Source organism: Neovison vison, chromosome 4 (assembly GCF_020171115.1).
Source record: "Neovison vison isolate M4711 chromosome 4, ASM_NN_V1, whole genome shotgun sequence".
NCBI lineage: Eukaryota > Metazoa > Chordata > Mammalia > Carnivora > Mustelidae > Neogale > Neogale vison.
Window position 1 is genome coordinate 495,827 of NC_058094.1, and position 259,042 is coordinate 754,868.

Sequence of the window (259,042 nt, forward strand, 5' to 3'; positions counted from 1 at the left end):
TTGGAGGGGGAGCGACGCCTCTTCCTGCGGCCGAGACCCTCTTTGGGACCCCCGCAGGCCCTGAGCCCCGCCACCTCGCGCCGGGTTCCCCGGGTACGGGACGCGCGGCTTCGAGCGCGCTCGGGATTTCGGGGCTCTGCACGCAGAGCCGGGAGCAGAGCCGCGAGGCCGCTCCGCCACCCCTGGCCACCAGGGGTCGCTGTCGTCCTCCCTCCGGCCGCCGCCGAGGCGGCGTAGCGCAGGCGCAGTAGCGGGCGCCCGGAACCACGGCGCTCCGCTTCCGGGGCCGCCCGGGCCTTGTCCGCCGCCGTCCCGTTCCCCCGCGAGCGAGCTCCAACTGCCAGGTGGGCGGCGGGCGGCGGGCGGCGGGCGGCGGGCGGCTGGCGGCGGGCGGCGCGTGGCGGCGGCCCGGCTCATGCTGTGGCCCGGCCCCGCGCAGCCCGGCTCGGCGCCATGTACGCGGTGTACAAGCAGGCGCACCCGCCCACCGGCCTGGAGTTCGCCATGTACTGCAACTTCTTCAGCAACAGCGAGCGCAACCTCGTGGTGGCCGGCACCTCGCAGCTCTACGTGTACCGCCTCAACCGCGACGCCGAGGTGCGTGCGCGCCGGGCTCGGCCGGCACCTGCCCGCGCGGGGGGCGCGGGGGGCGCGGGGGCCCCGAGGCCGGAGACCGCGCCGCCCCGACGCGCACCGGCGAGCGGGCGGGCAGAGCGCGGCACGTGCCGCCCGGGGGTGGGGGCGGGGAGGCGGCGCTTTCCCGCGGGGCCCCGGGGCACGGCCTCCCCGGGCTGGAGCCGCCGGCGGCCGGCGGAAGGACGGTCCTGGCCGGGGTGCGGGGGTGGGAGAGAGCCCGGCTGGCCCCCGAGTGGGGTCAGGCCCCCGACCGGAGGTCCCTGGGTGCGGTGCGCCCGTCCGCAGCGGAAGCACAGCGGTGCTGTGGGCGCCGAGGGGGACCGGTCCGGGAGCGCGTCGTGCAGGAGCTGGGCCGGCGAGACTTCTCCAAGCCCGAGGATGGGGCCTGGAGGCCGTCGGGCAGGGGCAGCGGCCGGGGCAGGGGCAGCGGCCGGGGCGCGGGCCGGAAGCGGTCGAGGGCGGAGAGGGGCGCAGCGTGGCACTGGAGCGAAGGCGCCCGGGTCGGGGAGGGGTGAGCGGGGGCTGCTGCGGCGGCAGACGGGGTCAGAGGGGCACGCAGGAGGGGCCGACCTCCCCACCCGACCTCCCCACCTGCTGCCGCACAGCTGCGTCTGTGTTGGCTTGAAACACGCGGCCCGCGGCCCGAGAGCCCTGGAGGAAGAGCGCGGAGCAGGCCGAGCCGGGCTGTCACGGCGGCCGCTCTGTGGCGGTGTGTCCTGGAGAACGATCTGAGTTTTAGCTGTTGTGGCAACGGCAGTTTTGAGGTCAGTATTTGGGATTGGTCCAAATTTCAGTCAAAACTGGAAAAGACGTTGCAGATAAAAATGGGGCAGCCCGGCGGGCTCAGGCAGAGGAGCGGGGGCTCTTGGTCCGGGTGGTGAGTTCGAGCCCCACACGGGGTGTCCAGACATTGAAAATGAGCGAATGCGTCTCTGTTGTCTGGTGTCTGGGAGCGTCTCTGCTGGACGCAGTGAGCGGCGCTGGTCCCTCCGTCCGGTCCTCCGTCAAGTTCCTTCTCCGATTGGGTGAACTCAGGTCGCAAGTGCGCTTTCATGGTGTTTTCTGCAGGCGGGCTGGGCCCACGGGGTCACTGGTGTCCGGCGCTCCTTTTCTCCGCAGACGCGTTTGTGCAGAGGCCGCGTGAGGCAGGTGCTGGTGAGCAGGACCGGCGGGGAGACCTGCGCTCGCGGTGCCAGGGCCCGCCCTGACCTGCCGTGGGGACCAGCAGGGCAGGGAGGGGGAGTGGGGGCCAGGAGTGCTGTGAGATTTTGCTCCTTGCGAAGTTGAGTTTTGAGCAGGCAAGAGCGGAGGCGCTGCAGAGAGCGAGCGAGCGGCCCGCGTGGGTGTCCGGCCGGTGACGGTGCTCGGCCAGCCCCGGCCAGGAGGGAGGTGCCTGGGTGGCTCAGTCAGTTGAGCATCTGACTCTTGGTTTCAGCTCAGGTCGTGATCTCTGGATCGTGAGATGGAGCCCACGTTGTCGGGCTCCGTGCTGCGGGTGGAGCCTGCTGGGATTCTCCCCCTTTGCCCCCCCAGCCCCCACCCTCTCTCTCTTTTTTTTTCTTTAAGATTTTATTTAGTTATTCGATAGAGATCACATGGGCAGTGTGAAGCGAGAGGGGGAAGCAGGCTTCCCGCTGAGCAGGGAGCCCAATGTCGGGCTCAATCTCAGGACCCTGGGATCATGACCTGAGCCAAAGGCAGAGGCTTAACCCACTGAGCCCCTCAGGGGTCCCTAAACTCAGGAACAACAGAGAGTCTCTCCCAGTTTCTGAGGGTCAGGAAGCCCGGAGTGCCTTAGCTGGGCGGCTCGGCACAGGCTGCCAGGAGGTTGGAGCGTCTGCTTCTCACACTGCTGTTGGAGGCCCTCGTGTGGGCCTCACCCCAGGGCAGCCTCCTGCAGAAGGAAGGCTGAGCGAGAAAGAACAAGTCACCAAGGAGCCACCGTGTCTTCATAACCTGAGGGAGACATGGCACACGGCTCTCTCTGCCCCCTGGTACGGCTTGTGTGGACCAGCCCTGGCACAGGGCGTGAATCCTGGGAGGCCGTCTACACACCGATCTGGGCGCTGCTTCCACAGCTCACTGTGAGGTTGAGGGAAAGCTGGGGATAGGAGCCATGCCGAGCAGAGTCTGGGCTGGAGAGAAGCGGGACTCTTCAGACTCTGAAGCTGGTTGGAATCACCCAGAAGATGGCTCCTTGGGGCTGTGGGTGCCCCAGGCTTGAGACATCGGGAAGAACAGAAGAGGCCAAGGACGCGCTGCGGGAGGCGCAGCCAGGGGGTGGGGGGGGGTGGGGGGTGGGGGGGGAGAGCCCACACCCAGGGGAGGCGGAGGCCTGGGGGCCTCAGGCTGTGTCCCTGGCTGCCAGGCCTCTGTGCCAGCAGACCTGGGGGCCCTGGTGGCTCTTGACCCGGGTGGGGACGGGGCCTGCAGGGTTTGGAGCCCACTGCAGAAAGAGAATTAGTAACATGAACGTCTCCGTAAAGATTGGCACCAAGGGAATCAAAGCAACAGCCGCAGCAGCGGGAAGAAGGTTCGAAAGATGGAGCAGCAGGGGGGGTGCGCCGCCCTGGCTGCCGCCCCCGCCCCGGCCGCTGAAATGCAGGGGGGCTTTGCCTATCTTCAGAGACTACCACAGCCAAGCAGACGGCACGCGGCTGCCGAGCCACAGTCAGATGTTGGCTTCGGCTCACTGTAGGAAGGTGTGCCAGCTCTCGAGTCAGAAAGTATGTGGGGCAGGAGATGGGGCTGATGGGGGGCAGCTGGGGAGCGTCTAGGCGGTCCGGTTTCTGCTATGGAATTGCAGGTGCCTGCATTGGTGCGTGTCTTGGGAGTTTGGACAGGGCACCCCGTGGACTGAAGAGGTCCTTGGCCTGTGCTCCATGAGGTCTGGGGTTCGACTCGGTGATTTGAAGGGCTGGAGGCGAGCTGGCCTGTCCCTCTCTGTCCCAATCCCCTGCCCCCCCCCACCCCAGCTGGCTGGCTCGGTTTTCCTGGGCTCGAGAGAAAGGGGGAAGCTGCCGGTCCTCACCAGGGCCAGGGCCTGGGGTAGGGCACTAGTTCCATCGCCAGCCTGTTGAGAGCCGCTGAAAGCCCAGACTCAGGGGAGGGGTGATGGGCCCCGTCTTGGGCAGTCTTGACTCCGTTGGTGGGGGTCTCTGCAGGTGGCTCCTGTAGCTCACAGCTCAGCCCTGGTGACAGGAATGGGGGGGCATAGAGCACAAAGCACGCGGGCATGTGTGGGGCGTGGGCAGTGTGGCTGGGACCCCCTTCCTCTGGGTGAGGTGGGCAGCGAGGGTGGCCCAGTGTGAGGTCGTGTGTGGCGTTGGCAGAGCAGTGGAGCTGTGTGTGGGAGGGGGTGAGGGCGCGGCCTGGGGCATAGGCAGGGGTGGGGCTCGGCGGCGGGGGTGGGGGGTGGGGGGGACACCCCTGTGACCTTTGGAGTTCATTGACGTTAATGGAAATAAATGCCAAGTAAATAGAGGCTAGATCATGGTTATGGGTGGAAAAGTCTCCGTCTCGTAGAGCTGTCGGCCCCTCGGGTTTGTCTGTCCAGTCCGAGTCTTCCAGTCGCAGTGGGTTTCTCATCAGTCGGGACGGTTCCGTTCTCAAGTGTACAGGGAAGAGCCGGAAATGAAGCGCGTCCACGATCGCTTTAAAGACGAGCAACGTGGGACCCGGGCCTCGTAGGACCCTCCAGAATTGCGCGCGCGCGTTTTAAAGCTGGGTAATTAGGCGTGTATGAGACAGATGTAGAATGAGGTTCACTTCGGACTGTTTGGAGCCAACATTCTTCTCCTGGAACGTCCCACTGTATCTCCAGGACTTTTCCCTTAAAAACCTTAATTTTCTTCCTTTTTTTTTTCCCCTTAAGATTTTTATTTATCTGACAGACAGCACGCACAAGCAGAGGGCGGGCCAGAGGGAGACGCAGGCTCTCCACTGAGCAGGGAGCCTGACCCGGCTCAATCCCAGGACCCCGGGACCATGACCTGAGCCGCCCAGGTGCCCCTGTGACATCTTTCTTATATCGAAACGGTTTCTTATTCTTCTCGGTAACCTTGATAGTTGGGTGTTCTTGTGCGGAGCTAACTCGGCATTCCTGGGAGGACTCAGTCTGGCTGTGCCGTGGTGTCCTTGTCCCGCGTCGCTGGCTCACTTGCAGACACTGTGAGGACTCGGCCTCGAGTCCGTCCTGCGTGCACGGTCGGTGTGGGGGCCGTCAGCCCGGGACCAGTGGGTTTTGGTTTCATTTGATGTTTTTTAAGTTTATCATTTTTGAAACATTTGGTAGAATTTCCTGCTGAAGTTCTCTGGCTCTGGAGTTTGGTTGTTGTGAAAAAGTGTTGGGTGGATAAAATGCCTTTTCTGCAATGAGTTCAGTATGTTGTTTTTCTCAAGCAGCTCTTTAGGGTGTTTTCCCCATAGCACAAGTGTGTTATGAAAAATGCCCTTTTTTTCTCATTATTAAACTTCCGCAGGGCGCCTGGGAGGCTCAGTCGGGTGAGCGTCCGCCCTGATGTCAGCTCAGGATCGCGGGATGGAGCCCGGGTCAGCCCCGTGCGGGGTCTGCTTCACGGTCGCCCTCCCTCTGCGCCCCGTCGCCTGTGCGCACACGAGTGCGGGGACTGTTGGCTGTTGCGGGCGCCGTGACCGGGGCTTTCTGGGAAGCCTGTGGCCGCGCTGGGGACCGGGTGGGAGCGAGTTCGAGCACGTTGGGTCTGTGCCCAGCTGCCTCCTGAAGTGCCTGGAAACGGGGCCTGCGCGGTGGTGAGGGTTTGGGCAGGGCTGGCCCTGTGTGGCCTTTTCTCCTCGCCCCCCCGTGAGGTGGGGCTGCCCCGTCTGTGGCTTCACCGCTCACCCTCCTCTTCCCCTCCCAGGCACCAAGCAAGAATGACAGGAGCACAGGTGAGCACAGGGGTGGCTGCCCTGGCCTCAGGTCTGGGACTGTGGGGGCTGGGGTGTGGGCCTGGACCCGGACCCACCGGCCTGTCCCTCAGAGGGAAAGGCCCACCGGGAACACCGGGAAAAACTGGAGCTGGTGGCTTCCTTCTCCTTCTTCGGCAACGTCATGTCTATGGCCAGCGTGCAGCTGGCAGGTGCCAAGCGGGATGCCCTGCTCCTGAGCTTTAAGGATGCCAAGGTAGGCGACGGGCCTGGAGGTGCGCGTCGGTGTGGGGGGCCTGCCGGGCCGTGGGTTTGGCCACAGCTCTGACCTGCGGCCGCCTTCCAGCTCTCGGTGGTGGAGTATGACCCGGGCACCCATGACCTGAAGACCCTGTCTCTGCACTACTTTGAGGAGCCGGAGCTGCGGGTAGGGCCGGGCCACGCCCCCAGACCCCAGCGCCTCCTCCCGCCTCACCTCCTGTCCCCAGGCCTGCCTGATGATGCCCTCTGCCCCCAGGACGGGTTTGTGCAGAACGTGCACGCGCCGCGGGTGCGGGTGGACCCCGACGGGCGCTGCGCCGCCATGCTTATCTACGGCTCCCGCCTCGTGGTCCTGCCCTTCCGCAGGGAGAGCCTGGCTGAGGAGCACGAGGGGCTGATGGGGGAGGGGTGAGTACCGTGGAGGGGGAGGGGCTGTGTGTGTGGCGTCCCCTGCTCCGTCTGCCCGCTGAAGCCTGTGGCTCCCCAGGCAGAGGTCCAGCTTCCTGCCCAGCTACATCATCGACGTGCGGGCCCTGGACGAGAAGCTGCTCAACATCGTGGACCTGCAGTTCCTGCACGGCTACTACGAGCCTACGCTGCTCATCCTCTTCGAGCCCAACCAGACCTGGCCGGGGTGAGGCATGGAGCCGGGGGCCTGCGGCCGGGGCGGGGACCGGGCCCCCCGGCGCCGGCCGACCCCGCCGTCTGTCTGCAGGCGGGTGGCTGTGCGGCAGGACACGTGCTGCATCGTGGCCATTTCCCTGAACATCACGCAGAAGGTCCACCCGGTCATCTGGTCCCTCACCAGCCTGCCCTTCGACTGCACCCAGGCCCTCGCCGTGCCCAAGCCCATAGGTGAGGGCCGTGGCTGTGGGGGCTCGTGAGAGTGTGCGGGGCCCCGCCCACCAGCCTGTCCCTCTCCAGGCGGGGTGGTGGTCTTCGCGGTCAACTCGCTGCTGTACCTGAACCAGAGCGTCCCCCCGTACGGCGTGGCTCTCAACGGCCTCACCACTGGCACCACTGCCTTTCCCCTTCGTGAGTGTGGGCAGGGGCGGGACCGGCGGGGGGGGGGGCGCTGGAGGGCCGCGGCGTCTGTCTGACCGCGCCCGGCACAGGCACCCAGGAGGGCGTGCGGATCACCCTCGACTGTGCGCAGGCGGCCTTCATCTCCTATGACAAGATGGTCATCTCCCTCAAGGGCGGTGAGATGTGCGTCTCCCCTCCGTGAGCCCCGCCCCCGCCCGCCCCCCACTGCCCCCCCCCCCCCCCCCCGCTCAGCAGCCCCCCTCCCGGCAGCTATGTGCTGACCCTCATCACCGACGGCATGCGCAGCGTCCGCGCCTTCCACTTCGACAAGGCCGCCGCCAGCGTGCTCACCACCAGCGTGAGTCCCGGGAGGGCCGGGGGGAAAGGCCGTGGGGGCGGGCCCGGCCTCCCCCTCACCAGCCGCCCGCCTTCAGATGGTCACCATGGAGCCTGGGTACCTGTTCCTCGGCTCTCGCCTGGGCAACTCGCTGCTCCTCAAGTACACGGAGAAGCTGCAGGAGGCCCCTGCCGGCGCCGTCCGGGAGGCCGACAAGGTGCGTCGGGAGAGCCTGTCGGGACCCGGGCCCCGGGGCGGGCTCCCCTCACAGGGCTGCTCACCGCCCCTTCCTGCCTGGCAGGACGAGCCCCCCTCGAAGAAGAAGCGAGTGGACTCCGCAGTCGGCTGGTCAGGTGGGGACGGAGACCTGGGGCTGGAGGGGGCCGGCGGGGGCCGGGCGACGGGGGTGGGCTCACGCGGGGCGCCGCGTCCGCTGCAGGGGGCAAGTCCGCGCCGCAGGACGAGGTGGATGAGATTGAAGTCTACGGCAGCGAGGCCCAGTCGGGCACACAGCTGGCTACTTACTCTTTCGAGGTGAGCTTGAGGCCCTGGCGGGGGCGGGGGCAGGGGGGGGGGCTCCCACCCAGGCTGGCCTGCCTGAGCGCGGCAGTCTCTGCAGGTCTGCGACAGCATCCTCAACATCGGACCCTGTGCCAACGCGGCCATGGGAGAGCCTGCCTTCCTCTCCGAAGAGGTGCCTTGGGGTGGAGGGGGGCGGGGGGTGCAGGGCACTGGAGCCTGTCCTTCCTGTCAGCCCCGGTGCAGGGCGGTGGGGGCTGGGCGGGGGGCAGGGCCCTGTCCTTATTCCCAGCTCCTGTGCAGTTTCAGAACAGCCCTGAGCCGGATCTGGAGATCGTGGTGTGCTCCGGCTACGGGAAGAATGGGGCCCTGTCCGTCCTACAGGTATGTGGGGGCAGGGGCTGCTGCCTCGTGGCGGGATCTGGGAGAACTGATTCCCGCATTGTCGCTCCAGAAGAGCATCCGGCCCCAGGTGGTGACGACCTTTGAGCTCCCTGGCTGCTACGACATGTGGACAGTCATCGCTCCCGCGCGGAAGGAACAAGTAGGTCGACCCTTGGCTGGCCTGGAGGGCCCGAGTGGGGCAGGTGACCCAGGGCTGCCCTCCACATGGACTCAGCCTGAGCGTGCGGGTGGCCTGGGGGCAGTGGGGCCCAGGACCGGCCTCTGCTGGGCAGCCTTGGCTAGGTGACGTGATTCCTGCTGTCCTTTGTCACAGGAGGACACCCCCAAGGGGGAGGGGGCAGAGCAGGAGCCCGGCGCCCTTGAGGCAGACGATGACGGACGGAGACATGGGTTCCTCATCCTGAGCCGGGAAGACTCCACCATGGTGAGGGGTGGGGGTCCGGCAGCCTGGGGCGGGTCCCGCTGTGAGGTGGGCCTCACCCTCCTGTCGCTTATAGATCCTGCAGACGGGGCAAGAGATCATGGAGCTGGACACCAGTGGCTTTGCCACACAGGGCCCCACGGTCTTCGCTGGCAACATCGGGGACGGTCGCTACATTGTGCAGGTGTCCCCGCTCGGCATCCGTCTGTTGGAAGGAGGTAGGTGCAGCGGGCGGTGGGGAGGGTGCTGGGTGCCGACGCGCGGCGCTGACCGTCCTGTGCCCGCAGTGAGCCAGCTGCACTTCATCCCCGTGGACCTGGGCTCGCCCATCGTGCAGTGTGCCGTGGCTGACCCCTACGTGGTCATCATGAGTGCCGAGGGCCACGTCACCATGTTCCTGCTCAAGAGTGACTCCTATGGGGGCCGTCACCACCGCCTGGCGCTGCACAAGCCACCCCTGCACCACGTAAGTTCCCGGCCGTGCCCGCGGCCTGCAGGCCCCCCCCCACCGCTTCTGCCGTGCTGAGCCCCTGCCCCTGTCCCCGCAGCAGTCCAAGGTGATCACCCTGTGCGTGTACCGCGACGTCAGCGGCATGTTCACTACTGAGAGCCGCCTGGGCGGGGCCCGCGATGACCTGGGGGGCCGCAGTGGCTCCGAGGCCGAGGGGCAGGGTTCGGAAACCAGGTACGTGGGGGCAGCCAGGGCCTGGGCTGGGGTCAGGGTCCCTGTGGCGGGCCCCGTATGACTCGTGGGCCGGTCCGTCTCTAGCCCCACCGTGGACGACGAGGAGGAGATGCTGTACGGGGACTCGGGCTCCCTCTTCAGCCCCAGCAAAGAGGAGGCCCGCAGGAGCAGCCAGCCCCCTGCGGACCGGGACCCCACCCCGTTCCGGGTCGAGCCCACCCACTGGTGCCTGCTGGTGCGGGAGAATGGAACCATGGAGGTGCGTGAGGCCCTGTGCCAGTGTGGGCCCTGCCCCCAGCTTCCCGCGGCTTCCCGCCGTTTCCCGCGGCTGCTGACCCTGCTCCCCACGCAGATCTACCAGCTGCCTGACTGGAGGCTGGTGTTCCTGGTGAAGAACTTCCCCGTGGGGCAGCGGGTCCTGGTGGACAGCTCCTTCGGTCAGCCCACCACGCAGGGCGAGGCCCGAAAGGAGGAGGCCACGCGCCAGGGGGAGCTGCCGCTCGTCAAGGAGGTGCTGCTGGTGGCGCTGGGGAGCCGTCAGAGCAGGCCCTACCTGCTGGTGAGTGCGCCCGCGTGCCCCGCGGCGGCCCGGCGGGTGCCCCCGTTCCCCTGCTGACCCCGCGCTGCCCCCAGGTGCACGTGGACCAGGAGCTGCTCATCTACGAGGCCTTCCCCCACGACTCCCAGCTCGGCCAGGGAAACCTCAAAGTCCGTTTCAAGAAGGTGCGGTGAGCGGGCCGTGGGGTGGACGTGGCACGGGGTGGGGCGCACGACCCGGCCCTCACGGCGCACCGCCCCCTCCAGGTCCCGCACAACATCAACTTCCGTGAGAAGAAGCCAAAGCCGTCCAAGAAGAAAGCGGAAGGCGGCGGCGCCGAGGAGGGGGCTGGGGCCCGTGGCCGTGTGGCCCGGTTCCGGTACTTCGAGGACATCTACGGCTACTCCGGGGTAGGCGCGCGGCTCTGGGAGGCGCCCGGGCAGGGGCAGATTGGGCCGCCCCTCATAGCGCCTGCCCTCAGGTCTTCATCTGCGGCCCGTCGCCTCACTGGCTCCTGGTGACGGGCCGGGGGGCCCTGCGGCTACACCCCATGGGCATCGACGGTCCCATTGACTCCTTTGCCCCCTTCCACAACGTCAACTGCCCCCGAGGCTTCCTGTACTTCAACAGACAGGTAGGGAGACCCCAGGGCTCGTGCTGCCCCATGTTGCCCTGCCTGGGTCAGGAGGAGGTGCCGGGGACCCTGCGGGGCGTCCAGCAGGGGTACAAGGCCAAGGTCGAAGAGGTGAGACATGGAAAGGTTGGGGGACATGGCGGGCGAGAGTGGCCGCTACAGCCCACGAGGCGCCTGTTGGCGGGGCCAGCGCTGGTCCCTGCTGTGCCCTTCAGGAGCTGGGACTCTGGCAAAGGTGCTCACCCTCTCTGAGCCCCGTTTCCTCATCTGTGAGGCCGGTCTGAGGACTCGTGATGAGAACGGGGCAGGTGGTCTGGACGTGCACTTAGGGCACTGGCTGGGGTCGGGGGCAGTAGGGGTCCCCTCGTCTGTCTGTGCTGACTCCGGCATGGCTGGCACGTGGGTAACCTTTGCTGCGCGGCTTGCGGCTTCCTCTGGGCCCCGACCACGTCTGTGGCCAGGGCACCGGCCAGCAAGTCTCCGTCTTGTGCGCACCCCGTTCTGGCAGAGCGGAGGGCTGGCGGTGTGGAGCCCTCGGGAGCCCAGGTTCGCCTGCCCTGCCCTTGGCGAGTGCTGGGCCTCATCAGCTTGTCCCCACACCTGCCAGGGCGAGCTGAGGATCAGCGTCCTGCCCGCCTACTTGTCCTACGACGCCCCGTGGCCGGTCAGGAAGATCCCACTGCGCTGCACAGCCCACTACGTGGCTTACCATGTGGAGTCCAAGGTCCGACCCCGTTCTCTTTGGGCCGGGGCCCCTCTGGGCACCGCCCCCCAGGCACCGTGACACGCTCTGCCCTCTCAGGTCTATGCTGTCGCCACCAGCACCAACATGCCGTGCACCCGCATCCCGCGCATGACCGGCGAGGAGAAGGAGTTCGAGGCCATCGAGAGAGGTGCGTGGTGCCCGGGGAGGGGCGGGCTGGCGGGGCTGCCCTCCCTGACCAGCCCGCTGCGTCCTCGCAGACGACCGGTACGTCCACCCCCAGCAGGAGGCCTTCTCCATCCAGCTCATCTCCCCGGTCAGCTGGGAGGCCATCCCCAATGCCAGGTGGGCCGGGCCGGGCCGGGCCGGGCCGGGCCGGGTGGGACCTGGTCAGGCTGGGTGGGAACCTGGCGGCCAGCGGGCAGCTTCCTCACCCCGCGTCGCGCAGGATCGAGCTGGAGGAGTGGGAGCACGTGACCTGCATGAAGACGGTGTCGCTGCGCAGTGAGGAGACCGTGTCGGGCCTCAAGGGCTACGTGGCTGCTGGGACCTGCCTCATGCAGGGGGAGGAGGTCACGTGCCGTGGGCGGGTAAGGGGCCAGCTGGTGGGGGTGGGAGGCGCCTGGCGGCCCTGGCCCCTTCCCTGCACATCCTCCTCCCCCCACACCCGGCAGATCCTGATCATGGATGTGATCGAGGTGGTGCCTGAGCCTGGCCAGCCCCTGACCAAGAACAAGTTCAAAGTCCTGTATGAGAAGGAGCAGAAGGGCCCGGTGACCGCCCTGTGTCACTGCAACGGCCACCTGGTGTCCGCCATTGGCCAGAAGGTCTGCGCTCTCCTTCTCGCCCTGGGGTCCGCCTGCGGCCTGCCCCTCGTCACCCGTGGCCCCTGTCCCCCCAGATTTTCCTGTGGAGCCTGCGGGCCAGCGAGCTGACGGGCATGGCCTTCATCGACACGCAGCTCTACATCCACCAGATGATCAGCGTCAAGAACTTCATCCTGGCCGCGGACGTCATGAAAAGCATCTCGCTCCTGCGCTACCAGGAGGAGAGCAAGACGCTGAGCCTCGTGTCCAGGGTGCGCGTGTGGCCTCGGCCCCGTGCTTGGTGGGTGCTGGCCGCAGGCCCGCCCTGACGACCATCTCCCCTCCCCGTCCCCAGGACGCCAAGCCGCTGGAGGTGTACAGTGTGGACTTCATGGTGGACAACGCCCAGCTGGGCTTCCTGGGTGAGCACAGGGCCCCGGGGGGGCTCCGGGGCTCGCAGACTTTGGGGGGGGTGGCCAGGCTGACCCTGGGCTCTGCTCCCCAGTGTCCGACCGCGACCGCAACCTCATGGTGTACATGTACCTGCCCGAAGGTGAGTACGCCCCCCTCCCCCACACCCCCACGGGGCTGGCGCTGGGCGGGCAGTGAGCGGAGCTCCCTCTGGCCCAGCCAAAGAGAGCTTCGGGGGCATGCGCCTGCTGCGGCGCGCCGACTTCCACGTGGGCGCCCACGTGAACACCTTCTGGAGGACGCCGTGCCGCGGGGCTGCGGAGGGGCCCAGCAAGAAGTCGGTGGTGTGGGAGAACAAGCACATCACGTGGTTCGGTGAGTGCCGGGCCGGCGAGGATGGCGCGGGGCGGGGCGGGGGGTGCCGGGCCGGCCTTGCTCACACGGGGCCCCCCACGCAGCCACCCTGGACGGCGGCATCGGGCTGCTGCTGCCCATGCAGGAGAAGACCTACCGGCGCCTGCTGATGCTGCAGAACGCGCTGACCACCATGCTGCCCCACCACGCCGGCCTCAACCCCAGGGCCTTCCGGTGGGTGTGCGCCCCCTGCCCACCGCACCCCCGCCCCCCACCCCCCGCCCTTGCTACAGCCTCCTTGTCCTCCGCAGACTGCTGCACGCGGACCGGCGCGCCCTGCAGAACGCTGTGCGCAACGTCCTGGACGGCGAGCTGCTCAACCGCTACCTGTACCTCAGCACCATGGAGCGCGGCGAGCTGGCCAAGAAGATCGGCACCACGCCGGACATCGTGAGCCCCGCCCCGCCGTCCCGCCCTGCCCCGCCGCCCCGCCCCGCGCGCCCCCACTCACCAGCCCCTCTCCCTGCAGATCCTGGACGACCTGCTGGAGACCGAGCGCGTCACCGCCCACTTCTAGATTCCCAGAGGCCGCCACCCGCCCCCCCTTTTTGTACAGAACACAAGGAAAAAGATGTTCGGTTTGAGTAGAGCTTGTGGTCATTGTTGGGTCTCCTGGCGGGGCTGGCTCCTAGGGTACAGCGTCTTCAGTGCCCCAGGTCTCAGTCTGTGGCGCCCGATGCTGGACCAGCCCTAAGGGCCTCTCGGACCTGGGACTGCCTAGGTCTCCAAGTACTGGGAGAGCCCCTGGGTCTCAGGCAAGAGGCCCAGCTGGACCAAGAGCCGAAGAAGGAGGGCGGTCAGCCGCATCGACAGGGTCTCTAGCCTGCGAGGAAGGGCAGGGGGGTCAGGGGTGGGTGGGGAGTGGGTCTCAGCCCCCCGCCCTGGATGCTGCCCCTCCCGTCTCACCTTAGGGCCACTTCAAACTTGAACATCTCCCAGATGACCTTGACGTGGCGCAGGACGCTGGCTCCGTACGCCGCACCTGCCAGGCGGCTCCAGCCCCTGACCGCGCTGCCCAGAGACACAAGTCAGCCCGGCCCGGTCCCGCTCTGACCACGGACTCCTGCCACGCCCCCACCGCTCCCCCAGGGACCTCGGCCAGCCGGCACCCACCTCTTGGCCATGAGGAAATAGCGGTCGACGGGGGAGCCCAGGGCGGTGTTGATGGCGCGCACGGTGTTGACGTTGCGCAGCACGAGCAGCATGGGCCGCGGCAGGGCCTTGAGCACGCCCATGACGGCCTCGAAGCGCTCCCGCGCCATGGTCTGCATGTAGGCCGCCTCCTCGCGGCTCAGCAGGTGCGAGCGCCACAGCTGGCCCAGGCGCACAGGCCGCTGCATGAGCACCTCGGAGAAGAGGAGGTAGTCTGCAGGCGGGGGGTGAGCCAGGACCGGTGCCCCCGGGAGCTCCACACCCGCAGAGCCCGCCTCACCTCGCACCCCGAGGGCCTCCGCGTGTGCCTTCATGGCCGCGTCGTCCCGGAGAATGATGGCCCGCCACAGCTGGCACAGGGCCGCCCGGTCCCTGTGGGAAGTCAGCAGTGAGCCCGGCCCCCAGCCCCCAGCCCCCACCGGAACCACCCCCTCCAGCTCCGTGGCTGGCTTACTTCTCGTCCAGAAACTGGTAGAGCCCGTGGTCCAGCAGCACCAGCTGCGCCTTCCCGTCGGGGCCTTTCCGCACCAGAACTGGGGACGCAGCCTGTCAGCGTGTGGCTCCGACCCCCACCCCCCACCTCCCAGCCCCGGGCCCTTTCCTACCGTTGCCTGGGTGGGGGTCCGCGTGGATGAAGCCGGTGTAAAATATCTGCTCCGCGAAAGCCTGGATGAGCTTCTCTGCGATCTGCGGGGAGGTCAGGACCGGCCACCGCCACCCGGCACTTAGCACACACTGCCCCGACCTGTGACCTCCCCGCTCCCCGCCCACCCCGCCCACGGCACTCACATCCTTCGCCGCCAGCCCCATGCCTTTGATGGCGTCCACGTCGTTGACCTTGCAGCCGTCACAGAACTCGGCCGTCAGCACGCGCTGGGAGAGAGCAGGTGGCTGAGCGTGGCCGGGCTGCACGTTCCCACCCCGGAGGGGCCCAGCCCACCTTGCTGCACACGTCCCAGTGCACGCGGGGGACCACGACGAAGCGGAAATGCCGCAGCTCCCGTGCGCAGCGCTCCGCGTTCCGGCCCTCGTTCTCAAAGTCCAGCTCCTGGGCCAGGGTGCCCTTCAGGTCCTGGGGGCCACACGGGCAGCTGAGGGTCTGGCTTGGGGAACGGCCCACCCCAGCACGTGCCGTGCGGCCCCCCACGCGCCCCGGTCCGCCTCCGGGCGGCGCTGACCTGGAGGACCCAGCTGAAGCCGAAGCTGGGATGCATGAGCTCGACGAGCCGCAGCAGAAGCTCCAGCGTGCGCACGTCCCCCTCGAAACGGTCCCGCAGGTCGATGTACTGCACCTGCGTTGGCGAGGCTGCGGGGAGGACCTGGGGCCGCCGGCAGCGCCCCAGACCCTGCCGCAGCGGGGCAGGCCCCCGCGTACCTTCACGGCCACCTCCGTGCCGTCGTGGAGCCTGGCTCGGTGCACCTGGGCCAGGCTCGCGGCGGCGACGGGCTGGTAGTCGAACTCCCGGAAGAGCCTGTGGGGCAGGGCCTGGAAGTCCTCGAGGAACAGCTCGTCCACCTGGCAGGGGGCGGGGGGTTTGTGGAGGGGCGGCAGGGGAGGCTGGCAGGCTGCCCAGCCCCCAACCCAAGAGCAGGGCTCACCTCCTGGAAGCCACGCGTGAGGGCCCGGTCCTCCAGCACACGCAGAGTCCTGATGTACTCCGGGGGCAGCAGGTGGTTGAAGGAGCACAGCCCCTGGCCCAGCTTCACATAGAGGCCCCCGTTGCTGATGGCCCCGGCGACCAGAGCGTCAGCTGCCCGCTGGTGACACGCAGACATCACGTCCAAGTACCCCGGGCTGTTCTGACCACAGGCATGGAGGGAAGGGATGGGGGCAGGCGGGCGCCACCTCAGTGCCCCAGCACCCACCTACCTCTCGCGTGTCCCTGTCCACACCACCCCCCCAGCGTGAGGCCTTGCCCACCGTGGCTGGGGGGCAGGACAAACCTCTTCCACCCCTCGCAGGACGACGTGTGTACACCACCAGTAGTCCAGGGAGATCTGCAGGCCTATCCTCAGAGACCTGTCGGCAGAGGCTGCCTTTAGCACCCCCAAGGCACGGGGCCTTGCCGCCACCCTGCCCCCGCCCCAGACCGCTGGCCCCAAACGGAGCAGGTGGCAGGGCTGATGGGCTCCCGGGCTGGTCCAGGAGGGAGAGGACAGGCTCCCGTCTAGCTTCCTTACTCAGCCCTGCCAGCGGGGCAGTCTCCGCTCCTGGTCTACACTACAGGCAGCCTGTGTCCACACCACTCCCATGCCTGAGTGCACAGCCGTGAGCACCCAGGACAGACGGGACGAGAACGGGGTCGGGGGGCTCAGGCCCTCATGACCAGGCCGGGCTTCTTCCGCATTCTCACAGCACTAGGACCTGCGCGGCGGTGAGGGCTAGTGAGCCGGCAGCTGTCACCAGCTCCCTCGTGCAGACTCGGTGTTGCTCCGGGTGGGTCTGCACCGCCGGCTGAGCAGAGCCCCAGGGCGCACACACACCACATGTGTCCAAGGACAGCAGCCTCCCAGCCGCTGGACCCCAGGGCAGGGCTCCCAGTGCTCTCCACAGTCCTAGGGGCCTGGGCCCCTCCTCACGCTGGCGAGGGCAAGCACTCCCTCCCCGCGGCCCGGACAACAGACAGGCCGCCTGGGTCTGGAGAGGGAAGGAACCAGGGCTGAGTCCAGCCTCCAGCATCGCAGACTGCAGACCTTAATGAGGGGGGTGTAGGGCTCCTGTTCCTCAAGGAAGCCGCCCCGAGGGGGACCCAGAAACACTGGTCAAGCCAAACCTCTTCTCTTGCTGCCTCCCAGTCACCTCTGCCACAGGAGGGCCGCAGCTGAAGGACGGGAAGGAAAAGGCTGCTGGACTCTGGACCGGTCTGCCTCCCTGCTAGGGTCAAGGCTGCCCCCTCCCCCCGCAGTCGTGGTGACTGAGCACGCTTGCTCAGTGGAGAGGGCAGCCCGTGCCTTGTGCTCCCCATGCCACTCCCCTAAGAGGCTCTGTCCCACTCACCCCCATCTGGACCCGGGGGAACAGACAGGACCGTCTGTGAAGAACAGAGTGCATGGCTGGCAGGGAGCAAGGACTCGAATTCTCTGAGCTCCCTAGAGATATGAAGCGGGGGAGGGGGGCGTTCCTCCTTCTTGGGTAATTCAGTCCAACAGGCAATGCAAGGTCTGCAAAGGGGCAGGGGGAGTTACTACGCTCGGTGACCGGCCAAACACACCACCGAGGGAAGCCAAGGTCCTCCCAGATGGAGAGAGGAGTTCTGGAAAGGGACGAGAATGACCTCTGCACCGGGAAATGCCGTGTGAATACAAGCCGTGGTGTGGGCAGCCAGCCGGACACGAGGAAGCGTGCGCGCGCGCAGCCCCGTCTCAGAACAGCCCCTCGCTCTGGTCTGCGGGACAGCCTGGGAGCAGCGAGCACACTGCCACCCACCCCCGGTCCGTAAGACCCCTCGCCATGCCAGGAACCAGGCTCCCTGGAGAATGGCCGAGTCGAGGCCTGGGAAAGAACAAGACAGGGTGTCTGCGTGCACGGACGGACAGAATGCTCCAGAAGCGGAGACGCCGCAAATGCACCCGGGCCGGGAGTCAGAACGATAGTCCGAAGAGGTAACGCCAGAGTCTAGGCTTGGTGTCGTGTCTCCAGCTGCACGGTTCGAGATGCTTCACAGTAAGATGCCTGAGACAAAACACCCCGCAGGGGCACCTGGGGGCGCAGAGGGTTGAGCCTCTGCCTTCGGCTCAGGTCATGATCTCAGGGTCCTGGGATCGAGCCCCGGTCGGGCTCTCTGCTCGGCGGGGAGCCTGCTTCCCCCTCTCTCTGCATGCTTGTGATCTCTCTTTCAAAAAAACAAACCAACCAAAGAACTTGGCAATTAAGAAAGGATCACAAAGGCTAAACCCGAACAGTCAGCAACAAGAAAACAACTGATGCCCACGGAGAGCAGCGCCCCGTACAATCAGTAAGAGACCCCGAGTGTGGACGGATGCAAGTAAGTGGGGAGAAGAGAGTGTTTCCCACCAGCAGAATGGCAGGTAGCAGCTGTGGAGCAACTGAGCGAGCAGAGCCACAACGTGGGGGCCGGGGTGGAAATGAACTCACTCGGAAGGCCTGGGAGGCACTGGGCCAGTGGGCAGCGGGGAGCAGGGACCACCTTGAACGTCGCTCCAAGAAGAGCGGCCTGCAGGGACCGCCGCCCCGGAGGCAGAACCACGGCAAACAGCCCCAACTGAACCCGCCTGTGTGCGTCGCTCAGACCCAGACAGAGGGGCCTTTTACAGAAGGGGTCACCAACGCGCTTCCTGACAAAGTGGGATGGTACAGATTTTGCAGAGCCCTAGGCCTGCCCCCGGATGCTGCAGTGAGAGCCAGCCGCTGCCGGCGACACGCAGAGTGGACAAGACCACGGCCCAAGGAAGCTTACGCGTCCCGTGGCAGCAGCCAAGTTTGGCCAGTTTGCTGACCCCCGTTGTCCAACATCACTGGCCTATGAGCCTCCCAAGGTGTCAAGGTCCCTGTGTGGTGAAGAATTAACTTCAGCCGGAAGGGCCTGGCCTGTGCCCCAGTTCCTGGCAGGTGGCCTCTGGACCAACCCCATCTCCTGAGTGACAGGACTGTCTGGACTGGTGACGGGTAGGGACAGTGCACACTGATGACGCGCTCAGACCGTGAGAGATCAGCCTGGCTGGGGGCAGGGACGGGGACTGGACACAGTTCAGTCGGAGGCCCACGATTCAGTCTTGCCCGGAAGGAGGCTCCCGTGGAAACTGCACACACAAAGCTCCCAGAACCACCCGGATGCATGGCAGCCTATCAGGGACAGGGCAGGTCTCTGAGGATATGGAAACTCTGAATCTGGGGCTCTCCCTGTGCATCTCTTCCTTGGGCTCTTTCTGATTTGTCTCTTGTTTACTGGGAGAACAGCTCAGTCCAGAGTGTGGCGCTTTCCTGAGTCCTGTGATTCGGCCCAGGGAGCCATCGAAACTGACAGCCCTGGGCCCTCGTGGGGGTCTGGGGGGCCATGCCTGACCCCAGGATTATCCATAAGAACCAAGAAGACACTATTCTAGACCACAGGAAATTAGAGGTGGGCCTGGTACGCGATCCTGGTAACAGGGAGATGAGCTTGGGAAGTTAGAGGCTCATAGCGTACCGGTGTCCTGACGGTGCTCATGGAGAACGTCCTTATTTAGGAAAGACCCCAGCTGACGGGGCAATGGTGCACACTGACAACTCTGTAGGCATTTCAGGAAGAAAAAAGTTCTTCTGTCTAATTCCTACAACTTTTCCAGACATTTAAAACTGTGTCCAAAAAAAAAGAAAGCCACAGGTTGGGGCACCTGGGTGGCTCAGTGGGTTAAAGCCTCTGCCTTCAGCTTAGGTCATGATCCTGGGGTCCTGGGATTGAGCCCCGCATCCGGCTCTCTGCTCAGTGGGGAGCCTGCTTCCTCCTCTCTCTCTGCCTGCTGCTCTGCCTACTCGTAATCTCTGTCTGTCAAATAAATAAAATCTTTAAAATAAATGAATAATCTTAAAAAAAAAAAAAAAGACCACAGGTTTCTGAAAAGCTACGACTGAATAAGGGGCAGGGGTAAGAGAGCAAGGCCTTGACACGGACGTCCCACTGCTCACCTCTGAGCCCTCAACACAGGACGTGTCTGATCTCCGTTCTCCTGCAACGGAACGCGCGCCCAACCCCCGGGTGGGGAGCCAGCCCTGTCCTGCTCCCCACCTGCATTCCGGCCTCCCCCACATTCGATGCCGCGGACTCAGGAGGCCCTGTGGTCATCCTGTGCCTGTCCTGGTAGTGGCTGGGGCTTACAGTTGACAAGAACATGTTGAGAAAACAATAGTTCCAGCTCCCTCCCTCCAATGCCAGCCCAGCCTCTGAAAGCAAGCTGTGAAAATACATTTTCTCGGGGCACCTGGGTGGCTCAGTGGGTTAAAGCCTCTGCCTTCCGCTCAGGTCATGATCTCAGGGTCCTGGGATCGAGCCCCGCATCGGGCTCTCTGCTCAGCCGGAAGCCTACTTCCCCCCAACCCCGCCTGCCTCTCTGCCTACTTGTGATCTCTGTCAAATAAATAAATAAATCTTTAAAAACAAAAAAACGGAGAGTCCGTTTTGTCCTCATGGCAGAAAGTGTTCTAGCATTCAGCCGTTCACCCAGTCATGGTCTCCATGAGCACAAATCTCAGCGAAGTTTCTGGCTAAGTGCCCAGAGGCCTTAGTAAGGCCTAAGCGTCCCCTGAGAGATGGACCAGGGTCGAGGGGCTGCAGGTGCTCAGAGCCGCAGGCCCCAACCCTGCAGCAGCCTCGAGCAAGGTCGCATGCGAGCCGCCTCCCAGGCCAGCAGGGTGCGACCCCAGCCCAGCCCAGCCCAGCCCAGCGGTGGGTTTGGCTTAGACTGAGCTGTCACTCAAAGCCAGGACTTCCCGGCTGTAGGAATTCCCGGGTCTGAGCAACAGCAGAAACGTCTGTCCGAGGGGCTCCGCCGGCAAGATCAGCCCCACCGCAGGAATCTAGCACTGGTAGATGAGGGGGTCTGAGAAGGGCCTTCAGTGGAAGGCACCCTTGATAGTAATGACCAGACACTGTCCGTCTCTAGTCCCGTCCATGGGGAGTGGAGGAGGGTTGGCAGCCCTCCCGCCCGAGTCCCCGAGCCCTCTGGATGCCCACTCTCCTTGGGGGAGTGGAGGTGAGAAAAAGAGGGGAAGGGGAAGAGGAGGAGGAGGCAGCCGCCCGTCTGCCCACCGCCTGGCAGCAGCCGGACATGCTCTCTGCCCTCCAAGGCTGCTCTGCAGGGTCTGGAAGAGGCCGCATCCCGGGTACACGGCTCGTCAGCACCACGTCCCTGCGGCAGCACTGGAGGGTCTGGAAGGCAGCTTGGAAGACTCCAGCAAAACCCTGCAGCCCCTCCCAGCTGCAGCTCAGGCTCCACACATCTCAGGACAGGACTGGCTGGGGGAGAAAGATGTCCCATGCCCCCACCCCTCCTACCTGCCGAAGCGCCCTACACCGTCCACTACGAGCCTCATCCTTCTCTTCTCCTGAGGCTCTGCTGTGAGGTAGCGGGCCCCAAGGAGCAGGGGGACCCCCAGCACCGTGGCAGAGAGCACCTTCCTCCACAGGGGCTGGGGTCTGCGGGACCTGGAGGGAGACAGAGGCGTGCGGGGCAGGTTACTCCTCTCCGGCCTCCGGGCCAGGGCTCTGCTGGCCTCTGCTCCCCACGGCCTGCGGGGCCCTCATGGCTGGGGCCCGGCCCACCCTGGGGAGCTGCAGCTGTACCGTAAGCCCCTGCAGGCGACACGGGGTCCAGAGGCCCGTGTGCTCACCAGCATGCTCCCAATCACCTAGCCCAAGCCCCGCAGACTCCCTGGACGCCAGGCTCCAAGGGCCCGTGAGCAGGAAAGCAGCTCACAGGCAGAGCTGAGGGCCACCGCTGCCCTGAGGCCGCCCAAGTGAACTGCCAAGTGCCAGGACGGCAGAGCCGGGCAAGATGCGTGGGTGACGGGCATGGAGGGGAGAGCCCGACAGGAGCCCGGCATCGAGTCACACGTCTGTGCCGAGGCCACCAGGCAGAGAATGCAGGCTCAGGTAACTGGCTGCAGCCCGCCAGGCCCGAGTCCGGCCTCCTGATGCCTCCTGCCTCACTCCCACGCTGTCCTGCCCACTGGCCTCAGGCCTGGAACCCGCCTGCCGCCAGTTCTCGCTACTTCTACGGCTTGTTTTGGCCCTAGCCGCGGCGGCCAGGCCTTCTGCACGCTCTGAGCCAGCGACTGTCTTCCCAGAGCACACAGCTCTAGCCGCCGTGTGCTCATGCTGCTGCCGGCAGAGTCCCGCCCCAGGAGCGCCCGTCCCCGGCGGGGGCAGGGGCGGCGACTCCAGGCCACCACATGGAGGAGCAGACGCATCTGTGGTGCCAGCAGAAGCACAGAGAAGTCCAGCCTCGGGCCCCACGAGGGAGGTCTTCCATCCCTGCCTGGCAAGGGGCACGGGCCATAGAGGGCACCCAGGGCTGCGGGGAACTCACCACCTTGCAGGCAGCACCCGGAGGTTTCTCCTGGGAAGGGCAGCAGGGGCCAGCCGGGGGTCCAGGCCGCTGTGCAGCAGGGCGGCGTGGAAGCGGCAGAGCCGGGGCTGCAAAGGGAACACACGGCCCAGGGTCACCCCGGCCCCGAGCTGAGGCGCAAGCGGCACCTCGCAGGGCCCCAGGACGTCACACCAATGTCGGCCAGCACTTGCGGGGCCTGTGCTCAGGGCCAGGCCCACACGTTCGCTTCAGGAATGCAAGGACAATCCCACCCCTGGGGAGCAAGGCCGAGACACAAGAGCAGGCTCTACTGTCTGCACCGGGAGCCTCTGCCTCGAGGCTCCACGACAGGTCACTAGAAACACGTCCACACGTCCCTTCTGTTCCTGCCTCGGACCCTCTCCTGTGGCCCTGGGACCTCTGGCTGACTATCCTTCTGCTTCTCAGCCCACTGACCAGTAGCCTCAGGAAGTCATTCTGAATTTCCAAAGATGTGTAATGTTTAATCACACAATCAGAAAGATGTCAGAAAGATGTCGCGGCGGGGGGCAGAAGCCGTAAAAGGACCCTGTGCCGGTGGTTGCTCTGGAAACACCTGCTAGGACCCCAGAGGCAGAGACACGGCAGAGGGCAGGGAAGGCCAAGCGGAAGACGTGCCACAGCCAGCCACAAGGACCACGGGGACCGCTCAGCGTGCTGGTCTGTTTCAGGCGACCACGGAAGCATCACGGCCCTCCTACGCTTTCAGACAACCTTGGTCTCCCAATCTTATTTGAATTATGGGGTCTTATGAGGTCTTGAACCTAAAATTGCCAAGTGCAATTCCCTTTATAGAGAAAAAAAGGTGATGTATAGTAGTGACCCACGGCACAGATGTTAGCATTATTACCGTGAACCCTGAACCAAATAAAGGCTTCCCAATCATTTTCTGGCCAAAGCACACAGCCCTGAAGGCAATTTCAAGGACTGCAAAACAACACAAAAGTCAAAGGGAAAGGTCCATGACCTATTGTCCCAAGAGGAGAACACAGGCTGGCAGAACACCTCTGCTCGGCGAGGCCACACACAGGGAGCGCAGATCCTCAAGGAAACCCCACAGAGGCGAGAAAGGCACCACAGGCAGAGCCACAGGCTTCCGTGCAAGAGAGCAGGCCGGTGTGGCGCCCCCCGCTGCCCTCTGGCCTGTGACCTGCTAGGCCACCGGCACGCGGCTCTGTGCAGGCTCCGCGGCAGAAGCCCAGAGGATGGGCATCTGTGACCACAGACACCCGGTGACAGCGGCTCAGAACATCAGCGACCGCCTGCCGGACGGGGGTCTGTGGCCACAAGCACGTGCGCTGGAGGGAAAGCCTCGTGTGCACCACGCCCTCCCCTCAGATGCCTCTGTCCAGGCTCCGTCCGCCCTGCCTGCTCTTCTCCAGGCCTGCGGCCCCGGCCCCGTACTCCTCCCGAGCCCGCTCTTCCGCCGCACGGTCCCCTCCCACAAACCCTGCCGGAGATGCCCCCATCCAGCCGGGGACTGCGGACGCAGACAGAGCCAACGAGACACAGCGACGGCGCGGGGCACAAAGGAGGGAGGATCCTGCCATCTGGCAGCAAGCGGGACTCCCACGTGAGCACCAGAGAGGGTCTCCTGCACAGAGAATGTGGACTCGGTGGAGCTGAAGCCAGGCGAGCACAGGGCATTTCTGGGGAGGAGAGGCCTGTGTGGCTGGGAAGCGTGGCGGGCGGGCTGTGCCCACAAAGAGGGGGCAGCCAAGTGAGCCGGAGCCAGGCAGAGCACCCCGAGGGGCCCTGGCGTTCTCCTGCAGGGAGTGGGCACTGAGCTGGGAGGTCAGCCCAGGAGGAGGTGAGGCTGGGTGGAGCCGAGCGGATTCGGGGCAAGCGTGGGGACGGCAAGATGGCCCCGGGCTGGTGCTGGAGAGCCTGGGAGCGCTGGGAGGCCACCCCACCCCGGCCTGTGGGAGCTGCTGTGCTTCTGCTCTTCAAAGAGGACGGCCAGCCCCTGAGTAAGAACGGGCGCGCTGCCCTCACTGTCCGGGACCCTGAGCACGTCTGCCGAGTGGGTCCAGGGTTCGAAGACCCTCTCAACGGCCTGGCCTCTTCAGAAAGTCATCAGGACCCGTGAGTTGGGAACACTGGTGCTGGGCACAGTCACTTATCAATTCTCTGCTTCTATAAATATTTGCAAATTTTTACAAAGATTTACTTGAGAGAGAGAGAGAGAGAGCAGGCAGAGGGAGAGGAGACAAGCAGGCTCCCTGCTGAGCGAGGAGCGTGCCGGGGACTCGATCCCAGGACCCTGAGGTCATGACCTGAGCCAAAATCAAGAATTGAATGCTTGGGGCGCCTGGGTGGCTCAGTGGGTAAGCGTCTGTCTTCAGCTCAGGTCATGATCTCAGGGTCCTGGGATCGAGTCCCGCATCGGGCTCTCTGCTCAGCAGGGAGCCTTCTTCCCTCTCTCTCTCTGCCTGCCTCTCTGCCTGCTTGTGATCTCTGTCTGTCAAATAAATAAATTAAATAAATAAAATCTTAAAAAAAAAAAAAAAAAGAATTGAATGCTTACTACCTTCGGTGCAGATCATGATCTCAGGGTCCTGGGATCGAGTCCCACATCGGGCTCCCTGCTCAGCGGGGAGCCTGCTTCTCCCTCTCCCTCTGCCTCTCCCCCTGCTCGTGTTCACTCACTCTCTCAAAAAAAAGCAATCAGACAACCACTGAGCCACCCGCCCAGGTCCCGCCCAGGTGCCCCAATGTTTGCAATTTTTTATAACTATAAGTTAAAACACAATCACAGGGAAAAAGTTGTCACCTGGGAGGCTAGAGAGACAAGAGCCCAGGCACACCTCAGGCGGCAGGAAGGCTCCTATGAACACAGTCCGGGGACAACACTCAGAATGCAGCAAGCGTGGGGAGTTCCTGTTCACACCCCAGGCGAGATGAAGCTGTGTGAGATGACCTTGTTAGGGGACACATGTTGGAATGTTTCGAGGTTGAGTCAAGACGTCCGCAACTTACTTTCAAATGGTCCGATGTAATCTATATATATGTAATATCTATACATATATATATTTTAAGACTCTATTTGACAGAGAGAAACAGCAAGAAAGGGAACATAAGCAGGGAGAGTGGGAGAGGGAGAAGCAGGCTTCCTACTGAACAGGGAGCCCGATGCGGGGCTCGATTCTGGGACCCTGGGATCATGACTTGAGCAGAAGGCAGATCTTCTCAGCCTCCCAGGTGCCCCCAAAATATGTGGTTTCAAATAGAAATAGGAACAACTATAGCAAGACACAGTGCGTGGCCGCAGGCAGCAGCATCTGCACAGTTAGCTACATGCGACCATTCTGTATGCTTGTCCCTGAAATTTTTTTTTAAAGATTTTTTATTTCTTTATGTAACAAAGAGAGAGAGATCACAAGTAGGCAGAGAGGCAGGCAGAGAGAGAAGGGGGGGAAGCACCCTCCCCGCTGAGCAGAGAGCCCGATACGGGGCTCGATCCCAGGGCCCTGAGATCATGACCTGAGCCGAAGGCAGAAGCTTAACCCACTTAGCCACCCAGGCGCCCGTCCCTGTATTTTTTTAAAAATATTTTTATTTATTTATTTGACAGAGAGAGAGAGATCAAAAGTAGGCAGAGAGGCAGGCAGAGAGAGAGGAGGAAGCAGGCTCCTCGCTGAGCAGAGAGCCTGATGTGGGGCTCGATCCCAGGACCCTGAGATCATGACTGAGCTGAAGACAGACACTTACCCACTGAGCCACCCAGGCGCCCCCTTGTCCCTGCATTTAAATGTTCTTACAATCTAAGTCAACAGGCATCTGCTAGGCTATGCCGAGTCCTCGTCGGAAGGCGGTGCTGTTTTACCGTCCCATTGTTTCCTTTATAGACTTACACAGTGTTGCAATCACATCCGAAGCTTTGTATCTTTTCCTAAAAGTAAACGACTGAGCTGCGCTATGACTCCCTAACCTGACAAAGTCTAATAGAGGCCACTGCTTTTACCGCCTTCCCCAGCTTCAAATACTTTAGTACCTGGTCAATTCTATTTTTAACCTTCCTCACTTCTATATTGTTGTCAGATATTTGTAAGTTGCTTTTGTTTTTTGGTTTTTTTGAGTGGGGGAGAGAGAGGGAGGGCATGGAAGGGGCAGAGGGAGAGGGGGAGAATCTTAAGCAGGATCCATGCCTGGTGCAGAGCCTGACATGGGGCTTGATCTCACTACCCTGAGATCACGACCTGAGCCAAAATCAAGTCAGAGGGTCAACCAACCAAGCCACCCAGGCGGCCCTATTTTAAGTTTTAATTTTCTTCCAGCACAGTCCACGTGCACGTTATGTGAGTGTGTGACACAGTGACTCAACCCTTCTACCGCCACCTGGTGCCCATCGCCCTCCCTGACCCCCAGCCCTGTTTCCCATCCGGCCACCCTCCTGCCCTCCGCGACCTCCATTCTCTAGACTGAAGAGTCTGGTTCCTGCTGTGTCTCTTTCGTTTCCCCTTTGCTCATCGGTCTCTCAGGTCCCACCTGGAGACCGACGCGCCACGTGTGGTGTCTGCCCGTCCCTGACCGACTCTGCTCCCGAGCACTGCTCTCCGGCCCCACCCGCGCTGCTGCAGACAGCAAGACCTCATTCCTGTCTGCGGCTGAAGAACACCCCACTGCGCACACCACGTCCTCGTCGTCCAGGAGCACTCGACGGCGCCTGGGCCGCTTCCACAATTTGGCCACTGTTGATAACGCTGCAGTAAACAGAGCGGGGCATGGACCCCTCTGAGGGAGTGGTTTTGTATTTTTTTTTTTTTAAAGATTTTATTTTATTTATTTGAGAGAGAGAGACAGTGAGAGAGAGCGCGAGCGAGGAGAAGGTCAGAGAGCGAAGCAGACTCCCCATGGAGCTGGGAGCCTGATGTGGGACTCGATCCCGGGACTCCAGGATCTCGCCCTGAGCCGGAGGCAGTTGTTTAACCAACTGCGCCACCCAGGCGTCCCGTGGTTTTGTATTTTGGGGGTAAGCAGCTCGTAGTGCAAAGGCTGGGTCATAGGGTGGCTCTATTTTTAACTGCTTTCTAATTATTTTTTGGAAGATGTTATTTATTTATTTGCTAGAGAGAGACAGGGAGAGGGAACGCAAGCACAAGGAGCCGGGGACGGAGAAGCAGGCCGCCCGCGGAGCAGGGAGCCCGACACAGGGCTCGATCCCAGGACCCCGGGACCATGACCTGAGCCAAAGACAGACGCCTAACGATGGAGCCACGCAAGCACCCCGAGGTGTAACCTTCTGAGGAACCGCCCTTCTGCTCTCCCGAAGCGCCACGCCCGCTTGCACTCCTGCCGCGGAGTGCGAGAGCTCCTTTTCTCCACACCTTAGGAAGGTGGCCGCATGAAGATGAGGCAGCTAGGGCAGGGCGGGGCCACTCACCAAGGGCGACCACGTACCCAGGACACCGGGCACTGTCTGGAGACACTCTTGGTTGTCACAACCTGGGTAAAGGGGTCCTCTTGGCATTGAGTGGGTGGAGACCAGGGACCCTACCCAAGAGCAGACAATGCCCAGGGTGACCCTGGCCTAGAGACTCAGGGAGAGCTAAGGCTGAGAAGGGGCAAACTAGGAACGCAGACTTCTGAGCCTGGAATTGGAATGCAGGTTCCCGCAGGCACTAGCTGTCCAGCGAGGGCAGGCTACTTCCCTCTCGATACCTCCCTTCCACTGTCTATCTATAAAGCTTGGATCACTGTACCAGTAAGGGATGGGTCAAGTCAACATTTGCAAAACCCTCCACACGGCGCCCGGCCCACACGCCAGGCCAGGCAGAAAAGCACGCTGAGGCCGTTCCAGGGTCAAGGAGCAGCCGCTCTCCACAGCCCTCCTGCTCACTGCGCCAAGCCGCCTGCTGGTCCCCAGGCCCTGCCTCTCCTGCCAAAGGCCCCGGCCCCAGCAGCCCGCCCCACCTAACGCGCACAAGCACACACGTGCCAGATTAAACGGAACAACTGATGTTAAAAGATCATCAGCTTCCCCTTGCCTTTTCAGAAGGAAAACAAGCATTTAGTCCAGAAGAGAAGACATTTCCGACGCGTGTACACCCCCGAGAGAGTCACCTACGGAACAGGCAGAAGCGCTTCACGTGCCAGCGGCAGACGGGCAGGCGCGACTGAAGGACGGTGAGGTTGGCCGCGCAGCTCCGGTGCGTTCACGGATTCCTGCAGAAGCTCACCGCCCCCGACAAAGAAGGAAAACGGCCAAAGCTGACTGACGATGATTATTCTGAGACGTGAGCCTTCACGAGGTAGGGACAGGAAAGATCCACGCCCTGTTCTAGCCAACAAACCGGAGGGGGAGCAAAAGGCTCCCGATTCTGAGGCCACAAGCACTGAGGCTGCAGCAAGGCTGGCAGGGAACGCGCCGGAGCCCAGGCACAGCTGCCCCAAGGCCACAGGCTATACCCAGCGTCGCAAGACCCCCAGACCCTCCAGGTGCCCATGAGGGCCGAGCAGGAAGGGCTGTCCCCGTGTTCTTTCACAGAGGAGCGTGCTGGCTCTCAATCATTTTACCCTAAGGCCATTTACACAAGGCTCGGAGCTGCCACAAGCCTCACGGGCGCGCAGCAAGGCCAGAAAGGTAACTGGCCACAGCCCCCAGTACCAGCTCCCTCTGCACCGGTAAGGACTCCGCTGCATCTCACTGTTCCCCAGGGCACTTCCCAGTGCCGAGGGCCTCTCACTCACACTCCCGGAACCAAGGTCCCTCTGGTTGAACCTGGACAGTCTACACAGCACCAGGCCCAGCGCTATTCCCCAGGCTGCCGTCCGGCCTGGAAGGGTCTTCACCGGAACCTGAATTCCCCAAGCCCGACTCTCACCCCCACCCACCTCTGCAAGCGGCCAAGTGTCCCCCAGACTGCAGGGCGCACCTCTCCATCATCTCTGTGCTCCCAGGATCTCGTGCAGGGCCTGTTACAGGAAGCAGGAAGCCCGGGAAGGCCGGCTGAATTCAGATAAATGGTGAAGGGATGATGCTCGGTGAGCAACCAGAAGGCCACGGTGTGTAAGACAGGCCGGGAGCCCTTGCAGCAGCCCGGCTCTGCACAGCACTCCCAGGACAAGGCCTCATGCTGACAGCTCCAGAGCCCCCACCAGGGTCCACGAGCTCATTCAAGTGCCTGGCTCCTTCCAGTCTGGGAAGGCCAGTTTTCCTCAAACTAGCCCCATCATCCAAAAGACAGCCCCAAAGCCCAAAGAATTCACGTGTCTATAAAGAAGGGACAGAGTCTATAGTCAGATCTTCCAGAAACCAGTCCAGGGGAATTTCCAGCATGAAACTCAAATCACACCCAGAGCTTAAGTACCAGAGCGCACCAGCAAACAGGGCAAGAGGGAGCTGTGGGTCCCCAGGCTGCTCCCCCACGGACCAGTGCCTTCTCACCAGGACGACCACATGCCCTGCCTGGCTTGGGCAGCCCTAGCTTACACTTGTCTCTGCACCCACCACCTCAAAGCCTTCCAGTCTGGACGAGATGAAATGGGCCTCTGTACCCTGGCCTCTCGTGGGGAACACACGAGTGTGTGCACAGCTTGCCTGTACAAACAGAGCGCAGTGCTGCTCCCCTGGGACTCAGCTAGCAACCTGTAAAGTAGGGAAAAAAAGGCTGAGTAGTGAGAGTCAGACAGACATCACAAAGGTCACCAACAGGCTGAGCGAGGGCGTCCCTCCGCCCTGTCGGTTACACAGAGCACATCCGGGAATGAAAGGTCACTGTGGACAACCCAGCCCACAGCTCTGAGCACATGCTGCGTCTCGCCCTGAGGCTGACCCAGAACTACAGAGGTGACAGGAACCAAGGCTGCTTCCTGGCCGGGTCAGCGCCCTCTGCACTCCAGCAGCAGAGGAATCCAAGCCACAGAAATGTTCCCACAGGTAGGAAATGAGCCCGGGGAATCCTCTGCCTCACTGTTGTGGGACGCAGCTGCTCACTGCAAGTCACAAAAGTTAATAGAAATGCGCCTGTACTTACATGGAAAACCCAAAAGACTCCACCCCAAAACTGCTAGAACGCACACAGGAATTTAGCAGCGTTGCAGGATATATAAAACCAATGCACAGCTACCAGCCGTGCTGTGTACACTAGCAATGAGACAGAAGGAAGAGAAATTAAGGAGTTGATCCCATTTACAATTACACCGAAAACCATAAGATAGCTAGGAATACACCTAACCAAAGAGGTAAAGGATCTGTATTCAGAAAAATCTAGAAGGGCGCCAGCGTGGTGAAGGGGCTAGGCCTCTGCCTTCGGCTCAGGTTGTGATCTCAGAGTCCCACATCGGGCTCTCTGCTCACTGGGGAGCCTGCTACCCCTCTCTCTGCTTGCCTCCCTGCCTGCTTGTAATCTGTCTGTCAAATAAATAAATAAAATCTTTTAAAAAACCCCAAACACTATAGAATAGTCATGAAAGAAATCGAGGAAGACACAAGAAAATGGAAAAACGTTCCATGCTCACGGACTGGAAGAACACACACCACGATAACGTGTATGCTACCCAGAGCAATCTACACACTCCACGCAATCTGTACCAAATACCAGCAACATTTTTCACAGAGCTGGAACAAACAGTCCTAATATTTGTCTGGAACCTAATGTTTGTCTGGAACCATCTGGGGTCTGAAGACCCCATATAGCCAGAGGAATGTTGAAAACAAAGCAAAACAAAACAAAAACAAAAACAAAGCTAGCAGCATCACAATTCCAGGCTTCAAGCTCCATTTCAAAGCTGTCATCATGAAGACAGTATGGTCCTGGCACAAAAACAGACACATCAATCAATGGAACAGAACAGAGAGCCCAGAAATGGACCCAACTCTATGGTCAACTAGGCTTCCACAAAGCAGGAAAGAACATTCAATGGAAGGATGACAGTCCCTTCAACAAATGGTCTTGGGAAAACTGGACAGCCACATGCAGAAGAATGAAACTGGACCATTTCCTTACACCACACATGAAAATAGACTCAAAATGGATGAAGGACCTCAATGTGAGACAAGAATCCAACAAAATCCTTGAGAAGAACACAGACAGCGACCTCATCGACCTCAGCCACAGCAACTTCTTCCTAGAAACATCGCCAAAGGCAAGGGAAGCAAGGGCAAAAATGAACTATTGGGACTTCATCAAGATCAAAAACTTTTGCAAAGCAAAGGAAACAATCAACAGAACCAAAAGGCAATGACAGAACGGGAGAAGATATTGGCAAAAGACATAAAGGCCTAATATTCAAAATTTATAAAAAACTTATTAAAACACCCAAAGAACAAATAATCCCATCAAGAAATGGGCAGAATGGGGGCGCCTGGGTGGCTCAGTGGGTTAAGCCGCTGCCTTCGGCTCAGGTCATGATCTCAGGGTCCTGGGATCGAGTCCCGCATCAGGCTCTCTGCTCAGCAGGGAGCCTGCTTCCTCCTCTCTCTCTCTGCCTGCCTCTCTGCCTGCTTGTCATCTCTCTCTGTCAAATAAACAAATAAATAAATCTTAAAAAAAAAAAAAAAAAGAAAGAAAGAAATGGGCAGAATGGGGTGCCTGGGTGGCTCAGTGGGTTAAGCCTCTGCCTTCCGCTCGGGTCATGATCTCAAGGTTCTGGGATCGAGCCCCACATCGGGCTCTCTGCTCAGCGGGGAGCCTGCTTCTCCCTCCCCGTCTGCCTGCCTTTCTGCCTACTTGTGGTCTTTCTCTCTCTCTGTCAAATAAATAAATAAAATCTTTATTAAAAAAAGAAAGAAAGAAAGAAAGAAAGAAATGGGCAGAGGACATGAACAGACATTTCTGCAAAGAAGACATCCAGATGGCCAACAGACACATGAGAAAGTGCTCCACATCACTGGGCACCAGGGAAATACAAATCCAAACCACAATGAGACATCACCTCACAGCAGTCAGAATGGCTAAAATTAACAAGTCAGGAAATGACAGATGCCGGCAAGGATGTGGAGAAAGGGGAGCCTCCTACACTGTTGGTGGGAATGCGAGCTGGTGCGGCCACTCTGGATAACAGCATGGAGGGTCCTCAGAAAGTTGAAAATTGAGCTACCCTACGACCCAGAAATCGCACTACTGGGTATTTACCCTAAAGATACGAATGCAGTGATCCGAAGGGCCACGTGCACCCGAATGTTTATAGCAGCAAAGTCCACAATAGCCAAACTCTGGAAAGAGCCTAGATGTCCATCAACAGATGAATGGATAAAGAAGATGTGGTATATATACACAATGGAATACTATGCAGCCAGCAAAAGAAATGAAATCTTGATGAACCATGAGAGACTATGGACTCTGAAAAACAATCTGAGGGGTTTGAAGTGGCGGGGGGGTGGGAGGTTGGGGTACCAGGTGGTGGGTATTATAGAGGGCACAGCTTGCATGGAGCACTGGGTGTGGTGAAAAAATAATGAATACTGTTTTTCTGAAAATAAATAAATTGAAAAAAAAAAAACTCAAAAAAAAAAAAAAGAAATGAAATCTTGCCATTTGCAACGTGGATGGAACTAGAGGGTATCATGCTGAGCGAAATACGTCAGTCGGAGAAAGACAAATGTCATATGATCTCCCTGATATGAGGAATTTGAGGGGTTGTGGGGGGGCAGAGAAGGAAAAAATGGAACAAGATGGGATCGGGAGGGAGACACACTAAGGGACTCTTAAGTCTAGGGAACAAACTGAGGGTTGCTGGTGGGGGGCGGGGTTGCTGGGGGATGGAGTGAGCACGGACCGTTGTATAAGACTGATGAAGACTAACAGCATGCTCTATGTCCCCTAAATCGGAATGGAAATGAACTGTTAATACCTAAAATCTACAAGGCTAGGCTTCCTAGAAAATTACAAGCCCCGCAGAAACTCTTAGCTGAAAATGCTGATGAACCCTCGGTCTCTTCAGCCGAAAACCCTGTGAGGAAAAGGACGGATTCCTGGGCCCAGAGCGGGTGAGAGCTGGGTGGGTGGCCCCCAGCTTTGTTTATCTAATTTTTGTTTAATTTGACAGAGATCACAAGCAGGCGGGGGGCGGGGGGCAGCAGGCTCCCCGCTGAGCAGGGAGCCCGACGCGGGGCTCGATGCAGAGCCCCAAGATCACGACCTGACCGAAGGCAGGCACTTAACCCACTGAGCCCCGCTGCGCCCCAAGGACAGCAGGCTTGAACAGCGGCCTCCTGACTGCACATGCAACCCGCGAGGCCCGACCGAGAAACAGAACGGCAAGAGGAGCTGCACTTTCCAGGGCTGGGAGGGCGGCCCAGGGCCGAGCGGGAAAGCCCGGGAAGGCCCGCGAGGGCAGAGACCGCCGCCCCCGCGGCCCGCAGCCCTCGGCTCCGCTCAACGCCGCGCGGCTGGGGTCGGCGCCGCGGGACGCGAGGGGGGTCTGCAGGCCGGCGCGGGGAGGCGGGCGCGGGAGCCCGGCCCGCCGCGGCCGCACAGCACCAAGCCGCCGGGGGTCCAAGGCGGACGTGCGCGCCCGAGAGGGGGGCAGCGGGGCGTCCGCGAGGGCAGGTTCCGGTCGCGGCCCCCGGGGCGCGCTCCCTTCGGGGCGTCCCGCCGGTGGCACCCAGCGGTCCCAGCGCGGTCCCGGGCTTTCCACCGTGAAGAACGCGGGCTCCGACCGCCGCGAAGGACGCCCGCCCCCAGCAGCCCTGGGGTCCCTGACGCGGCCCCTCGGGGGTGGCCCTCGGGTTCCGGACGGGGTGTGACGGGGCTTGTGGGAGCGGGCGCCGGGGCGCGCCGTGCGGGGAACTCACCGGCCGCCACATCTTCCAGGCCGCCGCCGCCGGTGCCGCGGCCGCTCCGGGTCCCGCTGGCCGCACGCTCCCGTCGCTCGTCCCAGCAGCCCCTGCGGGGCGGAGGCGCAGTGCGCACGCGCGCCCCGCCCCGCCGGCCGGGGCCCGGGCCCAGAGGCCACGCCCATCCTGCCGGCGTCCGCGGCGGAGCAGCGCCCCCTGGCGGCGGCCGCAGCCTCGCTGTAGGGCTGGACCGCGCGCCCTGCCTCCAGTCCCGCAGGCGATCCGGGTCCGGTCCTCGCCGCGGCTCCGGGGTGGGCGTCTGCTCCCACCGGACGGAAGCCGAGGCTCGCGGCGACCAGCTCGCTGGTTCCCCGGGAGCTCACAGCACGGGCGGAGGGAGGGGGCCCGCACGGAGGCGCGGCGCGGGGACACTGCTCCGAGAGCGGGAGCCCGGGCCGGGCAGCGCGGGGCGGCCCAGCAGTCCTGCCGCCGGCCACGGTGCGTCTCGCGTTCCCGCGGCAAAATGACGTCGGAGCTCCTTGTTCCTTGGACCGAGCGGGGACACTTGTGGCGCCTGCTGCGTCCCGGGCGTCCCGGAGGGCGGACGGGACCCACCGGAAGGCTCGTCCCCCCGCACCGGCCGGCCCGCGGCAGGGCAGGACGCGCCCCGCCTCTCAAAGGCCCCCCCAGCCCGCGCCCAGGCTTCGCGTCCCAGCTTCTCTCACCCCGCCGGGGGCGCGGGGCGGGCGCGGGGCTCCGCTCGCGGCAGCTGCTTCTCCCCTCTCCCGCACCCCCCCTTCTCTCCCCTCTCCCGCACCCGTGCCCGCCCCGCCTCCCTTCCGCGGGCGCCCCCCCCCCCCGGCTGGCTCCTCCCTTCCGCGGCCGCGCTCCTCGCGGTCCGGGACGCGGGGCTGCCCCGGGCGCTCGTGCGGCCCGGCCGTCCCGCGGAGGCTGCGCGGGGCCCCGAGTCCCCGACTCCGCGCTGGCCGGGGCCGGCGCCCGCACGCGGGCTGCTCCAGAGCCTTCTCCACGGGGCTGGGCCCCCTGCGCGGCTCCTCTCCGCTGCTCCCGAGCCTCCCTCTCCGGGGGATTCCTGCTCCCGCCAGCGCAGCCCAGTGGTCCCTGCTCATTGTCCTTTATCCCGGGGCCCCGGGGAAGCCAGTGTCTCCCGCGGGAAACACGCCACCCAAGGCCTCTTCTGCTACAGCTCAGAGTCCAGAATCACCTTGTTCCCGTTATCCCGCTTGCAACAGACGCGGGGCTCCGGACTCGGGCTGAACGCTGTCTTCGCGGGCTTTTTGCCTGCCTTGCGAAGAAGACAGGGATGCAACTTCCCGGCTTCTCAGCCCTGTCCCCGGCGTTCTGGCTAGGGCCTGGCAGTGGGTCTTGAGCCCCTCCCAAGGCCACGCTTTCTGGAATATTCCCAGTTGCATACATTCAGCCTCCTCGCCTAAACCCGTGATGTTTAAGGAAACTGGTCCAGGAGACGGTGTAGGCCACATAAAAATGCTGCTAAGGCATCTGAGAAGTGACAGCAGCAAGGCTCAGAATAGCAGCATGAGCTCAGACGCAGACATGGCTGGGAGCCCAGGGCCGCCTGCCCTGGGACTGGCTGGGACTGGGGGTGGGTGAGGCTTTCTTGTCCACTTTCGGGAAACGAAGTCCAGCCAGCTCCCACTCCTCAATAGCACCAAGGAATGGACTCTGTTCTATTGCCACATCAAGGACCTAGTACTGACTGGGCTCCTGTCCCAGGCACAGGCGCCTGGACTGAATGGGGGGACTCTACCCTTAGTTGTGCTATGTGAAGTCAGTTCCCCAAAGCTGAGATGACTGCGCCCCAGGAGTGCCAAGAAAACTTTCCTCCAAGTGATCACTACTCCTGGTCCACCCCAAACCCAGACACAGCCCACACTAGTGCTGCCCAGTGAGTCCCCCACTCCAAATCTCCCAGCTCTCCTGTGTTCCCAAACTGTTGTTTCTTAGAAAAAATAAAAAAGGAAGTGTGGGGCACTGGGGTGACTCAGTTTTAAGTGTCTGCCTTCAGCTCAGGTTGTGGGATCAAGCCCTGGGAGGGGTGGGCTCCCCGCTCAGTGGACAGCCTGCTTCTCCCTCTGCTATCTCTTTCTCTCTCAGATAAATAAATAAGATCTTTTTTAAAAAATGGAAGAATATATTAACTAAGAAGCATGATTTCTCATGCAAACATTAAATGAACCTGTATGCGGTGACCAGATAATGTCCCTGCAAAAGATACGTCCCCTTTCTAACTTCTGCAGCTTCTGACACGACTTTATGTGGAAACAGGGTTGTTACACATGTAATGAGTTAAAGTTCTCTGGATGAGATCATCCTGGAGGAAGACAGGCCCTAACCCCAGTGGCTGGTGTTCTTATACGAGAAGAGAGAGACCTGAGGCACAGAAGAAAAGCCTATGTGGAGGCAGAGGTATAGACGGAGTGGCGTGGCCACAAGCCAGGGGATGTCGGGGATGGTGGCACCACCAAAGCGTGGAGGGCCTTGGAATGGGGTCTTCCTCAGAGCCTTCAGGAGCCAGCCCTGCCAAAGCCTTGACTTCAGATCTCCGGCCTCCAGCACCCTCATAGGATGAAGTTCTGTCACGGTAAGCCACGAAATTTGTGGGAATTAGTTCCAGCATTCCTAAAAAAACTAGTACAATGTGTCAAGGGTTTATTTAATTCATTAACGAATGAGACCCCAAGGAAGTGATTACAAGTTCAAAAGGGAAGTTCAAAACCTACATATCTATGTGGAGTAAAGGAATGTTGAAATGAATTTTTTTCTTTGTTTTTAAAATTCAGTTTTATAATCTGTACAATAAGGTGTTTATGACATTTACATTTCTTTACAAATTTTTTTTTATTTATTTACTTGGGAGGGAGAGAGAGAGAGAGAGAGCATGAACAGGGGGAGGAGCAGAGGGAGAGGGAGGAAGAAACGAAATGGAAGGAAAACTTTCAAACTCTTCTTATGAGGCCAGCAATACCTTGATCCCAAATCCAGACAAACACCCCATCAAAAAGTAGAATTGCAGACCAATATCCCTTGAAAACAGAGATGCAAAAATTCTCAACAAATACTAGCCAATGGGATCCAACAGTACATTAGGAGGATTATTCACCACGACCAAGGGGGATTTATTCCTTGGCTGCAAGGTTGGTTCAATATCCACATATCAAAGTAATATACTACATCACTAAAAGGACAAGAACCATATGGTCCTCTCAATAGATGCAGAAAAAGCATTTGACAAAGTACACGATTGATTAAAACTCTTCATATGGGTGCCTATGTGGCTCAGTCAGTTGGGCGTCTGCCTTTGGCTCAGATCATGATCCTGGAGTCCCAGGAGTGAGCCCTGCATTGAGCTCTCTGCTCAGTGGGGAGTCTGCTTCTCCCTCTGCCCCTCCCCACTCTCACTCTCTCAAATAAACAAATAAAAACATTTAAAATTTTAAAAAATAAAACTCTTCAAAGTATAGGGATAGAGGGGACATACCTCAATATTGTAAAAGCCATCTATGAAAACCCCACAGTGAATATCATTCTCAATGGGGAAAAACTGAGAGCTTTTCCCCTAAGGTCAGGAACATGGCAGGATGTCCACTATCATCACTGCTAGTCAACATAATACTCGAAGTCCCAGTCTCAGCAATCAGACAACAGAAAGAAATAAAATGCATCCTAATTGGCAAAGAAGAAGTTAAACTCTCACTCTTTGCAGATGACATGATACTCTATGTGGGAAACCCAAAAGACTCCCCTGCAAAAAAACTGTTAGAACTCTTACAGGAATTCAGTGAAGTGGCAGGATATAAAATCAATGCACAGAAATCAGTTGGATTTCTATACACTAACAATGTGACTGAAGAAAGAGAAATTAAGGAGCTGATCCCATTTACAGTTGCACCCAAAACCATAAGATACATAGGAATAAATCTAACCAAAGAGGCAAAAATCTGTTGGTGAGAATGCAAGCTGGTACAGCCACTCTGTAAAGCAGTATGGAAGTTCCTCAAAAAGTTAAAAATAGGGGTGCCTGGGTGGCTCAGTGGGTTAAGCCTCTGCCTTCGGCTCAGGTGATGATCTCAGGGTTCTGGGATCAAGCCCTACATTGGGCTCTCTGCTCAGTGGGGAGCCCATTTCCCTTCCTCTCTCTCTGCCTGCCTCTCTGCCTACTTGTGGTATCTGTCTGTCAAATAAATAAATAAATCTTAAAAAAAAAGTTGGGGTGCCTGGGTGGCTCAGTGGGTTAAAGCCTCTGCCTTCAGCTCAGGTCATGGTCTCAGGGTCCTGGGATTGAGCCCCGCATCGGGCTCTCTGCTCCATGGGGAGCCTGCTTCCCCCTCTCTCTGCCTGCCTCTCTGCCCACTAGTGATCTCTCTCTCTCTGTCAAATAAATACATAAAATCTTAAAAAAAAAGTTAAAAATAGAGCTACTCTTTGACCCAGCAATTGCACTACTGCACATTTACTCCAGAGGTACAGATGTAGGGACATCTGCACCCCAATGGTTACAGCAGCAATGTTTGCAATACCTAAAATATGGAAAGAGCCTAGATGGCCATCAACAGATGAATGGATAAAGATGTGGTATAAATATATACAATGGAATATTACACAGCCATCAAAAAGAGAAATTTTGCCATTTACAATGATATGGATGGAACTAGAGGATATTATGCTAAGCAAAATAAGTCAATCAGAGAAAGAGAATTATCATATGATCTCACTGATATGAGGAATTTTTAAAAAGATTTATTTACTTATTTATTTACTTGACAGAGAGAGATCACAAGTAGGCAGAGAGGCAGGCAGAGGGAGAGGGGGAATCAGGCTCCCTGCCAAGCAGGGAGCTCAATGGTTAAGCAGCTGCTTTCAGCTCAGGTCATGATCCCAGGGTCCTGGGATCGGGTCCCATATTGGGCTCCTTGCTCAGTTGGGAGCCTGCTTCTCCCTCCGCCTGCTCTGCCTGCTCTTCCCTCTGCTTGTGCTCTCTCTTTCTCTCTGTTAAATAAATAAATAATTTTTTTAAAAAAATAAATAAAATAAAAATTAAAAAATTAAAAAGAAATATCTCTAGTGTTTTTTATTTAGTCCAACTTTTAAATTGCTTATTACTGTCCCCCTCACTTTTCTTTTTTTTCTTTTTTTTAATATTTTTTCTTTTATTTTTATTTATTTGACAGACAGAGATCACAAGTAGGCAGACAGGCAGGCAGAGAGATGGGAGGGGGAGAAACAGGCTCCCCGCTGAGCAGAGAGCCGGACTTGGGGCTCGATCCCAGGACCCCAGGACCACGACCTGAGCCAAAGGCAGAGGCCTTAACCCACTGAGCCACCCAGGCGCCCCTCCCCCCACTTTTCAATAAAAAATTTTTTTTCCAAATAAAGATCACTCTAGGACATAAAATCAGGCTCTTTTCAGTAAGTGTGACCCAGTTATTTATGTGGATAACAAGTGTTAAACCGTAAGTTTGCTTTGCAGGAAGTTTTCTTTTCTTTTCTTTCTTTCTTTCTTTTTTTAAAGATTTTATTTATCTGTTTGACAGAGAGATCTGTCACAAGTAGGCAAACAACAGGCAGAGAGAGAGGAGGAAGCAGGCTCTCCATTGAGCAGAGAGCCTGATGCAGGGCTCAATCCCAGGACCCTGAGATCATGACCTGAGCCAACACAGAGGCCCAATCCACTGAACCACCCAGGCGCCCTCTCCATGTGTTTTTAAAATTTCTTTGATTTCTTACTTGCCCCACTTGTTGGTTAGTAGCATGTTATATAACTTCCATGTATTTGTGCTCTTTCCAGATTTTTCCATGCAGTTGATTTCTAGTTTTCCAGCAATGTGTTTGGGAAAGATACATGGTATAACTTCAGTGTTTTTAACTTTTTTTTTTAAAGATTTTATTTTTTATTTATTTGAGAGAGAGAGACAGTGAGAGAGAGAATGAGCGAGGAGAAGGTCAGAGAGCGAAGCAGACTCCCCATGGAGCTGGGAGCCTGATGTGGGACTCGATCCTGGGACTCCAGGATCACGCCCTGAGCCGGAGGCAGTCGTTTAACCAACTGCGCCACCCAGGCGTCCCAACTTCAGTGTTTTTAGATTTGTTGAAACTTGTTATATGACCCAGTATGTGATCATTCTGGAGAATGTTCCATTTGCACTTGAAAATAATGTGTATCCCACTGTCTTAGGATGGGATGTTCTAAATATATTGTTAGATCCATCTGGTCCATTGTATCATTCAAGCCACTATCTCCTTGTTGATTTTCTGTCTGGATGAGCTGTCTGTTGACATTAAGTGGGGTGTTGAAGTCACCTACTATTATTGCATTACTATGAATTACTTTCTGTATGTTTGCTATTAGATGCTTTATGTATTTGGGTGCTCCCATGGTTGGTGCATAAATATTTACAACTATTATATCTTTTTGTTAGATTGCTATGGTTTGTCCCATTCTTTCATTTGGGACATCTTACTCTGTCTCCTCATTTCATCTAACTCTCTGTGTCTGTTCCTATGTTTTAGGAAATTCAGCTACATCTCCTGCTCTCTCTTGGCACCTTGTGAAAAATCAATTAACCGTAATCATTACATAAGGATAATATCTCTTTCAGAACTCCTGATTCCATTTCATTGCCCTCATGTCTATGCTTACATTGGTACTAGTATTGCCCAGCTTTTTTTTTTTAAAGTAATTTCTATGCCCACCATGGGGCTTGAACTCATGACCCTGAGATCTAAGACCCTATATTCTACCAACTGAGACAGCCAGGCACCCCAGTACTGCTCAGTATTGATTAGTGTAGCTCTGTGCCAGGTTTTGTAATTGGAAAGTGTGAGTGATTCTTCCAACTTTATTTTTGAAGATTATTTTGGCTATTCTACATCTCTTTCATCTTGTTATGAATATTAGGATCAGCTTGTTGATTTCTGTATTAAAAAAAACCTTGGAATTTTGATAGGAATTTCTTGAACCTGTCTATCAGTGTGGAGAGTGATGCCATCTTAACAATATTAAATCTTAGGATCCATGAACATGGAATCTGTTTCCATTAACCTGAGTCTTTATTTTAATTTTCTTTTTATTTTTTAAATATATTATCCATTTATCCAACAGAGAAATGAAGAGAAAGAGCACTAGCAGGGGAGTAGCAAGCAGAGGGAGAGGGAGAAGCAGGAACCTTGCTGAGCAGAAAGCCTGATGTTGGACGCAATCCCAGGACCCTGGTATCACGACCTGAGCCAAAGGCAGATGCTTAACAGAATGAGTCACCCAGGTGCCCAAGTTTTGTTTTGTTTTGTTTTAAGATTTATTTATTTATTTGAGGGTAGGGCAGAAGGAGAGAGAGAGAGAGAGAGAGAAAATCTCTAGCAGACTCCAAGCTGAGCACAAGTCGGACACAGGGCTCAATCTTATGGCCCCAAGATCACAACCTGAGCTGACATCAAGAGTCAGATGCTCAACTGACTGAGCCACCCAGGCACCCCAAAATCTTGCATCTTCTTTAATTTTTTTCAATGTTTTATAGTACTCAGTATATAAGTTTTGTACTTTTTTTGGTTAAATTCATTTCCAAGTATTTAATTATTTTTGATGCTATAGTAAATGATTTTTTTGCATAATTTCTCATCAAATTGTTCATGGCCAGTATATAAAGACAACAGATTTCTGTATATCAATCTTGTATCGACAACCTTGTTAACATGTTTTTTAGTACTTTTTAAAATAAAGATTCTATTTATTTATTTATTTGACAGAGAGAGACACAGCGAGAGGGAACACAAGCAGAGGGAGTGGGAGAGGGAGAAGCAGGCTTCCTGCTGAGCAGGGAGCCTGATTTGGGGCTCAATCCCAGGACCTTGGGATCATGACCTGAGCTGAAGGCAGATACTTTTTTTAAAAAATTTTTAAGATTTCATTTATTTATTTGACAGAGAGAGAGAGAGAGATTACAAGCAGGCAGAGAAGCAGGCCGGGGGGGGGGGGAGCAGGATCCCCATTGAGCAGAGAGCCCGATGCTGGACTTGATGCCAGGACCCTGAGATCATGACCTGAGCCTAAGGCAGAGGCTTAACCCACTGGGCCACCCTGGCGCCCCTAAAGGCAGATACTTAATGACTGAGCCACCCAGGTGTCCCCCTTTTCTTTAGTACTAATATTTTAAGGGCCATGTGATCTGACAATAGGAATAGTTTTACTTCTTCTTTTTCAAAATGGATGTCTTGCCTTTTTCCTGCCTAATTATCCTGGCCAGGACCTCCAGTTCAAGGCTGAATAGAAACAGCAAGCAGCCATCCTCATCTGGTTCATGATTTTAGAAGAAAACACTTACTGTGACAGTAGTTGAGGGTTTCTTCTGCACCCCCTTTATCAGGTTGGGAAGTTTCTTTATTTTTTAATATTTTATTCATTTATTAGAGGGGGGAGAGGGAGAGGGAGAAGGAGAGAGAGAGAGCAGGAGCCATAGGGAGGGGCAGAGGGAGAGGGAGAAGCAGACTCCACTGAGCAGGGAGCTCACCTCGGGACTCCATCCCAGGACCTTGGGATCATGACCCGAGCTGGAGGCAGATGATTAACCAACTGAGCCACCCAGGTGCCCCAGCTGATTTCTGTATCTTAAACCAACTTTTATTCCTGGGATGGATCCCACTTGTCCAGAATACATACTACTTTTTAGATTTTACTGCATTCAGATTGCTAGTATTTTGTAGAGGTTATTTGTGTCTATGTTCATAAGGGATAATAGCCTGTAGCTTTTTTTTATTTCTTGTGATGTATTTGTCTGGCTTTGGTAAGAGGCGAATACAGTGTCATAGAATGAGCTGAAGAATGTTCCCTAGTCTTCTATTTTTTGGAAGAGTTTGTAAAGAACTGGTGTTAATTATTCTTTAAAGAGTTGGTAGAGGGCACCTGGATGGCTCAGTGGGTTAAGCCTCTGCCTTCGGGTCACATCATGATCTATCATGATCTCAGGGTCCTGGGATCAAGCCCCGCACTGGGCTCTCTGCTCGGCAGGGAGCCTGCTTCCTCCTCTCTCTCTCTCTGCCTGCCTCTCTGCCTACTTGTGATCTCTGTCTGTCAAATAAATAAATAAAATCTTTTAAAAAAATAGTTTGTAGAATTCATCAGCGAAGTCATCTGGGACTGAGCTTTTCTCTGTGAGTAGTTTTTAAATTACTAGCTTAATCTCTTCACTTGTCATTTGTCTGTTCAGATTGTCTACCTTCTTGAGATGGTTCTAGCAGTCTGCCTTTCTTGGAATTTATTCATTTCATCTACACTAATTTTTTGGCACACATTTGTTCATAATATTCCCTTTTTTTCTTTTTTTTTTAAAAAGATTTTATTTATTTATTTGTCAGAGAGACAGGAGCGAGAGTGAGCACAGGCAGACAGAGAGGCAGGCAGAGGCAGAAGGAGAAGCAGGCTCCCTGCCAAGCAAGGAGCCGGATGTGGGACTCGATCCCGGGACGCTGGGATCATGACCTGAGCTGAAGGCAGCTGCTCAACCAACTGAGCCACCCAGGCGTCCCTCTTTTTTTTTTTTTTTTTTTTTTTTTTTTTTAAGATTTTATTTATTTATTTGACAGACAGAGATCACAAGTAGGCAGAGAGGCAGGCAGAGGGAGAGGAAGGGAAGCAGGCTCCCTGCTGAGCAGAGAGCCCGATGCGGGGGCTCGATCCCAGACCCTGGGATCATGACCTGAGCTGAAGGCAGAGGCTTTAACCCACCGAGCCACTCAGGCGCCCCCATAATATTCCCTTTTAATCCTTTTGATTTCTGTAAGTTCAGTAGCAATGTCTCATTTTTCATTCTTGATTTTAGCAATTTGAATTTTGTCTTTTCTTCTTGGTCAGTCTAGCTAAAAGTTTGTCAATTTTTAAAATCTTTTCAGAGAACCAACTGTTGATTTTCTCTATTGACTTTCTACTCTCTATTTCATTTATTTCTGCACTAATCTTTATTATTTTCTCCCTTCTGCTTGTTTTGGGTTTAGTTTGCTCTTCTTTTTCTGATTTCTTAAAGTAGAAGTGAAGGTTATTGATTTGACATATTTTGTAAGATTTCATTTACTTATTTTGACAGAGAGAGAGAGTGAGGACAGCAGGGGGAGAGGCAGAGGGAGAGGCAGAAGCAGGCTCCCCACTGAGCTGGGAGTCCAACATGGGGCTCAATCCCAGGACCCCAGGATCATGACCTGAGCTGAAGGCAGACACTTAACTAAGCCACCCAGGCACACCTGATTTGATATTTTTCTTCTAACTACAGGAGTTTACAGCTCAAAATCTCTGTCTCGACATTCCTTTCACTGTATTTTTACATGTATGTGGTGTATTAATTTCTTCTTGGAGAGGTAGAGGGGAGGGGCAGAGAGGAGAATCTTGAGCAGGTTCCACGCCCACGGCAGAGCCCCATTCAGAGCTCCATCTCACAACCCTGAGATCATGACCTGAGCCAGATGCTTAACTGACTGAGCCACCCAGGCCTCCCTGTGGTGTATTTATTTTCATTCATATCAAAGTATTTTCTAATTTCCCTTGTGATTTCTTCTTTGGCCCATTGGTTATGCAGAAGTGTATTTTTCTTTTCCACATATTTGTGGATTTCCCAACTTTCCTTCTATTACTGATTTTTAATTTCTAAGTTTTTGCTATTTCTATCTTGTGGTCAAAGAACATGTTCTGTAAGATTCCAATCCTTCTAAATTTATTGAGACTTGTTTTATGGACTAACATATGATCTGTGCTGGACAATGTCCTATGTGCACCAGAAAGCAGTATGTATTATGCTGTTGTTGAGTGGTTTGTTTTATTTTATTTTATTTTATTTATTTTTTTAAAGATTTTATTTATTTATTTGACAGAGAGCGAGATCACAAGTAGGCAGAGAGGCAGGCAGAGAGAGAGAAAGGAGGAAGCAGGCTCCCTGCTGAGCAGAGAGCCCGATGTGGGGCTCGATCCCAGAACCCTGGGATCATGACCTGAGCCGAAGGCAGAGGCTTTAACCCACTGAGCCACCCAGGCGCCCCTGTTTTATTTTATTTTAAAGATTTTATTTATTTGTTTGAAATACAGCAAGAGAGAGAGAGACCATGAGTGGGGGGAGGAGGAGCAGGGGAGGAGAAGCAGGCTCTCCATTGAGCAGGGAGCCCGACTCGGGGTCAAGACCCCAAGACCCTGGGGTCATGACCTAAGCCAAAGGCAGAAGCTTAACTGAGTCACCCAGGCACTCCTGGTTGATTGTTTTAAAGAAGTCATTTAGGTCTGCTTGGATTATTCTGTTTTTTAAATATTCAATTTCTTGTTGATTTTCTGGTTTAGTTGTTTTACCCATTATTGTAAGCAGGGTATTAAAATCTACAAATGTTATTCCTGAATTATTCATTTCTCCCTTCAATTCTGTAAGGTTTTCAGTATATGTTTTGACTCTGTTAAGTGCATATATGTTAGTAAATTATTTCTGGTTTCACCTTTTAATTAATTTAAATTTTTAAAATTTATTTTAAAATTTAATTAATTTAAAATATCCTTTTGTCTCAAGTAACCATTTTTGCCTTAAAGTCCATTTTGTCTGAAATTAGTATAGCTACTCCAGCTATTTTTTTAACTTTTTAAAAGATTTTATTTATTTATTTGACGGAGATCACAAGTAGGCAGAGAGGCAGGCGGAGAGAGGGGGGAAGCAGGCTCCCGGCTGAGCAGAGCCCGATGTGGGGCTCGATCTCAGGACCTTGAGATCATGACCTGAGCCGAAGGCAGAGGCTTTAACTCACTGAGCCACCCAGGTGCCCCATCATTTAATTTTTTTTTAAGTTTATTTATCTTAGCATTATTTATACACAACTCAGGGCTTTAAATCACAACCCCAAGATCTAAGAGCTGCACATGTAAGAATCATTTTTAAAATCCATTCTGTGGGTAACTCATTTACATTTAATGTACTGACTGATCAGGTAAAATTTACATCTGTCATTTTGCTGTGTTTTCTGTATGATCGGTCTTGAGGCACCTGGCTGGCTCAGTCAGTAGAGCAACCAACTTCTGATGTCAGGGTTTGAGTTCAAGCCCCACGCTGGGGTGGAGTCTACTTTAAAAAGATAATAACAAAATAAAATATATGTCTTATCTTTTTGTTCTTCTTTTCCTCCATTACATCCTTTTGTGCTAAACAGATATTTTCAATTTTCTACTATTTCAATTTTCTTGTAATTTCTCTTACTGGTTTTTTGTTGTTGTTGTTACTTTCTTGGTGATTTCCTGAGAATTAAATTAAACGTCTTTATTATAACCATCCGGTTCTTATTAATATCAGCCTAACTTCAATAATATATAAGAACTTTACTCCTATATCTCCGTTCCATACTCTCTTTCCTATTACTGTCATACAAATTACAGGTTTATATCTTATAAATTCATCAACATAGTTTAATGATTACTGTTTCATGCAGTTATATTTTTAATCAGATAGGACAAGAAAAGGTTAAAAAGACAAAAATGCCCGAAGACTGAATTTTGTGACACCTTCGTAGTCACCTTTTCCAGTGCTCTTTATTTTTTATGTGGATTTGAGCTACTGTCCAGTGTCCTCTCACTTCAGCCTAAACTTAACCCTAACCTCAGTCCCCATCTGCCACATCCTCAGGCCCCAATTCCTCACGGTTCTGGCCCTAAGGTCCCCCTGCTCAAGTCCCCCCAGTATGCTCCAGCACCCGCTCTGATGGGGTCTCCAAGGGCTGGAAGCCAGCCCACCCCCCGCCCTGCTCAGAGCCCTGTGCTCCCAGCACAGCCAGGGAGAGGGGAGGCCGGGGATAGTGGAGCTTGGGAGACCTCTGCCTTGGTGGGTGGAGGGGAGAGGGAAGGGGCCTTTTCATTTGGAAAAATAAAGAAGTGTGATGTCCTTGGGGCGCCTGGGTGGCTCAGTGGGTTAAGCCTCTGCCTCCGGCTCAGGTCATGATCCCAGGGTCCTGGCATGGAGCCTTGCGCCGGGCTCTCTGCTCAGCAGGGAGCCTGCTTCCCCCTCCCTCTTTCAATACCTGCCTCTCTGCCTGCTTGTGATCTCTGTCAAATGAATAAATAAAATCTTAAAAAAGAAGTGCGATGTCCTTCAGGTCAGGAGCCTAGACAGGTGCCATGACACTGCTTTGGAGAGGGACGCAGCCAGCCAGGACAGCCACTTTCAACACAGTGAACCCTTAGAGCAGCCGGCCCCCTGCTCGCCGCGGAGACCTCAGTGGGAGAGGAGGAGTGGCTCCGGGCTCCCAGCCCCAGGCCGGCCTCGCTGCCAGCTCGCCCAGCCCCCGCGCCCGAGGGGCATCCCCGGCGGGTCACCACAAGGCCCCTCTCCCGGTCGGCTCTGGAGCGGAGACCCCCGATCCCTGGCTTTGGCGGCACCTGCTTTCTTTTCCTGTCTCCATTCTTTGGCCCCAGGTGCGAACACCTTCTCTCCTCGGCCCTGCGCTCTCAGGCCTTCCCCACGCTGGGGCCTTCCCAGGGACTGCTCGCGGGTTGGCGCCCGCGGTCCGCGGCCACACCACGCGCTCGCTCCGCTCTCATGGCCGCCGCGGCGCCGAGCAACGTTCAGGAGCGCCTGGGTGGCTCTTGGTCTCAGGGTCGTGCATGCGGGCCCTGTGCTGGGCGTGGGGCCTACTTTGAAAAGAAAACAACAAAGGGAACATTTGGGGAGGCTGGGGGGGCGGGGACTAGGTAGGAAATCCTTTCCAACCTGCTTTTAAATTAGCTCCGTTTTCCCAGCACCTCTGCGAAGGGATGGAAATTCCAAAGTTGTCTGCACTTGTCTTTCACCAAATGAAAATGCGCACACTGTTATGCAGACACAGAGGAACTCCCTCCCCACCCCAGAGCAGCCTGACCCCGGCTAGAAAGTTCTGAACTCTCCCTCGCAGGTCAGGAGCGGGTCAGGGAACCACTGTGCTGGGGAACTGGAGGTGGAGGCCCAGGAGAGGAAAAGGTCACGGGGAGGGTGACAGGGAGTGTTGCCACAGAATGACCGACTGGCCCCAGGCAAGAAAAGATGGACCAGCGCCGGGTGTCCGAAGGTCTGAACTGTCCTGAATGTCTCAGGGAGGCAAGAGTCACCATTCCCTCTGGGGGGGGGGACGACACACAGTGCAATCCACTCACCTCGCTTCAACAAGCAAGACGCCGCGGGCCCTCGAGACTGGACGTCCAGAGATCACGCGTAGATGCAACCGGATGCAGGTGATCCCAGGATGTTTTCCGGGTTCCGCCCCTCTCCACCCCTCACCCTGCTTGCCTCTGGGGTGCCTTCATTCTCAGGTGTGCTCCGGGAGCGGTTTGGGTAGCTTGTCATAGCTTTCGGGATGACTGACACCGTAAGACAGATGTCGTGGTAGACCTTGACCTGCTCCACAGGAGCAGTGGCCCTTAGTTCAGTGGCTGTGGGCGGGATGATGGACACCATGACTGGACCGTCTGGGTCATCCACCAACCAGAGGGCGGGGGCGGGGCCCTGTGATTAGCACCCGTCAGAACCCTAGCAGCCTCCAAGCCCCCTGGAAGGTGCAATGGAGAGAAGGAGGCCAGTGCTTGCAGTGGGGAGGCGCTAAGTGGCCCTGTGGCCTCAGGCACTTAGCATCCCCGAGACGGGGTGGACATGGCCAGGGCGGCTGACTCCAAACGGCTGATGACCTGCACTCGGTCGCCGGCCAGGGTCTCAGAGGCTCCCGCATTCCCATTTTCTGGAGCCACAGAGCCAGGAGGTTCCTTTGAATTCCATGGAGAGGAGGAAGCCCCTTAGAAGACCACTGTCCTGTGTCCCCAAGCCATGCAGTGGGGGCCCCGAGCAGAATCTAACGGCAGGACACAACCATTTCACCAGCCAGGTATTATCATCCCTTCAACCAGATTGGAAGTCACACCTTAGGGACTCCAACAGGCTGAGAACCAGAGGACCTTTAGTCATTCCGCCAAAGCCAGGCAAGCCTTGTCCAGACACGCAGATTCAGCCGCAGGTGAGGTGGCCACACACCTGGGAAAGGAAGCGGCACGGGGCAGGCCACGCCCTAGCTGGCCCCGCTCTGATCCCGAGGAGCCTCGGGTTGGGACAGGGCCTCGCTGGGCCTGTCACTCACGTCTTGCCCTTCCCCAGGGGGGCATTGTCTGTGGACAGCCAGGTGCCAAAGGTCCTGCCTTGGCCACTGCCTCCCCTCTGGGGTCTCCTTCAAACTGCCCCCAGCCCTGGGTTTTCGAGACCCTGTGGGCGGGGCTGGGAGCCTGAGTCGTGGGCCACGACTGTCCAGCTGGCAGTGTGGGTGCCCTGGTGACCAGGCTCAGTGCGGGACAGCCACGAGTAGGAAGGGTGTGTCGGGTGTGTCAAGAACTTCGCCCTTCAGCATCTCCCTCCCCTTATTTCCTACAAAGCACTGACAGGAAGGCCCCCGAGGCTTCTAAGGGCAGTGGCTTCCTTAAATTGTCCACCTCCGGCCCTGGCCGAGGTTCAGGGCCACCTGCCCCCCCCCTTCCAGGAGACGGTGATGTCCCACGGGGCCTTACTCCTCTGTGGCCCTTGGGCCAGGCACAAATGCACATGTGGGCGGGTTAGAGGCTCCTTTGATCACTTCCTGACGAAAGGGCAGGAACTGGGAGGCAGCTCCACCAGCTCCAGCCCACGTGGGCAGGGGAGGGTGCCGGGGGGATGAGGGCAGAGTGTGTGCCCAGGGAAGGGGTGTGCCAAGGCCCACGGCCACTCCACTCCAGCGCGTGTCCTCACCCTCCTCCCTCTGAACCTCTCCACTCGCCGCCACCAAGGACAGCTTCTCTGCAGCTCACACCCACCCACCAGCCCTGACTCCCAGAAGCAAACAGCCATGTGAACCCCCCACTGTCCCTGCTCCTTCTCCAGGCCATCAGCACCTTGGGAGGCTGGGACCTGGCAGGCAGGCCGGCCCCTGGCCTCAGGACTGGGCTGTGTCTGAGCCACCTGGGAGCCTGGACTGTCCCCATACTCAATGCAGGCCCAGAGCAGAGGCTCCGGCATTCAGGGCCTAGGGTTCTTCCTACTCTCCTGCCCAGCAAGTCCTGCCAGGGTGGGAAGAGAGAGACCTTCAAAGGCGCATGTGCTGGCCAAGTCAAGGACAGGCAGCTTCTCAAGTTTGAAACCGGAACAATGGCGGGAAGGGCTTGCGGCAGGCGGGGGAGGAGCCACTTTTCCCGCCCCCACTGCAGACACGGGCCCTTCTCTGGAAGAACAGGGTTTCAGCGCCAGACCAGTCACACCAGATTGCAGCTCAGGTGTTCTGCCTCCCCTGCGGAGCCTGCCTCAGGGGCCTCTGCTTCTGGCCTGCCCAGGAAGCCCAGAGGAGGGGGCAGAAGCCTGGGCCTCTGATCACCGCGCTTCCATGCAGATCCTCCGAGTCCCTGTCTGCCCCTCGGCCGGCTTCGGTACTCCTTCCAGTCCCCTCCAGCCCTCTGCACAGAAGCCCCCCGTTCAGCCCAGACTGCCATCGGTGCTGCTGCTCTGGCCCCCGCAGACACTAGCCAAGCCGAGGCCCAGACTGCTCTCCCAGGGCTGTGTTGAGTGGGGGCTGCTCAGGGACAGGACTTGTCAGAAGCCCCGGGAGAAAAAAAGCGTATGGGCCATTCATACATTTGATCACAGAAGGAACCAGAAACTAGACACCTGTGGCTCAGGGAAGGCAGCAGTGCTCCTGACCAGACGGATCCCTAAACTGGCTGGAAGCTTATACCCCAGTCTCTTCTAAGCCCATTCACTGAGCCCCTTCTATGCCTGGATCCTGCAGGAAGGCCCAGGCATAAGCCCCCTGAAAGGACCCTCCCACAAAGAAACACACACTACCATTGCCAGGTCACCAAAACAGAGACAGCCTGTCCTGTCTGACCCTCACGCCCAGCTGGCCCAGCCCACACAGCCCGGATGCGCTTACAGAGCAGCAGCCCAGACGGGACGAGACCTCACCACTCAGCTGGAGACCCTGGGTGAGCTGCTGTTGGCCGACACCGCGCTACCCCTGGCGACCATGACCCGTCCTCTGGGGGGAGTTCCAAAAAGCTATGGGGGGATGGGGAACAAGAGTCCAGGGCTCAGAGGGCACATCCCCAGGACCTATGAGAGCAGCCAGCCGGGGGGCGGGGGGACCCCTGCTCAACAAACAGTTCAAGTCACCACTCCAGCTCAGCAGAGGTCTCTCTGCACAGAGAAAGGGGCCACAGAAGTTAACTACTCGGACCCATGGAGTAACAGTGATTTATTGTGCAAATCCCACACAGGTTCCAGATCCGGGGCCAAGCCCACAGCCCCAGCTGGGCCCTGGCTCTGGGGCTGTTCTGTGGTCCCCACTCTGACCAGCGTCTGCTGTGGAGTGTACAGGTGTCCAAGAGTGAGCCCACGTGTGAGGAGGGCCCCCCCAGGGAAGCGGGCACTAGGGCGCTGTGGCGTCTCAGTCCTCCACCTGCCCAGGCTTAGGAGCTACACTGGTCCACACAGTCCGTCCCGCTGCGGAACACGCGATAGATGCTGGTCGGAGGGAACATGGCAACAGCCCCGAGCAGGGAGCCCACCTGGATGGCCACGCCGGCTGCCAGCAGTGCCGGCCGGCCGCCGCCGTGCAGCAGGGAGCTGGCAGCCACCTTCACGTAGGACAGCGCACCCAGGCACAGCACCCATGACAGCACCTGGGGAGGGCGGACACAGCAGCAGGGGAGCACGAGGGGCTCCCTGCCCGGGGGGAAACGCCTCCCCACTGCAGCCCTCTTTGCTTCGGTGTCCCCAGTGTACTTACCACAAGGACCACTCCTGTAGAGGTGCCCACCAGGGGTGGGCAAGGGCTCAGGACTGCCAGTGCCATCAGGTAGGCCCCGAGGAGCACACCCAGCCCAGAGAGACCAGCCAGCCCTGCCAGAGCCCTGCAGGGGGAGCAGAAGCTCAGGGCTGGCTGTACCCGGGCCCAGCCCCCATCCCTAAACTCTACCCCTAGGAGCGCGGGGACCCTTGAGTACCTGCAGAGCACGCCCATGGCCAGAAAGCAGGCGAGGGGGTTGGCAGCGCTGCCCAGCACCACGGCCAGGTGGTAGGCCAGGCGGCCGTAGGGCAAGCAGGAAAAGCTCTGCACCGCAGGCAACACACCATTGGTCAGCGCGTTGGTGACGGCCAGCAGGCCCAACAGGCAGGCTCCGTGGACAGAGAGCAGCCGCTGGGTCTCAGCAACTGGGCTGGGAGTGGCGCGTGCTGCTCGGCTCGGTGACTCCTGCAGTGGTGAGGCCTCTTCCTCCTCCTCCACCGCTGGGGCCCTCGCCCGCAGGCCAGACCCCGGACCCCCTGTGGGTGCAGATGGCGGGGTTGGCAGTAACAGCAGGAGACCCTGGAAGGCGGCGGCCGAAGTGACCAGAAGAGCGGTCAGCACCCAGAAAAAGGTGCTGGCGGGAAAACGCTCTGGGAAGTCGTGGGGGAGCCAGAGGGTGCCATTGGTGGGAGACGGCAAACATTCAAGGTGGCCTACGCCCTGCACAAGGGCCAGCACGCAGGGCAGCAGGGCACTGAGGCCCTGACCCAGGAAGAAGGAGCGCAAGAAGGGAGGTGGTAGGTGGCTCAAGAAGGGCAGGAAAGTGACGTTAGAGGCACAGCATGCCAGTGCCAGCACCAAGGCCAGCGTCAGGAAGGCCACGGAGTGGAGCTGCCCTCTGACTGGGGCCACATGGTGCCACAGGGGGGCCAGCAGGGCTGTGCCCGCTATGCTCAGTGCCTGGACCACCTGGATGGGAGCCCGCTCGCTCTTGCCCGGAGCCAGCCGCCTCCACAGGGTCACCACCAACAGACCCAGGTTCCCCACCGCCACAAGCACAGAGAGGTAGGACGGGAGACTCCAGCCTGCCAGGAAGGGAGAAAGCCAAGTCAGGCGCTAAAAGACCAGGAGCAGCTGCAACCGGCCTCAGCTAGCACACCGGAAGCCCCACTCCCCTGCACACGCCCACTTACCCTCCGGAAGGTCCTTCACCACGACCGGCAGCTCCACCCAGATCCCGTTGATGGCAGCCCAGGAGCCCATGCCAAAGAGGGCTACCAGCAGGTGGGTCCACAGCAGACGGCCCAGTGGGGGTGCTGCCATTCAGCGCAAGGCTGGGCCCTTCAGAACAGGCCGGGGTCACGCCCGCTCCTCTTCCCCACCTAGACCCAAAGAAAAGGCTTCAGCTCTCCTGGGAACCGAAGACCTCTTCCATCTCGAAAGGAACAGGCACGCACGCGGGATCACAGGTCAAAGACGGAGAACTGGAGTCGGAAGTGGGTCCGGCCGCCTGGACCAGGGAACCTGGAGGGTGCGCGGGGTGGGGCATGGGGATGGCAGGGGCCAAACAAACCGGACGGCACGCCGGGCCAAGGAGCCACGACCCCAGAGGAAAGCGAGGAAAAACGGACTCCACCTTCGGGTCTGAGCTGGTGAGACCACCACCCTCACCCCAAACCGGACACGCACTCCGGGACCGGCCCTCGCTGCGTCGGGTGGGCGGCGAGGAGCTGCCCGGGGCGCGGCGCGGCCCGCGCCTCCTGACCCCGCACCTGCGCGCTCCCCGCCCGACGGCCCGGCGTCTCGCCACAGTCCGAAGTCGCCGCCGGCGGCCTAGCGGCGCGGCCTCAGCCCAGAGCCGGTGCGGCTGGGAGACGCCGGCGCGCCCGAGCGGGAAGGCCGGCTCACCGGAACGAGAGGAAGCCGCGGGCCGGCCAGTCCCCGGCAGGACCCGCCGCCGGAAGTCCCGCCCCGCAAGGGGGAGCGGATGGGGGGGCGGCGGCGGCCCGGGCTTCCGGCCCCGCCTCCTCCCGCGGCCCCGCCCCCTTCCGGCGGCCTCGACGCTTCCGCGGCAGCGGGCGGCCCGGGCGCGGGGCTGGGGCCGATGGCTCCCGGGGCGGCGCGGCGGGCCCGGCGCAGGGTGCGGGGCGCCCCTCCGGCCGGGGCGCGGGCTCGCTCGGCCGAGGACTGGTGGTGGGACCGGCTGGTGCCCAGCGGCTCCGGGTACCACCTGCTGCAGTCGGACAGCATGCTGCTGCTGCTGCCGGGCCCCGGGCCGGCCCGCCCCCGCGCGCAAAGACGTGCGGCCCGCCGCGCTCAGCGGCTGCTGCCCGCCGCGGCCCGCGCCCCGGCCGCCAAGGCCAGGCCTCGAGCGGCGCCCGCTCCGGAGCCGCCGCGGGGGCCCGACCCGGGCTGGGGCGACCGCATCCCGCTGGAAATCCTGCTGCAGATTTTCGGGCTGCTGGTGGCGGCCGAGGGGCCCATGCCTTTCCTCGGCAGGTACCCGGGCCCGTCGAGCGCCGCAGCGGGGCTCGGGCTGACCTCCTGCCCGCCCCGCGGGTGGCTGAGGCGGGGGTGGGGGGTGAGGGCAGAGCGCGTAGCCGGGGGAGCGCTCACACACGCGTGCGAGAGGGCAGCGTCCCTCGGGCGTCCAGTGAGAGTCCCCAGGGCCTGTCCTTGGGCTGAGGTGGCCGCAGCGTCGTGACCGGCCTCTCCTCTTAGAAAACCCCCTCAGCAACGGCCACGAAAGGCCCGGCCCCTCAGCTGAGATTCCCCCCCAGGGCCGCACGCGTGTGCCGCCGCTGGCACGAGGCCGCCTCCCAGCCTGCACTCTGGCACACCGTGACCCTGTCGCCCCCGCTGGCTGGTCGCCTGGCCAAGAGCGGAGCCAAGGCCGAGAAGAAGCTTCTTGCCTCTCTGGAGTGGCTTATGCCCAGTCGGTGAGCCAGCCCCTCTTTTCTTTGTCCCCTGGCTTCGTTTCTGTGGCTCGGAGAAAGCCGCAGGCCCATTTCTGTCCCCTACACCAAAGTGACGGGATGGGCTGATGCTGACAAAGGGGCAGCGTGGGGACACTATGCAGCTCTGCCTCTGCTGTCGGCCAGGTTCTCCCAGCTCCAGAGGCTGACCCTCATCCACTGGAAGTCACAGGTACACCCTGTCTTGAAGGTGAGAGCTCCAGGCGGCCCTGCACACCAGCCGTGACGCTTGGGGATTGCCCAGTACTTCCAGGCAGTGGGTCAGGCACCCGGATCCCAGCGGCCCCATGGGGATGCCTGCCCGGTTCTCCTTGCCTTTCTCTTTCAGCAGGGAGGTGTCAGAAGTGGGAGCACCCATGCTGGCCTTCCAGGGCAGAAAGGAGGTCCTAGCTGAGACAGTAGAGAGGGCTTGGCGTCGGCCACTGGTTTCTTTCCTTCGTGGACCACAGAGACCCACTCTCGGCTGGTGCTCTGTCTTCCACAGCTGGTTAGCGAGTGCTGTCCGCGGCTCACCTTCCTCAAGCTTTCTGACTGCCATGGCGTGACCCCCGACACTCTGGTCATGCTGGCCAAGGCCTGCTCCCAGCTCCACAGCCTGGACATACAGCACTCCATGGTGAGCCCTGTGTCCCCAGGGGTCCTGAAGAAGCCTGGGCCGGAGTGACAGGTGCCCGTGTGCTGGGTTCCCAGGTGGAGTCCACAGCTGTGGTGAATTTCCTGGAGGAGGCAGGGCCCCGAATGCGCAAGTTGTGGCTGACCTACAGCTCCCAGACGACGGCCATCTTGGGTGCGCTGCTGGTAGGTCGGTGGCAGGCACGAGCGAGCCCAGTGCTGAGCCATGGGACCGCCAGGCCGCTGAGCCTGCGCTCTGCGACCCCTCTGCAGGGCAGCTGCTGCCCCCGGCTCCAGGTCCTGGAGGTGAGCACCGGCATCACTCGAAACAGTACCCCTCTCCAGCTGCCCGTGGAGGCCCTGCAGAAGGGCTGCCCCCAGCTGCAGGTACCGAGGCCCCGCCTCTCCCACCTGCTGGTGCCTGATGGCCTGCCTCCCCCGCCTGCCACCCTCCCTCCCCATCTGCAGCCTGGGCCTCGCTCCAGGTGCTGCGGCTGCTGAACCTGATGTGGCTGCCCAAGCCTGCCGGGCGAGTGACGGCTCCCGGCCCGGGCTTCCCCAGCCTCGAGGAGCTCTGCCTTGCCGGCTCCACCTGCAACTTTGTGAGCGATGAGGCCCTGGGCCGCCTGCTCCACGGCTCCCCGAGTCTGCGCCTGCTGGATCTTCGAGGCTGTGCCCGCATCACACCGGCTGGCCTATGTGATCTGCCGTGCCAGGGTCAGCTTCCTCTGGGTGCTGGCCAGGTGGGACGGGTGTGGCTCCCCCTGCCCGCCCCACAGCTCATGAACACCCTTTGTCTCCAGAACTACAACAGCTTCACCTGGGCCTCTATGGCATGTCCGACCGGCTTACTCTGGCCAAAGAGGGCAGCCACCTGCTGACCCACAAATGGCGCCACAGTCTGCGAGAGCTGGACCTGAGTGGCCAGGGCTTCAGCGAGAAGGACTTGGAGCAGGCCTTGGCTGCCTTCTCAGCCACCCCTGGGGGCTCACCCCCCGCCTTATGCTCTGTCAACCTCAGGGGCACCCGGGTCACACCAAGCACGGTCAGGTCAGCATCCCCTTCTCCTGTCCTTTGGAGTCGGTATGGCTTGCCTCCCCAACAGGCCTGGCTTGCAAGCTTCGAGGGTCCAAAAGGGAGCACACATTGGCCGGCCCCTGCTTTGGATGGCCCTTAGGGACACCATGGGTACTGGGCTTGGGCCTTGGGGCCTCTGGGTGGCAGAGCCAGCCGTGGCGCCTGGGCAGAGAGGGCTCCTTATGCTGGCCTAGCTCTGCCAGGGCCCGGGTCTTCCAGGAACCAGTGGCTCTGGTCCCCATGGCCTGCTCTGCCCCTCCAGCTCTGTGATCAGCAGCTGCCCAGGCCTGCTCTACCTCAACCTGGAGTCCTGCCGCTGCCTCCCTCGGGGCCTGAAGCGGGCCTACCGAGGCCAGGAGGAAGTCCAGTGGTGCCTCGAGCAGCTGCTTACCAGCCTCCCCTCCTCTGGCTAGGCAGTCTCGGACCCTGGGTGCTCAGATGGCCACCGGTGCCCTCCACCCTTTACGTGTTCGGGATGATTGAGCGTTTTGTTACAATAAAACATTTTAGGAACTCTGTGTGGTCCTTCGGGTGCGGATGAGAGGACAGGTGTGGTACCTGAGGGAAGCGTCTAGGGCTGGAACTGGCGGAGAGCCTGTGGGGTAGGGTGAGGTGGCCTCCCAGGGTGCCTGAGGCTGCCTGTGGTCATCCCTCGCTCACTCCTCCCTGGGCCGAGTGTGTGTCCTGCCTTCAGGGAGACACACGGAGGTGAGCGGTCCGTGGTTGTGGTCCAAGGTCTACCTGGGCAAAAGTGGTGATGGGGGGGGGGAGGCCTGCTCAGCCGTGGGGTTCAGTGTGGGGAGCCTGCCTGCGGATTTCTCTCCACCTCAGGCCTGGGATGTCTTGCCACCCTCCCGTCGGGTGAGGACTGCGAACCAGGCCAAGGAGGGTGGCGCTGGGTGGTGTGGGGACTCGTGGTGAAGCGCGTGCTCACTTCTGGGCCGGACCCGGGGACTCCCTGCAGAAGGGGTAGTCAACAACAGCCCCTTCTAGAACACGCTGCTCAGAACTTCTAGAACCCAGGCCGCGCCCAGCCTTGGTCACAGCCGCCGCTGGTGTTGCTCTTCTGCCTTATGAAAGCCTTCCTGAAGGGCAGCCCTGGAGCCTTCGTTGTACCAGGTCAGTCCGACCGCGAGCCCCGGATGCTGGCAACCTACCAACAGCCCAGCTGACTCTGTTCCTAACCCAGGTCCCCAGGGGCCGCGTCCGCGGCCTGCCCACGACCTCCGGGGGCAAGCGCTTCCAGCTCTGGGCCCTGGGACTCTTCTGCACGGAGCGCCACCTGGCCCAGCGCCTTAAGCACGACAGCTTCTACCCGTTTACCCAGCAGCAGCCCAATGGTGCGCGCGGAGCCCTGCCTGAACCCCCGCGGGGTCCAGTCCTGCTTGCGCCGGGCGGGGGCCGCCCCGGGATCTGATTGGAGCGGGGGCGGGGCCAAGCCCGGGGCGCCCGGAGACCGCGGCGCCTGCAGGCCCCGCCAGGCTCACGCGCTGCCCGCCCGCAGTGTTCGTGCTCGAGTACTACCTGGACACGCTGTGGAAGGGCGCTCTGCTCTTCGTCGTCTGCCTCGTCCTCGTCAGCTTCGGCCTCGGGAGCCAGGTGTGCTCCGCGCACCCCGCCCCCGCCGGCCTCCCGGCCCTGGACCCCCTCCGCGCACCCCGCCCCCGCCGGCCTCCCGGCCCTGGACCCCCTCCGCGCACCCCGCCCCCGCCGGCCTCCCGGCCCTGGACCCCCTCCGCGCACCCCGCCCCCGCCGGCCTCCCGGCCCTGGACCCCCTCCGCGCACCCCGCCCCCGCCGGCCTCCCGGGGCTGACCCCTCTCCGCGCACCCCGCCCCGCCGGCCTCCCGGCCCTGGACCCCCTTCGGGCACCCCCCTCCAGACCCCCCCACGCCCTTTGGCAGCTGAGGCCCCCGCGGCTCCCGCAGGTGCTGCAGCAGGAGACGTGGGGCTTCCCCGCGTGCGGCGTGGTGGTTGGCCTGTGGCTCCTGATCTCGTCCCTGCCGCGTCGCCGCCTGGTGCTGAACCACACGCGCGGCACCTACCACTTCTCCATCCAGGGCCGCACCGTGTGCCAGGGGCCCATGCACCTGGTCTACGTGCGCCTGGCGCTCAGCTCCGACGGTGAAGCGGGCGCGGCCGCGGGCGGGGGTGGGTGTGCAAGGGAGCAGCTTGGGGACTGGGGGCGGGGTGCGGGCGAGCCGACCTTCTGCCCTGCGCCCCCAGCCCCTCTGCGCTCGCTCCCCAGAGCCCCCGCGGGCCCCAGCGCCCCTGGCTGAGCTGCTCGCCCCTCTCCAGCCTACGGAAGGTGCTTCTTCCAGTTGGTTCTGTGCGGCCACCAGCTCGAGCCGCTGGTGCTGGTGCAGCTATCCGAGCGTTACCAGGTGGGTCTGCTCCGGCCCGCCCCGGGACCCGGGACACACTCCACGCCCCTGCTCCGTGCTGCAGGAGGCCTGCCACTGCTTAGGGTCTTAGGATGGGGCCTTTCTCAGCCAAGCCCGAACACCCTGCTGTGGGTGCCCCGGCCTTAGCGTGGGCAGCTGGTGGAGGGGGCACCCGAGCTTACTGGTCTCCTCCTGACCGCCGCCTGTGCCCACAGCAGATGGAATACCTGGGCCGTCACATTGCCCGGAAGCTCAACATTAACTACTTTGACTGCTTGGCCACCTCGTACAGGCACGTTGTCCGCCACTGGCCGCTGGGGGCCACGTTCAGCCCCGGCATCCCGCAGCGCAAGCCGGGCACTTACAAGAGACGGAGCTTCCAGTCCTACCTGGATGTGTGACACCATAGGCAACCCCGAGACCACACTCTCCCTTCCCGGCCAGTCTCTCCCCTTCACCCCACTGCTAGTCTCCCTCTCAGTAAAGCCATCTCTTGCTTCCAGACAAGTGTTTCCTCCGTGGGGGTGCAGGGTGGGGGGCACCCGCTCCAGGGTCTCCCGCTGCTGCACACCTCTCAGGACCTCAGGGAGTCTGCCAGGGAGCAAATCTTGGAGTTGGGTTGGAAGACTGGGGGTGGGGGGGAAGCAGGGAGATTCCGGGCTGGTAGCCCCTCCAGGCATCTGGACTCTTCAGAGGCATCTGTCACGCCGTCAGCAGCCCTTCCCTGTCCTTCCGGCCTCGGAAGTGCGGACCAATGAGCCGCATCTAGCAGTCAGAATGGGCTCGGTCTGAGTCACTTCCTAGTCCAGTCGGCAGTGGGATGGGCCACAGCCCCCACAGGTCCAGCCTTGTGCCTGGGGGTACGTCTTGGACTAGACCATCCCTGGAGTCGCTGCTGCAGAGCCCTAGGCCAGGGTTCAAGGCCTGCTGGAACTCCAGCCCCATATTGCCTTGTCCAGTGGGCATTCCCCCCACTTGGGAGCCGCTACTGGAGCAGAGGGCAGTGGGCCACTGGGGACTCAGGAGGAGGGGCAACTGGCACTGTCCATGTGGCTGTCCTGGTCAACATCTTTCCTCAGGGCCATGCTGGTGACCCAGGTCGTTGGGCTTTGTGTCCATGATGTCCCTAGGACCAGAACCAGCTGCATAATTGGCAGAGCCCCAAGTAGAATGAGAACGCAGAGCCTCTTGATAAAAAGTTATTAAGTGTCCAGAAGAGGGTGCCTGTGTGGCTCAGTGGGTTTGGCTCCCCTTGTGATCCTGGGACTGGTACTGAGCCAAGCATCAGCCTCCCTGCTCAGCGAGGAGCCTGCTCCCCCTGCTTCCCCCAGATCCCTGCCCTTGCCCCTCACCCTGGTCCTGCACTCACACATGTGCTTGCTCAATCTCTCTTGGGTGCGCTCTCTTACATACATAAATAAATAAAATCTGTTTTAAAAACAAGAATTTCCAGGGGCGCCTGGGTGGCTCAGTGGGTTAAGCCTCTGCCTTAGCTCAGGTCATGATCCCAAGGTCCTGGGATCGAGCCCCGCGTCAGGCTCTCTGCTCAGCGGGGAGCCTGCTTCCCCCCCCCTCTCTCTGCCTACTTGTGATCTGTCAAATAAATAAATAAAATCTTTAAAAAATAAAAAATAAATAAAAACAAGAATTTCCAGAAGGAGACGCTAAAGCATTAAGCACAGTGTGGGGCGTCCCTGGGCTCCGTCAGTAGAGCCTGTGAATCTCGGTCTCGGGATTGTGAGTTCAAGCCCCACACTGGGGGTAGAGTTTACTTAATAAACAAACAAAGAACAAAACCCAGTATGGGCTCTTCTGAGCTTGGGGTCTCGTGTGACTGCCCAGGTCACGTGCTAGGAATCTGGTCCTGCCTGGAACCAGGGCTCAGAATCCCTCTCTGGTCAACTGCTGCTCCCGAGGCTGGCCAAAGCCTGTGGGCGCACGCGCATCCCTGCTGTCTTGGGCAGGGTCTGGGAGCTGCTGGAGTTGCTTTAGCCAGTCCCACGGCCGAAGAGCAGGGTCTTCTCGCCAGTCAGAAGATAGGGCCCAAGGGGCGCCTAGGTGGCCTAATTGGTTGGGTGTCTGCCTCCGGCTCAGGTCATGATCCTGGGGTCCTGAGATCAAGCCCCACATTGGGCTCCCAGGTCAGTATGGAGCCTTCCCCTCTTCCCTCGTTCGTGCGTGCTCTCTCTCTTAAATAAATAAAATCTAAAAAAAAAAAAAAAAAGAAGGGCCCAAGTTATTCCCAGACTGAGAGTGCCCTGCTTTTACCAGGGGACAGGCTGGAGAGGGGCGGAGGAGCCCGCAGCGATGGGCTTGGGACAGGTTGAGGCACAATGTCGTGGGGGAAGTCGAGGAGGGGAGACTCCGGCGGGGGGGCTAGGCTGGCTGGGGGAGTGGCTTTTGGCTAAGCTAGAATGGGTTAGGAAGGCGTGCCTTTCCCTTGGGCTCCGGGGCCGCTCAGATTGGTCCGTGCTTCAGTGGGGGACACTGAAGAGCTAACTTGGATACTGCCCAAGTGGTCAGGGAGGGAGGATGGTGTCCCCCAAGCTAGGGGGACCAGGGAAGACCTTTCCAAGGATCCAGCATTTGAGCTGATAAGGAGCTAGGGGCCATGGGGAGCTCTGGGGAAGAGCGTCTGAGCACGGGGACGGCAGTGTAAAGGGTGTGATGCAGGAACGAATTTCTTGGCTGGGCAGAAGAGGAAAGGATTGGGAACAATTTGTGACTGCAAGCAGGATCTCTTTACCCATTCTCCACTTGTTCCTTAAAAAGAATCCCTCCCCCCATGTTAAACTAGGCATATGGTCCCGCAGAAGAAAGACTGCATTGCCTGCATTACAGACAGATATGTGTGGTCTTGAGACTAATTCCTGGCCAGTGTGATATAAGAATCAGTACGTAAAATTTCCAAACATGTCCTTAAAGGGAGGGGTTTGCCTATCTTTGCCAGTTCCTTTTTTCCCCCTATGGCCTAGAACGTGCCCACAATGACTGGAGCTCAAGCAGCCATCTTGGGCTGCGAGGTGGAACGCAGGGGTCGAGGACAGCAGCAAGACTGAGCGGAGGAGCTTGAAGACTGCAGCCCCCTCACTCCAGACGGCTCATGCTCACCTCTTTGCAAAAGAGAAAAACTTCTGTGGTGCAAGCTATTGTTATTTGGGGTTTTCTAACACTTGTAGCTAAACCCCTGATTTGAATGAAAAAAAAAAAAAAGATTATTAGCTTCAGGAGGTGGTGGGGTGGGAAGCTTCAAGGAAGGGAAAAGGCAAGTTGTGGAACCCTCTTCCCGGAGAAGGGAAGATGAAGTGGATAAAAAAAAGTGTTTTAAGATTTTCTGGTTGTGGGGCCCCTGGGTGGCTCAGTGGGTTAAGCCTCTGCTCTCCACTCAGGTCATGATCTCGGGGTCCTGGGATCGAGTCCCGCATCGGGTTCTCTGATCAGCAGGGAGCCTGCTTCCTCCTCTCTCTCTGCCTGCCTCTCTGCCTACTTGTGATCTCTCTCTCTCTCTGTCAATTACATAAATAAAATCTTAAAAAAATAAAATAAAATCTTAAAAAAAAAGACTTTCTGGTTGTGTGCAGAGCCTGGTTTTAGATGTGTGTTGTAAATTAAAAAAAATTTTTTTAAAGGATTTTAATTTATTTAACAGAGAGAGAGAGAGCACGCACAAGCAGAGGGAGGGTCAGAGGGAGAGGGGGAAGCAGGCTCCCCACCGAGCAGGGAGCCCAGCTCAGGGCTCGGTCCCAGGACTCGGGGATCATGACCTGAGCCGAAGGCAGACACTTCACCGACTGAGCCCCCCAGAGGCCCTGTGTTCATAAATTTAAAGAATGAGTGAGTGTGCTTTTATGTTTTCTCTGGCTGCTTGGATGCAGGTATGGAGTAGGACGGTGGTTTGGTCGAACAGGGGTTGGGAATTAGGACAATATAGTAAGTGTGGAGTTTGGGGAAATGGTTACAGTTTTGGACTATGGGACTTGAGCGGGAAGGGCAGAGTGTGGGGACAGGAGTTGAGGACAAAGAACAAAAAGCTTCCTTCTCCCCTGGTACGTCAGCAACGCCTCGAAACGTAAGGCTCACGGCCGCAGACGCCCACGGTTCGGCGCAGGCTGGGCTCAGCCGGGCCGTCCCGGGCCACACCTGAAGCTGCTGCTGCTCATGTGGCCGCGTCGGCTGGAGGCTCGCCCGGGGCCCCGATGTCCCAGCGGGTCCCCATCTTCCAGGGCCTCTTTTCAAGTGGTATCTCGTCTTTCAGGAGACTGTTCTGCTACGGTTTCCAAGAGAACGAGCCCCAGTGGGCTCCAATCCCATAAGCCTCTGCGAGCGTCATTCCCGCTCCTGTCCCTTCGCCAAGCAAGTCACACGTGCAAGCCCAGCGCCAGTGTGGAGAGGGTCTAGCAAGGACACGAGCACCAGGAGGTTTGTAGGCTCACGAATGTGGGAAGTCCACCGCAGTCCATCCGCGGGCCGCTCCCAGGACTGCCAGGGTGTCCTCACAGTCCCCGGCTCGGACCTCAGGTCCAGGGTCTTGTATCGAAGTTAGGTCCAGGTCCAGAGGTGTTGCCCGGGCAGCCTTCCTCGGATGTAGACAGCTGTGTGGGCCTCAGTGCAGAGAACCATGAGCTAAAAAAGGAAAAGTTCTCTTTCTCTACACACACAATGTACAGTATGAGACAGGGACACAATGTCTTCCATCAACACTTCTATTAAAATGGGGGAAGCCTTGAGCGTGGGCTGGACTTGGTGACTTGCATCCAAAGACTAGAGGATGGGAAAGGAAACATAGTAACTTTACAGGAGAAAACCGCGGCAGACACCACTGCAAGTGTGAAGATAACATCACCGGCTGGAAGTCCGGTGGACAGTCTGTCCGTCCGCTGTGGTGCACGGAGATCGCATCATGGGGCGCCCGGGGGGTTCACATGTTGAGTGTCTGACTAAAAGCTCAGCTCATGATCTGCAGGTCCTGGGATCAAGTCCCACAACAGGGCTCCCTGCTCCTTGGGGACTCTGCTTCTCCCTCTCCCTCTGCCTCTCCCCCTGCTTGTGCTCGCTCTCTCAAAGGAATAAATAAAATCTTAAAAAAAAAAAAAAAGGCCACGTCCCTTCTGAGGTCTCCCCCCCAAACCCAGAACTCGAGGCTAATCACCAGAGACTATCCGACAAATCCCAGCTGAAGGACATTCCACAAAAGTGACCAGGACTCCTCAAAACTGTCAAGGTCATGAGAAAGAATGAAAGACAGAAATTGCAGAAATTGTCAGACCACGGGAAGTAAGGAGACTAAATGCACTGTGGTCCCTTGAACTGGTTCCTGAAAAAAGAAAATGTCGGTTAAAAAACAGTGAACTCCAGAGGAAGCCTGGAGTGGAGCTAGGAGTGACACACCGGAGCGGCTTCCTGGCTGTGACCGAAGTGCCCTAGAGACCTACACGCTGCCCTTGGGGGAGGTGAGGGAAGACTTTGCGTTTCAGCTGCGACTCTTCCGCTAATCTTAATTCACTCTGAACTAAAACGTTTATTTGAAGAAAGGAAGCGATGGGGCTGCCTGGGTGGCTCAGTCAGTTAAGCGTCTGCCTCTGGCTCAGATCATGATCTCGGGTCCTGGGATCGAGCCCCATGTCAGGCTGACCTTGACCCAGGGGTCAGCCTCCCTGCCCAGCAGGGGAGTCTGCTTGTCCCTCTGCCTCTGACCCCCATTTGTGCGTGTTCTCTCTTTCTAGTGCTCTCTCGCTCTTAAATACATAAATAAAATCTCTAAAACAATAAAACAATAAAAATTTAAAAAAGGAAGGGTTGGAAAGTGTGTAGCACTCACGGTCAGTGGAAACTCGGAAGCGCAGGTGCCAGTCAGACTGCGGGGACGCTTCCAGATGAGGGCCCATTGCTGTCGCCTGGTGCTAGTCCTCGGGGGGGGGGCTCTTGGAGGCTCTGGACTCTGCTCTCTAGGTTCTTGGCTCTGTCCAGGGTCATCCTTCCTTGGGAAAGGCCCAACGTTCTTTTTTTTTTTTTTTTTTAAGATTTTATTTATTTATTTGACAGAGAGAGATCACAAGTAGGCGAGAGGCAGGCAGAGAGAGAGAGGAGGAAGCAGGCTCCCCGCCGAGCAGAGAGCCCGATGTGGGACTCGATCCCAGGACCCTGAGATCACGACCGGAGCCGAAGGCAGCGGCTTTAACCCACTGAGCCACCCAGGCACCCCAGGGCCCAACATTCTTGACCAGAATGCTTTCTGCCGACAGAATTTTTGAAGCCTACAGGTGCTTTTTCATCTTGAACAATCTCTGTCTCTTGTAATCCAAGATAGTAGGATTCCTTTAAAAACTATGGGGGCCCTTAGGGAGCTCAGATGTTTAAACATCTGCCTTTAGCTCAGATCATGACCTCGGGGTCCGGATGGAACCCCCGTCAGGCTCCCGGCTCCTTGGGGAGTCTGCGGCTCCCTCTCCCTCTGCCTCTCTCCCTGCTGGTGCTCGCTCTCTGTCTAATGAATAAATGAAATCTTAAAAAAAAAATCTCTGGGGTGCCTGGGTGGCTCAGTGGGTTAAGCAGCTGCCTTCGGCTTAGGTCATGATCTCAGGGTCCTGGGATCGAGTCCCGCATCGGGCTCTCTACTCTGCAGGGAGCCTGCTTCCTCCTCTCTCTCTCTCTCTGCCTGCCTCTCTGCCTACTTGTAATCTCTCTCTGTCAAATAAATAAATAAAATCTTTAAAAAAAAAATCTCTGCAGTTTTAGGGTGGGGGGAACGGGGTAACTGGGCGACGGACACCAGCGGCGCTGGGTGCTGCGTCAGACTGAGGAATCAATCACTCAGTTCCACCTCCAGGACTAATAGTGCCCTGTATGTTAATTAACTGAGTTTATTTTTTTAAACAAATTATTTTTTAAAAGATTTTGTTTATTTGTCAAACAGAGAGAGACAGAGACAGAGAGAACAGCAGAGGGAGAAGCAGGCGTCCCACTGAGCTAGGAGCCCCATGTGGGACTCGATCCCAGAACCCCAGGATCATAACATGAGCCAAAGACAGACGTTTAACTGACTGAGCCACCCAGGCGTCCCTGACTAATTGAATTTAAATTTAAAAAAACTATGTAGGTTTTCTACGTATCAAATTATAACCCAGTATATATATTTTTTTAAGATTTTATTTTATTTATTTGACAGAGAGAGATCACAAGCAGGCAGAGAGGCAGGCAGAGAGAGAGGAGGAAGCAGGCTCCCTGCTGAGCAGAGAGCCCGATGCGGGACTCGATCCCAGGACCCTGAGATCATGACCTGAGCCGAAGGCAGCGGCTTAACCCACTGAGCCACCCAGGCGCCCTATAACCCAGTATATTGAACAAGATTTACACCCAGAGCTCTCTTCAAGGCAGACGTCATTCTACCTGCGAGACAGAATGCTGTAGACCTCGTCCTTCAGATTCCTAGAAGCCCCAGATGAGAGGATCTATAAGACGCTGCTTACAGGGCGCCTGGGGGGCTCAGTCAGTTCAGCATCTGCCTTCGGCTCAGGTCATGACACCAGGGTCCTGGGATCGAGTCCCTCACCAGGCTCCCTGCTCAGGGGTAATCTGCTTCTCCCTCTGTCCCTCCCCTTGCTTGGCGCACTCTCTCTCTCTCTCTCTCAAATAAATAAGATCTTTGGGGGGGAAAAAGAGACCGCTTTACATCTCTTAGCAGTCTGAATGAGAAGTCTTATGGCACCACTTTTTTTTGGCCCCACTTTTAAGAAAATATTTATTTATTTATTTATTTTTGAGAAGAGGGGAGGGGGAAGGAGCAGATGGAGAGGGACAGGCAGACCTCCGACAGCGCGGAGCCCAAGGCAGGCCTGGATCTCGTGACCCAGAGACCATGACTGGAGCCGAAGTCAAGAGCGGGACGTCCCACCAGCTGAGACACCCAGGTGCCCTCTTGCGGCCCCACTTTCGACTTAGTCTTCACACTGAGAACACATTTCACGGGGCTGCCTGGATCTGATCTTTGCTCAGGGCCTGTTTCTCTCTGTTTTTAATCTTTTAAAAGTTATTTTTATTAACATATGATGTATTATTTGTCCCAGGGGTGCAGGTCTGTGACTTGTCAGGCTTACACACGTCACAGCACCCACCGTAGCACATGACCCCCCAACGCCCCCCACCCAGCCCCTCACCCCCCCCCGCACCCCTCAGAAACCCTTGGTTTCGCAAGATTAAGCGTCTGTCTCCCTCCCGATCCCATCTTGTTTCATTTTTTTCTTCCCTGCCCCCCAGGACCCCCCTCCCTGCCTCTCAACTTCCTCATCTCGGGGATCATTGTCTTTCTCTGACTGACCCTGACACTGTGCTGAGCGAAGTAAGTCATTTTCTTACACTGAGTAGCTTTTGCAAGGTGGGGAGACTGGGAATCCTGGATGGATCCAGCCCAGCAATCCTGGATGGGAAACGTCTTCCCTAAATTCTCGAAAACGAAACTCGTCTCTCTTCAGCTTGTTGGCCGCTTGTGATGTCATTCGTGGCGAAAAGCAGCCAACTGGGCCGGCCTCCTAGGGCTGCCGGTGGGTTAGAGTTTCCTTTCTCGCCGCGCTGGGGGCTGCACGTCTCAAATCAAGGTGTCGGGACGGTCCACTCCCTCTGGAGTCTCTGAGGGAGTCTGCTCCGGCCCCCCCGCAGCGGCTGGGGGTGCAGGGGGCTCTCGCGCCCCTCGGCCGGCCTCCGTCTACCGCATCTCCGTGTCTTCCCGGACCTCTTGCGTCCTGAGCAATGCTTCTCCTCGCAGAAGCACCCCCTGAATGGGCGCCACTCCGGCGAGCCTCCTCTTACCTAAGTACATCGGCTGTGACCTTATTCCAAACAGCGTCACATTCTGAAACACTGGGGATTAGGACTCTGGTAGATTCTTTTGCAGGTGACACAAGTCAACACACGACAGGCGCTTCCACCTCTTTGCTGGAAGTCTCCCTGCCCAGAACCCAGTTCACTGTTTTCTTACCTTCCAGGTGACAGCAGGCAAGCACCTCGTTGACCTTTCTGCAAACACGGGTCCCCATACTCCAGCCTCTGCCACCGATGTCCTCCATGTCTGCTGGTCACCTGGTCCCAAAGTCAATGCCGCCTGTTTTTGGCGTTTGACGCAGGAAAACACCCTCTTGGGCGAGGCGGCTACATTGTCCATGTGCTGCCAGAAGCCAGCACACCCCTCGTCCCCATCGTCACAGACCTCCTCCTGGTGGTCAGGTCGCTCCTCCTCGGGCCTCTCGGTCCTGGACACAAGGAGCCAGAGCGTCCTGGGAGCAGCCGTGGCCGTCAGCGCAGCGGGACCGTCGCTGGCGGAAGCCGTCAGCCTCAGGGACGGAGCCCAGACCCTCAGGAGCTCACTGTGGGGTGAGGGGGAGCCATGCTTATTCTCAGCCCCATGGTTTCTGGACGCATGTGGTCCACCTGCAGGGACAGGTGTGTCACGGCTTAGTCGTACATCCCTCGCAGACACTGATTTTGAAGAGCGCTGTAACCTGTAACCCACTACAGATCCTTGGGGATTCAGCACGTGCCCCTCTCTCTGTGCCCACAGTACGTGCAGGGATAGGTTAGGCTAGGACTTCCCTTCGAGGCCCTCATGGTGGGAAGTGGAGACAGACCCCACGGGTGTACACAAGGTCAGGAAAGGGAATGGTCCCTGGGTCTCCCCAGGGAGAGCAAGTTCCTACCTGAAGGCAGCACTTCCGCTGGTCCAGATTAGGGGGTCTGGAAATTAGAGACCTTCAGGACACCCACCCAGCTGTCCTCAGCCCACGTGTCAGGGTCTCATTCATTCTCAACCAGGACTGCAGCAGTTACCATGGGTCTCCCCTGCTTTGAAATGGCCCTCCCAATCCATGGCAACGCGCTTTACTGAGAAATCTGCTTTGTCTAACGGGAGCACAGCCTCCCCAGCCTTTAGTGTTTTTGTGGAATATCTTCTCCCATCCTCTTCCTTTAACCTATTTTCATATGTAAGATGGGCTTGTTGTAGACAGTATATGACTGGGTCCTGCTTTTTTGTGCCCGACGGCCTCCACCGTGTAGCCGGGATGCTCAGATCGGTCACATCTAATGTGATCAGGCCTTGGGTCTACCATCTTGCTCTGTGTTTTCTGTGGGTCTCAACTGTTTCTGTTTTCCTCTTCCTCTTTTTCTGCCTTCTTTTGGATTTGTTGAGAATTTTGTATGACTTATTTTCTTTGTTGGCTTATTAGCTCTAATCTGTGCTATTTTAATTTCTTTACTCTTTCCAGAGACATCTTTGACGTATCACAGCCCACATCGGGGACAGCACCCTTCCCTCCGCAGCAGGTACTTCCGTCTCCCACCTAGATGCTGCTTGCCAGTTCCGCATTGTTTTTTTTTTTTTTTAAAGATTTTATTTATTTATTTGACAGAGAGAGATCACAAGTAAGCAGAGAAGTAGGCAGAGAGAGAGGAAAGCAGGCTCTCCGCCCAGTGGAGAGCCCGACGTGGGACTCGATCCCAGGACCCTGGGATCATGACCTGAGCCGAAGGCAGCGGCTTAACCCACTGAGCCACCCAGGCGCCCCTCCGCATTGGTTTTTGTCTCTTATAAATCTCACGTACATTGTTAGTGCTATTTAATCAGCGGATTATCTTTTAAATAACAAGAAACAAACTTTTCACGTTTACCTCTTAGTTACAATTTCCACGTATTTCATTTCTTTGTGGAGATCTAGATTTTCACCTGGCGTCATTTTCTTCTGCCTGGAGGACTTTCTTTAGGATTTCTTGTACTGCGGCTCAGCTGGTGATGAACCCTTACAGCTTCTGTATGTCTGAGAAGTCTACCTAAGCTGTGTGTTTGAAAGGTGGTCCCCCCTCCCCCGCCCCGGGCGTCCAGTCTGGTTGGCAGTGTCTTCCTCCCAGCAGTCAGAGGCGCTGCTCTGCCCTCTCCCAGCTTGCGGTGTTTCCCGCAGAGATCTGTGTCTGCCACGCCTTGGCTCCTTGGACACGCGTCTGTTGCTCCTCAACCCTGCGGGCTGCTTCTACGGTTTCCCGTGATCATTTGGCTACGGCGGGCCTGGGTGTGGTTTCCTTCCTGTAGCTTGTGCTTGAGGCTTCCCGACCTTTTTGGATTGGTAAGTTTATGATCTTCATCAAATCTGGAAGATTCTAGGCCATCATTTCTACATTGTTCTCCCCAATCCATCCTCCCTCTCAGGGCCCCTACCACGTCTGGGGCCACGTGAAGCCCTGCCGCAGCGCTCTTCATGCCCAGGTCTTTCTCTGATTAGTCTTCTCTTCTGCGTGTTCTAGAGCAAATGTTGAGAGTGTGCAACCCCAGGGGAAGGCCAGGGAGGCTAGGGTGGGAAGGTTCACACTGCATTGGGAATTACAAAGTTGGGTGCCTGGGAGGCTCAGTGGTTAAGCATCTGCCTTTGGCTCAGGTCGTGATCCCAGAGCTCAGGGATCGTGTCCCACATGCGGCGCCTTGCTCAGTGGGGAGCCTGCTTCTCCCTCTGCCTGCCTGTGCTCTCTCTCTCCCTCTCTGACAAAGGAATAAAAAAAAAAATCTTACCCCCAAAAAAGGACATTACAAAGTTGCCAGACTGCCCCACACCAAATTTCCAGGGAATTCAGGCAGGACGACAGCTCACTGCCCACTGCCCCAGCCTCCCCTGTGGTGTCCCTGACTTCCTCTGGTCACCTTCTCTTTCCCCCCACTTCCTCCCCTCCCCCAGGGCCCACACTCCTGCGTCCCCTCCCGCCTTGTGTTTCCTTTAAAATTTTCCCCAAAGAACTGTCCTGGAGGGGAATGGAAGTGTCCTGTGTGCTTCTTTCTTTTCTTTAAAGATTTTATTTGTCGAGAGAGAGAGAGAGAGAGAGAGAGAGAGAGCGTGAGAGAGCACAAGCAGAGAGCGGCAGGCAGAGGGAGAAGCAGACCCCACTGAGCAGGGAGCCTGAGGAAGGACCAGTTCCTGGATCCCGGGAGCACGACCCGAGCGGCAGGCAGGCGCCTAACCGACTGAGCCACCCAGGCATCCATCCCGTATCTTAATACAGGAGCAACTGTGTTTGTTAAAACTGAATGGAACACACATTTTGCTGTACGGAAATTCTCTCTCAGGCTTGAAATGAGGCTGGAGGGTCTGAGCAGGGTCAGGCGGGTGGATCCCTTGGAACGAAGCAGGACCTGGGTCACTGGGGGCAGCTAGCCTCTGCAGTGGCCGTAAGACTCAGGAGGCTGAGGGGACATCTTTCCTGAACCAAGAAGGGGACAGAGCCTAATCACACGTCCTGGGGGCCCAGCTCCAGCTGCGTGAGCTCAGGGCAGGAGGCAGGGGCCGCCTCATACGATGCCCAGGCCCCTGTGCGCTCTCCTGGCTTTCTTTGCTTACTTACTAAAAGTGGCATTTTGTGATACAACATCTGGGATTTGGGGGAGGGAATGGGAACGGAAAGGAAACCAGTTGCCTGTGAGCCGGTCTTGGGTGACGGTGGTGATGGGCACACGTGGGCCCGTCTTATCTGACCTTCTGCACTTTTGCACACATCTGGTATTTTCTTTTTTATAAGATTTCATTTATTTATTTGACAGACAGAGATCACAAGTAGGCAGAGAGGCAGATGGGCGGGGAGGGGGGTAGGAAGCAGGCTCCCCGCTGAGCAGAGAGCCGGATCCGGATGCGGGGCTCGATCCCGGGACCCTGAGACCATGACCTGAGCCGAAGGCAGAGGCTTAACCCACTGAGCCACCCAGGGGTCCCACATCTGATATTTTCTATGATAAAAATGTAAAATCAAAAACAAAAACCCACCCTGAAATTTGCATCTTGTTTAATTTGCATGTATTTCCCAGTAAGGTCTCATGTTTACTGTGTGGTAAATTGCCCGGGCGGGGGGGGGGGTGTCTCAGCATTTTCATTCTGTAGAGTTCATTTATAGTAGCTATTCTATAATCAGAATATTAACCCATTGTTATACAAATGTTTTCTACTACTTCGATATTTGCTCTTTGTTTTCCTTGTCTTTTTTTTTTTTTTTAAGGATTTAAAAAAAAATGTATTTGAGAGAGAGGCAGAGAGGTCAGTGGGAGAAGCAGACTCCCTGCCAAGCAGAGAGCCCAATGTGGGACTCGATCCTGGGATTCCAGGATCATGCCGGAAGCCGAGGTCAGCTGCTTAACCAACTGAGCCACCCAGGACCCTACCTTGTCTTTTTCGAGTAGACATTTGTACTTGCCTCATTCTCCTCTGTAGGGCCGAAGCTCCTGTCCCAGCAGGGACCTGTTTTGCCTCCTGCCATCCTCCTCACAAGCCTGGAGCTGCTCACCAGCAACCCCTCCCACCAAGAACCTCAGCTCCGTTGTTGGGCCTTTGCTTTCCCTTGGGAAACCCGCTCCCCTCTGCCCTGCTCCCTGCCCACCAGCCTTCTCTGAGGGCTGATTTTTCTCTCCCCACCTCAGCCCCCTGGCCTGGAAGGGGGGCCCCCACCGGCCCTGTTCCTCACGGTGGCCTGCGGCCCCTTCCCCACTCCTCCCTCCAGGAGTCCCAGCCGCCGTGAGCCATCCGCTGTGCCAACCGCCCACACCAGCCCTTGCTGTGGGCACCGCCCCGTCGCTGCGCCACGTCCGAATTCCTGGTGGCCTCAACCTCTCGTGACCGCCCTTCAACCCCTGCCCCTCGGTCCTGACCTCCTCCTCCTGCCAGCGACCTCGTCCTCTGCCCGTTATGCCCCGTCCCTGTCACCATCAGGAGCCGTCTCCTCCACCCCCGCTCGGCCATTTCAACTCGACACCCCCTTGTCCTCGCCCCATTGCCTACCCCTGGCTCAGTCCTGCAGACGCTGACCGCCGCACCCCAGGCGCCCACCCTGCCATGTCCTCGCTCCATTTAGATCCCACGATCACTGTTACCTCTCTCTTGCACATCCCCTGGGCTCTGGTGCACCTTTTAGAAGCTCACCTGGCAAAAGCCCAAACCTGGATGCACCCAACCGCTCTGCTTCTCTCCACTGGCCTCCGGGCTGCTCCTCAGACTCCACACAACCCCATCTCCTCTGGACAGAGGCTACAGCTGACAACCGTCTCCCAGGCCTGGGCTCTACCCCCTCCTGCTCTCATGATCCAACCTATGACCTGGTCTATCTTTCTGGTTGGTACCTGTGTCCTGGGCTGCCCATGGGCTCTAGGAGCAGGTGGGGAGTGGTTGTTCTGAGTGGCAAGTCTCCCCTCACTGTTGGGAAACAGAATGAGCGGTCATGGATAGCCCATTATGCACCCAGGGCTCCAACTGGTTTTCAGGAAAGCGACCCATCCCCCATTTTACTGAAGAGAAGCCTGAGGAGGGGGGTGTTGGGGGGCCAAGGGGCCAGACCAAAAGAGGATCCCAGCTACAGTAGGATCCTGGAAGCCAGGGAGAGGGATCCAGAAGGAGGTGTGGACCCTCTAGGTTAGGCTAGACTGGATTGGAGCCCTGCTAGAGTGGAGGGATCAGAAGGTGACCACAGGGTTCAGGAGTGAGCACGCACAGGGATCTTGGCTCTGCTGGGGGCCAGGTGCTGGGGACATAAGTCAGTGAGTCTCCCCTTTAAAGCCTGGCCTTCCAGCAGCAGGGGACCTGTGCAGGACTGGAGGTAGCATGCCCAGAAGCAGAGGGACATAGAGGGACACAGAACCAACACTTCATTCCCTCACCCCAGGTGGGTAAGAGTCTGGGCTGAGGGAACAGAGTCTCTGAGGACCAGAGGCTCTATGGGGGGAGGGGGGACAGACCAAGCACCCTGGGTGCTAATGCCCTGAGGGCTGGAGTAACCCTCAGCTGGCTGGGTCCAGACAAGGCCAAAGCAGCCTTGTCTTCCCCTGTCCTCCCTTGCAACAAAGCCACCCCCCCCCCCCCCCCCCCCCCCCACCCCCTGCCAGCCTCTGGCCTCCAGCCCTCAGTGGGAGAGATTCAGGGTGGCCTCTGGTGGAGGACGGCTGAAAGTTTCCAAAAGCATGAGAATCACCATCTCCTTCCCCAGTCCCTCCTAGCTGGACCCCAAGACAGCGACGTTGGGATCCTGTTGGAGGCAGGAGGGGCGCTGGAAAGGAGGCGGAGCGAGGAGGCCCAAGTAATTGAGAAGGGCCGCATGTGTGCTCTGCAACCCAGCCACTGCGGACTGATGGCCCAGGCCTGGGCCCACCTGCCCCTCCCCGCCAGGCGCCTCGTGGGGCTGCGGACTCCACCTGAGCGAGCGCGATCAAGGCCCGCCTGCATAGTCCCCTCGGGATCGCCCTGCCGTGGGACACATGTGTCTGGGCCCTGACGACTTGTCCGTCAAGAGGGTTGGGAGCCAGGGGGGAGGGGACTTGACAGAGAGAGGGAAAGGGACGCGGACAGCGAACCAGGGGATGGAGGGACACGGAGGTTGGATGGAGGAAGAAAAACGACGGAAGAGGGGAAGGGGCACGAACAGAGGGCGTGAACAAGAGGATGGGCAGCCGAGCGGGAGAATGAGGGAAGGGGCCAGGAACACACGAGCACAGGGATAAAGTGACTGGGTCTAGGGGAGGGGACAGGGATGAAGTCAGAGAGGAGGCAGGGGCGGGTTGTCCGGGAGGAGTTTGGGGCGGGGGCCTGTGGCGCTGCGGAAGGGACTGCGCCGGGCACGTCCAGCCCGCGCCCGGAGGGTCTGCCCGGTAATTAGGCCTCGGTCCAGATGGGCCCCCAGTCCCGCAATCAAAATGCTAATTGGCCCCGGGCCTCCGGCTGCGCCTCGGCCCGGGCCCTCCTGGGAGGGAGCAGGGACGACAGGCTCGGCCCTGGAGGGGGGGTGGTCCCGTCCCCGCCCCCACTTAGGGCCTCGCCGGCTGCGACTCCGCGATAAGGGGGCGGCGGCGCCCCGCCCCGGCCCCTCGGGAACGCCTGCCACGCAAGATGGATATGCGGCCGCGGCCGCGGCCAGGGCCACAAAGCGGGCCTGTGGTCTCCGCCGCGCCCCCCGCGCGGGGCCAGCTCGCTCGCACCCACACTTGCTCGCCTGCGGGGCCGAGCCGCGGGAGGAAGCGGGGCGCAGCGCTCAGCCCTCCAGGCACGCCCCCGCACGCGCGCTCCCGGGGCGGCCCGCCCGCCGCGCGCTCCCGGCCGGGGCCCGCGGTCCCGCCGCGCCGCCCTGCACAAGGTCACTGCGTGTAGCGGCGGGGGCGCGCGCGCCCCCGCCGTGCACGCGCTCCCGGCTCGGCCGCGCCCGGACACTCCCCGGAGCCACCCTGCGACCTTGGTCCTCAGTGACAGCGGGTCGCGCGGAGGCGCGCTCCGAGCGTGGACTCCCGAGCCACCCGGCGCAGGCGAGGGAGGGGACAATGGCAGCTCCGGGTCCTAATTGAGGACATATGTCCCCGCGCGCGGCCATTGTGCGGCCTGGAGCCCCCGACACCCCCGCACCCGGCCATTGGCGGCTGGGGCTGACGTCATGGGGGCTGCAAACTCCGGGCGGGCGGCCTCGGGAAGGGTTATCCGCCTGGTTGCGGAGCCGCCGGCGGAGCTGCAGCCGCGCGGAAGGGTGTAAAAACACCACGAAGTCGAATTTCTAGAGCAAGGGCACGGCAGCCCCTCTCCCGCTTCACAGCCCGTTCGCTGCGTCGCCGCGGCGCTCGACCTCAGCCCCCGGGGAAAGAGGCGGAGGGGGGAGGCGGTGAGGGAGGCCTCTCCAGCGGGCGCGAGGTCAGCCCGGGTGACCGAGTGGCAGGGAGACACTGCGGCACGGGGCGCGCGCCGCGCTTCCACACTGCGCTTTCGCTGCCTCAGCACTCGCTCCTTCGCCTCCCTCCGCCCCCGCCCGGCCGCTAGGATCCCCAGCCTCCGCACCCGAAAGCCAGGCAGGCCGGACCAGCCTGGGATCCGCCCTGCGTTCCTCCCCACAAGATCCAAAGTCTGGGGCTCGCGAGTCCCAGGGCCGTTTCCCCCTCTCCCCCCACGCACGACAATGCCGCAGACCGCCGGGCCTCCATTCCCGAAGCTGCTCGGGGGAAATCCACACATGCGGGGGCCGCGGCATCCCCAAGACCCCTCCCAGGAGACCCTGGACGGGCCCGGCCCCGCGCAGCCATTTCCGCCGGCCTCTCCTCCCTCCCCTTCTCCCCCTCCCTCAGCTTCTGGGCTTTAAAAGCCAGAGGCTGGGCCCGGCCGCAGGCAGAGGCTGCCGCGGGCGCAGGAGGCCGGGCCCGGGAGCTGTCCGAGCGCTGAGCCCCGCCCCCGGAGCCCCCGTCCCTCCCTCTCTCCTTCCCTCGGCCCGCCCTCCCTGCGCACCCCTCCCCCCGAGGACCCCCGCCCCCCGCTCGCCGCCGCCGCCGCCGCCGCTCGCTCCGGCTGCAGAACAATAAAGCAAGCCTCCCAGAGACCCCCGCCGAGGACCCCCGCCTGGCGGCCGAGCACCCGCGGCCCGCCCCTCGCCGCCCGCCGCGGCTGAGCGCGCCCGGTCGCTGGCCGAGGTGCTGGCCGGGCCGGCGCTGGCCGCGGTGCTGAAGCTGCTGGCACTCTCGCCGCCGCCGCCGCCGCGTTCTCCGGGCCCGGCGCCTCCACCCCTAGGGGCATGGGGGGTCGCTGACTGAAGCTCCGCCGCGGCGGTGGGGGGGAGGGGAAGGGGGCCGCGGAGCCGGGCCAGCCCTGCACCCACTCGCAGCCTCCGGGCCCGGGACGGAGCCGCTCCCCCCTTCCCCACCCCCCACCCCCCCGGCCTCCTCCCCCGCCTGTCCAGGGGCGGCACTGCGGGCTGGGAAGCCGGGACCAGAGGAGGGAAGGAAAGAAGGAAGGAAGGAAGGAAGAAAAGAAGGAAGGAAGGAAAAGAAGAGAAGAGAAGAGGAAAGAGAAGAGAAGGAAAAGAGGAGGAATTCAGAGGAGCAGAGGAGGAAACGCAGGGCAGGAAGGAAGGCAGGAGGAAGAGAGGACGGCACTCCAGCGGCAGCATCCAAAGGCCAGAGTGGGGACCCTTGCTGCCTCCGCCGCTCCTCGGATGGTGACGGGGCCCCGCCGCGGCCGCAGCCCCCCCGCGCCCCGGCTCTGCAGGCCCGCAGCGCCGGAGCCCCGCAGGAATCATGCCCAGATCCTTCCTGGTCAAGAAGGTCAAACTTGACACGTTCTCCTCGGCGGACCTCGAGAGCTCCTACGGGCGCGCCCGCAGCGACCTCGGAGTGCGACTGCACGAGAAAGGTGCGAGCTGGGCTGAGGCTGGGGACAGCAAGGGGCCCAGGGCAATGCTGGGAGGGGTAGAGGACCAGAGTACGGGGATGGAAGGGTCAGGGGCTCCAGGAAATAGACCTGCGGGAACAGAACCAGAAGGAGACAGGGACTGAAGCTGGACTGTGGAGGAAGGTGGGAAAGGGGAACGCAGAAGCAGGCCAGAACAAGGCCAAGGCCAGACAGGGAGGGTGTCAATGCAGGAGAGAAGCTGGGGAGCAAGGGTGGGAAACAGGAAGTACCCGAAGGTACGCATAGACCCACACCCTGGCTATGCGTATGGACACTTGCTGATATGACAGGACCTGCCATGCATGCAGACCCACACCCAGAAACCTGGGCCTTCCCGAGTATCATCCTCTCTTTTTTGGCTAGGGCCACAGAGTGCTGTGAGTTCCAGGGAGTAGGTATGGGTCCACTGGGGGCCGCCACCTGTCAGGACTAGGGCACCAGCAGAGGAGCTGCAGTATTTCCCCTGCAACCAGGGCCAGGGAGGAGGATGTAGGCAGAAGGGCTCCAAGTAGGCAGGTCCTAAGTGCTGGACTCAGGGGGAGGCTCTTTGTGTAAAGGTGCCCAAGTTCAAGGACAACTGTTAACATGCAGGCAGGAGGGCTGGGAGGGCCAGCAGTGTGGGGTGGCAAACAAGTGTGAGCCTGTGTGTGCGCCTGTATGCGCCCATGTGACTGCGTGCGGCCATGTGACTGCGTGCGCTTGCTTGTGTGTGACCCTGTATGAGTGTGTGCCTGCCTGTGTGCCACTACATGGGACCATGTGACTCTGAGGCCGCTGTACACCCATGTGACTGGCGACCCTGGCTGACAGTGTGTCCAGGGTGGCTGCATGTGTGACCCTGCGTGAGTAGGTGGCATGCTGGTGCCGCCCACCCTATGAGGACACTCCAGGGTTGATGGTGGCTGGGAAGCAGAGTGTAACCCTGAAGAAGCCAGAGGCTGCACCGTGTGGTGTGTGCACTTGTGACTCTGAGGTTGTGAGATCCATCTTGTACCTTGAGAACAACTGCAGTTACTGGCATGAATGATGTTGCCTGCCTGCGGCTTGTCCCAGTGAAGGTGTCCCCTGGTGGGTGCCCTGGCACTCTCCAACACAGGGACTCCCTGTCATCCGTCCTGAGGCTCGGGAAGGCCCCTACAAAGGGTTAGGGCCTGGGGGAAGAGGGCTATGTGGAACAAGGTAGGACCCAAGGGTGCAGGATGACCTAACGGAGTCCGGAAAGAAGCAGTGTAGATGGAGGAAGGAAGGGCTGGAGCGGGAAGGGGGTCAAGTCCAGGGAGTAGTAGAAGACCTGGGAGGTGAGAAGGAGGTGCTAGAGGGGGTAGGAGGGGCTGTCCGAGGGAGAAGTCTTCAGGGCTTGTTGGGGGGCCTAGGGGACCAAGGAGGGGGGCATCAAGCCTGGACACGAGTTCTAGGTGCCAAGGGGAAGAGCAGGTGGGAACCCGGCGAGGCAGGAGCGACGGGGTCCCTCGGTGGGCGGTCCCGGCTTTGTGCGCTGCGGGTCCGCAGTGTGTTGCATAATCAGGGAAAACTGCTGAAGTGGGGGAACCCGAGGGGGAGGAGAGTGGAGGGAGAAGGGCGAGGGAAGAGCCGCCCCTCCCCCCTGACCTTGAGGCTCCGCGGAAGGGGGGCAGCCGCGCCCGAGGATGCGCCTCTTTCCTCCCCCTGCGAGGGTGGGGCGGGCGGCGGGGGCGGAGCCGGGGCCCGGCCCAGTCTCATCGGTCCCCTCTTCTCTTCCCCTCCCTGCCTCCTCCATCCTCCTTGCCCCGCGGTCCCCCGGCCCCTTCTCCTTTGTCCTTTTTCTTATTCCCTTCTTCCCGGACCCCGTGTCGCCCTCCGCCTTCCCGTGTGTGTCTCGCCTGCTGCCCGGTTCCCCCTCCCTCTGTCTGCTGGTCCGCCTCGGCCCTCAGGATACCTCAACGACTACGCGGGGCCCGCCTCCGTCTACGATGGCGATGCCGAGGCGGCCTTGCTCAAAGGGCCGTCCCCAGAGCCCATGTACGCTGCGGCCGTGCGTGGAGAACTGGGCCCGGCGGCCGCGGGCTCGGCACCGCCTCCCACCCCGCGCCCGGAGCTGGCTACAGCCGCGGGCGGCTACATCAACGGCGACGCGGCGGTCAGCGAGGGCTACGCGGCTGACGCCTTCTTCATCACCGACGGGCGCTCGCGCCGTAAGGCCGCCAACGCCGCGGCTCCCTCCACGGCCTCCGCGGCAGCTCCCGACTGCGACAGCGGAGGCGGGGCCGGGGCGGGTGCGCGCGGCGCGGGGTCGGGGGCCGGGGGCCGGGGCGGCGCGCGCGCGGGGGTGAGCACGGAGGCGCGCGCGGGGCCTGGGGCTGGCGGCGCAGGGGGCCGGCACGCTTGCGGCGAGTGCGGGAAAACGTACGCCACGTCGTCGAACCTGAGCCGTCACAAGCAGACGCACCGCAGCCTGGACAGTCAGCTGGCGCGGCGGTGCCCGACGTGCGGCAAGGTGTACGTGTCCATGCCGGCCATGGCCATGCACCTGCTCACGCACGACCTGCGCCACAAGTGCGGCGTGTGCGGCAAGGCCTTCTCGAGGCCCTGGCTGCTGCAAGGCCACATGCGCTCCCACACAGGCGAGAAGCCCTTCGGCTGCGCGCACTGCGGCAAGGCCTTCGCCGACCGCTCCAACCTGCGCGCCCACATGCAGACGCACTCGGCCTTCAAGCACTTCCAGTGCAAGCGCTGCAAGAAGAGCTTCGCGCTCAAGTCCTATCTCAACAAGCACTACGAGTCTGCATGCTTCAAAGGCGGCGCTGGCGGGGGCGGCCCCGCGGCCCAGGCGCCCGCCGCTTCGCCGCAGCTCAGTCCCGTGCAGGCCTAGGGCGGCGGCGCCTCCGTCAGCCCAGCCCGGTCGGCTCTCAGCAATACGGGCCCCCAGGGAAGTCTCCGCCAGCTTCCGGGCGGAGGGGCCGGAGGGCGGGCCCCTCCTCACAGCAATAGAGGGAGGGGGTCCGGCCCCGCCCCGCCCGCCAGGGGCCTTGTCGGCCCCTTCAAGCAATAGGGTCCTGAGGGGAGACCCACCCCGAACCCCCTCCCTTCCCCTCCAGGGTGCCCCAGGCTTTTTCCCAGCAATAGGGTCGAGGAGACCCAGAACCGAACCTCATCTCCGAGTTAGGTCTCTGAAGACGGGGGTGGGGTGAGGTGGGCAGCATCCCCCTCCTCCCTCCTCTGCGCCCCTGGATCGCGTCGCAGAGACTCAGGTCTTCCCCACCCCTTTCCCAAGCCTTCCAAGGGCCAGGCCTGCGGCCTAGACGTCCAGGGAGCAGACCGGGAGAGGAGCAGGAGGGGGGTTTCTGCAGAGGCGTCCCTACTCCTCAGTCTTCGCTGAACCCCAGGAGTGATACACGCGTTGGGGATCAGGGAGAGAGGCGGACGGCGGCACCCCTCTCCCTCGGGTTCTTTCTGGGGCCTCAGTCCAAGCCGCTCTCCCGCCCGCGCCTCGCATCCTCGGCCAAATCCGAATTCTTCCAGCCCAGCTTCCCGGGCTCTGTCCTTCATAACGAATAATAATGACGCATATCGAATCGCATGGACTTATCCGACCTCCTCAGACCCCACTCCCGCCCTGCCCCGGGGCCCCCCTCCCTCGTCCCCGGGCATTCGGTGTTGGAGGACGGATCCTGGGGCCCGGCAGGCAGGCCTGGGCACGGCCCATTACACACCTCTCTGTATTCGCTTTGCGGGTAAAGCCCCCTGGGGGGGTTGCGGATGCGTCGGGTTTCTTTCTTTCTGTATTTGTACGTTTTATTTATGAACGGATTGCACTCGGGTCAGGGAAGGGGCGCTGAGGCCCCCATCCTTCCCGCCGACGCCGGGGGCTCGGGATGTCCGGGATCACTTTCCCCGCCCCTGAACCCCGCCCCTACCTGGGCCCTACCCTCGAGCCCCAGGCCCCGCCCCCACTCTGTTGCCAACTTTCGCCCGTCTATGCCAAAGCCTCGGCGGCGACCCCGCCCCAAGGGCCCGCCCCATTGGCCGCCGCCTTTGTGACGTCACTGCATGCAGCCCCAACCCTCCTCCTGTCCCTTCCCGGGGCTGCCCGCTCCCTCTCCCTCTTAGTTAGTCCGATGCCGACTATAGAGCAATAATGCGCACTGCATGCGAAGCTGCCGCCGCCTCTAGAGTTACTGAGAATCAGGTATCCCCCTGCCCTATCCACCCCATAGGCCCCTAGATCAGGGACATTGCGCGGGGCCGGACGCGCAGACTTTCTTCCCCTCCTCCTCCCTACTCCCCCACGGCAGAGCCCTGCGGGTGTAATAGTTCCAGGGGCAGGGGCGGGGTGGTTGCCCCCAAGACCCCTCCTTCAGTCATCCAACACCCACCTACTCTGTTCCAGGCCCGCTGCAGAGTCAGCCAGGGGTGCAGCGACCTGCAGGGGTGCGTGTTCGCCATAGGGGTCCGTCAGGTTTGGGTGGGCCAAGGAGGGCTGCATACGCAGAGAAAGGCCTGATCCCTAGACCCAACCCTGCATCCCGCTTACCTCTTCCTTGCCCCAGCCCGGGGCCGCTGCTGGGTGCAACTGGGCTCTCCCTTTGACTCGCACCTGGCGTTCTCAGCTCAGGTGGCACAGACCCAGGGCCCCAAGGCCCAGCACGACCAGGCCACCCATACCAACTCTCAGTCCTTCCATCTTCTGGCCACCCTGGGCTCTGCTGTATGGGGCCAGAGCCCCAGGCCAGACACAAGGTGCGCGCTGGAGTGTATGACCTGGTCAGCCCCCTCCCCACCGGCACCAAGCTGCTACAGAGCAGCCCCTGCAGGAGTGGACTGAGGGCCCAGCACAGCAGGGCCCGCATCCCAAACCCTCTGCACCACACCTCGGGGTCCACACAGCTCCCAGGCTGGGGCCTGCCCTCCTGTGCTGGGCACACCCGCATGCACACGCACACACCGGCGCTCCACCCTACCCCCACACGCCGGTCTACCTACCTAAGGAGAAGGCCAGAGGGCCATGGGCCGGCCAGGGTCTCCTGCTTCTCCCTACACCCCGCCGCCGTGGAAAGCCATGGGCCCCCTCCCGCCCCCATAACTAAGCAGCACAATAACCGACTTAGCGAATTCAGGTAGAAGGAACGTTTAGGTAGCACCTATTTTGTACTGATTCTACGAGTAGGGCCCGAGATGCGGGGGCCCTCGGGTGGGGGTTGTGGCCGCCGGCCTGCCCCGCCCCCACCCCCGCCTGCGCCCCGCCGCCTTGTACATACTCCCACCCACCCGGAACAGGCCGGGATTTTTACTCGGGCCGCGCCCCTCTTCCGCCCCCGTTTGGGGCTGGGCCGGCCGGACAGACGGACGGACGGACAGACCTCCTTCCTAAGCACAATAGCACCAGCTCCCCGGAGCGCCGCACCTCCACGAGGAGAATAAATGCCACTCTTGATAGAACTTGGAGTGTCAGGTTGATGTATCCAATGCTGGGCCCATGCCACGGGGGCGCTGGGATGTCTGGGGGTTGGCTGCCCAGTCGTGCGGGGTCCCAGAGGCAAGGCCGGTGCAGGTACAGTGCTGGGAATGGCAGCCGGCCCATGTGGCCCCAGGGCCGGGCACTGCCTTTGTCAGGGCGCACCAGTGTCCCCTTTTGCAAGAGGGTTCTCTTCCACCCAAAAGGGCCAGCTTGGCAGGCCAAGCTGTGGGAGAATTCCCCCAAAAAGCAGTTGGCATTTGTCCCGTGGCAGGTTAATCGGCTCTGTGCCTGGAACTGAGGGAGCTAAGTCAGGCCAGCCCAGAAGTGATCTGGAGTCCCCAGAGTAGGTGCGGCAAGGGCTGCAGACCTATGGCCTGCTCTCCTTGCAGGAGCCCCTGGGGCCTGACACCCCGCAACAAACCCTCCTCAGTGCCAGTGGAGGAAAGGGGGCCAGTAGGGGTGCAGGGTCCAGCCCCTTGCTGCTGTGTGCTGCCTACACCCTAACCCCTCACTGTCTGAGGAGGCCTTCATGGACAGCTGACCCGTGTTGCTTCTGGGCGGGCCACACAGGCTTCCACAGCCACCCACAGGCCTTGAGCCTTAGGCTGGATGAATCAAATTGAGATGAGGGGCGGGACTGTGCTGGTCAGGGACAGCCCAAGGACAGGGACCCCTGCCCCAGCAATGCCTCCTGACACCCAGGTAGGCAGGCATGAGCCAGAGGCCCACAGTCTTTGGAGTCATGCAGTTGAACCAAATGATCCCAGGGCCAGCCGTGTGAACCCTGGCAGGAGACAGGCCTGCCCAGACTTCATCCATGGGGATGGACAGCAGGGGAGCCTGACCTGCAGGAAGTTGGCCTGTAGCGTGCTTAGGGTGGGGCTCACATGGAGGGGGATGCCCTCTTCTGGGGAACACTGTCAGCAGTAAAAACTTCAGGAGTGAAAGCCCGAGGTATTGGGAGAGGTCCGTGTGCAGATGCTCCTGCCCAGGGACCCTTGACTTTCACAGTCCCGTGGCTGGGGTGGGGCTTCAGAGCTCAATTTGCATATGAAAAATCAGGCTCTGGGAGAACAGCTTATCCAAGGCCTGCCTTTGACACAAGCCCTTCCCCAATACCCCATCCACCCTACACCAGCCACCACGCGTGGGTGAGGAATGCTCCTTCCTTCCCAGCTTCTGGGTCTAGACGGGGTGTCTCTGCTTCTCCAGGAGTCTGAGAGGCGATGGGGTGGAAGAAGGGAAACCGCCTCCCTGAGGCCTGGAGCAAGTCCAACCCTCAATCTCCACAGATTTCCCTGGACAGGACTTCACATCCCAGAGAACGGGCAGTCCTGACAGCTGACCACCATGTCCCATGTGTCCCAGTGGGCCAGACCCTTCACGGGCCTCAGTGGCCTGCCACAGGCTGAGCTTCTAAGCTCTGCATCTCTTCCAGCCAGGCCTATAAGGCTCCTGGCCTCTGGTCCCCTAATCAGTTGCTGCCCCTGGCAGGGAAATCCCCACTGAGCTTTCTTCCACAACCCTCTTGTACCCTTTGTCACCAAGCAACCCCACCTACCTTGACCTTTCCCCTCTCCCCTGGCACCCTGGGTCTCATTTTCCCCAGGACCCTGAGGTAACTGATGCTGTGGGCGTCGTATGTGGCTCCAGTGCTGCCTCCCCCTTCCAAGGCCCCCACGTCCTCCTCCCTCGCACAGGCCTCCCTGCCTCCCTCCGGGCCCTTCCCCTGCTCCAGGTTCTGAGGCTTGTCCTTATTGCTGCTCTCATGGCCCGTGACCGCCTATTAACCCGCTGTCCTGCTCTCCTCGTGCTCTGCTCCAGTGCCCTGCTGGACTGGTCCTCCCTGGTGATCCCTTGTCCACTCTGGTCGCTTCGCTCCTGCTGACACAGGCCCGCCAGTGGCTTGGAGCCGGACGTGGACGCAGGCGGCCGCTTCCAACATGACTCTTCACCCTTTATGATGACGGCACCCCGCCTCTCCAGGCCTACTGGGAGCCTGAGTCATCAATCTTCTCCGACAGCCTGGGCGGGCTCTGTAGTTCTTGGCTCTGTATTGGGAGGACGGCACAGCCAGAAGGCACGCAGAGACTCGTGGGCGCGCGTGGCAGAGCTCCCAGGGCTCGCTCCTACGCTGCTGGCTCTCCTTTGTTCGCCCCCCCTTGGGATCAGTATTCAGAAAGGCCTCGCTCTGCCTGGCCCAGGCCAGCCAGTGAACCGGCGCGAGTTCTGAAAGACCGGATAGGAGAGGAGGTTGAAACTGACCCACCCAGGTGGGGCTGCATAATCACGGGGGTGGGGCTCTCCTGCCCAATCAGGGCAGCCCCTTTGGCAGGTGACTCCAAGACATCTGCCAGGTAAGCCTGCCAGGTAGAGATGCCAGGCTGGTATCAGTCCCAGATGGCCCAGTGACAACAGGAATGTGGCATCAGGGGGCCCAGGCACTGTGGTGAATGAAGGTGGTGGAACACGGATGCGCCCAGCGGGAAGGCAGTGGCCAGGGCACTGGGAGAGGCCGCTAGCCTTAGGCTGAACCTCCCTCTCGGTTTATTTGCTTCGAGACAGGCACTCCTCTCGGCCTTGCTCAACTTGGGAGAGAATGGCTAGTGGGTTTTGCTGCTGGGTAAACCCGGCCTGAGCCCCCGGTTAACCCCGCACCCGGAAATCCTAGACGTTCCCACTACACGCCCCGTGCAGAGAGGAGAGTCGAGCTAAAGTGGGAGGCGCACTAGCCCACTTGGGGGCTGCACCGTGCGGTCGTGCAAGGAAACGGAAGCCTCTGGGGCACCGCGATCCGGCACCCCAGGCTCCCCACACCCTGGCAAAACTAGCCCGGGTGGAAACGCGGGAGGCCCGGCAAGTCTGCGGCCGGGGGCGGCCGGGCGGGGGGCCAGGGCCTGGCCACTCGGGGATGGGAGTTGGGGGCTACACCTTCCTATCCCCGCCGGCACCTCCACGAGGAGTCAGTCGGCAGGGCGGGCGTCCCGGGGCCGTGGGGCCTGGGGCCTTCCTCGGCTCCGACCTTCGGTCTGGCGCTCGCTTGAACAGCTGAGCCCAGGAAAAGCAGGGGCTTCTGCGGTGGTAACTAGGGGACTGGTGGGACCCCAGCGCGCCCTGACGTGCGCTCGGGGGCCAACACGCTGGGCGGTGGGCGAGGCGGGTCGCACGGTCACGGCCGCGGGGCCGGACGCGACCGCGAGGTCCTTGGTGAGTCATCCACACCCCGCACTCCGCGCCTGGCCGAGCAGCGGCGAAACCCCGCGTGGGCAGGGCGGGAGGAGCAGCGGGAAGCGGTGGGGGAGGCTCGGCGCTGCCAGGAGGCCTGGCGCGTTCCGTGGAGACGCAGAGGCCGGCGGGGAACAAGGTCCGCCTCGGGCCGCCCGGCCGCAGCCGTGCTCTCGGGTGTACCCGGCGACCGCGGCTCCCAGGGTGCCCCGCGCGGAGCGACCACGACTCCCAGGGTGCCCCGCGCGGAGCGACCACGACTCCCAGGGTGCCCCGCGCGGAGCGACCACGACTCCCAGGGTGCCCCGCGCGCCCGCGGACTACAAATGGGCGCGCGCCCCGGCGGTTGACCAGTTAGGGGCTCCCGGAGCGACGTGCCCGCGGTGCAGGGACGGCCCGGAGGGCGCGCGCTGATTGGCGGCCGGGGCCAGCGCGCGGACTACGGCGTCCGGCAGGGGGCGGTGGCGGCGGTTGGCCGAGGGTCTGGAGGCGGAGCCGCGGGCCTTAGGTGCTGCGAGCCCGGCGGGCCACGACTCTGCTCGGGCCGGGTGCGGGTTGAGGCCATGGGCGACCGCGGCGGCGCGGGCGGCTCCCGGCGCCGGAGGACGGGCTCACGGCCCTCCAGCCAGGGCGGCGGCGGGCCCGCGGCGGCGGAAGAGGTGCGGGACGTGGGCCCCGCGGGAGACGCGCCCGCGTCGGCCCCGGCCCCCGACAAGGACGAGAACGGAGGCTCCGACGTGGGTAGCGGCCACTGGGATCTGAGGTAGCGAGGCGCCCCACCCCTACCCTCGGCCCCCTGCCGGGGACCCTCCTCAGTGCCCGGGGCGTGACCGCCGCAGCGCGGGCTCCGAGTGCGCGAGCCTGGCTCCCGGACTTGGCGGGGGCAGGTGTGCCCCTGGGGTCCCGGGGCGGGGGCGCTGAGGCACAGGAGTCCCTTGCCAAGGTCACCCGCGGGCGGGTGCAGAGGGGAGCCGCCAGCAGCCCGGCTTCCAGAGCCCCCACCCCTCCACAGGTCGCCTTCCCCAGGGTAGCCCGGGACCCCGGTTCTCCCTGTCTGCAAGGAGCGGGGGTGGGGGGAGCGGGCGGTTTGTAACCAGGGGGGTCTCTCCTGAGGGCTGTGAGGGGGGCTTTGGCGCTTGGGCGTCTCGCAGAGGACGGTGGCCCCGCTGGGCGGGCAGCTCGCGGGAGACTGGGGCTGCCTGAGGGCAGGGGCACGGCTGTGTCCCTGCAGAGTGTCCCCAGAGTTGTTTTCATGGGGGTCACCCAGAGCTTGGCTGGCCTGGGCCCCGGCTTCGGTTTCCAGAACAAGTGTCTTCTTGCAGGGACGGAGCTGGGTCCTGCATTGGGACTCTCACCCCCCAGTTGGGGTACAGGAGAGGGACTCGAAGTGCCCCCAGGTGGGCACCCTGTTGGGCTGAAGGACTGACAGGAAGTGGTTGGGGAGCAAGCCTGGCTGATGGGGAGGACTGGAGGGCCAGGTAGTGGGCCGTCCTTCACGCCTGCTCCAGGGGATCCCCTCGCCACCTCCAGCCTCCTCTCCCACTTCTGGCCCCGGGTCCTGGGGGCTTAAGCTTTGGAATTGCCTTTGGGGCTAGAGGTAGTCAAGGAGGAAGTGGGCGGTGGGTCCGCCGGCCGGCAAGGGTTTGCTCTCTCAGCAAACACCAACAGGGGCTTTCTTCACCGTGGCGAGAGGGTGGCTGGGGTCCTTGCCCTTGGGTTGCTCACAGTCCGCCTGGAGATAAGATAATCTCTGCACCGAGCAAAGGTCAGGCCCGGGCTGTGAAGGCGCTGTGGCAGGGGACCGAGCTTTTACCGAGGGGGTGCTTGCTCCCCGTGGGCCGGGGGAGTGCTGAGGAGGCTCCAAAGGACAGGGGGGCCTTAGAGTCCCCTCTGCTGGCTGCCCTCCAGGAGTCAGGGGTTATGGCTGCATGATCTCCTGCAGAGGTGGCAGGAGTTGGTGTCCTTTTGTGTAAGACGGGGGTGTTGGCTTTGGGCCACGGTGCCGCTCTGGGATCGGCAGTCACTTCCCTGCTCTGGCGAGGCCAGGTGTCCTGAAGCCTCGCCTGTGCTCCTGGTGGCTGGGCCACGTGAGTGTCAGCCTCATAGTCTGGGCCCCTGGGAAGAGGAGTGGGGGATACCCCAGGGCCGGAAGGGGAGCTGGCGGTTAGGGCCCCTCCTGGTCTCCAGGTCACGCAGGCCAGTGTACTTGTTCCTCAGGCCCCGATGTTGGGCGGCCCCAGGGGGCCGACAGGCTCAGGCCTTGCTCTGGCTGTCCTGGGATTCGGTCCCTAGGCTTCTCCTCCTTGTCCCCTCCCCTCCCCTCAGGTTCTTGTCTGTTGATTTGACAGAATGAGAGAGCAGGAGAGCACAGGCAGGGGAAGCAGCAGAGAGGGAGAAAGAGGCCCCCCATGGAGCAGGGAGCCCAATGTGGGACTCGATCCCAGGACCCCGGGATCATGACCTGAGCTGAAGGCAGACACTTAACCACCTGAGCCCCCCAGGCGCCCCTGCTTGCTGCCTCTCCTTCCCTATTCTTCCTGAAGCCCTGGGCTCCAGGCCTCCTCCCTTCCCTATACTTCCTGCTCACCTCGGCCTGGGAAGGAGGGGTCAGGCTCTGGGTGTGAGCTCATTTCTTCCAGCCTTGGTAGGGTGCAGCTGTGCGGCAGGAAGGAGGAGGCGCCGTACATAGTGCCCGTGCCCGGGCCGTCTGGCCCTTGGCTCCTGGGCACTCCGGGAGGGCCTTCTGGGCAGGGCTCCCCCCCAGTGTTGGTTCCTGGGATGTCCTGTTTCTTCCTCCCCAGCAGGGTGTCGGGCTGTGGGGAGCACGTGCGTCCTCTTGTATCCCAAGGGTCAGCGCAGAGGCCGGCTGGAGGAAGTGCCAAGGAGGGGGCAGCTGGGAGGGCCGCTGGCTCTCTGTCCCCTCTTTGCTCTGCTTGGCCCTGAAGCTGAACCGTGTGGTCCCCAGGTGTGATCCGCACTTGGGGGCTGTGCCCCGGGCAGGCTTTAAACTTCGGCAAACCTTAGCTTCCCCTCGAGGCTGCCTCCCAAAGCTCACGTGGGGGTTGAGTGAGGTGACACAGGTGGCCCTGCTGGTTGAGCGGACCTGGGGAGCGAATGTGGAACTGCTAGAGGGCACAGGTGTGGGCGGCCTGGGTAGTAGGGGAGAGGCCGACACAGAGCCGGACCCCGCCCGTCCGCCCTCTGGCCCACTGCTGACTCGGACGGCAAGCCTGGGCTTTGCGGGTTGTGGTGCGTGGTGGGCTTCCTTTCCTGGGTCTCTGCTGCCTGGGGTTGGGGATGGTCAGGAGCCCTGTGGAGGGACCCGGGGAGTGGCTGCGGGCAGGTTGGGGAAGGCTTTGAGAGCCTGACAGCCGGGATCCCGGGATCGGAGTATGCTTTTATGATGCTGTTTGGTGTCCGATTTGGAAAACAACACCCATTTCCCAGCCCTGTCTTCATCCCCAAGATGCTGAGAGATTGCGGCCACTTCAGAATTGCTGAAAATAAAAGCAGCGCGTTCTTCTTGGTGACAGGGGCCTCGTTGTTGTGACATGTTCGCTGGGTGGGTGTTGACGTGCGGACGGGGGGCAGGTTGTGGCACAAGGTGGCCCTCGGACAGCTCCAGTGCCAGTGCATGGGCTCAAACTTGGCAAAAGGGCTGGGGAGGCCTCATCTAGCAGACGGGCCCAGAGACTGTCCAATCTGGGGAGTGGGGCCTCGGACCTCGGGTTGCCTTGCAGAAAGGCAGGTGCAGAGTCTCAGGGGAGAGAGGGTCTCCTGTGGCCTCCCTGCAAGGCCCAGGACAGATGGGAGAGGGACACAAGGAGACCTGTGAGCCGGGGAGGCTGGAGGGCCAGGTGCGGTGTGGACTGTGCCTCTGGCCAGGTTACAGACGGCTGAGTAGCACCTCAGCCTGCCCAGCCCCTCACCTCCCGGTGTCCACCCTAACCCAGAGCGAGGCCTGTGATGGAGGCTGGGTCAGCCCCGAGAGGACATCTGTGCTACGGCGCCCCTGCTGTGTATGCCTCTGAGTCCACTTCTCCTGCCTGGGGGCCTCAAGCGGTGTAGATGCCTGTCCACGGGAGAGGAGGGGCGTGCCTGGCCTCGCGTCTTACCACACTGGAGGCCTTGCTCAATGCCGTGTGAGGCTTCCTGGGGGCCTGGCAGCTGGGCGGGGTGGGGCAGGCGGAGTGAGCCGGGAACTGGGTCTGGGCCTGGCCCCAGGCCCTGTGGCCCTTCTGCCCGCTCTGCGTCACTCTGAGGACCAGGCAGGGATGTGAGGGTCTGCCTGTGTTTCCCCAACCCCGTTCGTGGGTGGCAACTCTCCTGCTTCTGGGGAGGTCTCTGCCGTCGGCTCCTGGCCCCTGGGTGGGCTCTTCTCGGCCCCCTCGGCCTGGGCAGGAGCCCAGTGCTGACCCTGCGGTTATAACGCGGAACAGGTGATACTTTTTCAGCAATAGTTGGAGGCTGTGCAGATGTCGGAGGGGCCCTGTCCTCGGGGAAGTGCGTGTGAGTCCAGGTGCCCCGCTGGCTCTTGGCCTGGGGCCCTGTTGACACTGGAACCTGCATGGGCCAAACCTTGGGGGGAAGTCGTTGGAGGTGGGGACCCCTTGGTGCGCTGGGCGGTGGGACGGGCAGAGCAAGGCAGTTTCAGCCCCTGCCCGCCCCTCTGCACAGCTGCCTGGTGGGCGGCCTCCACTGTTCCATCTGTGGCTGTAGCGTATGGTGGCAGCCAGGGGCCTCTGGGAGTCGAGGATGGGCCCTGGCCTGGGAGCTCCAGCTCTCTGCAGCCCCCGGGCAAGGCAGGGCCGGCTGTCTCGCTCCTGTTTGCTGCGTGACCTGCCCGCGACCTGGAAGGGCAGGCTTCTGGGTGGTCCCGAGAGCCTGGCCCTGCCTGGGTCTTCTGTGATGGTGAACGGGGTGGGGTGCGGGGGGGCGCAGATTGTCCCCCTGGGCTCGGGGGGCCGGAGTCGCTCCGAGGGAGGGCCTGTGGTCTGCTCTGGCCTGGGCCCCAGACCCCAAGGCTGGCTCTGGGTTCCGTGCTGGCCCCGACCTGGCCCTGTGCTTGGAGGCGGGCGGGGTTCTCGCAGGCCGGCCCTGCTTCTGAGAGGTCGCGTCCCCCGCCCCAGGTGCCACCGCCTGCAGGACTCTCTGTTCAGCTCGGACAGTGGCTTTAGCAACTACCGCGGGATCCTGAATTGGTGTGTGGTGATGCTGGTGAGTCGGGCCCGGGCTGGAGGGGAGACCTGGCAGCGGTCCCTGCGTTGGCCACACGGCGTGGCCACACAATGGACTCTCGTCCCTGTTGAGCCAGCCGCCAACAGGTGTGAGTGGTCTGGGGGGTCAAGCAGCTGCTTCTGCTCTGAACGGGCTTGTGGGTGTGGAGCCCCTGGCCGGCCCGGCCTGCGCAGGCGGCGGGCTAAGCGGATGGCTCTTGGGCTCAGCCTGGCCGCTCCAGGCCGGGACTCTGAAGGCACCGAGCCTCTCCCTCAGCCTTGGTCCTAGGCGGCCTGCAGGGAGGGATTAGACGGGGCCCTTGCCTCCCTCACCTTCCACCCTGGTCCAAGGGGTGGCCCTCAGGGAGGGGCAGGGGGCAAGGGCCTGTCTGGGCCCAGCCCTCACCACTCAGGCTGATGTGGCCAGAGGCCTTTGACCCTTGCCCTGACATCGCCACCTGTCTCGGGTGTGGCTCCTCCGGTTACCCCTGTGGAAAGGGCTCCAGGCACACCCCCATCCTCCCTGCCCATGGGCCCAGGAGGCTCTGCGTGGAGCTGGGGGAAGGGCAATGCAGTATAGTGGGGGGGAAGCCGGCTGAGCAAGGGGGCAGTGGGCCAGACGCCTGCCTGACCGTCAGGAGGTGTGTACTTGGCCTCTGGAGGCCCTTCCCGGCCTGGGGTTCGTAGAGGCAGCCCTGGAGGGTGGGCCCTCGGCAGCTCAGGCGGCCCTCCTGTTGCCTGCAACCCCGTGGGCCCACCTGGCCCTTTGGCGCAGCCCCAGAACCTCTCCTCTGCTGCTGGCGCCTCTCCCAGCCCTCGCTGGAGGGGATGCGCACCCGTGTTCGGCGCTGCTTGGGGCGTCACCTCTGTGGCCTGGGCCTGGGGGTGCGCGCGGTCCCCCGGCAGCTCCGGCTCCTGTGGGCTTGCTGTGGGCCTTCCGGACAGGCCACCACCAGGCGTGGTGACGGCACATCTGTGGCCGGCAGGCCGGGCTGGTGGCAGGGCCCCTGTGTCTCTCGGGTTTTCACCTCCTTGTGAAGCCTTCCCTGACCACCCAGGTAAGGGATCCCACCGGTGTCCGCTGCCCGGCATCATTCTTCCTCAGAATCTACCACGAGCCACGGCCAGGGCCCGAGTTTGGGGCATTCGGCAGGGTCTGTACCTCATGGGATGGAGTAGGAGACCCTCGTGCCCGCAGAGGGAAGCCATTCCTCAGCCCCAGGCCAGAGCCAGACAGAACCCATCTCCGTGGGGGGTCTGTCCCTTGGGAGCTCCTTTGGAGCCACGTGCCCGGGCGAGATAGCGGAAGAGGGGCAGGAGCGTGAGTACCAAGGGGCACTTGGGCTTCAGCTGCCTGGCCCCTGAGGACTGTGGTCAGCTGCCTCTCCCTACTCCCCAGAGAGTGGCTGCCCCTGCCTTGGGCCTTGGGGCCCCCGCCAGCTCAGAGAGACAGAGGAGGGCTGTGAGGCAGCGGGTCAGTCTGTGCTGCTGCAGACCCTGGTGTCTGGTGTTGGGGTCGATTCCCTCTTGTTGGGGTGATGGGGGCATCGCGGAAGGACTTCCTGTCCCTGCGCTAGAGTGGGGTGAGGAGGGTGGTGAGTCTTGGAGCTTGGCGTGCGGGCCGGACAGGCCTGGGCTCACAGGGTGCATGTGTCCCTCGGGACCTGGGGCTCTTGCCCCTATACGCACTGAGAGGAGCTGGGGGGCGGGGCACCCCGTGGCCAGGGCTAATGGGGCTGTGCCCTTCCTCTCTCTTGCAGATCTTGAGCAATGCACGGTTATTTTTAGAAAACCTCATCAAGTGAGTGTCTTCCCCAGGGCCCTGGCCCCACCCCTGAAACCCCTCCCCAACCTGCTCAGGCCTCACCCCCCGATCCCCAGGTACGGCATCCTGGTGGACCCCATCCAGGTGGTGTCTCTGTTCCTGAAGGACCCCTACAGCTGGCCCGCCCTGTGTCTAGTTATTGGTGAGCTGGGAGCCAAGGAAGGCCTCGGGTGGAGACGGGACAGGGCTTGACCGGGGCCTGAACCTGCCCTGTGACACTTACATCCTCAGTGGCCAATGTCTTTGCTGTGGCTGCGTTCCAGGTGGAGAAGCGCCTGGCAGTGGTAAGCAGAGCCCTCCCACCCCCTGCCCTGCCCAGGGGTCTGCTCTGCTCACTGGGGCTGTGTGTAGCTCTCCTGGGAGGGGCTGTGCCCCAGGCCTGGTAGCCCTTCCCCAGGGAGACCCCTTGCCTAGGGCGTGGGACACCAACTGAGCACTCTGGTCCCCCTCACCCACCCCAGGGTGCCCTGACGGAGCAGGCAGGGCTGCTGCTGCACGTGGTCAACCTGGCCACCATTCTCTGCTTCCCGGCGGCCGTGGCCTTGCTGCTTGAGTCCATCACTCCAGGTGTGCCCCTTCCTTCATCTCACCCGTGTCCCAGCCTGTCTCCGAGGCCCGCAGGGAGACCCAGGCCCTCCGCCTGCAGGGGCTGTGGCCGTGGCTCTCCCGCGGGCTGTGTGGGAGGGCTGTGGCTTGAGCCTGCCTCTCCTGCAGTGGGCTCCGTGCTGGCTCTGATGGTGTACACCATCCTGTTCCTCAAGCTCTTCTCCTACCGCGATGTCAACCTGTGGTGCCGAGAACGAAGGGCCAAGGCCAGGGCCAAGGCTGGTGAGGGGCTGCCCAGGGCTGGGGCCGCAGAGCTCGTGCCCCCTGCCTCGGGGCCAGACTTGGGCAGCAGCGGGGCCTCACCCGCCCCCCTCGCTTGAAGCTTCCGCAGGTAAGAAGGCCAACGGGGGAGCTGCCCCGCGCACCGTGAGCTACCCGGACAACCTGACCTATCGTGGTGAGGCCCCCCCCCCCGGGACTTGGCCGGAGGGCAGTGGCGCAGGGACAGCAGGGCGCGGCCTGGCCGGTGCTAGCCCCAGCCTCCTGTTGCAGATCTGTACTACTTCCTCTTTGCCCCGACTCTGTGCTATGAGCTCAACTTCCCCCGCTCGCCCCGAATCCGAAAGCGCTTCCTGCTGCGGCGGCTCCTGGAGATGGTGAGGATGGCCACGGGGAAGGGGATGGGGGTAGGCCGGGGGGCTGCCTGGGGCTGGAGGGGCTCAGCCTGCTCCTCTCTGCTTCCTCCCTCAGCTGTTTCTGACTCAGCTCCAGGTGGGGCTGATCCAGCAGGTACGCCGGGCCGGGCCGGGCCGGGCCGGGCCGGGCCGGGCCGGGCAGGGCAGGGCAGGGCCGGGCAGGACTGGGCAGGGCCGGGCAGGGCCGGGCAGGGCCGGAGTGGGGAGCCGGGACGATGGCCCCAGTTGCTTACGCTGTGCCCCCCTCTGCAGTGGATGGTCCCCACCATCCAGAACTCCATGAAGCCTTTCAAGGTGAGCGCTCAGTTCCCCCGGGCTGGGGTGGAGGGCAGGTGGGGAGCCGCCCGGGGAGCCCGCTGAGCTCTGTCTCTGCAGGACATGGATTATTCCCGCATCATCGAGCGCCTCCTGAAGCTGGCGGTGAGCGGCCTGGGGGAGCGGGGGCAGCGGGAGCCGGCGGGGGCGTCTCTCAACCCGGCCCTGCCTCCCCCTGCAGGTCCCCAATCACCTCATCTGGCTCATCTTCTTCTACTGGTTCTTTCACTCCTGCATGAACGCCGTGGCTGAGCTCATGCAGTTCGGAGACCGGGAGTTCTACCGGGACTGGTGGTGGGTGGCCCCGGGGGTGCGGCTGGGGTGGGCGGCGTCCGGCCCCCAGCCGCTCACCCGCTGCTCTCCACCCCCAGGAACTCGGAGTCCGTCACCTACTTCTGGCAGAACTGGAACATCCCTGTGCACAAATGGTGCCTCAGGTGGGCGCGGGCGAGGGGTGGCGGTGGGGGCGGACGCGGGCAGCTGTGCAGGCCGGCCCAGCCCCGGCCCCCGGCCCCCGGCCCACGGCCCCCTCCCTCTGCAGACACTTCTACAAGCCCATGCTTCGCCGGGGCAGCAGCAAGTGGCTGGCCAGAACCGGGGTGTTCTTTGCCTCGGCTTTCTTCCACGAGGTGAGTGCGCTGCAGGCACGCCCAGCTCCCGGCCCCGTGCCCCAGCACGGACCGCGTGTGCGGCCCCCGCTTCAGCCAGTTCTGGCCCTGTCCCCCAGGCGCGTGCAGCCCGTCACTCCGGTCACCCCTATCCCTGTCCCCGGGGGTGTGTGCAGCCCCTGTGATCCCGGTCAGCCCCGTCCCTGGCCCCCTGGGTGCGTGTGGCCGTGGCGCTGGCTGACACCCGTCGCCCCCCTGCAGTACCTGGTGAGCGTGCCTCTGCACATGTTCCGCCTCTGGGCCTTCACAGGCATGATGGCGCAGGTGAGCGTGCCCCATGCCCCCGCCCCCCGCGGCCCTGGGCCCCTCCTTGGGTCCTACGTGGCGGCCGGCTGACCTGGGCCCGCGTCTCCAGATCCCCCTGGCCTGGCTGGTGAGCCGCTTCTTCCAGGGCAACTACGGCAACGCGGCCGTGTGGCTGACGCTGATCATCGGGCAGCCGGTGGCCGTGCTCATGTACGTCCACGACTACTACGTGCTCCACTACGAGGCCCCCGTGGCCGGGGCCTGAGCTCCTCCACGGCCGGGCCTGTGGCCGCCGCCTCCCGCCTCACTGCCCATGGCCGGAGCCCGCCCTCCCACCTGTGTGCCGGGGAGGGGGCCTGGCCATCCGGAGGGCTTCTCTGCCCCTATGGGGCTCCTTCCCGCCCTACTCAGGGCCGGCAGCCCAGTGTCCCAGGAACCTGTGCCGACCCTGCCCAGGGGTCCGAGGGGATCAATAAAGTGCTGTCCGGAGTGGCGCCCTCAGCCTGCGGGGATCGTGGGGTGCTAGTGGCGCTCTCGGGGGTGGGGGGCTCGGAGTCCCACTGACCTTCCGGTGCCCGTGCCCTCGCGGGGCGGGGGGGCGCTGTGTCCTGGCTGGAGGGGCGGGAGCAAAGCCACAGTGCCCCGGAGGCCGACTCCTCCTCCCCGGCCCTCATCTCTACCGCAGGCGGCAACCCCCACCGCCCAGCAGGACCTGGCTGAGGTCACATGTCCTGTCCTGTCACTGCCCTTGTTAACCTGGCGTGTGTGCTCGTTGTCGGGGTGGGGGGGGGGCAGCTCAGAGCTCTGTGGTCCCTGTGCTGGGGCCCTGGAAGAAGACGGTGCCGAAGGACTTCCCAGCAGGGGACCTTGGCTCGGGGCACAGGCTGGAGGTCCGGAGTGTGCCCGAGGGCCAAGAATCAGAGCCAGTGGCTGGCCTGGCGGCACCGCGTGCTGGTGCCATTCTTAGGCTGTGATGCTCATGGTGGCTGAGTCCCCGGATCCTTGGGGGGAGGCAGGTGGCCTGGCCTGACCCATAACCTTGGTCTTCCTCCTGAGCACGTCCATGCAAAGGCTCGAACGCCAGCTCTCTGCCCCTGCCTGACACCCAGGAGGGACTCTCAGGTGCCCTGGCTTGGAGCCCCGCACTCGGCAGCTCCCGTGCACGCCTGAGCGCGGCCCTCAGGACGCTGTGCTCCCAGCCGGTGGGGGGCAGCCCGACGGGGGGCAGCCCGGAGCCCGTTCCCACCTGACTTGGTGTTAGGCTCTATCAAAGACCCCGAGGCCATGTCTGGCTCCATGGGCCCCAGTCACAGACATGGTCTGACGAGGCAGGTGAGGGGGTGCCCGGGCAGTGGCCTCGAGGGCCATGCTGCCCCCCCCGCCTCGAATCTGCCCAGCCTCACGTCCCCACCACCTCTCGCTGTGACGGCGGCAGGGGTAGAGGGTCTCCCTGGGCCCTGCTGGGGCTGGGGAGCGGGGAGTGGGTGGGCGCCTGGGCACAGGGCACCCGGTGGGCCACTCTGCTCTCCCCCGTCCCCACCCCTCCCCTGCTCCCAAACCGGCCAGTGCCTCGAGAAAGAGTGACAAGCAGGGTTGTGCGGCCGCCCGCGCTCCCCCAGTCCCCTCGTGGGGAGGTCTTGGGAAGGGCGTTCCTGTGGGTCCGTCCCACTGCCCCCTTCCAGGTCCTCGAATAAAGAATTGTGAGCACACACACGGGTCCTGTGGAGTCCGGTGCGCACGGCTAGGCTCTGACCATCGACTTCCCTCTGAGGGGGCCACCACGGCCCAGACCTCCAGCCCCCTTCCCGGTCCCATGTCCCCGGGGCCCACCCTGGGGGGTGGCGGGAGGAAACAGACGCAGGAGGCCACAGCGTAGAGTCTGTCGTTTATAGGTCTCTGCCAGTCTCGTCCGTCCGTCCGTCCGTCCGTCCGTGTGTGTGTATCTCTACTGAGGAGGTGAGGGAGACTCGTAAAAATCCCAAATCCAATCCTGACTGAGCACGAGCCGTCAGTCCCCGTGTGGCCGTAAGCCTCAAGCAGGCCGTGGCACAGGGCTGGGGCCCTTGCTGCTGACCGGGGTCCACGCCTCGCCCCTCGGCCGGCCTTCCTCCTGGGGCCTCTAGGAGACAGTGGGGTCCTTGGCTTTGGGGGGCTCGGAGCCCGCCAGCAGGGAGATGGTGGGGTCATCTGTGTAGTCGTCCCCCTCCGAGAAGTAGGAGCCCTCCCCCAGCTCGAAGAGCACGGGCAGGTCGCTGCTCCCCATCTCCACGGAGCCCGGGTCCACCAGGAACAGGGGTTGCGCCGTGTAGTGCACCAGCTGCTTCCCTGGGGGCGGGGCGGGGTCAGGGCACAGCCGGAGGGCACGGGGGCCGGGGGGGGGGGGGGGGGGGGGGCGGCGGTAGGGCGGGGGTTGGGGGCTCCGCTCACCTGAGTCCGGGCTGCTGTTCTCCGCCTCAAGGGGCCTGGGCGGCTCCTGGGGGGAGAGAAGCTCCTGGATCTGCCGGGACAGGAGGGGGTGGAGTGAGGGCTCCCCGCCGCCGCCCCCCCAGCCCCCACGCCTCTGCTGTCCCCGCCCTGCCTACGCACGCTGGCCAGGCTGCTGTCCAGGTCAGGCAGGCTCATGTCGGGCACGGTCACCGAGGGGCTGAACAGCTGCGGGGAAGGGAGGGCGGTCAGGCTGCGCCAGGGGCCGGGCGCGGGTGGGGGCAGGGCAGGGCGGCGCTCACGTCCAGCAGCGCGCTCGTGTCCACGCTGAAGCCGTGGCTCGTCAGCATGGTCTGCAGGCTGTCCAGGTTGGAGTCCATGGCGTCCAGGTGCTCACTGAGCTCGGTCCTGGCCAGAGCGGGCGGGGCGGGTCAAGCGGAGCTCCAGGCACCCCCAGGCAGATGCCTGCCCGCCGGTGCCCACACACACCAGCCCGGGGGTGGGGTGAGGGGGGCTGCCCTCAGCTGCACGCCCCCCGACCCGGGCCCCTGTCACGCCCTCCCTGGTGTGGGCCGGGGGCAGGCGTATGGGAGGGTAGCTGAGGCCACACGGGCTGGGCCAAGATGGCAGGAGGGCCCAGGAGGGGCTCAGTGCTCAGGATGGCTGGGGGCAGTTTTTCAGGCTTGACGAGGTCTTGCCTTTACACTGCAAGACCCCAGGGACGGGGCGAGGAAACCGTGGGCAGGCTATGGAGGGCTGGTCTCTGCCCTGGTGCATGCTGGGAAGGAGGCGTGGGTCTGAAGGCGGTGGCCAGGAAGGTCCCGGGCCACCTGGTGGACCTGTGCTAGAGGACGGTGGCCTGGCTGGTCCTGGGAGGTGTCCATGGGGCCCAGCCCCGCCCTGAGAGGAAGTGGGTCAGCACAGCAGCTGGGACTCTGGCCGCATGGGTGGCAGCTGCCAGGCTGGGAGCCCCAGTTCTGTCGGTCAGTGACCTGGGGCACTGGCTTGGGCCCCAGAGCCTGGGGTGGGTGGCGGGCTGCCCCCTGCTGCAGAAGGCCCGGGACACCTGTTCACCAGGCAGGGCCAAGTGCTCACGGCCAGGCCAGGGTCTGGTCCGAGGCTGGGGAGGGGCCTGAGCTCTGGCGGAGCCCTCCTCCCTCCCCAGTGGGGACGGCGCTAACCCTGGCTGGACTCGGCCATGCAGAGAGGAGGGGCAGGGGAAGAGGCGGGCGACCCCAGACATCTGTGGAGCGCGAGCCAAACTGCAAGATACAAAGACAAGAGCCCCCCGATTGCAGGTGGGGGCCGGTGGACTCCGTGCCCCCCGCCCTTGCTCGCCTGGCCTCTGGGGCGAGCCCTCTGCTGGCCAGCAGGACAGGGCAGTGGCCTGTTGCAGAAAGGGGGGACGGCAGCAGCCAGAGCGGCTCAGAGAGCAGGTGGAACAGGCCAGCGAGGCCACACACCCTTGGCTCCTGAGGCAGTGGGGACGTGGGACAAGCAAGCTCTGGGCTCAGGGCCAGATCTGCAGGCGCCTCCCCCAGCGACCCCGTACCCTCAGCCTGACGACCTCCCTGTACCAGCCCCTCCTGGCCGGTCCTGGCTGGAGGCCCGGCTGCGCTTCCAGAGGCCGCAGTGGAGGTGGGCGGGGGCGGCACTCACTTGTCCAGGCAGGCTACGCTGAGGCACTTCTCAGGGGCCGAGGCAGGTGGGGGCGAGGGTGAGGGGTGGCGGGCCCCTGCATCCGTGAGGGGTGTGGCTGGGGCGGCGGGGGCAGGCTCGCTTTCCCGCAGGATGGAGTCAATGAGAGCGGTTGGGGACAGGGGTATCTCCACGACAGAGGACGGGTGTCCCGGACTGGCCTCCTCCACCCGGGGGCTCCGGGGAGGGCTGGGGGGCTCCTCCTTGACGCGCACCAGGGGGCTGCCGGAGAGCGGCCTGCGTCCGGGGAGCACACGCGTCAGCAGCCGGCTCTGTGGGCGCCCCCGGTCCCCCCGCCCCCGACGGCTGGGAGGAGGACGCGGCCCCCACCTCTCATCTACGCTTCCGCCTGGGGAGGCCAAGGGGCTGCTGGGGGCCAGTTCGGTGATGTCGGAGATGATGGGTCCGGAGCTGGCGACGGCATCTGGGGAGTAGAGGCTGGAGCTGCTGTAGGCCGGGGAGGGAGCCTGCCATCGGAGGGAGGCGGCCTATGTGGCAGGAGCCGCAGCAGCGCCCACCCCTGCCCGGGCCAGCCCCGCGGCACCGCGCGCTCACCGAGTAGGGGCCCGGGCCGTGGACGTGCTGCAGGGAGTACTGCCGGCCGTACTTGGGCCCGGAATGTGCCGAGCTGCCGTCATTCAGCATCAGGGGGCTGCGGGGCGGGGCGGGGGGGGGGAGAGGTGGGGTCAGGGGCCTCCCCGGGACCACGGCCACCCGCCACTCAGCCGAGAGGAGACAGGGAGGCCCAGGGCACCCCCCACGCCTCACATTTTCCTCTTCACCCCCAGGATCCGGTTCGACTGCACCAGGGAGATGAGGAACTGGATGAGCTGTGTGGGCAGCAGAAAGGCACAGTCAGCCCGGCCGGGGACGGGGCCCAGCGGGCGCCCCCCAGGCCCGCCGCACACCTTGTTGACGACCTTCTGCTGCTGGGCGTGCTTCTGCCGCAGGCTGGCCACTTCGCGCCACAGGGCCTCGTTCTCGCTGGAACACACCGGGCCGGTCAGCCACCCCCCCCCCGCGCCCCATCCCGCGCCCTGGCAGGTGTAGGGGCTGGGAGCCTGGCGGTAACGGGCACCGCGGCCCCTCTGTGCTCGCTACGCCGCTGGGGGAGGACATACAGACGATCCGGGTGGGGGGTCCGGTGGAGGGGGCTCCTAAGGCAAGGGCTGGGGGTCTTAGGCAGAACACAGGATTGGCCCCCTTGCCCCGCCAACCATCTCGGCCCCAAATGAACCTGAGGAGAGGAGGGAAGGCCGGCCCAGCTCTCAGGCTGGAGAGCGGCCTATGGAGGTCATCCTGGGCCTTTGAGGGGCTCGGGGTTGCTCCCCAGGCCTGGAAATGGCTCACCGGTGACTTTAAGGAGTGGAAAGGGCCACCTGGGCACCATTTCCCCAACTGGGCAAACAGGGCTGTGAGCCCTCCTAATAAGCCAGCCCCCCGAGTGTGTCCTTGACACGGAATTGACCCCCTTGGCCGCACCTGGAGAGGCACCCGTTTCCCGGGAGGCCAAGTTCACCCGGCCCCCTTCTGCACACGTCATATAGCCAGTGGCTTCTGCTGGACCCCAACGTGAGCTCAGTCAGCTCAGGAGCCTCTTCTGTGATGCTGGAGTCGTGAGGCCCTGCCCCCTGGGCCGGTCTGAGGCCGCACACAGCTAAGCTGACGACAGGCACCCCAGGCTGTGGTTCCAGAGGTCCCCAGGCCCCCCGGTGCATAGGAAAAGGCTCAAGCCAGCCTTACTGGGAGTCCTGGCTGAGGACAGGAGCACAGCACTGGTTATGTGGTGGCCAAACGTGCCCCAGGGGTGGGGACCAGCGGGACAGCCAACACCGTGAGAGCCGGGAAGAAACCCTCCACCCCAGCCTCCAGGGTGCCCAGGCGGGAGGCAGCGGGAGGAGCGCAGCTCTGCCTGCTGGGCCAGGAAGCCGGCCAGACTCGGTCTCCCGGGGAGTGAGCACGAGTCCAAACCTAATCCTACATCCGCAGGGCAGAAGGCCTGGGTGCCTGTGTCACAAGCTGTGGGAGGCGGGGCTGGTTGACGAGGCCAGCTCCCGGGCCTGCCCCCTCCTGCCTGCTCCCTCCCCCCCGGCCGGCCACCTCCCCGCCCGCGTGCCGCGGCGCAGAACCTACTGCTTCATGGCCAGGAGTCTGGAGTCCATGCTCTCCTGCCTCCCCTTCATGAGCTGCACGTCGGTGAGCAGCTTGGTGACGCTGTCCTGGCGAGTCTTCATGTCTTCGCTCTTCAGCGTGGACACCTGCGTCCCGAGGGGGACAGTCACTGGGGGGACCCCACCCCACTGCCCCCCAGACTGTGCCCAGGCCAAGGGGCTGGCGGTCCGGAGAGGGACGTTTGCTGTGGTGGCTGATGGGCTAACGGGCAAGGGCAGCCCAAGATGCACAAGCAGGGAAGGGAGGGCCCGGCAGGAAAAGGGCTCGCTGGAGCCAGACCAGACCATCGGGCGGCCACCGAGCTGCCGTGGGCAGTGGACAGGCCCGCAGGACAGCGAGGGGACGCGGCATCCCTGTCCCCTGGAGGATGATCTGCGGAGGCCGAGAGGGAGGCCGGCTACTCACACTGGTCACTTTCCTCTTGATGTTCTCTAGGAGCTGCTCCTGGCCGCGCAGGAAGCACGGGTGCTGGAACTCAGTGTCGTCCCTCTCCGGCTTGACCAGGCCACCCTGCTCGATGTGGACCACCTTCCGGAAGCCGTCTGCACATGACGGGGTGGGGGCCGCTCTGCCTCAGGCTGGGGACCAGACCCCCAACGAAAGCCCAGCCCCTGCCCTACTAAGGGTCACCCAGGGCGTCCCAGAGCCGGGCTCTGCCTGGCGCAGCTCTGGCCCCAGCACTGCCTGCAGCCACCGGATGGTCTGGGTCTAAGGGCGACCCCACTCCCCCCGGCGACACGCCCTCCCCAGCACGTGGCTTCACACTCTTCCCTGAGGACTCTGGGTTCAGGCCCGCAGGACGCTGGCCGCTCAGAGCCACGGTGCAGGCGCCCCGTTCCCCGGCTGCAGCGGGGGCGTGGGTACTCACACATATTGAGCTGACGCACGAAGCTGGCCATGTTGTTGTGCTTGAAGTACTTGGGCAGCACCTCCTTGGCGAACTGGCCCTGGTCGAACACGTGGAAGCTGTTCCCGCTCTGCTGGGAGACATGCCGCCGGGTCACGCGGGAGGCTCGCTCCCGACAGCCGGGCCGCCTGTCAGCAGGGCGAGCCTGGTCCCTCTGCCCTGCACGGCCAGGGAGGGACCCCGTCGCGAGCCATCACAAACCCCGGCCCGGGCCTCCAGAGGGTCCCCGAACACCCCGTCTTGCACAGCAGTCTCTAGGGAGCGGGTTTCCGCTCTCATCAGCGAACTTCGCCTCGAGCAGCTCAGACCCCAGAGCGAGGCTGCCAAGAGAAGGGGAGGCCCGAGTGCCCCGGGAGGGAAACCCAGAGTTGTGTTCAGAAGCGCAAGTCCGCTCCTCTGCGGGCGTCCGAGACCCCAGCAGGGTCGCTGCACTTCACGCCCTCCAACCCCTTTCAGACCTAACCCAGGGGCTCCCAGGAGGTTCCGGGCCCCGGAGCAGCGACAGAGTGATGAGGGGAGCCCGGCCGGGGAGGGCTGTGAGCCCGAGAGACCTGAGCACAGCTTCCCTGGCAGAGAGGGTGCCAGAGGCCGCGAGAGTCGAGACCCCCGGGTGCCCCACGGGAGCGGGAGGCCGGCCCGTCCACGTCAAGCAGCTCCGATGTAAGCGCGTGAGGGGCGGGGAAGGCAGAGGGAGGCCCTCGGAAACTCTTCTCCTCCAAAGTGGCAGTAGGAAAACTGCCCCAACTGTCAGAGTGACCTTTCCAGAACTCTCAAAGTCAGTCGAAGGGTTCTGGCAACACGAGGGAGCATTTATTCAAGAAGAGCGGTTCAGGGGCGCCCGGGGGGCTCAGTCGGTTAAGCGGCTGCCTTCGCTCAGGTCATGATCCCGGCGTCCTGGGATCGAGTCCCACATCGGGCTCCTTGCTCGGCGGGGAGCCTGCTTCTCCCTCTGCCTCTGCCTGCCTCTCTGTCTGCCTGTGCTCGCTCTCTCCCTCTCTCTCTCTGACAAATAAATGGAGTCTTAAAAAAAGAAAAGGAAAGAACAGTGGTTCAGTCGCAGGAGGGTCCGAGAGGTTGCTCTACTCCCACCGGCCTCCTGCAGCCGCGAAGTCCTGCAGCCGAGATCCCCAAACCCCAGCACCCTGAGAGGCACGCTGCGGGGTGCTGCTGGGGCTCCTTCGAGCCCCACTCCCAGAGGATTCTTATTTTACTGCTCTGACAGTCACCTGGGCGGTTCCACTTGCAAAGCTGTCTTTGCTTGACTTGACCCAAAACTCTGCCAATATAAAAAGGCTTTTCCCTAGGGATGCTTGTTGATAACACCAAGAGCCTATTTTAAAACTCTGTGACTGTCCAAGTCAGAGGGTAACAGTTAAGGCAAAAAACCAAGCTAACCAGAAAGTGTAAAAGAAAGAGCTGGATGGGGCGCCTGGGTGGCTCAGTGGGTTAAGCTGCTGCCTTCAGCTCAGGTCGTGATCCCAGGGTCCAGGGATCGAGCCCCACATTGGGCTCTCTGCTCAGCAGGGAGCCCGCTTCCTCCTCTCTCTGCCTGCCTCTCTGCCTACTGGTGATCTCTGTCAAATAAATAAAATCTTAAAAAAAAAAAAAGAAAGAGCTGGAGAATGAGATACTTCTGAAAATCTCCAAAATATTCCCGGAAACCCCGAAGTCACATGCATGTGCAGGGCCGTGTGGAGAACCAGGGTAAGACCTAAAAACACCCTAAGCTTGCGCCCCAGGCTGAGCTCAAGGGTCCCCATCGGCAGGCATACCCCAATACATACACAGAACCCCCCAAAGAATGGGGCAGTTATGGGTTCCAGGCATTAAAGGAAATTTCTACCCCCTTCACTACAATGCTAACCAAGGAAAAGACTTCAGTGGTCACAAACAACAAAGACCATACACTGACCAGAATCAGTTCAGAAAACTCACAAGACAAATGACTACCAACAACTACAAGTAACGGTACCAGCCCTGGAGAGGGAAAGCTGATGTTCAGAGCCGAATACACATGGCGTTACATGACCTGAAAGTCCCGTTTCCAAAAACAACAACAAAAAACCTGCAAAGAAACGAGGCCCGGCCTATACACTGGGAAAAAAGCGATCAGCTGAAACCATTTCTGAGGGGGCTTAGAAGCTGGATTTATTACACAAAGACTTTAAATCAGCATTTCAGACACGTTCAAAGGCTAAAGTGAAACTGCGTCTAAAGAAATAAATGAAAGCATGGGACAACTGGGTGGCTCAGTTGGCTAAGCAGCTGCCTTCGGCTCAGGTCATGATCCCAGGGTTCTGGGATCCGAGTCCCACATCAGGCTCCTTGCTCAGCAGGGAGCCTGCTTCTCCCTCTGCCTCTGCCTGCCTCTCTGTCTGCCAGTGCTCACTCTCTCTCTCACTGACAAGTAAATAAATAAAATCTTAAAAAAAAAAAAGAAATAAAGGAAAGCATGAGAATATCTCATCGAACAAAGAACATCAATAAAAATAAAAATCATAGGGACGCCTGGGTGGCTCAGTTGGTTGGACTGCCTTCGGCTCAGGGCGTGATCCTGGAGTCCCGGGATCGAGTCCCGCATCAGGCTCCCAGCTCCATGGGGAGTCTGCTTCGCTCTCTGACCTTCTCCTCACTCGTGCTCTCTCTCACTGTCTCTCTCTCTCAAATAAATAAATAAAATCTTTAAAAAAAAATCATAAATATAAAGCAAATCAGCAATTTCTGACTGAGAAGGCGTAATAACTCAAGCCTAAAGCTCACTAGAGGGGCTTGAGAGCAGATCTGAGCACAGACAAGAAGGAGTCAGCACACGTGAGGACAGGCCCACTGAGATCACCCAGTCAAAGAGAAAGAGAAGACAGTGAAGAAAAATGGACAGTCTCAGAGACTGGGGGGGTATGAGCAAACACCAGCGCATGCACCATGGGGTCCCGGCAGGAGAGGAGAGGACAGAAGGAAGAAGGGCTGAAAACTTCTCAAATCTGAGGAAAACCATCCAGGAAGCTAAAGAAACCCCAAGCAGGGTGAACTCAGAGAGGGCCGTGTCTAGAAGCCTCGTCATCAAACTGCAGGACAGGAAGACCCAGAGAGGCCTCTGGAAGCCACAAGGGAGAACAGACTTCATGCGCAAGGGCGCCTTGAGTAGATTAACAGCTGACTTCTCATCGAAAGCCATGGAGGCCAGAGGCAGTGGGATGAGTTAAAGGGGCTGAAAGAAAAAAACCCGTGAATCAAGAATTTTATATCCAGCAAAACCACTCTTTGAAAAGGAAGGAAAAATTTCTTCTTCTGGGATGTCAAGTGTGAGGAAATCTACTGAACCACTCCCAAGTGAAACAAAGGTTACTTAAATGTTTTTTTTTTTTTTTTTTTTAAGATTTTATTTATTCATTTGACAGAGATCACAAGCAGGCAGAGAGGCAGGCAGAGAGAGAGGAGGAAGCAGGCTGTCTGTGGGGCTTGATCCCAGGACTCTGGGATCATGACCCGAGCCAAAGGCAAATGCTTTAACCCACTGAGCCACCCAGGCGCCCCTAAATCTTTTAAAGTCTCTGGAAACTGTCCTAAAAGCGTACAGCAAATGAAAACATTTATTCCAGAAACCCTACGAAGACTATGTAGGAATAGTGAGCTTGTGACACCTCAGCCGCAAGCCACTCCCTTCCGACTCCAGTTCACCTTGACTGATGCTACACCCTGGGAGGGCACGGCTGGGAAGCTGGCAGTCCCTCTGCCCCGTTTCCAGTCAAGGTTTACTGTATTTCACTGAGAGGGGAAGGCCACCAGCATTTCTCATCCTGTCTAGGTAAAGAGGCTAAATTCCCGGTGATTGCAAACAAGAGTTTGGGGAGGGGTCTTCTCCATTTTGCCCCCATCCACATAATGCAGGCTGTACCCCAGGCATGGGAGGTTGAGCGTATGGAGCCCCTGACAGCCCTACCTCCAGCCAGCATGCGGGGCATAGCATCCGTGCTGGGGGAGGCCGCTGTCCTGCCCCGTGCCTGGAGCACTGGCTCAGAAGGCCCCAGGAGAGAGGCAGTCCAAAGGAAAGAGAGCTCTGAAGGTTTCCCCCAGCAAACTCACTTTATGTGAAATAAAGTGTAGAAAGCTCAAGCCTAAGGCTGCTCTTGAGAACAGCACAGCTCTGAGAGTCACAAGCTCAAGGGGCACCTGGGTGACTTGGCTGAGCATCTGTCTGACTCTTGATTTCATCTCAGATCATGACTGTAGGGTTGTCGGATCAAGCCCCATGTCAGGCTCCCTGCTCAGCGGCGCATCTGCTGGAGATTCTCCCTCTCCCTCCATCCCTCCCCAAACCTCGCACACATGCTCCCTCTTTCTTGAAGATAAATAACTCTTCAAACAACAAACAAACAAAAAACAAAGGAAGAGAAACAAACTCAACCACAAGCCGCTTGTTCCCACAGGCTAGAGCCCTCGCAGGTCTGAGCAAACCTCAGCCAGACCTGAAAGGCTGCCCTGCGAGAATGTAACTGGACCAGACTGTTGAACGGTCTGTGCCCTGTGGTACCGTCAGAACCAACGGAACAATCAGGCGGAGCATGGAGCCTATGGTCTGGGTGTACTACCCCCCGACACAGTGAACCCACACAGAGACCAGAGAGGAAACAGACATTACTAAACTACAAGCCTGCAAACCTCAAAAACAAGCACAGGAGCGGTGGGGGTACGGGTGAGGGCGGGCATCCAGGAGTACGGCACGGCCCCAAATGTGCTTTACCGACAAGATGAGACATGTAAATAGCAACATACGACCCATGCACAAGGGGGAAGAGAGAAGAGGTAAGAGAAACAGCCTGTGAGAGACAAGACATCAGATTTAACCAAGACTGCAAAGAACATGTTATAAGTATGTTTAGAGAATGAAAGAAAGTCATAAAGTCGAGGAAGATGAGGAGACTGTGCCTCACTGAAGGGAGAGGAAGAGTAAAGAGACTGGAAGCACAGAGCAGAGTCAGACAGAAATTCCCAAGTTCAGCAGCACAACAACCAAGATGAGACACTTATCATTAGGGCTCGACAGTGCAGGGAGCTGGCAGGAGAAAGAATCAGCAGACCGGGCGAGGGACTGACAGAGACGGCGACAGCGGCAGAACAGAGAGAACAGAGTCAAGAGAACTGAAAGGAGCCTCAGAAATGCGTGCGGCCCCTTCAGCTGCACCAGCCTGTGTGTAAATGGAGCACCATGAGGAGAAAGGGCTGGAACAAGGATTCAGGGAAACAAGACCTGAAAACTTCCCAATTGCGCTTTTTTTTTTTTTTTTTAAATTTGAGAGAGAGACAGTGAGAGAGAGCGTGAGCGAGGAAAAGGGCAGAGAGAGAAGCAGACTCCCCATGGAGCTGGGAGCCCGATGCGGGACTCGATCTCGGGACTCGGGGACCATGACCTGAGCCGAAGGCAGTTGTCCCACCCACTGAGCCACCCAGGCATCCCTTCCCAATTGCACTTTTAAAAAAGTCCATGAACATGGTATGCCATCCCGTCAACTTGGTTTCTTTCCCAAGTGTTTTTATTATTCTCAAGTCTTGACATGATGATCCCTGCATGTTTTACCAGACTTCTCTGTAAGAACTCTTCCCTCTACCCTGAACAGTTGTAAACGAAGTTTAAAAAAAAAAAAAAACATAAAACAAAAACCAACTTCCTGTCATTCATTAGAAATGCAATTGATGGGGCGCCTGAGTGGCTCAGTGGGTTGAGTGTCTGCCTTCAGCTCAGGTCATGATTCCAGGGTCCTGGGATCAAGCCCCGCATCAGGCTCCCTGCTCAGTGGGGAGGCTGCTTCTCCCTCGACTTCTCCTTATGCATGTGTATCTTTCTCAAATCTTGAAAAAAAAATACAACTTATTTTTGTGTGTTGACCTTGTATCTAGTGATGTTGCAAAACTCATTAATGATTAAAAATCATTAGCTGGAGAAGTATTTTTTGGGAAAAAAATAGATTTTTTAGATTTTGACAGAGAGGCAGCCAGAGAGAGAACACAAGCAGGGGGAGTGGGAGAGGGAGAAGCAGGCTCCCCGCTGAGCAGAGAACCCGATGCGGGCTTGATCCCAGGACCCTGAGATCATGACCTCAGCCAAAGGCAGAGGTTTAACTCATGAGCCACCCAGGCGCCTCTTGTCTAACTTTTTTAAAGTTTATTTAATTTTATCTCTACACCCAACATGGGGCTTATGCCAAGGTTGTTCTTTGTGACCAGGATTCAACAGGTGTGACGGTATCTGAGCACAGGTTACAGACGTCACCTGCGGTTCCTGCTGTCTCGGATCCCTTGCTCTGACAGAAGCAGGCCGACCTGCTGTAGCAACCCTAAGGAGAAGCTCACGGGGTGCGGAATCAAAGCCTCCTGCCAAAAGCTACTTGTCACAAAACACCTGAGTAAACCTGGAGGCGGGTTCGCTCTTCCCCAACTGAGTCCTGAAGTGACTGCAACGTGTATGAGGGGCCGCGAGTTAGAGTCGGCCTGGGACTCTCAGGGACTGGGGGACGCTTCTTGTTTTAAGCAGTTAAGTTTTAAGATAGTTGGTTACACAGCAATCAGCAATACAACCACTAAATATCTGTGCATGTGTTTTAAAGATTGATGTATTTATTTAAGCATGGGGGGGTGTGCACAAGGAGAAGGAGGCTCCCAAGCAGACCCCTCACTAAGTGCAGAGCCCGATGCGGGCCTTGATCTCATGACCCTGAGATCGTGGCCTGAACCGGGATCAAGAAAGAGTCAGACACTTAACCACTCATGTGCCTCTTTGTGTCTTTTTTTTTTGAGGCTACTGCAAATACCTCCATTTTCAACAGTTCATTGCTAGTGTGCAGAACTAGATTCAGTTTTTGTATACTACCCTCAAACTCCGTGGCCTCACTAAACTCATTTATGAGTTCTAGCAACATTTTTTTGGTAGATGTCTTGGGACTTTCTAAGTCAATGATGGTGTTTTCTATAAATGGAGACAGTGTGACATCTCACCTTCCAATTCTTTGGTCTTTTATTTCCTTCTCTGCCATATCGCCCGACCAGCGGATTACACACACTGTTCAAGAGGAGCGGTAGGAACAGACTTCCCAGCCTTCTTGTCCAGTGTTGGGGGAAATGCCCGCTCTGTCACCTTTAAGTACGACGCCACATGTAGGCTTTTGCAGGTGTTTCTGTGGGCTGAGGAACTGCCCTCACGCGTCTGCTGAGCGGTCGTCGTGAAGTGCGGGTTAAGTCTGTGCAGCGTTTCTCGTTACGCTGTCGAGACGGTCGGGCGGTCCTTCTTCCCTCCCCACTGATGCGCTTACACTGTGCTCCGAAAGCTGACCAGACTCCCGTCTACGCAGCTGCCCTCTGGCCTCAAGCCTCAGAGCTGCTGAGAAGTCAGAATCGTTCTATGTCCCTTTGTGCAATTCCCTTTCTTTTTTCTGGCTGCTTTTAAGATTTTCTCTTTATCACCTGTTTTTAGCAACCGGACAGTGATATGACCTGGTATACTTTCTTGTGCTTTCCCTTCCGGGAGTTCTTGGAAGGCTTGGAACTACAGCTTCACAGCTTTCCAAAAATCTGCATGGTTCCGGCTAAGCACTCCCTCCCCCTTCCTACTGGAATCCGCTTCGGTGTCGTCAGGCGTCCGTCCCCACGAGGCTCCGCTCAGCGTCTGCCGTCTGCCGTCTCCGGCAGCGCTGCGAGCACTTTCTCCCAGCAGTCTAGCTCAGTCATCTTTCCTCCTGCGGCAGCTGAGCTGCGGCGGACCCCTGCACCGACTTACACCAACCAGCCTGGAACGGAGAGGACTTCAGATCCGCGGTAGCACCGGGGGCGCTCACCCCGCGCACCATTACGGCACCGGCAGGTCCCGAGTCTGCAGCCAGGCCTCCCCGGCTTCCCCTGCTACCTCAAAGTTCCTATGGGATCTTTTGTAAGTCGACATTCCTAAAGCAAACAAGTACCCTAACTGAACATGGAAAATTCCACAGTACTCCCACAGCCCAGAATCGTCTCTCCGTTAGCTGAAACAGGCACGGACGCAGGCCTCTTTTAAGAGCAGGATGGCTTCACACGAACTTCCAAAAGAGGGGCATGCCTGGGCCGTATCAACTAAAGCCCCTATTTTATTCAGATCTCTTTAGTTTTTGCCTTCTGTCCTTCTGTCCCAGGACACCATCCAAGGGGCTACAGGGCACTGGGTTGTCAAGCCTCCTCACTCCCCTCTTGCAGGGTCAGTCTCTCAGACTGTCCTGCTTTCTGTGGACCCTGACGGTTTTAAGGAGCACCGGGCCAGCGTCCGCAGACGGTCCCTCACTTTCGACGCGTCCTCTGTCTTTTCCTCATGACTCGCTGACATTATAGAAGCGTCCGGAGGAGGGCCACAGAGGTCAAGCGCTCTTCTCGTCCTGGCAGCAAGGCCGCGCACCGAGAGGCCGTGTGTCTCAGGCGCCCCCACCGCAGTCGCCCCCACCCGTCCCCACTGTGCTTCTCGGAAGAAAGCCACGTGCAGGTGGGGAGATGTGCGGCGCTTCCCCGAACCGGGGATTTCCACGAACGGGGAACCCTTCTGCACGGACACTGGGTCCGTGACATTTCCCCTGTCTTCACGGGCTTGCTTCACCTCTCGGAGCACTCGGAATGCTTCTACAATTGCTTTAACGACTTTGTCGGCTAGTTCCCAGCATCCCTGGGAACCTGCTGCGACTCTCCCCTTCTCGGTCACAGGACGCACTCCCCACCTGACCCATCTGTCCGTTCTGGTAGGCCCCCGACACGAGGGTCTTTATGTCGTGTTTGGGTTTTGCGGTTTCCTCCTGAGAGTGTCTGTGTGGCTCAGTCTGATCCTTGCGTGGCTTCTCTTTAAACTCGGTGACACCGCATTTGGGGCTGATTTTCTTAATTCAGCCACAGCTCCAAGCTCTGGCTCATCCTGTCTCTGCTGAGTGATCTGCAAGTTGAGCGGGATTCTTCCGCTCCGGCTGGGAGAACTCAGGATACCTCGAGGCCCTCTGTGAGCTCTCCTCAGTAGCTGTTCCTTCTCTGGAACGCTCTCAGGCTTCACAGGTCTCGCTGCAGGGGCAGGAGGATCCAGTCGTCTGTCGAAGGCCCAGAGGGGCTCGCGTGCAGACTCACGGACCTCTTTCTGGGCACGGCTCCCGCCCCCGGTGCCGCACCTTGTAAACTCTAGCTGCATCGGCCTTTCCAAAGTCTGGGCTCGTAGTCTGAAAACTGCCTCCGGACACAAAGTCTGCGCACCCGTGTGGCATACCTGTCCCTCCTGTTTTCAATCCTGAACACTGTTCAAGGGTGAAGCCACACTGAGTGTGTCCCGTAAGCCCTACTTAAGGGCCATCAGGGGTTTCAAAGGTTTCCTGGTGAATCCATCACAGCGCGCGCCGCTCCACGTCCCTGCCTCATGGTTCAAGCCCCTCCTCTGCTGCCCCTGAGGAAGTCCTGGAGGTGCTCTTAGCTTTCCCTGGGCATAATCAAAGCCTGTGACCAGAAATGCGGAAGAAGCAGGAAGAAGTGAGTGCCCTGCCGCTGGCTGCTGAGCCCTGCCCTAATCCGGACATGCACTTCTCTTTCCTTCTTTCCTTCCTTCTTTTTTCTTTCTTTTTAAAGTAAACTCTACACCCAGCATAGGGCTTGAACCCGCAGCCGCCAGGCCCAGAGGTGCATGCTCGACCCTAAGCCGGCTGTCCGGGATGCACTTCATCGCAGCTACTGAGTCTGGAGCCTCTGGCCTACTTTTTCTTTTTTTTTTTTTTAAGATTTTATTTATTTGACAGACAGAGCAGCAGGCAGAGAGGAGGAAGCAGGCTCCCTGCAGAGCAGAGAGCCCGATGCGGGGCTTGATCCCAGGACCCTGAGACCATGACCTGAGCCGAAGGCAGAGGCTTAACCCACTGAGCCACCCAGGTGCCCCGTCCGGCCTTACTTTTGACGCCACCTGGACCAACCTAAAATGAGTCCAAAACTCTGCAGGCAGGTCGGTGTTTTACGGAGATGGTTTCTGTCGTTGAGTATTTTCTCAAAGGGCCCCACGACCCCAGAGGGTTAGTAACCACCGAATTCCACGAGGGGGACCAGCTGCACTCTGCCCAGAACACTTTGGTCCCCGCCGATGTCAATCCGAAGACTAGTCGGGCGTGAGGCCCTCTAGTCTCCTGACTGCGGCCGGCAGACCGCACTGCGGGGCCCGCCACGCGGCGTTCGGAGCAGGGCGTGTGCGGCCACCGCCGAGAAATCCAGGCCGCAGGGGGAGGTGACAGGGTGTGTGAGCTCCGGCGAGGGAGCGAGGCTTCCTCCTCCTCCTCCCCATCCTGGTTTCGTCCTTATCTGCGTCGGAGGCCGTCTGCGCCGTCATGTCCTGTTTCCCTTTCAGCTCAAGCTGGCTGTCCTGAGCTCCCGCGACACAGGCACCGACACAGCCTCCTGTGACACAGGCCGCGGCACCCTGTGCTCGGACCTCCAGGCCCGGGAGCCGAAGCAGGCCGCTGACCCTGCTGACTCTGTGGCTTTCAGGGTCAGGAGGGGAGGGGTCTGTGGTGGCCGCTGCTCTCCTGCCAGGACTGGGAAGCCCGTGACAGCTGGCCTTCCTCCCTTCAGCACCTGTGAAGACAGCCCCACTCCGCCGGGGAGGGGGCCTTGCAACCGAGCTGCGGCTCCAGGGCCCACGGACTGTTAGCCCCACACCATACACGATGGAAGCTCTTTGCACATTCTGGAGTGGGTCCGTCCCACTGCCCACTTCCAGGTCCTCGAATAAAGAATTATGAGCACATACATGGGTCCTGTGGAGTCCGGTGCGCACAGCTAGGCTCTGGCCTCTCTGAGGAGGCCACCACGGCCCAGACCTCCAGCCCCCTTCCTGGACCCATGTCCCCGGGGTCGACCTCACCCCCTGGCGGGTGGCGGGAGGAAACAGATTCGGGAGGCCACAGCGTAGAGTCTGTCATTTATAGGTCTCTGCCAGTCTCGTCCATCCGTCCGCCCGTCTGTGTGTATCTCTGCTGAAGGGGTGAGGGGGACTCATGTAAAAACCCCAAATCCAATCCTGACTAACCACGCGCACTGCTGGTCAGTCCCTGTGTGGCTGGGGTCTAACAGAAAACAGGTGGGGGTAAGCAGCGTCTTGACCCTGTAGGCCTGAGTGGGGCTCCCCTGCTGCCCCCAGGAAATCTGGAGTCCCTGACAAAGGCAGACAGGGAAACAGCTGCTCGTCATCAGAAAGATGGAGGATTGGGGCGCCTGGGTGGCTCAGTGGGTTAGGCCTCTGCCTTTGGCTCGGGTCATGATTCCAGGGTCCTGGGATCGAGCCCCGCATGGGGCTCTCTGCTCAGCAGGGAGCCTGCTTCCTTCTCTCTCTCTGCCTGCCTCTCTGCCTACTTGTGATCTCTGTCTGTCAAATAAATAAATAAAATCTTAAAAAAAAAAAAAAAAAAAAGATGGTGGATTCAGGTCTGGCTTAACCAATCTCCAGCTTTCTCTGTTCAGTTTCCTGATGTCTTTGAGACTCAATTTTCTTTCTTTTTTCTAAAGATTTTATTCACCCACTCATGATAGAGAGAGAGAGAAGCCGAGGGAGAAGCAGGCTCCCCACTGAGCAGGGAGCCCAATGCGGGACTCGATCCCCATGCCCTGGGATCACAACCTGAGCCGAAAACAGAGGCTTAACGGACTGAGCCATCTGGGGGCCCGAGACTCAGTTTTCCTATCTGCAGAATGGCCAACTGTCACCTCCTTGCACAGCCCTGGATGGAGAAGTGACACACAAGAAGGCACCGCCTCCTGCTGCAGGGGAGGTCTGAAGGAGCCCAGCCGGGCTACTGTTCGGCAGAGGCAACTGTGTGCTTCCGGGAGGCCCTGCAGCCCACTGCCCAGCCTGCCACTGGGGAGCGGTAACCTGCGGTGCTCCTTCAAAATTTTGGCTTAGATGACAGAGCCCTAAGGGCAGGATCCAGAGGGCCTGCTGGGTCCTGCCAGCTGTGTGAGAAGGAGCTCAGCCGGCTGGGGGGAGGGCCGGGGGCTCACCTAGCGCTCAGCGTCCCTGCCTGTCGTGGGAGCTCCGGAAACGGCCCACAGCCAGCTCTGAGTGTACCAGTGTGACCACGGCAATTCAAGGGGTTTCTCAGGTAGCTGATGAGCTGACTGCAGGAAGTGCCGTGCCCCTAACTCCCCACCCTGAGACCCAGCCCCTCCAGGGTGACCTCTGACCACTGCACGTACAAGGGCTACCTGGGACAGGCCCTGGCCTCGGTGACCTCCAGCTCGTCGGCGTCGGCTCCACACAGTCCTATTAACCGCACTCTGGCTCCCGAAGAAAACGGAGCTGCACTGATCAGGCTGGGCGAGGGTGGGGCCAGAAAAGCGCCAAAGCCCCAAATTCAAGAAGCCCCTCCCTCCAGCCCCCTGGCCTCCAAGAGGCCCTAAAAATAAGTGCGTCCTTAAACTCTGCCATCAGGCACCTCCCAGGCTCATCTGGCCCCGATCCCTAGGCCAGAAAGGCCTGATTCACGGACAGTCCCAGTGGGCGTGGGAGGCACAGGCTGTCGGTCAGGGGAGCTGTGGCACACCCTTAGGCTGTGCTCATGGTGGCCAAGTTCCCTCCTGGCAGCAGCAGGAGCTGCAGGGTCCTGCAGGAGCTGTCTGGGGGGCAGCTGCACCTCTAAAGACCCTTGCTTATTCAGCGAGATGCCATGCCCAGTGTATCTTCGACTGTGAGGGTCTGAGGGTCAGTAAGCCAACACAACTCTCTGGGGCAGCAACCTGTGGTCTGTCCCTCAGGCTGGGCAGGGGAAGCTCAACAGCCTGGGGAGTGGGAGGTGGCCCCACTGGCTGGAGGGTTTCTGGGGCCGGACCCCTGCCCCACCTTACTCAGCCTTGAGAATCAGCCACCACACCTCTGACTGCCCCTTGTCCCCTAGATCAGACATAGTGTTTCTTTTTTCTTTTTTTTAAAGATTTTATTTATTTGTCAGAGAGAGAGAGGGAGAGCGAGCGAGCACAGGCAGACAGAATGGCAGGCAGAGGCAGAGGGAGAAGCAGGCTACCTGCCGAGCAAGGAGCCCGATGTGGGACTCGATCCCAGGACGCCGGGATCATGACCTGAGCCGAAGGCAGCCGCTTAACCAACTGAGCCACCCAGGCGTCCCAGACATAGTGTTTCTCCTGGTAGAACTGTGAAAAAACTTCCAACACAAAGGGGAAGACACCAAAAGCAAGCACATCAGAGCTTTCTAAGGCCTCTGAGAGCCAGACTCTAGGCCACAAGTCTGCAGAAGACCCAGTCTGGACTTTTTTGGTAGAGGCCAAGGTACAGAACCATCTCCTGCCTCTGAGCCAGGCAGCTCTCCAGGCCCCTGCCCAGCCTGGGAAGGGCTTCCTTCCACTACTGAGCTACTGTGTGGTTTCTGTGTTCATTGTTAGTCCCAGCCCCTACCACTATGTCCTGCTCGACCTGCATATAGACCGGGAAGGGTCAAATACTCATGCTCCAGCCAGCCAGTTCCCCATCCCTCTCTCTCCTGAATCCAATTCCCTCCCACCTTCCCACCTGCCGCCCCACACCAACAGGGTTCATGGGCAGCCACTGTTAAGTGAAAGCTGTCACAGGTCCGACTGTTCCTGTTCAAAGGCCTTGCCCAGGACACAGGCTGCGGGTCCTGGAGAGTAACCTGGTGCCACCTCACCCACATGCCTAACAGGTCTGTAAGCAGAAAAGCAAGCAGATTAAGGGGCACCCTAGCAGGTGGGATGGATCACCCTAGCAGAATTAGGCTTGGACTATCCCAGGGCATCTCTGATCCCCTCCTTGATTAGGGTTAAGAGTGTTTCCTGGAAATTAGGGGAAAAAAAAAGAGGAAGGAGAAAGGTAAAGGAAGACAGAAATGTGGGGTCACTTCCTTTGGTTAGAAAACTCTGAGGTCTGGGAAGAGGGGATGGCGGTAACTCCGCAGCGTGTGGGAAAGCACGCTCCTCTTCAGGGTCCTGGTCCGTCATCACAGAAACAGGGAGCGCCCACATATCTAAGTCACTGAGACTGACACAAAGGGTCCCCACTCAGAACGCTGGTGATAACCCAGTCTCTTTATCTCCAGTCTTCAGGCAGAGCAGGGCTTGGGCAAACAGACAACCCAGGAGTTAGCTTCAGCCTCAACATTTCTTCATTCCTAATGGCTTAAGAGCATGAAAGGGAAGTGCTTAGCAAAGTCTGAGAAAGCCAGCGCTCCGGCCCTCAAGAGGTCAAACATATCTGAGGCACCCACAGGCTCTGCGTGACCAGGGTGGCCTTCCTTCAGGTCACCCATTTGCCAGCCCCGGGGTACGGCTCTGGCCTTCCCCAGACAGGACACCACAGGATGGGGAACAGCAGATTCCGATATTCAACTCCAAACACTCCCTGATTTACCTCGGCAAAACCGGAGCTGTCCGGTCTTGCAGGGTCAAACCTTGTAAACAAGCCTGCTGCCAGGCAACTGAAGACAGGGACTTTATAAAGACGCCCTGTGAGGCATGAAAAACAAAGCCGCTCCAGGGAAACCCAGCTTTAGCATCCCTGGGCAGGGGTTCGCGACCTACTTGAACTTGATGACGTTTTACTTTCTGTTTTCCTTCCTTTCGCCTTTGCACTGGAGCAACGCCCTCCAATCCACGCGCCACGTCCTAATTTTCTCCTAATAGCTGCCGCCACACCACCCTGCTAACTCATTTGGGAAGATACAGAGGGTCAGCTGGGTACAATGATCGCCAGCGAGACCCGGTACCGCTCCACGGACCGACACGCTTCCGCGACTGTCCAACAGTTAGCGAAAGACCGAAGGAGAGGCCCTTCCTCCCCAGCCCGGGGACACTCGGCGGGGCAGGAGCCGACGGGAGCGAGCCCCGCACGCTTTTCCGGCGAACCCCGGCCCTGAGTCCCGCCTCCACATCCCACTCCTCCTGGGGACTGGCCCCGGCCTCTCACCGGGCTCCAGCAGATAAGCGCGTCGGTGTCCGGGTCGCTCACGAGGGTCCACAGCTTGGTCAGGAAGGCCGGGACGTTGCTGGGCCCCGCCGCGCCGGGGCCCACGGGCAGATCCATACCGGGCTACGCGGGGAGAAGCGGAGATGACGACCGCGAAAGGGGGCCGAGGGCCGGGCTAGTGCCGCCGACGCGCCTGCCGCCGGGGTAGCGCCACCGCCGCCGCCCGCTGCGCACACACAGCCCCGCGGCCTAGCATGGCCGCAGCCATCTTGCGACGGGCGCGCTACCGCCGGCGCCGCCCGCTCGCGTCGGCCCGGCGCGCGCACGCCGGCCCCGCCCTGTTCGTCCCGTCCGTCCCGCCCCCTCCTGCGCCTCTGCCGCCGTGCGCCTGCGCTTGCTAGCCCCGCCCCACTAGTCCGGACGGGACGGGCGGGGCGGGCCGCGCCCCTTGACCCCACAGGCCCCGCCCCCACCCTCACGCGGCCCGCGCTGCCGGAAGTGGCGGCGCGGTCGGGACTGGCTAGGTAGCATGGCGGGCGCGCGGGACGCGGGGCGCGCGGCGGCGACGGGGGCGCGGCCTGGGAAGCGGCGGCGGGGGCCGGAGCCGGAGCCGGAGCCGGAGCCGGAGCCGGAGGAGGTGACAGCGGGCGCGGGTCCGAGCGGCGGGGTCGGGCGGCGGGGCCCGGGGCCGCACGTGGTGGCTGGTCTGCCCCCCGCGAGGCCGCCCCGCGCGCGGCGGGCCCGGGAGTAGGAGCAGGGAGGGGTCGCCTGCCCTGCGCGGCCTTGGCAGGGAGCACCCCTTGCGCGGGGGGCGGCCGCAGGGGGAGGCGGGGGCGACGCGGCGGGCGGGCGAGGCGGCCTCCCGAAGCCGCGGGCCCGGCGTCCCGACCGCCGCTGCGCGGGGACGTGCTGTGGGACGAAGGGCGCTAGGGAGGGAAGAAGCGGGGCTTACGGCCGCCGGCGCGTCCTCCCGCGGGCGCAGGGCCGCGCCGGCTGCGGGTGTCGGGCTCCTGCCTGCGGACGGTCCGGCCGGGCAGCGGCTCTGCCGCGAGAGAGCTGAGGCCGGTCCAAACCCGGGAAGCGCGGGGGTCCGGGGTTCTGTGCTCAGCGGCTTCCGAGAAGTCTGCAGCTTCTTGTTCGTCTTTAAAAGGCAGTGACAGGTTCTCCCCCGGGGCGTCGTGTCCTGTAGGGTTAGGGGAGATGGTATCAGGTAAGCAGGGCAGGGAAGGGCGGGTCACGCTTGCTCTGAAGCCAGGCTTGGATCGTTTCTGTCGCTGTTCAACCCCCCTTTACAGTGTGCTGATCCGCTGTCGGCTTCAGTCCGGTCGGCTGCCGGGCTTCTCTTTCAGAGAGAAAAGCCCGTCCACGATCCTGTTCCTCCGCGGCCTCAGCCTCTGGCCCAGCGCCATCACAGCTCTGGGGTTTGCCAGCGTGGGGTGCGAAGGATGGGGAGCCTGGGTTGGAAATGTGGGAACTGAGCTCTAAAACATGGTGTCCTTGAAAACTCCTTTCCCTGCGAGATGCAGGAAACTAAATGTCCCTTCCAGGGGCAGGTGGCCGTGCTGTCAGTGGAGGTGGACAGTGAGGAAGGTTCCACCTGGGTTAGGTGGATGGTTTTGGTGGAGGTAGACGCTTGTGGCCTGAGGGCTATGGCCTTGGAGGCTGGCCATGCAGAGCCATGGGTCAGCAGGGTGCCTGGCAGGTGGTGGGCGGCCTGGGGGAGTCTGGCTGTCGTCAACACTGTGCTCCCCACAGCCGTCTCTGGCCTGTGCTGCTGCTCCCAGCCTCCGGGATGACGGCGACTCCGGCCTGTCTGAAAGCGAGGAGAGTGTGTTCTCAGGCCTGGAAGACTCCGGCAGCGACAGTAGTGAGGACGACCCAGCAGAGGGAGAGGATGGGGTCAGCAGTGATGAGGGCCACGGCGGGACGGAGAAGACCAGCGGACAGCAGGTGCAGGTGGGTGAGTGAGGAGCCTGCGGGAGGCTGTCCTCTCTAGGTGAAGGTGGCCGGGAAAGAAAGTGACCACCAGGCCTTGGGCTCTCTGGGGGCCTGTCACCACACTGCTTTCTCCCAAGTGTCCTTGGGACCCCAAGGCCCACATCCCTCCCCTGATGCACCTCTGGGCACATTTGGGGCCAAGTGGAACACTTGGTTAGAGCTGGAGTGCTCTGAGCTCCTGGGGGTTGTTCTCTTGTTCTGTTTCTTAAAGGGTTTTATTTGTTTGTTAGAGAGCTAATAGATCACAAGTAGGCAGAGCAGCAGGCTTCCTGCTGAGCAGAGCCGGATGTGGGGCTCCATCCCAGGACTCTGGGATCATGACCTGAGCCAAAAGCAGAGGCTTTAACCCACTGAGCCACCCAGGCGCCCTTCTTAGGGCTTGTTTTTCAATTACAGTTATGTGCTCTGTTCTCAAGAACTCCAAATACCCACATGCCGGACCTTCTCTGCAGGTGATTCTAATGTCACCTCTCCATGGAGCTCAGCCCGCTCTCAGCCGCTGGCTGGGTTTCCTGGGGGCGAAGCCCGAGGTGGGGCCTTCATGTGCACAGGACTGCCTGGAGGCAGAGCTCACCGGACACAGGAGCCGCCCTGACACCTGAGGCTCGTCCCAGGGAGCCTTGCTGGCTGAGGCTTTGGCCTTGTGTGACGGGGCAGAGTGCACTTCCCTCTTGTCTCAAATGAGAAAAATGAGAGAAAAGTTTAATTTAACTAAAATACACTGTTCGCTCTTTGGAAGTTTTAGAAACTATAACTATTTGTATTTTCACCGGGTCTGGTGTTCTGAAGTTTAGGACCTTGAATCATGCAGAAATCTCCCATAATAGAAACCCAAAAGCCATGCTTGTTTGATCTTTTACCTAGAAAGAAGAGATTTTTTTTTTTTTTTTAAGATTTTATTTATTTATTTGACAGAGAGAGATCGCAAGTAGAGAGGCAGACAGAGAGAGAGAGGGGAGGAAGCAGGCTCCCTGCCGAGCAGAAAGCCCGATGTGGGGCTTGATCCCAGGACCCCTGGAATCATGACTGGAGCCGAAGGCAGAGGCTTTAACCCATTGAGCCTCCCAGGTGCCCTTTTTTTTTTTTTTTTTTTTTTTGATTAGTTATTTGAGAGAGAGCGAGAGAACAAGCAGGGGGAGGAGAAGAGCAGGCTCCCCGCAGAGCAGGGAGCCCCATGTGCGACTCGATCCCAGAGCCCTGGAATCATGACCCGAGCCGAAGGCAGACGCTTAACCTACCGAACCCCCAGATTTAACCCTTCTGCGCACTCAGGATCTAGTCCTACGGCCAGTGTGCACAGAGAGAGGACGTGTGAGCTGCGCTGACTGTGGTTTGGGGGATGATGGGTAGCTGTTTCCCCTCCTTTGTTTAACTTTTTAGAATTACAAAATATACCTTCCTTGAGAAAAATTCACTTTTTCATCAGTGCTGCTCAGTGGAGAGCGGAAGTTCTGCCTCACAGCCCCTGCTCCGTGGGCGGCCTCCGCTAGTGGCCCTCTGGGCGTGTCGTTCCTCCTTGTACAGTTAAGGTCCACACGCTTAAGTATTTTTTTTTTCTTTTTAAAGAGAGAGAGAGCGCGCGCGCGCGAGCCCAAGCAGGGGGAGCTAGAGGCAGAGGGAGAAGCAGGCTCCCAGCCGAGCAGAGAGCCCAATGCGGGGCTCGATCCCAGGACCCTGAGATCATGACCGGAGCAGAAGGCAGACGCTTAACCGACTGAGCCACCCAGGCACGTCCCCACACTTAAGTATTTTTTTGTTTATGTTTCAAAGTAGGCTCCGTGGGCGCCGGGGTGGCTCAGCCCCCGAATGCCTGCCTGCTTTTGGCTCAGGTCATGACTCCAGGGTCCTGGGATCGAATCTCTTGTAGGGCTGCCTGCTCAGCGGGGAGCCTGCTTCTCCCTCGGCCTCTGCCGCTCCCTCTGCTTGTGCACCCAAGGGCTCTCTCTCTCTTTGACAAATAAATAAAATCTCAACAGACAAGTAAATAAAGCAGGCTCCTCGCCTAGCATGGCCCCTAACGCAGGGTGTAAACTCAGGACTGCGGGAGCAAGACTTGGGCCAAGGTCCAGAGTCAGACACTTAACAACTGAGGTGCCCCAGGGGCCCCTGACTTTTTTATTTTAAAAAGGGTTTTTTTAATCTTATTTTATAAATAAAGTTATAAAAATAATTTTTGAATTTATTTGTTATAGAGAGTGTGGGCGAGTACACGCAGATGAGTGGGAGGCAGTCTCCCTGACCCAGATCCCAGGACCCTGAGACCATGACCTGAGCTGAATTCAAGAGTTGGATGCTGACCCAACCGAGCCACCGAGGTGCCCTAAAAGTAATTTTTAAAAATTAAATCACTTTTGGGGCACCTGGCTGACTTGGTAGGTAGAGCATGTAACTCTTGATCTCTGGGTCATGAGTCCAAGCTCTGTGTTGCACGTGAAGCCTACTTAAAAAAAGTTTAAATAATTTTTTATTTTATTTTACTTTTCTATTTTTTAAAGATTTTATTTATTTGTCACAGAGAAAACATGCGAACGAGCATAAGCAGGGGGTGGGTAGGGGAGGGAGAAGCAGGCTCCCCGCTCCACTGAGCAGCGAGCCCGACACGGGGCTCCAGCCCAGGACCCTGGGATTTTGACCTGAGCCGAAGGCACATGCTTAACACAGTGAGCCAGCCAGGTGCCCCTTAAATAACTTTTTAAATAAAAATTTTCTGTTTGGGGTGCATGGGTGTCTCGGTCGGATAAGTGACCCTCTCTTGATTTTGGCTCAGGTTGTGATCTCAGGGTCATGGGGGTGAGCCCTGCTTGGGGCTCTGTGCTGGGCTTGGAGCCTGGTTAAGATTCTCTCCCTTTGCCCCTCTCCCCCTTAAAAGATTTCGGCTTAAGTTCTCTGAACTAGGTGATGTGTGCAAGTGTTTCAAGAGACTGCGGCCTGGGCTTCAGTGGGAGGGACACTTGTGGGTGTGGCCGCGTTCGGTCCCCCCCCCCCCTCAGCCCGCAGAGCTGCGTGTTCTCGGCGGGGCCGCCTTCTGGGTGGGCTTGCTGGTCCACTTGGTGGAGACTGAAGCCCTCCCTTCTCCAGAAGGAGGGCGTGGACTTCTGTCTGGGGAGGTTGGCTCTGGCCTCCTGGAGCGTGCGGTTCTCAGAGGGGTTCAGGCTGCCTCTGGGTCTGCTGGTGGGTCAGGACTGCAGCCCCCGCACTGTGTGCAGTGCTGGGGCCTCGTCGCTGCGGCCCCCTCCTGGGCCCCTCCCGCTTCACGCCCTGGCTCTGAGGACCGTCCCTGTCTCCTCTGGGTCATCCTGGTTGGGAACCCCACGAATCAGGAGGGGTTCTGAGTTCTGCAGAGCCCCTGGGCTGCCCTGCGTGGCCGTTCATGTCTCTGGCCTCCTTGTGCTTTCATCGAGGGCTGCGGGTCGCCCCGTTGAGGTATTTTCTGTTCTAGTGCATGGTCGTCCTTTTACTCGGGTTGAGGTTCTCTAGGCCAAGAAAGAGGACTCCGGTGGGAGCTGGGGGTTCCTAGTCCTCAGTGGAACAAGCTCCCCAGCTCTCCTTTTTGCCAGCTGCTCCCCAAAAGCCATCCACGCCCCTCCATTGGGTCGAGCTGGCTCCCCGCTGCGTGGCCTGAGCCCTGTTACTAGCGCGCAGCCTCATAGCCGGAAGACGACCCCTCCACTGAGCAGCTTCTAGAACGAGTGTCTCCCTGCTGCCTGCGGTCCTGGGGGCCCTGCTGGTGGTGACCCCCTCTTGGGCCCGGGTCCCCGCCCGCTGTCCCCGCCCTGGAGCTGAAAGCCCCCGGAATTCTCTGGCTCCTGGCCACAGCCGCCTGTGTGGTCTGGCGGACGGTGGTCTCCGGTGAGCTACTTCTGCAAGGGGGGACCCGCTCGGGCTTCTGCCGCTCTTCCTTCCGCCCACGGCGAGCCTGCTGTGGGGCCCGCCCCTAACTTCTCTTCCACTGGGTGCTCCGGTCCCTGTTTCCCCTGCACTCTGTCCCCCTTAACCTGTGTCAAGGCTTCCGCTGCTTCCAAGGGTGGGCAGGCCACCACCCAGCTCCTCGACTTCTCGCTCTCCTGCACATGCCTGAAGGGCACCCTGCCTCCTGGTGGGGCTGCGCGCTGACATCAGGGGTGCAGGGCCTGAGGCCAAGAGCTGCCGGGAGAGATGCGGACTGGAGTGGGATGCCCCAGGCCCAGGCCCTCCAGTCCACTGAGTGACCTCCACAACAGGGAGCTGGAGGGTTTGCCTTCCTGTTCTGGGAGGGACAGGGCTGATAGGTCGTTGTCAGGGGACCCTGCCCCACCAGCCCAGGGTTCCAGGTGTGTCTGCCGCAGGCCATCCCAGACCGGCAGGAACATCCTGCTGAAGCCGCCCAGGGATGAAAATGGACGGCCAGGTGATCACTGGCCCGTTCTGGGGGACTGTCCTGATCTCCACCTTCCTTTCCCATGGGGGAGAGATGGGGTTACGTGGCCCAGGTGCCCAGGGTTGCCCTGGGGAGACATGGCTGCTTGGGTGCCAGGCTGCCCTGGGTGTCACTGTCTGAGCTCTTTCTCCACTTCTTCTTGGGTCTTTGGAAGGGATCTAGACATGTCCAGCACTTTCTTTCCCCCCAAAGATTTTATTTATTTATTTATTTGAGATCACAAGTAGGCAGAGAGGCAGGCAGAGAGAGGGAGAAGCAGGCTCCCCGCTGAGCAGAGAGCCCGATGCGGGACTCGATCCCAGGACCCCGAGATCATGACCTGAGCCGAAGGCAGAGGCTTTAAGCCACTGAGCCCCCCCAGGCGCCCCCGGCACTTTCTTTGTAAGTGTTGTGTGGGGTCACGTGACGAGCATCACAGATCCAGCAGAGTGATTGCTTGGAGCTCCTGAGGGCCGTCCCTCCTGCTCTGTCCTGCCTCCTGCTCCGGCATAAGCGTGGGGATTGCCTGGGTCTCCTGGGTTCTCCGCTCAGCCAGGCTCCCATCTGTGTCACAGCCGTCTGCTCCCTGACTCCTGTCCTCTGCGCGTCCCTCTGCCTCTGAGAGCTGCCCTTGCCAGTTGGTGTCTGTGGTGCGCACGGCCCCGCGGCCTGACCACCCCTGAGGGGGGGAGTCCCCCCGTGCGCAGGCCGTTCTGGGAGTGTGGTCCCAGGAGCCTCTCCGGGTCAAAGCCAGGGCATTCTGAGTGGAAGGAAAGCGCCGCTTCGTGCTGGGATACTTGCACCGTTTCCCAGGTCCGCCAGGACGGTGTGTGGTTAAAAGTCTTTATTTTCCCTACTCTGACACATGGGAAATGTGCTCTCTTGCTGCTTTATGATTTTTTCTTCCATTAGGAAAGGGGCCTCTTTTCCCCATGTTTCTGGGAGGCCCGTTTGAGCGGCATGAGAACACCCAAAGCACGAAGTTTCCGTCACTGTCACGTCTCGAAGGTCGGGCTCTGCAGGTCAGAGAAGGCCCCGGAGCCCCGTGGGGTGTGCGCCCCTCCCAGACTCGGGTGTCTGCCCAGCGGGGCCTGCAAGCCCCCCCCGGGCCTGCCCTCCTCTCCTGCTCCCTAGGGCTCTAGCTCCAGGCTGGGCGGACCTAGGGAGGGAAGGGCCCCCAAGGCCTCTCCCAGGGGGCCTGCGGCTCCTTGTGGGGAAGGAATAGCTGTCTCCTTCAGTTCTTTTTAATCGTTTTTCTTTGTAATCTCCTGCCCTGGGACTCGCTCCTAACCCCTCGTTCCCTGACCTGCAGTGTCCTTCCCTGGTCCAGACGTTCCCTTGGTAGGCACCCCCCCCACCCCGCGGGAGCAGTCATGCACCTGCCGGCCCACGTAGGGGTCGGACTTGCCGTTCCCCGCGCTGAGGTCTCCCGTGTGGGGAGCCAGGTGCCGTTTTGTCTCCTTGTCGCCCGTAGCTCGGGTGGTGTGGCCCAGTAGCCCTGAGTTTCGCGGTGTGACAGTGACTCGTGTTCTCACCGGTTCCGGGAGTCAGGGCCGGAGGCGGGCTGGTGCCCCGGCCGAGTGCTGGCCGGGAGCTCCGGGGAGGAAGAGCACCGTGTATTTGGGGGGCTGGTAGGTACTCAGGGGTTGGGGCTGTGGGGTCCCCATCTTCCTCTGTGGGGGTCTTGTCTGGGGGCTCAGGGCGCTCATGGGGAGGTCCATGGCCACGGGCCACTCGCGATGGGCACGTTCGCTTGTTCCTCTGGCTGCATGTGGCTTCGGGCCTGTGCACTGCCCGGGCGACCCGCCAGGATGACATCTTCTCCCCTGGCCTGCTCGCTTCCTCGGCTTCCACTCAGAGCACCCGCCCCTGTCTCCCGGTCACCCCAGGACTGGCTGCCCGCTTCCTTGTCCTGGCAGTCCATGACCTTGTGGACCTGAGTCCCTTTCTGCTGGGCCGGTCTCCTGGGGCACGTCCTGCGGCCCCCGCCCCCACACTCCGCCCCAGCCGGAGAGCCCTGTGCACGCACCTCCCCGGAGGAGGCTCCCAGTGCGGGAGCCCAGGAGCTGTGTGGGGTGGGGGGGACCCTTTCTCTCTCTGCTCTCGCCTGGGGGTGGTTGGGGGTTGGGCAGGATGGTGGGGATCGATCTTAGAGGGGCATCTCCTTAGGCTCCGCTGTCCCAGCACGCCCACCCTGGCCCACCTGTGCGCCCGCTCCCCAGGGCGCAGGGCCTCTCGGCGGGCAGGAGGCCCTCACTCGCCTGCACTTTCGGAAGGAGGCGTGTACGGGGCCTTGGGAAGGGCGACGTCTTTGTGCTTCTTCTAGATGAGTTCTTTTGGGTGGATTTATGTGCCTGAAGCCATTGTCTCCCCTTCCCTCCCATTTTCTTCCCTTCTGTGTTTGTTTATTTATTATTTTAATATATATATATATATTTTAAGATTTATTTTTTTGACAGAGACAGCGAGAGAGGGAACACAAGCAGAAGAAGCAGGCTTCCCCAAGCAGGGAGCCTGACGTGGGGTTCGATCCCAGGACCCCGGGATCATGACCTGAACCCCCCAGGTACCCCCTGTGCTTGTTTAGACCCAGTGTTCCCCCTTGTCATATTTACGTTGGTCTTTCTTAGGTGGGTTTTTTCCCATTTTGGTTTTTTTTTTGTTTGCTCAGAGGGCCCCATTGTTGTCGGTTAGCTCCCCACGTTCAGCTACAGATGTGGTCATTGTGCCTGGGTGTCAGGAGTGTTCTCCAGGTGTTTTGTTTGTTTGTTTGTTTTGAAGATTTTGTTCATTTATTTGTCAGAGAGACAGTGAGAGAGGAAACACAAGCAGGGGCAGTGGGAGAGGGAGAAGCAGGGTCCCTGCTAAGCAGGGAGCCCAGTGCGGGGCTCGATCCCAGGACCCTGGGATCGTGACCTGAGCCGAAGGTGGACACTTAACGGCTGAGCCCCCCAGGCGCCCCTCCACGTGTTTTAAGAGCATTCTGTGTGTTCCATACTGCAGACCCGTGGGCAGGAGGGGCCTGCCTGGGTCTCCGCATGGCTCTGGGGACAGGGGTGGAGGGACCGCCAGGAGACCAGGCAGTGCACTGTGGGAGTCTTGGGCCCAGGCTGTGGCCGTGCTGCCCGTGCTCGGGTCTAGGTGTGGGCACTGTGCCTGGGGGGGTCGCAAGGGGGGCCGTCAGCTGGTTACTGGGGCTCACCTCAGCCGGGAAGTGCCTGGGCACCAACCAGAGAGCCAAGGACGTGAGCGCGCAGGCCGTGTGGGGCCGGCCCCCGTGGAGGGCAGCGGGCAGCTGCTCCACGGTCCGCCCGACGTCTTGGGCATTATTTAGCCATTTAGCGGCACTCTCATTTCTGGGGGTCAGAGTTCAGGCAGGGTGAGGTGGTGTCATGTCTAGGGGGCGTGGTCAGTGGGATTGGGCGTAACCCACAGCCTCTTTAGCTGGGTCCTGCCCGAGAATTGGGTGGCGCACTCAGTGTGTCAGCTTTCCTGGGCCCCTCCAGGGCTCTGCTGTGTTCTGCTCTCGGACGGTCATCACGCCTCACACCCCGTGTTTCGGGGCTCAGGGGAGAGTCCTAAGGAAGAACAGCCGAGGTCTCGTCACTCGCGTGTCTGGTCGGGGGCGGCCTGTATGGCTGGCGCCCGTCTGCCGCGTCCTCGCCAAAGGGCTCCGGGCTCCGAGGGCACAGCTGCAAGACCTTTAAGGTCTTGACTCGGAGTTCACATGTTGTTGGTCCGGGCTGCTTTCCTGGGACAGGCGAGCCATAAGCCCACCCAGATTTGGAGAGGAGGCACATAGCCTCTGCCCTCGATGGGAGGAAAGGCAAAGATTTTCCGCCATGGCTTGAAACGGCAACAGTCTGGGCGCCCGGGTGCTTCAGACGCGCCGTGTCCAGCTCGGTTTCAGCCCAGGTCACAGTCTCAGGGTCGTGAGGCGGAGGCTCACGTTGGGCCTCACGCTCAGCTCGGACTCTGCTGAAGACTCTTCCCGGGGCGCCTGGGTGGCTGAGTGGGTTAAGCATCTGCCTTCAGCTCAGGTCATGGTCTCAGGGTCCTGGGTCCTTGCTCAGTCTGCGTCTCCCTCTCCCTCTCCCCCTCCCCCTCCCCGCTGTGTGCATTCTCTCAGTCTGGCACACTCTCTCTCCCCTCCCTCACACTGCGCGCTCTCTCTCTTGCTCTCTGTCAAATAAAGACTTATTTATTTAAGGATTTTATTTATTTATTTGAGAGAGAGCAAGAGAGAGACCGCAAGCTGGGGGCAAGGGCGGTGGAGAGGGAGAAACAGGCCCCCCCACTGAGCAGGGGGCCCAATTCCACGGGGGGCTCCATCCCAGGACCTAAGATCATGACCTGAGCCAAAAGCAGACGCTTAATGACTGAGCCGCCCAGTGTCCCCAAATAAGAAAATTTAAAAGGAAATCATGAAACAGCCAAATTCTTGCCACTGTGTACAACCCCCCCTCCACCCCCAACCTTGTCCTGTTGCCATGCCCAGCCCTGGGGACTCCTCCGAATCAGGCCAGGTCCTCAGCCTTGTCCTCACGGAGCCTTTACTGTGGTGGCATCGAGTCCCATTGAACTCGTCTGTTGTGAACGGGGCGCGGGCAGCGGGGAAAAGTCTCTGGGATTCGTGAAACCGGCTGGGCGGGAGCAGCGCTTCCTCCGGCAGGGCCGGCTCCTGCTCTGGGGACGATCCTGTTCCTCCTCCAAGTCCCCTGCCTTTTCCCTGGTGAACCAGTGGGGGGGTCTGAATTCAGCTCGGGCGTCTCTGGGCTCTGCGGGCCCTGGCGAATGTTCTTTAGAAACTGCGTGTCTGGGCGCCTGGGGGGCTCCGTGGGTTAAGCCGCTGCCTTCGGCTCAGGTCATGATCCCAGGGTGCTGGGATCGAGTCCCGCATCGGGCTCTGCTGAGTGGAGAACCTGCTTTCCTCTCAATCCCTCTCTCTCTGCCTGCCTCTCTGCCTACTTGTGATCTCTCTCTGTCAAATAAATAAATAAAATCTTTAAAAAAAAAAAAGAAAGAAAGAAACTGCGTGTCTGCTCGCTCTCAGTCTAACGTCCCTGAGGAGGCTGAGCAGCCCTGGGGGCTGGCCTGGGGGTCTGCAGCAGGCCACAGGGGCCATGGATGCTCTTTGGTGGCCACAGTGTTTGCCCCACACCGGACCCCGGTGAACATGGGTCACCAGCCACGGTCTGACTCCCAGCATGGCTCCGAGGCTCACGCCAGCCCCGCTCACCTGCCCTGGACGCGCACCCCGCTGGGCCTTCAGGCTGTGTTGGCTGCTGTTCCCTTCTCCCTCTTGGATCTCACGGACCCCACAGGAAGGCCGCGCAGGTGCCAAGCTCTGGCATGGGAGCGCCGTGCGGGCTGCCGCCGTCTCTCAGGGCTCGCTTGTAAGGGCTGGTGGAGGGGCCCTGCTGTCGGGGTGGGGCGGTGGGGTTGGCCGAGCCCGGGCTGGCGCTGGCGACTGGAGGACCCCGGCGGTTGTGATCAGATGCCTTGGAGGCAGTCAGCACCCCCGGGGGCCCCTGCTTTGGTCCTCGTGGTGTTTGGTGTTCGTGGGGTTGGGCAGAGAAGCAAGAGCTGTTCCCCTGGCCCGCCGCACGCTGTCGTTAGGTGTTCCTCTTTATGTTTTTAAAGATTTTATTTATCTGCCAAACAGATCACAGGCAGGCAGAGAGAGAGGGGGGAAGCAGGCTCCCCACTGAGCAGAGAGCCCGACGCGGGACTCGATCCCAGAACCCGGGGATCAGGACCTGAGCCGAAGGCAGAGACTTTAACCCACTGAGCCACCCAGGCACCCCCGAGGTTTTCCTCTTTTTAAATGCCTGGTACCCAAGAGGGGCAAGTGTGTCCAGGCATGTGGGCTGCGCCGAGCCTCCCCAGGTTCCTGGAGCTGGGCTGCCCTCTGCTGCCCCCTGGCGGCCACCGTGTCCCCTGCAGCAGCACTTCTGCGGGGGAGACTGAGGAGGGCTGGGGGGACCCCTCGTTGCTGGGGGAGGGCCTGCCTGTGTCAGGCCCCCTGCATATGCACTCGATTGCCCCGGGGGCCAGCCACACCCAGCATGGGGCGACGTGGGCATCCTGGAGGTCGAGGGACTGTGACATTTCCTGCCGGGACCCCACCACCGTGGCCTGAGCCACATTTGCAGGTGGTGTGGGACTCTCTGGAGTTCGAGCTGGTGGAGAGCAGCGGGCGGGCTGGTGCCGCGGGCAGCCTGCAGCCCACTTGCTCAGGAGACTTGTTGCCTGGCCCTGGGCCTGGGGCAGGTGTGTCCCCTGGCTGCCACTCGGGGCAGGGCTCCCTGTGGGCTAGGACGCAGCAGAGCTTGGGGCCCTGGTGGGGGGCAGGAGCTCAGGCCTTGCCCCGTTTGCCCCCCACCCACACCCTGCACCCATGAGGCCGCGCTGACCCACTTTCAGTGGGCAGGGCTCCCACAGCGCGTGCAGCATGGGGAGCGGGGGTGGGGGAGACATGGAAACCGAATCCCGCCTTGTTCCTGGCCTGGAAAAAAACTTAATCTCCCACCCTCCTTATACTGAGGGGAAAACCAGGCGGGAGGAAGAGCCACCTCGCAGGCCTTTGGCTCCTGCCCTGTCGGGGGAGTGGGGCTCTGGCGGGGGTGCCTTGCTCCGGGGCCCTGCTCCCAAGTACTTGATGGCGCCCGGGAGGGAAAGGCTGTTTTCTCCATCAGTCCGGGTTCCGGTACGTCCGACTCCCCCAACCCTGGGAGGGAAGGGTCTGTTTTCCAGGTTAGGGTGTGTATGTTCCAGCGCTCCCATCCCTGACCCCGTGCGTTGGGGTCACCCTGGGGGTCGCGTCCTCCTGGTGTTCTCTGGGCCCTTGGCTGACTGGGCTGAATGGGGCTCCCAGCTGCCATGGACGCTGAGGCTTGTCCTAGGAGGGCTGGCTGTGGCCCCATGACATTGGCTGGCAGCAGGTGCCACACGCTGTCCAGAGGGACCAGGCCAGGTGTGGGGAACACTGCTGCCCGGCTCTTACTTGCTGCCATGAAGGACCACCCGCACTGTGCTCCCTGACCCTGGGCTCCCCGGGGCCCGGCACGGCTGGGTTCAGGCAGTCGCGCCAGGAACCCTGCAGCCGGTTTCTCCGTTAAAGGGTGTGGGGGCGGCCGGGCCTTCCTTGGGTGGCTTTGTTGCCGACTGTTCCTGTTCCTGCCTGGATAGGTGTCAGCTGTTCCCTGGGGCCCTTCCGGAGCGCGTGGTGATGAGTGTGACCCTTGAGAGAGACCCTCAGGTGGGGCCCCACGGGCTCACATAGACCTGGGGTGTCGCTCATCTTGTCTTAAGGCCCAGGACCAGGTTGGAGCTGCTTAGAGATTGGGGGTGCCGGGAACCTTGGGCGCAGCACCGGGGGAGGGACAGTGTGTTCTTGCCAAGCCACCGCCATCAGGAGGGGGCAGGGGACTGTGGGTGCGGGCTCTGCCCGAGGTCAGAGGGCATCAGCACCCTGACATAACCATTGTTCCCTTCTCTCCTACAGGCCGGGAGCCCTCCCCCAAGGACGGAGGTGGCAAGCGTGCAGGGCCGGGACGAGTATGCAGAGGACAGCTCCGATGAGGAGGTGGGCCGGGCTTGGCCTTCCACGAGGGGCCAGGGGGCAGGGGTCGCCTTCCCCAGCTGCACCGTGCTGCCCAGGGTAGAGGGGAGTCAGGCTGCTGTGAGGGGGCCGCTGTGAGGGGCCGTGCTTGGGGTCCGGAAGGGCGATCTCAGGGTTGGGGGTGAACGTCTGCTAGTGTGCATCACCACTCTGGAAGGAAGCGGGGTGGGCGTGACGCAGCGAACCCCCAGGGGTGTCTGTAGGGCGGCCGGCTGATGCTGGGGTCCCTCGTGCTCTGTGGAGGCTGAGTTCATGCTTGGTGGGCACGGAGAGGCTGGAGCAGTGCTGGGCCCCCGTGGTGACAGACCCGAGTGCGGAGGGCGGCGTTGCTGGCAGCTTCGCGCAGGAGGTGGGTGGCCTCTGGGTGCCCCGTCCCTTCCCTCCCTGGTGTCCTTGAGGTGTGGACTGTTGTGGGCCCCCATCCCTCCAGCTCAGGGTCTGAAGGGGCAGGCGTGGTGCCCTGTCTGGCATGCAGAGGCCCCGGCGTGTGGGCCAGAGGCCGTCTCTGCTCCCTGGTCTGCTGCTCTGGAGGGCTGGAAGCTGAGGTGCTCTGAGCCTCGAGGTGGCTGTCCTCCTCCTGCCCGTGCCCTCCCAGGTACGTCCCAGTCACTGGCAGGGCTGTGGCCCCTGTGCCACTCTGTGCCCCCAGAGGTGTGCCTCCGTGGGCAGCGGCCTTGGCTGAAGGCGGCGTCGGCGTCGATGCGGACCTCGTGGGGACAGCAGTCCTCCGGAGCTCTTCCTGCCGCCGGCCGGGGGCTGTCCCGGGGCCTGGGGAGGCTCGAGCCCCCTCCCCTGCTCGGCCTCCACCCCCACGCTCGCGCTCTCTTGGCAGCGGCTGCAGGAGCCTTGGCTGCCCGCCCGATCTGGTCTCTGTGCGTTCAGAGAACAGAGACAAAACAAAATAAATTGGTTTCCTGGCCGGAGCAGCGGGCGCGCATGGGGAGGGGGGGCCGGTGCCGCGCGGCTCCCTGCCTGTCTCCCCCTCCCAGGGGCTCTGGCTGTCGGCAGCCACATCCTGTCGGCTACTTTTTTATATTTGGTATTTTGAGAAATCGATGATGGTTGTAAATGGAGTGCAGAGTGGGGGAGGGGCCCGGGCCTGCCCACAGGGAGGCGCTCCTCGGGCCTGGCCCGGCCGGCTCCGGGCCATGGCGGGGGCTGCGGGGGCTGCTTCCTCCGGCGATGACTATCCCATATGTCTGAGTGACAGGAGGGGCCCGGGTGCCCGCCTTCTACAGCTTCTGCCAGCGCAGCCGGCCGGTGGCTCGGGGGGGCGGCAGAGCTCAGCTCATCTTCCAGGAGCTCTGCCAGGCCTGACAGATGCTTCCCTCCCCGGAGCCGCACGTGTGCCTGGGGTGCTCGGGGCGCGCGTGGGCGCTGGGGTCTTCCACGCTCGCGTCGTGCGTGTCTCTGCCGTCCAGGCGAGCGCGGTGTACTTTGGGGAAGAGGCCCCGCTGGGTACGTGGTTCGGAGTGGGGGGCTCGGAGGCTGTGTGGCCCCATGGCTGTGTCGTCGTGTTTCTGGAGCCTGTGAGGGTCCACGGTCTGGGGACACCCATGGTGTCAGGGCAGTGCCTTCTCCCAGCAGCATTCTTGGAGGTGGCCGGTGGTGTCTGGACCCCACGTAAGGCTCCGGCCAGCAGCAGTGGTGGCCGGACAGGGTTGGTGGTCCTGGGAGAGAGCCTCGTGGGCGCTGTGGCGTGGCGGCCAGCAGGTGAGGTGCAAGTGCCACCTGGCCTCCCTCTCCCTGGGCCCAGCCCTGCCACTCCCCGAGTCTGGGGCTGAGGCCTGAGCTGGGGGCTGCTGGGGCTTCTGGACCGTTCTCGGGCATTTGCACTCCTCAGTCCCCAGATTCACACCCCGAGCCGCACTGGGGCCCGAGTCCGGTCGAACTGCTGCTGGGTCTGGTGGGGGAGGCAGAGCAGCCGCAGGCTGTGCCCACCCCACTCCTCTCCCACGGCCCCGGCACCTCACAGACGTGATCTCATCCAGCCGCTGGACCCCAGGGAGGTGGGGCGGTGTTGGGGGTGGGGGCTGGCGGCCTTCGCAGCCTTGGGCCCCTCTTTGTTTCAGGCCGCGGGGAGAAACTGAGGCTGGCTGTAGGTGAGAGTGAGGGGTGGCTGTGAACCCTGGCCGCGAGGTGGGGAGGCACATCATCCAAGTCCCCGAATCCCAACCGGACACCCTCCTGGCCCCCCACCACCCCCCCGCGGGACCTCCTGCTGCAGCCCGAGCCCGCCCCGCAGGCGCCCTGGCCTCGCAGTAACTTGGGATCCCGCGGGGACAGGCCCAGGCCTGTCTGTATCCAGAGCCCGCCATCCCCTCTGCTCTCTCGCCAAACGGCCGTTAATGGCCTCTCCCAGCTACTGAACCGGCAGCTGCCTCCAGCGCTGGCGGCCTCCCGCTCCTCCCGGGGCCGCCGCCCCGCCCATCCTGGCCGCCCGCGCTCAGGGCGCCTGCGTCGCTGCTGGCAGGGGAGCCCCGCGGCTCAGGTTTCGGGCTGTTTGTGGAGAGCGCCCGGCGCTCAGCCGCTCGTGTCTGCCCTCCGCCCCCGCCGCGGCCTGCGAGTCTGCCCCTTCCCGCTGGTCCGACCCTCGGCCTTGCAGGTGGCCACAGGGCGCCGCGGGCGTGACGCCTGTGACCGCAGAGTGCCCCTTGGGGCCGCGGGCGCCCGGCACACCTTCCTCCTGCCAGCCCTGTGCCCGCCCTGTGCCGGCCGGTGCTTCTCCGCAGGGAGAGAGCCTCCCGGTGGGGAGGGCCGGGTGGGGGCCGGTGGGGGGTGCAGTGGTGAAGCAGCCGTCCCTATAAGCGACGTAGCACGCCTTCTGGGACAGAGCAGGGGCTCCGTGCTGGGGGCCCCCGTGCAACGGCGGGCAGGTGGAGGTGGGGCTGATTCAGAGCTGCGTCCCCCGCCCCATTTGCTGGGGTACGTGGGTGGCGGAGGTCCCGGCTCTGTGCCCACTTGGAGCCAGTTTCCTTGGCAGTCGGGTGGGCAGGTGGGTGGGAGCTGGGACAGGGGCCTTCTAGGGGGGGTGGTTCACCCCGGGGCCGGTGGGGGGGGGACTTCTGTAGGAAAGGTGGGTGAGGGGTAGTGACAGCGTAGGCTGGGGCCCGGGGGAGGGGAGTCCTCCAGAGTGAGATCCTGGAGTGCTGGGGATGGGGCCGGAGGCAGGTGGAGGGCTCGGGGCACCGCACAGCAGCAGCTCTTGCCTGACCCGTGGGTCTCGGAACCGGTCTCTGCCGCGGCACAGAGTGGGCCTGTGCCTATCCCCAGCGCTCCGGGGCCGTTTCCAAGAGAGCCACTGCCTGTAGGTAGCGAAGAGTCAGCCGGCCCCTGTGGGAATGCCCACTGGACCCTGGGGCTGACCGGGGTGGGTGGGGGCAGGGGGATCTGAGGGCCTGGGAGTGCCCCAGCTCCCATGGAGGCTGCACTTGCTGCCCCCAAGTCATGGAGGAGGCCAGGCCGTGGGCTCTGAGGGGTCCTGTGTCAGGGCACGTGTGATGGCTTGGCGGGGCCTGGCTGGCAGCACCTTGGAGAGGGAGGGACGGAGCGGGCGCGGGTGTCTGGGCTGGCCGTGGCAGATGTGCCCCCGCTACCTGAGTCGGCAAATGGCCGCGGTGGTCTGATGGAGGAAGTGTGGGAAGGTGGCGCTGAGCCCCCCACCTGCCCCCTTCCCCCGCCCATCTATCTGCTCCCCTGCTAGGGTCCTCCCCTGGCCTTGCCCTTTTGGTCTGTGAACCGGGCTTCGTCCTGCTGGCACCTTCCGTGGGTGCTGGGGCAGCAGGTGAGCGGGGGAGCACGCAGCCCGGCCTTCTCCCGCCCGGGGCTCTGGCGGAGGTGAAGCCCCGTGGAGGAGCCCGGAGAGGCCGGGGCTCAGGAAGGCTGAGTGGCGCTCAGAGACAGGCGGGAGCTTCGTGCAGGGTGAGCCGAGCGAACACTGCCGGCATTGTAATCGGAGAGGGGCAGGGAAGAGAGCGCCTGAGCGAGGGCGGCTGACCCCACGCTCCCAGGGGACAGGTGGGGAGGCAGAACGAGGAGAGAGTGAAGGATTCCAGAGGTGGGCCGGCTTCCTCCCTCGCAGACAGACGCGGGAGGGAGGCGGGCAGCCGGCCAGCCGTACCTGCAGTTGCAATCTGCGGCCCTGACAGCTGCAGCCACTTTGGGGAGGGGGGAGGGGCTCATCGGGAGCGGAAAAACCCCAGCCGACGACGCCTCGACCAGTCACTGCTTGTGTCCGGTGCAGTCTGGGGGGTGGGGGACCCCCGCTGGCCCCCTCCCAGAGGCTGGTCCTTGGGGTACAGTGCCCCCCCCCAGGAGAGCACGGGGGCGTCTGTGTCCTCAGCTCGTGCCTCCGAGCTCGGCGCCTGACCTGAAGGGGTCGGGGGGTGCTGGCCCGCCCCCCCCCCCGGGGGTCACATGTGCTTCCTGGCAGCCCACAGGTGCTGAGCAGGGTGGGGGCCGGCTGGCCCGCGGGCTCAGGCCTGGTGATGAATCATGTGGGGCCGCCAGCAGCTCATTCCCCAGGCTGGGGACAGGGAGCTGACAGCCGGGCCGATCAGAGTGTTTCCAGCCCAGCTTGGCCCACAGCGTCGGCGGCGGCTGGCCCAGGGCGCGGGCCCAGCCCCTCCTTTCCAGCTGCCTCTGGGGCGCACACACGGGGAGCCCTGGGTCTTTGTCCCTCCTGGTGGAAGGCGAGGCCAGCGTTCTGGGAAGGAAGCAGGGCCCGTGGGGGGCAAGGAGCACCTGCCAGCCCCAGCCCAGCGGATCCTCAGCCAGTGGACTCCGATGGGGCCGCCTGTCTCCGGCCGCCCGCCACCCCCAGTCTGGTTTGAATTTCTGCAGCAGTGAAGGGTGACGGAGTGCTCCTCCCCCGCCCCTCTGCTCCCTCCTGTTGGCTGGCGGGCCAGGCCCTCGCCGCCGCATCGCTGCTACCGGAGCAGCTCAGGGAGCCCTGGGCCCGCTGCCCAGGCCCAAGTCCGCCAAGCTGCAGCCGCTGTCGGGAGTCACAGGCCCGGCCGCGGGGAACTGGCCCGTGCACGCTGGGCCCCGACAGGCTAGGTCCCCGGGGGCCCATCCCAGCGGGCCTGTCCTCTCCCGCGGGCCTCCCGGAGCCCCAGCACCTCCTGTGGAGGCCTCCTGACACCCCCTCAGCCGTGGGGCTCCGGGGGGTGCCCCTCCCTCTTCACCCTCCTCTGGCCTCACGTGGTACGTGTTCCCTGTTCACACGCGCCGCTCTGTGGCCTCGAGGTGGGCGCCCACTTGCGTGCTCGTCATCTTGGCGGGGCTTCCCAAGGGAGGTTTACATCCCCCCCCCAGGCTCCGGTGTGGATGTGGGATTACAGTAGGTGGGGGGGGGCACGGACTCTCCCCGCAGAACATCACCCCATGCGCAGTGAGGTGGGGGAGGCAGGCCCAGAGGCCTGGGGTGCACCTGCCCTCCCCCCCCACATCCCCTGGGGGCTCTCAGAGCCCCCCCCCCCAGTTTGGACCCCGTCGTCTCGGGCGGGGCCTGCCCTCTCCCCCCTCCTCCGGCCGGCTGTGGGCTCCTGCAGGATTAGGGAAAGGAAACTTGGGGTTGGATTTCTCTCGGAGTGGAACCTGCCATGGCGACTTTTTATCCTGTTATATTTCTATCACGTTGGACACAGCCCCCCCTCTGGCCCTTAATGGCTCTGGCTTTGAGAGTTTCCTCCAAAATTACACCACTGCTTCCTGCTTTGCAGTTCCCGGGAGCCCCTCGGTGCAGAGGAGGGGGGCAGCTCTGGCCCTGCCCTATTGGGGTGCCCACGTGGGCCTCAGCACCTGGCCTCTCCCTGGGGACCCAGGAGGGTGGGTCAGTGGGGGCTCTGGAGCCTGTGCTGAGGGCTGGGAAGGCCCACGGCTGGCACCTGGCGCCTTCGGCCATTCCCTCTGTGGTCTGGCCTGGCCGGAAGTCAGGCTGCTGGCCCGCCCGGCCCAATGAGGGGGAGGGGAGAGGGGAGGGGTTCGGAGAGGGCCGCCCCCTGCCTTTCTTCTCTGCTGTGCCGGCAGAGCATAATTGTCACCTGCAGGATTTTAATGGTCAGCCAGCTGCATACAGCTCGGGAGGGGGCCTGAAACCACCCTGCCCGCAGCAGGTGGGGCCTTGGGAGGAGCTGGGTGGGGCGCAGCGGTGGGGGGGTGCTGCAGGGGGCCGCGCAGGGTGGGGGGGGTCATGAAGCGCCTCTCCTCTCACAGCTTGTGGCGGTGGGGGAACCAGGGCAGCCCAGTAGGGGTGGGATTCAGAGCCCTGTGTGGGGGTTCGGGGTGGGCACTCAGGGCTGAATGCAGGTGGCTCGCACCCTTAGGCCTCCCCAGGCTGGGAACCTGCCGTGCCGGGCAGCGCCCTTCATCACTCCACCTCCCCCGGGCGTCCGCTTTGTGGGTCTCTGGGCAAAGGCTGAGGCCCGGAGACTTGGCATGAGTGTGCTTAGAGCTCTGCCCTCCTCGCCCCTTCAGGGATGCCTGGGTGCCCGGCAGGCCCTCGGAGACAAGGCCAGAGTGGCCGGCCCCCTGGTGGCGTGGCAGTGGGCTCCGTCTGTCCTTCCCTTGCCCTCCTCTCCCTCTTCTGTCTCCTTCAGCGCCCCGGGCGCGCGGGGGAGGTGCCTCGCTCTGCCTCAGGCCTGGGAGGAATGACCCAGCCCCCGAAGGCTGGAGGCCTTCCCTGAGGATGGGTGCTCGGCCCTGGGAGGACTGAGCTTGGAGAGAGCAGAGCGCGGAGCCGGAGGGCGCCGTGAGGGCTGGGCTCAGGCTGGGCTCTGAACCGTTCAAGAGAACAGTGTGCTTCCACGGTTGGACAATACTGTTTTGTTTTTAATTATACAAAGTTTCCAGACTTTATATTATCGTATCAAAGACGCAAGATGCCAGCATGTAGTGACCAGAAGAAAACCCAGGTAGGAAGCCAGCAGGGAAGGTTCCGGTGGGCCTGGGCCCATCGGCCCGTGCAGAGTCCGGCACACTTGTCTGTCCGTTGGCCCCGCCGTCGCCAGAGGCGAGGCTGGCTCGCTGGGCGCCCTCACAGGAGGCCTGTGCCCGAGTCCGGTCCACGGGAGCGCTCTGTGGCTAGCCCAGCGGTGTCCATCTCTAACTCCGAATCGTCGTCTTTCTGTCTCTGTCCTTGCTCTGCAGAGGGGAGGGGTCAGTGTCAGGGCCTGCCCGCAGACCCAGTGCCAGCCCGCGCCTCTGGGCTTCCCCACGGGGTGCTGTCTCAGGTGGCGGGTGCTGAAAGCACCCCCTTCCACGCTCACCCCGGCTTCCCCGTGCAGTTTGGGGAGGAGAGTACGCTGCTGCACAGCCGAAATTGTAAAATTAAATTTCCCAGATGTTCAGGCCCCAGGAGCTCCCGCGTGCTGTCTGGAGAGGAAATGGGGATCGGGGAAAGCCGCGCGCATTTTCTCCCTGCTCACCCTGCTTTTCCGGTGCCACCAAGCACAGCAAGAGCTGTAAATCAGCCGGCCAGCGCTCCCGCAACGTGGTCCTCCCCCCCTCCCGCCCCCACGTCTCCTGCCAGCCTCTTGACTGCAGAGCCCAGGGCTGCGCCGGGGGTCTCAGTGGGCAGCCTCGGGGGCGTGGGCGAGGGCCATGGGAGAGCTAGCAGGTGCCCCATAGGCTTTAGGCCAGTGGCAGGGGCTGTGGTAGGGCAAACAGATGGGGGTGGGGGAGGGGGAGTCAGTCCCCTTCCTTTGGGGATGGGGTTGGGGGGGGCCAGAGTTTCTTGAGCCAGTTCTGGTCTGGCCCCCTGCCTCTTCTAGTTTGGTGTCTTCTCCGCCTCCCAGACTCCCATGTAGCGATGGTTGGCCCTGTATGGTCCCCATGGGCACATGTGACCCTGGGGACTTGAGGGGAGAAGGCCCAAGGAAGGCCGGGCCCTGCCAGCCCCAGCTGGGCCTTCCTGTGCTCCTCCCTCCCCGGACCCCAGGGCCACACTGGGTCACAGGTGATGCTGGGGGTGGGGGGTGGGGAGCTCTTCCCGCCTCTGGCCGGGGTCTCTGCCCAGCAGGTGTGGGTAGCTAGGGTGCTACTGAGGCAGAGGCCGCCACAGCCTCCTGGTCCCTTTCCGTGGCTGCCCGGCGGGCCACACTCACCAACTTTCTCTGGTTGCTGAGGCAGAAGGTACAGATCTGTTTGGGCTGGGCGTTCTCGCCGTCGCGGGGCGGGGGCGGCGGGGGCGGCGGCGGGGGGCTGCCCGGGCGCGCGGCGTGGAAGAAGGCCGGCCCCGAGTGGCACGGCTGCCCGTCGCCGCACGCCTCGCCCACCAGCAGCACGTTGCCCAGGTGCGAGATGTAGCTGGAGGCCAGGCGCAGCGTCTCGATCTTGGAGAGCTTGCGGTCGGCCGGCTCCGTGGGGATGAGCGTGCGCAGCGCCGTGAAGGCCGTGTTCACGCTGTTGGTGCGGTCCCGCTCGCGCGCGTTCGCCGTGTGCCGCTGCCGGGGCTCTCGGCCCGGCCGGCCCCCGGGCCCCGCCGCGCCGCCCCCCGCCCGCCTGCCCCCGGCCCGCCTCCGGGCGCCCTGGAGGCCGCAGCGCGCGGCGTGCACGCGGCAGGGCTTCTCGTCGGAGCCCGAGCTCTCGCTGCCGCGGTCCTCGTCCTCCGACAGCGGGCTCACCTCGGGGTACAGGTAGCGGCCGGGCGGCGCCGAGCGCAGCATGGCGAAGGACATGGGGCCGGCGGGCGCGCCGTCAGCTCCGCCTCGCGCAGCGCATGCCGCCCGCCGCGCGGCCGCCCGGGGCCGGGGAGGCGCGGGTCTCGGGGGCCCGCGGTGGCGGCTGCGGCGCCGCGCGCACGTGTGCGTCCCGGGCTGGAGCGGGGCCGCGGGCCGGGCCTTTATAGTGGCGGCGGCCCCTCCCCCGCGCCGGCCCGCCCTCCTCCCCGCCTCCCAGCCCCCGGAGGCCGCGCGGAGCAGGGGCCCCCGTCCCTCTGCCTTCGCGCGCCACGCTGAAGGAGCCCGGAGCATCTCGCTGTCTCTGGGGGCCGTGGGGGAGCGGGAGTCCCCTTCTGGGGGGAGGCGTACCGGGGCTCTGCCGCCCTCACCCTCTGCCTCAGCAGGGGGCAGGAGGGTCAAGTGGGACCCATGACCTAGGCCGGTCTTCTCCCCTGGCGCTGGTGCCGGGCCACACCCTGTTTGTCTGGGTCTCTCTCTCTCCTGTGTACTCTTGGGCCTTTTGTGGCAGGCAGAGTGGGGAGGGGACGCAAAGCCCTGGGGGGCTGGAGTTCCCCCCACCATCCAAGGCTGCCCCCCACCCCCGGTGTGCGTGGGGTCACTGGGTGGCCCAGCCTCCCGGTGTCAGCCGTGCCCTCCGGCTGTGGCCCAGGCTGTGCCTTCTGCCTGACACCTTGCTCTCTGCCGGCTCTTGCTGTACCCTGCTGTGGGGCGACCTCCCCGTTCCCTTGCTGCTCGCTCCGGGGTCTGTCCGATTCAGGGGTGGCTCCCCCCCACCCCCATGCAGAGAAGGAAGGCCGGGGGCACAGGAGGTGTCCCCAAAGGATGGCCTCGCTGGGACCATGGAAGTTGGTTGACTAGGGCAGGCAGGTGCAGGGGGCCGAGTTCAGGGGGTCCTGTGCTCCTGCAAGGGGCCCCTGGGCTCCCCACTGTGCTCAGTCTCCTCTGGGCCCCTCCCCCTGTGGCCACTGTTCAGGAAGCAGCCGCCTGGGCAGCAGTCTCTGTGCTGGGCGGAGGGAGGGTGGTGGCTGGCAGGGGCCTCGACCAGGAATGTGTGTCCAGGAATGTGGCTGCTGTGGTGGTGGGGGGCAGGACCAGGGAGGGCTGGGGGGGGGCGTCCACAAATGCCTGCAGGGCAGAACGCAGTGGCTTCTGTCTCCCCTTGGAGCGGGTTAGCAGGGTCTTCCTTGAGTCCCTGCCCGTGGCTACCCATTTTTGCCTAAGGCCCCCACCAGGGGAGGGAGCCCATGGGCGATGAGGTCACCCTTGTCTGTGGCTGCCCAGAGTCCTGGCCAAGGAATCTGGGGGGAGGCTCTGGGGTTGGCACCACTTCAGTGGAAAATGTGAAGGTACAGCTCCGGCGCCTCTGAGGGCCGGGGGGGGACAGCACTGGCCACCGCGCCACGTCACACCCCAGGGAGAGGGCATGTGTCAGGGTGCTCGGGTACCGTCCCAGCAGCCTCGAGGCCCGTCCCCTCACTCTCGCTGGTTCCCCCCGCCCTGGCCTGTGACTCTTGGGGCGCTTGCAGGGAGGGATGGACATGGTGGGCACCCGACGCTGACAGCCTGGCTTGCTGCCCCAGGACATCCGGAACACGGTGGGCAACGTGCCCCTGGCGTGGTACGATGACTTCCCCCACGTGGGCTATGACCTGGACGGCAGGCGCATCTACAAGCCGCTGCGGACCCGTGACGAGCTGGACCAGTTTCTGGACAAGATGGATGACCCCGATTACTGGTGCGCAGCCTCGGGCCGGGGCCAGGGGGGGCGGGGCGGGGGGCTCCGGGCTCGGCTCTGATCGCGACCCCCCAGAGTTTGGGGACGGGAGCTGCGACCCGTACGAGGTGGGTAGCCGCGGCTCGCCCTGGGTGTGCGGGGGCCGCCGCGGAGCCCGGGCCCACCCGTCCGCTGTGCCCTCAGCCGGCCGTGGACTTCTTCAGCGGCGACCTGATGCTGCACCCAGTGACCAACCGACCCGCCGACAAGCGCAGCTTCATCCCGTCCCTGGTGGAGAAGGAGAAGGTAGGCGCCGGCTGCCGGCCGGACCTCCGCCCCCGCGTCCCCGCGCGCCCTCGCTCACTGGCCCCGGCCCGCAGGTCTCTCGTATGGTGCACGCCATCAAGATGGGCTGGATTCAGCCGCGCCGGCCCCGGGACCACACGCCCCGCTTCTACGACCTCTGGGCACGGGAGGACCCGGACGCCGTGCTGGGCCGGCATAAAATGCATGTGCCCGCGCCGAAGCTGGCCCTGCCCGGCCACGCAGAGTCCTACAATCCGCCCCCCGAGTACCTGCCCAGCGAAGAGGAGGTGGGCCTCGCCCTGGGGTGGGCGTTTGGGCCCCTGCTCCCGGCCCTGGGCCCCCGGCTCACCCCTGTCTCCACAGCGCCTGGCGTGGGAGCAGCAGGAGCCGGGCGAGAGGAAGCTCAACTTCTTGCCCCGCAAGTTCCCGAGCCTGCGGGCCGTGCCCGCGTACGGACGGTTTATCCAGGAGCGCTTCGAGCGCTGCCTCGACCTCTACCTGTGCCCGCGGCAGCGCAAGATGCGGGTGTGTGGCGGGGGGCGGTGCGCGGGGGGACACGGGGCGCGGGGGGCCACAGCACGGGCGGGATGACCTCGTGCTCTCCTGGCCCAGGTGAACGTGGACCCTGAAGACCTCATCCCGAAACTGCCCCGGCCGCGGGACCTGCAGCCTTTCCCCACGTGCCAGGCCCTGGTGAGTGGGTGGGACAGGTGGGGGGCCCCCCAGGAGGGCTGTCTCCTCACTGCTCCTCGTCTGTAGGTCTATAGGGGCCACAGCAACCTTGTCCGTTGCCTCAGTGTCTCCCCGGATGGCCAGTGGCTGGCTTCAGGTGAGCCTGAGGTGGGGGCATTGCCAGCAGGGGGTTGGGGTGCTGCTGGGGGCGGGAGGGCAGCCGGTGAGGGCCTCGTTCACGTGTCCAGGCTCCGACGACGGCTCGGTGCGGCTCTGGGAGGTGGCCACTGCCCGCTGCATGAGGACTGTGCCCGTGGGGGGCGTGGTGAAGAGCGTCGCCTGGAACCCTCGCCCCACCATCTGCTTAGTGGCCGTGGCGGTGTAAGTGGGCGGCCCGGGGAGCACTGGGGGCCACGGGTGCAGAGCTGCGTCTGAGGGGCCGCATGTCTCTGGCCTGCAGGGAGGACTCAGTGCTGCTGTTGAACCCGGCCCTGGGGGACCGGCTGGTGGCGGGCAGCACGGACCAGCTGCTGAGCGCCTTCGTGCCCCCCGAGGAGCCCGCGGCGCAGCCCGCCCGCTGGCTCGAGGCCTCGGAGGAGGAGCGCCAGGGGGGCCTGCGGCTGCGCATCTGCCACGGGAAGGTGCGGGGGCTGTCGGGGCGTGTGGGGTTAGGGCGGCCAAGAGCCGGGGAGGGCACACCTGAGCCAGCCTTGCCTTCTGCAGCCCGTGACCCAGGTGACCTGGCACGGGCGTGGGGACTACATGGCCGTGGTGCTGGCAGCCGCGGGGCACACGCAGGTGCTGATCCACCAGCTGAGCCGGCGCCGCAGCCAGAGCCCCTTCCGGCGTAGCCACGGGCACGTGCAGCGTGTGGCCTTCCACCCCCTGCGACCCTTCCTGCTGGTGGCTTCCCAGCGTGCTGTCCGCCTGTACCACCTGCTGCGCCAGGAGCTCACCAAGAAGCTCCGGCCCAACTGCAAGTGGGTGTCCAGCCTGGCCGTGCACCCTGCAGGTGAGGGCGGCGGGGCATGGGGGGGCCGTGCACCCTGCAGGTGAGGGCGGCGGGGCATGGGGGGGCCGTGCACCCTGCAGGTGAGGGCGGGCGGTGGGCGGGTGGGCAGGGGAGGTGCACCCGCGCGTCCCCACCAGCCCCTCCGCCCCCAGGAGACAACGTCATCTGTGGCAGCTACGACAGCAAGCTCGTGTGGTTTGACCTGGACCTTTCCTGCGAGCCGTACAGGGTGCTGAGGTGAGTGGGAGTGGGGGTGGGGGTGCCCGCCCCGGCCCTCCCGAGCCCTCACCGGCCCCTGCCCTCCAGGCACCACAAGAAGGCCCTCAGGGCCGTGGCCTTCCACACCCGGTACCCACTGTTCGCGTCTGGCTCCGACGACGGGAGTGTCACCGTGTGCCACGGGATGGTGTACAAGTGAGTGCGAGCCCCACGTGGCCTGCGGGCTGGGGGGAGGGGTGCTCCCCCGCCTGAGTCCCTCTGCTCCCCTCCCCCACAGCGACCTGCTGCAGAATCCGCTGCTGGTGCCGGTGAAGGTGCTGCGGGGGCACGTGCCGACCCGAGACCTGGGGGTCCTGGATGTGGCCTTCCACCCCACCCAGCCGTGGGTCTTCTCCTCAGGGGCCGATGGCACCATCCGCCTGTTCAGCTAGGCCGTCCGCGGGGCACGTGTGTGCTCAGGACCCTCAATACAAGTGTTCCCCCACCCACTGCTGTGTGACCTTGATTCGGGGTTTACGACCTGCGACCCGGCCACTGCTTGGGGCCTTCCCCAGTTCAGAGTCTTCCTAAACGGGGTGCAGGCGCTCCCCGCTGCCCCTGGAGGACTGGCACTCCCATGCCACCTGCTGAGGACCCAATGGCTTTATTGGAAACCGGAGTGGGGGGTACAGCCGCTTGCCCCCCCCACCCCCGCGCCGCGCTGGCCTCCTGTGGCCTCTCCAGAAGGGCAGGCGTTGGACCCCTGTGTGGCAGGGGGGGCGCCGGCAGGTCCCGACTCCGCGCGGCCGGCAGGCGGCTCCTTGGGGGAGCTCCCAGGGGGTTCCGCTGTGGCGCGGGAGCGTCAGGCGAACTTCCCCAGGCGGCCCAGAGTCTCGGCAGCCTTCACGCGCACCAGCGGGGCTGGGTCCTTGAGCAGCAGCTGGAGCGCTGGGGGACGGGAGTGGGGGGACAGCGGGCTGCTGCCAAGGGTTGCCCCTGCAGCCTCTAGAGGACGCCCTGAGCCCAGGACGGCTGCCAGCACCCCCCCACCCAGCCCCCGCCTGGGCCCGCCTCTCTCCGGGGCGCACCCCCCTCCCGCTCCCGCCCCCGCCCCCGCCCGCTGGGGCCACCCGCCCACCGTCCTCCAAGACAGGCCTCTGCCGGGAGCGCCTGAGAGCCAACGGAAAGATAGTTTTTCCTTTTTTAGTGTTTTTTAAGCTCTTTTGGAACAGTTAAGAAGTTTCCGTGAATTACTAGAGACGATGAGGTCACCAGTGACAGGGGAAAAATCCTTGAAATCCAGGAAAATCACTTAGTCCCCCCTGGTGCCCACAGGTCAGTGAGGCCCCGCGCAGCCGGACAGGTTGGGGGTGGGGTGGGGTGGGGTGGGGGCGGGGCTTGCCCGGGGCTGACCTGCGGTGAGCGGCTCCAGGTCCACCTGCGGCCGGTGCTCCGCCTCCGCGTGCAGCACCAGGAACCCTGGGCGGTGGGGCGGGGTTAGGGGCGTGGCCAGGGGCGGGTCAGACGGGTGGGCGTGGCCCGAGGGGGCGCGGCTCACCTGTGAGCATCGGGGCGGCAGCGCGGACGTCCTCCCAACTGCTCTTGAAGTAGAACAGGCTGGTGCTCACCAGGCGGCCCAGCAAGTCTGGGAGGTGGTGCATCTGCAGAGAGGCCACGAGCCGGCCTCCAGCCCGGGCCCCGCCCGCCCCCGGCCCCTGCGCCCCGGGCCCCCGCGCCCCCGGCGCCCGCGCGCCCCGGCCCGGCCCTCACCAGGAGTTTGCAGGCGCAGTTGAGGAACTCCCCGAAGTGCAGGCCCCGCCCCTCCCGGAGGTGCTTCTGCAGGGCCGCGGCCAGCTCCTCGCACTTGAGGTTGGGGCCGCTCATGCACAGGGCGAACCTGCAGGCCTGCGGGTCGTGCGGGTGAGTCCCCGCGACCGAGAGCCCAGCCCGCCCGTCCCCTGCGGGAGACTCACGCTGCTCACGGCGGCTTGGGGGTCCTGCAGGTGCAGCAGCAGGGGCACCAGCCCGCCCACGACCTGCTCCAGGAACACGTCCTCGCAGCCCCCGCCGTGGCAGGCCTTGTTGAGGTGCCCGAAGAGGCGGATGGAGGCGGAACGGAGCTCCATCTTCTCCTGCGAGGGCGGGGGGGGAGGGGTGGACGGGCGGGCGTCAGCCAGTCCCTGGCCTCAGGCCCCTTCCCTATGCCGCCCTCCCTGTCCCTGTGTAATGGGCATGTGCCCTGCCCAGGCACCTGGGGAGGGATGGAGAGGGGCTGCCAAGAAAGAACTTGCCCTCGTGGGACTGGGGCAGTGCCGGGAAGGGCGCCAGCACCGTACTCTAGAGGGTCTGCAGGGGGCACAGGGGTGACCCCCATGCTGTGGGGCCCAGGTAGCAGGGTAGAGCCAGGGCCTAAGGCTCAGAGAGGAGGTGCCACGGGCGGAGGGGGATGCGGAGGAATGTGAGGCCTCGGGCCCCTCGCCCCGCCCAGCCTACACTGTCGAAGAAGGGCCGGATGCGGATGGCGACGTGCGGCAGCACGGGGTGCAGGTCCTGGGGCTCCATCAGGTCCAGCAGTCTTGGCAGGCCCACCATGGCCTCCAGGGCCACCAGGTTGTGAGGGTCATCCCTGTCGTCCAGTCCGCTGAGCACAGCCGTCAGGAGCTGGGGGCCGTGGGCCTGCACCTGGGTGGGGGCGGTGCCCGCATTCAGCTGTGCCCCAGGTCAGGAAGCCCTCGCCCGGCAGGCCCGTCCCCATGGTGCTGCCCGCTGGCCCCCCGCCCCCGTGCCCAACTGCAGCGCCCACACAGCGCTCCTGACCTTGTCCGGAGAGCCGGAGGCAATGTTGGCCAGGCCTCGGAGCACCAGCCGCCGCACGCTGGCGCATGGGTCCTTCTGCCGGGCCACCAGGTTGTCCAGCAGCGACTCCAGGAGCGTTAGGTCATTCACCACGTTGCTGTTCAGCAGCTGGAAGCAGAGGTGCCGTGACCGCCCCGCCCACTGCACTGACCCCTGGGGCCTTGTCCCCACCCTGGGCCTGGTCCAGACTTGCTGGGAGCAGTGCACATGGCCAAGGCCTCTTGTTTCTGACTCCTGACCCAGCTCACTCAGGGCCCATCTTTGGCACGGTCACAGCCACAAAAGGGCTGCGGAGAGAGGGATGCTTTGGGCCCGGGGAGAGGGCCCCGCCCCCACAGAGGGCCCAGCACGGAACCCACAGCCAAGGCAGTCTCTTCATGGGCGCACAGCGGGGCCCTCTCCCACGGGTGGGGCAGAGCATCCCCCGCCCTCAGGCCCCGTGGCCATCTGGAGCAGGTGACCCCTACCTCGGCCAGAAACCCTGTGGAGGTGACCCGCTGGATCTCGTATGTGCTGCCCTGTGTGCCCACGAGCGCCGCCATCACCAGGGGCAGCCGGGGACCCGCAAACTTGGCCATGGCGCTAGGGAAGGAGGCCAGCCACATACCGTGAGTTTTGGGGCCTCGGGCTGCCCTGCCCCAACTCCCACGTGGACGTGAGGGCTGCCCCTGCCTCCCCTCCTGGGCCCTCGCCCCCTGCCCCCAGCTGTAAGCACAGCTGCTTTGGTGGCCTCCCCACTTGCACACACCCAGGGGAGGTCCCCAGCCCAGCTGTGCAGCAGGGTGGAGGGCCCTGGTCCTCATGTGTGGGGGTCCCAGGGCCCCAGACAGCCCAAGCCGAACCTGGCCAGCCGGGCGACCCCCTCCTCATGCCCCGCTGAGGTCCTGAGCAGCTGCCAGCCTCCCTCCAGCTCCATGCGCTGCACCACGTCCTCGCTGCCGCCCCGGAGCAGCATGGCCTGCAGGGCCTCCACGGCAGAGCTGCAGGGACATGCGCGGATGCGTCTGGGGATGCCAGAGGGCCCCCAACATACACAGGCTCAGCCTCCTGGGTCGGGAGGATGTCTCCGGGCTGCCTGGCCTGTACCCTGCCAGCAGCACCCTCTGGGGGGCCCCTCAGGCTCCCCCCGTCTTGAGCTGGGCACCAGGAGGTGGCTCTGGACCCTCTGACCACCACCCCATGACGGGCAGGTGGGGGGTCGCTGCAGGCAGAGGCCCCAAGGCCCCACGGCACTGTTAGTGTCACAACCTACAGAGTTTTTCACTCGCCTTGATGACCTCCATTTAATTAAAATAAGAAACAGAAGAAAGAGCGCAGAAAGTTATCGAGAAAAGTGAAGCCCAAGGCAGGTCAGGTCTGACTTGCGAGCGGTCTTCAGACGAGCGGGTGGGGTGGGGACCCGATGCGGGCAGCCCGAGGAGCAGGGTCCAGGCGCCCAGAACGAGGCCCCCGTGCTCACAGGCGCACAGCCACAGCCTCCCCGGGAGAGCCCAGAGCCCAGGGAAGGGATGGCAGGCGGGTGGGGCTCCGTGCAGGCGAGGAGGGCAACCCCGCCCACAGGCCAGGACGGCCGGCGGCTGGCTGGGGCGCGTCCAGCCCCACCTCGACCCAGCCGCTGGGGGCATGGCAGGCGCAGCTGTGCCCGCCGCCCTCACCCAGCCCTGCGGGCACCTGCCTCTCCCGGCTCCCTTGCAGGAGTGGCCGGAGCCCCCAGGGCGCAGCTGGGATTTAGCAACTGCCTTTTGCCCAGCTGACTGGGAAGCACTCGGGCTGGCAGCAGGCAGGCGACAGGGGAGGGAGCCCGCGGGCCTGGGTCTCGGCAGAGCCCCGCGGCAACGCCTGCAGCCCCGAGCGAGCTCACCGGGGCTGGGGGGGGGGGGACACACAGGGGGCGCGGGGACCACAGCACCTCCCACCCTCCCCAGGGCTGACCTCTCCCCGGCAAGTGGCCACCTCGCCCCTAGGGCAGCGCACGTGACGCTGGTGTCCGGCCGCGGGTTCCCGCCAGGCCTCCACGGCGGCAGGGACTCTGAGCGGACGGCTTGCTCAGGTTCCGACGGGCTGTGACCGGGCCCAAGTGCCGGGACGCAGGTTTGCCCGAGAAGCTGCTCGGATGAGGCGCCGCCAGGGCCTGTCCACCCCGCTGCCCGGGGCTCTTACAGATGTGGTCCTTCCTGGGGTCAGACTTCCGAGGCCTGGCCCTGCCCCCCTCAGCTCAGGGGTGGCAGCTGGGGAGCCTGATGGGGGCTTGTAGCCCTGCAGCCCCCAGGCCATGGAGCGGGGTCGGTGTGCCAGGCCCAAGGCGCCAAGTCCATTCACGTTTTCCGCTTGGTCTGCGCAGAACCAGAAGGCTCTGCTGAACAGTCTCTGGCAAAACGTGTGAGTGGCTCCTGTGTGGGGCAGCGCAGCGGGGCCGAGAGGAGGGGACAAGCCGATGCTGCCCGCTGCACCCCCCCGGGGCCAGCTGACAGCGCAGGCCTGCAGTGGGTGGGGAGGCAGCCTGAGCTCACTGTTCCTCGGGCTTCGTGTGTCGCCCTGTGGCCTGGGGCAGTCACCTGGAGCCCTGAGGTGCCTCCCCGGAGGGCGCAGGAATGAGCCCAGAGACCAGGTCAGGCAGGCAGGTGTCCCAGCACCAGCTCTGGTGACCGCTGCCGGCAGGCCGCTCCAGCCACCGGCCTCCTGCCCCAGGACCCCGGGCCCACTTGGTAGAGACCACAAGGTTCCCACAGTCCAGTGACAGCTGCAGGGGAGGAGCCCTCTCCGCGGGGCGGGGCGTCTGACGCCTCCGAAGGGGGTCCCTGATGGGCTGGGAGGGCGGCCGGAAGCCAGAGCTCAGGACTGAGGCGGCACACGTGGGGCTGTGAGGGGGGCTCACCCCGTGGCTCCACGTTCTAGAGGAGGCAGGACTCAGGACCTACCCGAGCGTCCGACAAGCCCCTGCAGACCATGGGCAAGCGGCAGCTGCCTCCCCCACAGCCCCAGTCCCGACTGTGGGACCCGGGACATCATCCGCGGGGGAAGTGCCAGTGTCCCAGACACAAAGCAGGCCCTGAGTCAAGCCCCCAAGGCCTGGCCTGCGCTTCCGGTCCTGTCCCTGACTGCCAGGATGCCGGGCGCCCTTGCACACGCGTGCACACACACGAGCTCGTGCCACAGTGCTGGGGGCAGTGGGGGGGGGGGCCCGCCTACCTGCAGGGCTCGAGGGTCCTGGGGGCTGGAGCAGAGGCCGCGCTCCTCCTCTCCTTGGCCTGCAGGGTCCGCGGCAGCGCGACGCCCACGGTGCAGCTGACCCGCTGCAGCAGCGCCGCGAACAGCTGGGGGTACAGCCCGAGCACCGCGGGCCCGGACGCCGGCACGCTCATCACCTCGTACAGCGCGCATGTGGCCTGGGGACAGGGGCCGCTTCAGGCTCAGCCCTCCCTCGGGGGCTGGCCGCGGTGAAGGCTGGGCCCTGCACCCCAAAACCGGCCCACCCGCGGCCCACCCTGGCATGCGTGGAGAGCTCGGGCCCGGGGAGGGCTGCAGCCTAGCTGGGCCATCAGGGGCCGGGGGCAGGCACGGGGGCAGCGTGGCCACCTGGGGACAGGCCTTCCGCCATCTGCGCTCGGTCCCACGGCAGGAGGAGGAGGGAGTTCTCACAGCTGCTTTACTGCTGAGAACGTTGCCAAGCGGGCTCACTTTTTTCCGCAGGATGAAACGGACTCCATGCCCTTGGGGACCAACACCTGTGGGGCCTTAACGAGCTCGGCCTCCCAGCCGGGCTGGCGCCCGCACCCCTGTTAGCTGCCAGGTGCCTGAGGGGTGGCACCCGGGCCACCTGTGGGGTCCTCCTGCCGGCAGCAACACGGCCCCTCCCCCGGCCTCCTCGACGAGCAGGGGCAAGGCCGTGCGGGGCCCCACGCGGCAGCCCCAGGACCCCACTCACCGCAAGGGGGAGCAGAGTGGCCTCGCGGCCCGGGGAGCTGCTCAGCAGGAAGGTCCGGGTCTCCTTGAACGGGACGTCCCTGCTCATCTTGTCCAGGAGCAGCCCCAGGACCTGCGTGGTGAGGCCGGGCTCCACAGCCAGCGCCCGCCACAGAGTACAGGTGTGGCTGGAACAGGGCGGAAGGCCAGTCACCCCCAGGTCACTGCCAGCCCCACACCGTGGCCCTCCGACGCGCCCGCGAGCCTTCACTCCCACCAGCCGGGAGACGACCCCCTGACCTCGCATCTCCCCTGCCCCTGGGGGTCTGGGAGGCGAGCAGCAGGCCACAGAGGGCAGGGGGAATGGGGCGACATGAACACAGGCTCGGAGGCCCCCCAGGAGGCTTTCCCGGAGGGGAGGGCACTCTGCAGGCCTCGGCCGGAGCGAGTCGGGCCCAGCAGGCCCTGGGGGTACGACTGCGCCAAAGCCGCCCAGTCCACGGGCCGCACAGAAGACGCGCTTCGGACACCCGGTGGGACCTGGACGGTCCGAAGAGAGATTTGGAAAGAACAGCCGCCGCCCTTCCCCCAAGACACGGGAGGTCTGGCGCCCGCTTGGCCCAACCGCGCCCACGGCGACCTGGGACCCCGGCCGGGAGAGGTCCCCTTGAACTCAGCACAAGAGCGGGAGGACAGAAAGGTGAGGAAGGGGGGTGGGTCTCCAAGAGAAAAAGGACGGAGAGGACGCAGGACGGAGGACAGACACTTGCGTCCTCCAGTGGCCCTGCAGCAGCCTGGCCCGGCCCCCAACCCATGCACCGAAACACCTGTCCAGCCAGACTCCCGGCTCCACAGAACGTTCAAGGGCGGCCGGGCGAGGGCCCCTTCCCATGCCAGAGCCGGAGACCGCAGACTCTCAGCGGGGAGACGCCGAGGACCCGCCGCGCAGAAGGAAAGCGACACGGGCCGAACGCACGTGCCCAGCAGGAGGGGAGGGTGTGGCGCGCCGATGGGGACACAGGGAGGCGCTGGGCATGGTGGACACATCCACCTGTGTCCAGGACAGGGCCCAGCACCCTTCTGACCGCACACACAGGGCCTCTGTGGACACTGCCATGGAAGGGAGCGGCGCACCACGTTCCAGTCACTTCGCTTATGGGCAGATTTCAATTTCATATCATTTTTCACAAGCCACAAAGAATTATTATTTTGATTTCCTTTCCTAACCACTCGTAGGCCCATCGTGAGCTCACACTTTGGACAGAAACCAGTTGCTGGCCGGATCGGGCCCACAGCTGCCCCGTGCAGATGCCTGGGCTGGGACAGTTTTGCGCTCATGCATAAACTGGGGGGGGGGGCGTTTGTGCCTGCAGCAGCCCCCCCAGCAGGTGTGCCCCAGAGCAGAGACCGAGGGCTTCGTCAAGGAAGCTGGCAGGAAACGCCGGGGGTTCTTCTACGGATTCTGTCATCTGAGCTCACCATGGGGCGGAGCGTGTCTAGTGACAGCAGTCAGGTGGCCGGACGCTTCGCGGAGTTTCAGGTGAGGGGCCCACGGGCACTACTGGGCGCTGGACAACTTCCCTGCCCCCGTCCGGGCCGTGGGTGGTGCCGGTGACACACACACACACACACACACACACCCGCCCAAAGAAGCGATGGGGTAAGTGATGAGCAACGGGGCGGGGCCCGCAGGAGAGCAGCGGCGGGCGGGCCGCGGCCACAGCCAGACCCTTCCGTGTCCCTGTCCATGCAGACGCCCAGAAGGAGCCCCGCGTGCAGAGGCCCGAGGGAGGAGCTCGTGGGCCGGGCTCTGCGCACACAGCCCCACTCTCCGGGCCGCCAGAAGAACAGAAATGGGGTATGACTTCTGGACTAATTCAGGGGCAAAACCAATTCACAAAAAACTCCCAGTCGAGCTAAAAGGAGATCAAAAGAGGCGGAGAAGTGGTCGCGGGGGCAGGGCTCCCGTCACGCCGGCCGTGAAACGCAGCCGGCCGTGTCCCAAGGCAGACAAGGCTGACAGGGACAGGATGTCCGACGATGTACCCCAACGTCGGGGGCGTCCCTGAGGAAGAGAGGCACCCCGACCGGGCAGCAGGCCTCCACGCGCCTCAGCAAGACGCAGCCAACACGAGTCAGGGAGAGGAGAGTGCCCGGGACAGAGGACAGCACCTGCCAGCGGGGGGTGGGGGCGTGCGGACCCCCGCCTGGGGCACAGAGGAGCCCAGCACAGGAGCTCAGAGGCCTCGCCGGTAGCAAAGGCAGGACCAGGGCGCAGACCTGGGGCAGAGAGAGACCCTCTCCTTTGATGGTCATTCGCAGAAAGTCAGGAGCTGGAAGTGCGCGTGGGGGACCCTCCCCAGCAGAGCAAGGGGCTGTGCACACTGACGCAGGAGGGGCTGGCGACAGGCAGGACCCTCAAGTCCAGTTTCTGAGCTGGGCCTTGGCCTGGAGCCCCGCGGTCGGACCCCAGGCCCCCCGCAGCCTGGCAGGTGCCACGTACCTGTCAAAGGGCAGGGGGCTGCCCAGGAGGCTGGCCACCACGGCGGCACAGTGCTGGGACGCCAGGAGGTACACGCTGCGCTGGGCGGCCTGCAGGATGTCCTCCTCCTGGGTGTCCTGCAGCTTCGAGCGGAGCACAGTCACGAGCTCAGGTACCTGCAGGCAGTGGGCCACGGAGGTCAGGCCCTGGGCCCGCACCCCCAGCCCGAGCCATTCCGGTGCCCGCAGAGCACTGGGCCCCAGGGAGAGCGGCTGTGAGCCCCACTCAGCGGGGTCACGGGGAGGGGAATCCCCACAGATCACACTGCTGGCCACCAGACCGAAGGGAGAAGGCAAGAGCCTGGCCCCCTCGGGCAGAGTCACTGTGGCCCGAGAACGAGGGCCTAGATTCGATGTGGGAAGTAACAAGCGCCCGAGAGGCCAGCCAGGGGCAGGAGGTACCACGTGCACACAGGGCGGCGGTCTGTGGGGCGCGCGGAGCATGGGAGAAGGCCACTGGGGTGCACATGGCAGTCACCAGCCCCTGCGGGGCCCTCGTACCCCCGGGCAGGGACACGCAGCCTCCAGCCCCTGGAACAGCACACACAGCCGCCCGCGCCAGGCAACAAGGTGACGGCTGCACTGGGACAGAGAGGACCAGGACGCGGACGCTGGCTCTTGGGCTGTGCCGGGGCATGGCTGGCCGCCAGCGTCCCAGAAGCCGGAGGGGCCGTCAGGTGCAAGCAGCAGCAGGGGGACTGCGGCCGCGGGTGGCCTGTGCCCCTGCCCCGCCCTGGTCCGGCAGGCCCTGTTCTGGGCATGGCCTCGTCACTGCGGGTCCCTGGGCTGACGCGGAGGAGGCGCTGGCCCCAGGCACTGGGATCCATGACCCTGCAGGCTGCATAGTGGCAGACATGGGTCTGAGAGGACAGCAGACGAGACGGCGGCAGGCACACGGTCCCCTGGACGAGGCAGCTGGCACACCCGTGCACTGCCCTTCCTGGGTGCCCAGGAGGCAGGAGCAGCAAGAAGGGCCTGGCCACAGCTATGATGGTGGAACGTTCCAGGCCAGGCCCACGCCAGCCAGCAAGGGCACGTGGGGCCCGAGGCTGGGAAGGGCACGTGGGAGGCCGTACGCCCGTGTGGGCAAGCCAGAGGCCCCTGGCTGGGCTGCAGGGGGAGGTGCTGTCACCGTCATTTCTCAAAAGACTCGTGACCATGACAACATTCTTTTACAACTTTGGGTACAGAAAGCAGATTAGCACACTCACGCCAGGGCTGTCCTCCCACTGACCCGGCTGTCACTGTCACTGTCACTGTCACTGTCACAGCCGGGGCCCCGCCACAGGGAGCCACGTCCTCTCCAGGCCGGCCCGGGGAGCCCCAGCAGTGAAGATGTGCTGAGCTGGGAGGGGTGTCTTCCATACCAGCTGGGTCTGGGGTCCTGTTCCCGTGGGTGCAGCGGCGTCCACAGGAACCCCCAGCCCCCGAGTCCGGGGCTCAACGCGCTCCATTCTACCAGGCTCTCGGCCTGGACACACGGCCCCTGCGTGCGCACGGCTGCCGGCCCAGCTGACTTCCGCGTCCCTCGGTGGTCCCAGCAGCGAGCCCGTGGGCTGCGGGGCGCTTCTGCGGGCGCGGGACGAGCAGCTTCCCCCCTCGCTCACTTCGGGTGCTGGCTCTCTGCCCAAACTTGCCGGGTGTTTCCTTCCAACTGGTTTGGTGGGTTTATCCCGCGTCTCTGATACTTTCCTTGCTGCTGCCTGTTTCGCTCAGCACCTAGAACCCCAGTGCGGGGCTGCGGAGGCTCTCGGCCCAGGGTCGGCTCCAGTGAGCCCGCCCCGTCCTGTCCCAGGATGGGGGTCTGCGTTCTGACGGCCCACCGTGTGGGGCTCGGCCTGCTCGGTGGTTCTGGCTCAGCTTCACCAGCCCCGCCTGCGCCCCCCGCGCCTGCGCCCCGGCTCCCGCTCTCCTGCTCCGTGGTTTCCTCCCGGCGCCTTTGCAGACAGGACCGCTCGCCACGGAGCCCACCCGCTGTACGTATGCAACTCGGGGGTCTCTGGGGTGCCCAGAGCGTCAGGCAGCCACACCTGCCCATCCGAGAGCGTCCCCGTCACCCCCAAGAAACTTCACGTGCATCAGCCACCCCTCCCCGCCCCGGCAGCCCCCCGGCCGGCCGTGCGAACGTCGGAGCTGTGCACTCACACCCCGGGCCTTTGGTGTCTCGTGTCTTGAGTTTTGCAGACGTTTCCCGGGCGGTGCCCAGGCAGCGGGTTTCAGCTTCGTTCCGCTCGGCTGCTGAGTCAGCACCCGCTGCGCGGGGAGCACGCGTCGCGGTTCTGTGTAGGCCGTGGCCACCACTTGGCCGTCGCGGACTGTGCCGCTGTGAGCGTCCGCGTCCGACTCGTGCGGCTGTTTCCCTGCTCCGGGCACAGGCTCACAGGGAGCTGCCGGGCCACGGGCCACCTGCCACGGTGCCAGCCCCACGCTGTTTACGTCCGGCTGTCCTGCTCCCTCGGCTTCCCCGGCACGTTCCCGGCCACCCGCAGGAGGCCCTTCTCCGCCTGCCGGCACCACGGAGGTCAGGAGCGTGTGGCGGCTGCTCTGTCCTGCCCTCTGTGCTCAGTGGTCCAATGTGCCCTAGTTCGTGCTGTGTCCAGTCACGCGTCACCCCCGAGGACCCCATCTTCTGATTTGATGTCAGAGAAGCTGACCCCCTAACAGCGTCCTGGCGTCTCTAGGATGTCCCCCCGCCAAGCTCTGCCAGGACAGGAATGGAAACGGCGGCCCGCCATGGCATCCTTGGGCACAAGAGGCCGGTGTGCCACGGCCCCCATGAGACTCTGGTGGCCACAGACACACAGTGCGGGCCCGGGTGTCAGGAACACCCCTCCTTGAGGGAGGCGCGGGAAGGGCCCTGTCTGTGAGCCTGAGCCGGAGAGGACAGCGTGGAAAAGCGCCCGCCCGCCAGCCTGGGGTGAGGGGCCCGTGGAGAGGAGCCCGGGTCTACCGTGAGCGGCGAGACCAAACACTAGAGAACTCCAAGGAGGAAAGAAAGGCTTTGCGGCACTGCATCTGGCAATGATTTCTTGGCTGTGACCCACAAGGACAGGCGACCACAGCAAAACATCAGGGCACCTGGGGGTGGGGCTCAGTCGTGGAGAGTCTGCCTTCGGCTCAGGTCATGATCCCGGGGTCTTGGGGTCGAGCCCCGCATCGGGCTCCCTGCTCTGTGGGAAGCCTGCTTCTATCCCTGCTTGTGTTTGCTCTAACAAGTAAATTAAAATTCCCCTCCTGCGAGGGGAACCTGGCTCAGCCGGTCGAGCCCGCGGTTCTTGGTCTCAGAGCCATGAGCTCAAGCCCCACCCTGGGTTTAGAGTTTTCTTGTAAAGAAAACAAACAGGGCACCTGGGGGTGGGCGGCTCAGTCGTTAAGCATCTGCCTTCAGCTCAGTTTGTGATCCCGGGGTCCTGGGATCAAGACCTGTGTCGCACTCCCTGCTCAGTGGGCAGCCTGCTGCTCCCTCCCCCACTACTTGTGTTCCCTCTCTGTCTTTGTCAAATAAATAAAACCTTTAAAAAAACCAAAACTTTCATGCATCAAGCGACACAGTCAGCAGAGTGAGGAGGAACCCTGGAGAATGGGGAAAAATGTCTGTAAATCACACACCCGATGCCACGCCGGCACTCAGAGCACGTGCAGCCTCTGCGACCCAACGGCAGATCCAACGACAGCACATTAAACTGGGCCAAGGACACAGACAGATACGTCCCCAAAGAAGACATGCGCGCAGCCAACCAGCGCACCAGGAGACGCCCACCGTCACCCATCACGCGGGAACTGACGGCAAAACCAGTCCGAAGTACCCCGCGGGACACGAACTACAACCCAGACCTCTAGCCGGCGGGCCCTGTCATGGCCGCACCCCTTCCCCGACCCTGCCACAGCTCTCCTCCAGGTCCAGGCTCTGCCCACCCGCCGCACCCGCTGCAGCCCTCGCTGGGAGCCGACTCTGCTGTCCCGCGGCCTTGCCCAGCGCTCCTCCATCTCTGTCTTGAGAAAGTGTTTGAGATGCGTGCGCACGCCCCCATGTGTGCCGGCCTCCAACACAGAGCGTGTGCCCTGCACGGATAAAACATTTCCACCACCAGTAAAAGCGCAGACACCCCAGACAAAACGTGGCCAGAACACTGGTGTCTTCACGAGGGAGGATCCCCGAGTAGCCAGCACACACGGGCGGACGGTTCAACCGCATCGGCTGCCAGAGAGACGCAGGCTGCACGCGTCTGCGGAGCCCTTGCGCGCACGGCAGAAGGGTGCGCACCGGAGTCGGACACCATGGGGCTCGCTGGGGCCCTACCTGCTGCTGGTGGGAGGGGGGCTGCCTGGAAAACCAGTGGCAGAGCTCCGCAGGGGCCTCTCCTGCAGGCCAGTCCTTCCCCCAGTACGTCCCCAACAGACATGAACCCTCACGTCAAAGGACCTGAACTCGGACAGCCCGCCGCAAGGCTGCCCAGACTGGGGCACTGGGTTAAAGCCTCTGCCTTCGGCTCAGGTCCTGGGATCGAGCCCCAAATGGGGCTCTCTGCTCAGCGGGGAGCCTGCTTCCCCTTCTCTCTCTCTGCCTACTTGTGATCTCTGTCAATAAATAAATAAATAAATAAATCTTAAAAAAAAAAAAGACTGCCCAGACTGGGAACTGAGGCCAGGGGACGGGAGGGACGGAACGAGGGACCCACCGCTCGCTGGAAGGACGGAGCGAGGCAGCAACATGCACGACCTCCCCGGTCACCACTGGGCGGCGCTGCACGCAGGCGGCTGTGCTCCGTGCCACCCTGTGGGGTGCCGGGGTACGGACCAGGGGCTGGGAGACTGACGGGTGCTCTGCGCGTGCACGTCTGCGGGGACTCCCGGGGCTGGGTGCCTTGGACAAGTCCTCTGTTCACATGCTTTCCAGGCGCAGGACAGGGCAGGCACCCCCGGACCCTTGGAGCCCGCCTCATCTGGGACACAGAGCAGCTGGCAGTGCACACAGTGAACGACAGTCCCCGAGCTCCCGCCAAGAGGCCCAGAGGCAGGTTGAACGCACGGGCCGATGGAGCGGGCAGCACCTGAGTGTCCCGCGCATGGCCTCTCTGGGGCAGCTGGCCGTGGGACTCTCCCGGTCCTGCCCAGAGTGCCCACCCAGCGCCCACTTGCTAAAGGGCTCCCTACACCTTACCCCTGCATCTTCTTTCCCTTTCCTCCCTCCTCCCCCTCAATTCCTCAGCAGTCCCCTGGGCCCAGTGCTCACCTGTCTTCAACCGGAAGAGAAAACCCTGTGCTTATCAGGCGGGCAGGGCAAGGGGACAGGAGCCAGGGCTGCGGGAGCCCCAGCGCAGGCAGCGGGCCACCGGCCCCGCCCCCGACCCACCCACAGCCCCCTCCCACCCCAATGGAAAGGCCCCGGCCCCCGCACCTTCTCCAGGAGCACGTTGCCTCGCTCCTTCAGCAGGCAGTTGATCATGACGGTAGCGGCCCGAGAACAGTTCTTGTCGGGGTCGCCCAGCCCCTCAAACATGGTCAGCAAGAGGCTGATGAGTTGCTCTGGCGGGAGGCGCTTCGCGATGATCTAGCAGGACGGTTGCGTCAGAACAACTGCGAGGGCGGGGCCAGCGCCCTTCCAGACCCAAGATCCTGGGGTCTGGGGCTGACGCAAGGGCTGCTCCACTTCCACCTGCTCACGGCCCTCCTCCAGCCCTCCTTACCCTGCCCCGGGCACCAGGGGCAGTGGTGGCTCACATGGGAGCCTTGTCCACACTGATGCCCCACCAGGCCATGGGCACAGCCCCCAGGGCCTGCCTACCCCAGCCCCTGGAAGGTGGTCCGTGCAGTACAGCAGGCGGGTCAGAGCGCCCTCCTGGAGGCCCCTCCTGACCTCCAGCAGCTGGGATGCAGGCGGGGGGGGGGGCAGCGGGGGGTCTCGGTGGGCACAGTGGCTCTGGAGCTCTCCAGACCAGAGTCAAGGGCAGAGGGTAATGCATCCCACCCAACAGTCCCCTCCTTGTCCTCTCGGCCCAGCAGAGCCCCGGGCTCAATGCTCAAGTGCAGAAGCAGCGCTCAGGCTGCACGAGGTCCCAAAACCACACACAGAGGAGCCATGGGCAGGAAGGTGGCAGGACATCCGCCACGCCTCACCCCAGCCACACACACGCTGCCGTTCCACCCGGACTCGCCCAGGCCTGGGTCTTTGCCTCTCGCTAAGTAACCCCTCCCTTCTTCCTTCTGTAGCAGAGACAGCTTCCCGAACCCCCAGGGCCATTTCTGGGTACCAAATGGAAGAGGAGCCCAGCCCTGGCATGGGGGCTCTTGGGGAGGCTGGGGCAGCTTTCTCTGCTCCTCAGAGCAGCTCCTGACCACGCCCCTGCCGCTGGGCGTCAGAGGGTCGACCCCAGGGAGAGGGCAGCAGTGCCGGCCAGCGGTGGTGCCCGAGAGCTCATCTGAGCGACGCCTGCCTCGGTGCCCGGTCTCCGCGCCGTGCCCACTAGCCCCACGGTGCCCTGCACCAGCGCCCTGAGGAGCCCACAACACGCAAGGTCCTGACTGCTCGGAGAGCCCCTCTGCCCCAGGCACTGCTGCCGCTCCGCCCGCTGCGGCTGTTCCCACTGGTAACCTGGCCGATGCTGTGGCAGGTGTGGAACAGGACGTCAGGGTCGGGGCGCACGAGGCCGTCTTTGAGGGTGAGGAGTCGCTCAACCACATCGTCCCGGTAGTCGCGGGCGAAGCCTACAGAGGCAGGATGGAGAGTGGAGCTGGGCAGGCCCCTCCGCAGCCCCCAGGGCCCAGACTCTGCCCCTCGGCCTCCAGCACCTGCACCCAGCCCGGGCTCACCCTCGTAGCCCAGCTGCAGGTACAGCAGGGTGTGGACACAGCTCACGGCCTCCTGGCGGGTGGCGGGCCACAAGTCCGCACAGCGAGGGGAGAAGAGGCCAATGAGGAGGCCGAGGTTGTGGAAGGGCACCAGGGCCTGGAGAGACAGGTGGAGGGGGTCCTGCAGAGGCACTCGGGGGGACAGCAGAGAGGGGGCTGGGACCCCGCAGAAGCCACGGGTGGGCAGGTGCCCCCTGTAACACCTGGGTCCAGATATGGGCAAGAGTATGGCCAGTACAGCCCCTTGGTGGCTCCTCCCCACCCCCCGGAGAAGGAGGGGTCCCCGAGCGGAGGAGGGCTGGGTACGTAGGTGGTAGGTGCGTGCAGACAGAGGGACAGTCAGGAGGTAAGGAGGGAGTGAGTCCCCACAAGACAGCAGAGGGAGGCAGCTCTGCCGATCCTGGCTGATAGCTGTGGCGTGTCCTCTCCTCGAGAAAGCAAGCCCTGTCAGGTGAGGGGCTGCGAGAGACCCCCCGCTTCACCCTTGCTGGGTCCTGGCCCCATCTTCACCCCTCAGATAACAGAGCCTTGCCCACTCTGCTCTAAGCAAATGGCCTTGCCTGCCCTGGGCCTGGCGACGTCCCTTACACACCTCCCAGCCTCCTGCCTCCACCTGCCCCCCACCCCACCCTGTCCCTGCCCCTGCTTTAAGGAAGCGCAGGACTCTTCAGGGGTCCCTCGTCCCCGCTGCCACCTGAAGTGAGTGTCCAGCAGAGGGAGGTGGGGCGCTGGGCAGAGCGCAGGGGCCGGGGGGTGGGCAGCTGCTGTTCCGCCCAGCGAGGTCCCACATCTGTCGCCTCACACATAAGAGTGAACTCTAAGTGGACCGGGATTATGTGAAAAGCAGGCCCTGAAGGAATCGGGAGTGGGAGAAGCCCGCCAAGGCACACACCGGAGGCAGAAGCCAGCGAGAGACACGCGGCAGATCCGGCCAGTACAGAAGGAACGTTGGGTGTGCAGCAAACACGAGAGACACAACCACAGGAAGCATCCTCGGCCGCTACCAGGACGCGGTCAGAAATAAGCAGGGGGCGGTCAGCGCGGCCCGGAGCGCTAGCACGGCAGGGGCTCGGAGGCACAGGGCGGGGAGGGCAGGACGGTCAGCCCCTCTAAAGAGCGCTAACTAAAACTCACTAGAAATGACCCAAGAATCCTATGAACCACCTCCTCTCTAAGTACCCGCAAGTCCATGCTTCTCGGACATCCCAGCGACAAGCAGTTAGTAAAAGCGACGGCAGAGCAAGCTACTCGGACAAGAGCCAGGAGCCCTCCGACCCAGCACGCGAGCTGCACGGACACGGGCCCTGCTTCTGGGGGACCCGCGGGCAAGACCCATTATTAAAAGATGCTCTAGGGGCGCCTGGGGGGCTCAGTGGGTGAAGCCTCAGCCTTTGGCTCAGGTCATGATCTCGGGGTCCTGGGATCGAGCCCCGCATGCGGTGGCGGGGGGCCCTGCTCCGCGGGGAGCCTGCTTCTCCCTCGCTCTGTCCCTCTGCTCGTGTTCTCACCTGCTCAGTCCTCTCAAATAAATAAGCTAAAAATCTTAAAAAAAAAAAAAAAAAAGATGCTGTCGCCCAACACGTCAGTCCGTCAGTTCCATGCGGTTCCTACCAAAATCCGGAATCACAGCAGGAATATTTTAGGACTGTAGCAAATTTATCCTAAAGTCACCAGGACTGACGGCCTCGTGAGCACAACCACGAAACTCCGAAAGGCTGACCGAGAGCTCCTTCACCTCAGGCGAGACGAAAACCGCTAGACACTGAGCGCGCGTTGGAACAGGCCCCCGCCCGCCCTGTCCAGTCCCTCCACAGCTCCTGCCGCTCCCACGGCATCTGTGTGTTCGCGAACCTCCGCCTCCGCCTCGAGCACTCTCGCCCCTTCAGCCCCGTCCCCGTCTCCCTTCCCCTCGCACGGGGCCCCCCACACACCACCCCAGTGAATGCACGAAAGACTGAGTAGCCAGCCTGCGACTCCCGGCCCCGAAGGGTCTTCAGTTCACGGCTCCAGAAAGGGGACGGTGGGACTTGGGGAACGTGGGAAGTGCCCAGGGCAACCACCAGAGGAGGGCCAGGAAGCTGGTAGGGTGCCCTGGGACCCGAGCGCCACACCCAGCAGTCCCCATGCCAAGGGACCAAGGAACAGGGCCGGGCGCCAGGGAGCGACCGCAGGCCTGCCGGGCACTCACGCCGACACGGAGGTGGTCCAGGAAGTGCCGCAGCAGGCAGGCGCTCAGGCCCAGTGCCCGCGCCCGCTCGTGGCCCCGTGGGGACTTGATCCATGGGCTCAGGTGCTGGGGAAGAAGGAGCCTCACGTCGGTGCCAGCTCGGGGGTTCGCCTGGGAAGCAGGAGCCTGTGCGCCGCAGGCCGCTCAGCATCCCCGCCAGGCCGGCCTCCCCGGCTGCGAGGGCCAGTTGGTCGGGTCGGGGCAGGTCACCCGCTCTACCTCCCGCTCTGTCCCTTTCCACGGACATGGCTACCCTACGTGGGCCCAGAGCGAGCCAGGCCCAGAGAGGGACAGGCTGTTCCCTGAAGCAGGTCAGTTCCGCCCCTGCAACTGCCGGGAGGGCAGCGAGGAGGACGGCTGGCCCAGTGCCTGCCCTCTCTGCCACCTGGAGATCCAGGCGGCCAGAACTCCCACCCGGGGGGCTACAGGCTCTCTCCATCCCAGTGCCATGCAATGGAGGGCAGGGGAGTACAGGCTCCCATCTGGGCTCAGCCCATCTGCACACCTGCCCACGAAGGAGGGGTGCTGCCCCCAGCTCAAGACCGTCCCCCAACACCACACACTTGCAGAGAGCACAGAACTCCCCAGGGCCCCCGTGGCAGGGAGAGCCGGGGGAAGCAGCCAAGGGGCAGGCTGCCGGGTGGGGTGCCGCCCCCCGCGCGCCCCCCCCGCCCCCCCCCGGCAGTGCACGCCCACTGCACACCTCCACCATGATCTGCAGGCCCCGGGGGGTCATATCCCGCCGAAGGAGGCTGGTGAGCAGATCCTCAAGGGCGCGCATGGTATCCAGGTACAGGGACTAGGAAGAGATGGGTGGCCAGCCACACCAGTGACCCTGCCCCGTTCGGCAGCCTGTCCCGGCCCCCCAGACGCAGGGCAGTACCTCCTGGTGGTCGCGCTCCCCCTCGGGATCGGGCAGCACGGACAGGACGCTGTGCAGACAGCGACGCGTCAGATCGGCCCGCACCTGCTCCTCCAGCGCCGGCTCCAAGGAGCTGAACCCGCAGTTAAGGGCCGGAGGCCTCTCCAGCCCCGCGCCCCGCCCCGCGCCCCGCCCTGCGGCCGCACCCCTCATCTAGAGAGCATGGGAACAGACGGCCTCCTCTGAAGCTCCCCCCAGCACCCAGAGAAAAGGATACACCAGGTAAGTGCAGGCAAGCATGGCCTTCTTCCGAATGGGTGACCTCAGGGAGTCCTGGGGCTCTGCCTTGATGAACTCCTGGGGGCCAGGCCCGTGACTCAGCCCTGGGTCAAAGCACCTGCTTTCCCCTGGTCAGCGGTCAGCCTGGTGTGGGCTTCTCGGGCTGTGCTTGAGTGGGGGCTGGGGTCCCTCACTGCATGTGCCCTCCCCAGGCCCACCTTCCCCGCCTGCGGCAGTGCCCTGAACGCCACCCCCGGCCCCAGGCCGGCTCCGGCCAGAGCTCACCATCATCTGTGCCACCAACTCCGGCTTCCGGGAGAAGTGGAAGGAGCCGGCCTGGGCGCTGCTGCAGATGGCCTGGCTGGCCATGCACACGCTCTGGACCAGACAGAGCTTCAGAGCCGGGTCCTGGAAGGACGCTGGGCTGCAGGAGGCCGCTGACGCCCGCCCCACAGCACGGTTCTGCCCCGAGGTGGGGGCCCTCGGGGCTGCACACACAACGGCTGGCGCTCGCGGCAACACAGGCCGCACCACAGGCCCTCCCCTCTGTCCACAGCCACACTCGCTCCTCCGGAGGGCCTCTCCGCCTGCCCTCCTCCAGCTTTCACCAAAGCCACTTGGATCGGGGGGCTGGGACGGAGCCCCTGGGCCTCCAGCTCTCTGGCCAGGGCTGACAGCGTGCTCTGCGCCCCCCGCAGGGGTCTGTCAAGGTGGGAGGGGAAGCGAGCGCGCCCAAGAAGAGCCCCCGGGAGGGAGCGTGGCCCTGCCCATCCTACCAACTCGGCCTCTGGGGATTGTCGGGAAAGGGGGTGCAGGGGTGCTGTCCTGGGGACACGAAGGGCCAGAAGAAGAAATGACCGTCAGAATAAGCTAGCCCCAGCCAGCCCCAGGAGACCCAAGAGGGCCCGTTCTTCGAGGGGGAAGCCCGACTGCTCCTCCGGAGGTGCGACAGGTTAGTGCCGGCGGTCCCAGAGAGCGGGTGTGTTAGTGAGGCCAGAGAGTCTGACCACTGGCTAACAGCCACTGGCTTTAGAACTCACCAAGAGGTGAGCCGCGTGAGCGTCAGGGAGCAGAGCCCCAGCCGCGGGCCTGCCATCCAGCCGCTCAGACCACCCTTCTGTCCACCCACCATCCAGGCCCAGGCCGGGGCGCTAACTCCTGGGTCCACGGAGCAGATGCTCCACGGACAGTGGGGCCGGGCTCCAGAAAGCTCTGTCCGCGGACTGGGAGCAGGGAGCCCCGGGGCCTGTCCCCCCGGCTTCCGTCCCTGAAGCTCACGGCCAGCCCCGCCCCGAGAAGAGAGAAGAGGCAGAGCTCCCACACACTGTACCTTGGTCTCTACCTTTATTCCCAGAACCTGAACGACGAAAGTGAAAGGGATTAACACGCGCGGCCCCCGCGGCGGCCCCCCCGCAGGCGGTGTGCCGGACGCCCACCTTGGTGCTGAAGTAGCGGAACATGTTCGGCAGGAGGTCCGACTCCACCTTGGGCAGCACCAGCTCCCGGGGGGCCTGCGCCGCCACGTACCCGTAGCACAGGATCGCGGTGCCCTTCAGCTTCTCCAGCTCGTTCTCGCTGCGCTCCTAAGGGGCCAGGGGAGTGGCCGGGGCCTCAGCCAGAGCCCTCGGCCCCCGCAGGAAGCCTCGCGCGCTCAGACTCCCCCGTCCCTCTGGAAGAAGGGTGGGGCTGGCCAACAACGACAGAGTCGTCGCCGAGGGGTGGACGGCGCCACCTGACCACCCAGAGATCCTCTGGCGGGGACAGCAGAACAGGACAGGCAGGCCGGGCTCAGGCCGGCTGGGGACCACCGGCAGAAGGGAAAGGACCAAGTCAGGGACCGCGCAGAAGGGAGAGTGGGATGAGAGGCAACAAAAGGGCCAGAGTTGGGTCCCCGTCCTCTCTCAGTGGCTGCACTGGAACCCTCCATCCTTGGGGCCCCGCAGATTCTAAAATTACAACAGGAAACCCGGCCACAAGGGCTGGCGTGGGGGTGGCCGTGCTCTGTGCCTCCTGAGTCACGCTTCCCCAGAAGGCGGCCGCCACGGACGCCCAGCGGGCAGAGGACACACAGGCAGCCCCGTCCGAGTCCGTGGCTAGCAGAGGGCTGCCCACCGCTTGTCGTCAGCTAAGAGCCACCAGCCCCCCCCCCGCCCCGGGAAGGGTGGACAAGATGCCGCCTCCCCGTCCCACCCTCAACCTGCAGGGGACCCCGAGCCCAGGGAGCTCCGGAACGCCCAGGCCCCAGGACCTCAAATCACGGCCAAGACACAGGCCCAGGCCAGTCCCACCTGAGATGCCCTCCTAGCTGTCACCCCGACCCCTGTACCTTGAAAATGTTGAAAATGCCCGTGGATTTTCTGAACACATCCGACCTCATGAAGTCCCCCAGCTGGGCCAGGACGTCATCCAGGTGAGAGATGGCACAGATCCCAAAGCAGCAGGCGAGGCCCTGAGGAGGCACACAGGTGCGCTCACACCTGGGCGAGGACAGGGCCAGGAAGGAACACGGTGCTCACACACACACGGCCCGAGAGGCACGGCCTTGCACGCGTGAGCACACACGCACGCGCCGAGTGGGGCCGGCGGGGCCTCCTGGGAAGCGCGGCAGTCACCTCGCGCTCGGCCTCCTCCTGGTGTCCGGCCGCCTCCAGCAGCTCCCGCAGCTGCTTCCTCACCACGTCCTTGCTCGAGGCGGCCCCCAGCGCGGTTCCCACGCACTTGTACAGGAAGTTCTGTGAGAGAGCCGAGGGGCACAGCTGCGCCGGAGCCCGGGGGCAGGAGGCCAACCGGATGCGGCCGGGGCTGCTGGGAGCCCAGGGCAGTGGCCGCTGCGAAGACCCCGTGAGTTCTGGGCGGCGACTTGAGGAGCGAGAGGAGGGGAAAATGGGCTCCCGCATCTCCCAGCCAGCCCGCGGGGGCTCTGTCAGGCCCGCAGGCCACTGGAGACATGTTCAGGCAGAAAGGCCCCCCCAGAGTTAAGGCACAGGACCTGGGGAGCCCAAGGGCCATGCCCAGAAGCCCTTCCCCCGCGCACCCCTGCTCTGCGAACCTTCTCCTGGGGCAGCCCGGTGTAGCAAGGCAGCTGTCTGCACATCTCCAGGCTCAGCTGGCAGATCCACGTGTTGTCAGACACGACAGCCAGCGTGTCCCGAAGGAACTGTGGGCAGGAGCTCCGGCAGTGAGGGGCCAGGAACGCAGCCCTTTACCGGGCTGGCTGGGGAGGGGACTGAGGCCCAGGGGCGTCACATGCAGTGACCCTGGGTGGTCCCATGCCACAGCTCCACATGGTCAGCAGATGACCTTGGAGCCTCTGCAGAGCACCCTCTGGGCAGCCAAAGGCGCACTGGCCTTGGCAGAGGGCAGGACAGAAGCCTCCCGGCAGAAGCTCGGAGCCCCTGGGACACGGTGGCCTGTCCCATCAGGCTGAGCAGTGGTGAGGGCCGCAGACAGTCCTCACCCTGGAGACGCCCACCAGCCGCCCCACCCCCAGCCCTGTGAGGTCAAGGCGGTGTCACGAGCCTAGAGGGGCAGCCTCCCACTAGCATCCCCTGCCCCAAGCTGTCCCGCCCGCGACAGCCCTGCACGGCAGACCCAGGCCGCACCCTCACCCTCCCCGGCTCTCACCGCAAGCAGCCTTTCTTCCCACTCCTTCTGGGACAGGGTTTCTTCGGTAAATTCTGCAAGGACCGGTCAAGCGGTCAGCCTGGCCCATCCCAGCAAGTAGGAGCGGAATTCAGAGACCCAGTCCCAGGTCCCTGCCCAGCACCTTCCAGAGAGGCCACATCCTTTGTCTGGGACAGCCGAGCAGCTCGCATAGCCCAGAGCCTCCTGGGTGACACCCAGCAGGGACACCTTTCCAGCCCCGTGTCCTTGAAACTCAGGGGAGGCCGCTTCTGCCAACTTAACAAACTCTGGTCCCCAAAAGCCACCCGGGACGCAAACTGGCACACACGGGATCAGAGGTGGAGGGGCCCCCGCGGCCCGGAGCCTCACCGTCCAGGTGCTCCAGCAACGGGGGGACGGTGGTCGCCCAGCGCTGCCCCAGCAGAGGGTGGATGCTACGATGCAGGGCGTTCAAGAGGCGCAGAGAGGCGGCCCCGCGGCCGTCCCCCACGTAGGGCTGGGAGGCCACTGTCTGATGGAAGTGCAGGCGACAGCTCCAGGCGCTCCAGGGGCCACTGCGCCCCACGTGAGCCCCGCAAGGCCACCCCATGGCGGGGAGGTGAGAAGGGCTCCGGGACACAGCTCCCCCAAGCCCCAAGGGGTGCGCCCGACCGGACCCGCTGCGAGACAGCATGAGGCCAGGGACACAGGGACCGACGGTGAGCCCACCCCCTCCCTGAGTCCCCCGGGGAGCTGTGCTGGCTCGGGGAGGGGACAGGGCCTGCACAGCATGCTGCGCGATGCTCACCAGCAGCCTCGTGGTGATGGCGTACGGTGAGGGGAGGGCCACTGGAAAGGAGGAGGGAGACGTGCTCAGCAGGCTGCTGCCCCCAGAGCCCCAGGCCCTGACCGCCCCGTGGGATGCGGGCACTTGGGAGGCAGGCTGGGTGGCGGGAAGGGGCCGGGCTCGAGGGCTAGATGGGGGGTGAAGAGAAGGTGGTGTGGAGCAGGGCGCACCGTTGCTGTTGGACTGGATGAGGAAGGCCTCAGCTCCCACCTCCTGCCTCTTCTGGGCCAGGTGCACGAGGCTCCTGCAGAGCGGGGTCAGCGCCCCGGTGAAGCGCACGGGGGTGAGGAAGGCCAGCAGGTAGGGCCAGAGCACCTGGGGAGCAGAGCCGCGGTCTGGGTGCCGCGCCTCAGGAGTGCCGGCGGCCGGGGCAAGCGTAGCCAGGGGCTCCCCCAGGCTACGCTTGGGGCGGTTTGGGGAGGTGGCCCAGAGAGGAGCCCACCCCGGAGTTCAAGAGTCCCTGGGCCACGAGGTCAGAGGGCAGCGGGCGGTCAGGTGCCCGGGGCGGGTGGCCAGCCGTCCGGGCGAGCCCAGGCGCAGGCCGCGGGGCAGGCATGCACTCACGTCGCTCATCCTGTCCACGGTGGTGCTGATCAGGTAGAGGGTGCTGATGCTGATGGCCCGCACGCCGTCCGCTGTGTGGTCCTCGCTGTCGGGACCCAGCTTCTGCGGCCGGGGTTGGGGGGGGCGGGGAGAGGCAGGAGCACGCATGGGATGGTCCCGCTCTGCTCTCAAAGCCTGCACTGCATTGGGCTCTGGGCGGCAGGGACGTAGCCAGCACGCAAACAGGGCAGACCCAGACCAGCCGCCACAGGGGACACCTGTCCGCTGTGGGCAAGTGACAGACTGGGCACTGGCAGTGCTCAAGGAAATGGGCCCAGCTGGCTCAGTTCCAGCCTCCAGGACAACGGAGACCGACCGGAGACCGACCATGAGCCTTCCCTGCCGGCCACAGACTCTGTAAGAAATCGCTTTATCCTCAGCTGTGGCCATGCTGACGTCCGCAGACACGGGCGCGCCCGAGTGGCAATGACCGTCACCTGGGGAAACCGCCACGGTCTCGCCAGAGAAGGCCAGAGCTCCCGCAGCCTCAGGCGGGGGACGGCTTCTCGGCCAACACTGCATCCTCACCTGCCTCCCTAGGACGCTCCCTTGCAAAACACTGACCCTGCTGGCCACATGTTCTGTCCGAGCCTCCCACTCACGCTCCGAGATACGGAGACGCAAACACTGAACACCAGAGAGAAATGGCCAAAATGCAATGAGTGTCCGAGACCCCCCCACCTCTCCCGGAGAGATCAAAGGTCAAGTAGAGAGAAGAGACACATTTAGGCCTTGACTAGCAAGTTTTAAAAAACACGCTCTGAACACAGACAGAGCTTCGTCCCGCACAAGTACGAACAACTCTGAGAGCCTGATCATCTGTTAGGTCAACATTTTTTAAATGATTTTATTTATTTAAGGCATCTGTGCACCCAGCACGGGGCCTGGACTTACAGCCCTGAGAGTAAGAGCTGCTCCACTGACCGAGCCAGCCGGCACCCCTCGACAAGCTCGCTCTTTTTTTTTTTTTTTTTTTTAAGATTTTTAATTTTATTTATTTGACAGACAGAAATCACAAGTAGGCAGAGAGGCAGGCAGAGAGAGAGGGAAGGAGGTCTCCCGCTGAGCAGAGGGCCCGACGCGGGGCTCCAGCCCAGGACCCCAAGACCACGACCTGAGCCGAAGGCAGAGGCCCAACCCACTGAGCCACCCAGGCGCCCCTCTCTCTATATATTTCTCAATAAGACTTTTTGGTTTATTTGACAGGCACAGCAAGAGCGGGAACACAAGCAGGGGGAAAGGCAGAGAGGGAGAAGCAGGCTTCCCGTGGAGCAGGGAGCCCGACGTGGGACTCCATCCCAGGACTCTGGGATCATGACCTGAGGCAAAGGCAGAGGCTTAACGACTGAGCCCCCAGGTGTCCCTCTCAACTAATTCCTTTTTTTTTTTTTTTAAGATTTTATTTATTTATTTGACAGAGAAAGAGATTACAAGTAGGCAGAGTCTCAGGCAGAGAGAGAGAGGGAAGCAGGCTCCCCGCTGAGCAGAGAGCCCGATGTGGGACTCGATCCCAGGACCCTGAGATCATGACCTGAGCTGAAGGCAGCGGCTTAATCCACTGAGCCACCCGGGCACTCCCTCTCGACAAATTCTTTAAAAGCAGGAATAAACCTGGCCAGATTCACAGAAGACAACACAATAAAATTACAAATCCACGATGGCCATGAAAAAGTAATCACCTAGAAAAATTTTAATACCCTAAAAGAAATCTTTAAATGCCCCCAAACTGGGGAGTAACAGACTAAAACAGAGATCTTGATTCTCTTCAGCGTAAGCCCAAAGGCCGTGGAGCGGCTGTGAACATGCGGAGGCCGAAACGGGCCGGAGCAAGGGGACACCTGGCCGCCCGAGGCCCAGGAACAGTGCCGAGCCGGCCCTTCCCAGGGCCCACAGAGCGGCTCTCGAAGCAAGGGAGCAGCGTCCTCTCGCTCTGGCTGGACTCCAGTGCTCCCGCCCAAACGCGGAGCTCCCCGCGGGGGTCACGCAGCTCTGAGCTGACTTGGGCCCGAGAGACCAGGCCCAGGGCAGGCTCAAGGCCAGGATGCAGGGACAAACCACCCCGTCATGCCTGCGTTTCTGCCATCTACCTTGCTCTCCCTCAAGAAGAAACTTGGATTTGCTTAGTCACTTTTTCAACAGAAAAGCCCCAGAGAGAACCGGTATGTGCTCTGCATCTCTCTGCGGGGCCTTGGGAGCTGAGGGAGGGAGGCCCTACCGCAGAAAGCAGAGAGGCGCTCAGCGCACGGGCTGAAACCCCCCACCCCCGCTGGGACTGCGCAGGCTCTGACGGGCACACGGCCTCCCGAAGGCCGACAGCTTCTGAGCCCCAGAGCGGACAGGTGGGGGACACCCCCTTACCTCCGTCTTGGGGGGCAGTGCACACTGCCGCACAATGTACTCCACCATCGCCTCTCCTCCGGGCTGCTCCAGGTAGCCGTGGTGGGCCATGGCACTGATCACTTGCACCACGGCCCGTTTCACCTGCCCGGGACCGAGGGAGGTCAGGGAGGGGCCGGGGAGGGGGGAGCCCTGGACGGTACCGCGACAGCCCAGTTGGGATACGGCGTCTTGCCCTGTCCTCTGCCTGCACCTGCTCCTGCACCCACATCTGTGCCACACGCCCCTGCTGTGCACCTACACCGCCCTCCTCGGCACCTGTGCCGCACCCAGCCCCTCAGCTGCACACGTGGGCACCTCGGCAGCCTGCGGAGGTGTCACAGCCTCAGCAGAAGGTCCCTTTTCCTCCTGCCCCACACCTCCCTCCCTCCCTGGGCGTGAGACTTGCGCCTCCGGCTCCCGAGGTGCCGTCCCCTGCCCCACACTCGCCCCACCTCCAGCTGCTCTCAGGGCTGGTACCTCTCAGGGGCCCCACCCTCCGCTCCACCGCCCCCTCCAGCACAAGGACCCTGAATCAGCCGCTGTTGCCACAACCCCCTTGGGAGCTGAACCTACCGTCCAGCCCCACTTAAGGGCCCCACCTGGTGGCTCAAAGGCACAGCCACGTTGCTAAGGCCGAAAACCCCTCCCCCAGAGCTGGCGCCTCCCACGCACCCCCCGGGCTTCCCCTGGAGCCACAGGCACAGCCGCCAGCCCAATGCCGCCCACCCCTGAGATCCTTCCTCAAAAGGCCTCTCTCCTTTGGACCTCGGGGCCAATGTCACTGCCCCAGCCTCCTTGGCCACTCACAGCTCTGCGCCATCCCCCATCACGTGCACGCCCCGAGTGACCGTGGGGAGGGGTAGATCTGGGGCGAGCAATGCGGTCGCACAATGGGTGCTCCAGCAGAGTCGCCCGGCCACTAGCGCTGTCCGTGGCACGTGGGGCAGCCCTTCAGGGGCGTCCCACGCAAGAGCACCAGAAGAAGATCTGGGGGCTGTGCGTGGGGCCTGCAACAGACGTGGCCTCAGTGCCTGGGGGTCCACGTCGGTAGTTTCCAAAACTCTCATGGAAGGGCCCAAAGAGTAGGCTGCCCAGGATGAGCACCAAGTCTGCAGCAATTCCCCGGGGCCGGGCAGGGGGACCCCGCGACCCAGGAGTGAGCAGGCCTGCCTGACTACGGGGCCCCAGTAAGGGTCAGTAGGGTCAACCCTGTCCCTGGCTGCTGGGACGGGCCAGTCTAGTGTCCTGTTTCCCCGGGGCCCTGGGCCACACGGTGTCAGCTCGGGCTCCCGAGCGGCTGGAGACGGAGGTCGGCCGCGCAGGAAGACGACCAGGTCAGCGTGATGGGAGCCGGACCAAGACCCTGGACGGCGAGGCGGGGGCTTCCCGGCCGGCAGCACTCGTGCGAGCCGGCACTTCCGGCGGGGAGAGCACACGCTGCCCGCGACTCCACGGGGAGAGGGCGGTGCGGACCCTCCCAGGCCCTGCCCGCGCGCCCCTGCCCCTGGCTGAGGGCGTCGGCGTCCTTTCCTTGCGATGAGCCTAACCGGGAGCCTGACCGCTCTCGTGAGTTCTGGGAGCCCTTGGAGCGAATCGGCGGACCCCACGGGGTCTCGGGGACCCCCGCCTCCCTTCCCATGTGGTTAACTGTGTAAGGAGTAGGGTGTGGGAGTCCTGGCTGACGGCTTAGCAGCACCCACACCTGCGTCCTCCCTCTGGTGTCCAGGTCGGGCTGAGTCAATGAGGACTTCCCGCCCCAGCCCAGCCACACCTCCTGCTGCTGCTCCCAGCGGAGCTCCGGCTGACCCCACCATCTACCTTGGGGTTGGTGTCCAGAAGAGGAAGCCTCATGGAGGACAGAATAAAGGGCTTCTTAACTTCCATCTGAGAAGCTGCAAGAAACGAACGGCCGGCTCAGTCTCCCCGCCAGGACTGAGGCTGGCTGGCCCGTCCTCCCTCACGAGGCCCAGTGCCCCATCGCCAGGGTCTGGCCGCAGCCTGGTCCTCAGCAGGGGGAGGGGACAGCACTTCAGCAAAGCCCGCCCACTTCCCTTGGGGGACAAGTGACTTTTTACCCAAATAACACTATTTTGCCCAAGAAGAAGCTGGACAGTAGAAATTTAGGGCAACAGGTATGGGAGTGTCCTAAGTCAGGCAGAAGCAGGTTTGGGGGCGTCCACCAGCACCCCAGTCCCGGCAGGCCTGTCAGCAGGTGCACGTGGGCACTTTCCACACATTCCCAGTTGTGCTGATGCTGCTGCTCTGAGGACCCTCTCCCACCGGACGGCCAGCAAGGTCAGCCTTTGTCTCCTGACAGGAAAGTGGGGACTGAAGGCGGCCGTCAGGAAGTGGCCCGGAGACCAACAGGAGCAAGGACAGAGACACAAGTGTCCATAGCACAGGGACCCTTCAAGGCACATGATGGGAGGGCACTTTAGTTTTTTAAAGATTTCATTTTTTTTTTTAAGATTTTATTTATTTATTTATTTATTTGACAGACGGAGATCACAAGCAGGCAGAGCAGCAGGCAGAGAGAGAGGGGAAGCAGGCTCCCTGCTGAGCAGAGAGCCTGGACCCTGGGATCATGACCTGAGCCGAAGGCAGAGTCCTCAACCCACTGAGCTCCCCAGGCGCCCCAAAGATTTCATTTTTAAGGCATCTCTATGCCCATTGTGGGGCTCGAACCCACAACCCCGAGATCAAGAGCGGCGTGCTCCTCTGACTGAGCCCGCCAGGCGCCCCAGGGGTGCTCCCCCTGCTTCTGCTCTCTCTTACTCTCTCTAATAAATAAAATCTTTTTTTTAAAGATTTTATCTATATATTTGATAGAAGACACAGAGAGAGAGGGACCACAAGCAGGGGGAGTGGGAGAGGGAGAAGCAGGTGTCCCGCCGAGCAGAGAGCCCGATGCGGGGCTCAATCCCAGGACTCTGGGACCATGACCTGAGCCGAAGGCAGAGGCTTCACCCACTGAGCCCCCCAGATACCCCAATAACTAAAATCTTAAAAAAATAATAAAAATAAAAATCCTGAGGCAAAATAAGATTTGAAACGACATACTGAAAAGGCACTTGACAGATCTGGGAAAAATATCACCCCCAGAACAGCCAACATAGCCAATAAAATTTCTGGATTTAAAATAAAAAAATACACATCCTTTGGGCATTGAGGCAAACAGACCAAATCACCTGTGTGGAAACTCAAGACTGTCACCACTTTTTGGTGACCAGGCCCGAAGCTCGAGGCCAGTGAGACAAGGGAAGGAAGAAGAAGCAAGAGCCTCCTTTGTGTGGTCAACCTGGCGGGTGCGGCGGGGCACACCCACAGGAGAAAGGCTCCTGGGTTACGGCTCAAAGGAATCTAATCACGGCCCCAACTTCTTACTCATATTATAATATTCAACTCAAAACTTGAGAACTTCTAGAAAGAGCAGGGCCCCAGCTCACCCGAAGCTGGGTGTGCGTCCCACACCTGCCGTTCATGCTACCGCGAAGCCTTACTACCCTCACCTACAAATCAGACCGTGATGGGGCCTTTCCGCAGGTGCCCAGGGCGTGAGCGGGGCCGCAGACACAGCCAGCACAGGGATGTGGGGGGCACAGCTGGCACCGGGGGGGGGGGACACAGCCAGTACGGGGGGCACTGCAGCTCCTGGGATCAGTGAGGCCTGCAGTGGGGAGGGGGCTCTGGCCCGTGGACAGGCTGCATCACCCACGGGCCCTTCACCCCAGTGCCACACAGTGCTGGGTGTCACGTCGGTCTCAGCACAGGGGCGAGAACAAGAGTAAGACGCGGCTATCACCGGAAAAGACGCGTTCTCAGGACTTCGGAGAGATCAGCAAGCTAGAACCGAGTTTCTCACCGTAAGTCGAACCAAGTACGGGCTTGACTTTTATAAAAACCAAAACAAGGGGTGTGCGGGGAGCGCAGTCGGTCAAGCGTCTGACTCTCGGTTCCGGCTCAGGTCGTGAACTTGGGGTCGCAGACTGAGCCCGAGTCAGACCCCACACTCAGTGAGGGGGTCTCTCTCCCTCTCCCGCTGCCCCGCCCCCCGCTTCTGTGCACTCTCTAAAATAAGTAAATCTTTAAAATAACCAAAACAAACCAGAGCGGGACGTGACGCGCATCGACCACAATGGCTGAAGTGAGACTGACCAGAGCCAGCAAGGACACAGAGCGCGCCCACTGCTGGCTCCGGGGGTCTCAGAAGCAGAAGCCTGGAGCCTTCCGTCTGACTGAGGGGGTCAGAGACATACCCACAGGCTAACGGGTGTTCTGCCCAACGGCCAGCTGCGCCCTGCCCAGGGGCCCACACCTGAGAGACAGGTCTCTCTGACGGGGCCCCCAGGGTAGCCAGGACAGGTGACACGGGACATGTCTGAGCCATCAGGCCAGAGGCAGGCAGGGCACGTCTGGCCTGGGGAAGGGGCGCAGGGGCCCCGTGTCCCAGCCAGCCATCAAAGGCAAACGTCTACAATGGGCATTTGCTGCCGAGCAGAAAGGTATTTTTCAGAGTTTGGAATTTTGCAAAATAGGAAATAGGGAAATGTTTTTTTTAAGAGTCTGAGAAAGGGGGACGCCTGGGTGGCTCAGTTGGTTAAACGTCGGCCTTCGGCTCAGGTCATGATCCCAGGGTCCTGGGATGGAGCCCCACATTGGGGTTCCCTGCTCAGTGGGGAGCCTGCTTCCCCTCTGCTCCTCCCCCTGCTTGTGCTCTCTCTTTCTGACAGATGAATAAAATCTAAAAAAAAAAAAAAAAGAATCAGAGGAAGGGGTCCCTGGGGGCTCAATCAGTTGAGCGCCCAACTCTTGGTTTCAGCACAGGTCATGATCTCAGGGTCATGGGATCGAGCCCTGGGTCGGCCTCCATGCTGAGTGGGCAACCTGCCTGTCCCTCTCCCTACCCCTGCTCGCTCACGCTCCCTCCCATAAATGAGATCTTAAAAAAACCAGCAAGATGTTCCTTTCTCCTGACAGACGGACAGCACCTGCCGTGTTCAGGCCCTGCCCCACCGCACGCTCACCGGCCGAGTTGATGACGTGCCTCACGACCTGCAGCGTGCCCAGGCGGGTCCTCTCGCCGCTGGCATCGAGCTTGGGCAGCAGGAAGGCCAGTAGGCGGTCAGGTGCACAGCGAGCTGCGGGGCAAGCAACATCCAAAAAAAGGGTTTGTAATCATCACCGCTCCCTGCCGGGCATTTGCGTGTGCGAACCCACGGCCCCGGAGGATGGACGCGGGGGCTGCAGCCCAGCCAGGACTCCACGGTGAGGCTCCGGAGCTACACACGGGCCCAGGGACAGGTGGACACAGAAAGCTCCTCCGCTCCAAGCCCTGAGCAAAGCTGCCTCTGGCACACGGGCGGCACCCAGTCGCCCCGGGGAGCAGACGGCCGCGGCCGCAGAGGGCTCAGGAGGGTGACAGCTTACCCAGCACGGTGAAGCAGCGCAGCACCTCCTTCTGGTTGCTCACCACCAAGGGGCTGGACGACTCCACGGGCACGCAGATCTGCTCCATGGGACAGAAGACAGACACCAGTCACGGAGGAAGGCTGCTGCCTCCCAGGGCCGTGCTGGTCGGGCGGGAAGGGCACGTGCTCCTGCGCTCGCGGGGCCCCAAGAGGCCATCTGGGCCTGTGCCTTCGGCCTGCCCCACAGCGGGCATCGGAGCCTGCCGGTGTAGGTCATTCCAGCACCCTCTTGGGGCGACACAGACGCGTGCACCCAGGATCCGAGGCTGCTTCAGGGACCCGAGCCTCCGCCCCTGCGTCTGGTTGCGGGGACAGCAGGCCCCCGTGCGTCAGGGGAGCTGAGGCCTGGCTCCCTCCCGCCAGGGGCCAGGAGCCAGCGTCACACCTCCTTTGGGCACTGGTCTCTAGAGTATAGAAAGCCCGGGACGCCTGGGTGGCTCAGTTGGTTGGACGACTGCCTTCGGCTCAGGGCGTGATCCTGGAGTCCCGGGATCGAGTCCCGCATCGGGCTCCCAGCTCCATGGGGAGTCTGCTTCGCTCTCTGACCTTCTCCTCGCTCGTGCTCTCTCTCACTGTCTCTCTCTCTCAAATAAATAAATAAAATCTTTAAAAAAAAAAAATAGAGTATAGAAAGCCCTGGAAACCAAAACGCCCAGGGCTGATTCACTCAAAATTGTAAAAAAATTTTAAAAAACTGCTGCACTGGTTAAAAACTGAAGCTGCCGTAGCTGTGTCTCTAGGGTCCACCACCCCTCGGCCGTGACACGGAAGCCGGCCCCCACCCCCACCCCGCAGTCACCTGGGGCTGGTCTCTGCAGGGGCCCCCCGCTCCCGCCCCGGGCCAGGGTCCTGGCAAGGGCTGCCCCAGGGCATCCATGCAGAAAGCCCAGCGGCAAGTCTTCAGTACAGCGCAACCTTGGGGCAGGAGCAGGGCGGTACGCAACAGCGCGGAGCGAAACCCCAGGACCGCGGGCTCTGCCCCGTGCTGGACCCCGCTGGCGTTCAGACAGCGAGGGGACGTGGGCAAGGGGCATGCGGTGGCCCAGCCTCCCAGGGAGCTCCTTGCTTTTCCCACTGTACAGAAAGGCATTGGGTCACGAAAGGCACCGCAGCAGGCTCTCCCTTTGGGGGAGGTCAGAGGCCAGGTCGTGAGGATGGGCAAGCAGCCCCGGGGAGAGCCGCTGAGCGGGAAGCAAGGCCGCCAGCCTGGTGGAGGCAGAGCCCCCAGCCCCGGCCGAGCCTTCACTGTCCTCACACGAGACCCTGAACCAGAACCTCGCGGCTGCGCCATGCCCAGATCCTGCACCGACAGTGGCCGTGGAGTAACCACCGGCTGCCGTGGGAAGGCGCCAAGTTTCGGAACAACTAGCTCCGTGGCGAGAGGTAACTAATGCCCACGCAGGCCTCTGGAGAGCAGACGGACTCTTGCTCACGGTTAAGGTCCAGGCGGACTAAACAATAAAAGTACTTTGGGTGCTAGGAAGATCTGGAAAACGACTTGCAGAATTCAAAAGGCTTTTCTAACCCTAACCAAACCCACGGCACAACAGAGAAGACAGGTACACGACACGGAAACACGAGATAATTTCGGGGGCAGAGTCCATCCCTAACAGAACCACAGGACCACGGACAAAGCAGGAGCAGGAGGGACACGCAGGACGGAGGGCTGCTCGGCACGGGAACCGAAAAAAAACAGCAGAAGACATGAACGGGCAGCTTCGAGGCAAGAGGACACGTCATTGTGTCTGCTGCTGGGCCTCCGCGCCCGTCTCCCTCCCTCCACGCGCCCCTGCTCTGCCCGAGGGGTGCCGCGGTCCCTCTTCTCACCGTGAGCTTTTCGGAGCAGTTAACTTGTTCTCTGCGGGGATTTTGGACCCTCTTGGTGACCTCAGCTCTAGGACACTGTGCGCCACGTTCTTGCTACGGCCTGCAGTGCGTTTTGGCCGCTGCCTAGCGGGGCACCCTGTCACTAGCTGAGGAGCAAAGGTGGTCCCAGGTTCTAATGTCCGCGTACTGACTCTGTTCGGACACGAGCGGATGTCTCGAGGAGGGAGCCGCGCGTCCCCAAAGACTGAGAGCTTACGAGTGACAGCTGGGGCTCCAGGGGCAGAGATGCCGCCGTGGAAACAGACACCTGCACGGCAGCAGCGGCGCGGCGAGCGGCAGGCAGTCAGGCGTCCAGTAGGTTTAGAAGGCAGTGGGCGCCACGGGGAGAAACAAAGCAGGGCCAGGGACTCGGCGGGGAGGCTGGGCGACGGTCCACAAAGCCTCCCGCCCCGCATTTCTATTTCTCGCCGTCAAAACTGGCTCCAGGCTCCACCAACAGTGGTGCGGGGGTCCTGCTCTGATCCTAAGGGAATGTGCCTGTGTCCCGCTCCCGAGGGGTACGCTGGGGCGTGGGCGCAGGAGCTCTGAGGATTCAAGCAGCTCCTCCCCGGCCTTTTATCGCGGACTTTCAGTGGTCATGCTGAACGTCCACAGAAGCTTTTTCTGCGCCAGCCGAGGCACTAGGCTCTTTTCCCCAATCGCTTCCCGAGAGGGAGCGTCCCGCAGCGTCGCCGTCCCTCCCGCCGAGGGAGGAGAGCGTGGGATCCATTAGCTCGAATGTGTGCCTCAAACCACAGACTCGCAGGCCCCCTGCGTGGCACTGACTTGACTCCCTCAGGCAGCTCTGAATCTGCCTGGTCTTCCGACCCACGTTTATGGGACGGCAGTTAGGAGCCGGGCAGAACCCAGCCTTAGAGCCTGTGGGCCCGGGGTGTGCTGGGTTCGGGAGGCCTTGGGAGATGATCTCCACTTGCTGGGTTAGTTGGGTTTTCTTTCTTCTGCCAAGTTGGACGTTTTCATTTCTTCAGGAATCTATCCATTTCACCATTTTTCAAGTTCATTACCTTTGTTCAATTTCTCTACTGCAGCCCTCCCTGCCCCCGGCTGGGCAGACCATGGGGGGCCAGGCCTCTGTTCCAGGAGCCGCGGGAGGGGCCACAGGGCTGCAGAGCAGGAAGGAGGCCCAGGTCCGCCCCTCCTCTCTCTCTCGTTGTATGCCCCTCTTTCCTCTCTCAGAGAGTTTGTGGACAGGACTACCTACCACTCCACCCACCCGCCTCTGTTCCCGGGACCTCCACATCTCTCCTCTGACCTAGAGAGAGGGCTGCACGGCTCATGGGCCCACAGGAGTCCAGCCCTGCTATTTTTCAGGAGCCCTTCCCTCTCCATGGACAGTGGCCCACAGCCAAGGCAGATGCCCCCAGGCCATCTGAGGCCTCTCTCCCGCCTTCCCGCCCACTCCTGCCGGGGAGGAGCTTCACCCGGGTGTCACACCCGTGGCCCAGGGAACACCCCAACTTCAGCGCTGCCAGGCTGGACCCCACTCTTGCCCCCTGCACGCCTCAGCAGGCATCTGCACCCAAGACCTGGCCACGGGCAGCACCAGGAACTGCCCTGTCCTACCAGCCCTGTCCCCAGGGTGCCCCCCCGCACCCTCCCTGTGGAGCCCCAGCCTGCGCAGCCACAGGCGCGCCCCTCCCCGCTCCCGTCCCGTGCAGCCTACCTGAGCATGCAGGGCGGCCAGGAGCGAGTCCAGCTGGGGTTCCAGTGTGCGGCTGCCCACGCTCACCGCGGCCTCAAGGATCTGGCCCAGGCTCTGCTCAGACACAGAGGACAGGAGCCCTCGGTCTTACTTCAAGCCCCCAGCCCCACCTCCTGGCCACAAAGACCCCACTCCAGGGCTCAGGTAAGGGACACCTACGTCCAAGTCAAGAATTAAGAGAGGAGGGCAAGTCTCGGGACAGGCAGCATAGCCGAGTGAAGGACCCCTGGGCAGGGCAGGGCAGGGCAGCGACAAGTGTGACTGGGCCCCACCCACCACCGCCTCCAACAGCACTCTGAGCCACCCTTCCCAGGTGCTACACCCTCCCATCCCAACCAGCTGGGGACCAGTCCCAGGGACAGAGCTCTGCACAGGCCATGGCGTGCAGGTGTGCACCTTGGACACGTGGAAGGTCTCCGCGTGCTTCTTGTAGAGGGCCAGGACCCCAGGCAGGAGCTTGGGCAGCTGCTCTTCCAGCTTCTCGCCAGGCAGCAGGTGGCTCATGGGGCCCAGGGCCTCCACCACAGCGAGCCGGAGCTGAGAGCGAGAGAATCATGTCACTCAGGTCCAAACCACTGACCCAAATGGAGAAGAGGCAAAAGGCCCGTCCACCAAGAACCCAGGCCGGAAGTGAGGAGAGCCACGCTACCACATGACTGTGGTCCGAGAGGGGTCCAGAGGCAGAGAGGTCAGCATGACCACACACAGCCGGGGTCTGGACAGTGGCCACGGAGGGAGGCCGTGAAGGAGACCACCCCCCCCAACCCCCGGCAATGAGCCGCGTCCAGGCAGAGAGGGGTAGGAGGGCAGGAAACAAGCCGTATTCTTGTATTCTGCAGGGACCCTGCACAGGGCACCCCCACTCCCCAATGCAACCCCCATCCCAAGCCAGAGGGCAGGACACAGAAGGGACTAGAAGCCTGTGTGGGCAGCAGCCCAGGACCCCGTTGGTGGGGGAAGCAGCCAGCAGGGGGACCACAGGCTCCCGACACACTGACGAGTGCCACCTGGGCTTCGCGGCTCTGCAGCCAGTGGTTGAAGAGGATGTCGTAGGCACTGAGCATGTCGGCGGCAAAGGTGTCCTTCCTGACCGTGGGGTCTGGGGCTTGGTCCAGGTCGGCCAGGTACTCCAGAATGCTCTCGCTGAAGTGCTGCAGAGCTGTTGCAGGGGGGAGGGGGGAGGGTGCCAGTTACCCTGACAACAGCGCCCCAGCCACCTGCAAGGCACCGCCCAGCACAGCGGCCACACCCACGTCCTTCCCGGAATCAAGCCCGCTCTCTGCAGCTAGGACTGCTTAAGCTGCGATCCAGGCGGGGTATGCTGGGCCCTAAATCATACGTGACTGTGTCCCTAGAACAGGATACACAGACACAGAGACACAGAGAGGAGACAGCGGGGACACTGGACCAGACACTGGCGGGGGGCGGGGGACCAGGGAGCAGAGCCTCTGAGCCCCGAAGAAACCAACCCTGGCGACAGCGATCTCGCACTTCTGACAGAAGTGCAGAATTCTTTTATCTTTTTATCTTCTTTTTTAAGATTTTATTTTTAAGTAATTCCTACACCCAAAGTAGGGCTCAAACTCATAACCCTGAGACCAAGAGTCACACGCCCCACCGACAGAGCCAACTGGGTGCCCCCCATTTTTCTCACTGAAGCACCCTAATTTGGGGTACTGTGTCACAGCGGCTCCGGGAAACCCACACAGGTACCAACCAGCGCCGGACGGCCTCGTTCATAGCGCCCGGCCCACGGCAGCCGGCTGTAAGGTAAAAGGCGGAGGCGCCGTGCCCCCCTCACCCCTCCCAGATGGCCACAAGTGCCGCTCACTCTGCCGGGGTCGCAGGGCCCAGGCTGGGGTGGGGCAGGCCGGGGGCAGCGTGCCGCGTCTCCCACGGTGACTGCGCTCGTGGACATCCAGGCGGGCGCGTCCAGGCAGAGACGAAGGCCTAGGCGTGCTCAGCAAGGGGCTGACACTGGGTCAAGGGAAGGCCGAGCGAGGGCCCCGTCATGTAGCCCCGCTCCGTGTGGCCCTGCTAAGGGCTGGGCAGTGGAGCAGCCGGGCACTCCCAGGCCTCGTGGGGAGGGCACCGCACCGGCCTGTGAGGCCCCCTCGGAGGCGACCCCCAGGGAGCTGCCGCCTCACCCGGCTGACCCGCAAGCCTGTCCAGCCAGCTCTCACGTGGCCGACTTACACGGCGAACTTCCCATCGTGGGCTCCCCAGTCCGACAAAGAATGAGCCCGACGCTTCGGTGTACACAGGGGCCATCAGCTGAGTTCCCAAGAAATAGAATTTAAAGAAATTTCAGAAAAGGGGCACCTGGCTGGCTCAGTCGTTAAGGATCTGCCTTCGGTTCAGGTCATGATCTTGGGGTCCTGGGACCGAGCCCCGAGTCTCTGTGCTCAGCGGGGAGTCTGCATCCCCCTGCCTGTGTGCCCTCTCTCTCAAGTAAATAAAACATTTTAAAATTAAAAAACTTCAGGAGAAAACCATGTCTTGGAGCCCCTCTGTGTCGTCCCGGGTTTCTGGAGGGTCTGGCCCAGGCAGACGCGCCCCCACCTGCCACACGGCTGCTGGTCACGGGGAGCGGGGCCAGAGCCTGCTCTCATCCTGCCCCCCAGTGCTCTCGCCTCTCTGAGCTGCATCAACAGGACGGATGTCAGGCTGACCGGCATTTCTTAGCATTTTGTAGCGAAGTTTTTCAGGGTGACAGACCACTCTGTTCCCGGAAGCAGAAATCAACCTCCCCACTTTATTACTAGGTTTTACCTGTCACACACACACACACACACACACACACACAGGAAGGTCAAACAGCCATTCTCCTATGCCCTCCCCAACCTCGATTTCCTTTCCTCCAGAAGCAAGCACTGGGGCGGACCTTTCTCTCATGCGTGACCGGTCTGCAGCTTTCCACACCACCTCCCCAGGGGAGGGCAGCCAGCCCAAGCCACGCCAGCCCGCACCTCCGGCATCTCCTGCCCATGGCCTCTGGGCAGGGTGCAAGTCCATGGTGCACAGCACCCTCCTGTGTGCGGGGGAGGGACTGCCCCACAAAGCGTCTCGGTGCGGGTGCCGGAGGGCCCTGCTGCCTGGCACTCCCGCCCCGGGCCAGGCCCGGGCAGCCCCGTGCCCACTTCCGACGGGGTCTGCTTGACCACAACATCATGCCAGTCCCCCCTTCTCTACTTCCGTATGTTTGCATTTTTGCTGTTTTCTGGGGATTTCCTCTGCCTCCTCTTCCATCTCTGGTGGCCCCTGTCACTGTGTCTGCCACCCCGAAAAGTGCAGCTGTGCTCTCTGGCAGCAGCTGCCTCACGGCAACACGCTCCGCTCCCCTTTCCCGCCTCCCGGAGGGGTCAGTGGTGCCTTTCCTTTCCCCAGGCTTTCCCCTCCCCTCTCGTGCCCCCGCAGTCTAATCTGGCTGTCGGGCGGGGATGGCCGGGCCTCTGGGGAACACCAGCTCCCCCTCTGCGCATCCCAGCTCTTCCCGCCCCGGCCCAAGGGTCCACGGAACTCAACCAGGGAGGGCCTTCAAGCGTGTACAGGTCCTGTGCTTGGCCCAGGACCATCGTCCTCAGGGGACACAGGCCTGCCCACCAGGACAGGAGGCCCGCAGCCTGCTACGGGGATGGCCTACGGCCGAGTCCGCACCTGAAACCGGGCCGCTTCACTGTGAGAGAAGACACAAACGGAGCAAAACTGCCACGGGGAAGGGATCAGGGCTCCGTCACCGCGGGTCAGCCTCCTGTTCCAGTCGGGCGGCTACAGACCACCGCGCCCTTCCAAGGAGCCGCGCAGGGCGGACGGCAACTGGGCCCTGGTGCTCTTCTCCCCTCCCTCTCAGCCTGGATGCACCTGTCCCGGATGGCCTCCCAACGCCCTGCCTTATCTTCCACACCTCTAAGTATATACCCGGGGCTCAAGCCCCCACACCCCACACGGCCTGTCCCTGCTGTGTCCCGCTCCGCGTCCCTGCTCAGAAGGAGATCCCGGCTCAGCTGCCCCGGGATCCTGTCTCAAGCTGTCTTTTCAGCCAGAACCGCATCAAGGAGAGTTTCCATATACAACCCGGGACTCTGGCATCATGTGCAGCAGGAGGAACCGAGGAGAAGGCAGGAAGGAGGCCATGGCAGGGACAAGTGAGATGTGAACGAGGGGCCGTAAGGGGGGCGGCAGAAGCTGGAGCCCCATCCCAGGACCTGGGACCCAAAGCCACTGTGAGCAGGGTGGGCGAGGGCCCAAAGCTCTAGTCCCTTGCTTTGAAAGCCCCCAGGTGCGCACAGGCCGGCAGCATTCCAGGCTCCAGCCCACCTGCGGGGCACCAAGCGGCAACAGCAGGACAAGGCCGGCTGGCAAAGAGCCAGCAACCCCTCAGCTGAGCTCCGGGCGGCCCCTGACCCTATCCCGTCACCTGCCATGTCCGGGACCCTCCTAACCAGAGTCCCGTTCCGACAGTCTGGGCTGAGCCGGCGCTCCCGGCCCTCCCCTCGGTGCCAGAGCTGGCCGGGTTCCCGAGGAAGCCGCAGGGTACAGCGGTGCTGCGGCTGTGGAGGGCGCCCAGCCCCCGCCCAGCCACGCGGCGGGCAGCAGAGGAGGTGAGAGCGAAGTGAAGACCACTCTCCGAGGTGTCCAGCGCTGAGCAGGGAGAAAAGCGGGAAGCCCCTGCGGCTCTGGAGAGGGCTCTTCCCGCGCCCCTCCAAGGGTCTGGGCCACAGGGACCTGCCAGTGAGGTAGAGCGGCCCCCACCAGCAGCCAGAGGCCGACGTCGAGCTCTACCCGCACGCCTGCGGGCACCTGCCGGTGCCCTGAACCTCCTCCTGGAGCCCAGAGGACTCATGACCCTCCACAAAGGCTGGGGGTGGGGGGCAGGCTCCTCCCAGCCCCCTCCCCGGAGGCCTCGCCCGCCTTCAGAGACCCCATCTTACCGCAGCAGAATGCCACCCTCATTGCGTCGTGCTTGGCCATGCCCAGCATGGGTAGCATGGTACTCAGGATGGACGTCAGGAAGGGCACCATGCCGAACACTGCAAAAGGGGGGTATGTGAGGGGCTACCCGCCACCCCTGCCCTCACCCGGCCTGGCCTCCCCGCGCCCCCCCCGGAGAGGCAGAGGGGGCCTGGGCCAGGTGGTACAGAGGCCCTCCCGACAGGCTCTGGGATGCAGGCGGAGGCGGGCCAAGCGGCACCTACCGTTGGAGGCCGCGAGGCTGGCGAGGGTCTGCACGACGGAGCAGTGGGGCAGGGCCCCGGGCTGGAACTTGCTCAGCAGCTCCTCCATCACCGTGCCGACGAACCGCTTTCCGACGGCCACCAGGACGTCGCTCGCGGCCCGCTGCCAGTCACAGACCAACTCCTGCCCCCCCCAAATGTACACTGAGGCCCTGAGCTCACGAAGGACACGCGACCCCCCTCCCCCACCCAGGAGAGGCCACCAAGCACCTGCCACTCCCACTGCAAGGAGCCGGCACTGGGAGCCAGGCCCTGTGTGGAGCCCAGCAGCACCCCCAAAAACTGGGATGCAGGCCCCCCTGCCTCCGCAGCTGCCGGAGAGTTTAGGAATTTTGCTCTCTGCTTCGATCGCCACCCCTAGTCACGGGTGACCGCATTCCTGATACGCCTGGTAGGCAGTTCTAGGGAAGCAGCTTCCCGCCCCAAGCCACACAGGTGCAGCCATACCTTCGCCCTGGTCATCTCGCTGGAAGCCAGGAGGGTGACAGCCCTGGCCTCAGCCTTGTCCAGCTCACCGATGTGGCTGCTCACAAGCACCTCCACGGCCCTCAGGATCATCGTCCGGTAAGGGTGTGCCAGCTGAGCAGAGAGACCATGGAGGAAGGTCCTAGAAGGCGAGCCCAGCACCCAGGCACCCTGCTGACGCCTCCTGCTCTCTTTGGAGGGCTCCTCAGGACAAAAGCACCCGCGGCCACCCCAGCAGGGCGGAAAGGAGCAGGCCCGACCGCGCCTCGTGCGCCCAGCGCCTTAGTGCCTCGCCCAGCAAGGACCGCGAGAGGGCCTCGGGGCCCCTGACTGTCAGCAGTGCCAGGAGAGTTCTGTGCAAGACTCACGAGGGGTGACGACAGCCCTCCCCGCTGTGGCCAGGATCTCCCGGCCAGAGGCTGCACTGCCCCATGACACCCCATCACGGCAGGGGTCTCTGTCACCAGGCATCCTCCAGGCTCCCAGGGAGTGCCTGTCAGAGACCACGTGGCTGGCCCTTCCACCTGAGGGCCCTCTCCTCACTCTGGGGCCCTTCCCACCCCAGGGAGCCTCGTCTGTCACAGCCCTCCCCAAACTGGCAAACACACCCAAGGGTCCCGAGACTAACACAGGAGATGATGGCACCACCCGGGGCCGCCCCCAGCCACCACTGGGGCTTCTCCTTGCTCTGGGCGGGCCCTGCACAAGCCCAGCCACTGGCCCAGACATAGTCCACATCTGCACCTCGCAGCGGCGACCCCACCGGGCGCTCATCCTCGCCCAGACTGCGAAGCTGCAGGTGGGGCCGGGGGTGGCGGGAGGGCCACGCAAGGAAGCCCAGACACCCTACTGTGATGACAAGGCTGCGGAGACGAGCCCAGCCCAGCCCAGCCCAGCCCAGCCCAGCCCAGCCAGGTGGCAGACTCCATCCAGCCAGGAGCCCCCAGGCGCTCAGTCTGGAGGAGAGGACAAGACACTGGCTGGGGGCAGGGGAAGACCCCCCTGGCCTTTCCTGAGGACTCACCCGCCCCCAGGAACGGAGCATCCCGGCGGCGGGTGGGGGCACTCTGTGCAGTGGGTGGTACCCGGGCCCACGCTGGGACAGGACTGAGCTTGGGGGACCAGAGACAAAGTGGCAAGGTAGAGAGACGACTCGGGCTGGAGGAGCCTAGGAAAGCAGGGGCAGGCGGCCGCCAGGGCCGTTGCTCAGTCCGGAGCACAAGCTCCCTCCCAGGGGGGGCCCCAGGAATGGACGTGACTTTTGCTCCTGAAAAAGGCCAACACATCATAAATATCTCTAGATACATGAACAGATCACATGATCTGCCCTAGTTTCCGGGGGAAAGCTCTAGGTTTCGGTTTTCTTCCCTTGCCTGCGACCACACACGTGAGGCTCTACTCCCGGGCTCTGAGTCCTACTCCGCTCATCTACGAGTCTGTCTCTACGCCCGTCCCCACCGCCCTGTCTGACTCCAGGGGCTCTGCAGCAGGTTCTGAGGCCAAGAAGTGTGAGCTCCCGGCTTTGTTCTTTTTTAACACTGTTCGGGCTATCCTGGGTCCCCTGAGATTCCATCGGAATTTTATGACGGCTTTTCCTATTCCCGCAAAAAAACATCACTGGGATTTTGACAGAGACTACAACAGCGGCTTATTTTTAAAGAAAATGTGGGTTCCGCCCCCATTTTCCATTGCTCTGGGAAGTCCAACAGCCAGAGCGCGACTTGTCGGCTTCCCACAGAGGTTTTCCGTCAGGCCTCCGCAGGCCCTGCGCGCACAGGGATAAAACCACGGCCCCTCTGTCATCCGAGCGCAGCAGGAACTGAGCTGCACAGACGGGGACAGCGCACTGGGCTCGCCGGCTGCCGATCCGGGCCCAGGGCGGGCGTGTGTGAGACTTCGGGCTCTACAGTCATGTGGCGGGTCACCAGAGGACCCACTGTTCTGTCTCTTACCCCCCGATGGACCACACCTGCTAAAGAGACCGACCTGGCTACCCAGGCCATGTGTAGGCTGGACCCTGGTCACGGGTGGTCCCAGGGCACCGGATGAGCCCCACAGCCATCTACGGCCCTGACCTGAGATGCCAAAGCTGCTCCCCCCAGCAGACTCGGGCTGTCACGGCGGACTAACGGCACCGCGGGCAACCCCCTCCGGCTGCAGCAGTGGCCGCTGCGGCTTTGCGTTCTGACGTTGGGCTCTCAAGTTCCTTGCGTGCCCAGAGAATCCATTCCACTTCTCATGGGGGAGGTGGGTTCACATGGTTCGAGCCGAGTGGCCCGGTGGGACGGGACCCACGCCCACACCCGGGCTTGCCTGCTGCGGCCCCACGCAGCCTCCGTGTGGAGACCTGGAGTGAGCTGACCAGTGGCCGGTTACGAGTCCCTTACGTTAGGATGAGCTTCTAGAGGAAGCCAGATGGGAGCACATGACGTTGAAACCAGCCCGAAAAAACAGAACGAAGAGAAGAAAAGCTTCAGTCTCTACTGCTGGAGACTGGCCCCCGGAACGCCTGTGAGGGAACCGAGCCCCAGAGGATGGCCGTGGGAGCAGGGTCTTCGGGCAGTGAGTAGGTCACAAGGGTGGAGCCCCACGGGGGGGGAAATCACTGCCTTCTAAAGAGACCGCAGGAAGCCCCGACTCCCCTCTGCCGTGTGAGGACATGGCGAGGAGATGGCGGTCTGTACACCAAGAAGTGGGCCCCGCCACACGTGGGAGCCGCCAGCACAGTGTCCTGGGACTCCCGGCCTCCGCAGCTGGGACAAGCCCAAGTCTGCTCTTGTCAGAGTAAGCGTGACAGACCTGGATGGCGATTTTTGCCTCTGTTCCCGCAGTTGCTCCCCACCCCTGCCTGAGCGCCCCGTGCGCACCCTGCCTGCGCTCCCTCCGAGGAGAGGCCCCATGAAGCCCGGCTGGGATGCAGCACAGGAGCGGCAGACCCTGGAGTAGCCTTCGGGGGACAGAGGCGCCCGGAGAGGAGCACGTTTCCAAGGGACAGAGCTTCCCACTGAGCGCACGTTTACCGCATATATGCAAATGTGGGCGAAGATTTTTATTTTTAAGTTGTTTAAAGAAACGGAAAGGCTAGAAGTGGGATAAAATCATAAGTGAGCTGGAGAATGACAAGCATGAGGCCCACGTAAATTTTGCGACGAGTCACTAAAACTAACAAGGGCTCCTGTAGCCCCTCAGTAAGTGCTCCTGGGCCAGCCCCTCAAGCGGCCGGGGTGGCCCCGGTCTGCGGTCCCATCGGACGCTGATCCAGCACATCACGGCCGGCCCCTTCTGCGCCACTGAGAAGGGCACTGGCGCCCAGCACGTCAACACGAAGCTCCACGGAGCCACGGGAGAGCCACGGTGGGTGCACGGTGCCCAAGCGTGGGGGCGCGCTCTCGCACCAAGAACGGTGCGCCTCTAACCCCGGCGCCCGCGGGCGGTCCTAGCGTCCTACTCCAACACAGACACCCGGGAACAATCGGCTCAGTGGTCGCTCGGGGGACGGAGCTGCTCCCCCAGGAGACGGCACCCGAGGCACGAGAGAGAATGACCTCCCATTGCAGAGAGATCCCTTTTTCCACATCTGGGGGTCAAATCACACAAAGAGAAACAGTCTTTGGAGGCTGCAGAAGTGCCTTCCCCTGCCGAGAAGGGCCCAGACCACACGCTGAGACAGAAGAGAGACAGTGCATAGGGATCCAGCAGCGTCACAGCGTCACGTCACGGGGCCGAGACCCAGCAGATAGCAGTGAGGCCAGGAGGAGCGCTGGCTCGGAGGCGCTCCGGCAGCACCGACAGGGTCCCCCCGGGGCACAGGCAGCACACAGGTCCCCAGGGGTCTGCCGCCCCTGCCCGGCCCCTGCCCCGCCAGCAGGCAGCAGGAGGGTGAGGGAAAGGCCCCGTCTCCTGGGGCAGCCCCAACTTCCACCCCCACCGCGGAACACTCGTCCCGCTGCAGCTAATGACAAGGGGCCTTCTCTCCCTGGGGGACAGCACAGACCCTGGCAGGGAGAGCGGTTCAGTCTCTGGCCAGTGACTGACCGGGGACAGCAACACACCCCCTGTGTGTGACCGCTGGATGCGGCACCGCCCCCAGCCAGTGCCCCCACACGGGCCAAGGCGCTGGCCACAAGACAAGGGGTCTCATCTGTCCTGGAAATGCCCCACCTCAAGGGAATGCGGCTTTCCGCCCACAGCAACTGACGGCACAGCCATGGACCCAGCGCCACCTACAGACGCCACCCCCGTGCCCGTCCCCGCTGGGCAAGGACTACCTTCTCATGCTGCCGCAGGTACTCCTCACAGGCGCCGAGCACCTCCTCCGGCGCAGCCTCTCCCAGGGCGCACAGGGCGCCACACACCTGCTCCTGCACCAGAGGGTCCTTGTCGGTGATGGCGTCCAGCAGGATGGCGGCCAGCTCTGCAACGAAAAAGCCCAGCGCGCGCTCAGGCCCAGCCCGCCCGGCCAGCCACCGCCTTGGCCTCCCACCGCAGGACGCCGGCCCCCTCGCTCCCCTGCACGTTCCCGCCGCCTCAGCCACCGCCCCCCCCCCACCTTGCCTGCCTCCACCATCCACCCCCGGGGCGCCGCCTCCCACCCCCTTGCCCACCGGGGTCTGCTTGGCACCCACGGGCTGTCCGCTCCGAGGGCGCTCTGGCAGCCGCACCCTGACCTGACTCCCCAGGCCCTGACTGCCCCACGTCTCCTGCCCCCCCCGGACCGCGGCTGCTATAAACGCGGGCGCTACGGGCTCGGGGCCAGGCGCGAAGCTGCCCCGCCTGGGAGCAGCCCAGGCCCCTAGTGGCTCTCGGAGACGCCGCCCGATGCCAGGTGCTCCTGCGTGCTGCCCGCGGGGCCCCACACTCACTCTTCACATAGGACTCGGTCATCTCGCCCCCGCCTCACCCACAGCATGCGCGGACAGCTTCTTCCCAAACCTCGAGGAAGCAAAACACCGCGGTTAGGTCAGACGCCGCCTGCGTCTCTCGGCGGGCACCGCGTCTGTGTAAAACATGACTTCAGGGCGCCGGTGCGGGGGCTCAGCCTTTAAGCCTCCAACTCTTGATTTCGTCTCAGGTCATGATCTCGGGCTCTCAGGATGGAGCCCTAGGTCGGGCTGCCCTCTCGGCGTGGAGTCTGCTTGAGACTCTCCCTTGGCCCCCGTCCCCCCTTCCTCCCCCACCCACATGCACTCTCCCTAAAAAATTAAAAAAAAAAAACAAAAAACCACTCATCGAAAAACCCCACCGATCCCCGTGCCTTTTCCCGCGGGAGCCGGCTGCCACAGCGGGGCAGAACCACTCACGGAGGACAGGAGGCGGCGTCCCTCGACAGCTGCCAGCTGTCCTCTGCCCTCCCCACCCCGGCAGCCCCACCGGGGTGACGTCAGCCCCACGCGGTGGCCTGGGCAAGGGTGGCACTGCTTCCACCTACGGCATCTCCCTGAGCTGTGCAGAGGAGAGGGGGCACACCTAAGGCGGACGGCAGGAGCAGTCTGTGTGGGCAGAGAAACCTGCGCCGGGGGCCAAGACCGACAGCCTTGATCACCGCAGGCTCAGGACCCACCGGGCCAAGAGTCCCAGCAGGGCGCAGAACGAGCCTCGTCGTGGCTCGCACAGGCTGGGAGGGCAGCACGGGGATCTAGCAGGCTCCCTGCCAGCAGACACCGACCGTCCAAACGGCCCAGGGCATGAAGAGGTGCAGCTATCGGAGCGCCTGAGTGACCGACTCTTGGTTTCGGTGTGGGTCACGGTGTCAGGGTGGGGATACCGAGCCCCGTGTCAGGCTCCACGCTCAGTGGAGGTCTTCCTGACACTCCCTCCCTCTCCTTCTGCCTCTCCCTCGCCCACTTTCTCTCTAAATGAAATAAATCTTGAGGAGCCTGGAGGGCTCAGTCCTTAAGCATTTGCCTTTGACTCGGGTCATGGTCCCAGGATTCTGGGATCGAGCCCCGCATCAGGCTCTCTGCTCAGTGGCGGGGGGTCTGCTTCCCTCTCTGCTACTCCCCCGCTTGTTTCCCTCTCTCGCTGTGTCTGTCAAATAAGTAAATATTATTTACTCTATATTTTTATTTATTTATATTATTTTTCTTTATATTTATAAATATTATTTATTATTTAATTTATTTAATTATTTTTATTATTTTAAAAATAGTAATAAAATAAAATAAATCTTACAAAAAGAGAGGTGCAGTTGTCAAGCACTGCAGGCTTCATGGGACCAAGTCCCTGAGTGTGCAAGGGCCTCTGCCCCTTCCCCACAGGGTCACAGGGTGAGACCTACGTTGCACTCTCCAAGGCCCTTAAGGTCAGAGGGGCCATCGGCCCTCAGCAGTTGCAACGTCTGCTGTTTGCCGGCAACGCCGCCGTCCCTTTACCGATCTCTCCCACGCTGGGCCCCCGATAACCTCTCAGACATGAAAGGATGGAGATGACAGAGGCGGGTTGCCGTGACCGCCCCTAACGAGCGACGCGCGTCTGGCTATAGACACAAAAGGGAAGAAGCAAAGTGAGAAATCACAGGGAGCGTGGTGGCAGAACGAGACGTGCTCCAGGACTCCAGCTCAGGAAGGGAGATGGCCTCAAGTGTACGTCCATCCCAACAAAACCTCAAAGAAATGACAGAAAAGATGCAAGTTTTTCTTTTATTATATATTTTTAAGATTTTTTTTTTTTAAAGATTTTATTTATTTATTTGACAGAGAGAGATTACAAGTAGGCAGAGAGGCAGGCAGAGAGAGAGAGAGGAGGAAGCAGGCTCCCCGCTGAGCAGAGAGCCCGATGCGGGACTCGATCCCAGGACCCTGAGATCATGACTTGAGCTGAAGGCACAGGCTTAACCCACTGAGCCACCCAGGCGCCCAAGATTTTCTTTTTAACTAATCTCTCTACGCCCAGCCTGGGGCTCAAGCTCACAACCCAAGATCCAGAGCTGCTGCTGGTGCCCGGCTCAGTGGGTCAAGCGTCTGCCTTTCGGCTCAGGTCATGATCCCAGGGTCCTCGGATCGAGTCCCACATCGGGCTCCCTGCTCAGCTGGGAGTCTGCTTCTCCCTCTCCGTTTGCCACTCTTCCTACTCGTATGTGCTTTCTCTCTCTCTCTCTCTGTCAAATAATTAAAATGAAAAATCTTTAAAAAAAAAAAAAGTCACAGGCTCTACTGACTGAGGCAGCAGATGTCCCAAGGATGCAAGTTTTAAAAGAGTAAATCCACAAGAGCACTAGAAAACAAGATAAAATTAGCAAATCAGGCATCTCCAGGAATCACAAGCAGCTAGAAAGCAGATGGAGAAGACTGGCTTAGAGACGCTGGCATCAGCAAGGTGTTTCCCCTTTCTGCCCGGAAAGCATCTAAAAGTAACAAGGGAAACAAGACATAGAAACACACATTTCATTTGTGGCAGAGCAAGAAGGCAAAAACCACAAACCCCAAGCATCAAGGGCTGGAAACGTCACGGCTGTCGGGCGGGGTGTGAGGTTCGCCTGCAGCAAGTGCCACAAGAGCCCAGAGATACTCGCCAGAGGCGGCCGCGCACCGCCGGGCAGAACCTAGACCCCGAGTGCTAGGCCTGTGGCCTAAAGCCACGGGGCAAGCTGCAGTCTCTGAAGCAGAGGCTTCACCCTGTGAAGGCCATGGCCACCTCCCTCCACCACCCGGGAAGGAACCAGGGTAAACCAACTTGGGATCAGCAGGTTTGGAGCGCTCTTCAGAGAAGTGCAAAAGGCCAAGTGCACCCAACTCAAACAGAAGAAAAAATAAGGAAACAAGCACGAGACATGAGCTCCTAGCCCAGACGGGAGGAACGCACCAATTTGCTCTCCTGACCCAAACAACTCAAGAGGAACAGTAGTTCTCAGTCACCTCGGTGACAGACATCAGGACATGAAGGCCAGGAGCCCTCGAGCACTGCAGCTCACTGTCCGGGGTTGCATCCGGGAACCAGGACTCAGCAATACACCTGAGTTGAGACACTGGGACTATCTTGGGAGACCAGGTCCTGCCGGTTTGCAGACTCTGGTACCAGCGAGAACTCCAGAGACCTTGGTCACTCAGCTGACTTACTGGTCAATGCTGGGTGGCAGAATAATGTCCCCAAAGACGACCAAGTCCTCACCCCCAGAACCTGTGGCTATGTTACCTTCTGTGCCAAAAGGAACTCAGCAGATAGGATTAAGGGTACAAACCCTAACTGCGTAAGCCGTCGGATGCAGAGAACCCTTCCCAGCAGGGTCAAGGGATGGCTTGGAAAGAGGAGGAGAAATTCTAAGTGTGGAAAGGACCCAACCCACCATGGCTGGCTTTAAAGACAGGAAGGCGGCTCCGGACCACATAATGTGGGCGGCCACTAAAAGTCAGATATGTCCCTTAGTCCATAGGCAGTGATCAAACAGGGACTCTGTTCCTACAACCACAATGAACCGAATTCTGCCAACAAGCTGAGAGCAGGAAGCAGATTTTCCCCAGAGAACCCAGAAGAGAGCACAGCCCGAATGACCCCTGGATTTTAGCCTGGTGAGAGCCACATCAGACTTCTGACCTCAAGAACCTTAGTGGACTAAATACATGTCATTTAAGCTATGAAGTTTATGGTAATTTGTTACAGCAGCAGAGGAAAACTAATACAAGCACCATGTTTAAGAAGAAATTACCAAAAGCCAGGGAAAACCTACCTGGAAGGATTAGCAGAAACAATCCCCAGAACTCCCAACAGGCCAAGCACGCGGCTGCTCTCAGCGACCAGACGGAAAACACCACAAGTCACAGAGTGTTGGGAAGAACGCTCAAAACAATCTTGCCTCAGTACAAAGTAAAACGAGCTGTAAACTAAGTGCCGTCCTGGTCTCACCTAACAAAGCCAAAAATAAGACCTAAAAAGATCAAATTATTCCGAAGTCACTCAGCTACATCCCAGCACAAAGTTCAAGAATAATAAACAGGGGCGTGGGGGTGGGGGGGACTCAGTTGGGCGTCTGCCTTCAGCTCAGGTCCTAATACCAAGGTTCTGAAACAGCCCCACATCTGGGTCCCTGCTTAGTGGAGAGTCTGCTTTTCCCTCTCGCTGGTGCTGCCTATCACTATCTCTTTTTCTCGCTCAAATAAATAAATAAAATCAAAAAAAAGAAGAAGAAGAATAGGAACACAAAAATATCCAGCACTGGGGCACCTGGGTGGCTCAGGGAGTTAAAGCCTCTGCCTTCGGCTCAGGTCATGGTCTCAGGGTCCTGGGATCGAGCCCCAAATCGGGCTCTCTGCTCAGCGGGGAGCCTGCTTCCTCCTCTCTCTCTGCCTGCCTCTCTGCCTACTTGTGATTCGTCTATCAAATAAATAAATAAATCTTAAAAAAAAAAAAAAATCCAGCACCAACAAGGTAAAATAACAATGTCTGGCATCCAATCAAAAATTACCAGGCATGCAAAGAAGCAAAAAAATACAACCCACAATGGGAATGAATCAATAAATACAAATTGAAACAGAAATGAGGCAGAAAAATTAGTAAACAACATTTAGATAGTTATTATAACTGTGTCTGCCTCATATACTAAAAAAATCCACAAGAAAGACTGCAGACGTTAATATAAAAAGGTTAAAGAAAAAGGATGGTAAAAGACAAGGTTGATGCAAGTTATAAGAAAGCTGGAGTGACTATGTCAATATGAGACAAAATAGATCAGAGACATAACGATCCTAAACATTTATGTGCCTAATAGGAGAACTTAGAAATACACAAAGCCTAAACTAATGAACATGTAAGAAAAAATAGACAAATACAAACTGTAGTGGAGGGACGCCTGGGTAGCTCAGTTGGTTAAGCTGCTGCCTTCAGCTCGGGTCATGATCCCAGGATCCTGGGATCGAGTCCCACATCCAGCTCCTTGCTCAGCGGGGACCTGCTCCTCTCTGCCTGCCTCTGCCTGCTTGTGTTCTCCCTCTCTCTCTCTCCCTGACGAATAAATAAATAAAATATTTTAAACAAATTGTAGTGGAGATTTCTCCATAATTAGCAAAACAACTGATTTCTCCATAATTAGCAAAATAACTGTAAAAATAATCATTAAGTGTAGAGAAGTCCTGAACCATACTGTCAACCAACTTGACCTACATAGTATTTACACAACCATCTTTTCATTAACAGTAGAATATGTTTTTTCTGAAAGTACATGGAATATTTATCAAAACTGACTATATTCTGGGCAGGAAAACAAATCTCAGTCAATTTAAAAGAGTTCAAGTCATACAGAGTATGTTCTCTGGCTGCAATGGAATTAAATTAAAAATCAATAAGGGACGCCTGGGTGGCGCAGTTGGTTGGACGACTGCCTTCGGCTCAGGGCGTGATCCTGGAGTCCCGGGATCGAGTCCCACATCGGGCTCCCAGCTCCATGGGGAGTCTGCTTCGCTCTCTGACCTTCTCCTCGCTCGTGCTCTCTCTCACTGTCTCTCTCTCTCAAATAAATAAATAAAATCTTAAAAAAAAATCAATAAGAGAAAGCTATCTGAAATATCCCCAAGTCATTCATTCATTCATTCATTTGACAGAGAGACAGAGAGAGACCGAGAGAGGGAACACAAGCAGGGGAATGGGAGAGGGAGAAGCAGGCTCCCCGCTGAGCAGGGAGCCTGATGCGGGGTTCCATCCTGGGCTCAATCCCAGGACCCTGGGATCACAACCTAAGCCAAAGGCAGACGATGCTTAACAACTGAGCCACCCAGGCGCCCCCCCATTAGTATTTTAAAAAGTACTTAATGTGCCTCAAAATAATACATGAAGCAAAAAAGAAATCAAAAGTAAAATTACAAGGCAGTTGAAGTGAATGAAAATGAAAAAATATACCAACATTTGTGGGACACTTATAGCACTAATGTCTATATTAGAAAAGAAGAATGATGTGATCTTCTACCTTAAGAAACCAGATGCTCAGGTGTGCGTGGGTGGCTCAGTCAGTTGAGTGTCTGACTCTTGATTGCAGCTCAGGTCATGGGATTGAGCCCCCCATCGGGCTCTGTACTCAGCAGGGAGTCTGCTTGTCCCTCTCCCTTTGCATCTCCCTCTACTCTGTCTCCAAGAAATAAAATCTTAAGAGACACCTGCGTGGCTCAGTTGGTTGGGTGGCTGACTTTGGCTCAGGTCATGGTCCCCGAGTCCTGGGATCGAATCCCACATTGGGCTCCTTGCTCCACGGGGAGCCTGCTTCTCCCTCTGCCTGCCTCTCTGCCTGCCTGTGCTCGCTCTCTCTCTCTCTCTGACAGATAAATAAAATCTTAAAAAAAAAAAAAAAAAAGAAAGAAAGAAGATGGGGCACCTGGGTGGCTCAGTGGGTTAAAGCCTCTGCCTTTGGTTCAGGTCATGGTCTCGGGGTCCTGGGATTGAGCCCCGCATTAGGGTCTCTGTTCCATGGGGAGCCTGCTTCCCTTCCTCTCTCTCTGCCTGCCTCTCTGCCTGCTTGTGATCTCTGTCTCTGTCTCTGTCTCTCTGTCAAATAAATAAATAAATAATCTTAAATTTAAAGAAAACAGAAAAGAAAATCAGTGATAACAAAGGCTAGTTATTTGAGAAGATCAATAAATTTGATAACCTCTATCCTGACTGATCAGGAAAAAGAAAGACACAAGTTACCAGTATCAAGAATGAGAGGGGCACCTGGGTGGCTCAGTGGGTTAAAGCCTCTGCCTTCAGCTTGGGTCATGATCCCGGGGTCCTGGGATCGAGCCCCACATCGGGCTCTCTGCTCAGCGGGGAGCCTGCTTCCTCCTCTCTCTCTGCCTGCCTCTCTGCCTGCTTGTGATCTCTGTCTGTCAAATAAATAAATAAATCTTAAAAAAAAAAAAAAAGAATGAGAGGTGACATGACTAGAGTCTAGTGACATTAGAAGTTAGAAATAAATTAGAAAATAAATATACACTATGCATAACTTTATACCAATAAATTGAACTTTTTTTCTTTTTTAAGTATACCAAACACCCTAAAAGAAACAAACGAGTCAGAGCACCTTGGCGGGCTCAGTCAGAGGAGCAAGAGACTCTGGATCTCAGGATCATGAGTTCAAGCCCCATGCTGGGTGTGGAGATCACTTAAACAAATAAATAAACTTAAGAAAAAAAAAGAAAGAAATAGGGGCACCTGAGTGGCTCAGTCAGTTAAGTGTCTGCCTTCAGCTTGGGTCATGATCCCAGGGTCCTGGGATAGAGCCCCGCATCAGGCTCCCAGCTCGGAGGGAAGCCTGTTTCTCCCTTTCCCACTTCCCCTGCTTGTGTTCTCTCACTGTCTCTCTGTCAAATAAAAAAATAAAATATTTTTTAAAATATGCTTGTTCTTTTATTTTAGAGACAGAGAGAGCACATGCCAGGTGAGGGACAGACAAAGAGCGAGAAGAAAAGCAGATTTTCAGCTCAATCCAAGACCCTGAGCCAAAACCAAGAGCTGGAGGGAGGCTTAACCAACTGAGCCACCCAGGCCCCCCAAAAAACTTCCTCTCTTTGGATATACTGCTCAGGGAATGAAATTAATGGCACCAAGGCACACAGCTCAGTAACAAGACACACCGCAAAATGCATCAGCACCCCTCCCCCGTGCTCTCCTTTCCCTACTTCTGCCCTCACACAAGCCAGTAGATGCCCTACTCCCCTGCAGGGGTCCTGTTCCTGAGGACCCGCTTACTTGGCCATCCCGCCTCGGCCGTTCCCCCTTCCCTGCCTCCTCCATGCTCAGCGTGAGGACTTTTGCCAACACTGATCCTAGCATGATGCCCCACCGCTGCTCACCCATCCTCCTGCTGCCCGAAGCACCCAACCGCTCCCACGCGGGCTGTGTCAGCCTACACCTGAAGCCCTTGCCGCTTCTCTCTCAGCCCTTTACATTCTAGGTGTCCTGGCCACCCGGAAACCCCAGGCCTGGGATGGACTCTCAGCACCTCGCTTCTGCCTGTCCTCTGCAAGCATGCCGTGTCCAGGCTCTCTGACTGGGGACTCCCGCTCACTCAACAGCCCATTCCCGTTCCCGCACCTCACCCAGGACATGCCCAACCTTCCAGCAAGTGAGCCGATATTCCTACAACCCTTTGTTCACGTGATGTATATGGGGTCAATGCGAAATATAACCAGGTGTAGGCTCCAGTCTCCCTGCCATTTCCAGTGCCCCAAGAGCAAGGGAAAACGTTTTGATTTTCATCCTTAGTGTACACAGCATTTTTAAAAAACCTGTTCAGGGGCCGCCTGGGTGGCTCAGTGGGTTAAAGCCTCTGCTTTCGGCTTGGGTCATGATCCCAGAGTCCTGGGATGGAGCCCCGCATGGGGCTCTCTGCTCGGCAGGGAGCCTGCTTCCCCCCCTCTCTCTCTGCCCGCCTCTCTGCCTACTTGTGATCTCTGTCAAATAAATAAATAAATATTTTTTTAAAAATTAAAAAAAAAAAACACAAAACCTGTTCAGGGCACCTGGGTAGCTCAGTCAGTTGAGCGTCCGACTTTGGTTTTGGGTCAGATCATAATCTCATGGGTCCTGGGATCAAGCTCCAAGCTGAGTAGGGACATGGTCTAAGAGTCTCACCCTCTGCCCCTCCCCCCACTCACTTGCTCGCTCGCTTTAAAATAAATCTTACTTTAAAAAAATTTTTTTAAAGATTTTATTTATTCATTTGACAGACAGAGATCACAAGTAGACAGAGAGGCAGGCAGAGAGAGAGGAGGAAGCAGGCTCCCTGCTGAGCAGAGAGCCCAATGTGGGGCTCGATCCCAGAACCCTGAGATCACTGACCTGAGCCGAAGGCAGCGGCTTAACCCACTGAGCCAGCCAGGCGCCCCTTATTTTAAATTTTTTTATTATTTTTTTATTGTGTTATGTTAATCACCATACAGTACATTCAAGAGTTTTTGATGATGATTCATTGTTTGCATATAATACCCAGTGCTCCCCAAAGTCCATGCCCTCCTTACTGCCCACCACCGGGCTCACCCATTTCCCACCCCATTCTAACTGGTGTAAGGTGGTACCTCAATGTGGTTTTGATTTGAATTTTCCTGATGGTTAATGACGATAAACACTTTTTCATGTGTCTGTTAGCCATTTGTATGTCTTCTTTGGGGAAGTATCTGTTCATGTCTTCTGCCCATTTTCTGACGTGATTATCTGTTTTTTGGGTGTTGAGTTTGAGGAGCTCTTTATAGATCTTGGCTATCAGCCCTTTTTCGGTAGTGTCATTTGTGAATATCTTCTCCCATTCTGTGGGTTGTCTTTTTGTTTTGTTGACTGTTTCCTTTGCTGTGTAGAAGGTTTTTATCTTGATGAAGTCCCAAAACTCCTTTTTTGCTTTTGTTTCCTTTGCCTTTGGAGATATGTCTTGAAAGAAGTTGCTGAGGCCAATGTCAAGGAGGTTACTGCCTAGGTTCTCCTCTAGGATTCCTGCCTCACGTTGAGATCTCCCATCCATTTAGTTAACCTTTGTGTCTGGTGTAAGAGAATGGTCGAGTTTCATTCTTCTGTATATAGCTGTCCAATTTTCCCAGAACCATTTATTGAAGAGATTGACTTTCTTCCATTGGATATTTTTTCCTGCTTTGTCAAAGATTATCTGACCATAGAGTTGGAGGTCCATATCTGGGCTCTCTACTCTGTTCCACTGGTCTATGTGTCTGTTTTTGTGCCAGTACCTTGCTGTCTTGGTGATCACAGCTTTGTAATATAGCTTGAAATCAGGCAACATGATGCGACCAATTTTGTTTTTCTTTTTTAACATTTCCTTGGTGATTCAGGGTCTTTGCTGGTTCCATGCAAATTTTAGGATTGTTTGCTCCAACATTTTGAAAAATACCGTTGGTATTTTGATTGGGATGGCATTGATAGTGTAGATAGCTCTGGGCAGCTTAGACATCTTAACAATGTTTATTCTTCCAATCTGTGAGCATGGAATGGTCTTCCATCTTCTTGTGTCTTCTTCAATTTCTTTCATGAGTGTTCTGTAGTTCCCCGAGTACAGATCCTTTACCTCTTTGGTTAGGTTTATTCCAAAGTATTTTGTCATTCTTGGTGCTACTGTAAAGGGAATCAATTTTCTAATTTCTCTTTCTACAGTTTCATTGTTAGTGTATAAGAAAGCAACTGATTTCTGTACAATGACTTCGTATCCTGCCATATTACTGAACAGCAGTATGAGTTCTAGTAGTTTGGGGTGGAGTGTTATGAGTTTTCCACATAGATTATCATGTCATCTGCAAAGAGAGAGCACTTGACTTCTTCTTTGCCAATTTGAGTACCTTATATTTCTCTCTGTTGTCTGACTGCTGTTGCCAGGACTTCTAGCACTATGTGCAACAACACTGGCAAGAGTGGGCACCCTTGTCGTGTTCCTGATCTCAGTGGGAAGGCTCTCAAGTTTTCCCCATTGAGAATGATATTCGCTGTGGGTTTTTCATAGATGGATGTTATGAAGTTGAGGAATGTTCCCTCTATCCCTATACTCTGAAGAGTTTTAATCAGGAATGGATGCTGTACTTTGTCGAATGTTTTTTCTGCATCAATTGAGAGGACCATGCAGTTCTTGTCTTTATTTATCGGTTCTATCACATTGATTGATTTGCAATATTAAACCACCCTTGCATCCCAGGGACAAATCCCACTTGGTCATGACAGATAACCCTTTTAATGTACTGTTGGATCGTAGCTAGGATCTTGTTGAGAATCTTGGCAGCCGTATCCATCAGGGTATTGGTCTGAAATTCTCCTTTTTGATGGGGTCTTTGCCCGGTTTGGGGTGGCTCAGTCAGTTGAGTGTCCAACTTTGGTTTTGGCTTGGTTTTGGTCTCGTGGGTTCTGGAATCAAGCTCCAAGCTCAGTGGGGAGTCCACTGCAAGATTCTCACCCTCTGCCCCTCTTCCAACTTGCTCACTCTCTCTAAAATAAATAAATCTTTAAAAAACCCAAAAACTGGGGTGCCTGGGTGGCTCAGTGGTTTAAGCCTCTGCCTTCAGCTCAGGTCATGATCTCAGGGTCCTGGGATCGAGCCCCACATCGGGCTCTCTGCTCAGCGGGGAGCCTGCTTCCCCCTCTCTCTCTGCCTGCTTCTCTGCCTACTTGTGATCTCTCTCTGTCTATCAAATAAATAAATAAAAATCTTAAAAAAAAATAAAAAACCCAAAAACTGTTCATGGAAGGAATAGAATCAAAATCCTCTCATATAATTCAATATTATAAAGCTCAATTTTCCTGAATCTACAAATATATGAGACAGGATATTGGAGGGTATTTGATAAAATGGTCCAAAATTCATATAGAAGAATTAATGTACAAGAATAGCCAATTTAAAAAAAAAAAGAACATCCAGTTAAATTTTTAAAAAGTATATGAATAGGAGGATTTGTCCTGTATTATGTTAAAGTGTATTAAATCAATGGAACTATATAAAAATTCCAGAAATGAACACCAATAAGGAAGAAAACATTACGCAAGAAAGACGGAGTTTTAAATCATACAGGCCGATTAATCAATAGTGTTGAAAAACACTCAGGGAAAACACTAGCCTCCCCATACCTCTCCTTATCCCAACACGATGCACAGATGCACATAAGAGTTAAATGGAAAGATGAAATGTGGGGCGCCTGAATGGCTCCGTGGGTTAAAGCCTCTGCCTTCGGCTCAGGTCATGATCCCAGGGTCCTGGGATCGAGCCCCGCATCGGGCTCTCTGCTCAGCGGGGAGTCTGCTTCTCCCTCTCTCTCTGCCTGCCTCTCTGCCTACTTGTCATCTCTGTTGGTCAAATAAATAAATAAAATCTTTAAAATAAAAAAAAAGAAAGATGAAATGTTAACGTCCAAGTAGGAAGCACACGTAAACCTTCTACAGTCTTAAACTAGGAAAGGACGTGCTTCGCCAGACACAAAAACCCAGACACATTAACGAACACTGTTCAGTTTGACTATCAAAAAAAAAGTCAAGTTTCTGAGTCAAAAGATACATAAAATTTGACAACCGTGTGCACAGTTACACCTCTGCGCACAACCGTACGTGCTCACACACCTGGGCCGACCACCAGAGCAGAAGGTCAATAAGTGACAAAGTAGCACAAATCACTTGTCACACACACACGAGGTTGCACGGCGGGAGCCTGGCACACGGCAAGCCCGGCGGGCAGCGGCGGTCGTCCCGGGGGTGAGGGCCAGCAGAGCCTGTGGGGCACCTGCCGCCGGCCCAAAGAGTCACACCCGTGACGGGATCACCCCCGTTTTGAAACCCTCACGCGAGCACAAGCACTGGAGCGTGGCAGGGAGCGGAGCTTGTAGAGTCTAGAGCTCGACCGCCCGGTGGGAAAGTGAAGCGCGTGGCCAGACAAGGCCAGCGGGAGAGGTCCCGTCCGCACCACGGCCGCAGGCCAGGTGACCTGTGTGTGACGCGGGACACGCTGAGACAGCACAGACTGCTCTCTGCGGAGACAAGCCAACGTGAGCAGGTCGCTGGAGGCAAACCAGGACAAACGCCCCGTGGGGGAAGAGGGTGCAGGGACAAGGAAGGGTCTGGGCCCCGAAGGCGCCCTGCATCTCGCAGGAAGAGCGTGCCGAGCACGGACTGCCCGGCCAGCGCCTCAGAGGCTCCGTCTGGTCTAGCACACAGAGCCCAGCAGGTTGGAGAGGAACCCACTGCTTGTTAGTGGCTCGTTACCGGCACAGCAGGACTCGCCCAGGACCGGCTCCCCCAGGCTCCACTCTCCGCCCGTGCTGTGGCACAGACCAGCACAGGTCAAAGCACGGTCGAGGAGGGCCTCCCTCCCTGCAGCCGAGTGAAGCAGCAGCTTCCTCCTCATTCACCTGGACAGGCGTTCCACCACATCTAGGAAGCCGACCAGGCGCCATCTGAGCCCGCGGAGTCCAAGCCCTTGGCTTGAAGGACACCCACGTGTATCATGGCTGCCAAGTGACATGGCAGAGGCTAACAGAGGTGCTGGGCCAACTGCTCCAAGCCCAAGGTGGGTCAGGAGGAGGCATGGGAGGCGAGGAGGTCACGGACACCACTGCCCAGAGGAAGCCACGTGCCTGTCTGAGGGTCAGGCCACCGTGTGGGGTCACGGGAATGACCCAGCCCTGCAGCAGGCCCCAGGACCCTCTCTTCCGGCACCGGAGCCAGAGAAGAATCCACTTCCAGAGTCACCCACAAGAATCTGGGCTGAGGATCTGGGGAAAGCAATTCAACAGTCCATTGCTCATCGTTCCTCGGGAACACTATTTCTCAACCCAAGCTGTCCCAAGTTGCGTCACTGGGTTCACACGGAAACCCCCAGAGCCACGTGGCCCTCCAGCTCAGTGAAGAAATCCCAGTTCTCGTAACTCCGGGGCCAGTATGCCCTGAGCACTGGCCAGGCGCCCACAAGAGCCACAGAGGCTTTCTGGGACCTACCTCCAGGACACGGAATGACTCAGCCCACGGAAGAGGCGCACGAGGTCTGCAGCGGCTGGTCACACGCTCGCCGCGACCAGACTGCTTACCTGGGCTCAGCGGACCCTGGCCTCAGTGCAGACACCGTGTCTGCACATGGCACTAGCGGGGAGCGCAGGCAGGCATGAGCCCCCCAGTTTCCACCTCTGATCTACTGCTGTCCCTCGGGAGGCAGCAACCAGCCCTGGGCAGTGAGAAACAGCGAGACGCAGGTCCCAGCGAGGCAGGGCAGCCTGAATATTGGTTTCAAGGTAACCCAGGGAGCTCAACTCAGGTCATTCCACTCCGACACCACAGAGAGACCAGAGACACCTGCTCACTTGAACCCCAACAGCCTGAGGCCTGGAAGTAAAGACCCTGCTGACAGCAGCATCCCCAGACCCTTGGGCGCCCCAACTACAGGCGTGAGATGCAGCCGCGCCACCATCAAGGCACTGCGGGAGTGTCCCACAACTGACAATTCCCACATGGGTCTCCCAGGGCCCAGTGCCCGCTGGGTATCTCCACCTGGACCCCTCAAACCCAACAGCTCCAGCGCTCACCTCGCCATCTTCACCCGACCTCTCCCTGGCCCCCAGCACACCTGCCTCTTTTCCTGCATCATCCGCACTCAGCGGTGGGTCAGGAACCAGCATCACCCGTCCTGCTCCTCCGTCTCCCTCCCCACACCGGACCTTCTTCTCCACCCCCCCCCCCCCCGCACCATCCCCTCCAGAAGTGGTCCCTGCCTCCAGGACTGTGCCCGCAGCGCCGGCCTCCGCCCCAACCCCAACCCCACCTGCTCCCCGCACCAGCCAGCCACTGCAGCCAGGTCCCCAGGCAAGGCCAGTCCTCTGGTTCCGCCACCAGACCCGCTGCCCCCTCCCCACCCCTCTGGCTCACTTCACGGCTCTCGAGCCGGCCAGCCCCGCGCCCCCCTCCACCGGGCCGGCCAAGCGGAAGGTCCGCAAGCGCGCGGTCGGGAACGGAGCCCTGTCCTCCGGCCCTGGCGCTGCACTGCAGCTGCGCTGGCGCTGCGGAAGCCGGAGCCGCGACACCCGGGCCTCCGGCCTGGCCCAGCACCACCCGGCCCTCACCCTGACCTGCCGGCTCACGACCTGGCCGCCGCGCCCAGCAGTCCCTGCGCCCGACCGCCTCCCCCGACGCCCGCGGGCAAACGGGAAGGGGCCTCTCCGAGTTCAGGCTCTGCTTCCCCTAGAGGACAGTCCGCCGTGCCCGGGGCGCGCCCCAGGCCCCCGCACCGCGCGCCGGCGTGGGGCAGAAGGGGCGCGGCCGGCTCCCGGGCCTCTTCCGGGCTGCGGCGCCGGCTCCTCGGCCGCGCCGGGCGCACCTGGGCCCCGGCCAAGGGGCGGGCTCGGCCCCGCGACGCCCAGGACCCTCCTCGCGCTCGCCCGCTGACCTTGGGGAGGCGCCTCCCGACTCGGCTTCCCACGAGGCCCCGGCCGACGGCGCGGACCCCGGGCTCTCCGGCCGCGGCTCCCCCGAGGCCCGCCTCTCCGAGCGAGCGCCGCCGGTCCCCGGGCGCCGCTTTACCTGAGGAGATGCCGCCCCGGCCCGGGCGCCGCCCTCCCAGCCGGCCCGGCCCGGAGTGGTGGGCGGGGTCGCACGCCGCGCCCGCCCCCGCCCCCTCCGCCAACCGCGGCTCGGCGCGCGGCAGCCCGGCCCCGCCCCCAGGCCATCTCCGCGCTCATTGGCCGGAGACGCGTCCCTCTCTCGCGTTCCCTCTCTCCACCCCGCCCTCGGGGCCCCCGCGAGCGGGAGTGCGCAAACTCCGCCTCACGCTCGGCCCCGCCCCGCGGCCGTCTGGATACCTCGACTGCCGACCGTTGCGCGCGAGCGCGGCCTCCCCGCTGGCCGTAAGGAACGCGGCCGGTCAGTGCGCAGGCGCGGGGCGTGCACGTCCCACTTTCCCGCGCGGCGCCCGGCCCTCTCCGCCTCTCTGCTCTTGTCCGCCTCCGACACTGACCTGGCGGGGAAGCGGGCGCGCGGACCCCGCGCCGCACGGCAGGAGCGCATCGGCCTCGCGGGCTCGGCGCGCCACTGCGCTCAGAGCCAGGCCCCTCACAAACACGCGCCTGTCCAGGGACCCACGCCAGGTGGGCCCGACCTGGACACACGCGGGCCTTCTCCCGCTCCGCTACCGCTCACGCAGGAACGCACACGCGGCGCTCCCGGCCAACCCCCGGAGACCCTGCGGCCGCCGACCCCCGAGCGAGCAGAGACGAGTTCCGTGGGCCGACCGGGGGTCGGGATGAGCCGGGGCGCTGCAGAGGGCGCGGAACCCGCAACATTAAGACACGCGAAGCGCTGCGAGGTGGCGCCGCCGGGGGACGGAGGAGGATCGGACTCCGAGGGAAGCTGCGGGCGGGGGGCTGCGATCTGCACAAGGCACGGCTCGGGCACAGCCTCACAGGCTGAAGTCATCTGGGCACGTTTGCAGACGGAGAAAAAGGCGGGCATCGCCGCAGCTCAGGAAGCGAGAAGGGCCCTCTGAGAAGGAAGTGGTTGGCAGCCTTGCGTCCAGGCCTAGCCCGCCTCTTTACCTTGCAGCGAGCTGTGGCTGATGGCCTGAGGGTGCAGCGTGCGGCCCTGGGCACACACTGGGGCAGGGTGGAAGCTGCACAGTGCAGGGAGGGACATTCCCATCCCCAAGAGGGAAGGGGTTCAGCCCTTTTTCTGTTGCAGGGATGGAGCCCAGAAGACAGGGCAGAAGGCTGATGGTGAGATGCTCTGCAGATGGGGCCTGGTCCCTTGGGAAGAGCCCCAACCACCCCCCAAGCCCCTCACACAGCATGCAGAAGCTGCTAGGGCAGGAGGCAGGCCTTTTCAAAGGTCCCATCTGAAGGATTCACTTTCCTGCCCCAAGCCCTGCCTCTGGACATGGCCAGTGCGCAGCAGCCCTGCTGGCTCTGTCCCATCCCCAGCCTTAGCCAGACTTCACTCCCCAAGGGTACAAACTGCTCCACCAAACATCACAGCTGTCATTTTATTACACTATTGATGCCCGTCTCCTGTCTGTGAGCTCTAGGAGAGAAAGGCCCATGTGTGTGATTTGCTTCCAAGTGCTCGGCACCAAGCCCCGCACATGATGGGGCTCAATGCATCTCATAATGGGTGGGTGACCGAGAGTGCAGTGAAGGAGGAGGGCATGAAAGACTCTGCAAAGGGAGGGTGCGCAGAACCGGTGACCGTTCTAGGTCCCGCGTGTCTCCACACGATTCTCAGTGGCTTCCTGTTCTGTTCTGGCACTGGTGGGAGCTAGGAAGGTGACAGCCAACACGGTTCCCCGGCTCGCCAGCAGCAGTGCGGAGGCACACACACCTCTGGCCGGACGCACACCATCTTCCCTTTCACTGTGCAGCCCCCTAACACCTGAGTAATAACCCCTCTGCTTGAAATCCAGAGGTTTCTCTAACCCAACCTGCACATCAGCAACGCAGAAAGTCTGTCCATATTTTCTATCTCCCAGGCAGTTTGACTAGCAAGGACAGTGGGTGAGCAAGGGAACACATGACACAAACCTTGCTCTAAAGCAGCTCACCCCCCTCTCGCCCAGCAGGGCTAGGAGAACATATCTGTCCTACCAGACCATTCCCAGGCCTTCACGGCCACAGGCACACCATGACCACTGCAGATCCCCGCAGGAACAAGCCAGGGCCACAGACAGTCACAGTTCTCCGCCAAGAGCCAGGCCCTCCCAGGGCACCTGCATGACAGCAGCCAGGCAGCCACCAAGCCGGCTAGCTCGGAGCGGAGAGACCACATCTGTGCACCTCGATGGGCCAAATTCTCGCCCGTAGAACTTGGCTGTGGTTTGTGATCCTGGATGAGAACGCCTTACGTGGGATGGCTGTGTCAGATGTGGTCCGCAGCCGGGAGGCAGGGACTGAGGCGGTGTGGCCACTCCGAGCGGCTTAGCACTGCGCCGGCCACATGGTAGATGCTCATTAACGTCGTCGGCTACTCCCTGTGGCAACAGTGCCCCCAGAAGGCTCTGCAGGCCAGAAGTCAGGGGTCGTGTTGGCTTTCCTCTCCTAGAGCCCAGACCGGAGACCCTTGCTTGCCTTGGAGATGGGCCGTCAAGTCTGAGGAGAGCTCTGGGGGCAAGGCCAGGGTCAGCGGACCTGGCGGCCTCCACACTACACTCGCAAAGGAAGAGGGGCGCGCACCAGCGCACGCTGGGTTTCCTTTCCCCTTCTTTGTATGCTTAGAATCCCTGCCTACCTTCCCTCGCCCACCCTCCCCACACACTTCTTGAAGGGTCTTTTGTGACTAGCCAGGCCTCACGCTGCCTGGGGGATTCTCACCCCACAAGGAGCGGGCCCCATGCAGGATGAGGATAGTTCCAGCAAGATGTTCTCAGAGAAGGCAGGCCCTGGGGGACAGAACACCCCTCTTTGAGGGCACAATGCAAAAGCAGCTCTAGAACCTCCGTTCTGGAATCTGCCCCTGCTTTCCCAGAGCCTGCCTCGACCCACACTAGTCCACGGCTACGTTCGCTTCCCACTCCAAGCTCTCAGCCCTGGTCACTCCCCTGCCTCTGCCCCAGTCCCAGAAAGACTTCAGAAACAGGGGTGCAGCCTTGAGGGGCCCAGGGCCTCCTCCCGCCCTGTTTGTTGCCCTTCTAATCCGGGTCAGGCCTCTGCCCCGCCCCCTGCTCCTCCCACCCAAGGCCTCGCCCCCTCCCGTGGCACCCCGCCCTCCATGAAGGGTAGTGCCCAGCGAAAGCTGGACCAACAAAACTTCATGGAGCAGGTACGCGAATGTAGGGACAATGGCTACCTGCTGTCTTCCAGGAAGATTGGCTCTGGGGCCTTCTCCAAAGTCTACCTGGCCTACGCCACACAGGAGCGCATGCGGCACAACCCCAAGCTGGCCTCCGACCTGCGAGGCAAGCACCATGCCATGGTGAGGCAGGCCCATCTCCTCCCATGGGTGCAGACGGCAGGCCAGCCCCAGCGGTCCCCAGGCCCCAGGCCCCACTGAGGCACCTCCCTGCTGTGCCAGCTCCCTCCTGCTCTGGTGTCCTCCCAAGGACCTGCAAGCTGGCCACTCCCAGCTCCAGAACCCCTGGAGCATATCAGAGCCAGGAGGGAAGGGGAAGGTCTCTCTAGACCTCCAGGGATTCTGCTTCCCAGCCTCGCCCCAGTCAAGCTCAGCAGTGTGCACCAAGGACATGGGGCCTGTTCCTGTCCCCGTTCAGGGGCTGTGGCCTACACACAAGGGCCACCCTCCGCCCCTGCAGGTGGCTATCAAGATCATCTCCACGGCTAAGGCCCCCGTGGAGTTCTCCGAGAAGTTCCTGCCTCGTGAGATATCATCCCTCAACGCTACCTACAAGCACCTGAACGTGGTAGGCAGAGACCCCAACACGGCCCGTGCCCACCCTGCCCAGGAACACCCCCTTTCCCACCAGGGACCCTGATGCTTGGGGCCCAGCCCCATCCTGAGCCCCTGCTCCAGTGCCCCGGACAAGCCCTCCTTAGGTGATGGCAGGCTGGGGACGGGTTCTGGCAGGTGCAGCTCTATGAGACCTACCACAACAGCCAGCGCTCCTACTTGGTGCTGGAGTTGGCGGCCCGCGGGGACTTGCTGGAGCACATCAACGCCATGTCGGGCCACCGCTGCCACCCAGGGCTGGAAGAGGAGGAGGCCCGTGGGCTGTTCTGGCAGCTGGTCAGTGCCGTGGCCCACTGCCACAGCTCTGGCATCGTGCACAGGTGAGGGGGTGCCCTCACCACCTGTCTCCCCGACTCCCTGCATGGAAAGGCCCAACGAGCCCAGGACCAGCCCTGCTTCCCCTTCCCTACGCAGGGATCTCAAGTGTGAGAACATCCTGCTGGACGACCAGGGCCTCCTAAAGCTGACCGGTGAGCCTGTGGCCCGGCCCCACCCCTGCCCTAACCTACCCTGACTCACGGCCCCAGCCTCCAGCTCCTCCGGGAGGCCCACCCACGCTCAGCCGCTGTCCCGGCCAGGACTCCAGCCTCTACCCTCGACTGCTTCAGGCTTTTTCAATTTTTGTGTTTTGAAAGACCCGTTTATTTATTTGAGAGAAAGAGAGAGAGGAGGGCCAGAGGGAGAGGGCGAATCCTGAAGCAGGCTCTGGGCTGAGCGTGAAGCCGGATGCAGACCCTGGGCTCCATCCCAGGACCCTGAGATCGTGACCCGAGCCGAAACCAAGAGTGGGCGGCCCGCCAGCTTCAGACTTGACCCCAACCTACCTTGACCTTTGACCCCCCCAGGGGGCCAAGCCCCACGCTGGCCCCCACCTGTGCTTCGGACACGCACCCTCTCTGTGTCTGCCCCACAGCCCCCTCTCCTGAGCCCAACGTCCCTTCCCCTCCTGCCCGCCCCCCACCCCCGCACCACACGTCCCCACAGACTTTGGCTTCGCCAACCGCTCGGGCCTCAAGGACTCACTGCTGAGCACCTTCTGCGGCTCTGTGGCTTACGCGGCCCCCGAGATCCTCATGAGCAAGAAGTACAATGGGGAGCAGGCGGACCTGTGGAGCCTGTGAGTGGCCCCCTGGCACAGGCAGGACCGTGGGAGGGCAGGAGGGGTGCAGGCCCTGAGCTGCCCGTGTCCCCAGGGGTATCATCCTCTATGCCATGGTGTCTGGGAAGCTGCCCTTCAAGGAGCATCGGCCACGCCGCGTGCTGCACCTCATGCGCCAAGGCCCCGCCTTCAGGCCAGGCGTGTCCCCAGGTGAGCCAGAGCACGGGTCCCTCCCAAGTCCTGGCAAGAGACATCTGGGTCCAGGGGCGCCTGGGGGCTCCCTCGCTGTGGCGTCTGCCTTTGGCTCAGGTCACGTTCCTGGGGTCCTGGGATTGAGACCCGCATTGGGCTCCCTGCTCAGTCGGAGGCGTGCTGCTCCCGCTGCCCCTCCTCCTGCTCATGCTCTCTCTCAGATGAAATCCTAGGGGGAGGCTGGGTCCAGAGACGGGTCATTATGCCTAGTGAGGGGAGTGGCGGGGGCTTGGGGGCTGAGCTGGCTTCCCACCCCCAGTCCAGGCTGGTAAATGGACGGCAGCACAGAGGTGAGAGGGCTGCGGGGCTGGGGGTGGCAGACTCAGTCTCCTCGTCTGGCAAGCAACGGTCCCGGGGCTCTGAGCTCTGCACCGGCCCAGGGCACACCTCCTTCCCTCTCGGTGCCTCCATCTCCTGATTGGAGAAGCACGGACTCTCTGCGCGCGCTCGGGTGACTGCACGGGATACGTCCTCCAAACTGCCCAGCACTGCTAACAGTCATGGGCACGGGCAAGAGAGTGGGCAGCGGGAGGCCACAGCTGCGAGCCCTTGCCCACAGAGTGCCAGGACCTGATCCGGGGCCTGCTACAGCTAAGGCCGCGCGCACGCCTGGACCTGCAACAGGTGGCCGCCCACTGCTGGATGCTGCCCGCCGCGCATGCGCTCTTCTGCACCACGCTCCGCTCGTCGCCAGGTGGGCGGGGCCCCAGCGGGGCGGGCGGGGGCTCTGCCGCTCAGCGCCCCTTGATTCCCCTCGGCTGTCGGTTGCAGTGAAGCCAGCCAAGCCACAGCTGCCCGCAACCCTGCATCCCACGGAGCCTGGCAGAGACTCAGAGCGTCCAAGGCCACTCCTGCAGCTCCGGCGCTCCCAGCACGGGGGGACTCACCGCAGGAATGCTTCTGGCCTGACGCCTGAGCCCCCAGAGGGAGTCCCAAGAAGAGGTGCAGGATCTGCCCAGCGGGAGCTCCGGAGCATGGTGGTAGCCAGCCTGGGGGTGGGCGCCTCCGGGTAGCCACTATCCCTGAGCTCCACGTTTGCCGTCAGGACCACGCCTGAGCACTGCCTGGGCACCCCAGGATGGGTAGGCCCAGGCGAGGCCAGATAAAGCATTTATTTTACGGAGAAGACGCTGGCGTGTCAGTGCAGGAAGGGGCAGCCAGCCACGGGGAAGCCAGTAGCGCTCCCCAGCGGGGGAGAACACGAGTCCACACGCCTCCACATCACAGATTTAATCGGGAGGAGGAGAAAAATACAGAGGGTACCAGAGAGGAAAGAGACCCCTTGTTTCCGTGATGCACCCAGGCTCGATGGGAGGAACTGAAGTGGACCTCCAGCTCTGGAGGCAGTGACAGGACTGAGGGCACATGGAGAGAGGGTGCTGGAACACTCAGGGCGTCAGGCTGCACTCCTGTGCCAGAGTGCAAAGGAGTCCTACCCCGGAGATGGTGGCAGGGAGGGAGCAGGGCACGGGGAGGGCCATGTGGACAGCCTACCAGGCTTGGCAGCTGCAGAACACAGAAGCCCACACAAGGAGCTGGGGGAAAACAAGTTTCTTGGACCCAGTGGGGCTCCAAGGAGACAGAGGGTGCTAAGGAAAAAGGCTCGGCAAAGAGCGAGGCTAAAGGTGCACCGGGGAGGCAAGGGGCCGTGCAAGTCAAGGAAACTGACCACGGCTAGAGCGTAGTTAATGCAGACGTAGCTTGTCACATCAGTTCTGGGCTGGACAAACTAGCAGGGGGCTGAGGGCAGTCTCCAAGCACAGGCGGAGCAGGATGGTGGAGAGGAGGCAGACAGCACCCAGCAAGTGCTCCAAGGACAAACCAGGGGCTGCAGCCTTAGGAGATCCCAGGACAGGCTGCAGCTGGTGACAGTCTCAAGATGTCAGTCCTCTGAGGCTGGATCTCAGGCAGGGCTAGCTAAGGACCCAGAATGGAAGGTGCGGGGTGGGACTGGCAGCAAAAGGCCTTGCTTACACCTGGATGCCCAGACCTCTGTAGTGCCCTCAGGGGTTGTTCAGGCTTGTACTGGTTTCTGCCCAGCCCCCGCGGCCGTCTCCTGGAAGTGCCTGAGAGTCACAGAGCCTGACTAGCTCCGTCTGACCAGCACTGGTCTGAACAACCTGTGTTGCAGGAAGCAACGGGGCATGAAGCGCCCTGACCCCCCACATTTACCGCACATTCGTCCCAGACGCCCCACCCTGAGCGTAAGTGTACCTACACCTTTCAGCAGGGAATAGCGCTCTGAGCAAGGAGACCCGGAAGCCTGCAGGAAGGCCTGGTCTGGAAGGCCTGGACGGATGGGCTGGCCAAGGTGGGCCTGGAGCTGGGGGTGGGGAGCCAGGGCCTCAGGTGGGTGTAGCCCCCTCTGCTTGTGGTTCCGGGGCCGGCTCCTCTGGCTGCCCCCGGGTGTGCTGCTCCCGCTCCTGGTGGTCCAGCTGCTGCAGCCGCCTCTCCACGTCCTCAGGCACCTGTACCTCCAGCAGGTTTTCCATGCCCGGCTCTGGCTCATCCCCAATGAGCACCTGCCGGCAGGGGAGGGAGGTGAGCAGCTGGCCGCCCCCCCCCCACATCCGTGACTGTTCTCCACACACGCTGCGCCCACCTGAATGAGTTTCTCACAAGCCCCCTGCACGTCGGGCTCCGGCTCCCAGCTGTGTAGCTCACGCAGGATCAGGTAGGCTCCCTGGCGCCTCACCTGCTGGCGTCCAGCGGCCGTGGCTGTCAGCTGCAACAGGGCAGAGGGCACACAGAGGCTGAGGCGTGGGGATACTGGGGGGTGGCACTGGCACAGGACCCCTGCTCACCAGCATGACGGCCTCCACCAGCATCTTGCGGATGTCAGCATCGGGCTCCCGCTGCTTGTCTGGGGGCAGGTACTGCAGGTCCACTGGCAGCCCTAGAGGTGGGTGTGGGGGTTGCTGCTGCCTGCACTGCGCAGCTGGACCCTGCCTTTGTCAGTCCCGTCTGTGCTCAGCATCTCCCCGCTGGAAGGTTTCAAGAAGGGTCCTGATCTGTGCACCTACCTAACCCCTAGGGGCCTCCCCCCACTGCCCAGCCACCCCTGAGGCTCCACCAAAGCCACTCACGCTCCATCTCCTCCTCAGAGAAGTCTTCAGGCCCAGCCAAGGGCAGCAGCAAGAAGGGGAGAATGTCCACCTGGGGCCCAAGCAACCACTCGTGGTGTCCTGAGGGGAAGACAGAAATGGGAGCCAGTCTGGGGGGGGAGGGGTCCAAAGTGGTCTCTTTGCCCCAGCCCACCCCCCAACCACAACCCCTCCACCCCCATCACCACTCACGATGCTCGAAGCAGCAGTTTCGGAGAGTCCCCACCACCCCGCCCCTGCGCACCGAGGAGTCTGGGAATTGGGCAAGGGGCAGCAGCCGCTGGACCACGCACCTGGGGGGAGGGATCACTCAGTGCCGTTCCCGTTCACTCGCACCCCCTCCCCGCGGGCGCCCCGGGCTTCACCTCTCGCGGTCCAGCAGGAACGCCCGCGCCGCGGGACCCTGGCTGAGGTTGGAGAGCACCGGCCCCAAGTAATGCAGGGGCGCCCGGGGGTTGTAGTCGGGCGTGCACAGCGCGTGCACCAGCCGCTCCAGGCCTGGCCCTCCCGGCTCCTCAGCCGCCAGCGCGGCCATCAGCGCGTCACACGGCGCCGGCTCGCGGCTGAGGTTGGCCAGCACGGCGGCCGCCTCCTCGGCCCAGGGCCACTCTGGGTCCAACGCGCGGCCCAGGAGGCGGGCAGGCAGCGCGGGCTCGGCCTCCAGGAGCGGACCGTGTAGGCCGGGCTCGGCAGCCAGGTTGACGAGCGCACGAGCGGCGTCGCGGGCCGGGGCCGGGGCCGCGGCCTCCGCCAGGTCGACCAGCGCCCGCAGCAGCGCCGCCTGGCCGGCCAGCAGCGTCCGACCGGGCCCGGAGCCGGTCAGCGCCAGCACGTGCCGCACCGCCTCCGCCTGCAGGTCCGCCCGCGCCGCGGGCGCCAGGAAGGGCAGCAGCTTCGCCACCTCCGCCTCCACGCCGGCCTCCGGCATCGGCGACCCTGCGGGAGCTAGCCCATCAGCCGACGCTCCGGTGCGAGTCCGGGCCTCCCCCATGCCTGCCGGTGCCTCGGGATCACCCACGCCGCCGCCGGCGCCGAGAACCCGCCCATCAGGGGAGCGGAAGCCGCTGCCGCCAATCAGAGGCTGCCGACTGTGCGCGCGGGGCGGGGTCGGCGTGCGGAGGCGGGGCCACGCCGAGGCCCTGGGCATTGTGGTCCCGGAGCCCAGCCACAGCGGGGGCGGGGCCGCGGGGGGGGCGGGGCGGGGCGGGGCAGGCGCGCGGACCGAGGCCGGGAATCACCGGTGTGACCCCGGTCCCCGGCCGGCCAGACCCTGGGGGAGAGAGCTCCTGTCGCTGGAAGAGTCACGTCATAAATTACTTTCATGGACTTTCTAAGGTTAGAGCAGCCTGTGTTTCCGGAGCAACCTCCGTCTGGTCGGGAGAATGCTTACATTTTAATACGTTGTTGTACTCGGTTTGCTAACATTTTGTTTGGAATTTTTGCATCCTGGTCTGCAGTTTTCATATAAAGCCCTGGTTTTCGGGACGCCTGGGTGGCTCAGTTGGTTGGACGACTGCCTTTGGCTCGGGTCATGATCCCGGAGTCCCGGGATCGAGTCCCGCATCGGGCTCCCAGCTCCATGGGGAGTCTGCTTCTCCCTCTGACCTTCTCCTCGCTCATGCTCTCTCTCACTGTCTCTCTCTCTCAAATAAATAAATAAAATCTTAAAAAAAAAAAAAAAGCCCTGGTTTTCTTATCGGGGTAGTACTGGCCTCAGAAGGATTGGGGAAGCGTTCCCTCTTCTTCCGTTTTCGGGAGGACTTGGTGAAACTGGCATTTCTTCATTGACTGGTTGGTCGGCCGCCCAGTGAAGCCATCTGCGCCTGAAATTTTCTTTCTAGAAAGATTTTTCGACCACAAATCCTATTCAGGATGCCGCTTTCTTCTTGAGTGACTTGGTAGTTTGTGTTTTTCAAGGAATTGGTTCATTTAATCTGAAGTGTCAAATTCATTGGCATGAGGTAGTTCCTAATCTTCCCCTGTCCTTTAACGTCTGTCGCGTCTGTAGTAGTGTCGCCTGTCCTCCCTGATGCTGATGGTGTGTGACTTCTCACTCTTGCCGATTTGTCCATTGTGTTGATCTCAGTAAAGAATCATGTTGGACTCATCTATTTTCTTTTCTGATTTAATGAATGTCCACATTGACCTTACTATTTCCTTTCTCCTGCTTATTGTGGGTTTAATGTGCTGTTCTTTTTCTAGTTTAAGGTAAAGGCTGAGATCATTGATTTGAGACCTTTTCTAATATAAGATTTTTCCTTCATCTATTCCTTGCCTCGTGGGTCATGCTATGTACTTCTGCATAGGTTATAAGCTCCTTAGTAGGTTGATATTATTTTTGTTTCACTCTAAGGGCTAGAACAAAGCCTGTAGGGACAATGATGGCTGGGAGAGTCATTGAGAGGGAACAGCACACCCCTGAAGTCAGTGGGTAATAAGGTCCAGGCCAGGAGTCGGGATTTGCCCCCAAGTGAGACCGACCAGCACTTCATAGGCTCACTGCCAACCGAACCTTGTGTGAAAGCCCCTTTCCGGAAACCGAGGAAGACGATAGACAAGTCTGAGGAAATGCCCACCTCTCCAAGGAAACCACATGCTCGGACACGCAGTTGCTGCCCATGAGAGTTGAAAACGTCTCAACAAGAGCTTCTACATAACTCTGACCCAGACACCTCAAATTCCCAAGTTACCCCAGTTACCCCAATAATTACCTTTTAGCAAAGTTTTCAGTCTCCTTCAACTGAGAGCTACACTTCAGTCTTTGACTTTTGTGCCCTTGATGCTTGCAGGACACTGACCAGTTCCTTTATAACATGTTGCTCAACTTGTACTTGTCTGGTTGCCTCATGGTTAGATTCAGGTTGGCAGGAACACCAAGGAGGGGGGAGCCTGGGCTGCTCAGTCCGTGACGCATCTGCCTTCAACTCTGGTCATGATCTCAGGGTTCTGGGGCGGAGACCCTTGGCTGCCTGGTCAGTGGGGGCCTGGTTCTCCCTCTGCCTCTGTCCTCCCCCTGCTCCTGCTCTCTCACAAATAAATCTTAAAAAAGGAAAGAAAAAAGAAATACAATGGAAATGAGACTGAGGGCTTTTTGTTGGGTGCCATCAGTTTGTCCCCACACTGGAGATGTTTATTTTGGTTACTTAAGGGGAATTGCCCAGGATTCTTCACTGTTAGATTACTTTTTTTCTCTTTGTCTTTAGTAAATGTTTTATGGGGCAATACATTGAGAATACGTAAATAGCGCATTCCTCACGCACATTTCACTCACTAGTGTTTGCTTGTTTTGTCTGTGGTAGAGGAGAAAGCTTTCTCTTTACCTATTTTTGTTCACTTGTGTATGTCCGTGAAGACTCATGGATTCTCATTTCTATTTTTAAAGTTAATTTATTGAAATAATCTCCACACCCAGTGTGGGGCTGAGCTCATGACCCTGATATCAAGAGTCATTTGCCAGCCAGGTGCCCCTCACGGAGTCTTATTTTATTTAAAGAAATAGAATATTTTACTCTCATTATTTTGATCCAAAATTTGGCCATTCGAAGAACCTTCAAGGATGGTCCTATGTGTTATTTTATTTTTTAAAGATTTTATTTACTCATTTGAGAGACAGAGATAGAGAGAAGGAGCAAGGGGAGAGGCAGAGGGAGAGAGAGAAGCAGACTCCCCACTGAGCAGGGAGCCTGACGAGGGGTTCGATCCTGGGACCCCAGGATCATGACCTGAGCCAAAGGCAGACACTTACCCTTCTGAGCCACCAGATGCCCCTATTTTAATTTTCTTTTGAAAGATTTTATTTATTGGGCAAAAAAAAATTTTATAAAGTTTTTTTCAAGATTATTTATGTATTTATTTGAGAGAGGGAGAACATGAGAGGTGTCAGTGGGAGAAGCAGACTCCCTGCCGAGCAGGGAGCCCCATGTGGGACTCGATCCTGGGACTCCAGGATCATGACCTGAGCCGAAGGCAGTCGCTTAACCAACTGAGCCACTCCGGTGCTGTAAATTTTTTTTTTAATATTTTATTTATTTGACAGAGACACAGCAAGAGAGAAAACACAAGAAGAAGGAGTGGGAGGGGGAGAAACGGACTCCCCGCCAAGCAGGGAGCCTGCTGTGGGGCCCGATTCCAGGATCTTGGGAGCATGACTGAGCCGAAGGCAGCCTGTAGCACAGACAGTGGGGCAGGGAGGAGGGGAGAAAGAGGAGGGGGAGGAGAGGAGGAGAGAATCTGAAGGAGACTCCATGCTGAGCATGGACCCCGACACCAGGCTCAGTCAAACCACTGAGAGATCATGACCCCAACCAAAACCAAGAGTAGGGTGCTCAACTGACTGAACCACCCAGGAGCCGCTCCTGTGGTATTTTTTATTTTTATTTTATTTTATTTTTTTTAAAGATTTTATTTATTTGACAGAGAGATCACAAGTAGGCAGAGAGGCAGGCAGAGAGACGGTGGGGGGGGTGGGGGAAGCAGGCTCCCTGCTGAGCAGAGAGCCCGATGCGGGGCTCGATCCCAGGACCCTGAGATCATGACCCTGCCGAAGGTAGAGGCTTTAACCCACTGAGCCCCCATGGTGCCCCTCACGTTGGTATTTTTTAATACATTGTTATCTATTCCTAATTTACTTCTGTTTGTTTAAGCTCTACCTAACATGGGGCTTGAACTCATGACCTTGAGATCAAGATTTGCACACTCCACCACTGAGCCAGACAGGTGCTTCTCACGCTGGTATTTTTAAAGGAATTTATTGCTTTTGTAATTTAAAGGAAATACCCATAGAAGCAGACACTATGGGCCCCACAGTCCTTGTTTTAGCAGATGCGGGTCCTTTTGTACAAATGTCACCTCTTCAGTTCTCCAGACCTTGCAGTTGGTGCCCTACTCGGCCTAGGACAGGGCCCCTCTCTCGGCAGCCCCCTCACAAAAGTCCCGGCACAGTCTGGTAGTTGTGCAGAAGGCATGGGAGACAAAGTCTATACAGAACACCATGGAGAAAAAACTTCTAAACTCGGAGGCCGAAGACAGCCAGAGGGAAGAAACCGCTGTTTGACCACCCAAAAGGTCGCTTTGCTTAGGTGTGAAACCTAAGACAGCCCTTCACAAAGGCAGACCCAGGGGCACTGGGTGGCCCGGTCAGTCAGGCACCCGTCTCTGCTCGCATTGCGGTCGAAGCGTCATGAGATCGAGCCCCATGCTGGGCTTTGGGCTTGGGCCAGAGTCCGCTTCAGATTCTCTCTCTCTCCCTCTGTCCCTCCCACTTGTGCTCTCTCTCTAGTCAATAGAAAAATCTCTAAAAAACAAAGCAAAGGCAGACCTTGTAGCAAGTGCACATATGTGCCGTGTGTCCCACGAGCTGTGGGACCAGTGCCCGGGGAGGTCTGGAAGCTCAGAAGGAAGCCAAGGCCCCGAGGCCCTGCACTTTGCGTACAAGTTTGGTTTCGTGGCAATTTTGAGGTAGGAGGGTCCAAACGATGCTGCCCCTTTATTGCTTCTATTTTTTTTTTAAAGACTTTATTTAACAGAGAGAGACACAGCGAGAGGGAACACAAGCAGGGGGAGTGGGAGAGGGAGAAGCAGGCTTCCCACCCAGCAGGGAGCCCAACACAGGGCCTGATCCCAGGACCTTGGGACCATGACCTGAGCCAAAGGCAGATGCTCAAAGACCGAGCCCCCCAGGCGTCCCTCCTTCATTGCTTCTTAACTAAAGCACATGGGACCCATCACTGCTCCCTTCCAGCCCAAGGGTAGCAAAGCACCAACAGACCTAGTTTGAAATCTGCAGCGAAGTACTGCAGGCCCTACCCCTCCATGCACACACACGTGTGGCCAACTAGACCCTCCCATTTCCTTCATGCCTGGCCACTCACTGGCCGGTGAGTCCCCACCCCCCTCCCGACCCCAGTGACTTACTGATAAACATGGGCTGAGTCCCTAAGCCGGGAGCGAGACCCAGACGTGGCCACATGCTCCCGGCTCCCACCCCACCGGGAATGCTGCCCCACTGGGGGCTGGCTGCGCCGGACTCCACCACGGCCCCAGCTCCTGGCCTGCCGCCGACGGCTTCGTCACACCGTGGAGACCACCCTGCTCACACAGCGGCCCCCAAAGATGAGGGCGGCACCCCTTTCTCTGGCCACAACCTCTGGACTTTATTTCCAGGGGAGAGCAACTGGCTGGAGGGCCGCATCTTGGCTCCGGGCGGGAGGGAAGAGCCTGGGCGCAGCCTGCTCAGCTGGAGCTGTCGGGGTCCGTATCTTCTGGCAGGAAGTAGCGCTGCAAGGCCGGCTGGAGGAGCAGCGGGGGCAGCGGCCGGGCGGGCCTGGGCCAGTCTGGGGGGAAAGGCTGGACTTCTGCCCTCGGCAGGGGCAGCTTCAGCATCCGGATGGAGCCGCTGACAGTACGGTTCACCCAGAACCGGGACCGCTTCCAGCCTGCAGGCCAGCAGGACAGTGAGGTCTCCGGATGGGGCCGATGGCCACTGGGACCCCGGCTAGGGTGGAGGGAGACGCTGGGGTCCAATCCTACCCCTGTCCCCACTCACCCCTCAGCCTCACTGGAGACTTCTGGACCTTGGCCTCCTGAAGCCGGAGGATGGGATAGTGCCTGGAGGGGTAAGGAGGGAGGTTTGGCCCAGCCGGCCCCTCAGCGGCCCCCCAACCTCACAGGCCCTGTCGCAGCCTGGGGGCCCCCTCACCAGCATTCCCGGGGCTGTGGCAGTACTGTGTTGTACTCCAGGGGGCACGGGCTCGGGTGCAGCCTCTCCAGCTGCTCCTGCGGGAGACCCTGCAGCTGAGCCCGTGCCTGCAGCTGCTTGCAGAAGAAGTTGAGCGCGTCGATGGTCCCCAGGTCCAGCATCTGTGACCGGGACCAGTCTGTCTGCTCCAGTGGTGGCAGCTCTTCCGGCAGCACGTCGGGTGCTGAGGTGCACGCACAGATCTCGGGGGTCCAGAAGTGGGACAGCGCCTCCGAGAGCCCGCGTTTGGTCCGCCCCAGGCGCCTTGGCGAAGGCATCGGCTTGGCTCGGGACTGGACGACAGCTGAGTCCAGCTCCCGGGGTGAGACCACCAGAGAGGACACCCAGGAACGGACCCGGGCTGTCCCCGAGACGGGAGCTGACCCAGCGAGCACGGAGATCTGTGCCAGGGCCTCCTTGGGAGGAGGCAGAAACACCGCAGTCTGGGACACCTTCGGCAGCATCTCTGACAAATTGGCCATGGAAGGCTGCAAGCGTTGCATCTGTGGGGGAAAGAACTGGTTGCTGATGCCCCACCCCCAGCCCAAGGCAGAGGCTGCCCCTCCCCCAGCAGAGAGGCCTCAAGCTGGAGACCTGGCAGCAGACTCCTTCCTGGGGGGGGGGAAGGAAGAGCCCCAGAAATGGGGGGTTGGGGACAGGAGAGGACCCATGAGGCACAGACACAGAGCAAGGCAGAGAGCTGGCCAGCCTCCCCTGGATCCCCTGCCCCTCCCCCTCAAGGACCTGGGGAAACCAGGTGGAGGTGGGTGGGGGCGGGGGGTGGGGGAGCGGGGCAAGAGAGGAGACTCTGGCCAGTAGCCCCACCCCTGCCTGTCAGCACCTGCAGCCTTCGGACCATCTCCTCCAGCTTGTGGCAGCAGTGCTTGCGCAGGGCGGCCTTGGAGTCGGCGTCGGGGCCCCGCACCCACGTCATCATCTCCTTGAACAGGAAGCCCTGCGGGTCCTGAAGGCCTAGCCCGTCCAGCAGCTTCCTGAGCTCGGGCCTGGGGCAGGTGCGAGCCGCTGACTCCGAGGCCTTCCCCGGCGCGCGGGGAGCTGGAGCGGGAAGCGGGACTCACCGGCAGGAGGCCGGCGAGTAGAGGAAGTAGGACAGGAGCTCCAGCACCACCTCGCGCGACTGCAGGGAGCAGGCCAGCAGCAGCTGCAGCGCCAGCATCACGAACTCCTTCTGCGGCGGGTCCTGCGCGCACCCGGCAGAGTGCGTCGGGGCGGGGGGGGGGGGGCGGGTCGGGGCGGGGGGGGGGGGCGGGGAGGGCGGGGCGGGGCGGGGCGGGGGCGCACCTCGAGGCTGGGGGGCTGGTCCAGGTTGAGCAGGCGCACCAGGAGGCCCTGCAGCCGGTCATGGAGGTCTCTGCTCAGGTCGGGCAGCAGCCTCAGCAGCGCCCTCAAGACGTGCACGCGCTCCGTCCAAGAGGCCTCGAACAGCCGGTCCATGAACATGGAGGCCAGGCCCTCCGCCGTGCCCACCTCGGGGTAGGCCTGCGGGTGCCGCGAGCTGAGGCCCTGCCCCCTCCCGCCCGCCCGGGCTTCCCCGGTGCCCCAGACCCCCGAACCTCCAAGGTGAAGACGGGGAAGAGCTCTTTGAACCAGTTCTGGCCGACGAAGAAATGCAGGAGCCTGGGCAGATACCCGGAGCGCTCTTCCCGGAGTGCGTGCCCAGAGGAATGCAAGGGCTGGCGGAGGCCGGTCTCGGGCCCGGCCGCGGTGCGGGCGCGAGAGTGCGTGCGCTTCGGGGTCAAGTACTCCGAGCTCTGCGGGGGGCGGGGGCGGCAGCGGCTGCAGGCCCCTCCTCTCCAACCGCGCCGCGCGCCGCCCTCCAGGGCCCTCTGCAGCCCAGTCCCCAGCCAGGCGCCTACCTGAGCCTCCGTCTCCTCGGACTCAGAGAGCTCCCCGTGTGGGCTCAGGGAGTCTGAGAGCCAGTCCAGGGAGCGCCCCTCCTGCTCCTCTTCCCCCAGCCACTGGGTCAGGTCCTGCTGCCCCTTGGCACCCGGCTGCCTGATGCGCCACAGCTGCCATAGGTCGTCCTGGTGCCTTCCTGGCTGCAGAGAGAGAACAGGTGGCCGCTGGCACGCTGCGGGGCGGGGCCTCAGGCCCTTTGCTGCAGAGCCCAGGGCAGGACCCCCCAGCCCCCCTTGCCTTGGGCCTGCGGTGGCCGGTGAGCTGGGCGAGGGCGCCCGGGCTGCTGACCTCCTGCTGAAGCCACAGCTGGCACAGCACAACCGAGTTGGGCACGCTGCCGGGGAAGCCGATGGGCCGCCGCAAGTCCTGGGGCAGCACAGGGCAGGGGGCTGAGAACCTGAAGGCCACCCCACCCCAGGGGTGGTGGAGGCTGCCTGGCAAGCACCCTGAGCGCCTGCCCCTCTCCACCTGCTGGGGGGCACACCCCGTCTGTGCCAACTTGCGTGAAACCACCGAGCATTAGAGACTGCTGGGAACTAAAACTTCTTATCCTGTTTTTGAAAGAGGAATTTTAAGGAACTGGGCCAAGACTGAACATAGGATGCGGCCCCTGCGTTCTTTTTTTTTTTTTTTTTTTTTAAGACTTTATTTATTTGACAGAGATCACAAGCAGGCAGAGAGGCAGGCAGAGAGAGGGAAGCAAGCTCCCCACTGAGCCGAAAGCCCGACTCGGGGCTCGATCCCAGGACCCTGAGATCATGACCTGAGCCAAATGCAGAGGCTTTAACCCACTGAGCCCCCAGGCGTCCCAGCCCCTGCATTCTTGATGAAAAGAAGGGAACCCTCGGCAGGACCCCTCCTGGGCTCCATGGGTGGGGCGCGTGGCCTGTGGTCTCAGGGTTGTGGGTTCGAGCCCTACACTGGGTGTTCAGATTGCTTAAAAGCAAAATCCTAAAGAAAAGTGGGTGCCCCGCAAAAGCTCATTTCCCACAACCGAAGCACAGCACTCAGAAAACCAGTACGGCGCACAACGTGATTGCATCCCCCAGAACTTGTGTGAGTTTCCTAGGGCTCCTCCTGGTCGCTCAGGCTGGCCCCTGGCTCTGCTCCTCGGCAGGACTTGATCATTGTTGCTCCCGAATCTGTGCTCCCCAAGTTGCAATTCTAAGACCCAAGGTAAGTGCTTTTGCTTTACCTCAGTCCTGCCTCTTTCTTCAGTCGACACCCAAGACACGCACATGGGCAAAAAGACCCTTTAGGTCGGTCAGTGAGCCTTCAACTGTGACGACTGAGGAGGAAGTCTGGGCAGCTGCTGGCCTCTGGGGAACCCTGACACCCCTCCCCACTCCACACAGGACTGGGACCTCAGCCCTGGAACAGGGATGTCTAAAAGAAGCATTGGGGGGGGCGCCTGGGTGACTCTGTGGGTTAAGCCTCTGCCTCCGGCTCAGGTCATGATCTCAGGGTCCTGGGATCGAGCCCGGGATCGAGCCCCACATCGGGCTCTCTGCTCCACGGGGAGCCTGCTTCCTCTTCTCTCTCTGCCTGCCTCTCTGCCTGCTTGTCATCTCTGTCAAAAAAATAAATAAAATCTTTGGGGAAAAAAAAAAGGAAGCATGGGGGTTGATGGTAGGAACTTGGAGGGGGATGTTGAGGGTTTGGGTAGATGGTTTCAGCTATGGGAAGCATCGGCACCTGCCAGGGCAGCTGGCAGTGCCAGAATGTGCTTGGAGAGAGGCCTGTCTGGGTGTCTGGGGTGGGAGAGGTTGGGAAGGTGGTGGACGGCACGGGACCAGCTCCCACTGACTTCACTCCTCTAAAGGGCGAAGACTCCGGTCTTCCAGATGAAGTCCATCCAGGCCCCACCCGGCACTCTAACCGGGGAGGTGTGTAGGCACACTCGACTGGCAGAGGCTCCGGCTTGGCCTGGCGCCTTTTCTGGGACTCTCCGGCCCTCCGGCAGCCGGTCCCCAGAGAAGAGCAGCGCCCAAACTGGGCCGGCCAGGAGGTGAGTGGAGGGCTGTGGGTGGGCACGGCTCTCAGGTCAGATCCGAGCACAAGATCTGCAGCGGAGGGAAGATGGGGGGCCTCAGAAGGTCACCCCCGGATGGAAGTGCGTCTGGGAAGAGCAAGGGGCTCTCACCTCGTAGGGCCGAGCGGTGGCAGGAAAGAAGCCTCGGAGATTGCAAAGAGGCGTGTTGGGCCGCCTCCTCTTCAAGAGGGGGACCTGGGAACAGGAGGAGGGCTCAGAGCCGAGCACGGACCCTCAGCGCCCCTGCAGCCCCGCTCTTGGGGAGCTCAGCCCCCCTTACCCTGTGCTGTAGGTGGAGGGATGGAGAGTCGGGGACTGCAGGCTTCTTCCCTCGGAGTCGTTCCCACTGTAGCTGCAGGTCCAGACTGAGGCCCAGGTTACTGCTCAGCGAGGAGCGGGCCAGCAGCTGGGGCGACAGAGATGTCGTCACGGGGTGGCAGCAGGGTCATGGGGTCAGGGCAGAGGTGGGAGGGTCAGGAGACCTTACCTGGGATGCCCTGCCGTGCACGCCCCGGCGTGTGGCTGCGATAGGTGAGGGGACTCGGCGAGGATGGGCGAAGTGCCGGCCCGTGGCTCCCGGCTCCCGTCGGGCGAGGGCTGTGGGCGCCGTCGGGCCTTCAGCGCGGACCCCCGGCCGCCGAAGACCGCTGGCCGCTCTGCGTACAGTGCACACGGCCGAGGTCTCTCTCTCCACAGTGAGGGTCGTGGCGCTCCACTGCCGGAACTCTCTTCCAGAAGGCATGTCCTGGGAGGGACGCAGGGGAGATGGGCCGTGTCAGAGCCCCTGGGTGAAGGGAGGGGCTGGAGTCCAGGCTGAGCCCAAGGGAGGCCCCACGGCCCACCGGCAAGCCCCGGCCATAGATCAGGTGCAAGTAGTTGTCGAAGGCCTCCTGCCGCTGTTGCCAGGAGGGTGGGTGGGGGGCTGCGGGGACCCCCAGGCCCAGCCTCAGCTGCTGCAGGTCTCGGTCCCGGGCAGTGAGGACTTCCAAGTCCTGCGGGAGGGGCTGGGGGTCAGCTCACTCCTCCTTTGGTCTTGCCATCTGCTTCCCAGACAATCCCAGGGACCCCGTGGTGTCCCCCGTGGACTGAATGGGAGTGGCCTGGGCCGTGGCCAGCTGCACGGTTGGGATGGTGAGGGGCAGGGCCCAGTCCCCGTCCCACCTCCTCCAACACTGGCCGCGGAGGTGTCGCTGTCTGGCGATGGACGGAAGAGGAGTCTGGGCTGCAGACAAGGATGGGCACAGGTGCGACACTGGGTGTCTTCACCAGGTGGGTCGGGGGGATGCCGGGACAAGGGCTGGGGCTGGGGCTGGCCAGGCCTCTGGCAGGAGGACAGCTGTCAGGGCTGTGTTTGGCTCACGGGGGGCAGGGGATGGGGGCTAAGTGGCCCCAGCGCTCTGTGGCATTGTGCTGGGGTCACACAGCCAGGCCCGGACTTAGGGGAGGTGGGCGGGGCCTGCAGAACAGCTGAGCTGGGCTGCCAGCAGACCTAAGACCCGGCATCCCCTGGAGGTCGGCGAGCCTCTGCAGCTGGGTGGAGGTCAGCAACTCCTGGCTGGTCAGTGGCAGTGGAGGGTCAGGCACCACATCAGGGACCTTCTGGCACAGGCTCTGAGCAGGAGAAAGGAACCTAGAGCGCAGGCCTGGGGGGCGGGGGGGGCTTGTCTGCCCACGGCGGCCCCACCCTGCCCATCCCGTGCTCGCCGTGTACCTTAACCAGGTACGATGTGGGCAGGTAAAGCCTGTGAGACACCAGGCAGAGCTGGGAGCCCAGAGCCAACACCAGGTCCCCGCTATCACTGCTGAAGGTCAGGCCCTGAGGGGGGCCATTCAGCTGCAGGAGCCTGGAGGGGTGTCGAGGGCCAGGGTCCAGCCCCGCTCGGCAAAGTCAGAAGCTGAAATCCTGGCAGGGGCAAGGCCCTGTTCCTTGTCCAGCCTCCAGGCTCTGGTTGGGGGAGAGGGAGGAGCCCAGCTGGCCACCCACAGGCTCCCAAGCCCTCCCTCCCTCCCTTCCACCTCCCAGCCCCAGCCCACCGCAGCAGACGGTTCTCCGCCGTCCAGATGCGCACGGAGCAGTCCAGGCTGGAGCAGGCGTACAGCTGGAGCGAGGGACAGCAGCACAGGCCTGAGGGACCAGGGCTCGGGTGAGGGACCAGGGCCCCGCAGCCCCTTGGGCTCTACTCCTGCCCTGCCCACTCACCGGTGATGTGGTCCGTAGGGTCATCCTGGGGCCGGTGATCAGAGCGGGGACTGTCGCCCAGGCCAAACTGCACCAAGCCATAGGTGGCGCTGTCAGGGTCCTCAAAGGCCACCGTGATGCGCCGCCCCAGCGCGCAGAGCCCCACGGCGGGGTGGCAGCAGCAGAAGGTGCGCAGCAGGCTCAGGCTCTCCTCGGCGTAGGGGTAGACGCGCCACATCTTCACCGTCAAATCTCCGCCTGCGGGCGTGGGGGGGCGGGAGCCGGGGCTGGGCCTTTGCGGGGCGGGGCGGGGCCCCCCAGGCCGGCTATGGGGGGGAGGGGAGATATGGACCGGAGGACACGACGCTGTTCCAGGTAGACGCGATGGCGGTAACGGGGCCCGGGCTGTGCGCCTCGGTCTGGAAGACGGTCTTCGAGCTGTGCCACTCCAGGACGGACAGGCTGCCATCCATGTGCCCCAGCACGGGTAGGTACCTGCGCAGGACATCCCCCGTCGGCGCGGGCGCCGCCGCCCCGTCCCGCCCCGCCCCGCCCCCGCGCTTGCGCCCGGGCACCCACCGGTTCCTGTCCTTCCAGGCCCGCGGCGCGTCGCGGCGGCCCGGCTCCCCCGCACGCCGGCACACGGCCTGCCAGCTGGCCCGCGCGCCGCCGGGGTCCGTGAGGTGGCTGTAGAGGTGCAGGCAGCAGGGCCTGCGCGCGGGGGCGGCGGGCGGGCACACGCGCCGCAGCACGCGCATGGGGCAGCGCGCCGCGTCCGCGCACACCAGGTGGCCGGCGCGCGTCAGCAGCCACAGCGCCTCGCGCGGGAGGCAGTAGAGCACGGAGGCCGCGCGGTCGTCGGGCTCCAGCAGCAGCGCGCTCACCGTGTGCCCGGTCGCCGCCGCCACCAGGTAGACCGAGCCGTCGGCGCAGGCGCACACGAGGCGCGCCGGCAGGAGCGGGTGCGCGGACGCTGGCAGCGCGGGCACCAGCTGCAGGTGAAGCACCGGCGCGGACAGCTGCGCCAACGGCGAGTAGAGCTCGCGGAGGCGCCACAGGTCCACGCCGCCGGTGCTCAGGGAGAGCACCGGCCAGCCGGGGCCAGCGGGCGCCAGCAGGCGGGTCACGAGCCCACACGCGGCGCCCCGGCCCAGCGCCACCTCGCCCACCTGTGCCACCGTCTGCAGGTCCCATGTGCGCAGCGTCCCATCCCGCGAGGCCGACAGCAGCCGGGACGTGTTCGGGAGCACCGCCAGAGCGGTCACTGGGCCTGTAGGAGGGGCACGGGTCACTTGGGCGCATGGTCAGCCCGGAATGCGGCCAGCGCGGGGATACTTGGCTGGTGCTGGCAGAGCTTCCGGACAGCCCCGAGCTCCTCCCGCCGGCCGGGCGCAGCATGGAGAGACAACGAGCCTCAAGGCCCCCGCGGCACGGCTCACCTGTGTGGCCCATGAACACCATCCGGATCTGCCAGTCCGCCTCCCACACCTTCACCGTGCTGTCTTGAGAGGCTGTCACCACTGCTCCCACCTCTAGGCAGTAGGCCACATCCCAGATAGTGCTGAAGGGGAAGAGGAGGCCCTGACCCGCTCAGCACCTCCTGGCGTGGGAGCTGCTGTGCCCCTGCCATGACCCGCTTGCCCTCTGGGACTGCCACCCACCCTTTCTCCTGGTCCCTAGGTGCCCCTCACGTTTTGTGCAGGTCTTGGCGCACGTCTACGAGAGCCCAGGTGTGCAGATCGAAGGTGAGCACGGCTGAGCCGTAGGCCGCGAAGCAGCATGGGACTTGGTGGGAATGTGGGGGCCCCAGAACCAAACGGGTGAGTGTCCCTGCAGGACTTGGTGGCAGCTGCAGAGGTGACCCACGCGGCACCAGGCGGCGACCCCCCGAACGGAACTCCCAGAGCACCAGGCTGCCACCTGCCTCTGCCACTAGCAGCAGCCCCAGGCTGGGCACTGGCAGACCGCAGATGGGCTCGTGGCCCGGCCCCCTGCCCACCCCTGGCTCACTCAGCCACAGCAGGCTGAGGTCAGGCCTTAGGATGGCCAGCCCCTCGGGGCCCCAACCCACAAAGCGGCTCGTGGTGTCCCGTGGGCCCCGCATTGCCACCAGTCCCGTGAGCATGGCCGGGGCCCGTAGCTTCTTGTCAGCCCAGCCGTCCTCCCTGTGCACGTGCAGGTGGCCTGCACCGTCCAGCACCACGAAGCGTCCGCCTGCGGGGTCCTGTGCCACCGAGCACGGCCCAGCTGCCACTCTCAGATGGCGCAGCGGCTCCAGCCCGTGGGTCAAACGCGCCACATACAGCTCACTTCTCTTCTCCTGCGGGCCAGGACGGCAGGCCTGGGGTCAGCGGACAGGTAGGGGCGGGTGGCTGGAGCGTGGGGCGCCTGCCTCAGGGAGCTGAGGGATCTCGGCTGAGGGCGTACTAGGGACATCTGGGCGAAGAGATGGGCCAGGAAAGAGGCCTCCAGGCAGGGCCCACAGGCAAGCCCCACCTTTTCCACGATGTCCTGGAGGCCCCCACGGAGAAGCAGCCACAGCTGGCGGGCACGAGCACGTGGAGTCTGGTTCTGCCACCACGAGCTGCTGGTGAGAAGCCGTGGGACAGGCTCCGCAAACAGCTCTGCGGGTGAGCAGTGGAAGCGCGGTCAGCCTGGGCTCCAGCAGCCCTGACTCTGGAGGCTGCAGCCAGCGCAGGGACTAGGGACCGCCCGGGTAGTGGGGCGTCGTGGCAGACAGAACTCCCGCCCCAGGGAGGCAGGCCTGCTGTCGTGGGGGCGTGGGGGGGGTAGGAGGGGGGCCGGGCAAGGCCACCTCACCATTCTTTTCCTTGAGCAGCCCTGGGTCTGGAATATCGTCGGTGTCGGCATCGTACAGGTCCGGGTCCAGCAGCAGGCTGTCGCCTTCTGCTGAATAGGGGTTGCCCGCCTCTGACACCTCAGTCTCCATTCCAGCCGCATCAGGTCCGGCGGCTCAACTGCCTCTAAGACCGTTGCTAGGCTACCAGACGCCCGACCCGACCTTCGACGCAGACCCCACCCCCAACACAGCACAGAGGTTAGGTCCCCACTAAGTCACAGAAATTTTTATTGGAAACAAACAGCTGCAGCAAAGTGACACTCAGTGCACACTGCCCAACGGGCGAGGTGGCGGGGGAAGGGAGGGTGGGTACCGGTGGGCACCAGGGGCTGGCCAAGCCCAGGGCGGTGACCGCAGGGGCCTGCTGACTGGATCTCAGGCCCTTGGGCTGGAGTGTGCAGGCCCATGCCTGATCCAGCACAAAATACAAAAATAAACTCTGTAGTCCAGCTGTCCCTGCCTGTGTCAGGTCCCGGGGGCAGGGCAGCGGCTCTTCCCACCAGGCCCTGCGCTGTCCAGGCCAACCACAACTCGGGCAGCAGGAGCCTGTTGGGGGGGGGGCGGGGTAGACATCTGTGGGTGGAGCCAAGGGGCTGGGTGGGCGTGGCCTGGGGCGGAGCCGGAGCCGTGGCAGAGCCAGGGGCTGACCACCAGCTGGGGAGGCCCTGGGGGCCTCGAGTGGGCAGTTCCCGGCACTCGTTGAAGCTGAATGAAGCTGGACCTCTGCTCCTCATCCTCACATACAGATCACCGGGACCCTGGCAGGAGGTGGCACACAAGGACCTCAGAGGAGCCAACACCCAGGGGGTGAGGCAGAGGCGTGCCCACTCTGTCCTGGCCAGCCCTGGCTTCAGCAGCCGCCACGCACCTGTCCTCCTCCATGGCGCTTGTCTCCTCGCGCCGGCCCTCACCGCCTCCGCCGCCACTCTCCTCCTCCTCCTCCTCCTCCTCCTCCTCTCCCAGCTCCATGTCCAGCTCGTTGCCTGCCTCCGAGGGCGTGTAGGTGGATCCGCTGGGGGAGGTGCGGGGACTGGTCTTAGGACCGCCTGCCCCCGGCCCACTGCCGAGCCCAGGGAGGGTGTCCGGGAAGGAGAAAGTCAGGAGTGGGGTGGGCACGGCTGCGGAAGCTGTGCGCGGGCCAGACGGGAGCCCGGGGAGGCGGCGGACGGGGGCCAACCTGATGGAGCGGCAGCTGAAGAAGACAATCCTCTTCAGCCGCTTGTTGTAGAAGAAGTAGTTGAAGGACCAGAGGCTGCCGTCCTCCCCAAAGGGGTCTGAGTCCAAGTCTGGGTTGTAGCTGGGGAGTGTGGGGCAAGAGGTGGTGTGAAGGCCCGGGGCGCGCACACCCAGGGCCCGCCTGCAGGGACGCCAGCCCACCTGTAGATGTCACACTCGGCCAGGCAGATCTCCTCATCCACCGCGTCCCACAGCTGCGGCTTCAGGGCCTTGAAGTCCTCCCGCACGGCCGAGAACAGACTGCAGTTCACCGCGTTAACCACCTAGGACGGTCACAGTCGGGACTGACTCAGGGTGCGGGACAGAGGGCACACGCCGGGCCGAGCCCAGGGGCCCCTGCAGGTAGGAAGCACAGTAAGCAGAGCTGGAGGGGGCTGCGAGCCCCTCCCCCTAGCCTGACCCTCACCCAGCTGAGGCTGGGTTCCCTGCTGAACTCATGGCTCCGGGCGGTGCTGAAGTCATAGTCAGGCCGGAAGGACTCGTTGAGCGTGGCGATCAGGTAGAAGAGGGTCTTGCGGCTGCACGTGTCGCTCAGCGGGCCCTCGTCCTCGGCACCTTGGCTCTTGCTCAGTCTGCACAGAGAAATGCATCAGCCCGGCACGGGCCCGCCCCCCACAGCCCACAGTGGGCAGACTCTGCCCCGGCTCACCTGCTGGGGCTGAGGCCCGAGGTCTGGGGAGGGGACAGCGCCTCTAGCACATGGGGCTGGCCCTCCTGGCAGAACTGCTTAAACATGTGCTTGTCGTCTCCTGCCATTTTACACGAGTAGCTCTCGATCCTACAAAGGGCGAGGGGGACCATGGAGCATGCCACCCGGCAGGTTCAAGTCTGGGCCAGGATGTCAGCTCTGAGGCCCCACGGAGCCCAGGCCTCACCTGCCGATGATGTGGGCATCTCCAGTCTCCACTGTCAGCTGCGAGTTGATGGCCTCGAAGCTCGAGTTCTCCAACAGCTTCATGTCCTTGGGGAAGGGGTCCTGCGGTCGGAGGGTCTAGTGCTGCCTGAGGATGGGAGGCAGTCCCTGAGTATCTTGGCCCTGGGGCCGAGCGTCTGGCTTCCCTGGCCGGTAAGTGGGCCGTTAGTGACACGCTGGGTCCCTCCTGCACTCGCTCCTGAGCCCTCAGCACTGGCAGGAGAGAGAAACTGGATCCTGTTACCAGAGAGTGACCGGCCCAGGCTCCAGCTCAGCCAACCCGCTTCTCCCCGCCCCGATACCGGGGGGCGAACCAGGGCTCCTGCTCACGGCAGGGCTCGCTAGCTCATGTCCCTGGACTCCCAGGAAGGCACGGGACTCCTGCAGGACCTCGGGCTAAGCGCCTCAGTTACGGCCAGGACCTGCACCGGGTCGCGATCCCGCACACCGGGGGCTGGGGGCCTGCGGTCACCTGGACGCAGCGCTCTTCCCTGTGCTACGGGGCCTCTAGCGAGGTGGAAAGGAAACCCAAAAGCCTCCCTGCTCCTCTCCGCAAGGGCGCCTAGTTCTTCGGACACCAAGGAACAGAGGCAGGCACCACGACCCCCGAGGGGCCTGTCGGCCGGGCGCTCCAGCGTCAGTCTGGCCTCACCCGCCTCTCCGCCGGGGCGAAGGAAAACCCCAAGCCAGCCAGGGGAACTACAAATCCCAGGGGGCCGTGCGCCCTGGGACGCGCACGCGCGCAGCGCGAAGTCCGCTGGGGGCTGGAGTTCCAGAGGCCCTCGCTCGGCGCCCGGCACAGGGCGGACTCCTACCTGCTTGCGCAGCGCTCGGTGCGGCCGGGTCGGGGCGGGCCGGTGGACGTCGTCGCGGGAAAGAAGGCGGTGGGGCTCCGGGCAGCGCGAGCTCCTCAGGACCGGAGGGCGGCGTCGCGGCCTCCGTTCGAGCCGCACTGTATCCGGGGGAAGAGGCTCTGCGGCGACGTCCCGTTACTCCCGGCCCTGCCGGCCCTGCCGGGCTGCCACCGCGACATAGCCTCGCCCCTGCACGGCGACCGACTCCCGCGACCGACCTGCCCGCCGACCGCCACACAAGGCCCGAAAGCGCAAAGGAGCGAGCGAGCGAGCGACCTCTGCCTCCCCCGGCCGGACAACAACAAGCGTCCGCAAGGCCCCGCCCCCGCCCCTGAATGGCCCGCTCCAGCCGCCGGGATCGAGAGCTCGGATAGCCGTTGGGGGAGCCTCCCGCCAGTCACTCCTAGTGTCCACTTCTACTGGCTGAGGTGCCTGTCCGTCATTCTTTCAAGCCGTGAGGACCCGCCTCCTTCCCTGATGCTCATTGGTTGCGGCCCTCGCTCGTCCCGCCCCTGGTGTCAGCCCGCGTTTCCCGGAGTGGCTGGCGGACTCACGGGGGGTGGGCGGGTCGGGCAGCCCGGAGGGCGGCGGAGGAAGGGCCGGAAGGAGCTGGGAACGGCGTTCAGCTCCAGCCCGGCGCGGCCGGGGGGACCGGACTGTCGGGCTGCAGTCCCGGCCCGCTGAGCCTCTAGGCGTGTCCATCCTGGGGAAAGCAGGAGGCTCCGACGCGGGCTCCGATGCTTTGGCGGCGGCCGGAACCCCAGGCTCGCGGCCTCAGTTTCCGGCCGGCGGAGGCGCTCAGCCGCCCGAGCCCACGGAAGCGGGCTCGGGGGGCCGGGCCGGGGCGGACCGGAGATGGCGCCGCCCTTGGACCCGGACTCGGCCGCGGTGGTCCTGGCTGTGCACGCCGCGGTGAGGCCACTGGGCGCGGGGCCGGACGCCCAGGCACAGCTGCGGAAGCTGCAGCTGAGCGCGGACCCCGAGCGGCCCGGGCGTTTCCGACTGGAGCTGCTGGGCGCGGGGCCCGGGGCGGTGAGTGGAGGCGTCGGGGCGCGAGCCGAGGCCGGTTCCCTGAGCGGGCCGGCCGTGTGCCCTTGAGCATTTATTTGGCTTGCCCTTGTGGCCGGCTCCTCGTCTGTAGAACGGGGCCCAGGGCCATGCTGCCCGTCTTTAGCGGCGTCCCGTGAGGGTTCCGAGGGCGGCGTGCGAAGGGGCGTAGGTCCGGGTCAGTGGCCTGCAGACGTGACCGCGGGTTCCTTTGCTCATCGCGCAGTGGGTGCTGGCGGGAGACCCTGAGCCTGGACTCTGCCCTTCCTCAGGTCAGTCTGGAGTGGCCCTTGGAATCAGTTTCCTACACGGTCCGAAGCCCCAGCCAGCATGAGCTGCAGCCTCCACCGGGAGGGCCTGGGACCCTCAGCCTGCACTTCCTCAACCCCCAGGAGGCTCAGCGGTGGGCAGCGCTAGTCCGAGGCGCCACCATGGAGGGACAGAATGGTTAGTGCTCTGGAGTGGAATTCATTTCGCCTGGGCAGGGGCCGTGGGTGCTGGGGGAGAACAGGAGTAGCCCCAGTCCCCCAGGTCTGGATGGGGGAAGCGGGGGGAAAGTGGGGCCCACTTTACCCGCTGGTGGGTCCTGAGAAGGCCCCCCGGAGGGAGAGAGTGGAGAAAAGGCACCCAAGCCGAAAAGCTGGAGCCTGGAGTACCAGACACATGAGGGGCAGAGCAGGGAGGCCCTCCGGGAATGGGTCAGACTGACGGCATTTGGAGCAGTGGGATGTGTACTCAGTGGGATTGTGACAGGCTCAGATTCGAGGTTGAGACCTGTGTTTCTGTACGGGCAGCGCAGATAGGTCTGGAGAGAGGAGTGACACCAGAGATGCTTAGCAGATGGAATTGGGTGGATCTTACGGCCACTTAAGTTGAGGAGTTCATGGTTGAGACACAGAGCTGGAGGGAGAATTACTGGGGAGCTCCCAGACAGGGCCTGTGTGCAAGGGTGGGAGGGCAGAGGAGCTAGCTGGGTGGATCTGGGCTGGGGGTGGGGCTCTGAAGAGGTCAGCCCTGGGTTACTAGGACAGAGGAGCGAGAGAATCCAACAGGCAGGCAGTGCGGCAAGCAGAGGAAAGGGCCCATCAGCGGATCAGAAGCGCTGCCCGAGGGCTAAGAAGAAAACCGTACAGTGTGGCCTAAGAGAGGCCCAGACAGCACAGCACTTGCGGAGGGAGGAAGACTGTCCATCCCTTGACCTGCTGGGGACTCAGCACCTGCTCTGTACTAAGTGCTTCAGGCCTTGGAGAGTTCGCGTGACTCAGACTTCAGACCCTGCTCTCTCCGAGCCTGCGTTTCTAGAGGGGAGGCGGGCATGTGAGATACGCAAGCGTCCGCTTGCCCTCAGCATAGCATTGCGGAACCAGTGTGTTGTAGGCTTAGAACTGATGGAACCCGGTGTATGGGTCCAAACGTTCATAAGGTGGAGAGGTTTATTTACTTTTTAATCATTACTTGAACGTTTTATTAGAGCCCACAAGTGGTGGTGAGAGGGAGACGCAGCTGCAGCCCCTGCCGAGCAGGAGCCCGATGCGGGGCTCGATCCCAGGACCGCGGGATCATGACCTGGGCAGAAGGCAGACGCTTCACTGAGCCCCCCAGGAGCCCCTAATTTATTTAAGTAACCCCTGCCAACATGGGGGTTGAACTCACGACCCCAAGTCCAGAGTCACATGCCCCACCAACTGAGCCAGCCAGGTGCCCCTCAGTTAAAAAATACTTAGGTTGGGGGGTGCCTGGGGGGCTCCACTGGCTAAGCGTTCAGTGTGGAGTCAGCTTGAGATGCTTTCTCTCTCCCTTTGTCCCTCTCCCCTTCCCCGAGAAATACCCATATACACACATATATATGTAAGTTGGGGGGAAAAATAAGTAAAATTGCGTCAGATGTTGGAGGAGATGGGAGTGCTGGAAGGGTGGGGTTCGCAGTTTTGTTTTTTTTTTTAAGATTTTATTAATTTGTTTGACAGATCACACAGTAGGCAGAGAAGCAGCAGAGACGCAGCAGGCTCCCCGCTGAGCAGAGAGCCCGATGTGGGTCTCGATCCCAGGACCCTGGGATTATGACCTGAGCCGAAGACTGAGGCTTTAACCCACTGAGCCCCCCAGGCGCCCCATGGGGTTTGTAGTTTTAAATAGGGTGGCCAGGAGGGCTTCACTGAGGTGACACGAGTAAAACTGGAAGATCCTAGTGTGATCTTCACACCCATGTGGCCGGGAAGCAGCCGGTATGATAGCCTCCAGGCAAGAGTGTGTGTGTGACCTCTGGGACTCCGAGGCTGGGCTGGGCCTCGGCCTGGGGGCGCAGGAGCCCTGTGTATCTCATGGGGCCCATGGCTCAACAGTGAGGGCCTGAAGCCATCCTGGGAGCTGCATCAGCAAGGGGTGTGCTGGGCCTCAGGTGGAGGGAAAGAGGGGAGACAGCAGCATGGCCAGCGCTGTAAGGGCGCCCCTAGCAGGCAGTGGAAGCCCCCAGGCTGTCCTGTGCTGGTGGTGGAGCCAGTAGAGAGGGTGGATGTCCCTGAGGGCACCAAGAGGGGATGTTCGCAACTGCAGGGCTCCTGGTGAGCCGGAAGGGGCACCTCCTGAGGATCTGCTTTGGTTCTGCTGGGAGACCAAGGGAGCATCCCTGGCGGGCTGACAGGGCCTCTTTGGTGGACGGGCCTAGGTGGGGCTAGACGGAACAGCCCAGAAGCATGCCACAGCCCAAGGAAAAGCCGAGTGCAGCTTCAGCTGTGAGGAGTTGGCAGGGACCTTTTAGGGGTTAGTGAGGACCAAGGTGGAGTCTGATTTAATGTATGGGCAAGGGCTCTGGCATGGGCTGAGGTGAGCAAGGAGGTAGCACGTGTCTTAGAAACCCGAGGTCAGAGAGCAGAGGCCTGTGTAGGAACTCGGCTTGGGGGCTGGATCTCAGGAAACCCCAGCCCACCCGTCTTCCCTCCTAGGCAGCCTGTCCCAAGCCCTGGGCCCAGAAATGTGCCCCGTTTCCCTGCCCAGTCCCCCTGAGGTGCCCACGCTCCAGGCCCCACAACCCAAGGTGGATGTTTGCTGGAGCCCGGGAGACGCTGTGGAGAAAGGTAAAGGCAGGTGGCGGAGGGGGTTGGAAGCAGCGGTCTGCTCAGCTGTGATGGCCTTTTCTCTCTCTGCAGAAGAGCTGGTGCGGCGCCTGGCCCGGGCCATCGAGGCTGGGGATGAGCAGGGGGCAGCCCAGGCCGCGGCCATCCTGGCCCAGCATCATGTGGCCCTCAGTGTCCAGCTCCAGGAGGCCTGCTTCCCTGCCGGCCCCGTCAGGTGAGGGCCGCTTCACTCTGCCACCCCCCCCCCAGCCCTTCCAGGACCCCCATCCTTCCCCCTGACCCGTGTTCTGGCCCAGGCTACAGGTCACGGTTGAGGATGCTGCATCCTCTGCCCACGTCTCGCTGCAAGTTCACCCCCACTGCACCATTGCGACCCTCCAGGAGCAGGTAAGCATGGGGTCTGGAGAACCCGGCTGGGGGCAGGCACCTTCAGTGACTTGATGCTCTGGCCCCAGGTGTTCTCCGAGTTTGGCTTCCCACCGGCCGTGCAGCGCTGGGTCATCGGGCGGTGCCTGTGTGTGCCCGAGCGCAGCCTTGCCTCCTATGGGGTCCGGCGGGATGGGGATCCTGCTTTCCTCTACCTGCTTTCAGCCCCTCGAGAAGCCCCAGGTGAGTCCTTGACACAGACGGGATGAGGAAGGCAAGGTGCAACCTGACACACCCCTGAGCCCCACCTCGTCTACTGCAGGACGCAGCCCTCAGGGCCCCCAGAAGATGGATGGGGAACTAAGTCGCCTGTTTCCTCCGTCACTGGGGGTGCCCAGGGCTGCGCAGCCTGCCAGCTCCAGCCTCCCCAGCCCCCTTCAGGTGGGTAAGGGGCTGGGCAGGGTGGGCCTGGGACTCTCCGGGCCCTGGAAGGAAGGAGGAACAGCAACTCTCCCCGCACCCCCTTCCCAGCCCAGCTGGTCCTGTCCTTCTTGCACGTTCATCAACGCCCCCGGCCGACCTGGCTGTGAGATGTGCAGCACCCAGAAGCCCTGCACTGGGGACCCCCTTTCTGCAGCTTCTGCCCAGCAGCCGCCAAAGGTACCAGAGACGGCGAAGGACAAGGGGGCAGGGCGGCGGAACGGCAGAACACGCAGAACGACCTCTTTTTCCCTCAGCCCCAGGTCACAGAGACAGAGGATGTCCCAGTCCCTCCAGGCCCGAGGCCCCTGGACGCCCTCCTGAAGCTCGCAGGGGACCTTTGCTGACTGCTCGCTAAGCACAGCGCTAGGGCTGGGGAGGGGCAGTCTGGAGCCATTAAAGACACTTGTGAGCCAGCCAAGTGCCGCAACTCGGCGCCTTTCTACAGACGGGGCGGCCGGGAGGGAGGGGGGGGGCGGGGCACAGCCCCACTGGGATAAAAGCCGCCCTGGGTGGGGCCTGGCCCTCCTCAGCTGGTTGAGGTGACCCAGCCAGGTCCCGGTGTCAAGTCGCCTGTCCTGGGGACTCCAAACCCCAGGGATGCTAGAAGCATGGGTCTGAGCTCTTCCCAGACCTCCCACCAGTGCCACGCTCACCGTGCCTCCTGTCCACCCAGAAACCTTCAAGCGTGTACTCTGGTTCCTCCCACCCGGCTCCCCCGCTTCGCAGACACTGGCTGCCACTCGTGGGCTGTTCCAGCCACGTGCTCCTCACATCCTCCTGGGGTCAAGAAAGGCTCAGAAGCTAGGAGCCCCAAGGCAGGGCCCTGTGGCACCCTGCGGCTTGCCAGGAGGTGTTGTCCCCTAACACCTGGCCCAGCGGCCCGGCTGAGAGACCAGGAGCACGTTCTGGGTGGCCTCCGCCCACTCTGCTCTCAGCATGGCTAGAGGCGGTCTCCCTTCCCCAGCAGCTCCGAGCCCAGGAGGGCTCCCCCGGTGAACTGCTGCCAAGGGCTCCTCGCTGTCCTCGGGAGGAAAGCCAAGCGGTTCACATACTGACGCGGGCCCGGTTACCCCACCAGACCCCTAGGCCTCGTGTGGCCGAGCCAGGCCCTCTTCACCTCAGCGAGTACTCGGCTTTCCCTGACAGCTGTTTCCTGTCCCACACTCTGTACGTGGCAGTGCCGGCCACAGCCCCCAGAGTATCCCTGGGAGCTGGACAGCAAGGATCTCAGTCCCCGAATCCCGTGAAAACTCTGTTCCCATCACAGCAGCTCAAACCTGTGTGTTGAGAAACTTAATTTATTTCCATGATGGAGACTGAAGATTTTGGAGCCGGAACCTGTCTCCTGGCTCCTCCTCTCTTTTACCCAAGAAATTGGGGCTTTTCGAGAGGCCAGCTGAGGCCTGAACAGGTCCAGAGTGGATCCTGGGCTGGAGGGCCTATCCAGACCAGACAGTGAGCAGACACGGGGCAGGGTCACTTGGGCGGCCGATATGCCAGCTTCCGGCTCTTTAGGACTGACCACTTATGCCGCTTCATGGCGTAGATCAGGGGAAACAGCAAGCCCATCATCATCAACATCTGGGGACGAGGCAGGCTCAGCCGGAGGAAGCAGAAAGGAACCCTGCCCAGTTCCCAGCCCCTCTCCCACGGCCAACCTTTTTACCTTGAGCCCCATGCGTTTGCGATGGTCGTGCTCTGGCTCAGATGCCCAGCGCAGGAAGGTACACACGTCCTTGGCCACCTGGGACATGGTGGCTGGGGTGCCTGGGCCAAGGACAAGTGGTAAGGGCTGCCCCTGGGGGTCCCTACCCAACCTGGGGTAGCCTCGGAGTCCCCCCACCCCACCCCACAGAGCAGAGATGGGGTCCTCACCAAGGCTTCATAAGAACTGAAAGCCATCGCCCCCAGCACACAGGGGTCTGGGCTAGTTGCAACTGTGGAGGCTGCCCACAAGCTGGCCCAGACACACCCCCACACACAGTGCCTGAGCCAAGGAGAGTGCAGGGCCCACACGGGAAGCATCCCCGGCAGCGGGAAGAGGAGGACCCAGCGTGCTGATCCCGAGGCAGGGGGGGCTTCTCACCGTCATCAAACTCCAGGACCTCGTCGTAGATGGGAGGAGCCATGCCGATGGCCTGGCCAGGAAAGTAGGGGTTGAAGTAGAGGCCCTCTCGCAGCGACACCCCGGTGGGTGGCTCACAGTAGCCCGTTAGCAGGGAGAAGACGTAGTCCTCGCCACCGTGCCTGGAAGCAGATCCGTGCCTCCTGAGCCCGGGCACAAGATGGCCCTCTGTCCCCCCGCCCCAAACTCTTCTGCAGCAAGTCCACGTACCTAGCCCGCGTGATGTAGCTGAGGTCAGGGGGCAGTGCCCCGTTGTTGGCTGCTCGAGCAGCCTCCGGGTTGGGGTATGGTTTGGGGAAGTAGTCAGACAGCTTCCCGGGCCGCATGAACATCTCCCCATCCTCGTTGGGGCCATCCTGAACCTCCACCTGCCACGAAGAGCCCATCACAACCCTGCTGTCCACCACAGCGGGAACCCCAATCCCTAGGTCCTCCTCATCCCTGGGCCCCCGCACCTCCTCGGCCAGCGCCTTGGCTTCTTCCTCCGTGTAGCAAACGCCCACCAGGTGGCGGTAGGCCACGTAGTCCATGCTGTGGCAGGAGGAGCACACCTGCTTGTACACCTGGAAACCCCTCCGGATGCTGGAGAGAGGAGGAGCGTTAGGGGCGCCAAGGATTCCACCCCGCCCGGCCCACCCAGAAACGGCCGCAGCCGGCCAGCAGCACACCTGGTGTGGTCCAGGGAAGAGAGGAGGCCACGGTGGGACCACGGGTAGCTGGGGGGGTGCAGCTCCAGGTCACTGGCACTCACGGCAGAATGCAGGGCCACAGCGAGCCCCGCACCCCCTGCCGCCAGCATGCCCAACGCTGACAGCATCACTTTCCGGCCCCGGGACAGACCGGCCTTCGACGACAAGGACACTGCCTGCAAGAGCCCCGCTCAGCGCCTGCCAGAACACCACCCGGCCCTACCTGGGGATCTGCCTCTCGGCGCCCACCTCTCCCACTCATCCACGCAGCGCCCGCCACTCCTGCGGGGCACCGCGGCCCCCGGCCCCCGCCCCCGCCGCGCTGGCTCCGCGACCGCGATTCGGCCCTGAGGAGGAGGTGGAAGGCTGCTGCTGGGCTCCAGGGCTGGGGACGAGGTGGATGCGAGCAAGGGTGCCGGGGCAGGCCAAGGTCACAAGGCACCTGTCCGAGGTCAGGCTGAGGTCACTTCAGGACGCAGGCCCAAGCTGGAAGGCCGGCGCAGGAGCGGGCCTGGGCGCGCCCTCCGGGAGAAGCCCCCAGCCCCCAGCCCGCAGCGAGCCCGCCCCGCCGCCCCCCACGCTCCGCACAGGGCGCCTCTGCTGCTCGGGAAGACTGGGCGCCTGGTCCTGCTCCCGGGGTCCTCAGGACGGCAGGCGGCGGGGATCCGGCCGGGACAGAGGCGCCGGGAGGTCGAGGCCGCTCCCTCGCTGCCCGGCCCGCGCCCAGAGCCTCCCCGCCGTGACCTTCAAGGGCTGCGGGGCCACACGGCGGACAGGGTCGCGGCCAGAGCTCACCTGGGGCGTCCGCAGCGGGAGCTGGCCGGGCCGCGCGCCGCACAGCAGACCCCGGGCCCGCGCGCCAGGCAACCGCGCGCCCCGCGGGCCCAGCACCGCCCCACGAAGCGAAGCCGCCGCCGTCGCCGCCATCTTGGCCCTCTCCGGCGCGACGGCTGCTCCCGTCAGGCCCCGCGGCGGTCCCGGAGCCCAGATGTCGCGAGAGCCTGGGGGGCGGGGCCGGGGCCTGGCCGTCGGGGCGGGGTTCCGCCGAGCCGCGCTCCTCGCGGAGACCGGAAGTGGGCGGAGCCCGAGCAGGCGGCGGCGGCGGCGGCGGCGGCGGCGGCGGCTGCTCCCGCGGCTTCCCGGTCCGGTCGTTGTCTGCCGCCCGGGTCAGGGTCCGGGCTCCGAGTGGGGGCCCCCGCCCAGGCCCGGACACCGCTCGCCCTCATCCGCCCGACGAGGGTTTACGTTATCGCCGGGAGCCGTCAGGGCAGCCCAGGCCCTCGGAAGCCCGGCGTCGGCCGTCGGTGGGAGCGCAGGGCCGGGGCCTCGCGGCCCCGCACGTGCCAGCAGGACGCTCGCAGCGACGGGTCTGGAGACCCGCCCGAGGCCCGCCGGCGGACAGCGGTCCCGGAGGCGTCGCCCCTTCTCCGGGCTGGAGCCGCCGCTGGCCCCGAGGGGCGGAGCCGCGTCCCCGCCGGAGCCGCTGCGGAGCGTGTCTGCGGCCCTGAACGCCCCCCGCGCAGCCCCCTGCGCCGGCCCCGGCCCGGGCGAGCCTGTGCCCTGGGGCCGTTCGCCGAGGGCGGCGGGCGGGCTGGTGGGTTCAGAGCCGCCGGCGGCCGCGGGGCGCAGAGGTCGGGGAGCAGCACCCCCGCGGGGCCGCGCCGGAGCAGGAAAGGGCCCGAGACGAACGCGCGCGACCCGAAGACGCCCCCGGGGCTTCCGTGTGGGGGACCGGCGGGCTCGGCGCTCCGGCGCCCGGCAGGCGTGCGGCCCGCCCGGCCCAGGGCTCGCGGGCGGCCTCCGCGGGGCGCAGAGCTGCCGGGAGAGCCGGGAGCTTAGCGCTTGCTGCTGTCCGAGCACGTCCGCCGGCCGCGAGCCGACCCGAGGGCCGAGCGAAGGGGGACCCGGGGCTCCGCAGGGCGGATGCTGCAGGCCAGGCGGAGCCGGTTCTCCCGTCCCTGCGCAGACAGCCCCGACCGGCCGCTGCCGCGTCCTTGGAGTCCGATTCCCAGCGTCGCCACATCCTAGGACTTAAAATGTCTAGTTCGGGCGCCCCCGGGCCCAGCCAGTGACGCGTGGGCCTTCGGCTCGGCTCCTGCTGCGGGGTCCTGGGACCGAGCCCCGCGCCGGGTTCCCTGCTCGGAGCGGAACCTGCTTCGGCGCCTGGCCCTGCCCTTCCCCCTGCTTGTGCGCGCGCTCTGACAAATAAATATATTTTTTAAAGATTTAGAAAGTCTAGTTTTCTTTCTTTTTAAAGATTTTGTCAGAAAGCACAGCAGGGGGAAACAGGCTCCCTGCTGAGCAAGGAGCCCCCTGCGGGTTGGATCCCAGGACCCCGGGGATCGTGACCTGAGCCACTTAGACGCCCCTAAAATGTCTAGTTTTCAGCAACAAAAAATTCTAGAACACTGTAGAGAGCAAGACGAAGTCTTTCACTCAAGCAGGAACCTGTGTCTGGCAATGCCCAAGCCGTTGAAGGTACCACAGCCACGAGATCCTGCCGCGCCCAGCACTGATAACCGGCAGAAGCCGAAGGCATCTGCAGGCCCCAGACCCGTTAGATCCGTTTAAAAAGGGAGGGTTTTGCAGCAAACGTCAGACTCTCCGGCCGGACACCTCTAGACAGACCCCCTCAGCCTGACCGCTTCAGAAAGGCAGCTGCTGCCCAAGCCTCGCCCGGCTGGTCTCCAAACAGGGCTGAGATGCGTCCCTGCTTGAAGAGAAGCAGCACCTGCCGAGAGTGGACCGGGGCAAGACCCTGGCCCCCTCTCAGCCGCCGCCCGCAGACTGACTTGGGGTTCGGTTCGTGAACTCCCTGCCCCCTTGGTATCTTGTCTGTGCTGTGCCGTGTAAGAAGCCAAGTCAGTCCCACGGTGAAATGTCACTGAGTCTGGAATCCTACACCCTCTTTACGTTACCCTCGCCTCAGAACCGAATAAAGCCTAAAGCTGACACCGTGCGAAGACACGACTCGTGTGCGCACCTTCGCAGCCTCAGGACAAGTGCTCTCAGGGCACCCCCGGAAGGGATTCAAGGGCGCCTGGGTGGCTCAGGGGGTTAAGCCATTGCCTTTGGCTCAGGTCATAATCCTTGTCCCCGAACGGTGGTCGGCGCATCTCCCACAATGACCAGCAAAGAGGAAACCACCGAAACGTCCAGTCCATGAGCCATCGGGCAGATGAGCAGAACGTGGCGTGTTCCTCAGCCACGGGGGAAGTTGTGACACGGTACGACACGGATGAACCCTGAAGGTGTAGCCCTGCGTGAGGAGCCGGACGAGAGACCACAGACCCGCAACCCCGTTCCTGTTCAGGTCCGAGTCTGGAGTTGGAACAAAGCTGACGGTGTCTGCGGCTGGAAAGGGAGGCGGCGCAGGCACGGGCTGCTCCTGAGGCCAAGAAAGCGTGCTCGGGAACAACACAGCCCCTGACGACCAAGGTGAGGACTCGGGTTCTGTCCTGAGAGTGACGGGCCCCCCCCCGAGGAGAGGCAGATGCGCAGCGGCCCAGGGTTGCGTGCACCTGCTCGGGGAGACGGTCCGTCGGGTGGGAGGTGTTCAGGTTGGGAGACTGGGACTTACAGACGACCATCACAGCACCAAGAGGCACAGGGGACACACTGGGGCCTCAGAAGAGGGGCCTGGGCAGGTGACAGGGCCTGAGTGTGGGCGTGAAGGCAGCCTGCAGGTGCCATTCTTGCCCTGAGCTGCCCACAGCAGAACTTCAGGTGGGGAGGGGCGACCAGGCAAACGATTCACAAAAGCTCAGGAAACCTGGGACACGCAGGTGAGTTGCTAGAAGCACCCCAAGGCCAAGTAGGGTGTCCACAGTGGGCCCGCTTGTGCGGAGGCTGCTGGGCATTGGGAGGTGGGTGAAGGGTGGCCTGGCTGGTGGGGGGGGGGGGCTACCTTCACCTTCCTGTGCTCCCGCCACACCCTAAGCCGTAGGCGGCCCTCCAGGCCCCTGTGGGAGCTGTCACGTCTGCCCCCCTGGAGCTTCCTTGGGACCTCCAGAGGCTCTCCCTCTGCTTTCTTCCCTCTCATTCAACACGTGCAGATGAGTATTCTCGCGGGCGTCTGGCTCCGAGCTGGAGGAGCGGCAGGGAGTGGGACAGCTTCCCCGCCCCCCACGCTGCTTCTGTTCTGGGCGCGACAGCGGGCGGTGGAGTCCCGTCCTCCTGTGAGCTGGGTTCGTGACAGCCCCTCCTGTGTTGGTTGGAACTAGAGGCAAGCGTCCGCGAGTAACGGTGCTACGTGAGGCAGAAGTTTGCTCCCCCTTCCACGACACGGAGCTCCGCACAGCGGGGTTGTGCTGCCTCTGGGCGGCCGGGAAGTGCCCGCTCCTTTCCCCGCATTCCCGACCCTGGCTGGGCATCCTGCTGCAGACGCGCTCCGAGCTCCAGCCATCACTTCCACATTCCGGAGGGCAGGAGAATGGATCGGGCTCAGAGGGCCGGCGTCTCTGGGTGAGGCCTTTGCCTGGTGCTCACCTGGAAGCTTCTGTTCTTATCCTACTGGCCAAAGCATAGTCACAAGGCCATACCTCCAGGCACAAGAATCCAAATTGGGGTCTAGGAGTACGGAGGACGGAACTAGACACAGTCGCAGACCCTGCTGCACCATCAAAACAAAGCATTTATGACCTGAGATTCTGTCCTTGTATGTCTGACCTACATTTTCACAGCCTGACGGCTCCTTGGTTTTCTCTTTTCAGCAGATCCCATGTGCAGCATGGGGTACCACGCAGGGCTAGAACTCACAACCTCTTGAGATCAAGACCTGAGCTGAGATCGAGTCGGGCAGTTAACCCACTGAGCCACCCAGGCGCCCCATAAAAATAAAATCTTAAAAAAAAAAAAGTATCATACAAACGACATTACTGAAAATCAGAACAGAAATTCTGCTTCCCTGGAGCGCCTGGGTGGCTCAGTGGGTTAAAGCCTCTGCCTTCGGCTCAGGTCATGATCTCAGGGTCCTGGGATCGAGCCCCGCATTGGGCTCCCTGCTCAGCGGGGAGCCCACTTCTCCCTCTCTGCCTGCTGCTCTGTTTACTTGTGATCTCTGTCAAATAAACGAAATCTTAAAAAAACAATTACGCTTCCCTGACAAATCAACTTTGTTGTTCCCATGGTTTCAAATCTTTTGTGTAGACAGGAAGAATTCTGCACAGGTGAGTTCAGAGCACAACTGAGATGATCTTTTGGCTTCTGACCCCACTTGTATGTTCCATGATTCAATGGGTTTTCAAGATTTGTACTTTAAATGACTAAGTGCAGTAAAAAAATGGCCGACTGAGGCCAAAGCCTGGCTGAAAGGCCCAAAAAGGATTTTGTCCTGGGTGCTGGCCCGCAGAGACCGAGGCAGAGACGGCAGAGACCAAGAGTGGAGATGTCTGTGCGACTCAGAAGAACGCGAGGCCGTGGAGGAGCCGTGCCTGACCTGCAAGAGGGCACTCAACAAGCGGCTGGGGAGGTGGCCGGGGGTGCGGGCGCGACCGCTCTCTCAAGCCTCAGGAGCAGAACAGCCCGTTCAACAGTAAAGGAACGACAGGCCCCGCGGGATCGTGGGACAGCGACAGGCTGCTCGCGCCCGCGGGGTCTCCAGCGCCTCCCCCCACCATGCTGGACACAGAGGCGCCCATCAGCAGACAACCAGCACGCCCTGGGGGCTAGACCTGCCCTACAGGCCTTCCCAGGCCCCACTGTTCTGGGTGTGGCACTGAAGGACACTGGTCCGGAGCCCGCTCTGCAGGGGGGGCCACTCTGCCTTCTGCCCACCCCATCAGGTGCCCGCAGAGGCCCTCCTGGGAGCGGATGCGGCCCTGGCATGGCTAACGAATCTGTTTTGCTTTTTTCTTCCCTCCAGGACAGACACCAACCTTCCAACTCCTTTCCGGGGTCCCGTGGCCTGCCCGCTCCTCCAGGGCCCTGGCTCTTAGGGGCGTCTGGCCTGGTCTGGTTCAGCTCCAAGGAAGCAGATGCCCCTTCCAGACGCACACAGAGGTTCTGGGCCCGGGAGATGCCCCGCCCACACCACAGGCCTCTGCAGGGTCCAGCTCCGGCCCTTTTGCCCCTTCCACTCCAGCGCTGCAGACGGAGCAGTGTGGACTCTGGGCACCCAGAGCCCATCAGGCCCCAAGCCCTGCTCCCATTTCCTCCTACCCAGCACCCTGCCTCCTACCGTGACGCTCGTGGGGCGCACGGGCCGTTTCCAGGTCCCGAGCCCAGTGTCCACCCGAGGCTCTCCTCTGAGGCTCATGGGGCTCGCGCCCTCACTCCTGCCGGCAGCAGGGCCCTCCGAGAAGGAAGTATCTGGGAAGGCCAAGCCTTCCTGCAGAGCTTCTCGCCCAGGGGCTGGGGGGCCCCACACGGACAGCAGACACTTGGCCAGTGGCACCAAAGGGCAGCTGAAACAAAGCTGTTTATTTCCCAAAGAGACAACGCGGGGATTTGCCACCCCAGTCCTGACGCTGCAGGGCTGTGAGCCGCACGTCACTTCCAGAAGAGCACGTTCCAGAAGAGCAGCCAGCAGGGGTAGAGGCCCAGAGCCAACAGCGGGAAGAGCAGGGCACCGTAGGTATGGTGCTCCAGCACGCCCTGGGCCAGCGCCGCCAGGAAGAGCTGCCAGCCCTCAGCCAGGGACAGCGGGGCCTCCTGCAGCTCCCGCCACAGGAACAAGCTGCCCAGGAGCGTGGCTGCTGGGCTCGTGAGCACCAGCAGGGCAGCGTAGAGGGGCCTAGGGGAGAAGTGGGACCAGGTCGGGCTCAGGGCGGGGAGGGACGGGCATCCCGTTGAGGGCACGGTGGTGGGAAGCAGTGCAGGCCCTGGGCTTGGGGAGGGGCAGGCAGGCACGTACCGGGGCCCGCAGGGCGTGGTGAGCGCGGCAGCAGGCACCATGGTGGCGGCCAGCAGGAAGCCCAGCGAGAAGTTGGTGAGGGTGATGCAGGCCAACTGCAGTGCCAGGTAGATGAGGGCCACCAGCTTCAATGCCATCCAGCCTCTGTCTGGGGCCTGTGCACTCACCACCCTGCAGGACAAGGGACTCAGATGCCTGGCCTGTGTGGCCAGGGTGCCCCCGCCCCCCTCCCCCAGCCCAGCTTGTCACCGCTGGGTGCTGTGCGGAAGGGCTAGGCCTGCCGCGTAGATGGCCAGCAGAGTCAGCACCACGGCCTCGGCCTCGGCTACGGGGAAGTGCTGGGTAGCCACATGTTGGCCCAGCACCGGCAGGATGTAGAGGGCCAGACCCATGGCCTGTGAGATCAGCAAGGGCGCCACAAGCGAGGCCAGCCCGACGCTCTGCAACGGTACAGACAATGGGAGGTGGGCCCTGGGGCCAAGGGAGCCCCAAGGGTCCTCACCACCACCCCACCGATGGAGACTGAGCTGCCGAAGTGACGTTCGCCTGGAATCCCGCCCCAAGAGCAAGAGTGGGGGGGACCATCACCTGTGCTGGCAGGACGGGAGGGCTAGGTCCAGAGGCCCCCCTAGGCTCCTCGGGGCCCACTCCGGCCTCATGCAATTGCATCCACAGCTCCAGAGCGTGGTCTAGTCAAGGACCCTGACGACAGGTGTGATGGCACATACCCGGCAGCAGACCCAGGGCCCACTCCCACTCCCCCAAGGACGGACGGTTCTCCCCAGCCTAGAGTGGAGAGGACCTGGGCTGGCCACACGCAGACGGGGGCTCAGGATATTTTGAGACCAAGGACCAAGAGCAGAAAGCCGGCAGCAGGCATGTAGAGGCCGATGGACACGAAGCGGGCCAGTGCCGGGAGCAGGTAGAAGAAGTAGGACTGATGCAGGCGCTCCAGGAGGTGGTTGAGCTTGCGGAACGCGCCCTCCAGGGCCCTGCCAGGGGACGGCGTCACGGCCAGCCAGGCCCCCCGGACCACCCCTCCCCCACCCCAAGCATGGAAGCGGGGACCAGAAGCTACTTACTTGCCCACTGCCACCAAGTCATACTTATATTGTCGGAAGCTGTTAATGCCACGGATGGTCAGGGCCTCCACACGGTAGCGCAGGAAGAGGCCATGAGGGCCGTGGGGGCGGCCGGAGGCCTGCTGCAGAACCATAAGCAGCAAAGTCTGCAGACCCTGCAGCGGCCCGTCGACGGATGTCCAGTCCTGGGGCTGCAGCTTAGAGGGTTTGGGGGCAGGGTGAGAAAAGCCCCCCAGAGAGAAGCCCGTGGGAAGCCCAGGCCTCCCTGGAAGGCAGCCCCCCTACCTTGCCCTGCAGCGTACACAGCAGCCCCCCTTTCTGACAGAAAGTCTGGAAGAGGTTGAGTAGATCGAGGTTGGGCAGCTGCCCATTGAGCCCCTCCACAGCCACATCGAGGCTAGTGACCACGTCACTGCTCAGCTCCAGAGCCACGGCTGCCTGGATGGCCCCCGCCCGGCCCTGCAGGGGGGACGACTGCATGCCTGTGGGGGCAGGGGAAGGAGCTGCCTATGGGGGCCGCCGAGGACAGCGGCTCAGAGAGAGGGGCCGGGGCAGGACGACCCACCGGTGACGTTGACGTCGTGGTAGGCCTCCAGCCAAGCCTCTGTACCCAGAAGGTCTTGTTCTGTCACCAGGAAGATGATGTCTTTGGCCCAGTAAATCTGCCCTGGACACCAGAAACTAGGTCAGCAGGGCCTGAGACAGGGGCCAAACCGTCCCCTGCCCGCAGCAGCCCCCAAGCCTCACCCCGAAAGTGGGCAGCAAGTGCCAGCAGCAGCCCCACTGCCTGGCTGTTGGTAGAGTCCGGGCCGCAGGGGACGGTGAGCACCAGGGACTCGGTGCTGGCAGCGCGCGGGGCCCGCAGGATGCCGTACACGTTGGTACCAGACACCATCTGGACACGGCATGGGGAAGACTTCGCACCACCCTACCCGGGAGGGCTGCCCTCCCTCGTCGCCTTAGACTGCCCACCAGGGATTTCCCGGGCCCGGGACATGCCACCGGCGGGCTTCCCGGCCGCAAGCCACCCTCCCCAGGCGCGTTTTGGTCCCAGGCACTCCTCTCCCCCACAATACGTAGCGCTCGTGGGTCTCATCAGGAAAGGGCAGCCTCCGCGAGAAGCTCTGCGTGTACACTTCCAGCCCCACTGACCGCATCGTCCGCTCCAGCCACGCCACTGGCAGAGCCCTAGGGACACAAGGAGAGCCGCTAGGCAGAGCTCCCTGGCCTTGGCCACCACTATCTCCCCACGCCCGCAGCTGTGCGGCTCACCCCGACTTCCTGCGGTGCGCCGCGAAGTCTCGGGCCAAGCCCCGGGCCCGGTCCCCGCCCGCGAACTGCTCCTCCACCATGGTGGAGCCCATGGCGTTCTCCGACATGTACGTGCGCTGGGTCAGCGGCGGGAAAGCCAGCGCCAGGAACCAGGCGATGCCCGCCACGTAGCTCAGCACGCTGCGGGGAGAGGGGGCGACGGCGCCCCGGAGCATTAGCGGGTCCGCGCGCTCCGGCCCCGGGGCCTCCCCGCGCTGTACCGGGGACGGAGGAGGCGTGTCGGAGGGACCCGGCCCCGGGGTCCAGGCGCTCCGGACGTCGGACGGGGGAGCTGAGCCGCGGGCCCCACGCCCCGAGCGAGTCCCGTGGGCTCCGAGACGCGGGCGCGAGCAGCCCGCGGGGGCACGGGGGCGCCGGCAGCCCGAGACCCGGGTCCTGCGGATCCCGCCCCGGTCCCGCGCTCACCAGAGCGGCGCGTTGAGACGCAGCACGAGGCGGGCGAGGGCGCGGCGGCGCACCGGGTCCGACAGGAGGCCCATAGCGGAGAGGGGCGGCTCCGGGGCCGCGCTCGGCCGCCAGCTCCAGCCGCGGGCCCGGGGCCGCGCTCCCGTCGGGCCGCCGCTCCGCGCCCGCTCGCACTTCCGGTCCCGACGGCCCTCGCGCCGCCGCGCATGCTCCGAGCAGAGGCGGTGCGTGTCCCCGCCCGCCCCCGCCGCGCGGCCCCCGGCGGCCGCCCGGGCTGGCGGGGCAGAGCCAGAGAGCTCGGCCGTCCCAGCGTTCCGAACGTGCCGCCCCTGGCAGCGACAGGTCGAGCGCCCCGGGGCGCGGGGAGGAGGGGAGGACGGGTCGCTCGGACTGAGAGACCAGGGCGTCGGCAGACTCTTTCCTATGGATGTTGGCCAGGATGTTGCACAAGGGACATCCCCGTGAGAACACAGCGCCGAGGTCACCAGGGTCAGATGACCACAGGCAGCAAAGTGCAGATGGTACTCTTGGCCATACTCAAAGGAGCTGGGGTATGTGGAGCAAAATCGGGGAGCACCGCTGTTCAGGTCGGGAGGTGCGCGGGGAGGGCTGCAGGGGCTGGTGCTGGGGGCACAGGTGTGGAGAGAAGACCCGCCTCCTTCCCCCAGGTGAGAACTTGTATCTGTTGTACTTTTGTTGGAGTCTGGGGCTGTGTAGGCCCAAAGGGTGGAAGGGGCCGTTCGGTCCAAGCCATCGTCCGCAAGATGTGAGACATGGGCCCCACATCGCCATGGCGGGCCCCAGATGCGCTGGCAGGACAGACTCCCGTCCCGGTCCCCGTCTGATGGCTGGGCTCATTATGCTAGGCTGCACCTCACTGCTCAGCGGCCTTGAGCCCTTCCTGGCACAACTGCTCTGTCCGACCTGGGACACGCTCCCCCCCTTCTTCTTTGGGCTGTGACTCTTGACACTGCAAGCAGTAGGTCCTTCATGTGTGGGGGACAGGGATGGTCCCAAGTCACCCCCCGGGTGCAAGCACCAGGCCAGGCTCTGAGGGTGTGGAAGCGCCGTGGGAGATCAAAGTTCAGCACACTGTGTGTGGGTTTTATTCTGGGAACGGGGGGTGGGGATGCAGATGTTCAGTCCCCTAACAAAACAGAGGCCTCACGTACATGCTGTCGAACCACACGGTCCAGCAGCGTGTGCACGTCCCGGGCAGCCCGGGCAGCGGCCTCCAGCACCGACTCGAGGTGGTCCTCGTGGAGCCTGGCATCCATTTCAAGCAGCGCAATCTGGCCTGAGGCCGGCAGCAAGGCCAGGGCCAGCTGGGGACCGCCAGCGGCCTCTTCCACGTGGCTGAGGTCCGCCAGGGCTGTGCTGTCCACAAAGCCAGCGGAGCAGGCGCACACAAAGTCCCGCATGGGTACTCCAGCGTCCAGCACTGCCAGCGTGGCTGCGTTCACACAAGCTGCATAGGTCCCACCATCTGCTTGCAGCACCTGCAGTAGCCCCCGTGGCATCGTCCATTAGGCTCCTGACCCCTGGCTCCCAAACCCTCCTCGCCCGGGTCCCGGTCCCTCTCCCTCCCTGGGCTGACGGCTGCTGCTTGCTCACCTGCACGTAAATATCAATCTGGGAGCGTGGGTGCAGCTGTGTGAGGATGGCCGCCTCGAAGGTCTGACGAAGCTGCAGGCCCATCTCACAGGACTTACGGTCCCCATGGGGTCGCCGCTTGCGTTCACCTGTGCTGAAGGTCGCAGAACTATACTGACAGTTCACCAGGGCCCTGTCTGGCAGGGCTCGTGCTCGGGAGCCCCGGATCTGGGGGAGGAAGGGCACATAAGCCGGGCTCATTGCTCTCCAGCTCCCACTACACCTTCCTCCGGCTCAGACCCAGGCCTCAGCTTCCCTCTCACCCTCCTACTTTACCTGCAAAGCAGCCTGCGGGAGGGCTGCGTGGCCAGTCTCTAAGCCACCACCGCGCCTGGAGAGGACTTCTCTTAACAAGGCCTCCCCGTTTTTTCCCTGCCTCATGCCCTCCCAACCGTTCTCCACTGGTAGCGAGAGCTGCTAGGTTCGCACATACCAAGTCCGACGCCGTCTGCTCTGCTGCCTCCCAAGCTTCCCCACCACGTGCGACATAAAACCCTCAACAGTGTCCCTGATCGACCAAGCGGCGAAGTGCTGCTTCCCTAGAGACGACCGGATCCCACCTGGAGTCCTTCGGCACCTCCCCGCGAGCAGCCCTCTGCCCCGCAAACCCGCCTCGCTCCTCCCTTCTCCGGCAACGGAGACGCGGCCGTAGAGCCGGGAGGTTCATTCCCAGCCCCGTCCTCACGGAGTTGACGGCCCACGGGGGCGTCCAGCGAGGGGCTCCCGGAACGGAGTCGTGCCCGAGGTGACTGGGCAGGGAGAGGCAGGGAAGCGTGGGGTGGCCGCGGAGCGGCTCGCCACGCAAGTCAGGTGCATCCCGAGGACGACGCCAGCGTGGTCAGCCCGGAGGGGGAGGGGAGGGGAGGGCGCGCCCGGCGCTAACGGAACAGCGAGGGTCGGTGCGCCGGAGGGGACGCGCCGCCTCACACTGCAGGGGCTCCGGCTTTGACTCCGAGTGCGCCGCGGCGGCCCCGAGGATGGTCTGAGCGAACGGAGGCGCGCGCCGGCCGGGCCCCCCGAGGCTCAGCCCGGCCCGGAGGCTCAGCCCGGCCCGGAAGCCCCGCGCACCGCCCGGCTCGCGCGCCCCACTCGCCTCGTGCGGCCCGTAGACCACCGCAAGCGCCTTGGTGTTGCCTTGCTCGATGTAGGCCGAGCCGTCGGCCTGCGCGAACACGCCCATCCGCGCCTGGATCTTGCGCAGCTCGCCGGCGCGCCGTCCGTCGACGCGGTAGCCCTGGTCCGACAGGAGCTCTAGGCCCGCCATGGCGCCGCGCTTCCGACTCCCGCAGGACTACAGTTCCCGGCGGCTCTGACCCGCACTTCCGGCCACCCCGGGCCCGCGGTTTCCGGCGGTCCGGCCCCCACTTTCGGCCCTGGAGAACTACGGTTCCCCCAGGGGGCCCGGGGGCCCTACTCCCCCCACCTCTGGTCCGGGGAAACTACGCTCCCCCGCGGCGCCACTTCCCTCACTTCCGGCCCCGAGAATCTTCGGCGGTCCTGAGCCAGAGGAGGAAGACTGTGCCTGCGGCCGTTTTGGGGAGCTGTCCCACGGCGGCCAGAGGTGGAGATTGGCTCGGGAAAGAGCTGCCCCCGTCGCGCCCCTTCAGATTCGTCGTGGGGGCGGTTCTCGTACTGCCCAGGCCCTCCTCGGCTTCTACCCCACGCGCCTGCGCCCTGCTGGCCCCGCCCCCGCGCCTGCGCCTGCGCCGGTCGTTCCCGCCGCGCCCCGCCCCCCACGCCTGCGCCCGCTCCGCCCCGCGCCTGCACCTGCGACCCGCGGACTCTGGCTGCCGGCTACTCTCTGCGGCTGGGCCTGCCTGGAGGCTCCTTGTGGGTCCGGTGGGCGGTCGCCGCTCGGAGGAAGCCGCGTCCTGTCTCTGATGGTTTCTCGTTCTTCTGCAGCCATAAATGCATTCATTCTCCCAAGCTGAGGCATGCGTTGTGTTTTGTCCTTACAGTTTAGTGTTTACGTTCGTCCCTTAAAAATACTGACGATGGGGCGCCTGGGGGGCTCAGTGGGTTAAGCCTCTGCCTTTCGCTCGGGTCATGATCCCAGAGTCCTGGGATCGAGCCCCGCATCGGGCTCTCTGCTCTGTGGGAAGCCTGCTTCCTCCTCTCTCTCTGCCTGCCTCTCGCCAACTTCTGATCTCTGTCTGTCAAATAAATAAAATAAAATAAAAATCTTAAAAAAAAAATACGATGGGGCGCCTGGGGGGCTCAGTGGGTTAAGCCTCTGCCTTCGGCTCGGGTCATGATCTCGGGGTCCTGGGATTGATGAGGGAGCAGGAGGCTGGCTGAGGACAGAGCAGAAGCTGGCGCCTTGCACCCCCTCTCCACCCGCTCCCCTCCGTAATATGTGTAGCATTCCTCAGGCACCCCTGACTGCTGTAAAACGATAAACAGATAGTTAACTTGCAGGGATCGCAGTCCTGCAGAACAGGAATCTCCCTTGCTCTACAGATGTCCTGGAGATCTACAAACAGGGAGGTTACCTTATCAATAGCACAAATTTCCAGAGGCAAATAATTCTCAGTTCCTGAAGCCCTAATGTCTCCCTCCCCACCATAAACTGGAGGCGGCTGAGGTAGAAGGGAATGTAAATGAAAGCAGGATCATAACACCCCACCAAGAATCTCCCAACTATCTTGATGTTAATGGCTGACCTAAAGCCGACATTGATCAAGCCACAAGGGCAAGGCCTCCCCCCGGCACCTTGTAGGCCGTCTTTTTTTTTTTTTTTTAAAGATTTTATTTATTCATTTTGACAGAGAGAAATCACAAGTAGACAGAGAGGCAGGCAGAGAGAGAGAGAGGGAAGCAGGCTCCCCGCTGAGCAGAGAGCCGGATGCGGGACTCGATCCCAGGACCCTGAGATCATGACCTGAGCCAAAGGCAGCGGCTTAACCCACTGAGCCACCCTGGCGCCCTAGGCCCTCTTTAACATATGAAAACTCCGCTGAAACCTCCCTTCCCCTCGCCTTCCCCCAACCGCAAGGTATATAACCCGCCTGCCCTCAACAACCCAGGGCAGCAGCTCTTCTTGCCCACGGGTCCTGTCCCCGGGCTTTAATAAACCACCATTTTGCACCAAAGATGTCTCAAGAATTCTTTCTTGGTCATTGGCTCTGAACTCAGCCCACCGAACCTCAGCTAGGTTCTAGAACTTCATCAGGATGGAGCCCGGCAGCATCGGGCTCTCTGCTCAGCGGGGAGCCTGCTTCCTCCTCTCTCTCTGCCTGCCTCTCTGCCTACGTGTGATCTCTGTCTGTCATAAATAAAGTCTTTAAAAAAAAAAAAAAACCAAAACGAAAAATTCCTCTGGAAACTTCCTTTATCTCTAAACCCCCAAGATACGTGGTAGCCATCATCGCCCCAAGCATACACGCACCGAGATACATCCGAAAGGTCTCAGGACTGAGTTTTCATGGAACAGTAGTGCATGACCTTCTAACAGGAGCTGCCCCCTCAGGGTCCTGGAAACCTTGTTCCCAAAATACCTGGGAGGCCCGCACTCTCCCTAACCCCTCCCAACTTGGAAATATATAGTGGGCCCCTCCCCAGGACCCCAGTGCAGCTGTACCTGTGGCCGGTCCCGTCCCCGTGCTTTAATAAAACCACCTTTTTGCACCAAAGACATTTCAAGAATTCTTTCTTGGGGCGCCTGGGTGGCTCAGTGGATTAAAGCCTCTGCCTTCTGCTCAGCTCAGGTCATAATCCCAGCGTCCTGGCATCGGGCTCTCTGCTCAGCAGGAGGCCTGCTTCCTCCTCTCTCTGCCTGCGTCTCTGCCTACTTTTGATCTCTGTCAAATAAATAAATTTAAAAAAAAAAAAGAATTCTTTCTTGGCCAGGTCCTTCCAACCCTAACGCCTTTCCTACATCACTATCTAAAGAGAATATGAGGGGCGCCTGAGCGGCTTAGATGGTGAAGCTTCTGCCTTTGGCTCAAGTCATGATCTTGGGGTCCTGGGAGTGAGTCCTGCCAAGGGATCTCAGCATGTAGTCTGCTTCTTCCTCTGCCTCTCCTCTCTGTTTGTGCACTCTCTCTCCGCCAAATGAATAAATAAAATCCTTAAAAAAATAAAAAGAATATGTTTGTACATATTCTTTTTTTGTACGATACAAACTATGCATCAGTATTTTTAAAGAAGATTTTATTTATTTATTTATTTGGCAGAGAGAGAGATCACAAGCAGGCAGAGAGGCAGAGAGAGAGGGGGAAGCAGGCTCCCACTGAGCAGAGAGCCCAACGTGGGGCTCCCTGTGGGTCTCGATCCCAGGACCCTGAGACCATGACCTGAGCCGAAGATAGATGCTCACCCACTGAGCCACCCAGGTGCCCCAAATTTTTATATGTTGAAGTAGACTTGCGGGATCCTGGGGGTTGGGCTAGGATTGCCTCTTGCCTTTAGCAAAGTGTCAGCATCGGGGCAGCTGAGCCCCTAGAGGAAGGTCGCTCTGCCTGTTCCGAGGACTTGTCAATGGGTTCTAGATAGTAGGAAATAAATAATTTCTCTTCTGGGGGCACCTGACTGGCTTAAGTGTCTGCCTTCGGCTCAGGTCACGATCACCAGGGTCCTGGGATGAAGCCCCTCCCCGGGCTCCCTGCTCAGCGAGGAGGCTGCTTCTCCCTTGCCTGCTGTGCCTGTGCTCCCCCTGCTTGTGCGCTCTCTCTCTCTCCCTCTGACAAATAAATAAATAAAATCTTTAAAATAAGTAAAGAAATAAAATGGGCCTTGTTCCCCTTCGAAATGAAGACGTGCTTGCTGCTTCCAGGACGGGTCTCGCGGGGCTTGTTCGGCTGTGTGTCTCCTGCTGGGTAACCTCCGTCACATCGAGGAACAAAGCATAACCCAGTCCTGGGGCTTGTCTAGCCCATCGAGGTGGTTGCGCTCGGCATCTTTCCTGCGGGTGCGCGGCCGACGGCGACAGCTCTGGTCCTGAGGGCTTCCTCTCCCACGTCTTCGGTGACTGATGCCGGCTGTTGATCCGGACCTGAGGCGGCGCCGGGGCACGGACCAGGGCACGGACCAGCCAGTGCTTCGTGGAAGGTGACCTCCAGCTGACCTCACAAGACAGCAAGGTAGGCACATACGGTGTTTTAAGACCAAGCCTCGGGAATCGTGTAGTGTTATTCCCAGCAGCCTCTGTGGGTCGAGGTGGTCACAAAGTTCTGCTCGGGCTCCAGGGAGGGGAACACGGACCTTGACCCTCACGAGAGGCAAGACCAACATGAGGACATAAGAGCAGGTAGGACGGACACACGGTAGCCGGCAAGAGCCCAGTCCTGCCAGCACAGTGCCCCCTTCGAGGTCCTGGTCTCCGATGTGAATGCAGCGTGAGGGCGGGGAGCCAGCCACGGCCCTGCACCTGCCCCCGGTCTGAGGCCGGGATGGCCGGCGTCCTCGGGACTCACCACCTGCCATCCACCCACCCTCAGATCTCTGGCTGGTTATGGGGGGGGGCGACGGGGGCTTTTCCCCTCAGCAGGTTGAGCCCGTGTTGTCCCGGTTCTAATCGGGTCAGTGCCGCGGTGGCTGTCCACTGGTGCGGGTGGGGGTCCCGCAGGTGTCCCACACTCTCCTGCCCCAGTTGCCCAGGACAATCCGTGATACTGGTCTGGGGCCTAAGGAGCCCAGGGCCCAAAGTGGCCGGGTGGTGGCTGCTCCCCCCAGGCCAGTGGAACCTTTCTTGTGTCCCTTGGTGGGAGTGTCCCTCTGCCCCCCGGGAACTAAGACCTCCAACCCGGCAGCATGAGCACTGAAGCGGCCACCCCTGCCCCCTCGATTCTCTGACCCTGTGCTGTGCCCATGGGTAGATCCTTGGGTAGAGGGCTGGGGCTCACACGTACGCAGATCTGGGGGCTACATTTGGGACCCTAGGACCACTCCGGACTCGGCAACTTGCTCAGAGGTGTTGAACTCGAGCCTGAGATTTATTACAGAGAAAGGACAGTGATCCAAATCAGCAAAGGAATAAGGTTCATGTGGCAAAGTTAGGGAACCAAGCACAGCTTCCAGAACCTTCTCCACACGACACATTACACCCCCAGGATCCAGGGGTGACAGCGCGTGGGAGACTCCATACTGAGGGTGGGCGGGGAGGCGCCCTCCGTCTAGCACGTACCCTGACGCCAGAAGGCTGGGAGGAAGGCCGGAGCGCGGGACAAGCCGCGGTACTGGTTTGCGCAGAGCAGGCTCAGTGAGCCACTCCTCAGGAATGGCAGAACCGTCCCCAGACTGAAGCCCCCAGGGACCGCTCTTAGCCCTGCGGTGCGCCTCCTTCCTGCAGAGTGCGACTTCCCAAAACAGGTGAAGTCATGTGTCCGAAATCAAGCGAACAGAGTGAGGAAAGAAACCCTAACACGTCGCATAAGTTGTTCAGAGGTGAGCAGCATCACAGCATCACAAAACACAGGGAACCCACATAACGTCATGAATGTCCCTTCTGAAATATTTCTCTAACGCACTTTCCTTATGCTTTTTGGATGCTCGCTCTGATGGCCTGTTAGGGTCACCACCGGCGGGCTCTGCTGGTGGAGAACGTGACTCTGGATCTCGGGGCTGTGAGTTTGATCCCCGCATTGGGTGCGGAGATGACTACAAGTAAAATAAAAAGATGACAACAGCTGTGTGCGAAGTCTCTTTTCTAACATGTTTGACTAAAGCTTCTTTTTACTTAGAAAAGTTGTTTTCAGGGAACAGCTCCTGTGGGTAATAGGGTATCCGTTTTTAGGATCATTAAATTTGAGGAGCCCTCTGTCAACTTTCGTGTACATGTGAGCCCTGAGGTTTCAGGGCCTTCGTGGTTTTCTCGTTTGTGACTAAACGACCTTAGACATGATTTGAACTGATGACACCCATTGGCCAACTCAGCTGCCCAAGGTGCCCCGGCGCACAGCGTAGCGGGAGGCAGGTGTGTCCCTGGAGGCAACAGCTTAGGGATTCCAGAAGTGGCTGTTCCCCCTAAACGCCCGCAAATGCAGCCCAGGCCCTCTTTCCCAGCAGCCCCTCCAGCTCATGCAGCCGTCGCCGTGGGAGAGAGCTTGAACGGATGGTGGCTATTTTACTATTGCAGATTTTACAAAATGCGGTCTTGTAAACGCTCTGCCAAGCCCCCCTGCCCCGGGAAGGGGCTGTGTGAATGAGGGGTGAGCCTCTTGACGTCCCAGTGAGCCTGTCCCCAGAGACCTGACCCCTGAAGATAGCACAGACATATCCCAATGGTGCCCCCCCCACCAGGGGGCCAGTAACCAGCCGGGAATGTGCAGGGCCCTCCGCAGATGGTCACTTTTCCATTAGGCTGATGTGGGACTCGGGACGACGGTGAGTCCCACACCACGAGCTCAGCGGTGCAGGCCCCTGGGACTCCTCTGCTGGACCCTCCAAATGAGGCTCTGCTGGACCCAGATGAGGCTCAGCCAGTACTGTGCTGCCCAGTGGCCAGCACTGCTCCCGGGGGACCCTGTAGAGCTGCTTTGTGAGCTTTACTGACCCCCCCCACTCCACCCCATCTTTGATGGAAGCCTGGCTTCCTAAGAGCCCAGTCTGGGTCAGCACAGCTGGGGCTTAGGCTCCCCCGGCCAGGGAGGCTGCATCGCTGCTGACGGTTCTTGTGTGGCTGGAGAAGGCCTCGTGTCCCGCGGTGTGGT

At 61.7% G+C, this 259,042-nt stretch overlaps 19 protein-coding genes and 1 long non-coding RNA gene across 35 annotated transcripts; 9 read left to right on the plus strand and 11 right to left on the minus strand.

Annotated features, from left to right (window-relative positions):
* The first annotated feature begins 266 nt into the window (after positions 1–266).
* On the plus strand, positions 267–13,272 carry CPSF1 (cleavage and polyadenylation specific factor 1). The gene is made up of 38 exons (XM_044244751.1): positions 267–344; positions 440–597; positions 5,517–5,544; positions 5,637–5,779; positions 5,870–5,950; positions 6,041–6,192; positions 6,272–6,418; positions 6,500–6,639; positions 6,709–6,819; positions 6,900–6,993; positions 7,081–7,168; positions 7,245–7,364; positions 7,449–7,500; positions 7,587–7,681; positions 7,767–7,841; positions 7,970–8,050; positions 8,121–8,210; positions 8,385–8,495; positions 8,569–8,710; positions 8,780–8,958; positions 9,041–9,177; positions 9,262–9,436; positions 9,530–9,736; positions 9,811–9,900; positions 9,982–10,125; positions 10,197–10,349; positions 10,957–11,073; positions 11,152–11,242; positions 11,313–11,397; positions 11,501–11,642; positions 11,727–11,879; positions 11,954–12,130; positions 12,214–12,280; positions 12,364–12,411; positions 12,489–12,644; positions 12,728–12,857; positions 12,935–13,073; positions 13,153–13,272. Exons 2-38 carry the CDS (start codon positions 454–456, stop codon positions 13,198–13,200), a joined length of 4,332 nt encoding a protein of 1,443 aa, XP_044100686.1. The 5' UTR covers positions 267–344; positions 440–453; the 3' UTR covers positions 13,201–13,272.
* On the minus strand, positions 13,258–33,743 carry ADCK5 (aarF domain containing kinase 5). Of its 6 annotated transcripts, none has more exons than XM_044244753.1 (15): positions 33,637–33,743; positions 21,864–21,967; positions 20,828–20,977; positions 15,780–15,855; positions 15,435–15,635; positions 15,211–15,351; positions 15,014–15,127; positions 14,776–14,907; positions 14,625–14,708; positions 14,441–14,522; positions 14,290–14,368; positions 14,116–14,207; positions 13,797–14,049; positions 13,590–13,694; positions 13,258–13,506 (listed from the first exon to the last, which is right to left on the minus strand). In XM_044244753.1, exons 1-15 carry the CDS (start codon positions 33,646–33,648, stop codon positions 13,401–13,403), a joined length of 1,731 nt encoding a protein of 576 aa, XP_044100688.1. In that variant the 5' UTR covers positions 33,649–33,743; the 3' UTR covers positions 13,258–13,400. The 6 variants fall into 6 exon arrangements, with proteins under 6 accessions (XP_044100688.1, XP_044100687.1, XP_044100693.1 ...); XM_044244752.1 differs by having other exon boundaries at positions 21,861–21,967; positions 33,637–33,742; XM_044244758.1 differs by lacking the exons at positions 20,828–20,977; positions 21,864–21,967 and having other exon boundaries at positions 33,637–33,655.
* Positions 33,744–50,874: 17,131 nt separating this feature from the next.
* Positions 50,875–53,375, minus strand: SLC52A2 (solute carrier family 52 member 2). 3 transcript variants are annotated; one of them, XM_044244760.1, is made up of 5 exons: positions 53,332–53,375; positions 52,617–52,805; positions 51,641–52,508; positions 51,424–51,547; positions 50,875–51,316 (listed from the first exon to the last, which is right to left on the minus strand). In XM_044244760.1, exons 2-5 carry the CDS (start codon positions 52,744–52,746, stop codon positions 51,104–51,106), a joined length of 1,335 nt encoding a protein of 444 aa, XP_044100695.1. In that variant the 5' UTR covers positions 52,747–52,805; positions 53,332–53,375; the 3' UTR covers positions 50,875–51,103. The 3 variants fall into 3 exon arrangements, with proteins under 3 accessions (XP_044100695.1, XP_044100694.1, XP_044100696.1); XM_044244759.1 differs by lacking the exon at positions 53,332–53,375 and adding an exon at positions 53,196–53,322; XM_044244761.1 differs by lacking the exon at positions 53,332–53,375 and adding an exon at positions 53,060–53,158.
* A 152-nt stretch (positions 53,376–53,527) lies between these two features.
* Positions 53,528–56,600, plus strand: FBXL6 (F-box and leucine rich repeat protein 6). The gene is made up of 9 exons (XM_044244762.1): positions 53,528–53,922; positions 54,204–54,362; positions 54,525–54,588; positions 54,883–55,014; positions 55,089–55,196; positions 55,284–55,397; positions 55,496–55,727; positions 55,814–56,060; positions 56,350–56,600. Exons 1-9 carry the CDS (start codon positions 53,528–53,530, stop codon positions 56,498–56,500), a joined length of 1,602 nt encoding a protein of 533 aa, XP_044100697.1. The 3' UTR covers positions 56,501–56,600.
* Positions 56,601–56,624: 24 nt separating this feature from the next.
* Positions 56,625–72,098, plus strand: TMEM249 (transmembrane protein 249). The gene is made up of 8 exons (XM_044246947.1): positions 56,625–56,636; positions 57,277–57,427; positions 57,592–57,686; positions 58,015–58,210; positions 58,385–58,470; positions 58,686–58,865; positions 67,587–67,833; positions 71,983–72,098. The coding sequence occupies exons 1-8, from the start codon at positions 56,625–56,627 to the stop codon at positions 72,096–72,098; spliced, it is 1,083 nt and encodes a 360-aa protein (XP_044102882.1).
* A 4,412-nt stretch (positions 72,099–76,510) lies between these two features.
* SCRT1 (scratch family transcriptional repressor 1) lies at positions 76,511–79,512 on the plus strand. Its single transcript, XM_044247047.1, has 2 exons — positions 76,511–76,625; positions 78,575–79,512. The coding sequence occupies exons 1-2, from the start codon at positions 76,511–76,513 to the stop codon at positions 79,510–79,512; spliced, it is 1,053 nt and encodes a 350-aa protein (XP_044102982.1).
* Positions 79,513–85,868: 6,356 nt separating this feature from the next.
* On the plus strand, positions 85,869–96,543 carry DGAT1 (diacylglycerol O-acyltransferase 1). The gene is made up of 17 exons (XM_044244769.1): positions 85,869–86,086; positions 90,453–90,540; positions 92,300–92,340; positions 92,421–92,506; positions 92,596–92,648; positions 92,826–92,931; positions 93,079–93,192; positions 93,293–93,367; positions 93,463–93,566; positions 93,661–93,699; positions 93,858–93,899; positions 93,981–94,025; positions 94,102–94,214; positions 94,292–94,357; positions 94,462–94,549; positions 94,790–94,852; positions 94,944–96,543. The coding sequence occupies exons 1-17, from the start codon at positions 85,887–85,889 to the stop codon at positions 95,097–95,099; spliced, it is 1,479 nt and encodes a 492-aa protein (XP_044100704.1). The 5' UTR covers positions 85,869–85,886; the 3' UTR covers positions 95,100–96,543.
* Positions 96,544–96,707: 164 nt separating this feature from the next.
* On the minus strand, positions 96,708–117,258 carry HSF1 (heat shock transcription factor 1). Of its 4 annotated transcripts, none has more exons than XM_044244766.1 (14): positions 116,989–117,258; positions 101,997–102,105; positions 101,534–101,670; positions 101,090–101,214; positions 99,865–99,940; positions 99,725–99,786; positions 99,512–99,608; positions 99,287–99,423; positions 98,918–99,193; positions 98,440–98,520; positions 97,561–97,666; positions 97,421–97,486; positions 97,262–97,331; positions 96,708–97,159 (listed from the first exon to the last, which is right to left on the minus strand). In XM_044244766.1, the coding sequence occupies exons 1-14, from the start codon at positions 117,103–117,105 to the stop codon at positions 96,954–96,956; spliced, it is 1,665 nt and encodes a 554-aa protein (XP_044100701.1). In that variant the 5' UTR covers positions 117,106–117,258; the 3' UTR covers positions 96,708–96,953. The 4 variants fall into 4 exon arrangements, with proteins under 4 accessions (XP_044100701.1, XP_044100700.1, XP_044100703.1 ...); XM_044244765.1 differs by having other exon boundaries at positions 101,997–102,108; XM_044244768.1 differs by lacking the exon at positions 98,440–98,520.
* A 259-nt stretch (positions 117,259–117,517) lies between these two features.
* Positions 117,518–144,098, plus strand: BOP1 (BOP1 ribosomal biogenesis factor). The gene is given in 16 exon segments (XM_044244764.1): positions 117,518–117,625; positions 118,744–118,944; positions 130,890–130,970; positions 141,268–141,486; positions 141,488–141,529; positions 141,606–141,707; positions 141,782–141,994; positions 142,071–142,232; positions 142,320–142,400; positions 142,467–142,536; positions 142,628–142,760; positions 142,840–143,020; positions 143,103–143,391; positions 143,544–143,628; positions 143,698–143,805; positions 143,888–144,098. Coding segments are annotated over 16 exon segments (2,229 nt in total). The 3' UTR covers positions 144,042–144,098.
* On the minus strand, positions 138,061–139,687 carry SCX (scleraxis bHLH transcription factor). The gene is made up of 2 exons (XM_044244770.1): positions 139,112–139,687; positions 138,061–138,149 (listed from the first exon to the last, which is right to left on the minus strand). Exons 1-2 carry the CDS (start codon positions 139,682–139,684, stop codon positions 138,111–138,113), a joined length of 612 nt encoding a protein of 203 aa, XP_044100705.1. The 5' UTR covers positions 139,685–139,687; the 3' UTR covers positions 138,061–138,110.
* A 139-nt stretch (positions 144,099–144,237) lies between the features above and the next one.
* Positions 144,238–205,205, minus strand: MROH1 (maestro heat like repeat family member 1). 4 transcript variants are annotated; one of them, XM_044244771.1, is made up of 43 exons: positions 205,099–205,205; positions 190,157–190,226; positions 189,563–189,708; positions 185,277–185,408; positions 184,791–184,953; positions 184,527–184,625; positions 180,603–180,754; positions 179,992–180,132; positions 179,557–179,649; positions 175,966–176,044; positions 175,563–175,676; positions 172,357–172,430; positions 170,518–170,640; positions 168,121–168,222; positions 167,727–167,871; positions 167,518–167,558; positions 167,100–167,241; positions 166,731–166,783; positions 166,156–166,263; positions 165,719–165,838; positions 165,433–165,555; positions 164,543–164,689; positions 164,437–164,463; positions 163,392–163,514; positions 163,105–163,184; positions 162,849–162,960; positions 162,669–162,764; positions 161,927–162,031; positions 159,700–159,835; positions 159,482–159,594; positions 158,288–158,440; positions 152,852–153,006; positions 150,371–150,536; positions 149,635–149,831; positions 147,288–147,425; positions 146,913–147,027; positions 146,407–146,553; positions 146,083–146,271; positions 145,563–145,721; positions 145,360–145,494; positions 145,148–145,250; positions 145,003–145,068; positions 144,238–144,537 (listed from the first exon to the last, which is right to left on the minus strand). In XM_044244771.1, the coding sequence occupies exons 2-43, from the start codon at positions 190,176–190,178 to the stop codon at positions 144,452–144,454; spliced, it is 4,920 nt and encodes a 1,639-aa protein (XP_044100706.1). In that variant the 5' UTR covers positions 190,179–190,226; positions 205,099–205,205; the 3' UTR covers positions 144,238–144,451. The 4 variants fall into 4 exon arrangements, with proteins under 4 accessions (XP_044100706.1, XP_044100708.1, XP_044100709.1 ...); XM_044244773.1 differs by lacking the exon at positions 164,437–164,463; XM_044244774.1 differs by lacking the exons at positions 144,238–144,537; positions 145,003–145,068; positions 145,148–145,250; ... (17 more) ...; positions 164,437–164,463; positions 164,543–164,689 and having other exon boundaries at positions 165,498–165,583.
* A 3,198-nt stretch (positions 205,206–208,403) lies between these two features.
* On the plus strand, positions 208,404–211,463 carry LOC122905280 (testis-specific serine/threonine-protein kinase 5-like). The gene is made up of 8 exons (XM_044246948.1): positions 208,404–208,607; positions 208,945–209,052; positions 209,217–209,419; positions 209,514–209,569; positions 210,084–210,216; positions 210,293–210,408; positions 211,010–211,144; positions 211,222–211,463. The coding sequence occupies exons 1-8, from the start codon at positions 208,404–208,406 to the stop codon at positions 211,461–211,463; spliced, it is 1,197 nt and encodes a 398-aa protein (XP_044102883.1).
* A 202-nt stretch (positions 211,464–211,665) lies between these two features.
* Positions 211,666–214,550, minus strand: HGH1 (HGH1 homolog). Its single transcript, XM_044244776.1, has 6 exons — positions 213,920–214,550; positions 213,747–213,847; positions 213,537–213,635; positions 213,255–213,346; positions 213,053–213,175; positions 211,666–212,972 (listed from the first exon to the last, which is right to left on the minus strand). The coding sequence occupies exons 1-6, from the start codon at positions 214,543–214,545 to the stop codon at positions 212,796–212,798; spliced, it is 1,218 nt and encodes a 405-aa protein (XP_044100711.1). The 5' UTR covers positions 214,546–214,550; the 3' UTR covers positions 211,666–212,795.
* A 5,137-nt stretch (positions 214,551–219,687) lies between these two features.
* On the minus strand, positions 219,688–229,371 carry WDR97 (WD repeat domain 97). The gene is made up of 24 exons (XM_044246949.1): positions 229,242–229,371; positions 228,918–229,045; positions 228,113–228,741; positions 227,861–227,982; positions 227,001–227,691; positions 226,774–226,916; positions 226,443–226,679; positions 226,277–226,367; positions 225,954–226,086; positions 225,732–225,853; positions 225,404–225,464; positions 225,085–225,234; positions 224,730–224,987; positions 224,523–224,648; positions 224,354–224,437; positions 222,448–222,576; positions 222,168–222,350; positions 221,865–222,062; positions 221,593–221,790; positions 221,370–221,491; positions 221,132–221,294; positions 220,252–220,793; positions 220,099–220,160; positions 219,688–219,988 (listed from the first exon to the last, which is right to left on the minus strand). Exons 1-24 carry the CDS (start codon positions 229,369–229,371, stop codon positions 219,786–219,788), a joined length of 4,905 nt encoding a protein of 1,634 aa, XP_044102884.1. The 3' UTR covers positions 219,688–219,785.
* Positions 229,372–229,492: 121 nt separating this feature from the next.
* On the minus strand, positions 229,493–232,580 carry MAF1 (MAF1 homolog, negative regulator of RNA polymerase III). The gene is made up of 8 exons (XM_044244780.1): positions 232,246–232,580; positions 231,393–231,518; positions 231,167–231,295; positions 230,924–231,089; positions 230,659–230,780; positions 230,459–230,578; positions 230,150–230,293; positions 229,493–230,039 (listed from the first exon to the last, which is right to left on the minus strand). The coding sequence occupies exons 2-8, from the start codon at positions 231,473–231,475 to the stop codon at positions 230,018–230,020; spliced, it is 786 nt and encodes a 261-aa protein (XP_044100715.1). The 5' UTR covers positions 231,476–231,518; positions 232,246–232,580; the 3' UTR covers positions 229,493–230,017.
* Positions 232,581–232,891: 311 nt separating this feature from the next.
* On the plus strand, positions 232,892–237,667 carry SHARPIN (SHANK associated RH domain interactor). 3 transcript variants are annotated; one of them, XM_044244777.1, is made up of 9 exons: positions 232,892–233,316; positions 233,604–233,778; positions 236,274–236,405; positions 236,478–236,619; positions 236,702–236,792; positions 236,861–237,014; positions 237,094–237,212; positions 237,303–237,431; positions 237,509–237,667. In XM_044244777.1, exons 1-9 carry the CDS (start codon positions 233,140–233,142, stop codon positions 237,596–237,598), a joined length of 1,209 nt encoding a protein of 402 aa, XP_044100712.1. In that variant the 5' UTR covers positions 232,892–233,139; the 3' UTR covers positions 237,599–237,667. The 3 variants fall into 3 exon arrangements, with proteins under 3 accessions (XP_044100712.1, XP_044100713.1, XP_044100714.1); XM_044244778.1 differs by having other exon boundaries at positions 232,892–233,196; XM_044244779.1 differs by lacking the exon at positions 236,274–236,405.
* Positions 237,668–238,536: 869 nt separating this feature from the next.
* Positions 238,537–240,995, minus strand: LOC122904230 (cytochrome c1, heme protein, mitochondrial). Its single transcript, XM_044244782.1, has 7 exons — positions 240,864–240,995; positions 240,048–240,244; positions 239,835–239,961; positions 239,590–239,747; positions 239,341–239,501; positions 238,921–239,021; positions 238,537–238,835 (listed from the first exon to the last, which is right to left on the minus strand). Exons 1-7 carry the CDS (start codon positions 240,993–240,995, stop codon positions 238,731–238,733), a joined length of 981 nt encoding a protein of 326 aa, XP_044100717.1. The 3' UTR covers positions 238,537–238,730.
* Positions 240,996–242,381: 1,386 nt separating this feature from the next.
* Positions 242,382–245,029, plus strand: LOC122905487. The gene is made up of 3 exons (XR_006384336.1): positions 242,382–243,295; positions 243,382–243,506; positions 244,124–245,029. It is a non-coding gene; the product is annotated as an uncharacterized LOC122905487 (long non-coding RNA).
* Positions 245,030–246,468: 1,439 nt separating this feature from the next.
* GPAA1 (glycosylphosphatidylinositol anchor attachment 1) lies at positions 246,469–249,885 on the minus strand. The gene is made up of 12 exons (XM_044244783.1): positions 249,741–249,885; positions 249,276–249,455; positions 249,080–249,191; positions 248,751–248,898; positions 248,569–248,670; positions 248,289–248,485; positions 248,004–248,200; positions 247,760–247,913; positions 247,510–247,605; positions 247,171–247,361; positions 246,922–247,092; positions 246,469–246,801 (listed from the first exon to the last, which is right to left on the minus strand). Exons 1-12 carry the CDS (start codon positions 249,812–249,814, stop codon positions 246,558–246,560), a joined length of 1,866 nt encoding a protein of 621 aa, XP_044100718.1. The 5' UTR covers positions 249,815–249,885; the 3' UTR covers positions 246,469–246,557.
* Positions 249,886–250,823: 938 nt separating this feature from the next.
* Positions 250,824–253,065, minus strand: EXOSC4 (exosome component 4). Its single transcript, XM_044244784.1, has 3 exons — positions 252,487–253,065; positions 251,355–251,561; positions 250,824–251,239 (listed from the first exon to the last, which is right to left on the minus strand). The coding sequence occupies exons 1-3, from the start codon at positions 252,655–252,657 to the stop codon at positions 250,880–250,882; spliced, it is 738 nt and encodes a 245-aa protein (XP_044100719.1). The 5' UTR covers positions 252,658–253,065; the 3' UTR covers positions 250,824–250,879.
* Positions 253,066–259,042: the final 5,977 nt, after the last annotated feature.

Coding starts and splice junctions, on each gene's coding strand:
- CPSF1 (XM_044244751.1), top strand. CDS start 454: ATGTACGCGGTGTACAAGCAGGCGCACCCGCCCACCGGCCTGGAGTTC. Junction 7,682..7,766: donor TGGCTACTTACTCTTTCGAG/GTGAGCTTGAGG, acceptor CAGTCTCTGCAG/GTCTGCGACAGCATCCTCAA. Junction 12,645..12,727: donor CAAGCACATCACGTGGTTCG/GTGAGTGCCGGG, acceptor CCCCCCACGCAG/CCACCCTGGACGGCGGCATC.
- ADCK5 (XM_044244752.1), bottom strand. Junction 15,856..20,827: donor GGTGTAGGGCGCTTCGGCAG/GTAGGAGGGGTG, acceptor CTCTGCCGACAG/GTCTCTGAGGATAGGCCTGC. Junction 14,369..14,440: donor GGACCCCCACCCAGGCAACG/GTAGGAAAGGGC, acceptor CTGCGTCCCCAG/TTCTGGTGCGGAAAGGCCCC.
- SLC52A2 (XM_044244760.1), bottom strand. CDS start 52,746: ATGGCAGCACCCCCACTGGGCCGTCTGCTGTGGACCCACCTGCTGGTA. Junction 52,509..52,616: donor GGTGAAGGACCTTCCGGAGG/GTAAGTGGGCGT, acceptor CCTTCCTGGCAG/GCTGGAGTCTCCCGTCCTAC. Junction 51,317..51,423: donor CTACAGGAGTGGTCCTTGTG/GTAAGTACACTG, acceptor CGCCCTCCCCAG/GTGCTGTCATGGGTGCTGTG.
- FBXL6 (XM_044244762.1), top strand. CDS start 53,528: ATGGCTCCCGGGGCGGCGCGGCGGGCCCGGCGCAGGGTGCGGGGCGCC. Junction 55,197..55,283: donor CCATCTTGGGTGCGCTGCTG/GTAGGTCGGTGG, acceptor ACCCCTCTGCAG/GGCAGCTGCTGCCCCCGGCT. Junction 56,061..56,349: donor GTCACACCAAGCACGGTCAG/GTCAGCATCCCC, acceptor CTGCCCCTCCAG/CTCTGTGATCAGCAGCTGCC.
- TMEM249 (XM_044246947.1), top strand. Junction 57,687..58,014: donor GCTTCGGCCTCGGGAGCCAG/GTGTGCTCCGCG, acceptor CGGCTCCCGCAG/GTGCTGCAGCAGGAGACGTG. Junction 58,471..58,685: donor AGCTATCCGAGCGTTACCAG/GTGGGTCTGCTC, acceptor CTGTGCCCACAG/CAGATGGAATACCTGGGCCG.
- SCRT1 (XM_044247047.1), top strand. CDS start 76,511: ATGCCCAGATCCTTCCTGGTCAAGAAGGTCAAACTTGACACGTTCTCC. Junction 76,626..78,574: donor AGTGCGACTGCACGAGAAAG/GTGCGAGCTGGG, acceptor CTCGGCCCTCAG/GATACCTCAACGACTACGCG.
- DGAT1 (XM_044244769.1), top strand. CDS start 85,887: ATGGGCGACCGCGGCGGCGCGGGCGGCTCCCGGCGCCGGAGGACGGGC. Junction 92,341..92,420: donor TTTTTAGAAAACCTCATCAA/GTGAGTGTCTTC, acceptor CCCGATCCCCAG/GTACGGCATCCTGGTGGACC. Junction 92,507..92,595: donor CGCCCTGTGTCTAGTTATTG/GTGAGCTGGGAG, acceptor TTACATCCTCAG/TGGCCAATGTCTTTGCTGTG.
- HSF1 (XM_044244765.1), bottom strand. CDS start 117,105: ATGGATCTGCCCGTGGGCCCCGGCGCGGCGGGGCCCAGCAACGTCCCG. Junction 99,787..99,864: donor AGCAGAAGGTCGTCAACAAG/GTGTGCGGCGGG, acceptor CTGCCCACACAG/CTCATCCAGTTCCTCATCTC. Junction 99,424..99,511: donor ACGGCCCGGGCCCCTACTCG/GTGAGCGCGCGG, acceptor CTCCGATGGCAG/GCTCCCTCCCCGGCCTACAG.
- SCX (XM_044244770.1), bottom strand. CDS start 139,684: ATGTCCTTCGCCATGCTGCGCTCGGCGCCGCCCGGCCGCTACCTGTAC. Junction 138,150..139,111: donor TCAGCAACCAGAGAAAGTTG/GTGAGTGTGGCC, acceptor TCCCCTCTGCAG/AGCAAGGACAGAGACAGAAA.
- MROH1 (XM_044244771.1), bottom strand. CDS start 190,178: ATGACCGAGTCCTATGTGAAGA. Junction 184,954..185,276: donor GCGAGATGACCAGGGCGAAG/GTATGGCTGCAC, acceptor TGGGGGGGGCAG/GAGTTGGTCTGTGACTGGCA. Junction 168,223..170,517: donor CACTGCCCCCCAAGACGGAG/GTAAGGGGGTGT, acceptor CCCCGGCCGCAG/AAGCTGGGTCCCGACAGCGA.
- LOC122905280 (XM_044246948.1), top strand. CDS start 208,404: ATGAAGGGTAGTGCCCAGCGAAAGCTGGACCAACAAAACTTCATGGAG. Junction 209,053..209,216: donor CCTACAAGCACCTGAACGTG/GTAGGCAGAGAC, acceptor GGGTTCTGGCAG/GTGCAGCTCTATGAGACCTA. Junction 209,570..210,083: donor GGGCCTCCTAAAGCTGACCG/GTGAGCCTGTGG, acceptor ACGTCCCCACAG/ACTTTGGCTTCGCCAACCGC.
- HGH1 (XM_044244776.1), bottom strand. CDS start 214,545: ATGGGGGAGGCCCGGACTCGCACCGGAGCGTCGGCTGATGGGCTAGCT. Junction 213,636..213,746: donor AAACTGCTGCTTCGAGCATC/GTGAGTGGTGAT, acceptor TCTTCCCCTCAG/GACACCACGAGTGGTTGCTT. Junction 212,973..213,052: donor CTTGTGAGAAACTCATTCAG/GTGGGCGCAGCG, acceptor CCCTGCCGGCAG/GTGCTCATTGGGGATGAGCC.
- WDR97 (XM_044246949.1), bottom strand. CDS start 229,371: ATGGAGACTGAGGTGTCAGAGGCGGGCAACCCCTATTCAGCAGAAGGC. Junction 228,742..228,917: donor TCCAGGACATCGTGGAAAAG/GTGGGGCTTGCC, acceptor CCTGGCCCGCAG/GAGAAGAGAAGTGAGCTGTA. Junction 220,161..220,251: donor CCACAGCCCCGGGAATGCTG/GTGAGGGGGCCC, acceptor TTACCCCTCCAG/GCACTATCCCATCCTCCGGC.
- MAF1 (XM_044244780.1), bottom strand. CDS start 231,475: ATGAAGCTGTTGGAGAACTCGAGCTTCGAGGCCATCAACTCGCAGCTG. Junction 231,296..231,392: donor GATGCCCACATCATCGGCAG/GTGAGGCCTGGG, acceptor CGCCCTTTGTAG/GATCGAGAGCTACTCGTGTA. Junction 230,781..230,923: donor GGGAACCCAGCCTCAGCTGG/GTGAGGGTCAGG, acceptor TGACCGTCCTAG/GTGGTTAACGCGGTGAACTG.
- SHARPIN (XM_044244777.1), top strand. CDS start 233,140: ATGGCGCCGCCCTTGGACCCGGACTCGGCCGCGGTGGTCCTGGCTGTG. Junction 237,015..237,093: donor AGCCCCTCGAGAAGCCCCAG/GTGAGTCCTTGA, acceptor CGTCTACTGCAG/GACGCAGCCCTCAGGGCCCC. Junction 237,213..237,302: donor GCCTCCCCAGCCCCCTTCAG/GTGGGTAAGGGG, acceptor CCCCCTTCCCAG/CCCAGCTGGTCCTGTCCTTC.
- LOC122904230 (XM_044244782.1), bottom strand. CDS start 240,995: ATGGCGGCGACGGCGGCGGCTTCGCTTCGTGGGGCGGTGCTGGGCCCG. Junction 239,502..239,589: donor AGCTACATCACGCGGGCTAG/GTACGTGGACTT, acceptor ATCTGCTTCCAG/GCACGGTGGCGAGGACTACG. Junction 238,836..238,920: donor GCAAACGCATGGGGCTCAAG/GTAAAAAGGTTG, acceptor CCTCGTCCCCAG/ATGTTGATGATGATGGGCTT.
- GPAA1 (XM_044244783.1), bottom strand. CDS start 249,814: ATGGGCCTCCTGTCGGACCCGGTGCGCCGCCGCGCCCTCGCCCGCCTC. Junction 247,606..247,759: donor TCTTGGTCCTTGGTCTCAAA/ATATCCTGAGCC, acceptor TGACTAGACCAC/GCTCTGGAGCTGTGGATGCA. Junction 246,802..246,921: donor ACCACGCCCTGCGGGCCCCG/GTACGTGCCTGC, acceptor CTTCTCCCCTAG/GCCCCTCTACGCTGCCCTGC.
- EXOSC4 (XM_044244784.1), bottom strand. CDS start 252,657: ATGGCGGGCCTAGAGCTCCTGTCGGACCAGGGCTACCGCGTCGACGGA. Junction 251,562..252,486: donor TGGTCTACGGGCCGCACGAG/GCGAGTGGGGCG, acceptor TTCCTCCCCCAG/ATCCGGGGCTCCCGAGCACG. Junction 251,240..251,354: donor AGATTGATATTTACGTGCAG/GTGAGCAAGCAG, acceptor GGGCTACTGCAG/GTGCTGCAAGCAGATGGTGG.